The sequence below is a fragment of the Phacochoerus africanus genome, chromosome 5 (genome assembly GCF_016906955.1).
Source record: "Phacochoerus africanus isolate WHEZ1 chromosome 5, ROS_Pafr_v1, whole genome shotgun sequence".
Lineage (NCBI taxonomy): Eukaryota > Metazoa > Chordata > Mammalia > Artiodactyla > Suidae > Phacochoerus > Phacochoerus africanus.
The window spans coordinates 49,658,885-49,889,605 of record NC_062548.1 but is presented as its reverse complement, the minus strand read 5'-3'; the positions used below and the strand labels follow the sequence as shown (position 1 = coordinate 49,889,605).

Here is a 230,721-nt window from a genome sequence, read left to right as displayed (position 1 = left end):
TGGCTCAAACAACAGAAATTTAATTCTCACAGTGCTGGAGGCGGAGAAAGCCAAGATCAAGGTGGCAGTCAATTTAGTTTCTGCTAAGAGCCCTCTTCCTGGCTTGCAGATGGCCACCTTCTGACTGTGTCCTCATCACCTTTGCTCAGTGCATGGGTGGAGGGGGAGAGAATTCTCTTCCTCTCTTTAGAAGTCAACCAGTCTTATCAGAGTAAGAGCCCTCATTTGACCTAATTACCTTCTAAAAGCCTTACTTCTAAATGCAGTCATATTGGGGGCTCCTAAGGCTTCCATATATAAATTTGGGGGACACAGTTCAATCCATAGCAATTTACTCTTTGTTGTTCAGATTGGGTATTTTCTCTTGTTCCGTCTTCAAGTTCACTGATGCCCATTAATGTATTTGAGCCCATTTATGTATTTTTCACTTGTGTTTGACTCTCCATTCTGTTTCTCTGCTCAGAATTTATTTTTAAATTTGAATCAAGCATGTTTGTAATTGCTCACCAAGTCATTGTTATAATGACTGTTTTAAAATCCTTCCCAGTTAATCCTAACATCTGTGCCATGTCAATTTTGGCATCTGTGGATCATCTTCTCACTTAGGTTGAGTTTTTCCTGGTTCTTTGTGTGATGAGTGATTTTCAGTTGAAATCTGAACATTCTGTATATTATGTTCTGGGGCTCTGAGTTCTGTTTGGAGCTCTGTTTGGGCCAGATCCGAGGACTCTGCTCTGCTGGAGAAGGGGTTGGGGGGACACTGCCTTATTCCTGTAAGTTGGTGTTGGAAATCCAAACCCACCATTGGTCTTTATTGCTATGCGGAACAGGGGTTCCTGTTACTGCTGGGCTGGGGTGGAAGTTGGAGCTCCTCACATGGCCTCCACTGATACCACATCACCAGTAAGGATGGGGAGAGACGTCTGGTCCCTGGTTAGGGTTGGAAGCCTAGTCTCCCCACGTGGTCCCCAGTTGTGACACTGCCAAGGTGGGATGGGGAGGGATTAGATTTTAAAGTCCTGTCCCCCACTTGACATTCTGTGACACCACTCAAGGTGGAGCGGGGGCATTGAGGACCCTCATTACAGCCTGGGGAGAGTGGGCGTGTAGGCTCTCCACTCAGCCTTTGTTGGTGTGGATAGGACCACAGTGTCTTTCCATGACCTCTGGCTGGAGTAGGGTGGTTATTGTCTAAAAGTGTTCTATCTCCCTAGGCCACTCTTTTCCTATTCCCTTCACTAGAAAGACCACCCTCTTCTTGGTTTTTGTTTGTGTGGGTGTTTCTGGATTGCCCACTTTTTCAGAGCAGTGAGGCAGAAGGAAAACCCAAAGAGTGCTCTCTTCTTCCTCAGGCCCCAGGTCCCCAGCCAGTCTGTACTCTCTCCAGCTTTCAGAATCTTCTTATGTTGTTTTCTGTAGCATGTCCAGGGTTTTTAGCTGTACTTGGAGAAACAAGGAAAGTCACAACTCCCTCTTTCTCCTGACATCCTCCCATCTGACACTGAAATGGCAGGTCAAGTTGTGTCAGAGGTTTGTGGCATGAACAGGGCGTTTGTACCCAAGTAAGGACCAAGAGGAATGCTTACTTGTTCCCAAGTTGGAAGGTAGAAACTGTTAGGCCTCTAGCATTATCTGGCTTTGAAGGAGCTATAGTTTTTAAGTTGAGAAAACACCAGTATTAAATTGTAGACTACAGATTTGAGAAGGAAGGCTAGATATGACTAAGAAAATAAACGGGACTTTCCATAGTGGCTCAGTGGAAACAAATCTGACTAGTATCCATGAGGATTTGGGTTTGATCCCTGGCCTATCTCAGTGAGTTAAGGATCCAGCGTTGCCATGAGTTGTGGTATAGGTTGCAGACAAGGCTTGGATCCCGCATTGCTGTGGCTGTGGCATAGGCCAGTGGCTACAGCTCTGATTTGACTCCTAGCTAGGGAACCTCCATGTGCCACAGGTGCAGCCCTAAAAAAAAAAAAAAAAAAAAAAAAAGACAAAAAGAGAGAAAGAAATAAACTATGGAGTTAAACATTTGTTCCAAGAGCATGTGAGAACCACTGGAGAGTTAGGTTCAGAATTTCGGGGTTTTTCCTAGTTTGTATTATCTATATGTGGATTGCATAGGATATAACAGAAAAACAACAGAAGGACAATACCTGGGACTTGGGACAAATCACTTCATCCATTTAAATCTCTTTTCTCATTTATATATATTTTTCTTTTCTTCTCTTTTCTCTTCTTTTCTTTTCTTCTTTTTTGGCCACACCCTTGGCATATGGAAGTTCCTGGGCTAGGGATCAAATCTGAGCCAGAGCTGTGACTTGCACCACAGCTGCAGCAATGCCGGATCCTTAGCCCACTGGGCCATAACAAGAACTCTCATTTCTGTATGTTTTAAAAGGTAGTACCTACTTGAGAGTGGCTATTTTAGGTAGAGAATGGATGCAGAGTGATTTGTAAGCTATCAAATGCTGTATAACTAGGTATTGATATAGCTATTGTACGTGACGTCTCTATCATATATGCCATATGATGGTGTAGCCCAATGAAAATGAAAATGATAATGAATATAATGGAATGTATCTTTTATCTCATTTTAAAAAATAAAGTCTTAAAAAATGAAAAGTAGTAAAATATGCATCTTTTGAGATGATCATATGGTTTAATCTGTTAATATGCTACATTGATAAATCTTTTTTTTTGCATTATAGGGCCACATGCGTGGCATATGGAAGTTCCCAGGCTAGAGGTTGAGTCAGAGCTTCAGCTGCTGGCCTATGCCACGGCCACAGCAACACAGGATCTGAGCCACTTCTGCAACCTACACGCCGCAGCTCACGACAACACCAGGTCCTTAACCCACTGAGAGAGCCCAGGGATTGAACCTGCATCCTCGTGGTTACTGGTTGGGTTCCTTATCACTGAGCCACAACAGGAACCGCTAAATCTTCTAGTGTTAAAAGAATATTTTCATTCCTGGGATTTACCCAGTTTAATGATTTTTCCCACCCCTGAAAGAGTTTGTTCTCCTTGACTGTTTAGTTACATTCACTTGGTAAATGGGGATTATTGTTTTATAGTGTGTGATTTGATTGGTTTTAGGGGCCATTCAGATTTTCTATTTTTCTTAAATTTTTTAAAGTTAGGCTTTTATAAAATTTTTTTTTTGCCACCAAGTTCAAATATTTTCATTTTCTTTAAAATCCCTATTTTATCTGTAGTTATGTCCTCTTTCTCATTCCTGGAATTGCTTATTTTTACCTTCTCCTTTGCTCTTGTTTGTGTTTCCAGAAGTTTGTCAATAACTCCTTTTAAAAAATAGGCTTTTGGTGTTTTATAAAATCAACTTTATTGGATTTAAATTGAATGTTTTATAAATTCACCCATATCAAGTGTCCAATGAGTTTGGCAAATGTTTAACCACCACCATAATTGTGTGTCTTTATAGTATAGTTTTTTCCTGCCCCCTTTTTCCTTTCAATTTCATTGACCTTTTTATTTAATTATTTTTTTTGGTTGAACTGGCAGCATGGAGAAGTTCCCAGGCCAGGGATCAAACCCATGCCATAGCAGTGACAACACTGAATCCTCACCTACTAGGCCACCAGGGAACTCCTCCTTGACTTTTTGGGAAAAAAAATAACATAGTTTCATTGATTTTGTTTCCTATTGTTTATCTATTCTTTTTATCATTTATTTCTGCTCTAATCTTTATTATTTTCCATCTGCTTTGGTCTTAGCTTGTTTTTCTTATTCTATATCCTTGAAGTGTGAAGTTAGGATTTTGATTCAAGATCTTTTTTAGCATAGGCATCTACTACTCTAAATTTCCCTGCTAGTGCTGCTTTTGCTGCAAACCTTAAGTTTTAGTATGTTGTGTTTTCATTTTCATTTGTCTCAAGATATTTTATAAGTTCCTTGTGATTTCTTCTTTGACGCATTTGTTGTTCAAGAGTGTATTAATTTCCACATAAGTGTGAATTTTCCATTTTACTCTTTCGTTATTAATTTCTAATTTCATTCCACTGGGGTCAGAAGAGACAGTGTGATTTCAATCTTAAAATTTTTAAGACTTGTTTTCTGGCCTGAAATGTGACTTATTGCAGAGAATGTTCTTATTGAGAAGGGAATTTAAACCTCTGAGTTTATCCTTTTCTTTGACTATCTTGTCCAACAACATTGGGAACAACCAGCCAACCTTATTCTATTCATTTGTGTTCTGTGTCAGGCTCAGCTTGTAGTGATGCTATGGGCTAGGAATGCCTGAAGAACTCACCTGGGCACAAACTACTCGTGGTGAGCCTGGAGCCAGTGTTGTGGCTGGACCAGCCCTTGTGTTTCTTATTATAACTGCAAGATGCACCTCAGCAACACCCATCAAAGAACTCTTTTAAAAAGATTTGTTAGGAGTGCCTTGAGACCCTAGCAGTTAAGGCTTTGGCCATTGTTACTGCTATGGCTCAGGTTTGATCTGTGGCCTGGGAACTTCTGTATGCTGCTGGCACAGCCAAAAGAAAAAAAAAAAAAGATTTGAAGTTCCAGATGTGGCTCAATGGGTTAAGAACCTGACTGGTATCCATGAGGATGCAAATTTGATCCCTGGCCTCGCTCAGTGGGTTAAGGATCTGGCATTGCCACAAGCTAAGGCATAAGTCCATAGGTCTCAGATACATCTCAGATCTGATGTAGCTGTGGCTGTAGTTTAGACTGGCATCTGCAGCTATGATTCAATGCCTAGCCTAGGAACTTCCATGTCCTCAGGTGTGGTCCTAAAAAGACAAAAAAGAAAAAGAAAAAAAATTGCAAAAAAAAGGAAAAAAAATATTTATTACTCACTGGTTGTGGAGGCCCAAGGGCCACAAAGCAAAGTCAGAGGTGGAGAGACGAAGAGTGTGGACCTGAGTCTCTCCCTTTATTGGGATCTGAGAGTGGGTCCTAGGGTTTCACAGGATCACTCTTTATTAGCAAATGTAAAACATGGGAGCAGGGAGTTCCCTGGTGGGTCAGCAGTTAAGGATCCAGCATTGTCACTGCTGTGCCTCTGGTTATGGCTGTGGTGAGGTTCAGCTCCTGGCCTGGGGACATCCAAATGCCACGGGCTCAGCCAAAATAAATAAATCAAAATAAATACATAAGTAGATCATTTTTAACATGAGAGCAGGAATTAGTGCAGGGAAAGGGAAAAGCAGGGTCAGTTACGTAGGTGGCCCAGGGCCTTCTAAAAGGGGAGCATATGGGTGGGGAGGTCAGGTTTCTTTCCTAGGTGTTTTGCTAGTAGCTGTGTGGAATAGCAACACGTTTATTCAAGATGAGCATCTTTGAAATGGATGCCTTGGCAACCAAAAGCTTGATGTCAGACACTTACACAACAGTTAGTTTTCTAAAAATGTTCCAGCTCCTTGCTTTTTATAAATGGTTGATAAGAGTATCTGAGGCAGATATTTTGTCTATCTCTATTGTCAGATCCATTGTCATGGACGCTCACCAAATCAAATGCTAATCTCTTCTGGAAACATTTTCACACAGATGTTTCAAACCCGGGAACCATGTTTAACCAGCTATTTGGGCATCCCCTGGCTCTCTCTGTCAAATGGTTTAAAATTGGCCTTCACACTAATATATGTTTACCATTTAGTTTTATAGTTTCTTTTTTCTGCCTTTCTCCCCTTCTTTCTTGTTTTCTTTAGGATTTGATGAATAAATTTTATTAAATTTCTCTTTTACTTGATGAGTTTGAAACACATATACTCTGTTTCTATTCTTTTTAATGGTTATTGTTTAACAAGCTAAGTTAGCTTAAAGCATGTTTAGAGTAACCAAAACTCTAAAGTTAATCAATTTCATCATCATTCCTACAAAGATATTAAGGACTTGAATGCTTTTTTTAAAAAAAATTTATTTTTTATTTTTTGGCCATGCCCTTGACATGCAGAAATTCCCAGCCCAGGAACTGAACCCTAGTCACAGCAGTGACAATGCCAAATCCTTAACTGCTAGGCCACCAGGGAACTCTGGGGACCTTAGAATGCTTCACTTTTAACCACTCCTGTGTCAGTTATTGCTGCTTAGCAAACCATTCTAAAATTTAGTTTAAAAGAGTAACTGTGTTATTCTTCATGAATCTATAGGTCAGCTGGATGGTGCTGCAGAACTGATCTCAGCTGGGCTGTCATGTGTTTACAGCCAGGTGATGGGTCGGCTGTGGCTGGCTGACTGAGGATGGCCTTGACTGGAGTGCTGTTGCCCTCTGTCCTGCCCTTCCAGCATCCTAGCTCAGGCATGCCCCCTGGTGGCAGGTCCAAGAGTGGAGACAAGCAAGACCCTGTTTGAAGCCTCAGCTGGAAATTAGCATGCCATAATTGTCAGGGCCAAAGCAAGCCAGAAAGCCAGGCTGGAATCAAGAGGTAGGGAAATAGATTCCGCCTCTGTATTGAAGGAGCTATAAAGTCACATGACAAATGTGGACATGGAAAGGTGAAGAATTGGGTCAGCCTTTGCAATCAATGTACCACACTCCCCCTCCCATCTTAAATATTAGTTTTACAAGTACTGACATTGTCCATGTTCATTTAGATTTGCCCACAAGTTGATCTCTACTCATTCTTACATTTCAGAAGACTTTCCTTCTGGAATCATCTTTCTGCCTGAAGTACGTATTTTTAAAATTTATTTATTTGCTTTTTAGGACCACACCTGCAGCATAGGGAAGTTCCCAGGCTCGGGGGCAAATCTGAGCTACAGCTGCCAGCCTACACCACAGCCACAGCAACGCAGGATCTGAGCCTCATCTGTGACCTACGTCGCAGCTCACGGCAACACCAGATCCCCGACCCACTGAGCGAGGCCAGGGATCAAACCCACATCCTCATGGATACTAGTTGGATTCATCTCCGCTGTGCCACAATGGGAACTCCCAGGACATATTTTATTTTATTTATTTATTTATTTATTTATTTATTTATTTATTTTTTGCTTTTTAGGGCCACACCTGCAGCATAGGGAAGTTCCCAGGCTAGGGGTCCAATCCCAGCTACAGCTGTCAGCCTACGCCACAGCCACAGCAATGCCAGATCTGAGCCATGTCTGCGAACTACACCACAGCTCATGGCAACGCTGGATCTTTAACCCACTGAGCGAGGCCAGTGATCGAACCTGCAACCTCATGGTTCCTAGTCAGATTCGTTTCCACTGAGCCACGATGGACATATTTTAGAAATTACTTTGGTGAGGATCTGTTGACAGTAAATTGTCAGTTTCTGTTAGTTGATATCTTTATTTTTGCCCCTGTTCTTGATGTATAATTTCACTGGGTGTAGAGTCCTAGGCTGACTGTTATTTTTCTCTCAACACTCTAAAGATGTTGTTCTACTTTCAACCTGGCTTTGTTTCTCATGATTTCATAAGCATGAGTTGTGAGCTTCAATCATACTGATCTTAACAAGGGGGAATTTTCAAAGAGCTGTGTCGCGTGATGTTTCTCCAGAGAAGACGCGTATAAATTCGTGGTTTGGACTGAGATTTCATAGGCATCACAGGAAACATTACCTCAATGTCAAATCCTCCTGGGGACAAGGCTGTGATAATGATTTACTAGGGGAAAATCACCCCAGCCCCAACTTCCACCCCTAAGTATGGGGGTGCTTAGACAAATAGTATCCCTGTGGAGTTCCCGTTGTGGCGCAGTGGTTAACGAATCTGACTAGGAACCATGAGGTTGGGGGTTTGATCCCTGGCCTTGCTCAGTGGGTTAAGGATCTGGCGTTGCCATGAGCTGTGGTGTGGGTCACAGACACGGCTCGGATCCCGAGTTGCTGTGGCTCTGGCATAGGCCGGTGGCTACAGCTCCGATTCAACCCCTAGCCTGGGAACCTCCATATGCCGTGGGAGCAGCCCTTGAAAAGGCAAAAAAACAACAACAACAAAAAAAGTATCCCTGTGGATTCCAGTTTTGTGGGGTTGGATTTAATTTCCACCTCTTTTTCCTGAAGGGTCTCAATCATATGTAGTATCCAAGGTCTAAATCACCACCCTGCTCCTAGTGGCTCTTGAATCTCAAAGTTTCAGATTTGTTAGGACTGGAGTGCAAGGCAGGAAATTTCTGGTTTCTTTCATCCTTAGAAATGCGTGATTTTTATTAACCTAACTGATTTTTACAATGAAACAATTGCTGCCACAATAATTGATAAAAGCAGAAAGGAAGCTTCCGCTCCTCTTTCCCTCTTTCCTTCCTTCCCTGTTTTCTTCTTTCCTTTCTCGACATCTCAACTAGTTTTTACCTGTTTTTTGCTTCTTGCCTCCTTTCTTCCTTTTCCTTTTTATTTTTCTCCTACCACATTTGCTTAATTTGTGTCTATGTATGTTTTCCCTTTGCTGATCTATTTGAAACTCAATTGCCAGCATTGTGACCCTGATGTCATGTATTTTATGAGAATATGTGTCAGTGTGTATCTTTTAGGAGCAAGTTTAGTCTCCAGCATAACCACAGTACCATTATTCAACCCAGGAATGCTAACATTTATGTCATAAAATGTCTAAGGTATAATCAGTTTTAATTTACCCAGTCATCCCGATGTCATTTACAGCTCTGCCGTCTGTTGCCAGTCAAGGTCATGCCTCTGTAGTCTGCTTCAGTCTAGAATGGTCTTTCAACCTCTTTCTGCCTTTTGTGACATTAACATTTTGAGGAGTCCAGGCCAGTTGTTTTGTAGAATGCCCCAAAATCTGTATTTTCTGATTATTTTCTCATGATTAGATCCAGACTAGGTATTTTTGGCAAGAAATCCACAGAGCTGTTATGTAACCCACATTAAGAGACTCAGGATGACGATTTGTCCTATTATTCCTGAAGCTAAGTTTTATTACTTTGTTCACATGTCCAGATTTGCTCAGTCTAATTAACAATCTCTCCTTTTGGACGTACTAAGTCCATCTAGGAATATCTCCCAACAAACTTTCACACAGTGTTTTTAGACTCCATTGAAGAGCCTTGCTGGAGTCAAGTACTACATTATTTCTTCCAAAGTGGTGTTTTTCCAACTCTGTTACATCTACATTTAGTAGCTATTGAAAACAAACAAACAAAAACCCGTTCTTACATCCCACCCATTTTTTTTCAGTATCACTGTGAATTGCGGATTTAAAAAATTATCGTAATTGAGGTTTAGTGTTCCTAATGTGTATAAATCTTCAGTATACAGCTGGGTGAATTTTTACATCCGCATCCACCCCTATAACCTCCAACCAGCTTTAGGTCCAGATAGAGAAGACTTCCATTATTCCTGAAGGTGCCGCTTCCCCACTCCAGTCAATCAGTCAGTCCACCCCATCCTACTTCATCTTCCCAATCTCTCACCTCCTTGCCCCACCCCCATCCCCAGGTAATCACTGTTTGGATTTCTATCTTGACATCTCAACTAGTTTTACCTGTTTTTGGTTTGGTTTGGTTTGGTTTGCTTTTTAGGGCAGGACTCATGGCATATGGAAGTTCCCAGGTTAGGGGTTGAATCAGAGCTGTAGCCTCCAGGCTACACCACAGCCAGAGCAATGAGGGATCCCAGCCGCATCTGCCAACCTACACCACAGCTCACAACATCGAGGGATCCCCAACCCACTGAGTGAGGCCAGGGCTCAAACCCATATCCTCATGGATACTAGTCAGATTCATTTCCCGATATCTGAGCCACGACAGGAACTCCTAGTGTAACCTGTTTTAAATCATCATTGAAATAAAATCGGAGTACATAGTCTTTTATATCTGGCTTTCTCACTCAGCATTTTGTGTGATTCACCCATCTTGCACATATCAGTAATTTGTTCTTTTCCACTAATTATATAGTATTCCTCTGTATGGATACACTACAGTCTATTCTACTGTTGATGGTATTTGAATTGTTTCCCGTTTGGGACTATTATGAATATAACTGCTATGAACATTGCTGATAGGCTTATGCTTTTCTCTTGAGGATATACCTAGGAGTAGAATTCCTGGAGAAGACATATGTTTAGCTTTAAAAGATAATGTCAAATGGTTTTCAAGTGATTTTTTTACCACTTTACAATACCTCTATCAGCAAAGCATGAGCGTTCCAGTTTGTCAACACTCTATAATTTCAGTCTTCAAAATTTTAACCATCTGACTCATGTGTTGTGGTGTCTCATGGCGCTTTTAATTTCCACTTTTCTGATAGCTAATGGTACTGAACACTTTTTCAAATGCTAATTGGACATTTGGATATCTTTTTTTTTTTTTATAAGGTGACTATGAGTTCAAGCTCATAATGCTTGCCACACAACAAACCAGTAAATCAAGTGACAAGTTGTTGGGGCAAAAAATAGCAACTGTTTGGAAAGCCTGAGAAGATGCTAGACTGGTGTCCCAAAGAACCATCCTCCCCAAGTTAGAATTCATGCTTCTTTTATACTTAAAGGGAAGTCCTGGTTCCAGCCAGACTCAAGAGGGGATGTGTTCATTTCTTCCTTCCTGCAGCCATTCACAGGTGGGCCTCGTCAGGATGTTCCTGAGCTAAACAACAGTGTTTTTGGTTAATGCTTACTACTTGGGAGGCAGGTTTCTCAGAAATGCGCCATTATATATAATTTAAGCTTATAGGCGACACTCCTTTAGTGATTAATTTGTACTAGAATACAAAATTTCTTCCCTGTTATAACTATTCAGATATTTGGTCCGTTAAAAAAGATTCTGGAGTTCCCGTCGTGGTGCAGTGGTTAACGAATCCGACTAGGAACCATGAGGTTGCGGGTTCAGTCCCTGGCCTTGTTCAGTGGGTTAACGATCTGGCGTTGCCGTGAGCCTGTGGTGTAGGTTGCAGACGCGGCTCGGATCCCGCGTTGCTGTGGCTCTGGCGTAGGCTGGTGGCTACAGCTCCGATTGGACCCCTAGCCTGGGAACCTCCATATGCCGCAGGAGCGGCCCAAAGAAACAGCAAAAAGACAAAATAAATAAACAAATAAATAAATAAAAAGAAATGAAAAAATGAAAAAAAAAGATTCTGTCTTTCTTATTCATTTGTGGAAATTCTTTGTATATATTCTTGATACAAGTTGTTAGAGGTCTATATTGGGAATACTATCTCCCATCGATCTGTTATGTTAAAGTGTGGAAAGTGGGAACCCTTAGTGTTGGCCGCTCTGTCCTTACTGTCTGACATGGAAGGAAGTTCCAGGCTTACTTTTTTCCTTCCTTGTACCAAATTTGGAATCAGCCATTCTCTAAGGATCCTTGGTTCCTTTTAATGAGAAATAATTTTTTTTTAATATCCAAAGGTAGCTCTTACATTTTTGTGAGTAGACATATGATGTTTCAGTCCAGCGTTTTCATTTGTGTGAGAAGTTTTAGAAGGAACATCGCTGACATAATAGCTTATGTGAATGCTTATTTCCTTCTTACGCTGTTCATGTAGAATTGGACTTCTCCAAATTTTAGAAAGAAAACTCATATGCTACTGGCGGGGAGGTAAAAGTGCTACCATCACTTTAGAAAATAGTTTAGAAGTTTCTTATAAAGTTAAACATATACCTACCTACCCATTGGCCCAGAAATCTGATTCCTGAATATTTACCTAAGAGAAATGAAAACATTTGTTCACACAAACACTTAAGTGAGATTGTTCCTAGTAGTGCTATTCTTAGTAGCCCAAACTGGAAACAGCCCAAATGTCCACTAGCAGTATAATAGAAAAATAAATTTCAGCATCTTCACACAATGGACCACTGTTTAACAATAGAATGAGCTACTGGGTCTGGATGGATTTTGAAAACATGAGTGAAAGAAGTCAGAACATATAGTACATGCTATACCATTCCGTTTACATGAAACTCTAGAAAGGACAAAACTGGCCTATAGTGATGGAAAGTAGAAGGATCACTGCTTCTTGGGGGAACTCTGCCTGGGAAGGGGCACAGGGAACTTTCTAGGGTGATGCAAATATTCCTCCTTGTCATGATTGGGTATAGATTCCACAAGTGCATATCCATTTGCCCCAAGTGTGCAGTTAAGATTTATGTATGCAGCGTGTGCAGCATTTTTCTAAAGTATGTATGAATGTATGTGAGTGCGTGTGTATAATTCATGTCTCCAAGTTTTAAAAGAAAGAAAAAGGAAAGGAAATGTTAACTGACTGGCAAAGACTCAGAGTTAGCTAAGTAGATCTCATTGATTTAAGATTAGTTGAAAGGGGAAAAAGGAGATCTCTGCAGATCTCCCAGGTGCTGCTGTCCTGGCTGTGGTTTTTGGCCTTTTAAGGGGTTTATTGTCCTTTTAAGAACTTCCCTGTAGTTCCCTTTGGCTTTACCAGGTGGCAGTGTTGCACCAGTCAGCCAGGGGACAACAGTAGGGTCAGACCACAGAGATACCTGCGCTCTCTGGAGCCCCTAAGGACTAGTTTCATTTTGTCATCATGTCCACTTTGGGGTGATAATATTACTCATCTTGATTACCTATTTGATTCACTGACCTCAGCTGAAAACAACTCTTGTCTTTTTCCAGCCTGTGGAGGAGTTTAGGAAATGATTTACCTTCACAGAGCCATGCCCGGCGATTTTCATGAGCCCCAGGCTCATTATACTGATAATTGCTAACATTTGTTGAGCGTTTGCCACACGGCAGGAACTGGGTAAGTGCTGAATCTACATTACATCACTTCTGCTTTCAGAGGTAGGGACTATTCCTAAACCAAAGTTTCTGGTGAAGAAGCAGATGAAAAGGGGTTTTGTGATGTCCCAGGGCTGGTGAGCTCAGGAGAGCTGGGTAAGACCCTAGTGGTCAGGCTCCAGGGTCACCATCAAGCTCAAGGCGACTGGACCTGGGATTCTCCTGGTCTTGTCACTGAGACAGGGTTTGGCTGACGTTCCCGAGACAGGACTTTGCTTTTCATCCCTTCAAAATTCTGGGGTGGCCTCACCTGTTCAGTGCTTGTCATTCTTAGCACATCGGTGGACTAGCCCTCATTTAATCCAGGACTTCTAGCCTGTCTGCTTCGAAGAGGAATAAGGTGATGGGTTTCTTCAGAAGCCTTGCCTATGGAGAAACAACAACAGGGCAATGATTCTGTTTTCTTGTCATTACTGAGCACGTCTCTAACCTGATCCCTTCCATGTCTCCTACTAATTTAGGTACAAAGTTGCAGACATATTTCTCCAACCACCTGTGCCCCCAGGGTCCTCAGTGGGTCCTCAACAAAGGCTTGTGGACTGAAAGGCCTTATGAATTCTTGGCATAATGCACCTGAAATTACTTTTAGCTCTCTAATTCTACTTTGCCTCACTATGTGAGGTGTCTTGTCCTCTGTTGGACTCTTTGTTTTTGAAAGATGTACTTTCTTTCGGGATGACTTGAAGTTACATTCAGGTCTTATGGTTTTAAATTTTCTTTTCTTTCTTTCCTTTTTTTTTTTTTGAGGGGTGAAGGCATATCTGCAGCAGAAGTTCCTAGACTAGGGGTTGAATCAGAACTATGGCCTACACCACAACCATAGGAATGTGGGATCAGAGCCACATCTGCAACCTACACTACAGCTCATGGCAACACTGGATCCTTAACCCACTGAGCAAGGATCGAACCCACATCCTTGTGGATATTAGTCGGGTTCTTAACCCGCTGAGCCACAGTGGGAACTCCTGGTTTTAGATTTTAGAAGCACACCTTCCTCCAGGGTTTCTTTTAAGGACTTCAAATTCTAGCTCTTCGTTTTAGCTTTTTATATACACACGCACACATTTAAAATAATTTCTTCCTTTTCAATACACGTATCTGCTCAGTTGGGGCACCCAAGCCTGTTGTTGCTTTGTGCTCTTGCAGCCCCATGGGACCAACAGCGGGCACATGGCTCATTGCCTAGCCTCCCATGGAGTCAGGTCTGTAAAGTTGTTGCCATAGAAATGACCAGAGGCCTCATGGTGGAGGAGCAGAGCACAAGCTGCAGTGGGGAGATGGCTCTGATCCTGGCTTATCAGCTGGGAGGAGGGAGTGCCCTATGGCTTTGATTGAGGTACATTCTGGCTATGCCCACAGGGAGCCCTGAGACCCCTTGCCTGGAAACACACCCTTGGATGGTTCTGCCCCAAGCAAGGCCTTCACACGGAACCCCAGCCCAGCATCCTGGTGAGCCTGCTCTGAGTACTCCAGCGATGTAGACTCATTTCTCAGAAACTCAAGTGGAGAGAGGAACAGAAACAATGACACCCTCAGAGGGGAGGTGTGGCCCTGGAGAGAGGTACTCCGGCCTCAGCCCTGCTGGGTGGTGCCATTGGAGGATAAGCCTCTGAGAACTACAGGAGGGCACTTGGGTGGGGATGTAGCCAGTTCAATGGCAGAGAAACAGGCACAAAACCCTGGCCGGCTGGGGACAGAGAGACTTCGTTGTGGCTGTGTCTGGGGATGGAGGGGTGTGGCAGGTATCTCTGGAGATAATAGTTGACCAGCACATGAAGATGCCAGGATTGTGCCTGGTCTATGTGGGGGGGGGGGGGGGCGGGGGCTGTAGTTAGGATAGTCTAGGTTATGCTTCAGTAACAGATTAGCTCCAGAACTCAGCGCCTAATCCAAGAAGGATTTATTTTTCACTCTAGTGGCTGAGGCTGGAGTATGCGGACCGAGGCAGAGGTGGGGGGGAGGGTGTTGGGTCTGGCAGTTCTGCCAAGGCCCTGGGATCCAGGCAGATGGAGGTGTTACCATCCTGTAACATCCACATCTCCACGTGCAGCTTCAGGGCACCCCATGGAGGGAGAGGGTCTGGGACCTCATCCTTGCCATGCTGGGCTTAGCCGAAAAGCAACACCCTCTACTTCTGCTAACAGCCCGTTTTCCGGGATTGGCCAATCACAGAGCCTTAGCCCAGCTACAGGGAGGAGGCTGAAACAGGGCTTGTCAGCCTGGACACTGTCTTTGCCACAGCATCTGGCCAATTCTGTGGACAGAATGTTATTAGGGAGCCAAGAGCCCTGAAGTATTTCATGTGGGGGAGTCTAGTAATCAGATGGGGTTGCCCGTGGGCCACTCTCCGGCACAAGGTAGTCCGTCGCCTGGATAGGGGCTCCACAGTGTGGCAGGTGCTGCTGAGTCTCAAAGATTTTCATCTGTCAGAGAACCCAAAGGGATTCCTACTGTGCCCACTTCCCTGACCCGAAGCGAAGGCCATTTCCCTCTGAAAGGTTCCAGATGCTCCTGATGCCCAATATCCACCCAAGAGGAGCCACGTTTGGCCTGAGGCTTCTTGTGAGAACTTGGCTTTGGTGGGACCTGGGTCTGAGTTTTGACCCTGGAGGGCTCCCAAGGCCTCCTTTCTCCCTGCCCCTGGGCCGCTTTCCTGCCCCTAGCTGCCTGCTGCGACTTGCCTCCACCTGCCCAACACCTTGGACTCTGCATCCCTGGGCCCCACCTGCAGACCTAGTTGTGCTGCGCTGAGCCTGCTGCCACCCCTGATACCAAGCTTCTGTCCAGCGCCGCTTTGCCACTGCATCGCCACACACTGACTCTGACATGTGTGTCCACCTCCAGACGTTCTGCCCATCCTTGATCTCGCCCAGAGCCAGCCTGTTCCCTTAGGTCTTCCCCTCCTGGCTCCATTCTGTTGACACCTGACTCCCCTTTTGTCACGCCTCTTTTTAAAGGACCCAGTATGCTTTGGGGCACAGAGTCATCACCTCCAAAGTGTGCTCCTGGCCTGGCCGAACTCAAGTGGTTGTCTGTCCCCTGTGTCACCCCATGGGGGATCAGCATACACCCCAATGGCCCCTCCATCAAAGCCCTGACGTTCTCATCTCTTGGGTTTTTCCCCTCCCTCCCTCTGGGCCAGGAGGACCCTGGCTCTGTCTCCCTCAGCCCTGGAAGCAGACATCCCAGGCCTGCCTCATGCATGGGAATGATGCTGTTTGAACCAGAACTCCTCCTGCTGCAGTTGCTGGAAATCAGCTGTCGCTTTGTGGGAATGAGGGGGGCAACCTTAGCAGTCAGCAAGACCAAACCTTCCTTTTGCATTTGAGGAAATTCAGGTCCTTAGAGGTGAATGAGTCTGAAGTAAGAGGCCAGAGTCCAGAGCTGTCCTTTCTGAGTGTGACATGTCCTGTAAGTGTCACCTGCTGTGTACACTTAAGGTGTGCAAGTCCCATCTTGAACAGAATCCCTGGACAATATAGCACCGGTTACAATTTGGGGTTTTTGATACCAGGATCTGAGACAGGAGGGAGATTTAAGACGACATGGGGGGAAGGGCCTGAGGATGGGGAGAAAGTTCCCTGGCAAGAGTCGAGCAGGCTGCTAGGAACGTGATGACTGACATTTCAATTTGAAGTTTTTTTTTCCCTCTGCGGCAGTCGCCTTCCTTACCCCACAGCCATTACTCAGAGATCCTTATATAAGTATTTAGTGGTGAGTCAGGGATGAAGAAAAAGGGCCAGTTCTCCAGATGCCAGGTGGTGGCCAGCAGCAAGGTGAGCCGGGGGTGGGGGCAGGTCCCTGAGATAGCCCTCCCTTGCCCCAAGGTCTCCAACAGAGAAGTGACCTTGAAGGGAAGTGGAGGGGAATGATGTGGGGTAGGAGTTGAGCCATTTGCCTTGGACAGGAGAGGAGAGGAGGATCTGGGGACTCTCCAGGTGGAAGTCGCCACTCAGGGGTCCAGTCCTAGGGGTGCAGCTGGCAGGACAGGCCAGTGCAGGACCTGCTGCTCCCCTGGGCCTTGAGAGTTCTGCCTGTGTTGCTGGAAGAGGGACCTCTTCCAGGGCCTCAGTGTGGGCTCTTGTGTAACACTTGGAAATGAACTGTCTGGGGAGACACATGTGCTGACAAAGCAAAAGACTTTTTTGGGAAGGGGTGCCTGGGTGGAGAGCAGCAGGGTGAGGGAACCCAGGAGAACTGCTCAGCCATGAGGCTCATGGTCTCAGGCTTTATGGTAATGGGGTTAGCCTTCCAGGTTGTCTCTGGCCAATCATCTTGCTTGCTGCCCATATTTGGTCCAGCTCAGGGTCCTTCCCGATGCTGCCAGTATCTCTCAGCCAAGTTGCATTCCATTGCAAAGTTTTCTGGGAGGTTGGCAGAACATATTATGGGCTGGTATCTCCTCCCTCCCTTTGGCCCTTCCTGAATTCTCCCAGTTTTTGGTGGCAGCACTGTGTTCCTTTTGGGACCTCCTGTTGTGTGACAGATCACAAAGCGGTTATTATCATGTCTGGCCAAGGTGGGCGGTTTCTGTGAACGGTTCCCAAACACCCAGAGCTGTCATACTGGCCATGTGTGCTGTACCACATTTGAGTACCAGCAGAGTCAAACAAATGAAAGGGGAAAAGGAAAATGTGGCTTTGATTTGACAAGCACCAGAATCTGTTTTGATGCAATTTAGGAATGAGTGTTTACATTTTTTGTTTGTTTGTTTGTTTTTTAGCTATTTCTTGGGCCACTCCTGCGGCATATGGAGGTTCCCAGGCTAGGGGTCGAATTGGAGCTGTAGCCACCGGCCTACGCCAGAGCCACAGCAACGCGGGATCCAAGCCGCGTCTGCAACCTACACCACAGCTCACGGCAACGCCGGATCATTAACCCGCTGAGCAAGGGCAGGGACTGAACCCGAAACCTCATGGTTCCTAGTCGATTTCGTTAACCACTGCGCCCAGGAACTCCTACATTTTTTTCAGTACTATATAATTTGGTCTTAAAACACTTTCACTACATGGGGACTAGGAGAATAGAACATAATTGTATTAGGCAGGAAGTTCCCGTTGTGGCTCAGTGGTTATGAACCCAACTAGTATCCACGAGGATGCGGGTTCAATCCCTGGCCTCGCTCAGTGGGTTAAGCCATGAGCTGTGGTGTAGGTTGCAGGTGCAGCTCAGATATGATGTTGCTGTGGCTGTGGCATAGGCCAGACACTGTAGCTCCAATTCCACCCCTAGCCTGGGAACTTCCAAGTGCTGCAGGTGCAGCCCTACAAAAAAAGACACTAAATAAATAAATAGGGCAGCCAGACATGACACATTATTCTGCAGGTTAAAGGAAAACACACTCTCTGAACTGTGCTCTGAAAACAAAGGCATCTGTAGTCAGATATGCTTGGGGCACCCAGGGAAGTGATGGAGGCTGGATCTACCCATGTCCACAACTGTCTTCTTCCTGAGCCACAGAACTCTTGGCTTCATTCCACGTACCTAGCCCAAGGAGCATGTTCTCAGCCTCCCTTTAGCTTTGTGTGGCCTTCCGATAAAGCTCTGATCAACGAAATGTAAATTCAAGGTCTGGGAGGGGGTGACTTGGGGGAAGGCTGCTTTAAAGGGCGTTGCTTTATATTCCAGGAAGGATATCAGCCCCTCTCAGCCATCCCCCAGCCTGGAATGCAGTGTGATGACCGGACCTCCACAGTCATCTTGTTCCATGAAGCAGTCATAAGGTGAGAAACCACCTTAGTATGATGGACTAACCAAAAGAGAGGAGGAGCCTGGGTGTTATTGCCCTGGATGGCCAACCCCCAGTCTCATTTAATGTGAGAATACACTTCTGTCTTGGTCTCATTGTTATTTTGGATTTTCTGATGAAGTCAGTTGAATCTAATCCTAAAAGAAATAGCTGGTGTAGAAAACTCACTTCTGGGACCGTCATAGTTCATAGTAGTGAATTAAAGTCAGGGAGAACTTTTACCATAAAGAAACCTATCATGGGTGGAATTCTAAAGATGTCCCCTGAAGATTCCTGCCCCTTGGTCATTCAATTAAACACTAGTCTAGGCACTGCTGTGATGGAATTTTGCAGATGTAATTAAGGTTACTAATCATCTGGCTTTAAGATAAAAAGCCAGTCCGGGACATCCAGGAGTGGCTTCTGATCACAGGCTGGCATGCAGAAGAGTTGGTCAGAGAGATGAGGTGGAAGAGGCAAGAGAGATACCACAGATGACAAAGTCAAATGTGGAAAAGATTGGATGCACCATTGCTGGCTAAGGGGGTCTAGGAGTCTGTGAGCAGAGAGAAGCTGCTAGATTCTGCCCAAGGCTGACAGCGAGTCAGGAAAGGGGGTTCCACTGCTGCATCTCCCCTCTATTTGGAAACTGATGCTCCTCGGTCATCTGCATTGAAAAGGCTGGGTCCCACTGTCTTCTGAAGGGACTTCTCCTTTGTTGACGATTTCAGATGTCACTGCACCATCATCCTCTGCATCTGGAGGTGTCCTCCCCTCTCCTCCCTATGTGGAAGGTGCTGAGCTGCACTCTGTATGTCCAGGGCTGTGCTCCACTGTCTCTTGCATCACTGCCACTCTCCTTGCTTCCTCAAGGGTTCCTGCTCCACTGTCCAGTGCATTTTGAAGGCACAGCTGCAGTGTCCTCTGCATTTCGATGGCATTGCCCACTGCCCTCTGTATGCAAAGGCACAGCTCTGCCATCCACTTCCCTTCGTTGCTCTGCTGTCTTCTGCATCTGGAATCTCTGTTCCACATCCTTTGCTCTGGAAGGAATTACTCCCATGTTCTCTGCAGTCCCAGTGCACTGTGCTGCTCTCCTCACAACCTCCTCTGTTGTCCCGCTATCTCCTGGTCCACTGTCCACTGCTCTTGGACCTCACTGCCCCACTGTCGTCTTGATTTCAAAGCCCCCCTCCTGTCCTCTGCATTGGAAGAACCAGCTGGAGCGAGGTGGAGACACCACTGATCTGGTCCCTGATCTTGTTTATTTTCCTACCAGCACATCAGCCCATCCCTAAGGGCTCCATTGTGGCCTCATCAGCCCCCCAAGGAACCCCAGAGACTGCCTGAGCTTGGCAGGGAGGTCTCTGCATCTCAAAGCATCCTGGGAATAGTATTACTCCCCAGATCCCTCTAGTGTATCACTGCCACTCTCCTTGCTTCCTCAGGGGTTCCTCTATAACTGGAGGCACCCCTAAAGGTGCTTCTGGGGCTCTTCAGATGCCCAGGCTCCCCCTGCCGCCTGGCTACTTCCTGCTCCCCACACCCTGAGACCAGCACTCTCCCCTCTTCTCACAGCCACTGCCCAGACCTGTATGGATCTGGTCCCTGAAGCCTGGCACAGTAGCACCTGCCTCTGGTGGGTGGAGGAGCGGGGAAGAGATGGCTGTGGGCCGGAATGGAGTCATGACACCCCCTCCCCATTCCCCACAGGAAACATCCAGAGAGTGTGATGTGGGGGCGCCCTTGCCCTCCAGAATAAGGGCTGCTCTCCTGTGATGGGGGCTGGGACTGCCCATGACTGTGGCTCTCAGACCACCTGGCCCATCAGAATCCCTAGGGAGCTCACCAACTCACATACACCTGAGCTCCGACCCTGGATATTTGCAGCCCAGCACCTGCAGGTATTTCCAGTTTGGGCATCTGTTGAGACCTATGCTCCCACCAGCAGTGTGGATGGCCTTCATCTCTGCACGTCTTACTGGCCAAGTAGCCAGGCTCCTGCTCACGTAATAGCTCCCTCACAGCCCTGAAAAGACCAGTTCTCCAAATTGAAGCCTTGGGACATTGCCTCTTATCAGAAAGAGAAGGTCTCCAGGGGTAATGAACAGTTTTGTCATCGTTCCTATTCCTCAAAAGCTGCATTTTTTAAAAAACCTTAATTTTATGTACTATTTTTTTCTTTTTATGGCCATACCTGCAGCATATGGAAATTCCCCAGGCTAGGGATAGAATCAGAGCTGCAGCTGCAGGCCTGTTCCACAACCACAGCAATTTGGGATCCTTAACCCACTGAGTGAGGCCAGAGATTGACCCTGCATCCTCATGGACACTATGTCACTATGTCAGGTTCTGAACCCACTAAGCCACAACAGAAACTCCCAAACTTGGCATTTCTTTGGGTGAGAGTATGTGATTTCATAAGCCACTGGCAGTTTTTGTGGCTTCCTCATGTTTTAGGGGCCCAGACTTATGTGACCTCACACTCCTGGGGGAATATATCCATACTTCACATTTTGTGGTGCCTTGTCTCCACTGGCAGTAATTGTGCATTGCATAAACACATGATGAGCCCCTCACTTTGGATTTGACCTTCCCTAATGAAATGGGGGTGAGGGCAGAGCTCTCATTATAGGTCACCCAGAGAAGAAAGACCTGCCCTTTCAAAGAGGCCCAGAAAAGGAACTGCCCAGTTACCTTCTGGGGATGGTATCCTGCCTCCTGGGGACTGGGGGTTGGCCCACTTTGGACATCGGAAGGGCCTGCTGCGGGGATGACCTCTTGGGTGTCAGGGGGTTCCTCGGTCCTTGCCTATGGTCTACCTGTTCAGCCCCATCCTCAGCCTGGGGAATGCACCAGCTGCCCGGAAAGGGGAAAGGCTGCTGCTACTGTGGAGCCCCAAGAGGGCTGTGTGTGCCTGTCCTCATCCTCAGCAGCTGTGAAGGGGCTCAGTGGCCGGGTCTGCAGTGCAGCAGAAAAGGCAGGAGAGCAGTGGTGGGAGGAGATGGGCAGGGCGGGTCTCTGGGCTGCTTCCAGCGTGGAAGACTGGAAGCTAGTGGGGCCTTTCCCCGACTCTCCTGTCGTTCCTTCTGACCTTTGGGGTGGTCCTGTCCTGGACACAGGTGGCCTCTCATGGCTCGGTGCTCCAGCCCTTCCTCACCTGGTTGTGGCTGTCTCGAGAGGGAGTTAAAGTTCCAGGGCAGGGCTGAGCAGCACGGGACAATGGTGCTGGGCCTCCACAGGGGGGGCCCTTTGACCTCTTGGGCTGGCTAGCATTACTGAGGCATCTTAGCTATCTGGCCTCATTATTGACTTGTTCGGACTTGTGGTCAGCTGGTCCATTATGGTTTTTTTTTTGTTTGTTTGTTTCCATGAACAAGTGATGAACCTAGGAATCTGTTTGCAAAGTGGTCATTACAGTTCTCCTGGCTCCATTTCTTGCTGCAGATCTGAACCCCATATTCCAGTGGACTGAGATTCTTTCAACTCCTTATCCTGTTATCAGGACCACATACCTCTCCTGGTTTTGTGTAGTCAGCATTGAGCAGGAGATGGGTTCTGATTCAGAGCAGGTCACAGGCCAGCAGGAGCTTCCCCATAGACTTTAGCTATCATTTGTCAAGCACAGTGATGTCACCCTGGTAATAGTTGGGTGGGCTTATCTTTTGGGCCTGAATCCCCTCTTCCAGGCCTCCACTCACTAGGAGCCTCTGCTGCCAGAGCCTGTGTCTTCTCCAAACTATCTGGAGGGGACAGAGCGTGGAGCCACTTTTTCCTGGCAGTTTAAGACTTTTGGCATGGAACTCCTGGGCACCTGGGCAGAATGTGCCCATGAGAAGACTCGGGGGCAAGACAGCTCTGGAGGATGTGGATAGTGGTGCTGTCAGGAACATCCAGGACAAAGAAATGGATGCACGGCACCTCCAAAGAGGGACCACCTGTCAGCTTCCCTTGCACTTGCTGTGATGATGGGAGGAGCCTGCACTGGAAGTGATGCTATAATAGTGCCAGCGGCCCATCTCCGGCCTGTGTCTTGTTTCCTGAGTCTGGTTCTACGAAGGAAATGTCTTCTCTTTAGATGTTTTGAGGTCTGCTTTCTTCAAGTCAAGGGAGACATTTAAAAAGAATAATCTAGGAGTCCCCATCGTGGTGCAGCAGAAATGAATTCGACTAGGAATTGTGAGGTTGTAGGTTCCATCCCTGGCCTCTCTCAGTGGGTTCAGGATCCGGCATTGCTGTGGCTCTGGTGTAGGCTGGTGGCTGTAGCTCTGATTAGACCCCTAGCCTGGGAACCTTCATAAGGCCACAGGTGTAGCCCTAAAAAGACAAAAAAAGACTAAAAAATAAAAATTAAAAAAAAAATAAAGAGAGTAATCTGTGCTGGGGTCTGTACACGGGGCTGAGGAGGATGTGACAGTGAATAAAGTAACTTGTCTACGTGAGGGAGATAGACTCGTGAGCAGGTGCTAGGGAAGGAGCCTGGGGGAGGGGGCCAGGGAGCCTCTTAGTGAGGACCCCTGAGCCAAGTCTTAGGAGATGAGCAGAAGTGGGGTGAAAGTTGGGGACAAGAGTAAAGAGGAGGAAATCCTCTGGCAGGAAGAGGACAGAGGGGGTGTCGCAGGGAGGGAAGAGCATGGTGTAATCGCCAGGGTGCACTGAGGGGGGTCTGGTGGGTGGCCAAGGGCCTGGCGAGACCAGTTAAAGAATGCACTTCTTTTTTTTTTCCTTTTACAGCCATGCTTGTGGCATACGGAAGTTCCCAGGCTAAGGGTCAAACCAGAGCTGCAGCTGCAGGCCTGCACCACAACCACAGCCACACCAGATCCAAGTCTCATCTTGCAGCAACGCCAGACCCTTCACCCACTGAGCGAGGCCAGGGATTGAACCTGCATCCTCATGGATACTAGGTAGGGTTCTTAACCCACTGAGCCACAAGGGGAACTCCAAGATTTCACATCTGTCCTGAGGCTGGTGCAGGAACCACTGGAGGGTTTGAAACCAAGGAGTCACATGGGCTGATCCCCAGTATCAATGGTCCATTCTGGAGAAAAGCCCAGGAGGTGGCACTGGAAGGACACAGTGGAGCAGCAGATGCAGGGGTGAGGGACAAGAAGTCAGGGATAGTTTCATGGTTCAGGGTCACCATGGCAAAAATTCTCCTACTCAGTGGACTATCCCCACATACCTACCTCCCACCACACTGGACTGTGGTGGCCTGGGGGATGCTGACTCACTTTGGCACTCAGTTTCTTCCTGCTAGGATTCAAGATGTGGCCTGCAGTGCTATGGGCTCTGACACCAGCTGATCTGGGAGAACAGGTAGCCTCAGACTGGCAGGACAGCCCTCTGTGCCGTGGCCTCTGTGGGCTCCTGGCCAGCGGGTGGTGGCGGGGAGGCTTCCACCCAGAGACCATCCAAGACAGAGCAGTGGGCACTCAGTGGGTTTCCTATTCCAGCCCCCAGACCACCTGAGGTCCAGCTCCATGTCCCATGCCTGGGCTCCTCGAATTCTCCATATCCCTATGATAAATGCTCACTTTAAAAATCTTTCAGCAGCCTAAGTGGATTTCTGATTCTTGCTAACAAAAGAGTAGTGACTTGCCGTGAGCTGTGGTATAGATCACAGACATGATTTGGATCCTGTGTTGTTGTGGCTGTGGTATAGGCCAGCAGCTGCAGCTCTGATTTGACCCCTAGCCTGGGAACTTCCATATGCCACAGGCACAGCCCTAAAAACAAAACAAACAAAACAAAACAAAACAAAACAGTAAAGCTCAAGAGTGGTAACGAAGGTGATGCTGTGCCCTAGCCATGATGATCTGTCCCCATGGGCTGATTTACAACCCATTCCTGGGGCACAGTGTGGACTATTGAGGCCAGAAGGAAGAGGAAGAAGCCCTCTTATCTGCTGCTTCGGTGAGAACTACTGGGTATCTCCTCTCTGTTTCCAGGAGGGTGGCACCAGGTAGCCAGAATGCCACACCTGGTGTCCTTGGGCCCAACTTCTGAATCAGGGCGGAGTCCCTCTACCTTGCCCAGGTCTCCACCTCCACACTCCCCTCCCTGACCTCAGGGCTGTGGGGTTTGGGAACCATCAAACTTCTGAGGATGTATGAGTCAGGGGTAGGAAAGTGACTCCAGGAAGTATTCCCAAGGGAATGAGGGCCAGCTTATCCCAGCTCATCCAAAGAATTTTAAAGGCCTGGAGTTCTCCCATTGCTCAGCAGGTTAAGGATCCAGCATTGTCACTGCTGTGGCTCTGGTTTCTGCTGTGGCAAGGGTTTGATCCCTGGTCCAGGAACCCCCATATGCCATGGGTGTGGCCAAAAAAAAAAAAAAAAGAATTGTAATGGACCCCAGAGGGTGCAAGAGGAAGAGGGAGCATGCAGGTGTGCCCAGAAAGGTAAAAAGAAAAGGAGGGGGCAGAATGCCTCTGGACTCCCCTCTCTACTTCTAGAAGCCCTCCAGCCCTGCTGCCTGCCAGCCCCACACTTCTAGAGGCTACTGCAGGGGCATTCCTGCTGCCCAGAGGCCCAGCCTCTACAAGGTCCACGTGGTCTGCTCCTCCAAGGAATTCTATTTAGCAGCAGTTTCATCTCTTTCTCTTTCTAGCACCCAAGGCTGACCCCTGAGCCCCATGTGCTTTCCCAGGTGAGGCTGGGGGGAGGGGAGGAGACTGGGGCTGATTAGCCAGTCTGATGATAGACTGTTCCATCAGGATCCAGCTCCAGAAGAAGACTCCTTCCTGGCTTGGCCACTGGCTGGGGAAAGTTCCCTCTTCCATGCCTCACTTTGCCCATCTATCAAATAGGCAGATTCAGTATCTTCATCAACCCTCCTGCCCCTAGGCTAAAAAAGAGGCTTGGTATGGCTCACTTTTTTCTTGGCAGAACTCTTATCTTCAAAGTATATTAGAAACACATGAAAACAATAGGAGTAGCAACTGATTGGCTTGATTACAATAGCTGAGAAGAGGGTAGGGAGGAGGCAGGACCTGGGGGCCTGGGCTGCTTATTTCCCAAAGTTCCAAGTGTTTCTAATCCTCCCGGGGAAGCTGGGACCTCCACTCTCCTGCTACTGGGATGCCCAGGTCAAAAAACAATGAAGACTAAATGGCAGTTGCTAGTTGCACCACAGGTGGATTCTAGCAAGCTGGGAAAGGGCCCTTTCCAGCCTGCTGGCAGCAGGACTAAAGCTAGAGAGTCGAGTTTCTGTTGTGGCTCAGTGGGTTGAGAACCTGATACAGTGTCTGTGAGGATGTGGGTTTGATCCCTGGCCCCGCTCAGTGGCTCAGGATTGGGCGTTGCTGTGGCTGTGGCATAAGTCTGCAACTGCAGCTCTGATTTGACCCCTAGCCTGGGCACTTCTGTATGCTGTAGGTGCAGCCATAAAAAGAAAAGAAAAAAAGAAAGTGATGGTCAGGGCAGTAATTCCTTCCAACAGCTCACTTTGGAGGAGGAGAGAGAAGAGGAGCAGGGGGCTCTGGGGAGACCAGCCCTTCCTGATGGCAGCCTCCAGGAAGCCAGCATGCCCCCAGGGCAGGTCCTGAGCTCAGGTGAGTCAGAAGGGAAGGGTGAGCAGTGGGAACAGCCTGCCTTTAGCGATTGGGCACAGTAACAGGGCAGAGGGGTCAGGGGCTCCAGGGGAGGTGCTGGCCCTGGACCCCGGGAACCTGAGGAGCATCCCCAGCCCCTTCCCTGCTGCAGCCTGAGCCTCAGCTCTGAGTCACCCTTTGATGAGGTTACATTTCCTGTCCGCACCCCGTTATTAACTTATTAACTGGACTCTTCCTTCTACCACTGCTTATTCTTGTCTTCTCCCCCCAGCCCCCCGTTCCGGCTCTGAGAAAACTGCAGGGACAGCAGTGGGAAGGGTGGGGACTCAAACCTAAGTCACTTCTCTACCAAGGACCCCAGCGAGCAGCCTCAAACCCCTGTGCCCCTCACCCACCCTGACAACCAGGGCTGAGCTTGGGGGTCGCAGAGACAGACCCAGCTCTCCTTCCAGGGCTCCTGTGGGGACTGCTATGGAAACTCACAAGGAATTTCTGATACTTCTTTGAAAGCAGGGAACACATGTTTGTTGCACGCAAATTAGGAAGCACAGATGAGCAGAAGAGAATGAAAAATTGCCAAAGATGCCACTCAGAGGTTTTATGCCTTCATTCCAGGTATGACTTCGTAATCAGCTACTGGGACTTGTTAGTGCGCTGTGAGTAGCTTGCAGGTCAAAAGAGTCATTTCCACATCATTTTCTTTAATGACTGCCCACTGTGAGATGCTCATTTTCCCAATCCCTTCACGGTGGTGAAGGGATTCATCCGGCTGTGTCCTGTATCATGAATAACGCTGATGGGAACATCATCCATCCATTTAACAATATTTCCCCACGACCTGCTCAACTATAAGTTCCCTCTGGGTACTGGGCTCACAGCCATCGACAAAACAGAGGCCTGTGCAGGCACATCTCTGGGCATATTCTTGAGCGTTCTGTCATGACTGGATGATGGGACATTGCTGGGCGGAAGGACACACCTTTACTGGGATTCACCCTGCAAAGGCCAGTGCCCATCTGAGTGGCCCCTCAGAGAGTCGCTCTGGACACAGCCTGGTGGCCTCTCTGGCCCAGTTTGGCCTGGCAGAGGGCCCGGGCATGACTCGAGGGGACAGAGGAAGCTGGGAGATGAACCTGGTTGCTTGGGCCAGAGCTTCACCGATGGCTGTTTTCCCAGGCTCTAGGTTTGGCTGCTGAGTCTGGGCACAGAGTGTAAGAGTTGAAAGTGGGCCATCCTAGATAATCCAGAGGAGCCGAGGTGCTTCCCTCACCTACTTCAGAGGCCGCCCTCGCAGGAGCATCTGCGCAGGGGAGAGTGCCCAGGCTCCCACCCCGGGCCCCTGGGGGCGGGTCCGGACCAGGCCCTGCCCCCACCCCCACCCCCCAGCTCAGGCCTCCGCCCCTGCCCTGGACGCTCTCCGGGCGGGTGCCCAGGTAGCCCAAACCTGTCGGGCCGGTTTCGAGAGCGGCGGGACCGAGTCTAGTGAAGGATGCATGGCCTGCCCCGTGCGCTGCCCGCACTCACGGCCGCCTGAGCCCGGACCCGCCCTGCCCGCAGCCCACCGGCCGACCCCATGGTGCGCGCGCCGGGCCTCCTGGCGCCCCTGCTGGGCCTGGGCCTGGGGCTGGCCCTGAGCCTGCCGGGGGCGGGCGCGGCCGCCGCGGACTGCGGGGCCCTGGGCCGGGTGGAGCGCCTGGCGTTTACCCCGGCGGCCAGGGCCCGGTGGCTGGCCCCTCGTGTCCGCGCGCCGGGGCCCCTGGACTCCCTCTACAGCACCGTGCGCCGCTTCCTCTCTGTGGTGCAGCTCAACCCCTTCCCGGCCGGTGAGTGTGCCCCTTCCCCGGGCGGGCCTCCGTGGCTATTGGGTCCCCACTCTGCACCCTAATTCCTCCTCCACCGCAGGGCGCGCTCACCCTTCGCAGGCACTTGGAGGGCAGGGTCCCCAACGCCCCCCCCCCCCCAATCTTCCTCCCAGAAGCTCTGGGCACCCAGGACATCACCTCCCTGAGTCACCTTGGGCAACCCCCTTTCCTCTCAGAGCCTCACTTTCCCTGTCCTAAAGTAGAGGAAATTATGTGGGAAGTGCTGGAAGAGCTGGATGAGATTTTCTCTGGGTCTGGTGGTGCTAGGGATTGGGAGGACCAGGAGGGGCTGCAGGACCCCTCCCAGCCTGTCCCAAGCTTCTTAGGGAAAGAGCTGCTAGACAAGGTCCCTTCTCAGCCAGGCTGCTGGCTTCCCTGGAAGGTCCAGGAGGAGCGGTGGGCCAGCCACACCCTCCAAAGCCTTCCCAGGGTGTTGTGGTCCGGGGAGGACCGCTTCTGGAGAACCCACCCTCACCTGGCAGTGGGGGTGGACACAGGGCTAGGGCAACCGCTGTCCCCAGATCCAGCTTGACTCTTTCCCTAGAGTTGGTAAAGGTCCTGCTGAACAAGCCGTCCTCTGTGAACGTGGATGAGGTGAGCACTGGCGCTGCTCCCTGGGGAGGGAGCTCAGGGTGAGTGCATGGGGCAGAAGGGGAAAGGCCTCCTCAGCGAGGCTTACCTTGCTGGGTGACCCCCAGGGTGGGGTCTCAGGTACCTTCCCCTCTTCTGACTTCACACCACAGTTCAGTCCTTAACTGGCCGAGGAGTTTGCAGTGAGCCCCACCTCTCGGAGTTCAGTTCCCTCTTTGTAAGATAGTAAATAGCAATAGGCATTGTGCATCTCTCAAAGTTCAAGGAGATGTGTATGATGTGCCTCCTGCCCCTTACCCCCATCGGGCCTGTGCCTCCTTTCCCTTCTGGTTTCCCGCTGGCATCTCAGGAGCTGGGACAGGAGGGTTGCCTTGCTGTTCATCCCAGGTGGTGCGGTATGAGGCAGGCTACATGGTGTGTGCTGTGATCGCCAGCCTCTACCTCGTGGTGGTGCCCATCGTAGGGCTCTGCTTCTGTTGCTGCCGTTGCCGCCGGCGCTGTGGGGGCCGAGTGAAGATGGAGCACAAAGCAATGGCCTGTGAGCGAGGCACCCTCATGGCCTTCCTGCTGCTGACCACCCTCGTGCTGCTGTGAGGGGCGCCCAGGTCAGGTGGGAGGTGTGGGCTGAGGCCCAAGGGGCCCCCCGGGCATCCAGCCAGCCCCTTTCTCCTCCTCCATCCCCTCAGGATCGGTATGGTCATTGCCTTTGTGACCAACCAGCGCATGCATGAACACATGGGCCCCAGTGCCGAGGCTGTGTCTGAGACTCTGCTTAGCCTCCGGGGTCTGGTCTCCGATGTCCCCCTGGTGAGCACCAAGTGACCCCTTACCCCCACATCCTCCGGTGTAGGGGCTAAGCAAGACAGAATAGGGTGGGTCCTGCAAATTAGAAAGTGTGTCCCTTTCAGGAGTTCCCATTGTGGCTCAGTGGGTTAAGAACCTGACTAGTATCCGTGAGGATTGATCCTGGGCCTCACTCAATGGGCTAAGGATCCGGCATTGCCATGAGCTGTGGTGTAGGTTGCAGACGCAGCTTAGATCTGGCATTGCTGTGGCTGTGGCATAGGCCAGTGACTGGGGCTCTCTGTGCCTCCTATTTCACCTCTAGCCTGGGAGCTTTCATATGCCCCGGGTGCAGCCCTAAAAAGAAAAGGAAAAAAAACAACAAAAAAAAAGTGGAGTTCCCATTGTAGCTCAGCTGTAACGAAAAGTCTGGCATTGCCAGGAGCTGTAAGCTCTGGCGTAGATTGCAGATGCAATTCGGATCCTGTGTTGCTGTGGCTGTGGTATACGCCAGCAGCTATAGCTCTGATTTGACCCCTAGCCTAAAAAAAAAAAAAAAGGTATGCCTTCCAGCATGCACGTGACTGCCCCCTGCTGGAGGTTTGCTGTTATCCATAAATGTACCCACAGTATCTTCAGGACGGATGGATGCCTTGCTGTCCTGGGTCAGGAAGGGCTGGGGAAGGGACAGGAGAGGGGCTGTCTGGGGACAGAGAAAGAACATACTTGTGACCCTGTGTTTTCCTAGGAGCTGCAGGCCATGGCACAGCAGTTTTCCCTTCCTCAGGAGCAAGTCTTGGAGGAATTGGATGGTGAGGGTTCCAGCTGGCAGTCTTGGCAGCTGGCAGTCCCTGCCCAGGCCTGCCTTGGGGACGCCCTCTCATCCCCTCATCCCCTGGGAACACCCTCTCAGAGGCAGGGATCGGGCCCAGCTGAGCAGCGCAGCAGCCCCCTGCTGCAGGACAACCCTGGGGAGCCCAGGGGAGGCTGGATAGCCTGGCAGGGGGTGGGGTGGGTTAGGCTTCTGGGGCCCAGCCCTGTGGACTGCCCTGTGCTCTCCAGGTGTCGGCAGGAGCATTGGGAACACGATCCACACCCAGCTCAAGAGCACAGTGTATGAGATGCTGGCCTCAGTGCTCAGCCTGGGCCAGGGTGAGAGCCTCTGGGGAGACAAGCCCTTCCCTCACCCAGCCTGCATTTCTTATGCCCCTTCAGCAGGCCCCACCCCTGACTTTCCCACGGCTTTATCCTAGGGTCCCTTCTGGCATCCCTGCCCACTCCTGGCTTAGTGTGCCCTGGGGCAGTCTCCACCCTAACTGCAGAGATTAATGACCTCTGGTCCCTCAGGTGGGGGCGGGAAAGACATTCTGCCTCTCACAAGGCCTCCGAGGAGGCCACTGGTAGCAGTGCAGACTGCTCAGTCCAGAGGTGGGTCTCTCAGCCCTGCAGGTCTCCGTGGACCACCTCCGAGCCCTGAACGCCACCTCCGTGGAGCTGCGGGAGGGGCAGCGGACCCTGGGGCCAGCTGTCCGGGGCCACCGGGAACGTCTCCTGGCCCTGCTGCGGGAGCCCAGCTGCCAGGGCTGCGCAGAGGCCCTGAACAGAGCCCGTGCTCTGGAGCTGGGAGCCGACTTCAGCCAGGTGCTGGCCCAGAGCGGAAGCCCCTTGGAAGCTGGCTGCTCCGGGAATCCTGGGCAGCCTGGGTCCTGGGTGTTTCCTGAAATGGACTCCTGATCCCTCTCCATGCACCTAGGGTTAATGGCCGTCAACCTGGCAGCTGGGCGAGAGCTTTCCTGGGCCATGTGCTGTGCTGTGAGCCTCATGTGGATTAGCTTCTTGAGTTCTCACTGCCACCCAGGGTCTTTGGGGCTATAATAGTCCCCCTCTTGCACAAAAGGACACTGAGTGTTCAGAGGCCTCTGCCCCCCCTTATATCCCTCCCAAGCCTCTCTGTGGACTTTGTCATTATACCCCCCTACCCCCTAAACCATTTCAGGTGCCCTCAGTAGATGATGTCCTGCATCGGCTGAAAGGTGTTCCAGAGGCCAACTTCTCCAGCATGGTCCAAGAGGTGAGTGCCTGCACTGGTCTCTCTGACTTCTCCCCCATGTACTTGGGAACTCAGATGCCAGGGGCCTCAGTTACCCACTTGGGGGTGGGAACCCAGTTGAACATAAGACTTGAGTCAAGTCAGGGCCTTATCTGCCAAGTGGTGCCCTGGGCTGTGGGCTCACAACGCTGATCCTTGAGTGCACACGGTCTGATGGGGAAGGCAGGCCTGGAGCTCAGAAGGAAGAGTTAGGGCCCTCAAGGGGTTGGGGGGTTGGGGGCTGGGGATGGCAAGGCACAGGCTTGCAAGCTGAGCCCCTGAGGGCAGGCAGGCTCTCTTGGGTGGAGCCCGGCTGTGGGGGAGGGTGCAGCATGAGTCAGCACCTGTGACCCAGGGCCTGGAAAATGCCAGGGAAACAATGAGTCAGCTGTGCTAGGTGACTAGAGCAGAAGGTTCCAGGAGGAAGGAAGTGGGAGCTGAGGCTGGAAGAATAGGTTGGAGCTGGACTTTAAGGAAAGAGACCTGGCAGTTGTGTGCAGAGTGGCTGAGAGTCTACTGCAATAGTCTAGGCAAAAGGGGTAGGGACAGAAAGGAGCAGTGTTTGCGGGAGTTGGCTCCGGCCAAACCAAAGGGAGGGGAGAAGAAAGCATTGACCAAGAGCAAAGGGAAGCTGTTTCCTGATTTCCTGGGTGGGGAGCACCAGATGGGGTTGCGTTTTCTCTGGACCTGTCCCCAAGCTGGGACTCCTGGGCAGAGAGCAGGAGGCACAGCTACATTTGGTTCCTGCAGGAGAACAGCACCTTCAATGCCCTTCCGCTCCTGGCAGCCTTGCAGATGGCTGATGTGGTAACAGGTGAGGTCCCGCCTGAGGGGCTGGGCTGGCTGGCTGCCCAGGACGCCCCCACCCCACCCCCACCAAAGAGGCTTGTTGCAAGAGGAATGGGGCAGTGGTACGGAGAAGGTGAAGGCTGTCCTCTTGGCTGGGCCTGGACAGAGAGTGGACCACCGCTGTGTGTCCCGGATGTTCTTCCTGTCCATCCATCTCCTCCCTGGGCCCCTGGGTGTCTTCTCCATCCCATATGCCCCTGCTGCTTTGGGCAGAGCTGAAGAAAGTGGTGGCCCAGCAGCCTGCAGGGCTGAGGACCCTGGTGGAAGCGTTCCCAGGCTGGGAGGCGGCTTCTCGCTGGAGCCGGGCACTGGAGGAGGTGGAGCAGAGCAGCCGCCCCTACCTGAAGCGGGTGCAGAGATACGAGAAGTACAGGTGACTGGGATCCTGGGGGGAGGGGGGTGGGATGGGCAGCTCAGCTTCTCAGCCACCCAGTTTCTAGCCCTCATCACTCCCCTTGTACTAAGTCCCTGCTTCCATTTAAGCCAAGACCCTGACTCATTGGACCTTGGTGTCCCCACCTGGGCAGTGTGCCCTGAGGATCTGAGCCTGGGGACCCAGTAGGAATAGTGGGGCCTTAGGAAGCATCCACCCCACACTGCGTAAGCCCCAGCCTTGGGGATCATGGTCCTACCCAGCCACTAGGTCCTCCACTGGCCTCTCCTATGCCCATTACCTTCCTCTCGGTGACACCCCACCTTCTCCTTGGCAGGTGGATCGTGGGCTGCGTGCTGTGCTCCATGGTCCTGCTTGTGGTGGTCTGTAACCTGCTGGGCCTCAACCTGGGCATCTGGGGGCTCTCTGCCAGGGAGGACCCCAGCCACTCAGAAGCCAAGGGCGAGGCCGGAGCCCGTTTCCTCATGGTGTAAGGAGGGCTTGGGAGAGGGGTAGCGTTTCTCCCTGCTGGGCTGGCATGTTCCTCTCTTGCCTGTGGATGGAGCCTAGTGTAGCTGCAGGAGCCAGTCCTGGGACTCAAGAGGCTGAGCTCTAGTTCTGCTTCTGGGCCAACTTGCTGGGTGGCCCTGGGCAAATTAGAACCCATCTGGGCCTTGGCGTCCTCACTGGTATCAAAGGGTTGGCCTAGAGCTGGAAGGGCAGATAAGCAGTGCTTCCCCTTCCCAAACCGGTGGCAACTCTAATAATCGATGAGCCTGGAGACAATCTCAAAATGCTTCTTAACCCAGCATCTGCAGCACCACCCATAGGGCATGGCCACCAGAGATAGAATCTGTTGGCTATTCTCAGACTAGTCCCATTCTAAGGCCGGGGCTGCCTCATTCACTTATGCAGGTTGGTCATGCCAAAAGGGTGCCCAGCCAAAGGCTCATGTGAGTGAAATCCAGCCTACATTTCACCCTCCAAGCCTTAGACCCCGGGATGGGACCATGCCCGTGTCACAGAGAAGCCCTGGTCAGTGGCACAGATCCTACTTAGATGCTCCAGGTTGCTGCCACCCCTGCTGGAGGTCATGGCTGGCCATGTCAGGCGGCCCTGTTGAGACTGAGCTCTGGAGCTGGTCACCTCCATGTGCCCTAGGCCCAAAGGCCAACCCGCCTGGCTCCTTGTTTATTTATTTTTTTTGGCCATCCTGTGGCATATGGAGCTCCTGGGCCAGGGATCAGATCCAAGCCACAGGCGTGACCTGCAGCTGTAGCAACGCTGGATCCTTAACCCACTGTGCTGGGCCAGCGATTGAACCTGGGTCCCAGCACTCCCAAGACGCTGCCAATCCCATTGCACCACAGTGGGAACTCCCATCCTGGCTCTTTGAGCAAAGGAGTGGCCCTCTCCTCTAGGCTACCAGGGCCTGCCAGGGGACTGGCTATGTGGGGGGTGGGGGTGGGGGGGACAGTCAGCAGTTCTGAGTCCTCACTCCTGCCCTGGAGGCTGAGTCCTCTGAGCTCCTTTCCCTAAAGTGGCCAGGGGCTGACTCACTGACCATGCTGGCCCTGGGATGGAGATGGGGGCAGAGGGTATGGTCCAAGGCTACCTCTCACTTCCCTCCCATCTCAATCCTGTCCTTCCCCAGGGGTGTGGGCTTCAGCTTCCTCTTCTCCGTGCCCCTCATCCTTCTTGTCTTCGTCACCTTTCTGGTGGGCGGCAATGTGCAGACGCTGGTGTGCCGGAGCTGGGAGAGCGGGGAGCTCTACGAGGTGGGCCTGCCCTGCTCTGGGACCCAGAGCAGCATGGAGACAGATGTAGGCAGAGCAAGAGGTTTAGAAGGAAGTGGGAGCCTAAGGGGGCAAGCGGGAGAGAGACAAGAGGAATGATGGAGATGGGGAAGGGGCAGAAAACCAGCAATAAATAAAGGGTGAGAGAAAAGAGCCAGCAATTCTGGGAGGCTGTCCAGCCCCCAGGCAGGGACCCTGAGGGGTGGCACCCAGCCCTGAGCCCCTTGATCTAACGCTGAGTCTGGGAACTGGGGTTCCTGGTTCCCTATCACATCCAGCAGGGGAGCCGAGATGCTGGCCTGGATCCTCTGCCAGAGACCAGGCAGGCCTCCTCCTAGAGATTCATGGGGAATGTCCCTGCCAGGAGTTAGGGTCCAGGGGTGATTTGAGTTAGAGGCAGGTTTGGGCTAGAGTCACAGAGGTGTGTATGGTCTGGGCTGTGCCAGGGCACTGTGGGACTAGGCCTTGTGCTGGGGTGGCCTCACCCCCCAACTCCAGGCCCATCCCCTACTCTGTGCCCCATCCCCAGTTTGCAGACACCCCAGGGAACTTGCCCTCATCCATGAACTTGTCCCAGCTTCTCGGCCTGAAGAAGAACATCAGCATCCTCCTGGCCTATCAGTGAGTGGGAGGCCTGGGCTGGGGAACGGGGTGTGAGGAGAGGCTGAAGTGAGTGTCCCATTAGGGTGTCACCAGCCCCCACCTGCCCTCCTTCTGTCTCATCTCCTACACCCGTGATTCCTCCTCAGGCAGTGCAAACAAGGGGCTGCACTCTGGAAGGTCCTGCAGCTCAACGACTCCTATGACTTGGAGAAGCATCTGGATATCAGCCAGGTGAGAGAATCTTCTGAAACACCACGGGGGACCCCTCCTGCTGATTCCCCCCTTTTCTGGTCGTGCTTTTGTGGAGGGCCATCCCCTTGAACCCAAAAAGTCTGTAAGAGTGATTGAGGTACCTCACAGGCAGAGGACTCAAGTGCCAGCTTAGGGCCTGGCCTATGGCTTAGAGCCCAGGGAAGGTTCCAAGGGTGTGTGGGTGGGTGCGTGCATGCCTGGAGGCAATGACCAGCTCTGAGCGCTGTGCTCTGGGAAAAAGTCAACACAGCTGAGGTTGAGGCCTGGACAGTGAGTGAGAGGGCTGGGGTGACCAAGGCCAGGCATTGGTTGGGATGCTCTAGTTGGGAGTAGGGAGGTTGGGAAGGGGGTGTGGTAGTGGAAATGATGGTGATGAAATTGGGTACCACTGGAGGAGGGCTCACCACAGCCCCCGCCTGAGCTCACACAGCCAGTAGGTAGTGGCTGGATCTGAACACCCACATCGCCACCATGAGCCTGTTTCCTAATCACTGGACTTTGCCAGAACTCGGTTTGTAGAACTATAGAGACTTCTCCACGCTGGCAAGAGACAGTTCTATAACAAAGAGAAAGAAGAGCTACCTTATGAGAGGAGAAGTACTCCGAGCATGTGGTTCTCCTAGGGGTGCACAAAAGCTGTGAACCCTGCCTCCTTTCCTCCCTCTGTGCCTAGATGAGGGAAAGGGGAGCTGCTGTGGCTCTGGGGCCCCCAGGAGCCCTTCCCCAGCATATCCTGGGAAAACCCACATTTCTCCCACCTGTCTCTCTCCTTACTCCTCCTAAAATGCTGACTCCTTGTTCTGCATCCTCTCCAGAAACCTTCCAGCTCCTCTTGAACCCACCACCAGGTCCTGGCCCACAGGGTAGCATAGCCCAGTGGTCCAGATTTCTGTCCCAACCCCCTGCCTTGAACTGTGGAACCTGAAGCAGTTTCTCTAATGCCGTAGCAGCCTCCTCCTTCAGCATCTCTAATCTGATGAGAGCTCCACCAAGCAGGCGCAGTCCTCATGCGAGGCCACAGGGTGCAGGCTGGCCAGGACAGGCTGTGGCAGGGGGGCTGGGCGGTCCAGGGAAGGGAGGGGTTTAGGTCACAGAAGAGTCTGGGCAGATGGGGCTTCAGGTCCACAGGGACTGGGCAGTGCTTGGGGGTCATCTGGTAACATACCAAGTGTGACCTTAGAAGAACTTGTCCTCCAAGGAGATAATAATGAGCTGACGATGCAGAGGTAAGTAAGACAAGGTGTGCTTTCCAGGGCACCAGGAGGGCTCTGCCCACCTTCAGACGTTCCCTGTACCTGTTACTGATGCTGCTCTAAGGAACACCCCCCACCCCCCGCCCTGACAGGATGGGCCTTTTCTCCCTCTGGGCAAGGCGGTGTCAGGGATGGGGAGAGGGGCACTGAGCTGGGCTCCATCCTCTGATGCTCCTCTCTGGCTTCAGTGTCTCATCTATTCAACACCGAGGCTGAATTTCATGCCCTTTAAATCTCTCCCAACAATGTTTGGAAAAGGTCGAGTCCTGTTTTAAACTGTGCTCTGTCTTAGAGGTGTGATTGTGTCTATTCACTCACTCATCCATTCATTCTTACACATTCAATAAACTTGTACTGCACCCACCACATGAGAGGCTCTGCTCTAGAAACTGAGGATTTGGTACAGAGTGGGCAGACAAGGTGCCCCCCACCCACTATGGAGCTGATGGCCATAAACAAGTACCCAAATAAGAACATAGCAAACAGGAGTTCCCACTGTAGCTCAGTGGTTAATGAATCCAACTAGGAACCATGAGGTTGAGGGTTCGATCCCTGGCCTTGCTCAGTGGGTTAGGGATCCGGTGTTGCCGTGAGCTGTGGTATAGGTCACAGACACGACTCGGATCCCCTGTGGCTCTGACTCTGGCATAGGCCAGCAGCTACAGCTCCAATTAGACCCCTAGCCTGGGAATCTCCATATGCTGCGGGTACGGCCCTAAAAAGACAAAAAGACAAAAAAAGGAAAAAAAAAAGAGCATAGCAAACAGGTGCAATGAAGACCTCAACACATGGCGATGTGATCAGTGGGCCAGGGAAGCTGTTTTATATTGGATGGCCTGGGAAGGTCTGTGTTGCTATCCTGTAGCCAGATGAGTGCTGAAGAGAGAGGGGTCTTGGTAGGGGTGAGTTGGATTTGGGGGGGGGTGGGGTGGGAAGCAGAAGCCTGCTGGGAGCCTGTCTGGGGCCATGAGCGTTCAGAGTGGGGGCCCTGAGGGCCGGGTGACTTGTCACCTAGGATAGCAGCTCTGGGGTCCTGGCTCAGCCACTGGGCGTAAACCCACCCTGCCCCCTTTCCTCCTAGTACACGGCCAAGCTGCAGCAGGAATTGCAGAAACTCAAAGTGGAAGTGAAGACTCTGGAGCTGCTGAGCCCAGCTGCCCGCCAGGACCTGCAGGCCCTGCAGAGCAGCGGGCTCAAGAACATTCACTACTCCAGCTTCCTTGTCGAGGTCAGCAGTGGGTACCACAGGCCAGACTGTGGCAGAACACAGGGGCCTGCGAAGGGAAGGGAGGTGGGAGATGTCTCGACTCGCCTTGCCCTTCCACCTTCCCTCAGCTCCTCTGAGGGTCCGTGGGGCCTCTTCTGTTGGCCCCAGGCCAGGTGGTGTTACCACCTGGACTGGGCGGAAATGAACGTGCCCCAGCAGAGCAGCACACGTCGCTGTTCGTGGTCCTGAAGGCCGTTGCTGTGGCTAAGGCTGGTGGGACATCACCTCTCCATTGGTTTACACCAGAGGGCGCCTCACTTTTTTTTCCTTTCTTTCAAATGGAAAAGGTCTCATATATCTCACAGCTTCAGGTCAAACCCTCTGTGACTGATGTATCACAGTAGACTTAGCTGGTGTGGGTACTTTTGAAAAGACTGGGAATTCAGGGGCTGGGGGAGCTGAGGTTCACGCCCTCTTGGCTTCTCTTGTCTCCAGATCCAGAAGCCTGTGGTGAACACCAGCGTGGAGAAGCTGGCCCAGGAGCTGGAAGGACTGTCCCAGACCCAAGTGAGAAGGGAGCAGAGACCCCACTGGGCAAACAGGGGACTGAGGACCCCCATCCCTGAGGGCTGAGGCTGTGGGTGCCTGGCTAGGATGAAGGGCTTTGCAGTGTCAGTCCTGACTCAATTTCTACCCTCGATTGGCTGGGTGGCCCTGGGCAAATCATGCTACCTCTCTGGGCCTTCGTGTCTTCATATCTACAAGTGGGTTATTCCCCTACCTCAGATTGGGTAAGGCAACTGGTCTGACATTTGGGCAGGTGTTTCTAGGGGCTTACTGCTTGTGGAATCCACTGACACAGGTACTGTGAGGAGAGCACAATAGATCTGGACAAATGCCCTCTGCAAACTTAAACTCTACTTGAAAATAGCATTTTGTGTTTATAAATATTAAGAGTTAAAAAACGTTCTATTCAGGGAGTTCCCACTGTGGCTCAGTGGTTAATGAATCTGACTAGGAACCATGAGGTTGTGGGTTCAATCCCTGGCCTTGCTCAGTGGGCTAAGGATCTGGCGTTGCTGTGAGCTGTGGTGTAGGTCCCAGATGCGGCTTGGATCCCGCGTTGCTGTGGCTCTGGCGTAAGCTGGCAGCAACAGCTCTGATTAGACCCCTAACCTAGAAACCTCCATATGCTGCGGGAGCAGCCCCAGAAAAGTCAAAAAGACAAAAAACAAAAAAATTGTCTTCAAAACATCTCATAGGCACTCCCGCATCCCCCCTTAATGGGTGATGGGTGATGGGTGGAGCAAGGCAAATTTGTCTATTTCAGCAGGTACCACTCTTGGACAGTTTCTATGGCATCTAGCGAGCTACGGTGGGACCTAGAACTTGGGCTCAGGCCCCCAAAGCTAGATTTGGCCCAGGAGCTTAAGGAAGCCACAGTCTTCAGCCTTAAGCCCATTTCCCACCTCCCTGTCTAGTTGAACAGTTTGGTAAAGGATGTTCTGGCAGGGCTGTCTTGGCCCAGGCACAGTGCCATTCTGATCTGTCTCCCCTCAGGGCAGTTCTCTGCTGGGGCAGCAGCTGCAGAAGGAGGCCCAAGGGCTCAGAAACCTCCATCAGGAGAAGGTCCTCCCCCAGCAGAGCCTCTTGGTAAGTTTGGAGGCCCAGGGAGCTTGAGACTGGGGTTCCGGGGAGGAGAAGCAGGGAGGGGCCTGACAGAGGGAGGGGTGCTGGGCAGACTTGCTTCCCAGTGATCTTTTCCCCTAACCAGTTCTGATCTCCTTCACAGGCTAAGCTCAACCTCAGTGTCCAGGCCCTGGCGTCCTCTGCCCCACATCTCCAGGTGGCTGCTGGCAATGGATGGGGGGTAGGGGGTGGAGCAGGTGGGCAGCAGAGGGAGGAAGGAAGTATGGGCCTGGGTGTCTTGGGATCACTCCTGCTCCACCTGGTCCCCTTGGAGGTTGAGGGTGGGGTAGGAAGAAATGAGGGGTGTGGCAGATCCTTGAGGACTGCTATCTTTGGTCTCTGTATCCTTAGGGTCTAACCCCCCCACCCCACCCCCCTCCTAGGTGAGTGTGTTGTACGTGGTGTGTTGAGTTCACAAATGCATGAATGAATGAGTGGCAGCTCCCTGACTGAGCAGGACACCAAGCTGAGCCCCTCTCCCCTCCCCCAGCTGGAGACCTCAGGTGTCCTGGACAATGTCACTCACCTGGAAGGAGAGCTGCCAGCCTGGGCCATCCGTATCCTGAGGAATGTGAGCGGAGACGATGGGGCGGGGGCAGGGGAAGGGGGCTGCCTCAGAGCCAGAGGCGAGTTGAGGGGTTCTGGTACACAGGACTCTCACCCTCAGGCTCCCCCAGCTCTGCCCCATCACTGTGGCTCTCAGGAAAGCCAGCTCATCCTGTCCTGATGGTGCCAGGCCCCAGGGGGCAGGGGAGCTGACCCTGGGACTCCTACCAGCCCAGGGTCCCTCTCTTTCTTGCAGGAAAGTGAGTGTTTCCTGACCCGGGAGATGGGCTACTTCTCCCAGTACATGGCCTGGGTGAGAGAGGAGGTGAGTGGGGGTTCAGATCCTCTGACAAGCTCTTCACCCTCTGCTGCCCCCGGGGTGCCCTAGGCCTTCGGCATTGAACCCAAACTCCCAAACCCACCATCTGGCTGGCTGCCTTCTGTCCACTCAACCTCTGCTACAGCCCTTCTCTGAGGCCCATGGGCCTGGCTGGCCATGGCTTTCTAGAACCTGCTGTCCACACCTGGCTCCCTGCCCTTCCTCGTGTTGGTCCTCTTGCCCAGCCTGTCTGAGGCCACCCAGCCCTTGAAGTCCATCTCCTCCTTCAGGCTGTCTTCCCCCACCACCATGTGCTAGGCCGGCAAGGGTCTTCTTTAATTGTGATTGTGTCCGTGCATGCATGTGTGTGTGTGTGCACAGTGCACAAACACGCGTTGCCTCCCTGTGAGAGTGTGACGTAGAGAACAGCTCTGGGCACACAGTAGGAACTTAACACTGGCTGGTGACTGAGTTGGGGGGAGGATGAATGATGAGATGACGTCAACATGTCTTCACCTCTGTGTTCCCACCTCTGTGTGTCTGTGCACAGCTGTGCCCTGGCTCCCCATTGTGTCCCTGGGCCCATCTGTGTCCCTGCCAACCTCTCTGAACACCTGCGGGTCTGGGTGTCTTGCATGGACCTGCATCATGTTGCCACCACAGGTGACCCAGCGCATCGCCACCTGCCAGCCCCTCTCTGGAGCCCTGGACAACGGCCGTGTGATTCTGTGTGACATGGTGGCTGACCCCTGGGTGAGTGTCCCCCAGTTCATTGGGGCTGGTGCACATGAAGCCCCCATGGGAAGGGCAGCTGAGCAGGGCCCTGCTCCAGGCCTGCCCCCAGTCCTTCCCTCCAGCTCTGAGATTGCTAATCCATGCCCCTCGTGGAGTCGGGAGGAAGGGGGTGCCAGCGAGGTGGGAAGATGCCGCTGCCCAACCACCGTGAGCTGACCTCACATCCTGTTCCAGAACGCCTTCTGGTTCTGCCTGGCCTGGTGCACTTTCTTCCTGATACCCAGCATTGTCTTTGCTGTCAAGACCTCAAAGTATTTCCGGCCCATCCGGAAACGCCTCAGGTGAGGCTGCCAGGACTGGGGATAGGGGTGGGGGCAGCAGGGACCCAGGAAGTGGTCCTTTCAGCTACTGGGACCGGCCCCCTACCCCACTCCCTCTTGAGACCCCCGGGTAGGGGAGGTTTGTGCCTGACCCTAAAGAGTCACAAACTCTGAGGAGCTCCAGGGCCAGAAAGTTCTTCCATGTGTCTGCCCCAAATCCTTCTTGCTGCAACATATCCCCCAGACAGCTTTTGGGAACTCCTCCTCCCCCTGGAGAGCTCCTGAGGCGAGAAATTCCAGGCTCTGGTTTTGTTGCTGTGTGGGGCTGAGGGTCCGGCCCTGGGGCTCACCCACTCTTTCCCTGCGATGCTGCAGCTCCACCAGCTCTGAGGAGACACAGCTCTTCCACATCCCCCGGGTCACCTCCCTGAAGCTGTAGGACCCCCGTGAGTAAGTTTCCCCACCCCCTTCACTCCTTGGTGCCGGGGTGGGGGTGAGAAGGGAACGGGGGATTTGGGATCAGGGGTCTCTAGTAGCGGGAAGGTTCTGGGGCTTGGCTGGGACTGACAGGCCTGAGCTCGTTTCTCCCCTCCCTCCCCTTCAGTCTTAATCCAGAACTGGGAGACTTGTCAGTTGCAAGGTGATGCCCGGGGCTGCCTTGGCCTGGACCAGAGGACTTCTGTCGCTCTTGCTGCCCAAGCCCAGGCCAGCATCCAGGCCTGGATTGTCCCCCGATTCCCGTTACCTGACCCCATCTTGCTGTTCCCTTGGCACCTCTTTCTGCTTGAGACTCTTTCATTCATTCTCACAAACATACTTTACGTCAGTAGAGGCTCAGAGCCAACAGGTTCTTCCAGGTGTCTCTCCCTTATCCTCCTTATGCAGTATGTCAGTGCCAGGATGAGCCTTTTCTCTGCTGGTGGATCCCCCTCCTCAGCCCCTTGAGTGGGACAAGGCCCTGCCCACCCTTACTCTGTCCCTCTGTCGCTCCCCCACTTCCTCTCCAAGCTCCCTGCCCCCTTTCCTCCTCTGGCCCCTCTCTGGCCCGTCTTCTCTCTGTTGCCTTCCAAGCTTTTACATCCCCCCCAAAGCCCTTTTCCCCCTTTGTCACCTCTTTACCTTATCTTGCTACCTGCTGGCCCCCAGGCACCCCTCCTGCCCAACCACATTAATCAGGTAGAGCCAGCAAGCAGGCCAGGGGCCATGGTGACCTGGGCCTGGGCCGGCTGCAGACTCTCCTTCACGGCCCCTGAGCCCAGCATTGCTCAGGGACCGGGGCCCTCCATGGGGGCTGGCCTGAATTTCTGGCCCCAGTGTGGGCGGTGAGGGAGGCCTGTACCTTGGCCTGCAAATCACGTTGCTGTCTGTCCCTTGGCTCCTCTCTGAGCACAGGCTCCCTAGGAAGCAACCTGGAACGTGGGCTGGAGCCGGAGCTCCCCTCTGGCTCCCTAGAAGGAGGCCTTTTCGAAAGCCCCCACCCAGCTTTCCCGGGAGAGATCTGGTGGCCACAGCAGAATTTTGTACTGTGTCCCTTCTATCCTGTGCACATGGTCTACTGCTGTCCCCAGTCCATCCCTGTGCCCTCCCTGCGTGCTGGACCCTGAGTTCCAGAAATGGGAAAGAGGAGAAGAGAGAGGAGGAGATGGATAGGACCTGGGATCCATTAAAGTGTTCTCACTTGGCTAAGCCTTGGCTCTTTCCGCTCTCCCAGGCTAGGGCCTTGGATGCGGTTGGTGTTTAATGTGTGTTTTTGGAGCAGAGAATCTAAGACCTTTTGAGTGTGGGCATCCAAGGGTTACCCCAGCAACCAGCTCATCTGGGAGCAGGCAGACCTGGCTTCACATCCTGGTCTAATGTTTGGCAACTGGGGCACCTTGAACATGATCTGAGGGCCCCTAGACCTCAGTTTCTCCATCTATAAATGGGGAGAATAGTCATAGCTACCTCATAGGTTTGTGACCATGTATGGAAACCCCATGGCAGGGGCCTGGCGCAAAACAAATACTCAAAAGCTGCTGCCTTTTTTTTTTTTTTTTTCCACGACTGCCCTGTGCCAGAGCAGAGCTGGGTCTAGGCAGATACAAGCAAAGAGAGAGATGGGTCCCTGTTCAAAGGAGCAAAGCCCTTAAGATTGTAATCTGCCAAGTTTCAGGCAGTGTCTGTTTAGTTGCAGCAACCAATTTGATACTAGAGATTGGGATGGTGCCTATACAATATTGTCACTATTGCAGGCACACTCTCAGAAAAGCATTCTTGAGTGTAACACAGTTGCCTCTTTTTGGCTTTTCCAAGAGAACGTTTGGCTTACTTTTCATCTGTTGCCCTGTGTGGGGAGCTGTGGCACCCTGTATTTAAAGAATAAGATTGATGGGATAAAAATAGAAATAGAAAATGATTAAAAATCATTTCTAGTTCTGTATCAAAACTGTATTTTATATATTTGAGAAAACTAAGTATAGTTATTTTAAAGTCCAATAACTCCCTAATATGGAGGCTCTGGGAATCTGTTTCTAGTGTCTGTTATTTCTCTTGGTTTTTGTTAGTGTGATCTTGTCTCCTCACATGCTTGGCAAAAATTGAGCACTAGACATTTTTTCTGAAAACCTGTAGAAATAATTTGAAGCATGGAATGCATAGATCTTGCTCCTTGAGGATTATGTTTACATCAGGGAGTTGGCTTAGGATCCTGCAAACCAGGTTGTTTTTTGTTTGTCTGTTTGTTTTTTAGCTGCACCCATGGCATATAGAAATCCCCAGGCCAGGGACTGAACCCATGCCACAGCAGTGATAACACAAGATCCTTAACCCTCAGGGGTCCCAACCCAAAGCATGAAAGATTTTCCAGGTACCCCCCTGCTCTTGGTGGATCTAGTTTTTACCTACTTAGTCCCAGAGGCTGTTAAGAGCTCTGCCCAGCATCTTTGCAGTAGCTGCTGGAATCGGCAGACCCCCAAGGGGGAAAATAGCCCCAGGTGCCAGGCTTAAATCTCTGGGCTTCCTTCTTTTCCCAGATCTTGACACTCTAGTTTTTTTACTGCCTTCTTTGCTCCCTGATGCCCCTAGTCAAACTCTACGAAATATTTTTTTGAGCAGCTTTTAGTTGTCCTCAGCTGGGAATTTAGTCCAAATTATCTAGTCTAGCATGATCGGAAGTAATAGTCCTTAAGAAATTAACTGATCTTCCCCTTATGAATTCGGAAAGGCTGTCACTCATTAAATTCAGTATCCAGAAACCTTGGCCCAGCCAACTGAACCTGAACTTTTCAAAGGGTCTCAGTTTGGAGAGTGTCACTGTCAACTCTGGTAACCCGGGGGTGGGGCTGGTACTCTACGTGACAGACAGAAATAGCCACAGAACAAAATATATTGGAGTTCCTGTTGTAGCTCAGCGGGTTAAGAACTCACCATAGTGTCTGTGAGGATGTGGGTTTGATCCCTGGCCTCACTTGGTGGGTTAAAGATCTGACATTGCCATGAGTGTAGGTCACAGAGGTGGCTGGAATCTGGTGTTGCTGTGGCGTAGGCCTGCAACTGCAGCTCCAATTTTATCCCTGGACCAGGAACTTCCATATGCTGCAGGTGTATTGTAAAAAGAAAAAAAAAATTACAAACATGCCCAGCTTTAAAATACGGAGATCCTGGAGTTCCTGTCGTGGCGCAGTGGTTAACGAATCCTACTAGGAACCATGAGGTTGCGGGTTTGGTCCCTGCCCTTGCTCAGTGGGTTAACGGCTCGGATCCTGCATTGCTGTGGCTCTGGCATAGGCCGGTGGCTGCAGCTCCGATTCGACCGCTAGCCTGGGAACCTCCATATGCCGCAGGAGCGGCCCAAGAAATAGCAACAACAACAACAACAACAAAAAAGACAAAAAAAAAAATATATGGGGATCCTAAAATGCTCATACTACTTTATGTATGAAACATAGCTCCTTTGTGGTCACTGTCCTATCTGTTCTCAGGACATTCCCTGAGGGGGTGGGGATCCTTATCCTTGTTTCACGGTTGAGCTGAGGCAGCTCTGAGATGCTCTGTGGCTGATTCAGGGTCCCCTAAGTTGAAGCCCCACCAGACCTTGGATTCAGATGCGCTGATCCTGGTGGCCCTAGAGGTTTCCTCCTGGCACACCGCCAGCTACATCCCCTGTGGGTGTGTGGGAGGGAGGCACTATCTCCAAAGAGCTGTGATCCAGGTGTCCCTCCTATCCCTGTGGCAGGAGGGGTGACAGACTGGAGGCCCTGGGAGTTCTGCCAGCCTGGCCATCCCAGAGCGAAGACCCTGAGCCATGCGTGGCAGATTCTGCCAAAGAAATGACACGTGAGTCAGGGAGTCAGGTGCCAGGTGGCTGCCAGGGTAGTCCTGGCTGACTCCAGGTGTGTAAAAAAGGGCCGGCCGTGTGGCCAGGGACCCACTCAGGCTACCTGAGGGGACAAACAGTTTCACTTATTGATCTCTGAGTGTAAATCAGGAATTGGGTTAAGCACTTCACACGAATTCACTACAAGATAGGCGCTGTTACTCACCTATTTATTGTTGAGAAAACTAAGGCTCAGGACTGGATGTGGGCCAGGCAGAAAGGGTGCAACTTACCCCAAAGAATCAACTGACAATGGTGGCACTTTTTAATTCAGGTGATACCTGAATTCTCGGGTGTCAGCCTGCGGCCCGGCTCTGAGTGGTCAAGGACAGGTCCTTCTTTTCACCCTGGGACCCAGGGCCCCTCTGCTCTTAGCTCCTAGTGCCCCGTCTCTCCAGGCCTGGATGCAGGTACTGAACTAGGAGGCTGAAGCCTGGTCCACACCCCACGTGCTGCTGGAATGAAGCCCCTTCTGTGTGGCCCCCAGTCCTTCCTTGCATTTCCTGGATGTGCCACCCCCAGAGCAGCTAGCAGTCACCCATCCTACAAATTGAACACCCCAGCACCTGGTAAGGGGAAGGTGGTGGGGGGGGGTACATAGAGATGACCCCACCCAGCCCTGACCTTTGCCTGCCAGCGATGCAGCTTTTAGACAGCCTGAGCCCTATTTAGTCATACCTGCCATGCTGAGGGTACCCAGGAGTCAGCTATGAGGTTAGGGGAGATTTGAGGGAGGTAAGCTGAGCCCAAGGGGAGGGGTGGGGGACCTACCCTTCACATCAAGCCAAAAGGAAGAGTATTTATGTATGTATGTATGTATTTATTTTCTTTTTAGGGGCCGCACCTGTGGCATACGGACATTCCCAGGCCAGGGGTCAAATCAGCTGCAGCTGCCGGCCTATACCACAGCCACAGCAATGCTGGATCCAAGCTGTGTTTGGGACCTACACCACAGCTTGCAGCAACGTGGGATCCTTAACCCACTGAGCGAGGCCAGGGATCAAACCTACATCCTCATGGATATTAGTTGAGTTCTTAACCTGATAAGCCACAACTGAAACTCCCAGGAAGAGACTTTAAAGAGAGCCTTCAGGGAGTTCCCGTTGTGGCTCAGCAGGTTAAGAACCTGACTAGTATCCATGAGGATGCAGGTTCGATCCCTGGCCTTGCTCAGGGGATTAAGGATCCGACGTTGCCACAAGCTACAGTGTAGGTCGCAGATGCAGCTTGGATCCAGTGTGGCTGTGGCTGTGGCTGTGGCTGTGGTATAGGCTGGCAGCTGTAGCTCAAATTCGACCCCTAGCCTGGGACCTTCCATATGCTGCAGGTGCAGCCGTAAAAAAAATAATAAATTTTTAAAAATACTAAAGGGAGCCTTCAGAGAGCTCCCAGCATCCCCTGCAGTATGAGAATTGCAGCAACCTGATGTCCCAGCCTTTCTACAAGTTCTAAAGAGCAAGGACAGGCTGGCTGTTCTGCTGGCAGAGCCAGGGAGAGAGAGGGCTGCTGACCCAGATGAGTGTCTCCTGTGAGGGGGGTCAGCATGGAGGCTAAATGGAGGGTGGACGGCCCCAGCTGAGGGAAGGCGGAGCTGCCTGTGGTGTTGGGGCTCCGAGGCCCACTGATGTGCACAAGTAACATACCCCGGGCACAAGGAAGACAGGGAGGTGCCTGACAATGGCCAGGCTCTGAGGACCCATGGAGGTGCCCACAGGAGCAAGAGCAGTAGCTTCAAACCTCTGCCAGACCCAGAGTGCAGTTCAGGATGAGGCCCCACCTCACTGAGCTGGCAGAAGGCTGGTGCTACCCAGCAGGAGGGCTGGCCTTGACCTTGACCAAAGCCTCAACCTGAGCTGAGACTGTTGTGTGCTGTGAAGTGAACCACTGTATCTCTGTAGCGGGTACATCCGGGCCTGCCGGGTTTCCACCTAGCAGGTGGTCAGGCAGCGGAAGAAAGTTCCAGAGCCAGTGGAAGACACACAGTAAGGCTGCATCAGGTGGCTTTCCAGTTGCATAGCTGTGCTGGCTCATGGTGACATGTTCATGGCGTCCTGGGATGGGCTGTTTGGGGGCAACAGACATTTCTCGGGGCCTCCACAGGCCTGGTGAGACCCACCTCCACCTAGAAGAGATGTTCTTCATCAACAGAAGCACTTGGTGGGACCCCAAAATATACTGAGCACCTCTGCCTGACTCTCTGTGCCCTTCAGCCAGCGGCAGGCAGAACTGGGGCCAGAAAGGGTCTGAAAAAAGATGCAGGCTGAGGACTCCATGAAGCCAGGTTTGAGCTACCTGAGGAGGAGGGATTTGAACTTGGGCCTGGAGTGGAGCGGACTGTGAGCAACAATCAAAGAAAGTCCAGAAGACCCCAAGACTTGTGGGTAGGGATGGTGTGACCCCCAAGGCAGCTAAGGTGGCTCGCCACTGCCTTCTCAAAAGTGATGTATGCAAAAAAAAAAAAAAAAGTGATATATGCAGATATGCAGATGTTGTAACATAAGGAAACTCAACCTTCCTCCAGGCTTGAGATGATCCCTTCCTTCCCCCTTTTGTGCACGTGGGTCAGAAAAAGAATTTCTGGATTTGTATCAGGGTGAAAAGAAAGAAGTTTATTGAGCATGGCGAGGTGGAGAGAAAGTAGAGTTTATTGAATAAGAAACACTGCACGTGCAGCAGGATGACTTCCTGATGATCAGGGAGAGCCAATGCCAAGTACATGGTTGTGTCTGTTTTTATAGCCCAGGGAGAGGAGCGGTCTCTTGATAACCTGCTGACCTGCTGATTGGTTGGGGAAAGAGGGGTCTTACGATACACTTGCTGGTTGGTTGGGGGTACATAAACCCCCTATAGGACTGGGGTGAGGAGTGAGCCATGTACCTTTCCTAGAAGGGACAGAAAGGAGGAGGCCAGGTTACTCTAAGTAGGGGAGGGAGCATTACAATGAGATGGGTGGGGTGATAAGGGTCTGGTCATTCTTGTCTTGGTCAAAGACTTTGGGTTCTAGCTCCTTGAAGGAGTCTTGAAGCCCAATATCCCTTCCAGACATCCTCATCCTCGGGCTTCCCACCCCCCAGTATGAGGAAAACCATAGCTGAAGCCCATCATGCTGAGGTCCATGGCTGACAAGGCAAGGTCCTTGGGGCTGATGCATGGCCAAAGAATCTCTGGAAACTCCCATACAGTCTCAGGGAGGGTTTGCCACTGCCCACATACCCACACCACTGTTGGACCCACTGAGGCCCAGGTGGGGAGCCCTGCTCTCCTGTCCTTTTTCGTTCCTACCATCCCCAGGGGCCTGTGTGGGACCAGCTGGGAGGGCTCTAGAAAAGCCCCTGCCGAGAGTGGGGGGATGAGAGGCAAAGAGCATGGTGGGGCACCCTTCGAAGTGTGTTTTAGGAGGAGGACCCCCTTGGTGGCAGCTGCAGTGGGAGGTTCCCCAGGCCCAAGGGTGTGGGGGCCCAGGGGAGGGCAGCTGCCTCCTTTCATTGTAGCTGAAGCTCATAAACTTGTTAATTCAGAAGGAAAGCCTCTCTGGGTAATGGAAGCTCAGCCCTTAGGGCAAACCTGGGGTGGGGGAGGGCTTCTCTGTTTCCACCCCCGCAGACCAGGCCATAATTAAGGCCAGGCCTGGCCTGGGTGGCGTGATTGGCAAGTTTCCAAGACCATGTATGGAGCATGGGGCGGGTGGGCGGGGGTGGGGTGTGTGTGTGTGCAGTTTTAGGCCTGTGCTCACTTTGGGCTTTGTCACTTTCTAACCTAGGACCTTGGGCAAATCCATTAGCTTTTCTGGGTCTAACCTTCATCAGCTGCAGAGATAATGACATTTCCCTCCCAAGGCCACCGTAAGGACTCAGCAGGCTCAGGAAGTCCCTGCTTGCTCAGAGCCAAGGTCACCAGGTGAAAGGCCCCCAGGCTCTCAAGGAGTTCAGCCTCTACTCTGACCCTGACTGACAGCTGCAGGGGGCTTGCCCTCACCTCTTCCCAGTGCGCAGCCAGGAGGGGCATCCAGTCATCCAGTGTCCTCTGAGTCGCTGCCCAGTGTGAGGCCCAGGCGGGCCTGGAAGTCCAGCCGGGCCAGACACCCTGGGCCACCTCTGCTCAGGAAACAGTCCTCCTCCCTCCATGGGTCAACAGCTCCAGACTATTTTTTTCCGCCCAGGATCTGAAAGTTGAAGCTGATTGGCTGGCTCAAAAAAAACCCCCCAAAACAAAACAAAATGGAGAAGGGCACGCAAGAGCTCCTGTGCAAGCAGAGGAGGGGGTGTCTCAGGGCTCTGTTTCCATGGGAACCAGTGGCACAGGCTGGCTCTCTCCTCGGGGTGCAGAAAAGGGAAACTTGGCAGATGTTTCAGGCACCTGGCTCCTGGGAGGTTTCCCTGGGGACTGAGCAAATGCCCAGGAGTCTGCCCTCCTAAGGGGCAGGAAGGGACCCCTTCCCCAGGATGCTCAGGGGCTCTCACTCCTTCCCTCCACCACCAGGAGCTCTGGCCAGGTCCCTCAGCTGCCCTGATGTGGTCCCATTCCAGACCCACACACTGGGGACAGATGCCAGGCCACCTGGAGAGTGTTAAGGAGCTCAGGGCTGGGGTGGGCTCTCCCATGGCAGGCAGAGCCCCTGGACGGTGAAAGGAGATGGGTAAAGGTGGGCATAGATGAAGCAGGTGCAAGACCCCTGCCTGCGACCCACATAATGTGCCATGGTAGCCATCACCGGGGTGGGGGTGGGGGTGGTGGCGGTGGTGGTGAGAGGGCCCAGCACCCAGAATGTCCCTACCAGGAGATATTCCAGATGCCAGGGGTGCTCAGAGGTCATCTGTAGGGTAGCTGGAGGGACAGCAGGGAGCCCCCTCTCCGCAGCTCACCTTGACTGCAATGGCCTGAGCTCATCTGGGAGGTCATGCCACCTGGGGTCCATAAGAAGGGGCCAGTAGGATGAGGGAGGGGCTGGCCTGTTCTGGAAAATGCTCTGGGAGGCTCTCCATGCCCCACTGCTGCCCTGCCCCCTACTAGGACAGGAACTTGTGCCCGAGCTCCCCTCCCCCCAGCCCGGGCTCTCTGCACCCCCACCTCCCTGTTCCAAGGTCGGGGAGCAGAGAGAGTGTGGGTTAGAGAAAGACAGTTGGGGGGAGGTGGCACACAGAGACACCTGGTGACAGGGAAGAGGGGACACTGAGAGAACCGGACTTCGACAGGCCAAGAGGGCAATGTTAGGAACGATTTGTACGGAGAGTGGGCCAGAGAGCCTGGGAGAGACGGAAAAGATGAGAGCGAGAGACCGGAGAGGTTGAGTGTGGAGGGAGGCAAAGCAGAGGGGGTGGAGCGTAGTGTAGATGCGCGCACGGAGGGAGGGTGGGCAGGGGGCGGGCGTGGAGCCGCCAGTAACAATTACGTCTGGATCCAAGCAAACATGAGGCGGCTGCCAGCCCGGCGGCGGTGGCGGCAGTCCTGTTCGCCTCGACTGCGTTCAGGGAAGGCTGGCAACAGTTTCCTCCAGCGCCCAGGATGCAGCGGGCAAAGGTAGGAGCTGGGGTGCTCGGCGTTCGCCTAGGGCTGGGGAGCGGGGGCTTCTGGGGGTTGCCCTGGACCAGAGAGCCTTGTTGTGCCTCCTCCTTTGACCCCATCCCCGGATGTCCCCTGTAGGGTCGCTTTTAAGAAAGTAAGTGCTGGAGTGCCCTGGCTGGGAGGCTAGACTCCTGGGGTCCCCTTTGGACCTTAAGCGTCTGTGCGGAGGAGGAGCCTGGGGTCGGTCACGTGGTTAAGTTATGGGGCAGGTGCCAGGTGCTGACCCTGAGCCCACCGCTGTCGTGTAGGGGAAGGGTGAGTGCTGGGAGAGGATGTCTTATGTTTCAAGGCTGGTGGATAAGTGCAGGTAATTAATGAATGCCTATTTCCTAAAGGGCTCTGAGACCCCTGCCTGGGACACATACTGGTAGTTCCAACTCTGTGGGGCTGTTGGGAGGTTGGAGAGAGATAGTGTGAGGAGAACGCCTGGGATAGAGTTCAGGAGATGGTGGCAAGGTGTTGGGAAGGATGAAGAGTAATGAAATGCAGAAAAACAAAGGGAAGGAAAATAAGATGTCCCCCAGAATACAGTCAATACGTGGAAAATGTGTATTGATGCCTTGTCAGCTCCCCACATGTTTGAAACAGTCTTCCTTTGGAAGGAAGAAGAAACACCAGAATTAGATCTGGTTGCTTGTAACAGAACAGCCCAAATAACAGTGGTTTTGAACAAGGTTGCTTGTGTTTCTCCATCATGCTGAAGAAATTTGGAGGGAGGTAATAGAGGGCTGGCACGGAGGCCCCACAGTCAGCAGGGACTAGGCTCCATCTGTCTCAGCAGGGGCTCTCAGGCTCCATCTGTCTCACTGGCTTCCATTCTTGAGGTTACCTTAAGGTCCAAAATGGCTGCTGGAGCTCCAGCCAGCACATACGGGCAGCAGGAAATAGAAGTAAGGGCAGGAAAAACCCACCTCAAATCAAGGTTTTGTGAGTAAGGAAGAATGGATACAGGGCTGGCATCTGGCAGTCTCCCCCACCCCAGCCCTCTAGAGATATATGCCCGCCTCTGTCACCCACGAGGACAAGCAGCCCAGAGTGGGCTTGTGGCTGCTGGCTCCAGGCCACCGTACCCCAGACCACAGGCCACCCCTGGTCTTTCTGGTCCATCTCTCAAGAGTGCCAGGAGAATGGGTAGAGCTGATGACATGAAACCCATGAGCCTGGCAACAGGGCATGTGGAAGAGGTATTTTATCTCCTGTCCCCTTAAATCTCCCCAGCAACCTCCAGGCTGGTAGGACAGAAGGAGGGAAACTTAGCACCTTGTCGTAGGCTCACACACTGTGTGGTCACTGCACACACGTGCTGCGGCAAGCACAGGTCCCATGGATCCACAGGCATCAGCATAAGCATGCAGTATGCACAGCCACACCATGCGACCACCTACAGTGGCCTGTGCATTACGAGCTGCGTGCACTCGGGTAGGATTTCTAGAGTCAGGCTGCATGCAGATGTCCCCCGGGCAGGGGACAGTCCTCCTCCTATCTTTCCTGTGCTGGCCCTACCTGCCAGGAGGCTACTCCCTGTCCCTGCCAGGGGGGTGGAATGAATGGTTCAAGTCCTGCAGGTGCATCTGGCCCTTCCCGAAGCCCTTGTGACTCCACACTGCCCTCCACCATAACCAAGCCCCAGTGGCTGTCACTGTGCCTGCTGGTGGCCTTCCTGAAACTGACCTGGCCAGAGACTGGAACTGGTCCTACACCTTCTGGTCCTGGGTGAGGCAGGGACAGTGACACTACACGGTGCCTCTCCAAGGTTGGCAGGGAGATTGAAAAATCACCTTCCTCTGTAGCGGCAATAGGGACTATGGCTCAGAGGACAGAGCACAGAGCACAGGCTGGGAGTTGGCCCGCCTCACCCACCCTCTGCTGTCTGTCACTGTCATTTGTGGATCCTCACGACATCCCGGGGGGTAGGCACTGCCACTTCCCCTTGTGCAAATGTGAGGCCTAGGGGTGGCAAGGCTTGTGCAGACAGGACATGAACTCCGTGAGCTCTTATGAGAAAGGAGCAAACAGAACCCATGGCCGGCTGCAGCAGGTGTGGGCTACCAACCTGGTCCTCATGGCCTGGCATGTCCACCCTCTACCTGCCCAGGTTCCCACCTTCTTGCAGGGCATTCGTGGGAGGTGGGCCCTAATTTTCTCCTCTGTTTCTGAAGATAGAAATCAAGCCCCAAATCGAGATGAGTAGTGAAGTGGCTCTGACTGTTCTCCAGCTGGAGCCTGGGACAAAGTCCGGGCTGAAGGGTGGGAGCCTGAGGTGGCCGCTCCTGCTTCCACGGTCTTCCCAACAGGCCCCGCACCTGTGTGATCTGCCTGGACCCCCATGCTGCCCCCGAGGTAGCTCTTGGTATTGTACCCACTTTAGAGATGAGGAAACTGGAGCCTGCCAGCTGTACAAAGTGTTACAGCTGGGTTTGAACTCTGCTCTCTCTTACTCCAAAGCTCAGTTCCCTAGGGCTTGGGGGAATGGCTGGGGAGGTCCTGGGAGAAGGCTACAGGAAGAGAGGGGTGTGCCTGTAACCAGGCAGCTGAGGACATGCCCCATCCCATTTGGGGGCTGGCTCCATGGGTTTGTGGCCTGTTGCACCCTCTGACCCTTTGGTGAGTGCCCACAAGTCAGACCCCACCCCTGGCCATGTCCCCTGGATTAGCCACATGACCTTGAGCCAGCCACAGTCCTTTTCTGGTCTGTGGGTCCAGAGCTGCAAAGGAAAGGATATCAGGAGCCCTCTCGTTATCACAATCTTCTGCAAGAGTGGGAGCTGCTTTGCTGACTTGGGCTGGCTTGGGGCCCATCTGCTCTCCCACCTCACCCAGGAACATCTCTGGGGACACTCAGGAGCAGCTGCAGAGCCCTGAATGTGGCCTTTGTGAGGGAGAGGGGCAATCTTGGTTTCCAAGGCAAAGAAAAGAGATGGGCCAAGAACTTGGCAATTCTTCCTTAGCTGGTCCTCCGGCCCCAGGCAGGAAGGAGACAGAGAGGGAGGGAGGGAGGATGCTTGTGGAGTGAGTCACCACACTCCCCCCAACCCCCCCAGCTGACTGATGTTTCTCTGAAACAGGTGCATCTGTCAGCTGTGATCAGCCCACGTCCTAGAGCCACAGAGCAGCCATGTGACAGGGAGAGAACCAAGGGGACCTGCAGGTGCCAGAGTTGGAGAGGGGGCTGAGCTGAACTGAGCAGGACAGCCGAGAGTTGGCCCAGGCCTGGCCGCCTCCTGGCCACCCCTCCCTCCAGTTTATGCCCCTAGGGCAGGCAAGGGGAAAATCCAAGTCCCGCTGCTAATGCCACGCTCTGTGACCCCCTGGGCCCGGCCGGGATTTAAGATTCTGTCTCAAGATGGGCCCTCTAGGCAGTGACCCCAGAGAGTCAAATTCTAGCCCCAACTCTGCCCAGGTGACTCTGTGAGCTTGGGCATGGTCCACCCCTTCCTGGGCCTCTGTCTCCCCATCTGGGCTAGCCTCCAGCTGCCATTGCTGGAGGTGGGGCCCTGTGCTGAGCGGTGGAAGCTGGGGTAGAGGTGGGGCCACTGCCAAAAGTGCTGTTTTGCCATGATGCAGATCAGCTGGCCTCACATAAAAGCCCCCCCCCAACATATCACAGAGCCCATCCCCATCATTTGGAATTGGTGGGCTGACCGGGAACTAAGGTGGCCACAGAGATGACACGGCTGCACCTTGTCAGCTGTTAGCCTGGTAGCTGTGTGTCCTCAGACAAGTTTTTCAGCTTCTCTGTTTCATGGTCTCTTCATTTCCCTGGGGAAAATATTATCAATCTCCTAGCTAAATAAGATCCTCCACGATCTGCTTAGCACGGCCCCAGGAGCCTAGCGAGAGCTCCAAGCATGGTGGGAGTATGAATGTTACTATTTTTTGATGACTGAGTGGAGCTAGCACCCTGACAGGAGAATGTTGTCAATGAGCAGCTCGAGTCCACCCCTGAGTTGATGAGAAGCCCTTGTTGCCTGGGCAGCCAGGGGCAGGTGAGGAGCTTGTGTTCTGGCTGAGGTGGCAGCCATCAGGGGCAGGGCAGGGACAACTCAGTGCTCCCCTCCCCCGTGCCAGGGCTGTGGGAGGGGCGGGGGCCCAGGCACACGTGCATGCGCGCACACACGTGAGTTCTGCAGGAACTCATGACCATCTCAGCTCCCCGCTCAGGAGGGAAGCTGCGTGGCTGGCATCTGTCGGTGCCCGCCCAGGGGTGGGTGGAGAAGTGAGGCTCCCCAAAGCCTCCCCATCCCAAATCCTCGGGGCCTGCACGACACAACGCCCACTGCCACTTCCTGCCATCTGTCCCAAGTGATGGAAATAGAGCAAGCGAGGACGGGTGGGTGCTCAGCAAGCCAGCCTGTGGCAGTCCCGGGGGAAAGGGTCAGGGTGCCAGGCAGCTCCATGTCTGAGGCAGTAGTTCCCACTCCCCCAGGCTCTGGCCTCAGGCCTCCCCCACCCCGGGAGGGAGGGAGGTTTCGAACCCTAGACCACTGCCTCCCACATGCAAGGCTCAGGATTTCCTCTCTCGGGGGGGGGGGGGGGGGGGAAATAAGCATGCTAAACCTTAGCTGCACTTTCAGATCAGCTGAAGGGCTTTATCAAAATAGAGCAGCACAGGCACGGAGTCAAATCTGCAGATGTGGGGCGACAGAGGTGGGGAAGCTCCCAGGTGATTCAGTGTGGCCAGCTGTGCAGAGCAAGTTGGGTCTCCCTGCTGACATTGCGGGGTCGGGGGTTTGGCCCTGCCCCTGGCACTGGGCAGCTGGACCCTCACTTGGCACCAGAAGGGTGAAGAATAGTGCTCATCACTCCTGCTGGGAACATCGTATCTGTTGCCTCAGTTAACCTTCCTAAGTCCTGTGAAGGCATACCATTATTCCCATTTTACAGATGAGTAAACTGAGGCTCAGACTGGTCAAGTACTTTGTCCAAGTTTGCCCGGTCAGGAGGTGAGGGCCTGGGGTTCAAGTCCCTGTCTGGCTGACCACAGACCTCTTCCCGCTGTACGTGACTGACTGAAATAACATCAGCCTGCTTGAGATCCCCCCTGGTCTGCTAAGTATATTTTCTGCACCAGCATCCAGTGGGTCCTGGGAGCTCTCATGAAGCCCAACAGCCTAAATGCCTGTAAACGTCTGGGAGAAGCTAGCTGTGCTTTTTTTTTTTTTTTTTTTGTCTTTTTGTCTTTTTGACATTTCTTGGGCCGCTCCCACGGCATATGGAGGTTCCCAGGCTAGGGGTTGAATCAGAGCTGTAGCCACTGGCCTACAGCCATAGCCACAGCAACGCGGGATCCGAGCCGTGTCTGCAACCTACACCACAGCTCACGGCAATGCTGCATTCCTAACCCACTGAGCAAGGCCAGGGATTGAACCTGAAATCTCATGGTTCCCAGTCAGATTCATTAACCACTGAGGCACGACGGGAACTCCTAGCTGTGCTTTTTGCAACAGCATTAACTCAATGACATCGCCTCTTGGGGAGGGAGTCTGATAGTTTTCACCCCAAAGCCTGCCATGTGCCCATAGGTCACCTGTGCCAAACCTTGTCTGAGATGCTCTTTGGGGGTTCTCTGGAGCCCAGCTGACGTGGACCACAGAACTTGAACTAGCTGCTCAAAGGTCTGGCCTTGCTGTGCCCCGAATGGCCTGACCAGATGGGCCGCCACAGGGCAGAGCTGTGCCCACTGGGCATAGGGCATTGATCCTGGAAAGTGCCCTGCAGGCTATGGGATACTGGCCTTTCTGGGGGCCTGCAAGGGATGGAGAGCCTACGTGTGGGTCCCACTGGTTACAGTTACTGAGGAGTCACCTGGACCAGGCCATCACTACCCACATCTACAGCAGGTCCTAAATACCCATCACACTAATATTTCCGCCACCCATCTCACTGCTGTGCCTGGCTCAGCCCCATGCCATATTCCCCTTGACTTGGGCAGCCCCCTCCAAGTTGGCCTCTTGCCTCACTGTCCCCAGTTCTCCTCCACACTCCACCAGTCCTCCTTTCTGACACGACTCTGACCGATCCTAGCCTGGACTTGGGTGGAGAGAGGAGCTGGGGGTAGGGTGTGCCCTGGGAGCAAGGAGGCTGCCCCCAGCCAACCAACTGGCAGGTCTGAGAACCATCTAGGGCAGTGCTGGCCAATAGAAATGTATTATAAGACACAGATACACAGATGTCATTTTTTTTTTTTTGGCCACAGCCATTATCTTTAATAATATATTTTATTTAACCCAATGTGGGCATTCCCTTTGTGGCTTGGTGTGTTAACCTGAACTAGTATCCATGAGGTGTTGCCGTGAACAGCGACGTAGGTCGCAGAAGTGGCTTGGATCCAGCATTGCTGTGGCTGTGGTGTAGGCCACCAGCTGCAGCTCCGATTTGCCCCTTAGCCTGGGAACTTAATATGCCGCGGGTGCGGCCCTAAAAAGAAAAAACGAACAAGCAAAAAACCCAATGTAAATATTATTTCCATACGTAATCAATATAAAAATTATTAATGATTTTATTAGAAAGGATTTGAAGTCCAGGCTGCATTTGCACTGACGGCTCATGTCATTCTGGACCAGCCACATTTCACATGTTCAACAGCCACACATAGGGAGTGGCCACTGGATGGGGCAGTTCAGCCCAGGGGGCTCAGCCCAGCTGAGTGGAGCAGGCCCCTCGGTCTCCAGGCTTCCTAGCTGTTTGTACTCTGCCTTTATCAATTTTGCCTTATCTGCTACCACCTGTGCCATTGCTTATTTTATTTTATTTTTTTGCTTCTTATTTTTTCTTTAAATTAGCTCACATTTTGGGAGTTCCCTGGTGGCCTAGAGGTTAAGGACTTGGCATTGTCACTGCTGTGGCTCTCGTTTGATCCCAGACCTGGGAACTTCTGCATGCCGTGGGTGTGGCCAAATTAATTAATTGCTTGATTAACTCGCACTTTAAATTTCAATAAATTCATTTAAGAGGGAATCTTTTTTTTTTTTTGTCTTTTTGCCTTTTCTAGGCCGATCCTGCCGCATATGGAGATTCCCAGGCTAGGGGTCTAATCGGAGTCGTAGCCTCTGGCCTACACCAGAGTCACAGCAATGCGGGATCTGAGCTGAGTCTGCAACCTACACCACAGCTCATAGCAACGCCGGATCCTTAACCCACTGAGCAAGGGCAGGGACTGAACCCTTCACCTCATGGTTCCTAGTTGGATTCGTTAACCACTGCGCCATGACGGGAATTCCTAAGAGGGAATCTTTAGATCATTATTGTACTAGGAGAGTGGGTAGCTTCAGTTCAAGTAAGCATAACAACACCGTGAAAACAAAACAGCAGCATTAAATTCTTGCCCCGCCCCCAAATATGTGGCACGTGGGGGCTCTGAGCTGGAGCTCGAGGGATGCTCCAGGGTTCCAGGGTCTAAGTCATCTCCTGTCCAAGGCAGGCAGTTCTCCCAGGTGTTCCAGTTCCCAAAGCCAATGACCTCCAGCCACAGCCCAACAGGACACACCTGAAGGTGAATCAGTTGAGTTTACTTCTTGTTGACCTTGGGCCCTAACTCGCACCACGGGGAGTGAGGTGATCTTCGTGGGAGGGTGTGAGAAAGACCTATTACAGGAACTGGGCTTCAGCCGGGTGATTTGGAGGAGGGCCTGCAGATCCTCAAAATACTGGGGTGTGAGTGTTAAATAAGGCACCTCTCCAAGCACCTCACAGTGCATGGCCAGAGCAGTCCCCTTCCTGTCCCTCCCCTGTTCCCTGCAGACCTGGGGACTTGGAAAGAAGATGAGATCTGCCCGTGACCTTCCTGGCTGGGCAGAAGCTGCAAGTCGGGCTTCTGGGGTCAGTGGCTGGAAATGGCTCAGCCTACCTGCAGCCTCTGCCCTTGAGGGAACCTCATGAGCTTCCGAAGGGGCTGCAGGTTCCCAGCCTAGGACCTTTTCTGGGACCTGGCCCAGAATGTTCACAGGGCCAGAGGTGCCACTGGGAGCTCTGTGTGACCTCAGGAGCCAGATCTTTGGGGCTCACTGGTCTCTGCCACCCAACCCTGGCCATGCCCTGAGGCCCACAGAGGGTGGAGGGGGGCTCCAGTCCCTGTTAAACATGCATCAGGCAGGAGCAGGAGGGGGAAAGTCTCAGGTGAATTATGAAGGGAGCATTAGGGAGCCTTCACCCAGGCATCTGTGCATATTTGTGTGTGTATGTGTATTTTTAAAATACTTTTTTGTATGTATGAGAGTATTTAAAAAGTTTTTTTGGCAACACCCATGGCATGCAAAAGTTTCCAGGCCAGAGATCAAACCTGAGCCACAGCGGTGAAAATACCGAATCCTTAACCACAAGGCCACCAGGGAGCTCTCCAGTATGAGAGTATTTTTTTAATTGAAACTTTATCGAGATCATTGTAGACTCACGTGCAGTTTTCAGAAATAAAACAGAGCTGCCAAGCAGCTTTACCCAGTTTAACATGCACTTGTGTGCCTGTTTAGTGCTGCGCACTCTGATCACATTTGTGGGTTTGTGTTTCTACCACCACAGTCAAGACACAGAACAAGGCTGTCACCACAAGGACTCCTCGTGGCCACGCCCACCTCTCCCCACTCCCCTGCCACCTCGCTCCCCATCCTTAACCCCTGACCCATTCATCAGTTCCCCTTCTAAAATGTCATTTTGAAATGTTATATAAATAGAAGCATAGAGTGTATGACCTTTTGAGGTTTTAGCCTTTCACATAGGTACAAGTGACAGCTCGTTATGGTTTTATTTGCATTTCCCTGGAGACTAATGATGCGGAACATCTTTTCTTGGGTTTGTTTGTCACCTGTACGTCTTCCTTGATGAAAAGTCTGTGTCTGTCTTTTGCGCATTTCCTAACCAGGCGCTTTGTTCTTTTACTGTTGAGATTTGGAGGCGAGGGTCTCTTGGGTGTTGGATGCCTGGATGAGGAAGAGCTGTCCCCACAACAGGCAGGGTCAGCTCTCAGAGAAAGAGAAGGAAATGCCCCAGGAAACAAATAAATAGGATAAATTCAAAAGCAGTGTGTGCTGTGAGGCACAGCGGCTGCTGACAGGAGTGATGAATGGCAGCCTAGAGAGAGGAGTCTCCCAGTCCCTGATCTGAGCGAGGCCTGACGGGGAGAGGGCGTTGCCTTGAGTGTCCAGGAACAGTGTGTGGGTGGGGGGAGGGGGTGCAGGTGAGGGATGGGTGTGTGGGTGGGGGAGGGGTGTTCAGGTGAGGGAGGGGTGTGTGGCAGGGGAGCAGCAGGTGCAGAGTTGTGACATGGGACAAGCCAGGCATGCTCAGAGCAGCCAGGACATCAGATGAGATGGGTTGACAGGTCAGGTGGGATTGACGGAGGGCGCTTTGCAGGCCCAAACAAGGCCCTGGGTTTTATTGAAATGCAACAAAAGCCACTGGGGTCTCAAAGCAGGTGGCCGAGGATTTAATTTGTGTTGCTCTCCTCAACTCTGTCACCTCCCTGTATAGAAGCATCAGGGAATGAGGTGGTGCCCACCAGCATCTCTAGTCAGGTGGAGGGAGCCCAGAGTGGCCTTATGGTTCCCTGACCGCCCCAGCTGACCCTCCCCCAGACAGACAAGTGTCAGCTAGAGCTGTGGTCACTGCCCCGCTCCACACCCACTTCAAGCGAGAGGCTCAGCCTCTGGGGTCCCACCGGGATCCCAGCCCTCAGCCAGGTGGAGGACCCAACCCAGGGCACCTGCCACCACTGTCCAACCCCTTCTGCCAAGAGAGCTGTTCCTTTACCTGGGAGGGCATCGGGACACTTGTAAACTCTTACTCTGTCATGCTTAGGGGACGTGGGAGCCCACCCCCATTTTCCAGGGCTACTCTGGAGCCTGGCCCAGGAAAGCCAAGCAGCACAGCCCGTGGCCAAGACCCCCTGAACTTTGGAACAGGAGCCGGAGAGGACAGTGTGGCTTGGCCCTAAGCATCTCTGAGACTTAGTTTTCTCATCTTTAAAATGGTGGCAGTGTTGCACACCTCCTGGGGTTCTTAGCCCTGCCCCGTGGGGCTTCCCAGCTGTCCCAGAGGACAGAACCCCAGGCCACCCAATGGGTCTCTCCGACATCAGGCTGGACCCAGCTTCAGGATCCCCAGGACTGGAGTTCCTGTGGCTTAGCAGGTTAAGAACCCGATTAGTATCCACGAGGATGTGGGTTAGATCCCTGGCTTTGCTCAGTGGGTTAAGGATCCAGTGTTGCCATGAGCTGTGGTGGAGGTTGCAGATGTGGCTCAGATCCCACGTGGCTGTGGCTGTTATGCAGGCTGGCAGCTATAGGTCCAATTTGACCCCTAGCCTGGGAACTTCCATTTGCTGTGGGTGTGGCCCGAAAGAGCTAAGAAAAAAAAAAAAAAAAGATCCCCAGGACTAGTTGTGGGTTCCTCGAGGGCAGCCAGCACCGTTGTAGAATGGAGGTCCCACAGACGGCTGCTGCCCTGGGCTCTGAGCCCCACCTCAGCTTCTCCCTCCGAGGTTCTCCATCAACCACACGTGCAGAGCCCACAGCAAAGAGTTCAAGAAATAAAGAAGCACCAGCTGCCCGTCCCCCCCCCCCCGCCCCCGCCACCTGCACTGAAACAAAGACTTTATTCAGTGAGGCCATTTCTCTCCTGAATAAGATTGTTAATCATGGAGATGGTCTCTCTATGACACAGCCTGGGCAGGGTGTGTATGTGTGTGTGCGCGCACGCGCGCGCAGGGGGCCTCCCTCAGCATCCCTGGCACCATGGGACCCCTGGCCACTTCCTGCCCTCTTGGGATGGTGGATGCCCCCTTAGCTGCCATTCTGGGCACCACTGACCCCCCTCCTTGCTGGGCTGAGCCTTGAAGGAGGGGAGGAGCCTGGCGGGTGCTGCTGAGGGGGAGTGTTGGGAGGTGGCTTGGTGGTGGGGTCGGGGGTGGGGGGGGGGGGGGACTGGGAGTGACAACTGTAGGAGGGAGAACTGGCAGCTGGGACCTGGCTGGGAAAGTCAGAATAAAAGGTTTGGACGTCGCCCTGTCTAGGTGGCCACTTCACCAAAAGCTGACCAAGAGGCCTACTGCCCAGCCCCAGCTCAGCACTGGAGGGTCTCCCACCTCGCCGGAGCCTTCAGGGGGCTGCACACCATTTTCCTCTCTGCTGGGTATCTGCACAAACTCCACAAGTTAGGGGACATTTGTAGGGTTTTTCTTAGTCGCCGTGTTCAGGAAAGCCCCTGCCAAGGGCAAGAAGGAACCGAAAAGGCCAGAAGTTTGCTTTCCTAGCTCTCCTTGCAGCCAAGGATTGGGCATATATCCTGGGCTGGGATAGTCTGATGTCTGCACTCACCCTTCCTTCCTTCCTTCCTTCCTTCCTTCCTTCCTTCCTTCCTTCCTTCCTTCCTTCCTTCCTTCCTTCCTTCCTTCCTTCCTCTCTCTCTCTCTCCTTCCTTCTCTCTCTGTCTCCCTCTCTCTTTTTCTTATGGCTGCACCTGCAGCATATGGAGGTTCCTGGGCCAGGGGTTGAATCAGAGCTGCAGCTGCCAGCCTGCGCCACAGCCACAGCAACACCAGATCCGAGCCGCATCTGTGACCTATGCCGCAGCTTGTGGCAATGCTGATCCCACTGAGTGAGGCTAGGGATCAAACTCACATCCTCATGGACACTCTGTCAGGTTCTTAACCCACTGGGCCACAACAGGAACTCCCCAACTCCTCTACTCCTGGCTTTGAACCTGGAGCTAGTGACTCAACTGAGATGCCTCCAGCAGCAGCCTCCTGGGGCAGCAGGGCCTGATACGCCAGTGAGGGTCAGAGGTTCAATGAACTGGGGGCCACCTGTGGCAGGGACCCAGTGGGCCAGGCCACATTTAGGGCACAGCTGTCCGGAGCAGGAGGCATGGCACCAGGGCAGCATCTGGACTCAGCAGATGCCCAGGGGGCCACCCTGCTGCCAGCAGGGGCCCTGAGGACGGAGGGACACTGGCTGGCCAGGTGGGGGCACTCAAAATATTGATGTAGAAAAACCCGTCTTGCTGCTCTGGGCCTCCACTGTGACGCAGGCCATCCTTTCTTCTACCACATGGGATGGAGCTCACAGCCCAGCGTCTTAACAACCCAGCCACGGCTCCCTCCTCCACGGCCCTCCTGCCAGTTGTTTGAGTGGTTCCCTCAGATGGGTGCACAGCGTAGACTAGTGGGTTCCCTCAATGCACCCCCTCCTGGGGATGTCATCAGGCCTTTCAGGCAGCCTCAGTTTGCCTCAAGGTAAAAAAAGATAGGCCGGCAGCTGCAGCTCTGATTCAACCCCTAGCCTGGGAACTTCTATATGCCACAGGTGCAGCCCTAAAAAAAAGGAGGGGGGATGGAGGGCTGTGGGGTGAAGTGAGGAGGCCCAGCTTGGCTGTGTGGCCCTGGGTGGATCCACTCCCCTCTCTGGACTTTGGTTAGTGAGGGGTTTGGTCTGTGATCTCTCAGGAACTGTCCTGCTCTGACAACCAGGCCTGTTCCAAGGTCTGGGTGGGGGGCATGGAGCCTCATTTCCCTTCTTCCAGGGGCCCCATCATAGCCAGACCAGGGTGCAGAGTGGGGAAGCCCATAGGCCCTGCCCTCAAGCGGGAACTCCCTCAGCAGTTACCACCGCACAATCCAAGCCATTGTGGAACTGTGGACACAAGGACGGACCCAACTTCCTCAGCTTTACAAGCTGGGGGGCTTCACTAGCTGGAGGGAGGTGACTTGCTAGCTGGATCTTTTTTTCTTTTTAGGGCCGCACCTGTAGCATATAGAGGTTCCCAGGCTAGGCCTACACCACAGCCACAGCCATGGCAACACCAGATCTGAGCTGCCTCTGTGACCCACACTACAGCTCATGGCAACACCAGATCCTTAACCCACTGAGTGAGGCCAGGGATTGAACCCACATCCTCATAGATACTAGTTGGATTCATTACCACTGAGCCACAATGGGAACTCCCACTAGCTGGGTCTTAGAGCATGAGCAGGGCTCAGTGGGCTGAGCAAGGGAGGCACTCCATGGCCTGGGCAGAGAGTACAAGGGCGTGGAAGTAGCGTGTTCACAGAGCAGCCTGGTGCACCAGCAGGGAGTGTGTGGGAGGATGGGGTGCGCAGCTCCACAGTGGCCTTGACTGTCCTTCTCAACCCACTCCTCCAGCTTGGGTCACCAGGGCTGCCTTTTATAGTGGGCACTGTCTGCCCGCGAGACGGCCTCATCGTGCAGAGACTCAAGGCTCTTAGAGAGAGAGGGGCTGCTGAGAGACTAGGCAGATGACCAAGGCCAGGGGCAGCAGAGTCCTGGGGATTCTTGTGGGGCCGGGGCTCCTGGCAGGCCCCCCTGGAAGCCAAGACCCTGGGTGGAGGGAACGATGGCCTTGGAGGGGGCAGATCTGGAGGTCCCTTCTGTGAGCAGGGGCTCAGGGCCGCTCTGCCTGTTCCTGATGCAGGAGGTGATGAAAGCGTCGGACGGCAGTCTCCTGGGCGACCCCAGGCGCACACCGCTGAGCAAGAAGGAGGGTGTCAAGTGGCAGAGGCCGAGGCTGACCCGCCAGGCTCTGATGCGATGCTGCCTGGTCAAGTGGATCCTGTCCAGCGCGGCCCCGCAGGGCTCAGGTAGGGGCTGTGCCGCCTGGGAAGGGGGTGGGGTCTGTTCTGAGCTCAGTCCTGCTCAAGGGCTCAGAGACCACCCTGGGGCCCCAGCCTGGGCTACACCACCTCTGCCTCTGCTGGGGGACATCTCTGCTCATCCACACCTGTCCCCATTCATCGGTGCCTGCTCCCTGCTGGGCAGGGAGCTCAAGGCGGCATCCAGGGCAGTGGGGACAGAGCACTAGGACCACCCTGGGGTCTTTCCAGTTGGGAGCTGGGCTTCAGAGGCTCATTGGCTGGTAACCTGGGGTAACACACTCTTCCTTTCTAAGTCATCTGTGAAAAGGGGGGCTGGTACCCACCTGTTGGGTGCTACTGTGTGCAGGGGCTGGGTGAGGAGAAGGCCCTGGCTCCCGCCGCTCTTCGGTCCTGCCCAGTGCAGCCCGGGGGTCGGCTCTTTACTCAGCCTGAGTTCTGAGAGTTCCTGAGGAAACTGGGAGAAATGTCTGCCTGACACTTGCTGGTGGTGACATTTGGTGTCTCTGAGGCAGCAGGAGAGGCAGAGGGGACCTCGTGCAGCCCCTGTACTCACATACAATGCGCACACCACACACTCACACCTGTGCACACCCACCAAGCACATGTGGGTGCACACACCTCACACACAGGTGGGCATGCCCCACGCAGGCATACACACCGCACGACTCCTGTGACCACACCCACAAGGCATGCCTAAGAGCCTGCCTCTTTGACTTTTAGGAAAACGTGCAGACTTGGACCCTGACAGCTGTGCGTTTTTTGTGGTCTCAGATGCTCTGTGGTTTCCAGGGAGCCTCAGTCCCCTTGTCTGAAGAATGGGTATATTCCTGGCCCCAGCCTCCCAGGCTTGGTGGAGGTGGGGCCAGCCGTGTGTGCATGCCAGGTCTGTGTCCCTTACCTGTGCCCCCACGCCAGGGCACTCCTGGTGCCACTCCAGGTCCCTCTGTTCCCTTCTCTGAGCCCCTGCCCACCTGTGCTGCTCTGTCATCCCAGCTGACATCTGCTGTTCTCCTTTTCCTTCCCCACGTCGCTAGTGCCTATGAATACACATGCAGGGTCCATGCACACTCCCCAGCTTCTCAGGATGGGGCAGAAACATGAAGTCACTAAAAGTTCGGGCAAACAGCTTTACCAGGAAGCTCACATCTTTACCGGCTGTTTTTCTGCCTCGGGGTAAAAGCAATTCCATGTTCCATCTGGGTAAAAACGGGGAGCAGAGTGGGCGGGGGCGCCCTCGTGTGGCCGGCCGCGTGCACTGACAGGCTCGGGTTGGCTCTGCCGACACAGCCTGGCCTCGCTCAATTCTTCCCCGCCTGGGTCTCCAGGGTTTTCTTGGCAGCAGCACAGGCTCCTCCTTGTCCTCTGGTGGATCGTGCAGCCCCTTGGTGACCCCAGTGTCTGTCTCCCTCCCTGGTCCTCTCCATCCAGCACCCCTCACCCCCAGGCCTCTTTGCTGCTGAGCCCTGGCTCCAGCTTCCAACATCTAGGAGGAACATCGGGTAAACGGTGGTGGTGCTTCTGGATGTGGTGTGCCCCCCTCGCTGAGGCCTTTTGAACATCTGAGTGTGGGTGGACACAGAGAGGAGCAAGCCAACAGGCAGGCTTGGTGTGTCCCGTGTCACAAGGAGAGGGGGCCGAAGGGACCATGCCCGCCTTTAGCTCAGGTAGGTTCCTAGACAGCAGGGTCTTTCCCCTTCAGCTCCTTCTAGAGCCATCTGGGAGCGTTTGCTGAATGGCTGGTCACAGCCATGCAGCAGTGGGGGCAGTGAAAGTGTGCAGGGCCGAGGACACCAGCAGCAGCTTTGCCTAGCCCTGCCTCTTCTCCTGGCAACATGTTTCAGGCACCCTGTCAGTCCCCATGGGGACTTGTGGGGCCTGGAAAATGAGAGCCTTAGCTATGAGAGGCTGGCAGGGAGGGTCACCCTGTTTTACTAAAACTAAAGAGCAGACCGATGCTCAGGGAGGCCACATGAGTCAACAGGCCACATGGTCAGGGCAGTGGCTGAGCAAGGGCTGTGACCTGGAGCGTCTCCCTGTGCTGCGGGCAGGGTGCCCACCCTGATGTGTGTTCTCCTTGTCTTTTCTCTTGGGAGCTGCAAGCAGGGGAGCCTTGGGGTCTGCAGCAGCCACCCTCCTGGGCTGAGGAGCTGAGAGCCCAGTGCACCCTTGTCTCCACCCAGCATTGCTTGGGCCTCGGCCCCGCAGTTACTTGAGGATGCAGTGCTGGCCCGGTCATACTGAGGGTGCTGTGTGCTCGTGAAATGCTGGGCAGACGAAGTGCCTCCACTCCTTCAGGAGCCTCCCGGGCTCTGGGTGCAGAACACAATTGTGTCATTCAGTGTGACTGTCCCTGTGCTCGGTCTGGTCCGGCCAGGTGTCTGTGGAAGGCAGCCGGGGTGGCCAGGACACAGCGCTGTAGTTGGTGGTGGGGGCGGAGGGGGCGGTGACTGTTCCATTCAGCAAAAGGGTCTGAGACACAGATTTCTGGGACATCCTGGAGGGAGAGCCAGGCCCTGGGCCCAGTATAACACACGGGTGTCCCCTAGCCTCATCAACCTTGGCAAAGGGTGGGTGGGACTTAGGAGGGCAAGGGATGCATGAGGGCAAGGTTCTGGGCAGCTGTGTTCTGGGCTGTGCAAGTGCCAGCTTGGAGTCAGGAGCCCATCAGCAGCGGTGGCCTCTAAGATATACATATACATGTATATGTACATGTATATATATATAGATGGGGACCCAGGTCAGAGCAGCACAGAGCAGGGTGTGTGGCCCCACCCCACCCAGGAGGAGTGCCCATCCTCGGCCCAGAAGTGCATCCCCCGCCAACACTGAGCGGCCATCCCCTGTGACCCAGAGGCTGGGACTCTGAGCTACTCTGCTTGTCTCTCCAGCATCTAAAAGTCCGTCCCGTCAGCAGTTCCTGTTGTGGCTCAGTGCGTTAAGAACTCCAGTAGTATTCATGAGGATGTAGGTTCAATCCCTGGCCTTGCTCAGTGGGTAAGGATCCAGTGTGCCATGAGTGGTGTAGGTCACAGATGCAGCTCGGATCCCATGTTGCTGTGGCTGTGGTGTAGGCCGGCAGCTGCAGCTGTGATTCAACCCCTAGCCTGGGAACTTACATATGCTGCAGGTGTGGCCCTAAAAAAAAGTCCTTCCTGTCAAGATGCCAGGCTGCCTCTCCAAGGGCAGAGCTAAGCCATTAACTGGACAGACCTGCCTCTCAAGTCTGGATCCCATGAGGACTGTGGGATTGGGTGTCTTTACCTGTAAAACCAGATTATTAATATCACCCACAGAGAAAGCTGGGGTCTTGGTGGCAGACAACTGAATCCAGGCTATCTGGTTTAAGCAGAGAGGCCTTTACTCTAGGCTATTGGAAAGTTTCCAGAAACTCTAGAGAATGAGAGAAGAAAGCCTGGATGTGACAAGGCCTGGGACGCACCTGCTGCTTTGGAAAATGCCCCATGTCCCAGGCCATCCAGGAACACTGGAGCTGCAGCCACATGCTCCTGTGTGACACATGTGATTATTCCTGCCCCCTCCCCCAAAGTGGGGACCCAAATTCTCAGCTACCACCTCCATCTCTGGGACTTCCTGATTTCTCCTAAGGTTTCATCAACCCCATGTAAAATTATAAAGTCACCACCACCATCAGCACTCCTGATAAAAATGCGGTAGTAGAAAAGTATGGGGACAAGAAGGTAAATTAGCTTGTCTATAACATGCAAGGATATACCAATATATGCTAATAGAATTTTAGAAGGACCAAGATACCTTCAACATCATGTTTCAAAGTGAGACACCAGGAGTTGAATGGGTGGATTCTAGGGGGAAGAGGATTTCTCTGGAGAGTCCAACCCCATAACTTGAAGCAGAGACCCCTTGGTTACCTTTTGTTACCTAACGAAATACCCCTAAATCTAGTGGCTTTAAAACAACCATCATTTCCCCTCTCGGTTCCGCGGGTCAGGCATCTGGGCAGGCGTCCCTGGATGGTTCTTCGATCCCCCTCGGCATCAGCTGTGATGACTCACTTGCGTTTGTTTAGCTGGTGAGTAGGCTGAGCTGGAAGGTTCAGGAAAGTCCAGCTGCTTCTGGCATGGGGAATGGGGAGAGGCCAGCGGATCTTGTAAGCACTGGCCTTTGGCCACCGTTCTTTGGTCAGTAACGCTGATGTGTGGGACACGGTAATGGGTGGCGCTGCTGACAGAGAGGAAGGTCCATATCCAGCACCAGTGTCCATTCCAGAAAGAGGAAATAATGCTCCCCCCACCCCAGGATGGAGGAGATACAGTGTAGCTGACCTGCCACCTGGTGGCTGGATTGTCACCCTGCTGACAGGCTGGACCACAGCTCTAGCCAGATCAGCCCAGCGAGGAGAAGTTGTCTTCTTGAACCCTTGAGGAATCTTAGTTCACCGTGGTGTTTTGTTCATGGACAGGGCTGACTGATATGCATGGTTGGGCCATCTTGTCAACCAGACCCTGAGCCCACTGCCCCAGCTGGGTTTCCCTCTGGGGAACATCCACCAAGGACTGTGACATTCTCACACCTCCTAGTCACCATCTGTCCAATCTTCCCTCCACCTCCCTGACTCCTGAATACCCCTGAGTCCATCTAAATCTGTACTTTGGGACACCTCTTCTTCTGGTGACATGGGCAAGCAGTTGGACTCAGCGTTCTGCTCACCAGGGAGATTTCCCTTCTCTATTGCCCTCCCCGCCACCCCAGTTGCCATGTCAACTTAGAGTTGGGGCCATGTGCTTTTTACATACATGTGCTTTTTCCTCCTCTGATGGTCTTAGGGACTTCCTACAGGGCACAAGTGTGGGCTGATGGAACGGTGGCAGTGCAGCTGCTACCAGAGAGGTCTGAGTCCCTTGTGTGAGCCTGTGCCTACCTGAGCCTTCTGGACCCCCAGCCCTGAGCTCACACCTGTGTGCGATTGTGGGGTGCTGTGAACATGCGCCTTTACAGCTGGGGTGAGGCTGACACTCAGTTGCTGTGAGCAGCTCAGGTCTCAGGGCCACCTGCTGTCCCGTAGTCAGGTGTTCCCTCTCCCTGAGGGCCCAGTATTGAGCCACTGGCCACTAGAACTGGCCTGCCCTGGGCCCTGCAGAGCATCCTAACATGCCTTAGACACACTGTGGGCCATGGAATGCGCTGGCTCCTCAGGCCCAAGGCGAAAGCTGCTCGTCTGCAGCTTGGACCTGCTGCACCGCTTGTGGTCAGAAACAGTCTGGAGCAGTCCGCTGGCCTGTGCTACACATGAAGGCCTATCACACACTGCACTTCCGCTCACTGGCTGGGAGTGCAAGGTGCAACAGTTCGTCTTTCACTTTGGAGGAATATTTTGACTTGGCTGCCCATGCATGTAACCGAAACCCCAAATAATAGTGGTTTAGTTTAGGCAGAGGTATGTATCTCCTATCTGAGAAATTTGGCCTAGGCAGTGGGTGGCACTGGTTTAGCAGCTTGGGGATTCCAGAATCAAGGTCTTTGGGTTTTTTGGACTTTCCTCACAGTGGCAAAGTTGTTGCTCTGGCTCCAGTTGTCATGGCTTTGCGCCAGGCAGGAGAAAGGAGAAATCAGGGGAGCAGAGGAAGTGATGGCACCTATGTCAGGAAGGCCACATGCTCACAGAAATCTCTGGAAGATTTATGCCTACATTTCTAGCCAGAACTGAACCATCCTGACTGCAAGGAAGGCAGGGGGGTGGCATTTTTTTTAGGCTGGGCGTATTTCCACCCCCAATGAAATCTGAATTCTATAGGTGAGAAAACAGAGAATGAATGCTGAAGTGACATTCTCTGCCACATGTACCTCACAGAGTTGTTTTGGTGCTCAGAAGGGCCTTGGTGAGCTGCCTGTGCACACAGGGTGCTCAGCGAGTGTGGGGGCAATGCCTGCTCCCGTCACACCCTTGGTTCCCCCCGTATCCCCCCATCCCGAGGACCCCTGCCCATCTCCCCTTTCTCCACTCTGTGGAGGTACCAGCAGGGCTGGAAGATGGGGTCAGCAAGCAGAGGTCAGAGATGAAGAGCCACTGGAAAGCCAGGGCCCCACCCAGCCCCCAGCTCTACCCAGGGTCCCCAGCCCCTGAGCCTTATAGCCATCGGGCTACATGGGAGCAGGGCTGCTCCCTCTCCGGCTGCTGTGCAGGAGCCCTGGAACTGGGATGTGGCCCCTTTGCAGAGAGATCACATCCTCAGCTAAAAATCACACCAGTAGCACCTCCCCCCCTTGCTGCTGGGAGCTCAGGAGCAGCACCCACCCCCGCCCTCACACCCTCCCAGCCCAGGAAGCTGTAGGAGCCATTCCGCCTCCAGGGAGAGTGAGTACCAGGGTCCTGAGGAGTCACGCTAGGTGCAGGGTGAAAGGCCGGCCCTGGGGCAGGATCAGGGCTGAGCCCCCAGTGGGGTGAGCAGGAAACTGGCCAGCCCCTGGGGGCTCTGGGCTGGGCTGAGGGACAGGCGGTCCTGGGAAAGGTCCAGAGGCAGGAGGTGGGGCCAGAGCATGGAGGACAGAAGGCAGGTCAGCGAGACCAAGGCACAGATAGCCTGAGACTGAGAGACAGCCCAGAGGTGGGAGAAAGAGTTCTAGAAGAAAGGCTCTGAGTACCAGGTTGGGGAGAGGCAGGCAGAGGCGGTACAGAGCCAACAAGGGCGGCACTGTGGCTGGGGTTCCTGGGGTCAGGCCCGGGGATGGCAGGGCGTGGTGAGGCCCCTGGCCCGGCCCGCGGGGCTGCACTTAGGCTGCAGGAGTGCCAGCATGGCTGCAAGAAGCACCTGGGCAACATCATCAGCTTCTTCTTCCGCTTCATCTCCGGGAACCTGGCTCGAGGTGAGGACTGCTCTGGCAGGACTGGGCACAAGGGGCAGGCCCACTTCGAAGGGGGCAGGGGTGACGGGTCAATCGTCCCAAGAGCCTTAGGGTCCTGCCCTGCAACCTGGGGGCAGAGTGCCAAGCCGGAGGCTCCCCCCACCCCCCACCCCCGTGGGCCTGGGGAGGGTAAGGGGTTGGGGAGGGGACCTCCTCCAGGGTGCAGACTCAGGCACAGCCTGGGCTGGGAGGGAGCCAGGGACCCTCAGGCCTGCCCTCACGCCTTGCACACACCTACCTCCTTGTCCCTCCATCCCTGAGGACCCTTCTCCTCCCTCATCAAAGGTAGATGTGACATCTGCAGCGAGGATGAAAGAAAACAAGTGAGTGGGTGGAAAGGCTGGTGAATAGAAAGGGCTCAGTCGGTGAAGCCATCTTGCAAAATCAATGAGGTCCCCTAACCTGAAATTCTAGCACGGACAGAAAGGGGGCGCCCCTGCAGCCTCTGTTCTCAGACGTAGGCCTGGGGAGAGGCCCTGAGTGGAAGTGACTCCGAGCAGGTGGGGTCCCACCACCCGTTGGCCTCCCCCCTCTGCAGCCCTGTCTCCAGGTGCTCGAGGCCTGAGCAGCACCACGTCTGGGGCGGGGCCCTGTGGATTGGGAGGCAGACACAGGGAGAAGGGCTCCTGCGTCTGGGGACCTGGAGTCCCCTTGGCAGGATGCCCCCGGGGAGGGCTGGTGTCAGCAGCTTCAGACCATGAGAGGAGAGACCCTCAGCTGCTGGGGGCTGGTGGGCCCTTGTATTCTGCCCTGTTATTGGAAGGATGTGAAGATAAGTAGGCTAAAGAAATCACACAGTTCTCTAAAGAGAAATCAGGTTAAATCTCTAAGACAGAAAGATGAGTCGATGTTGACAGCTGACATGTTGGCTTTTTTAGCCAAAGCTGAAGGCCGCTCCTTCTGCTCAAAGGTGCTTGTGGATGCTGACGGACACAGTGTCAAGATCAAGCAGGGCTGGGCTGGGAAGCTTAACGTTGGTCCCCTCTCCAGGGGCATCTTGTCCTCTGCCCTGTCTCGAGTGCCTAGCACACAGCCTGGTGCCCCAAATACTTGTCAAATCAATCAAATTCCCTGTGTTGTACAGTAGGACCTTATTGTTTATTTTATATAGAGTAGTTCATATCTGCTAATGCCAGACTCCAGATTTATGCTACTCCCACCCTTGTCTTTGAAGGGAGACATCTGGGGGTTGGGCCCAGAGCCAGAGGGATGTGTCTGGAGTGGCCAAGCCTCTGGCCGTGACCCTGCTAGCTGTTTCCTCTTGCTCCTGCTGGCTGGTGACCTAAAGCATCTCTCCGAGAGGACCTCTGCTCCTCATCTGTCTGGCCAGGGCTGTGTGGAATGGCACCTGCTCCATGGGGCAGCCATGAGGGTCAGTGAGCGCCCCTGCTTAGCGGACTTTCAGTGCATGGGAGTCTTTATTGCCAGTAGCTTCATGCACCTTTTCTAAATCTCTTAACCTGCCTGCTATGCTTGTAGGCTCAAAGGTGTTTTCTCTCACTCTCTCTGTCTCAGTCTTTCTAGAAAGGGAAGGATTCTGCCAGTCTGTGTCCCCTAAGGATTTGGTCTGCTTCCAGACCTCAGGCCCCTCATCTGACAACACTCACAAAAGTCTGGGCTTGCTGGTCTACCTCTGAGCCCCTTTCAGCTCTGGGGGATGCTGGTTCCAGCATTCACAGGATGACTGGGATGGGAGGAGCTGCCTGGAGTTGGGGGGAAGGGAGGAGATGTGGGCGGATGCTAAAGACACCAATGCTCTACATCAGCGTAGGAAACAAGCTGTTGGAAGTGTGGCTCTTTGTCACTTCTGACCCTTAAAGGCCGCTCGGTGGAATTGCTCTTCCCAGCCCTTTGGATGAAATTTTGTGCAGCTCCTGTGGTCATCGTTCAGGTGTTAGCGGGCACCCAGGGAAGCCTCGAGCTCCAGACCTTCATTCACCCTGGCATCCTCCACTCCCACCCCCGACTGTCTCAGGCCTAAGGACGGAGCAGGAAGCCTGGGCATCTTTGCTGTCTCTCCACTGTTGCGGTTGTTTATAATGCCCTTTAGCCTCGCAACCCATGAGACTTCCGCTCTCCAGGTGGTCTTTCTTGGAGGACGATGGCTCCCCAGCTTCTCTCACAGAGTCTGAGGGAGCCCCATGCAAACGTCACTGGGTGGGTGTCCAGGTTCTTCCATCACCCTGGCTGCCTCTGGCCAGTGTGGTCACCACCATCCCCCTGCCCTCCTCCAGGTGTGGGTCAGACCCACCTGGCCTTGCCTTCCCCAGACTCCAAAGACACAGGCCCAGAAGCCTCAAACCTGGACAGAGTACCCCCCCTCCGGTGGTGGGAGGAGGGACCATTTTCCAGCATACCAACCAGCCTTTCCAAAGACATTCTTTCCCTTCATCTCACCAGCCTTTCTCTTCGCAGGGTGAGGGGGGGTCACAGGGGCGGGGGTCACAGAGTTGGTTCCCAGTGCCCTAGTGTTACCTGCAGAGCTGGTCTTGGCCTTCGGGACCTTGGCCCAAACCCAAAAGGAAAAATCACATTTAACACTTGGATATGAAACATGGCGTCCACACCAAGATGGGGAGAGCCCTGTCTTCTGGGCTGCTCACCACACCCTGCAGCAGGGGCCCAGGCCTGGGGCCCCCAGGGATCAGGCCAGTGCGGGGCAGGGCCAGGAGCCAGGAGAGGGGCTCAAGCTCCAGGCTGAGGTGGCAGAGACCCAAGGTTACAGATGAAGTTGGGCCCAACTGGCTTAAATTGTCAAAGCACATTCTCAAAGTCTTAAAAATATCCTCCTCCAGCATATAGACCGTGAGTGAGTGGGTGTCAGGTTCCACTGAAGTCCTTAATGAGGGTACCAGCAGAGTGACAAAGCTGACGCAACAGAGAAAGGCCCCCAGGGGTTTTTAGAGATGGTGGAAATAAAAGGAACACCGAGCTGTTACTGCTTAGGTGGAAAAGGAAGAAAGATTCGGGGCAGTGAAGGCACGACCTTGGGGGTTACCTTCTCTGCCAGAAGGAAGAGGAAATTGTCACATCTTACCAGCTTTAAGGGCTTGTAAAATGGCTGGGCCCTGATCAATTGCACCACTTTGTTCTGCTCCCCTGGACGGTCTGACACAGGTGCTGGACAATGCCCCAGTGAAGCCCGGAAGGGCGTACAAAGCCCTTGGGCTTTATTTCCACAATTTAAAAATAATTTTTAAATAACAAAGAGTTTTAATTCTGCCACTCATAAAAGGTAAAGGCTCATTAAACGTTTCAAGAGTTTGTGGAGTTCCTGTTGTGGCTCAGTGGTAACAAATCCAACTACTGTGCACGAGGACACAGGTTTGATCCCTGGACTTGCTCAGTGGGTTAAAGATCTGGCATTGCCATGAGCTGTGGTGTAGCTTGCAGACAAGATTTGGATCCTGCGTGGCTGTGGCTGTGGCTGTGGCTGTGGCTGTGGCCAGCAGCTGCAGCTCTGATTTGACCCAGCCTGGGAACCTCCATGTGCCACAGGTGTGACCCTAAAAAGCAAAAAAAAAAAAAAAAGTTTATTGGAGTTCCCTGGTGGCTCAGCAGGTTAAGGACCTGGCGTTGGCACTGCTGTGGCTCAGGTCGCTGTCGTAGGGCATGTTCAGTCCTTGGTGTTGGGAACTTCCGAATGCCATGGGTATGGCCAAAAAAAATTTCAAGAGTTTATTTGAATTGGGCAGTACCAAACCAAAGGTAGTTAGGAACATTCCATTGACAGGAGCTACGGGGTGGGGGAGGTTTTTATAGAGAAGATGCAGAAGCGAAGTAAGGACATTGATTGGTTATAGCTTAATTGGTTGTCTTATTTGGGAAAGCCTAGTGGCTGTCTGTGATTGGTTGTTCATCAGTTGCATTTTCTTGAATCGAGCACATTGACATGGTTTAGGTGGGGATTTTTGTTTTTGTTTTTGATTTTTTTTTCCAGCTGCACTTGCGGCGGCATATGGAAGTTCCCAGACTAGGTGTCAAATTGGAGCTGCAGCTGCTGGCCCACACCACAGCTACAGCAACACCAGATCCAAGCCGCATCTGTGACCTATGCCACAGCTTGTGGCAGCGATAGATCTTTAACCCAGGATGAGGGGGGCCAGCAATAGAACCCGCATCCTCAGAGATGCTATGTGGGGTTCTTCACCTGCTGAGCCATAGCAGGAACTCCTAGGTTTTGGTTTTGACCATAAGCTACCAAGGCATAGAGCCAACTCAGTCCCATAGCCTCTTGTTTAACTACTTTAATAATTTCCTGACCAACGATTTGGTAATACTGCCACTCTCCATCACCGCTCCAATTGTCTCATCATGAAACTCATAGGTTATGGCGTCGGGCTGCGGAAGAATTGGTTTTGCTCTTCGTCTCATGGTCCACCTAGTTTCTCTTTCTCCAAACCCAGTGAGACCCTCTGATGTACTGCTGGTGGCTACAAAGGTGAAGTGTATTTAAGACTCTTGAGAGAGCACACCAGGGAGAGCAGGAAGGTGACTACCAGGAGGATGGTACTGAGACTAAGGATGCTCCTTAGCTGGGGCCCCAGGAACCACACCAGTTGGTAACAGATAAATCAAAGAATGCACCTGAAGAGGCGTCAACCTTTTTTTTTTAGCCTAGGGGCTTGTTTGTTCATTTGTTTGAGTTTCTACTTTACCAGAGTTGTTGATCCAAGGAGGGCAGGAGGTCACTGCTATGGCATAGACTCCTCTTTGTTCAGCCAGCAAGTAATCTAAGGTCATTCTATTATCTGAAACCATTTGATCTGCTCAAAATAACCTCTTAGCCACACAGGCGTATTTTGCTACCTAGTGCTCTTTTTCTTCTTTTTTTTAACAGCCACACCTGGGGCATATGAAAGTTCCCTGGGCTGGGGGTCAAATCAGAGCTGCAGCTTGGAGCAATGCCAGATCCTTAACCCACTGAGCAAGGCCAGGGATTGACCCTGCATCCTCATGAGCACTATGTCAGGTTCTTAACCCACTGTGCCACAGTGGGAACTCCCTGCTACTCATTATTCTTCCCCTTTGAAATTTCTGCAAGACATCCCAGGTTGAGTTGGTCGATGGTTCCCTCTTACTTAACCAGTCTCTTCTTCGTCCTGAGAATAGGTCAGTTCAGTTAGACAGTTGAGTGTCATTTCAGGAAGACGTGTTGATGGCGGGTCCCCAAGGTTAGATCTACCTGCTGAAAGCACTCATGTATTTAATAAGAGGTCTCTCTATGGAAACAAAAGAAAAATAAAAGGTAACGGTAGGAACAGATTATAAATCAGTTTCTGAGACCAGAGCACAGCCAGTTGAGAAGGTTTCTGGATACTGGACTCCTAGACATTGGGCTCAAAGCATCTGTTGCAGTTTGAATGTCTCTGTGATGTCATCGGGTGTTTGAATGAACTTCCTGAGTGGCCCACGTGGCAGCAGGCACAAAGCTTATCCATATGTGACCTGTGGGGGTGGTTTCTCTGAAGTTCATGTCAAGTCATCCAGCTCCAGTTTGCAGGGCTTGGTGAAAAAGACAGTTTTTGTTCTCAATGATTCCAAGTCAGGAGGGTGGAAGAAAATTGGAAACATTTAGTTTGGAGAGTTGTAGCCAGATATGGGAGGAAACTAGAAGAATTCAGGATCTAGCCCAGTTTACAGGTACATAACAAAAATCTCAAGACAATGAACATGACTAGAATCTGATCTCCACCAGGGTGTGTTAGAGTTTTCTACAGAAACATAATTTTTCTCTGTATAATTACCCCAGTAATCACAGTGAGAGGAATTTATTTGCAAAAATAAGTCTAGTCTCATTTGAATTGGGCTGATTATTTATAGAAGAGCGGCAAGAGTAGCGATTGTATGTTTGTTCTTAAATAGGATGTTCTATTTAAGCTTCGTGATACCTAGGGGCTTTATTGGCTCCATAAAGTCAACCCTAGTTTATTAAATTTTTGAAAGTCTCTTTAGTCTCAGAAGCTAAGTCAAGGACTCATTCAGTCGTGTCCTGTTATAGTCTTTGCAAATACCTACATTGTAAAGATGAAAATATTCAATAAGTGTTTCTGAATTCTGGAGCGATCAGGTAGAGAGAAAAAGATAAATATATTCTGTTTTTGTTTACAAAGTATACTTTACCAAATTGCTGTAATATAGATAACGTAAAAGAAAGGAGAAAGAGGGCTCTTTTCTACGGCCACACCTGCAGCATATGGATGCTTCCAGACCGGGGAGTGTATCCGAGCCACAGCTGTGACCTATGACCTATGCTGTGGCTGTGGCAATGCCAAGTCAAGAGGGTTCTTTACATCTGGAAAACAACTGAAAATCAGCAATGTTTCAAAGTCATAGAATTTATAGTTATCCTCATCAGTTCATTTAGTCTCATGTAATTAATTCTTTTTTTCTTTTCCATTGCGGTTTATTACATGACTTTAAATATAGTTCCCTATGCTTTACAGTAGGACCTTGTTGTTTATCCATTCTATATGTAATATTTTGCATCTTCTAATCCCAAACTCCCAATCCATCCCTCCTCCATCCTCTCACCTCCTTGGCAACCACAAGTCCATTCTCTGTATCTGTGAGTCTGTTTTTGTTTCATAGATAAGTTCATTGTGTCACATTTTAGATTCCACATATAAGAGATATCATACAATATTTGTCTTCTTCTTTCTGACTTGCACTTAGCACTGAAACCGGCAGAATGTATTTTGAGACAGTAAAGTGTAGGTTCTACTGTCTTGGCACAGAAGGAATTCAGCAAGAGGCAGAGTGACAGGTAAGGGAAAATGTTCATTAGTATAGGATGCTTGTGAGAGATACAGGCAGGCAAGGGAAGGAGTGCCACCCTGAGAACTAAGTGGGGTACAGTTTTATACTTGAAGGAAAAGTGGGGAGGGGGAGAAGACCACCATCTTCCTCATTCTGGAGTAGATGTCAAGCTTCCATCCTCAGCGTCTCCTCTGTGTTGGGCAGGGGGGTTTTCTCATCCCTACGTGTGGTCAAACTGGGACCGTCATGGCGCAATGGAAATGAGCAAAAAGGCAGTAACTTATAGTAAAATATGATAATCATCTCAGGTTTCAGTATAATGTCACTTTTCCCTATATTTTTGTGTTTAGTGTGTGTGGAGAAACATATCCTAGGGAATCATTAACTTACTGATCTTACTGGGCAGGATGTGAGTTTTTTGGGGTTTTTTTTTTTGTTTTTTTTGTTTTTGGTCTTTTTAGGGCCACACCCTCAGCATATGGAGGTTCCCAGGCTAGGGGTGGAATTGGAGCTGTAGCTGCCAGCCTACATCATGGCCACAGCAGCGTGGGATCCAAGCCATGTCACAACGTACACCTCGCTCCTTAACTTACTGAGGCCAGGGATCAAACCCACATCCTCATGGATACTAATTGGGTTCATTAACCACTGAATGATGACAGGAACTCCCTCATTCCACCATTGTTTTATTGTTTGGAAGCGTTTCTCATGCTTCTGTTGCATGGTTTTGCTGCTAAGCAAGGCTTGCTTGGTTTTATTGTTAAGCTGGTCTGCTTTTTGAGTGATCATTAACTTACAGGGTATCCCATACTTTTTTTTTTCCTACTCATAAGCTCCTAGTGGGATTAACTATTTAATCAACTGCTTTGGCCCTTTTCTCTGTCTCTATCCCATATGATAATCTCTATTCATCTATGTTGCTGCAGATGGCATTATTTCATTCTTAAGCCTTAGAAACTTTAATATCACTAAGAAATGAACAATTGTGGGCTGTTGCACCAGCATTTGGTAGATGGCAAACTTATTGATACATCTCATAATTTCTAGAAGTATATTCTTTCTCATAGTGAATTTTTCCAAGGAGTTGTGGCTTAGTGGGTTATGAACTTGAGTAGCATCCATGAGGACGAGGGTTCAATCCCTGGCCTCTCTCAGTGGGTTAAGGCTCCAGTGGTTCCATGAGCTTTGGTGTAGGTGGCAAACAAGGCTTGGATCCTGCATTGCTGTGGCTGTTGTGTAGACCAGCAGCTGTAGCTCTGATTCGACCCTAACCTGGGAACTTCCATATGCTGGAGGTGTGGCTCTAAAAAGCCAAAAAAAAAAAAAAAAAAAGAAAGAAAGAAAAAGGAAAAAAATTCCAAATGTGGCACAAAACACACTTATTTATTTATTTATTTTTGTCTTTGAGGTACACCACAGCTCACAGCAACGCCGGAACCTTAACCCACTGAGTGAGGCCAGGGATTGAACCTGCGTCCTCATGGATGCTAGTCAGGTTCCTTAACCACTGAGCCAGGACAGGAACTCCACAAAACATATTTATTAACAAACCCAAATATCTTTAGTCCCTCTGTAATAAGAAGCCAAAAGTAGATAAACTTATATTCAGTAACTAATTCAGTATTTTATCTTATTTGAAAATTGTTGGGAAAGGCAGTCTTATAGGTGCAGACTTTGACCCCCCACTCAGCAGTATGAGAAAAGGTCTTGGGCCCAAAACACTGTTTTTCTAGAAGATAAGAGTCCTCACAGCCTGTGGGGCTTCTTTCTCACCTTATATGTGAGTGTCTTGCCTTATTTAATTTTCTGAGTATTCCTATTTCTGTGCTTAAAGTATTGAACCTGCAACCTCATGGTTCCTAGTCGGATTCGTTTCTGCTGCGCCACCAAGTAGAACTCCATATGGGCTTTGAATTGCTTCTGAAGCTGCTTTTCTATTCCTATAAAGACTCAATTTGGGAGACAAGAGCAGTTATTTTCAATTCCTCAAAGAACTGGGTTGCAGCTTGAATGATATCAAGGGGCTGGACCATTTGCTTGGACCATCCATCCCATGTGCTTCTTTATATCAGGGAGAAGATTTCCATCTACCATGGAAATCAAAAGATTTTTATAATCTAGATTTAGAGCTGTGTATCTTTGGAATGTTTTAATAGATTGTTCCACAAAGGCTTCAGAATGTCAGTCTCCCTCTGGATACACAGCTCCATTTTAGCTTAGGAAAGAAGGCTTCAAAAAGGTTCCTAATAGGCTCTGAATGTTGGCCTCCAGTTCACCCAACTTCTGACCAAAGAGGCCCTCTTAAAGAAAAAACCTTTTACAATATCTATTATCAGGTTTTAGCTGGGACCCAGAGTAAATATTCCTAGTAGAGATGAACCTTTAAAAGAGACCATTTTGATTCATTTTGTCAAAGAAGCTTCTACATATTAATAAAAAATGTATCCCATTGTTTTGGGGAAGTTTGGGACCCATTTTTCTCTAGGACATCTTGTAAATGGACAGGTTTATCTAGGTTAAAAATTCCTCACTTGCCTTTTCTTAAAACAAAATTTTACTTACCCAAGGCCTCAGTCCAATTTAAGTGTGATCCATTCCAGTTTAAGTCAGAGAAACCTGTATAATGTTTAAGTTGGACCCAGTCCAACTCTAGACCCAGTCTAGTCAAAGAAATGCTCAAAAAATCAGAGAGCTCATAATGCAAAAACTGTGGGACTCAGTTATACAAGAGAGACTTACCCATGACCTTTAGGTAGCAGTGTGAAAGCTGTGAGATCAAAGGGCTCAGCAGGTGCCTATACCTGGTTGCTTGTTGCTCCTGGGGACCACTAGAGGGGACTCTCCATCACATCCCACTTCTGACACCAAAGTGGTTAAAAGGTAAACATAGGCTAAAATTTTCAAACTAAACATAGGCTAAAATTTTCAAAAGTTTATTTGAGCATACCATGATTTGAATTGGGCAGTGCCAAACAAAAGATGGTTAGGACCACTCTGCCAATAGCAGCTAGAGGAGGAGTTTTCTAAAGAAGATGCAGAAGCAAGGCAAGGAAATTATTCGATTAGCTTAAGTGATTGTCTTATTTAGGAAAACCTAAATAAGCTGTTTGAGATTGGTTATTCTTAAGTTAGAGTTTGAGTACATTGACTCTGGCTTAGATTTTGGCTTGCTTGCAAAGGCTACCAAGGCATTACAGGCACTTCGGTCCAATGGCCTCCTTGTTTAAATATTTAACATAGTTCTGCATGAACCAAATTGCTTCTAACGTCTCTGAGCCTCAGTTTCCTCCCTCATCTGTAAAATGGTCACAAGAATAATGGGGTTGTTAAGAAGGTTGTTGTCAAATCTCTGCACCTGTGGTATGGCCTTTTACCTTCTCTACCCTGATACTATGGGGGTCTCCTGTATTGGCTAACTTTAAATTGGTATGTGACTTTGGGCAAGTTACTTGGTCTATCTGAGCCTTAATTTTCTCATCCATTGGATGGGTACCATGAGGGTGGTTTTGTGGATTCTACTAGGGTCTGTAAATGGCTAGGGTAATGCCACCCCTGGTGGTTTTAGGGGCATGGCTGGTGATGATGGGGATTTACTCTGTGATTCTGAACTGCACTTCCCCTCTTCTGGACCTCAGTTCCTGCAGTGAAGTTAGAGGTGGAGAGGACAATTTTCAAGTTCAAGGACAAGCTCTAAAGTCTGTGATTTCTCCCCATCATTTTTACCCAGGCATGGGGGCCTGAGCTTGGGGTGTGTTTATGGCTCCTGAGCCCCAGGATGGGGAAGCCTTTAGAGCCACTGCCCACTCCTACCTCTTCTTGGCTTCTCCTTAGATGCTCTTTTCTGGGTCCTTCCACCACTCAGAGCCCCTCCAAAATCTCTCCCCAGGGCCTTGCTAAGGAGGTTAAATTCATCAAAAGCTAGCTTTGAGCATCCTGGTGCTCTTCTTTAGCATCAGCAGGGAGACTCTTCTCCCAAGAGATGAAATGGGCTGTGTGGTCCTCACCTCTGCTCTGGCACCTGCCCACCTGGCCTTCCCTATTGCCTGCCTCCAAATGGCAATCTCAGAATAGGTAGGAGGGGTGAGTAAGCAGGAAGGGTTCGCTGGGCACTGACTAGAAAGGTGGGCTAGGGGACGTCCAGAAAGGTGTCTGGGAGTCACCTGTCCAGACACATGGGCCCCTTGGTCCTGTACCAGATTCCTATCCTAGCATGAGTATGGGGCTGTCCCTGCTGGTGAGGGGTCCAATTCCCTGCCCTCTGGGGTGGAGGAGGATTGAGGGTTATTTTGGGTGGTAGGGAGGGAAAGCAAAAATAGTTTCCAAATGCTCCAGGATGGGAAGAAATGTTTGTGCTGCATTTGGGATGGCTCAGGGAAAAGGCAGAACCCTGACTGGGAGGTTGTGGCTACTGGGCAGATGCTCACAGGCTGGCAACCCTGGTGCCCCTTGGCCTGGCCATCCACTGACTGCCTCCCTCCCTCCTTGCCAGCCAGTCTCTCTTGGTAGGCATTCTCCCATGTGGCCACCAGGGGGCAGCAGGGACCAACATGTCCAGCAAGCAGGACTATTTTGATCTTAAATCACCAGCTCTGCATTTTCTGACACCAACCCTCCCCACAGGGCGCCACATCTTCACATCTTTAGGGCTTATGGACACAGGAATCTGGGGTTCCCGGCTGTCACCTCTCTTCCAAGACACATATTATCTCCTGGTGCCCTGAGCTAATCCCAGGACAGGCTGGGACCTTCTCACCAACAGGCCTCCCCTCCCCTCTGCTAACCATGAAGCACCTGCCCCAGAGGTCACTAGGGGCTCTGTATGCCTGGGTGGCAGTGCTGCCTTCTTGGGTCACCCCAGAGGCCTCAGGAGGGCAGGGTGAATCATAGGTGCTACAAAAGAAGACTTTAGCTGTCCTCCTCGTGTGGATGAGGCACCAGGCTCAGGAAGGAGCCATGTCCACATCGTGGGCTTGTGCCAGACATGGGATGGGAGGAGGCCTGTAATGACCTGATAGGAATGCTTCCTAAGATGACCGCCCTGGCTCTTGATCGCCAGCCCATAAGCTAGTATGGGTCTCCAAGGTGAAATGCAGGAAGACGGCTTGAATGAGCAGTCAGTAGGCTAAAGGTTTTCCCTTCCACGGTCCACATCTTCATTCCCTGTTGAAATGATGCTGAAGATAGAGAGTAGTCAGGGTTTTAAAAATATGGCTGTGGCTGGAGCTCCCATTAAGGCTCAGCGGAAAAGAATCTGATTAGCATCCATGAAGTTCGATTCCTGGCCTCGCTCAGTAGGTTAAGGATCTGGCATTGCCATGAGCTGTGGTGCAGGTCACAGATGCAGCTTGGATGTGGCATTGCTGTGGCTGTGGCATAGCCTGGGAATCTCCATATGGTGCAAATATGGCCCTAAAAATAGCAAAAACAAAAAACAAAAAACAAAAAAAACCACACACGCATACACACACACACACACACACACACACACACACACACAAACACATATGGCTGTGGCATAGGCTGGCAGCTGCAGCTCCGATTCTGCACCTAGCCTGTGAACCACCATATGCTACAGGTGCGGCCCTAAAAGGAAAAAAAAAAAAAAAAAGTTTGTTTTTAATGCCCTTGTATTTCAAAATAGAAGATGATACTTTTATGGCCATCTTACATATTTGGAGGGAATTATGAGGGGTCTAGAAAAGCCTGGGGACCACAGTTGCAGACCCTGCCTGGCTGGGCTGGAAGGTTGGAAGGGGGCTCCAGTGATAGGAGTGACAGATGGGGAAGGACATTCTACCCTGCCTCCCTGGGTCCCCCACTCTGCTGGCCAAGAGCTGTCCTTCTCAGAGAGCTATAGATTGGGCCTAAGCAGTGACCCAAGTCCTGAGACTGGAGTAGGAAGTGACAGAGCCCACTCAGGCCTTGGAACAGAGCGCCACCAAGAGTAGGTGAATTGGAGTTCCTGTTGTGGCACAGTGGTTAATGAATCCGACTAGGAACCATGAGGTTGCGGGTTCGATCCCTGGCCTTGCTTAAGGGGTTGGGGATCTGGCATTGCTGTGAGCTGTGGTGTAGGTTGCAGACGTGGCTCAGATCCCATGTTGCTGTGGCTGTGACATAGGCTGGTGGCTACAGCTCTGATTGGACCCCTAGCCTGGGAACCTCCATATGCCTTGGGAAGCGGCCCTAGAAAAGACCAAAAAAAAAAAAAAAGAGAGTGGGTGAATGAAGTAGGCCAGGAGGGAGAGGAAGAAAGGAAAAACCAGGGAAGCGATAGCGTTGACCCAACACCACCCAGCAGGTTGGAAGCCTCCCCCCGCCTCTAAGTTTTCTAAAGAAGGGAGAAAGAGAACAGTGAGAAGGTCGTTAGAAACTCCTAAGCCATGGGCCTCCCAGGGTCTGGTTGAGGGTGGGTGACTGAATGCCGGGAGCCCCCAGCAGGTGAGAAGAGTCTAGGGGAGGGTGCAGGGCAGGGGTAGGTGGAGAGGCTGGGAGCCTTGGACTGGAGTGTGGGGATTCTGGGAGGGCAGGTCCTCCCACCTATTGTAAATGTGGTGGAAAGCCCCAGAGGGTAGCTGCTCTTTTAGGCTGTTTCCCTCTTTCTCTGCTTCCTTTTCTCCATCCTGCCTCTCCCAGTTCAATGGCTTTGAGGTGACCTCTCTCCCCCAGAGGTGGCCCCTGCAGGCATGCTCCGCCCAGCAAGCTGCCCGAGGCAGCTTTGCAAACGGAAATAAGTCACTCTCCGGCCAACCCCCTGGTGGTTTCCCTTGAACCATGAGTGAGTTCTAGCCCCACCGCCCCCGCTCTTCCCCAAGCCCTCTTGGTCTTTCTCCTCCTTCAAATGTCAGTTCCTCCAAGGACTTGCCCTGTCACATCGCTGCCACACCTGGCACATATCAGGTGCCTGATCCAATGGCATTTGCAAAGATCACTCTCTCTTTGGGGAATTCAAGCCAGACTCTGTTCACTAGATTTAGAATTTTCCCACATGTGCAGAGCTAATAAGACTTTAGAAGCCCCTTTATCTGAGTCAGTTCTAGGGACCCCGGGTTGACTAGCCGAGGCCAGAAGTCCTGCCAGTCAGACTACGCTGTTGCCTGTGCGGTTTGCTAACTACGCCACCTCGTCTTTGGCCATGAAGTGCACCACTTGACTCTGCCACCCAGGATCCCAACAGCCCCAGCGCATTCAGGGATCCCAGTTCAATGGCATTGAGGTGACAGGCAGGCCCCCTGCCAGCTCTTTCAGGAAACCTGCCCATGCACACCCCCCAGTCACACCCCCGCCTGCTGTGGCCTGAGCCAGGGGCCATCCCAGGTGAAGCCAGGACTGGAGTGGGTGGATGTGGTGCCTGCCTGGGAACCAGCTGTGGTTGCGCTGTCCGGGCCAGGCCTGAGTTGGGGATATTTGGGGACCTGCTTCCAGCCTGCATTGGGCAAATCTGGAGCTCCAGGATCCCTGCACTTGAGGGGTGGGGAGCAGAGGCAAGGATCTGGGTTGTAGTTTATCCTCGCCCCCTTCCCATGGAGATCTCAAAACCACCACTTCCCCATCTCCCCTGGACCTGGGAAGCTGCATCAAATATAATGACAGACTCCCCCCTCTCCAGCCACCCCGGCCAAGCCTCTGTCTCCTCTAACCCCCCGCCCAAGCCCCCATCTTCTTCCTCTTGGACCCTCTGAGTTCTCAGGGTACAAATGAGGAAAGGGGCCGGGAAGGAGGATAGGAGCTGCCCAAGGTCTAGGTCTGAGAATTCCAGGACCTTGCTCTTTCCTCTATCCTGCAGCTGGCTTAGCTTCATTGTCCCTGCTCGGGAAATACAAGGGGCCCAGACAGGGGGGCTGGGGCTCTGTCTTTGCACTTGAGGAAGGCAGTGGGTGCATTGAGGGTGGATGAGCTCTTCCCAAGCCCAGAACTCACAGGGAGGTGGTTGAGGTGAGTCTGTGGGGAGCCTGGAAACCGCTGTGTTCCATCTTAGCTGTATGTGTGCATGCATGTGTCTGTGTATGTAAGAGGGTGTGTGTACACGTTCACCATTTGTGCTTCCTCTGAGATCCACATGGGCTTCAAGAGACCACTTGTGTTTTGGGGAAGAGACCAGGCACTGTAGCAGCAACATGTTCAGGCCACGATGAGAGGGTCTTTATTTTTGTTTATATATTTATTTATTGTATTTTTGGGCCACACCTGCAGCATATGGAAGTTCCCAGGCTAGGGCTTGAATTGGAGCTACAGCTGCCAGCCTATGCCAAGGCCATAGCAATGCTAGATCTGAGCCATGTCTGCAACCTACACTACAGCTCATGGCAATGCTGGATCCTTAACCCACTAAGCGGGGCCAGGGATTGAACTGGCATCCTTATAGATGCTATTCAGGTTTGTTATCACTGAGCCACCACAGGAACTCCACGATGACAGGGTCTTTAGAGATCAGTTGAGCACCCACTGGGACAACCTGGTCCATGCAGGCCCCCACAGTATGGATCTCAAGGTGGAGGGGCTGCCAGGCAGAACAGTAAACAGAAGCCAGGCTCCCTTTCAGCTGGGGCCTTTAGCTATGCCCTCAGGCATGCGTGGCTGCTGCCTGGGGCCAGGGCACCTCTTAATGGAAGGATAAGGCGGTGCCATGGAGGAGGAAAGAGCAGAGAATGGGTAGGTCTCCGAGTAGCCCAGGGGTTCTTATAAAGGGTGGGAGGGGCCTAGGCTCTCATCCTGACTCTGCCACTTACCAGCTGTGTGACCTTGGGCAAGTCGCTGAACCTCTCTGAGCCTCAGTTTCCTCACCTGTAAAATGGAGAGTGAAGGTAGAAGAACTCTCCTTTCTGTGCTGCCATGAGGATTAAATAAGACATAGCACTTAGCCCAGGAGTGTCCGGCACACAGTGAGTACGTAGTAAACATTCCGGCTCCTGGCTCAAGGCCAAGCCTCAGGGCAGTGCCACACAAGCCATCTTACATTTCTGGGACTCCTACTGAAAGTACCCCACTTCTGAGACTTAGGCTGATCCTGTTTTTTTTTGGGGGGGGTGTTCCTTTTTAGGGCCACACGGCATATGGAGGTTCCCAGGCTAGGGGTCAAATCTGAGCTGCAACTGCTGGCCTACACCACAGCCACATCAATGCTGGAGCCAAGCCATGTCTGTGACCTGCACTACAGTCACAGCAACACCAGATCCTTAACCCACTGAGCGAGGCCAGGGATCGAACCTGTCCTTGTGGATACTAGTCAGGTTCATTACCGCTGAGCCACGATGGGAGCTACTGATCCTGTTTTTAACTAAGTAAGGGTCCAAAGTAAGACCAGAGCCCTAAGCATCTGCCTCCAGGTGGGCCTCCACCTGCCAACCCATTGGGCTGGGGATCAGTAAGGCTTGCATTTACCTGGGTGCTGCACTGGGGGTGCTCATGTGCACTGGATGGGCTTCATCAGCTCATTTTGCAGATGAGTCCAGAGGTCCCAGGAGGTTGAGCAGCCCTGTGGTGTGACGAAGCCAGGAGAGCCCTTCAGAGCCCCACCCCCTCCCCCACCCTGGGAGTCTCACACAGGGCAGGCCTGGCTTGGCATGGGTGGGGCTGGAGCTGAAGCCCTCTGGGCAGCCTGATGGGGTCTTTGAGTTAGGGCCCCCTGTGTTAAGTCCCTGGCCACAGGACACATTCACAAGTAAACAGAGTAAATATTTACAGCCATTATGGTGATTGATTGCCTTCATCCTGTGCCCTGCCGTGCTAGAGTCCTGCTTACTCATGCTTTCTTAAAACCGGCCTCTTCTCTCACACGTCTTTAATAATTCAGCTCCTAATTGTCTCCAAATGCAAACCTGAAAAATGCCAGCTCAGGGCCTTCCTCCCGCTCTGGTGCTACTCCCTGCCAGGGCGGGGGTGGGGAAGTGCTCACCCCACGTCTGCTGCAGACCCTGCCTCCCTGCCTGGCCTGTGATCATTTGTGGGAGGCGCCCAGGCCCCAGGTTCTGATGTTTCCTGCGGGGAGGAAAGCCTGGAGCAGCTGAGCCACAGGGCTGAGCTGGGAGGAGGCAGGAGCAGGAAGGTGCAGCCTGGCCCTGCAGCCCTAAAGAATGGGAGGGGAAGGGTGAGGACATGGGGCGTCTTGAAATGACAGGGGAGGTTATCCTGCATGGGTCCCTGGACAGGTCTCAGGCCAGGAACTGCTCCTGCCTGGGCTGTGGGGTGGGAGGTGGGGCCAGATGGCCACAGCATCTCCTGGGGGCCAGATCTTCAGCCTTAGGCTTCCTGGCTGGCGAGGCTCGCTAGCGCCCTCTGTGGACCATCTCCAGAATGGGGAGACTGGAGGACTGCACCATGTCCCAGCCCCGCCTGACCGGTTGACCAGAGGCTACTAATAGCACCACTCTGAGCTCCTCTTGCCTTCTTCCTCTAGGCCCAGCCAGGCTGACACAGGGGTGCCAGGGAAGAAGCCACTGAACTCTGAAGCATCTGCCCAGTGAAAGGCTCATGGCCACCTGGGCCAGGCACAGCTAGGGAGGACACGATGATGGGAGCAGCAAGGAGGGAGGCAGTGGTGGTGGCCTGTCCTGGGCAGGGGAACGACTGGGCCAGGGCTCCCCATCCCTTGAGGCCTTTGGGCTGGTGCTGGTCCCGTGTAAACATCTGAGACCCCCTGCCCTCCTGCCCCAGGCCAGGCTAAGAGCATCCAGTTCACCAGACAGTTCCTCAAGGTTGTCCACCAGGTGCTGTCCTGGGCCCCAGGTACACAACCAGGAACTAGACAGATCAAGTCCCCCTAGAGGTGATAGGATATAAAATAATATTGATAAAGAAATTATAGTTGGGAGTTCCCTGCTGGCTCAGCAGTTAAGGATCCAGTATTGTCACTGCTGTGGTTCAGTTTATTGCTGTGGCACAGGTTCGATCCCTGGCCTGGGAACTTCTGCATGCCATGGGTACAGCCAAAAAAAAAAAAAAAAGAAAGAAATTACAGTTAAAAAGGAGTAGGGGAGTTCCCGTCATGGTGCAGCGTAAACAAATCTGACTAGAAACCACGAGTCTGGGGGTTTGATCCCTGTCTTCTCTCAGTGGGTTAAGGATACAGTGTTGCTGTGAGCTATGGTGTAAGGTCACAGATGCAGCTCAGATCTGGTGTGGCTGTGGCTGTGGCGTAGGCCGGCAGCTGTAGCTCCGATTTGACTCCTAGCCTGGGAACTCTCTATACCACAGGTTCTGCCATAAAAAGACAAAAGCCAAAAAAACAAAACCAAAAAAAAAAAAAAGAAAGAAAGGAGTAGAGTTACAGAAATTACACAGGATAGAGGACGGATGGGAGCGCCCAGGGAAGGGCTTGGAGGGAACATGTCATTTGAATACAGACCTGAAGGATGAGAGACAATCCAAAGGAAAAGCTTTCTGGGCAGAGGGAGGGTGAGGGCCAAAGTTCAGGGCTGGGGGTGAGCTGGTGTGTCTGTGGACCAGGGAGGTGGCACATGTGAAGGTCTCAGAGAGCTGGGGACAGATGGAGAAGGGCCTTGCACCCCCATGGGGGCTCCAGTTGTGGGTAGGAGTGACCCAGGGATGTGAGCGGCCCAGTGCCGGGAGCTGCCTTCTGCTCTGAGCTGCCCTCCTGCTGCTGGTAGAGGATAAGCCTTGGGGTCCAGAGGGCGGCCAGGCTGTACTGTCACTAGGCACCACAGACTGGGGCAGGTGGAAGTGACAGAAGTGTGAGAAGCATTTAGGGGGCCCTCGTACAGCATCTTAGGAGTCAGATAGAGAGAGGAGGCATGGCCAGGGGGCCGGGGAGGCCCAGAGCACAAGGGGAAGACTGGGTCTCCTAAGCTCTGGACAGATTGCCTGGAGCCAAGCCTCTGAGGGGCGTGGGACACACGAGTGGTCATTGGGGCCAGGGCAGCATTCACTGGGAGAATGGACTCGTTACCCGATGCTACTCTGAATTCACTGTCTTAAAATATATATAAGGCCTCTCTCAGTTCATTTGGAATCCAGATGGAAGTCTGACTGTTTTCTTGTTTGTTAATTTTCTCCACTAAGAATCCCAGGGAAGGAGTTCCTACTGTGGCACAGTGGGTTAAGGAGCCAGCCTTGTCACAGCTGCTGTTTGGATTTGGTCCCTGGCCTGGGAACTTCCATATGCTGTGGGTGCAGCAAAGAAAAAAAGAAAAAAAAAATCTCAGGGAAACAATGAATATATGACTCAGGTTCATTGTGAAGCCAGTGGGGTCATTTTGGGGTTGAGGGCTCAGGGACTCCCCCTTCCCTTTGTGTTCTGGGCACAGGCCTTAACAAGGTCCCTCGTTCCATGCCTCCCCACCCATGGATAAACCAGACTGCGTGCAACTGGAGAGCAGAATGGAGGTGGGCATCTCTGCTCGGGGCCCAGCATGCACCAGGGCTCGGCAAGTGTCCCCTTCTCAGGTAGTTCTTGAAAACCCAACACAAGAGGGAGTTCCTGAGATCAAGCTCCTGTCAGTTCACCTGTTGGGTGGAAGAGACTAGTTGAAGACAGCGTACTGCATATCTGCTTCCAGCTCTCCTAGGAAGGCAGAAAAGATCTCCAGAAAGAATAAAGAAGGAAACTGTTGTGCAAAGGGGCTTAGAGAGGATTTCCAGTCGTGGTTCAGTGGAAACGAATCTGACCAGTATCCATGAGGATGAAGGTTCTATTTCCTGGCCTCACTCAGTGGGTTAAGGATCCGGCATTGCATTGCCATGAGCTGTGGTGTAGGTCCCAGATACTGCTCAGGTCAGGCATTGCTGTGACTGTGCAGTAGGCTGGCAGCTGCAGCTCTGATTCAACCCCTAGCCTGGGAACTTCCATATGCCACAGGTATAAAAGCAAAAATCAAAACAAAAACAAAGGGTTTTAGAGAGTGTCGCAGCACAGGCCTCAAAGCCACCCAAAAATGTGAGGCAAACCAGTCACATCAAAGAGAGGAGTTAAGCTCAATGAAATGAAGACTTAACACCCAAATCAAGAGTTACTAGGACAAACAAGAGGAAAAGAAAAAAAAGGAGAGGACAATGAGTATAATTAATATTCTCAGAGACCGCAGAAGACATTACCTGCAAACAAAAGAATCAACGATCTTGGAAGTGAAACCATGATTACTGAATTGTGGAAAATTTCATAAATAGGTTGAATAGCAGATTGATTACCCTAAAAAGCAAGGCACTGTAGCCTAGAATTTCTATCAAGTTCCATAGGCAAAGAGAGAGATGAAAATACAAAACAGAATTAAGGGTCATGGAGAAGAGGTCAGTAGTTCCAATTTTCATTTAAAAGGAGTTCCAGAAAGCAGGTACCAGGAGAACCGAGAGAAGGAAATGATCATAGTAAAATTCTTTTTAAAAATATCTTTGTTTTGGAGTTCCCATCTTGGTGCAGCAGAAACAAATCTGACTAGGAACCATGAGGTTGCGGGTTCAATCCCTGGCCTCGATCAGTGGGTTAAGGATCTTGCGTTGCCATGAGCTGGGGTGTAAGTCACAGTCGTGGCTCAGATCTGGCGTTGCTGTGGCTGTGGTGTAGGCCGGCAGCTGCAGCTCCGATTAGACCCCTAGCCTGCAGCCCTAAAAAGACAAAAGACAAAACAAAAACAAACAAACAAAAAACTTCATTTTATTTGTCAATTATATCTCAATAAAGCTAAAACTTTAAAAATTATAGGTAAAAATTTAAATAATCAAGTAATAGTAAAATTCTGAGTGTTGGTTCATTTCATCTTCCCAGCAGTGCAGTGAGGAACCCAGGGGAGATGGGAACGGACTTTTCCAGAGCCCCACAACTAGGACAGGGATCTCCTCCTGGGTCTGCCTGACTCCAGAGCTGGGCTCACGCTCAGACACACTGGCTACTCCCTAGAAGCTTACGTGGTAGAATAGTTCCTCCAGGTAGGGGCCACACGGTATTAACAGGTGTTCATGAAAAGCGGTTCTGTTGCAAACACATTTCAAGTGTCACTCAGAGGAGGTTTAACGAATTGAGGCACTTTTTATATTTTGAGGGCAGTGTGGTGGCTAAGAGCCCTGGCTTGCTTTGGAATCAGGCAGACTTGGGTTCTCAACACTTTTCTGCCCCGTGTGTGTGTGTGTGTGTGTGTGTGTGTGTGTGTGGCATTCAGGAAGACATTTTACCCTCCCACCCCACCAGGCCTCACTTTTCTCATCTGTTAAATGGACACGATAGTGCCCCCTGACATCGCTGGCTGTCTTCCAGGTTTTAGGAGTCAGAGGAATAGCCGTGAAACTGTTCCTAACGTAAGATTGTACAAATATGAAATATCTTGTCTCCCATGAGCTGCCAGCTAGCTTGCTTTTGTGTATTTATTAATTTGGGCCACATTCGTGGCATATGGAAGTTCCCAGGCCAGGGGATTGAATCTGAGCCACAGCTGCAACCTCCGCAGTGACCTGAGCTGCTGTAATCGGATTCTTAACCCATTGTGCCACAGTCGAAACTCCTATTTCTTTATTTTGGAACTATAGGTGATGTAATAGATTATATAAGTTACAGGTGTATAATATAGTGATTCGCATTTTTTGCGTGTGTCTTTTTAGGGCCGCACCTGCGGCATATGGAGGTTCCCAGGCTAGGGGTCTAATTGGAGCTGCAGCTGCCGGCCTATACCACAGCCACAGCAATGCCAGATCCGAGCCTCATCTGTGAGCTACACCATGGCTCATGGCAACGCCGGAACCTTAACCCACTGAGCGAGGCCAAGGATCGAACCTGCAACCTCATGGTTCCTGGTCAGATTTGTTTCTACTGCACCATGATGGGAACTCCGTGATTCACAATTTTTTTTTTGTCTTTTGTCTTTTGTTGTTGTTGTTGTTGCTATTTCTTGGGCCGCTCCTGCGGCATATGGAGGTTCCCAGGCTAGGGGTCAAATCAGAGCTGTAGCCACCAGCCTACGCCAGAGCCACAGCAACTCGGGATCCGAGCCGCATCTGCAACCTACACCACAGCTCACAGCAACGCCGGATCATTAACCCACTGAGCAAGGGCAGGGACCGAACCCGCAACCTCATGGTCCCTAGTCGGATTCGTTAACCACTGCGCCACGATGGGAACTCCGTGATTCACAATTTTTAAAGGTTGTGCTCCATTTAGAATAAAGTATTGATTGGCTATATTCCCTGTGTTGTCCAGTATATCCTGTAACTTATTTTATACCTAGTAGTGTGTACCTCTTAATCCCTCACCTGTATACTGCCCCTCCCCTTCCCCACAGGTAACCACTCATTTGTTCTCTATACCTACGAGTCTCCTTTTTTGTTGTTATATTCACTAGTATGTTGTAATTTATAGATTCTATGTAGTTAGAGTGGTCGCTATAATGGAAACAAACCAAAACAAGTCAAATACTCCATTGCCCTCTGGATGAAGCTCTGTCCCAACTCAAGCTTGACCTTGGGTCCCTGACTGGCCCTGCCTCCCTGCCTCTGCTCCCTATGACTGTGACACCTGCTCACCTTGAGTCACACACCTGCCCATCCCTGCTCCCACTTTGGCTCACTCACCTGCCCTGAAGCCTCCTAGCCCCTCCCATCTGCCCCCAGTCCTCCTCACACCGTGTTGGCTTTCAGACCTCAGCCTGGACACATCCATGCTCAGCCTGGGAAACCTGCTCTGGGCCTCAAGTCTGGGATGGGAGCTCCTCTGATGTATTTCTCCCATCAGTCTTTGGTATGCTTATTATAACGGGTTCATTGTCCATCTCTCCTTGAGAATGTAAACTGAGGCCAGTGGCTGTGTCTGCCCTGTCTCAGGCTGTATCCCAGGTATAAAGGAGATGCTCAGTAAATACACGATGAGTGGGTAAGTGCATGAATGAACCTAGGCCTCATCTAACTGAAATCAAGTCTCTCTAGATGGAAGGAAGAATCAAAAGCCATTTATCTTCCTCTGGGCCCTGACCTCTCCTCCATGATGGTCTCCCAGGTACCCACCTTGGCCAGTTCAGCCCTCTGAGAAGGGGGAATGCTTGGATATTTCCAAGGAACTTCTCAGAGCATGTGCTAAGGTTAGAATCCTGATACTTATAGAGAGTAGCATGTAAGGCAAGTCTTACAGCCTTTGTTATTTGCAGTTGTGAATGGTTTGTTTTTGTTTTTTTTTTGGCCACACCCATGTTATGCAGATGTTTGGGGGCCAAGAATCAAACCTGTGGCACAGCAGTGACAAAGTCAGGTCCTTAACCTGCTGAGACCAGGGAACTCCTGTGAATGGGAATATTAATAGGGGTGTTGTGAGGATTAAGTGCCATTATGTCTGTGAGTGTCTAGGAGAGTGCCTGGAATGTAGAAAGTACTCAGTTGAAGAAGCTGCTACTGTTATTACCCAATTCCCTCACTTCTCTGAGCTCAGAGAGAATGGCCAGGTTGAGCCATAGGCTGAAGGCAAAGGTGGGACTCAGATCCAGGACTTCCAGCTCCCAGTCTGGGGCTCTGGCTTCTCCCCTGCTATCTTCCCTCTCAGATCCCAAGGTTTTTGATCCCCAAGTCACTCGTCTGCATCCAGCTGGCACAGGGCATCTGTAATACACACACCTCCCTGTGCTGCCAGAGGCCACCGCAGAAGCCAAGAAACCGGCATCAAGCATCCCGGATGGAAATTCCCCAAGACACCCTTGGGCCCTCAGCTCAAGTTCAGACAAAGAAATGCTTATGTCCAGACATCTTCCCAGATCAGCAACAAGGATGTGACTTGAGAGCACTTAGCATCAGTGTCATAAAACATGAGGATTGATGACCCCCTGTGACTGGGGCGAATGCCAGCGGGAGCAAGCAGACTCTGATTTGGCCAGTGATGCTTCCCATGTACCTTTTGTGTACAGGGCCCCAGCCTTGATTCAGCCCGGGGTTAAAATAACATGGCACTATAATATGTCCATGGGACCCCTCATAAATGCATGTGCGCACCTGATTCTCATGACGACATCTGAGGGGGTGAGCCTGGGACTGAGAAGGTCTCCCCAGTTTTGGAGATGAAGAACTAAGACCCAAGGAGGTGAGAAGCAATGCCGCTTAGGTTACATAGCCCTCAATCTCCTGACTCATCATTACCCAGGGCTCTTGCTGACAGAGAGAGGTGGGAAAGCCAAGGTTGGTTGGTTGCCCTGGGCTAGAGCTGAGTAAGGGTAAGAAAAGACAAAAGGGAGTTCCTGAGGTGGCTCAGTGGGTTAAGAACCTGCCATATTGTCCATGAAGATGAGGTTCAATTCCTGGCCTTACTCAGTAGGTTAAGGATCCAGCATTGCCACAAGCTCCAGAATAGGTCACTGATGCAGCTCAGATCCAGTGTTGCTGTGGCTGTGGTGCAGGCCAGCAGCTGCAGCTCAGATTCATCCCCTAGCTCTGGGACTTCCATATGCCCTCCAGGTATGGCCCTAAAAAAAAAAAGAAAAAGAAAAAAGATAAGACGAAAGAAGAGATGAGAAATCCTCCAAGTGAAAGAAGGAATGGAAATTTTCCATCACTGTGAACCAGGAAGGAGGGTGAGGGGCTGTGAGGACATGGTACCCTCAAGCATCCCTCCTACCTGTTCAGTATTACTAGACTCTTACAACCCCCTGGGACAGGAGATGGGGATTTGGATATACCTTGTATGGGGTTGGAGGCACGAAGAGAGGTCCTTTCCTTCTGACCGAGGGGAAATCACACAGGTCACTGGGCAATCAAAAGAGATCTTTCCTATAAGTAGGCAGCGAGGAGTCCACCACCACAATGATACTTGACAATGTTTCCACATGGTCAGGTGGCTCAGTTCTCTTATGCCTTCCAAGTCTTTCCAGATCATGAGAACCACGGGACCTAGACATGCTTAATTAAGGAGTTCCCACTGTGGCTCAGCGATTTACAAACCCAACTAGTATCCATGAGGGCGCAGGTTTGATCCCTGGCCCCACTTAGTGGGTTAAGGATCCGGCATTGCTATAAGCTACAGTGTAGGTTGCAGACACTGCTCAGATCCAGTGTCGTGGATGTGGGTGTTGCTGGCAGCTGGCTCCCATTCAACCCCTAGCCTGGGAACCTCCATATGCCGTGGATATGGCCCTTAAAAAAACTAAAAATACAGAAAAGAAATGCTTATTAAAGAAGCATGAAATTCCTTTCCTTCCACAAACTACTGACCCTGATTCTGTCTAATGCTCTAAGATGCTGAGAAATCCCCTGACTCCTGTGAAGACTTATTTCTAGAAGTTGTTTCCAACATCATTGCTTTAGTATTTGTGGAATGTGTCTACTGATGACAAATTCTCTCAGTTTTAAACTCTGAATGTCTGAATTTGCCCTTTATTTTTATTTATTTTATTTATTTTTATTTTTTTTGTCTTTGTCTTTTTGTTGTTGTTGTTGTTGTTGTTGTTGCTATTTCTTGGGCCGCTCCCGTGGCATATGGAGTTTCCCAGGCTAGGGATTGAATCGGAGCTGTAGCCACCGGCCTACGCCAGAGCCACAGCAACTCGGGATCCGAGCTGCGTCTGCAACCTACACCACAGCTCACGGCAACGCCGGATCGTTAACCCACTGAGCAAGGGCAGGGACCGAACCCGCAACCTCATGGTTCCTAGTCGGATTCGTTAACCACTGAGCGACGACGGGAACTCCTGCCCTTTATTTTTAAAGGACATTTTGTTTGTTACAGAATTATTGGTTGAGCAGTTATTCTTTGAGCTCTTTGAAAAACTGTTATTCCATTGTAGTCTGGCTTCTGCGATTTTTGTCACAGACTTTTTGTTATCATCTCAAAAACGTCTCTGACACAGACATCATATGTACTGTTATTCCGCTGAATGTCTTTTTCTTCTGGATGCCTTTAGGGTTTTTTCTTTACCTTTGGTTTTCAGCAGTTTGACCATGAAGTGGCTGGCTGTAGTCTTCTTTGTATAAATAAATTCTGCCTCCTGGGTTTTGTTGAGTTTATTGAAACTATGGCTTGATAGCCTTCATCAGTTTGGGGAAATTTTTCTGCAATTATTTCTTCAATTTTTTTTTTTTTTTTTTTTTGCTTTTTAGGGCCGCACCTACGGCATATGGAGGTTCCCAGGCTAGGGGTCATATCTGAGCTGCAGCTGCTGGCCTATGCCACAGCCACAGCAAAACTGGATCTGAGCTGCATCTGTGACCTATGCCACTGCTTGCGGCAATCCAGATCTTAACCTGCTGAGCCACAATCTCCTGTTAGTCTTTTTAAACTTTGTCCTACCTCTTCCTTATATTCCTTTCTGTTTTTTTTTTTTTTTCCTCTTCCATTCATTTTTGGTCCATTCAAACTTATTGTAATTATTGATATGGTTGGGTTTATGTCTGTCATCTTACTATTTGTTTTCTAATTATTTCTTTTTTGTTCTCTGTTCCTCTTTACTGCCATCTGTTGTGTTAAACAATTTTTTTTTACTGTACCATTTAAATTCCCTTGTTGATTTTTTATTATTTTATTTTATTTTATTTTGTCTTTTTGCTATTTCTTTAGGCCTATGCCAGAGCCACAGCAACACGGGATCTGAGCCGCGGTTCTGCAACCTACACCACAGCTCATGGCAACGGCAACGCCTGATCCTTAACCCACTCAGCAAGGGCGGACCGAACCCGCAACCTCATGGTTCCTAGTCGGATTTGTTAACCACTGCGCCACGACGGGAACTCCCCTTGTTGATTTTTTAAAACTATTGAGTTACTTGATTAGTGGATCTTATAGGGATTACAGTACACATTTTAATTTATCATCACAATTTACTTCAAAATAATATTAAACTGGAGTTCCCATCGTGGCTCAGTAGTTAATGAATCCAACTGGGAACCGTGAGGTTGCAGGTTCGATCTCTGGCCTCACTCAGTGGGTTAAGGATCTGGCGTTGCTGTGAGCTGTGGTGTAGGCTGGTGGCTACAGCTCTGATTAGACCCCTAGCCTGGGAACATCCATATGCCACAGGAACGGCCCTAGAAATGGCAAAAAGACAGTGATAATAATAATAATAATATTAAATTAATTCCAGTAAAATATAAAACTTTCCTCCAATATACTTTCTTTTTCTCTCTCCTCCTTCATGCGGTTATTATCACATATATTATGTCTCCATATGTTATAAGCCAAAGCGTACAGTGTTATAATTACTGATTTATGCACACTGTTTTAAAGAACTTAAGAGTAGACATTAGAAAAAGTGTATTTATGTAGTCTTTTAAATTTACCTACATAATCACAATGTCTGGCTCCCTTCATTTTTTCTCCCGTAGATTCAAATTATTTTCTTTCAGCCTGAAGGACTTCTTTAGTATTTCTCATAAGGCAGGTCTGCTATTAATGAATTCTCTCAGTCTTTGTTTATGTGAGAATGTCTTTTCAATTTTCAAGGATAGTTTTTGCTGAACAAAGAATCTTGGATGATAGTTTATCTTTTCTTTCAGCCCTTTAATTATGTCATTCCACTGCTTTCCAGCCTCCATAATTTCTGATGAGAAGTCAACCTAAATTCACAGTGTCAGTATATAATGAGTCATTTTTCTCTTGTGGCTTTCAAGATTTTCTCTTTGTGTTTCAACTATTTGACTATGATGTATATAGGTGTGGATATCTTCATGATTATATATATATATTTTGTTGTTGTTGTTGTTGTTGTTGTTGCTATTTCTTGGGCTGCTCCTGCGGCATATGGAGGTTCCCAGGCTAGGGGTTGAATCGGAGCTGTAGCCACCGGCCTACGCCAGAGCCACAGCAACTTGGGATCCGAGCCGCGTCTGCAACCTACACCACAGCTCACGGCAACGCCGGATCCTTAACCCACTGAGCAAGGGCAGGGACCAAACCCGCAACCTCATGGTTCCTAGTCGGATTCGTTAACCACTGCGCCACGACGGGAACTCCCTTCATGATTATATTTTGGATTATTTGAACTTCTTGGATCTGTACATTTGTTTTTCATCAAACTGGGGAATTTCGGGCTATCATTTCTTCACATATTTTTTCTGCTCCTTTCTCTCTCCCATTTTTCTGGGACTCTCATCACATATATGTTGATGTGTTTAATATTTGCCCACAAGTAACTGAGACTCTTTTCATCTTCAGTGTTTTTCTCGCCGTCCTTTAGTTTTGATAATTCCTATTAGTCTGTCTTCAAGTTTACTGATTCTTCTGGTCTGCTATTGAGCCCCTCTAATGAATTTTTAAATTTCAGTTATTTCACTTTTCATTTCCATTTGGTCCTTTTATATTTTCTATCACTTTATTGAAATTCTCCATCCACTAAGTAATTGGCCATATTTTCCTTTCATTTTTAAAATATGGTTTCCTTCAGTCCTTTGACTATATTTTAATAGCTACTCTGAAGTCTTTGTCTGCTAAATCCAGCATCTCATGATACTCAGAGACAGTTTCTATTGACCGAAGTATTTGTGTTTTCCTGAGTGTGAGCTATACCTTCTCATTTCTTGGCATGACTTTTAATTTTCTGTTGTACAGTGGGTCAGGCACACATGCATCTCTGTGGGGCAAATGGTTTCAGCTTCTGATGGTCACCTGTGTTGTCAAGGTTGCAGGCAGTGAGAGAGAGATGTGGGTTCCAATTTGTTCTCACTTTCACTTCATGTCCATTTTTTTTCTCTATCTTCTGATGCTGCTGACCTACAGCAACTTCAGGGACATGTAGAGGGACCAGCCTTCCACAGACTTCTTCCCCAGCTGCCACAATTGTGTAAGGGACTCATTCTTATATATCATTCATCGTGGTTCTTCCTTTACCAAACCCTAATACAGAATCCCGACTCTCTGCTAAAATTTAAACTTCATCTTTTCATTCATTTTATTAATTCCTTTTTCCATTAAAAATATATTAATTACAGTTACTTTGAAATCCTTATCTGCTAACTCCAACATCTGAGTCATCTCTGGGTTCTATTTCTATTAACTTCATGATCAGCCACTTTTTCCTTCTTCTCATGTCTAGCAATTTTTTATTGCCTAGCAAGCTGAAGATTGTAAATGATATGTTATAAAATCTGGATAGTTCCCGCCCCATGCCCCCTCCCCATAAAGAGTGTTAAGCTTTGTTTTGGCAGGCAGTTAAACTCCTGGCAAATCGTACTAATTCTGTCAAGCCTTGCTTTTAGGATTTGTTAAGGCAAGTCTGTTTCAGATTTTTCCTTATTTATAGAGTGCAGCTCTTCTCTTGAGGCATGGTCTTAATCCCAGTGTGTAGTCTTTCTGGGATCTCAACAGAAAGTGCAGGGGTTCACCAGTGGCCTTTATTTGGGGTGGGCATGAACCTCAGTATTTCCTGGGAGCTATATGACCTCTGAAATCTCTGTTCAGCAATCAGCTCCCCCCCGCCACAGTTATTCTCTTCAAGCCCTCTTGAAGTCTCTCCCTGCTCATGCACTGCCTAAGAATTGACCAAGCATCCAGGGGATGCTTTCATGTAGATTTGGGGGCTGATCCTTCTCTGTGACTTCTTCCTTTCCAGACCCTTGCCCCCTCAAGTCACAGCCACTTTAGCAGTTCTGTACTCTGATCTCTTTTTCCTCCACCCAGCATGATCACCCATGCTAGAAAGTTTTACTGCCCAGCATTTTAGGAAATATGATCAGGGATAAAGATGAAATGAACATAGGAATTATTTACTATGATTCCTTCTCTCAAGGACCATTGCCCTACGTTAATTGCTGTCCAGTGTCCGCATGCAGTTGCTTTACTTATTTTGTCCAGTTGTTTTCAGTGGTAAGATAAGCCTGATGCCAGCTATTCCATCATGAGTGAAACGTCCTTTTCTGTACTCAAAGGGGCTGAGAGAGGCGATGACATTTGTGCAGTTAAAAACACAGATGTGTTCAAATTCACCCACGTTCCCTCTTGGTCTCTGAGTGTCCTTAGGATGTACAATAAATCCTTTCTCTGTAGTAACAATAGAAGCTATAGACCTTATTGAGAACCTAAAATAGACAAAGGACACAGTTCTAAGTATTCTACATGGAATAATTTATTTTACCCTCATACTCACTCTGTGATAGAGGTATTACAATTCCCATTTAGAGTTGCAGAAACTGAGTTATGTTAAGGTTAAGTTGCTTGCCTAAGATCACATGGCTAGGAGTTCCCGTCGTAGCTCAATGGTTAATGAATCCGACTAGGAACCATAAGGTTGCAGGTTTGATCCCTGGCCTTGCTCAGTGGGTTAGGGATCCAGTGTTGCCGTGAGCTGTAGTGTAGGTTGCTGTGGCTGTGGTGTAGGCCGGTGGCTACAGCTCCAATTGGACCCCTAGCCTGGGAACCTCCATTTGCTGCAGGAGCGGCCCAAGAAATGGTAAAAAGACAAAAAAAAAAAAAAATCACATGACTAATAAGTAAAAAACCAGGATTTGAACCCATGCAGCCTGACTACAAAGCCTGCTCTATTAACCACTACACTACTCTGCCATTTAAAGGTAATCTCAATTTTTTTTTACACTTTTGTTATAAGTTATAAGAAAAATCACTTTATCAGCAAGAGCTCTAAAAGTTACAGCTTTGGATTTCCTGTTGTGGCGCAGCGGAAATGAATCCGACTAGGAACTATGAGGTTGCAGGTTCAATCCCTGGCCTTGCTCAGTGTGTTAAGGATCCGGTGTTGCCGTGAGCTGTGGTGTAGGTCACAGATGCGACTCAGATCTAGTGTTGCTGTGGCTGTGGTGTAGGCCGGTAGCTGTAGTTCCGATTTGACCCCTGGCCTGGAAACCTCCATATGCCGAGAGTGCAGCCCTAAAAAGCAAAAAAAAAAAAAAAAAAAAAAAAAAACTACAGCTTTTCCTCGCCTGCTGCACTGGAGACACGTGGGAGCTGTTGGCCTCACTCACTCTCTTAATAAGTTTTCCTCCTGTCCAGGCCACCCTCACCTTTCACTCAAGCTTTCCTTGTTCCTCTTCATGGGCTTCTCTGCCTCCAGGTTTGTTCCTGGAGCAACAGGACCAGAGAGAAAAGGCAGGAAGCTGAGCTGGGGAGTGCTGGTGAGGACCAGGGCCACAAAAATCAGTCCAACCATTGGGCTAGAGGGACAAGCAACCCAAGGTGATGAGGAGCAGCAGAATGAACAGCTGGAGACCTCAGTTGGGGACCAAACCTTCAGAAGGAAGTTCCCGGCCTCAAGACTGGCAACTGGCAGGGAGGAGGCAGATAGGAGGCAAGGCAGAGACCTCAAGGCCAGCCAATGGATGGGAGGCAGGGGTGGTAGCACACACCAGCCACATGCCAGCCATCCCTGTATCACTGCCTTCAGAGTGAATTCAAACCCTGGCTCTGCCTCTTACCAGCTGTGAGCACTTGGGGGACATTTCTCTCTTTCTCTCTCTCCTTTTTTTTTTTTTTTAATTTTAGGGGCACAACCATGGTATGTGGAAATTCCCAGGCTAGGGGTTGAATCCAAGATACAGCTGCTGGCCTACACCACAGCCACAGCAACGCCAGATCCTTAACCCACTGAGTGAGGCCAGGGATCAAACTCGCATCCTCATAGATACTAGTAGGGTTCTTAACCTGCTGAGCCACGACTGGAACTCCGGGGGCATGTTTTTTAAGGCTTGGTTTCTCCTCAGCTTCATGAAACAAAAAACCTAAGTAATGATGACTTAAATGAGACAGAGGTTTCGTTTTCTCAAGTAATGAGAAATGCGGAGGTAGGCAGTGTTAGGTTTAGTTTGGCAGCTCAAGTCATCAGAATCCAGGAACCTCTATTCTTATCTCATGGCTCCAGGAACAGCCATCATAACCCCATTTCAGAAAGAGGGAGAAAAGCAAATCCCTCTCCCTTTAGGATAGTTTCCTAGGAGCCACCCTCAGTACCTTCTGCTTATATCTCATTGGCCAAACTATATCACATGACCATCTCCAGCCATGAAGGAAGCTGGGAAATGTAGTTTTTAGTAGAACACATTGTCATCCCCAACAAAATTAGGATTCTGTTAGAAAGAAAGAAGACCAGATACTAAGTCTGTGTAACCAGATTGCTGTTATTTCCTCCATTGTTAGGGTTGATGTGAGGATGAAACCAGGTAATTCTTGTCAAATACTTAGCAGGTACCTGGCTCAATAAATGGCAGTGAGTATTCTTGAACTTGAAGAACTTTTCTGATGCCCCATCTAAGAGGCTGGCTTCTCTGCGGAATGCTTGCCAGGACCACCCACAGGGTGAGGGCTCAATAAATACTTTCTGCCTTGACTCCTCTAAGCCCCACCCAAAGAGAGGCCTCTAAGGAGGGGCTGGTGAGACACAGTCTGGGGCCTTTTAAAAACACTGCATTGGAGGAAATTGACTCTTTGATTTAATATCTCTTTACCCAGGGGCTAGAGGGCTAGGGCCTTGGCCTAGATAAGGAGAGGGGTATTCATTGTTGCTTGTTTTCCTTCTCCCTCTTTAGAGAACTCTGGTTTCAGCCCCAGATTCAACCACAAGAGGAGCTGGGCCATCTTTCTTACCCCAGGGGCTGTTCCTGATTGATCTGAGCCATTGTGTTTGTATTAATTGGGGTAGACCTAAGGGCTGTAACTATGCGGCACCCTAAACCCAGCTGCTTAACAACAAAGAAGCTTTTTTCTCTCTGTGTGGCCATCTTGAGCTCAGTGTTCAAGTTAGTGAGAGACTCTGCTCTACGCAGACATTCAGGGCCCAGGTGCCTTCCACCTTGTAGCTTTGCCAACTCCTAGAGTTGTGTCACTGTTACATGGTTAAGCCTGGTCAATGCCACGTCTGGGCACCAGCTGTAGGGTTAGGAGGTTGGGGTGGGGGGGAGAAATGCCCAGGGTAGTAAGGGCTCCACCCAGAAGGGGCGCACTTCACCTCTGCTCACATTTTGCCAGAGGGAACTTAACCATGTTCCCAGACTGTAGGGGTTTCGGAAACACAGTCCCAAGCTACATGTGTTCAGGAAGAACTCTTTTTGTCACCACAGAAGCGGGGAATGGGTTTGGTGGGGGACTGGCAGACTCTGCCCCTGTTCACCCACAGACACCTGTGCCCATCCTTCTGTTTAGAATGGATAAGCAATGAGGTCCTGCTGTGTAGCACATGTTGCGATAGACCATGATGGAAGACAGTGTGAGAAAAAGAATGTATATATGTGTAGGATTGGGTCACTCTGCTGTACATCAGAAATTGATACAACGTTGTAAATCAACTATACTTTAATTAAACAAACAAAAACAAAAATAAAAACCCCACACTTCCTCCTGCCCCCAGGGAGATAAAGTAAGAATGGAAAACACACAGTAGACAGTGGTCCATTGCAATGATTAAATCCTGCCAGACAGAAATTACAAATACATGTATCATTGCCATCAGAATTCTCCTTATCCAAAGTCAGGAACTGAACAGAGTCAGATAATTTCTGGAGCTATCTTTCCTTCATGAATTCTCATGCTTGTTATCCAAAACTCAGGACTCTGATAGATTTGGATAATGTATTACACTACCCATGACCTGAACTCACTAAAAATAACCCTCATTCTCTGAATTCAGGAAACACAGGGATGTGGATAGTGAGGATTCCTGGGCTCCCTGCCTTGGCAGTGAAATGATAAAGCTCAGTTGGCCACCTCGGTTCTGCTCTCTGGGACCAACCCCCTTGTCCCCTCCTCCAAGGCCCCAGCCTTGCCCTCCAGAACCCTTCCTGTCCATATCCCTCTGACCACAATGGAAGTAGGTGTTGGGAGGTGTGCCCTCCTTTGGGGCTGTAAAACTGCCCAAGTTTTCTGCTGGTGCAAGCTGGGAGCCCTAAGAATTATTGTATATATATTTTCATTTTTGTCTTTTTAGGGTCACACCTGTGGCATATGGAGGTTCCCAGGCTAGGGCTCAAATCAGAGCTGCAATTGCTGGCCTACACCACAGCCACAGCAAGGCCAGATCCTTAATCTACTGAGTGGGGCCAGGGATCAAGCCTATGTCTTCATGGATACTGGTGGAGTTCATTACCACTGAGCCACCACGGGAACTCCCAAGAGTTACTGTAAGTCCTCATTAGTCATGGGCTTTTGGGGACTAGGCTTCTGACCAGAATATAATTCCCTCAAAGATCTGGTCAGTTTCTGGTGCATTTGCTTCCAATCAATTCCTTGGGCAGTAACCATTACCAAAGTTCTTTTCTCAATATAGCTCTTAGAGTTGCTTTGTTTCTTGGCTTCCTCATCCTACCCATCACTCTCTCACTCTCACCTTTGTTTGGCTGAATGTTCAGCTCATAAATCTTAAAGGACATTGGAAAGATTTTTTTTGCATTTTTCTATTCTGTTTGGTTCAAAAGCCATTTCCTTTTCCAACAGCCTTCAATACCTGGTATCCCCCTTTTCTCTTCTCCCTCTACTTTCAAAATAGCCAGCTCTTGCCTGATCCCATCTCTTTCCTTAAGGAATTTTTTAAAAGTTTATTTCTGTCTCTCTTCACAGCTCACAGTGAATGGTCCATATGGGTGGGAGGCTCTGTTCCATGTGGTCCTTCAGGGAACCAGGGTCCTTTCATCTTGGTCTTTATCTCCCCTCTCCCGCCTCCTCAGGTTTGACATGATCTGCATGGCAGAGGCTGGTCATCAACATGTCACGCTTCCAGCCAGTGAGAAAAGAGAAGAGACAATGAGTGGGAGACTCACTTGCTGTCTTAAGCCTCTGTGTCCAAAGGACCCCTTCACTTCTATTGGCAAGAACCTAGTCACACGGCCACACCTAATTGCCAAGGGGTCTGAGAAATGCTGTTGCCATCAGGTGCCATGTACCTGGTTAAGACATTTTTTTAACTTGTAGAAGAAAATGAATTTTGATGGGGGGCTAGCAGTCTCTGCTACAGTGGAGGTCTCACTCCTCTTGCCAGCAACTGTTTTAGGGATGGCATGGGAAAAACTTCCAGCCAATGCAAAATGAGGGATTGTTCATGAGAAGCTTAACAGAAAAGTCTTCCTTGCTATAAGAAAGAGACATAGGAAGGCATGGTCCCTTCTTCATTGCCAGGACATTGTCATGTCAGAGTGCAATGTCTGGAACCTGGCATCAATCTTGTGATAGTGAGGACAGCATACTGTGGATATGGTACACACTCTGTGGCCAGCAGTGCAGGTAGATACAGGAACCCCAGATCCTTAATGATGCTGCTGGATCTGAGCTAACTGCCCCTGGAGCCAGCTTCCTTCTGGATTTCCTGCGTGTGACATGATACAGTTCCTTTTCCTTATGGTTTAAGCTAATAAATGGAGGCTTTGTTATCTGTGGCCATAAATCTCTCACATTTCAGCTGAACTTGGGCTGGATCAGAGGTTGTGTGAATGGGTTCTGTGTGGTCCCACAGGTCTGTTTGATGGGAGGGCTTGGGTGATACCATAAGGCAAAAAGAAACAGACCCCCTTATCACTCCCTAGGTGGTCCTGGCTCTGAAGAAGTGGGCTCCTTCAAGAACAAAGGTCCCTCGTGGGTGTCTTGGGATGCTGTCACATACATCAGCTTGTTAGATGCTCATGGCTACGGTGTAACAAGCAGGTAAATGTCACCAAGTGACCCCATTTTGCAAGAAAGAAAGGAAGGCTCAGAGAGGTAGTGTGCCTTGGCCAAGTCTGATAACAGGTTAGGGTTGGAACCACAGACTTGGCCCTGGTTCTCCTAGACTCCTGGTCCAATGCTCTTGATGGTTACACAGGACACCCTCTGCTGTAATAATTGGAGAAAAAGAATCATCTGACATTTAATAAATACTTAATATGAGGCAGGTAAAACCCATATCTTTAGGAAGCCTACCATCTAGTGGGAGAGCAGAAACAAATGAACACACAAGTAAATACCCAAGTTCATATTGTAATAATTGCAAAAGGGAACAGAATGGGAGCCATGCAAAGACTAACGAGGGGGAGCAGATCAGGGAAGTCACGTCTGCAGATGTGACATTAAGCTGAGACCCAAAGGATGAGCAGAGTGGGTGACGACGAGGAGGAGAAGGGCACCATGGCTCAGGGAAGAGCTGCACAGAGACCTGGGGGCTCTTGGAGCTGGACTGCTTAGGTTCAAATCCTGACCCTGTGGTTTATCACCTGTGTACCCTTAAACAAAGCATTAACCACTCTGGATTCATTTTCTTCCTCTTGTCAACCCCCTACCTTGCCAGGATCTGTGAGGAATGAGTGAGATGAGTTGTGTCGAAGTGCCTGGTACATAGTAAGGGCTCAGTAGATGTCAGCGGCTCTTATGGGGCTCGTTATGGCTTTTGGTCTGTTCTATGAGTACTGGAAAATGCACCCATTAGGATCAGCTTGGTTGCAAGGGACAGCAACCCAACTCACAATGGCTTAAGCAACACTAGGGGGATTTATTGAGAGATATAGGTTTGGATGTGCTGAGAGATATAGGTTTGGATGGGCCATCAGGAATAGCTGTTCCCAGACACATAGCATTGTCAGCTGGATTCAGTCTCTTTCTCTCCACCTTTTGCTCTGCTTTCTCATAAGGTGGCTACATTCTCAGGCTCACTATCCTCACATAGTGGCAGGGTGACCACATATCTGCTGTAGTAAAAGAGAGTGCCTCTCTCCTGCTTGTCCCAGGGCCAGTCTCCTGCATGTCTCTTGTCGTCCTGGCTCCCATCTGGTGCCCATCCCTGAGTCAGTCACATGGCAGTGGAGGGGTGTCATGGAGTAGGGAAGAGAGGAATGCTGATGGACCAGTCATACCCCCACATGTCTGAAACCACTGGCCTGAGGCTGGCAGCGGCGGGGGAGTCTACAAAGGAAATTGGGGTGCTATTACCCAGTCAGGGAGAGGAATACTGAGCAGGCGGCCACAACAAGTGCTGAGTGAGATCCAGCCACTGGAGGTTTCAAGCAAGGGAAGGCCAGGATCTGATATTTATCTTGTGATGACCACTCTGGTTGCTGAGCAGAGACAAGAGGTCAGAGTGGAGGTGGGACGAGACAGTGGGGGGTGGTGTTGGGGGTCCAGGAGGAAGAGACGATGGCGTGGCCCAGCTGGTTTGCCATAAGGAGCAGAGATGGATGAGAAAGGCACAGTGCCGGGGCTTCATGACAGACTGTGTAGAGTGGGGACAGGCAGAGCCCAGTCTAAAAGCCAGGGTTTTGGCCTGAGCAGCCAAGATGGGGAGCTCGAGGAGGGGTTGATTTGAGGTAAGGTGGAGTGTCCAGCTTTGGCCATCCTGCATTGGAGGAGCCCCAGGACGTCACGGGGAAGTGTTCTGGAGGCATTTCTTTGGGGTGTGGGATTTCACTCCTGGGCATTCTTGTCTGGTTGTTATGAAATATGAGAAGGATGAATAATTGCATAATGCCTGGTCTTCCCAGTAGAATGCACTAGAACCAAGGGAGGCCTGCCCTCCAGAATGTTGGGGCAGGAACAACTTGCTGGGCTGTTTGCAAGGAATGGTTTCCTTAAACGGCCTGTGTTTATCCCCTTCCTTAAGACTCAAAACACCTCTTGAAATCCTTGTGCAGCTGGGGGGTCAGGAACCATAGGCCAGGGGCAGCCAGTCAATGTTGGTTCAACAACAGGGTCCCAGCCCACAGGAGTGAGAAAAGAGGAGCATGGATGACATGGAAGATGTCTGGGCTGCAGACACACAGCGCAGAAGTTGTGGCCCATGCAGCAGGGCGTTCAGAGGTGAGAGGGTTAATGCATAATCCAGGGTGGCTTCCCGGAGGCAGAACTAGAGTGTCATCAAAATTATTCCCATTGTGGCTCAGCACTTACCAACCCGACTGGTATCCACAAGGACTTGGGGTCGATCTCTGGCCCCACTCACTGCGTTAAGTAAGGATCTGGTGTTGCTGTGGCTCTGGTGGAGGCCAGCAGCTGCAGCTCTGATTCAGACCCTACCCCAGGAACTTCCATATGCCGTGGGTGTGGCCCTAAAAAGAAAAAAAGAAATTATTCCAGGCAAAAGGAAGACCATGACTGTAGGTGTGGGGTGCAAGCCTAGGTTTTGGAGTGCACTCCACCCCGCCCCAAAGCAGCTGGGTCTCTGGAACTTTCTAAGTGGGACCAGGACACCAGTGCCTCCAGGGCCTCCCATACCTCCTGAGGTCTCAAACTAGGGCTCAGGGCCACCCCCATTAGGCTTCCCCCCTTATCTGAAGAAAAGCCATTGGCCCCCTCCAAAATGGCCCTCATTCCCCTACCTCTGAGGCAGCCCTCAGTGGCCACACCCCCACCCCCACAGAGAGTTCTCAGTCTGTGCCCCTCCCCTGAGCCTGTCCCTCCCCCAAGGCAGGGGCCCAACACCCAGCTTGCTTTCTGCCCCATGAGGCCTTTGGGGGGTGGGGGAGGGGTGGATGCATGCCAGCCTATGTGCCCCTCTGGGAGGGGAGCTTGAGGCAGCTGGGAAGACCTGGCCTGGCACTTCATGGGTGCCTGGAGGTTGTATGGGGGGGGGCATTGGGGATTGCCTCCAGCTCCCCTCTCCAGATCCTGGGAAGAGGGTGGCCAGCCCAGCCTCAGTGGACCTGGGTTGGCCCCAGAGCTGGCAGGCCCCAGGCTAGTGAGCAAGCAGGGGAGTCAGCTTCCCATCCATTAGGCCCCTGGCCCAGGCTGCTAATGCCAAGCGGACATTCTGCTCTCAGCCCTGGTATCCACTTAGGCATCGTTAATATTTTACACTGCGTAGCCAGGGGATCAATGTCTCATTTCTAGCTCGGTGTTTATGGGCAGTCATTGACGCTTTCACTGGGGAGAAGCTCAGAGCACCAGGGGAAACTGAGGCAGGGAGCAGGGCGGGGGCAGCTCAGGAGGACCCCTGAGATGGTGTCCTTTGCTTGCTCTCTTCTCTGCACCACCCCCCCCCCGCCCCCATCCCCAATCTCTCTTAGGTCTGGCACCCTGTACACACCACAATCCTGGAATAGGGGCCATCAGAGCCTTGACACAGGCCAGCTCTTGTCTCACTCAATCCTTTACCAGCCGCTGGAAAGGCTGGATCACCACCTGCATTTTATGAATGAGCAGGCACAGGTAGGTCATATACCATGGGGCTCTTAACCAGGCTACTGATTGGTGGGAACTAGTTGGGACACAGGCTAGATTTTGCTCAGCACTTAAGTGTGTAAATTAGATGGGAGGCTTTTTAACCTTTCTAGACTTTTACTCACAAGCAACTTGTGGGCTCCAGCAGAGCCAGTGTTCTCCCACAATCATTAGCATCTCTACTTAGAACTCATGCCTTTGGTCAGTGGAGACTAACCACATGCCCACTTAAATGGAATTGAAAGCTGTGCATTTGCAGGTCTTTAAAAATATCCCCAATAATTTGGTCTTTTAACCAGGTGTGTTAAATAGTGAGGTTGAACTGCAGGGAGAAAGAGAAGCCTCCGCCTTTCTCCTCACTTTTCACCGGAAGCAGTGCGGGGTTGGGAGACAGCATCTCTGCAATTCAGTGGGCCTGGGCTGCGTTGGTATCCCCTGCCATACTCCACCCTCTAGGTTTCGGTTTTCTCACCTGTAAAATGGAGGAATGCCTCGTGGGGGAGCCCTTAAGGATTACAAGTAAACCTAAAGGCTTGGCTCACCTTCACCAGCTCCAGCAGGGTTTTCAGCCGCGCCCGCTAGGGTTTCCTACCCTTCCCGGCACGGGCCTCTGCACCTGGGGCGCAGAACACGCTGGGTATTTGATGAATAAGTGACAGAACGGGTAGCAGAGGCTCCATAAATGGAAGCTGCTGCTGTTAGGACCCTAGGTCCAAACAGGACTCACGCTTACGAGCGTGGTGCAGAGCTGGATTTACCCCTCCACTAAGAGAACAGAACTGCGCGGGCTTCCAGACCTTAGTCCTGGGGTGGTGAGGACATCGTGGTGCACAGCGCCCGCTGGGGGGCAGCAGAGAGTCACGACTCCGGCCCTCAAGCTCCCAGTGATCTGGGGTTTAGAGGATTGCGGGCTCCGCCCTACTACGCCCCCTTTTCTCCCCTTCCTTTCTCCTTCCTTTCCGCGGCTTTCCTTTCCTACCCGGTGTCCCCAGGCAGGAAGAAAGCGATCCACAAACGAATTAGCACTCCCTTGCCCTGCCCGAGCGTAGCACTTGGCATCCGCTCAGCTCTTTCCCACAGCCGGAAAAGCAGGCACCAGCCCCTCTTTATGGAGGAGGAGGAGGCTGCAAGTCTGTGACTCGACCAAGGTCACGCAGCAAAGTTAGGACTTGAACTCAGCTCGTGGACTCTAATGCCAAGGCCCAACTCCTTCCTAAAGCCTCGAGCGCATACTTTGGACACCAACTTTGGACACAAACTTTTGTTTTCAACGGGGGGCAGACCACGGCCAATCAATCTCCGGCCAAGGGCTCTGATTGTTGTGGGAAATACCCTGGGGCGAGGGTGCTTCCCGGATCTTCCAAAGGCCAGCTCTGCGCTGTCCTGCGGAGCGGAGAGCTGCGGTGGCCAGACTCGGAGCCCTCAGCCAGGAGAGTGGATCCTGATTCCCCAAGGGGAGTGGCACTGCGGCTCCCTTCCTCTCTGGCCCCAGCCCCCTCCTCAGCCACTCGGCCCCACCCTGCACGGGAGATTCGGTGAAACCGCGGACCGCGCGGCCTCCCCAGGGGCTGGCCGGGTAGCGGTGGCTTTGCGCCAGGTTCCGTCTGGGGGCAGGACCGTGAGGGGAGGGGCCGCCTCCCTCCGCCCCTTCTCGGGTTCGTGCGGGGGGGCCGCAGGGAACTCCTCCCGGGGTGGTCGCTGCGCCTAGGCCAATGAGCTCGCGGGGAGCGGCGATGGAGGCTGGGGCAGCCGGGAGCGCCCGGGACCCCCGCCGCCGTAGCGCCCCCGCTCCCCCAAGCCCGTGGGGCTGGAGAGGGGGTGGAAGAGGCGAGGCGTCCGCGCCAGGCATGGAGGCACCTCTGGCCCAGGCCGGCCACCTGAGCTGTGCTCCGCGCTGCCGCCGCGCGTCGAAGTTTGCGGGCTGACTCGGAAAGTTGCGCTCGGACTCCACCGCCGCGCCGCGTCCAACCTCCCAGCCGGCCCCAACTCGCCGCCGCCGCCCTCTGCGGGGCCCCGGCCCCGCCGACACCCGCAGCCCCGCCTGCCGGGGGCATGTGAGCCACGGTCTCCCCTAGAGGCCGGGCGGGCTGCACCGGCCCGGCGCCTCCCGAGGCAGCTCGCGGGCGAGGGGCACGCCCCGGCCCCAGGCAGCCCGGGCCGCCATGGGCATCCAGGGCATGGAGCTGTGCGCCATGGCCGTGGTGGTGCTGCTGTTCATCGCCGTCCTCAAGCAGTTCGGCATCCTGGAACCCATGTCCATGGAAGGTAACGCTTGGCCACCCGCCCCTCCACTGCCCTGCACCGGGGGCCAGCGGTCAGTGGGGTAGGGGAGCAGCACTTGGAGTCCGGGGCGCGGGCACCCGAGTCCGGTGAGGAGCGACCCTCGGGGACTCTGCGCTCTGCCGCCCTGCTCGCCTCGGCAGCCGCCCCCTCCCGGCTCTGGAGGGCCGGCCTGGAACTAAGGGAGCAGAAAGGGCTGGGGCTGTGAGAAGCCCCAGAGGGGATGGGGCCGCGGAGCTTGGGGTGGGCGTGAGAGAGATGCCGGGTTACACCTTGAGTGGGCACTCCTGACAGTCCTAGGCCCTTGGGTCTGAGCCTCCGCCACCGGTGAGCACAGCCCGCTTGGCCGCCGGCAGTGGGAGGTGGCACAGGGTGAAGGTAACAGGAAGGACCCTCAGCCCAGGGTGTCCGCTGCAGCAGCGGTGAGTAATATAAAACCTTTGCCGCGTGACGGGGCCATCCCTGTCGCCCCCTAGCCCACATCCAGTTCCCTTTCCCCAGCCAAGGCTCAGGCTTGGGGATCAGTAACCAAACCCTCGGCGCCGCATTTCCTTCTGTCCCAATAAAATACTGAGGGGACAGATCTCTTAAATCAGACGTTGCCTTCCTGCGTGTGACCCCTGACAGGGATCCTTAGGTCCCTCCCCATGACCTCTGGGCAGGTGACAGGTGAAGGGCTGTAACTTTCCTGCTGAAGCCCTGTGCCCCTGGACTATGGGGAAGGGGGTCGTCTGTCCCATTCCTGTCACCTGTGTGCCCATGCTGTCCTCTCAAAGGAGGATATGTGTCCTGCCTGCCTCAGCACTCTGCTGACCTTGCCAGGCTCCAGCTCCTGGGACTGAAACCCAGAGGCCCCAGAGAGGGGAGGAGGGAGAAGCAGCCCTTGCCTCTGAATTCCAGGCAGCCCCACCAGCCTGGGGATGTACTCTAATCCTCTACAAAGGGCTGCTGAGGGCAGGAGTGGGCAGAGGGCCAGAAAGCAAGGCCTGGCCCCCATTTGGCCTTCAGAGCCAAGGGCTGGCTCTTTATCTGAAGTCCATGGCCATGTGCGCCTCAGAGGCCATTGGGCTGCATCGCACCTTTTCTAGGTGAGTTCAGGAGGCCTAGAGAGAAAGGTCTTGCTCAAGATGGTTCTGAGAGGTATCACCTTGAACTGTACATTTTGGTTCAGGAAGAAAATTGCCCAAACTGGCCCTGCACTTGGCTGGATGGATGCGGCCTCTGGCAGGGGGAATCTTTGACAGGGGACTTAGTGGGAAATACAGGTGGGGCTGGGTGGGCATCCCACAAGCCATGCCTTGAGGACCCATCTCTCCTGTGGCCACTAGCCCACCCTCTACTCCCTACCCTATCCCTAACTGGAGCCTGCGGTGGGCATAGTGGCCCATGGTATCTGGGAAGCCATGTTCCCTGCATTGTCCCACGTGGGACCCAGGAGCACCAGCCAGGCTCACTCTACTTGGTACTACAAACCCTTCTTAATGGGAGCCCAGTCTGGTAGCCTGAAGTTTACCTTTGTGACTTCACTTCTAAGGAGAAGGGATTTCTTTTCAAAGTGGATCAGATGCACAGGACTATAGATACTTTATTCAACTTGCTAAAAAACCCACTTTGGGCACTAATGAATTTGTCTTTTCTGGTCTGTTTGCCCGCTTGTGCCCCTTGGAGTTCTGGGGTCTGGCTGCAGTGGGAGGAGCATGGAGCCTTGGAATCAGCCTGAGCTGGGATCCTGTCATCCCACACATACTGGCTGTAAAACTCCTTAACCTTTCTGAGCCTTGGTTTGACTATCTGTAAAGTGGGGCCAATAATAATCCTGCCCTGCAGAGCTGTGGCAGACTTCTAATTGGGTCAGTAGGGCTTTACTGGACCCTAGGATGGTTTTTGGTGTGTAATAAATGCACAGACTTTGTGAACCTTTGCTGTCAACAGTAATTAGCTGAGATCAGAACTGATTGATGGTTGAAAACATTGTCTCCCTCAGGCAGGTCTCCCCTGCCTGCATCAGAGGGAGGGAGTTATCTGTTTCCCAGATGTTCCATGTGGATGAGAAATGGTGCCCACTAAGTGCCTGGAAGGGCCCATTGGCCAGGCAGCATCAAAGGGACTGTTGTGGGCTATGAGGAGACCAGGACCCTCCGCCCCAGCCTGGGAGGGAACTGGCACTGGCGGTTGAGGGCTGGGCCCAGCTCCCCTCCAAGCGTGCGTGTGCAATCGGATGTGCCTCTTGTCCTCTCTGAGCCTCTGTAGTTCTCATAGGTAAGAGACCAGAGTTACAGTGCCCCTGGGGAGTGTTAGGAACTAATGGATTTGGGTTCTAGCAGACTTCTAGAAGTATATGCAGAAGTTGAAAGGCTTTCCTCTCTTGGCCCTGTTGGTCTCTGTCTCTGGGTGACTCTCTCAAGGGGAGTTCCAGCCTGGGTTGGCCCCTTGGTTACTGGGTGACTTTGGTGCATCAAACCTTCTGGAGCCTCAATTTCCTCATCTATAGAATGAGGATGGTAATAGAATATTTTCCTCTATACCCCTCACAGGGGGGTGGTGAACTGAAGCACTTTGAAAAAGTTACAAGCAAGACTCCAATCTAAGGGATCACACTAGTCAAATGGGAGCCTAGCCTGGGCTGGTAAGTTTGCTGCTTGTTTGCATGGCTGGCACAGCCCTGGCACCGGACATTTTTGTCCTGTGGCCCAAGGCTTGACTCTGGTGGCTGCCTCTCTGATCTTGGTTCTGATGTCCCAGGTTCTAGACTAGTGGCTCTCAGCTGAGGGCGCTTTTGCTCTTCAGTGGACATTTGGTCATGTCTGGAGGCACTGATTTGGCACAGTTGATGGGGAGTATACCACTGGCATCAGGGGGCAAGAGGCTGGGGATGCAGCTAAACATTCTGCAAGGCACAGCCAGCCCCTCACCACAGAGGATGGGCAGGCCCTAGTGTCTGGTTGAGAAGCCTGGTTCTAGAAGGAGCACTGGCTGGGGCTGGGAGAGCTGCCTTTCAGCTCTGATGTGGACACTGACATGCTCTCATTAATTGGGAAAGTCACTTTTCCTATCTGGGCTCTTCTTCCTTGTATGTAAAAGTGGGGGATGGGATTAGAGGCACCATCTTCCCCTGACCTTCTGGATTCCTGCCTGTCAGGGTACGCTAGAAGTGGAACTCTCTCTCTCTCTCTCTCTCTTTTTTTTTTTTTTTTTTTTTAGTGGCTGCGCCCTTGGTATATGGAAGTTCCTGAGCCAGGGATGGAATTCGAGCTGCAGCTGCGACCTACACCAAGGCGGCAACGCCAGATCTTTTAACCCACTGCACTGGGCCAAGGATGGAACCTGCACCTCTGCCGTGACCCGAGACTCTGCCATCTGATTCTTTGTTGTTGTTGTTGTTGTTGTTGTTGTTGCTATTTCTTGGGCCGCTCCCGCGGCATATGGAGGTTCCCAGGCTAGGGGTCGAATTGGAGCTATAGCCACTGGCCTACACCAGAGCCACAGCAACGCGGGATCCGAGCCGCGTCTGCAACCTACACCACAGCTCACGGCAACGCCGGATTCTTAACCCACTAAGCAAGGGCAGGGACCGAACCTGCAACCTCATGGTTCCTAGTCGGATTCGTTAACCATTGCGCCACGACGGGAACTCCTGCCATCTGATTCTTAATCCACTGTGCCACAGCAGGAACTCCTTGGGTTGTGTTAGATGATGCAATCCTGAAATTTTCTCTTCCTGTCCCCACCCAATGTGAGCTCTCCAAGGGTGGCAGGGACTTGTGTCCATATACTTGTGGCCCCAGAGTGTGCCCAGCGCTGCCCAGCAAACAACAGATGTTGAGTCTGTGTAAATCATATGCTGTTTTCAGCCACACTTATTGGGCACCTATTGTATACCAGGCAGTGTGAGGCCACCCACCAGGAACACAAGCAGTGTGGGATCCTGGCCCTCCCTTTAGGGCATCCCTGGGAGATGATTGCTTAGGGGAGGGTCCCTCTGGCTGGGGTGGGGGCAGGGAGGTTGGATTGTGAGGGCCTGAGTATAGGTGGGTGAAGAGAACAGGGTGGGTGAGGGGGAAGATGTGCACAGCCTGCCCACCCCTCGTTCCTCCCTCTGGGAGGCATCCCCAGCCCTCTGTAGCTGCCTCTGTGCCCAGCTGCCCACAGGGGCCTGACCTTGCAAAGGTGACCTGGGGGGCCGGTGGGCCCATGGTCACCTGCTGGCTTGGAGCAAGCCCACGGGTCTGCCCCCCCTCTTCTCCTGCTCCTTCTCCTGTCTTCCTCCTCCCAGCACCAGCTCCTGCCTTTTCCGGGGGTCTGGTGATGCCCTTAGCAGCCTGCATGCCCTTCTCCCTGGCAGGGTCCACCACTCTTGGTAAACTGCAAGTTCCTCAGGACTCCTGCAGCCCCTGAGCAGAGTCTCCAGATCCGAGATGCTGGTGACGATGACAGTAGCCAACATCTAGAGAGTGCTCTCTGCATTAGGTACTTCATAGGTATCATAAGTTTGTCCTCAAGAGCAGGCCCACTTTACAGATGAGGAAACTGAGGCTCAAGGAGTGGCAGAGCCAAGACCTTTCTGCACCCTGGCACACCCATCCTGAGTGTGTCTCTAACTATGCAGGGCCAAGGGGACTTTGGCTACAGCAGTGCATCCAGCCTCCTACAGTGCAAGCGTTGGGAGCCCAAAGTGCAGGCAGCTGGGTCAAATCCAAAGTGGGGAAGAATCTCCCTCGTAGAGCTGCACGAATGTGTGCAAAGCCCGTAAAGCAGGGCCGGGCACCATGTACATGCCGTTTGTTAGCTCTTGTCATTGCTTACCAAAAATGTCCTAGCCCAGATTCCTCCCAGGGTCACATGTCATTAACTGTGGACTTGAAAGTTAGTGGAAGAGGAGGATATGGGAATTCTTGTTGTGGCTTAGTGCATTAAGAACCCAACTAGAATCCATGAGGATGCAGGTTCAATCCCTGGTCTCACTCAGTGTGTCAAGGATCCAGCGTTGCCGTGAGCTGTGGTATAGGTCGCACATGCAGCTCAGATCCGGTGTGGCTGTGGCCATGGTGTAGGCTGGCAGCTGCAACTATGTTTCGACCCCTAGCCTGGGAACTTCCATATGCAGCAGGTGTGGCCCTAAAAAGACAAAAAGAAAAATAAAAGGAGGATGCACTTGATAGGCTCGTCACAATGGTGGACACCCTTCACTGTGTGTTGCTCTGTAATGTTGGGGCCCTTGGGCCCCAACTGGCCAGAGGCTGCTGCCCACAGGCACACTAGGCCGGGCCAGGGAAAAGGAAGGAGAGAGGTGGGCTCTGCGTGAGTGGCTTCTGCAGGACAGGCAGGTGGGCTGGAGCCCAGCCTAATGTTGCTTCAGTTTGGGGGCTGGCACAAGACCCCCCTCCCTCCCTCCTTAAGTCACTGTCTTGACCGTTGCACATCTAGACAGAGGTTTCAAAACAGCTTAGCCGGGGACCCCAAATGAAGCCTGGCATAGAAGCCCACACCCGGACAGTGCTCAGGGCACTGCTAGGATTGAGGGGGAGTCCCAGGGCTTCTCTTTAACCCATGGTGGTCCCTGTGGCTCTGCTCTGGGAACCCCAAGGCCAAGCGTCACTTGACCGTCAAAGAGTACATGAGGGATTCGACCCACCAGCTGGGTTCCAGAGGTGCTGGAGCCGGCAGGTGTGAACAAAGATGAGTGATGGATGGAGGCGAGGTCTGCTCAGGAGAGGGTCCCGCAACCTATGGGGGTGCCTTGCAAAGGTGTTGGGGGAAGCCTGGGGTGTCCACACCAGGATCATGCATTGGGGAAGACCAAAAAGCACCCCTCACCCACAACAGGGCAGGATGAGGAGCCCATTCATGGTGTGCTGGAGACCCAGCCTCCTCATCCCTGAGCCCTTGTGAACTGTCAGCCACAGGCACCTGTAGGTAATTCCAGCCTCCACTGTATCTCAGGAGCTGAGTTCTTGCAGCTCTTGGAGGCTGGTCCCTGGGGCAATATTAGGGCCAACTTTCCTCCCATTCCCCAGAGGCCAAATTTGGATTATGCAATATCACCCCAGCCTTCCTCCTCAAGAGGTACTCACTAAGGAGGGGTGTGACATTAGGGCAGTGGTGTGGGGACCACATGGAGGACTCCAAGGCCCCCCAAATACAGAATTGTAGAGCTTCCTATCAGTAAATCAAATTAAGCTTCATGCTGAAACCCAGCCTTGGGGTAAGGAAGTCCATGGGCTTTCCCCTTGGTGACAGCATAGATGCTTTTTAAACTGTCACTTTCAATCACTACCAAGCCTGGCACCAAGGGCATGCTGACCAACGGCTGGGTTCAAGAGGGGTTGAAGAGTTTCTGCTGTGGCTCTGATGGGTTAAGAACCAGACTAGTATCCGTGAGGATGAGGGTTCAATCTCGCTCAGTGGGTTAAGGAGTCAGAATTACTGTGAGCTTTGGTGTAGGTTGTAGATGTGGCTCAGATCTGGCATTGCTGTGGCTGTGGTTTAGACCAGCAGCTGCAGGTCCAATTCAACCCCTCGCTTGGGAACTTCTGTATGCCAAGAGTGCGGCCCTAAAAAGAAAATAAAAGAGGGGTTGGAGCCACAGAGTGTAGACAGCAGTTTGGAGTTTTGCTTCCAAAGGGAGCAAAGCTGAATGTTGGCTGGCAGCCCTAGGGGAGCCTTTGGTCGGGGCAGCCCGGGGTGGGGGTGGGGCTTCCCCGGGCTCTTGCACTGAGGCAGGCAAAACGCACCCCTCACTCAATACCTGGTGCCCCTTAGCTCAGTGAATTACAGATATGGAGCCGCCTTTCCCACGCCCCTGCAGGTGGGTCCTTTGCAGAGGGAGCTGCATGGAGGGGGGCACAGGGATGGGGACTGAGACTTTTACGCCATGGGCAGAAAGTCCAGTTTGTAAGCTGTCAGGTGATGGTACAACTTTGGGACTTTCAGCCTTAAAACAATTTTCTTAAAGCCTTGTGCTTTCACCCCTTGGACAAAGTGCTTGTGTGATAGAGAGGTTAAATCTGTATTGCCGACCCCCTGGCCATCAATGGATACTTGCTGGGGAGGGAAGGGGTGGGGAGGGCTGATACAGGGAGATGGCAGAGGGAGGATGACTTCACAGTTTTGTGAACAAGGCTTCTCAGCGGAAACCCATGCAGGTGGCTGTTTAGGTCCATTTGTCGCCAGCGCAACTGTGATTGCAGAGGTGTGTGTGATGTCTCGGGCAGCTCCTGAAAGATCCAGCTGTGTCTCCACTGAAACATACCAGAGGGGAGATCCTGTGGATTTCTCCTGTGGAAGAGCCAGGAGAGACTCCAGGGCCCCTGGGAGCAGGTGGGGGCCCCAGCATGGGGCCTGATGCTGTGGGCATCAGGAAAGGGCCAGGCAACCTGCTCTTTAGATAGCCCCACACGGTCCAGAGTGAGAACCGTGGGTGGGGATCAGGCTCCTTGAGGAAGGAGCAGCCAGCTACTCAGGGTGGGGAGGGGTCCACAGAGCCAGGGACTCGGGTGGATGTAGAGAACAGTTTCCTTTTTTTTTTTTTTTTTTGTCTTTTTGCCATTTCTAGGGCTGCTCCTGCGGCATATGGAGGTTCCCAGGCTAGGGGTCAATCGGAGCTGTAGCTGCCAGCCTACATCAGAGCCACAGCAATGCGGGATCCGAGCCACGTCTGTAACCTGCACCACAGCTCACGGCAATGCCAGATCCCTAACCCACTGAGCAAGGCCAGGGATCGAACCCGCAACCTCATCGTTCCTAGTCGGATTCATTAACCACTGAGCTATGACCAGAACTCCGAGAACAGTTTCCTAAGCCAGGAAAAAGGAGAGATTTCCTTGCCTCTTCTGTCCTGCCTGCCTAAACGCAAGTGTCAAAGTGAAAAACCTGACTCTCACTTGTTTAGGGAACAGGAGAGCAAAGCTGTTTCAGAAACTGATGCAACATAGGACTCAAAACTGGTGAATATTGGAGTTCCCTGGTGGCTCAGTGGGTTAAGCATCTGGCGTTGTCTCTGCTGTGGCTCAGGTTGCTGCTGTGACTCAGGTTCGATCCCTTGCCTGGGAATTTTCGCATGCTGCAGGGCAGCCAAAAAAACTGAAAAACCAAAACAACTGGTGGATGTCCAATGGGGCAGTTAATAGCCACTAACTTTATAGGATATATTTTTTTAAGGATGGAAATCACTCGAATCCCTAGTGGCCACAAATCATTTGCAACCTGTCAGTCTAGTTCACATCTGGCTTCACAGCACCTGGGTTCTGATGGATAGACAATAATAAGTCAAACAGAATTTCCTAAAGCCAATGTCTAGCGTGATGTTGGAAAGCCCTCAGCCATCCTCCTGCCTTATCTTCCAGTTCTGGGTAATTAACACCCAGTCTTGGTGGATGGCACCAGCAGTCACTTGGTTTTCTAGGTCAGAAGCACAGGGTCGTCCTGGGCTCTGCCCACCATACCCTGGTATGCTTGGTAGCTACGGACAGTGGCTCTCCCCCGCCCCCACCCTTTTTTATTAGGGCCGAACCCGAAGCATATGGAAGTTCCCAGGCTGTGGTTGAATCGGATCTGCAGCTGCCGGGCTACACCACAGCCACAGCAACGCTGGATCCGAGCCCCATCTGTGACCTGAATTGCAACTTATGGTTGAACCCATGTCTTCATGGATACTAGTCGGGTTCCTTACCTCGGGGACACAATGGGAACTCCATGGCTTCCTCTTCCTGCCAGTCTCTCCTCTCTGTGTCACTTCACTTGACACTCGAGGCCAAAGTGGCTGTTCTGGAATGGAGATCAGACAAGCCCTTCCCCTGCTTTGGCCCTTCAGTGGCTCCTGTGCCCACATATCCCTTGGCTTACCTTCAACCCTCTGCCCAGGGTGCCCTCTGACCCTGTTGTCATCTCCCCTGAGTCGTGGAACATCACCTCTCTCTCTGATTCCCCACTGTTCTGTGCCCATCAGGTATAAGCCGCAGGGAGTGTTGGGGCCCTGGGGCCAATCTGCAGGAGATTGCTCCGGCCTGTGACATTAAACTTAACTCCCGAGGCAATAATCCACGAACACCCCTGCGCTCTCCTCAAGGAAACAGCGCTGTGGAGCATCCACCCACCTGGCATGTGGAACAGGGCACCTCCCCCCCCCCCCTTGCGCAGGTGCTATTTCAGGGGTGGGTGCAGCAGGGAGCAGACAGAGGTCTGCTGAGGTCCCCAGAGCAGGGGGAGGGACTGACCATACACCAGTTGTTTTGTTCTACTCAGGCCCCCGTAAGCAAATAGCCCAGACTCAGGAACTTACACCACAGAAATTTTGTTTCCTCATAATTCCGGAGGCCAGAAGTTCTTGATGAAGGTGCCAGCAGGGCTGATTTCTGGTGAAGCCTCTCTTCTTGGGGTGCAGATGGCCACCTTCTGGCTGTGTCCTTATGTGGCCTTTCCTCGGTGCATGCCTGTTGGAGGGGAAGTCTCTCTTCCTCTACTTACATGGTCACTGATCCTATTGGATTAGGACTCCACCTTAATGACCTCATTTAACCTGAATTATCTCCTAAAGATGTTACTGCATTGGGGGTTAGGGCTTAAACATGCGACTCGGGGAAGAGGGGGACACAAGTCAGTCCATAGCACTGGTAAACAGAGAAATGTGCATCTTCCAGGATCACAGCCAGATGAAGAAGTGAAAACAGGGAATTCCTGTTGTGGCCTAGCAGGTTGCAAACCCAACTAGCATCCACGACAATGCGGGTTCGATCCCTGCGCTCACTCAGTGGGTTAAGGATCCGGTGTTGCCATGAACTGTGGTGAAGGTCACAGACACAGCTCAGATCCCGCGTTGCTGTGGCTGTGGTGTAGGCCGGCAGCTGCAGCTCCAATTTGACTCCTGGCCTAGGAACCTCCTTATGCTGCGGGTGTGGCCCCAAAATGCAAAAAGAAAAAACAGAGACATGGATAGATAGTAATGGTGGGGGCAGCGCCTTTGAATAGGTTACGATTGAGCAGAGACTTGAAGACGTGTGGGTTCTGAGGGAAGAGCATCGGGACCCAGAGAGAACAGTGAGGGAGGGTGCTGGTGGTTTTGAGGTGCCGGCATGGCCAAAGGGGGGCTGCACGCAGAGGGACCTGGGAGATGAGGTCAGAGCTGCAGGCTGGGGAGCACATTTATTGGCACTTCCTTTGTCGTTTACACCCAGAGCTTGGGGAGCTTGTTAGCAGAAGAGAACGTGAGGATATGTTTTCAGCAGCCTCCTCCAGCACTACTGAAGGCTAGACCAACCCATGGGATCCAGGGCAGAAGCAGAGAGACAAGCCAGGAGGGAGGATGGACTTGTGGCCCTGGGTAGGGGCAGTGGAGGTGGGAGGAGCGCTCAGAGGCAGATTCCGGTTGAAAGTAGGGTTTGCTTGGGGACTGTGTGTTGGCAGGAAGGTTCATGCCCAGGGTTTGGGCCTGAGCACCCCACGGGATGGGAGCTGCTGTAGCTGAGCTGAGGGAGGCTGGGGATGGAGCAGGGGGAGCTGGGGTGGGGGAGGGGGGATCAGAAGCATAATATGGTTTTGTGCCATTTGAGAACCTCCTGGATCTCCAGGTGCAGGTGGCAAGTAGGCAGGGGAGTCTGGGGCTCCGGGAGAAGTTAGCCGCATCCTGGGCTTGACTCTGGGAGGAACGTTCAGATTTTGAAGGTTCAATGGGGGTAAATTTTTTTTTCTTCATTGTCCTGACATGCATTTTTCAAACTCAGAATTTTGAACACCTGTATGTGTGCTTATTAGCTTTTTGTTTCTTTATCTATAAATTTCCAATATGTATCGTTTAACCTTTTCTCTTGCTGTCCTTTGCTTATTTTCCAAGTGTCTGATGTTTCATGCAGACCACAGGTGTTTGGATTACTATTAAACATTAATTGCATTTATTATTTTTTTAAAAACCAAAATTAAAGTTTTGCTTTATTATTTCAAAATTCTCAGCCATTAATTTGGGTGTTTATACTTAGTGTGTTTATTTCTTGAAATTACTATAAGAAATTACCTAGACCCCAACCCCTCTATAGGACATAACTATTGCTAGCATTTCGGTACATTTCCAATGTTTTTTCTTTTTTTTAATTTAATGAATTTTATTACATTTGTAGTTGTGCAATGATCATCACAACCCAAATTTATGACATTTCCTTCCCAAACCCCCAGCCCACCCCCCACCCCCAACCTGTCTCCTTTGGAAACCATGTTTTTCAAAGTCTGTGAATCAGTTTCTGTTCTGCAAAGAAGTTCATTGTGTTCTTTTTTAGATTCCACATGTAAGTGATAGCATATAATACTGGTGTCTCACTGTCTGACTAATTTCACTTAGCATGATAATTTCTAGGTCCATTCATGTTGCTGCAAATACCATTATTTATTTATTTATGTATTTATGTATTTATTTATTTATTTATTGGTCTTTTTGCCATTTCTTGGGCCGCTCCTGTGGCATATGGAGATTCCCAGGCTAGAAGTCTAATCAGAGCTGTTGCTGCCAGCCTATGCCACAGCCACAGCAACGCGGGATTCTAGCCGCGTCTGTAACCTACACCACAGCTCACGGCAATGCTGGGTCCTTAACCCACTGAGCAAGGCCAGGGATCGAACCCACAGCCTCATGGTTCCTAGTCGGATTCGTTAACCACTGAGCCACAACAGGAACTCCTATTTCATTCCTTTTAATGGCTAAGTAATATTCTATTGTGTATATGTACCACATCTTCTTTATCCACTCCTCTATTGCTGGGCATTTAGGTTGTTTCCTTGTCTTGGCTATTGTGTATAGTGTTACAGTGAACATTGGAGTACATGTGTCTTTTCAAGTCATGGTTTTCTCTGGATAGATGCCCAGGAATGGGATTGCTTGATCAAATGGTAATTCTATTTTTAGTTTTCTGAGAAATCTCCATACTGTTTTCCACAGTGGTTGCGCCAATTTACATTCCTACCAACAGTGTAATAGGGTTCCCTTTTCTCCACACCCTCTTCAGCATTTATTGTTCATAGACTTTTTGATGATGGCCATTCTGGCCTGTGTAAGGTGGTACCTCAGAGTGGTTTTGCTTTGCCTTTCTCTAATAATGAGTGATGTTGAACATCTTTTCATGTGTTTTTTGGCCATGTGTATGTCTTCTTTGAAGAATTGTCTGTTTAGATATTCTGCCCATTTTTTGATGGGGTTGTTTGTTTTTTTGGTATTGAGCTGCAGGAGGTGTTTATAAATTTTGAAGATTAATCCCTTGTCAGTCGTTTCATTGGCAAATATTTTTTCCCATTCTGTGGGTTGTCTTTTCATTTTGTTTAGGGTTTTCTTTGCTGTGCAGAAACTTTTAAGTTTAATTAGGTTCCATTTGTTTATTTTTGTTTTTATTGTCATTACTCTAGGTGGTAGAACTGAGAAGATATTGCTGTGGTTAACATTAATTAGGTTTAGGAGTTCCCGTCGTGGCGCAGTGGTTAAGGAATCCGACTAGAAACCATGAGGTTGCGGGTTCGGTCCCTGCCCTTGCTCAGTGGGTTAACGATCTGGCGTTGCTGTGAGCTGTGGTGTAGGTTGCAGACGCGGCTCGGATCCCGCGTTGCTGTGGCTCTGGCGTAGGCTGGTGGCTACAGCTCCGATTTGACCCCGAGCCTGGGAGCCTCCATATGCTGCGGCAGTGGCCCAAGAAATACCAAAAAAAAAAAATAATAATAATTAATTAGGTTTAAACATTTCAGTTAATTTCATATATATATTTGATATGTGAGTTATAAAGAATAATGTGATGATTACCAGTGATCCCATCCTCCCCCAGGGCTAGAGCATCACCAGCATCACCAGCCTGCCTCTCTGAGCTCTTTTCTCTCTCACCTGCAGAGACAGCAGATTTTTACCTGTCCTTCCGGGATTTTTATTCTTATTTGTAATACGATCTTTCATATCTCCCTGTAAATATATTATTTGGTTATTCTTGGTTTTGAATTTCATTTACAAAAAATGGAATCTTGGAAATGCTATAAAGTTTGGTTGTGATGATTGTACAACTATAAATGTAATAAAATTCATTGAGTAGTTAAAAAGATAATTGAATAATGAAAAAAATAAAAATGCTTTCCTGAAACCTAAAAAAATTTAAAAATTAAAAAAAAAAAAGGAATCCTAGTTTCCTAGAACTGTCTTTTCATCCAACACTGTTTCCAAGACTGACTCATACTGCTGTGAGTAATTATGGTTCATTCCTTTTTCACTGCTGCATGATATTTCTTCCAGTGGATGCCCCCAAATCTATTTTTCTACCTGTTGTCAGTGGAGATTTGGTTGTTTCAAGCTCTTGTTACCTTGGAGTGCTCTAGGGACCCCTGGCATTGAGTTTCTCTGGTATGTAAACCTGGGGAGGATTACAGAGCCCTGCGGTATGCAAATGTATACATCATTAGTATGAAAATGCAAATGATCTTCCATAGTGGTCATACCGGTTTGCACACTCAGTGGCATGTTTAAGAATGACCATTGAGGGAGCTCCTGTTGTGGTGCAGTGGAAACAAATCTGACTAGGAACCATGAGGTTTCGGGTTCGATCCCTGGCCTCATTCAGTGGATTACAGATCTGGCGCTGTAATGAGCTGTGGTGTAGGTCGCAGATGTGGCTTGGATCTGGCATTGCTGTGGCATAGGCCGGCGGCTACAGCTCCGATTAGACCCCTAGCCTGGGAACCTCCATATGCCTCAGGTGCGGCCCTAAAAAAAGACCATTGAAGAGTTCCCTTGGAATACAGTGGATTATGGATCTGGTGTTATCCTTGTAGCTACTTGAGTCACTGCTGTGGCACAGGTTCAATCCCTGGCCCAGGAACTTCCACATGCCGCAGGTGTGGACAAAAAAAATAAATTAAAAACAATAATAAAAACATAAAAAAAGACCATTGATCTATGTCCTCTCCAGCACTTGGTGTTTTCAGCCTTCTTATTTCATCGTCATTGTCTCCTGTCAATCCAGGAAGTGTTGCCTTCTCAACATAATTTGCATTTTCCTGTTATTAATGAGGTTGAACCATCTTTCATGTATTTATTCATGTTTCTGGTTTCCTTTTCTGATCATTATTAGTTCTGGACACTCTTCCTTCATCAGCTGTAAATACTGCCTGCTGTTTCCTCCCATCTGTTGAGTGTCCCAAAGTGCCCATGATGCCCAGTATCAAACAGAAATCCTTGATTTTGATGTAATGGAATTCATCCTTTTTTTTTTTTTCTTTCTGGTTTTTCATTTTAAGAAATCTTCCACCCTTAGGTTAGCAAGATACTCTTTTTTTTTTTTTTTTTGGTCTTTTCTAGGGCTGTACCCGTGGCATATGGAGGTACCCAGGCTAGGGGTCTAATTGGAGCTGTAGCCGAAGGCTTACGTCAGAGCCACAGCAAAGCAGGACCTGAGCTGTGTCTGTGACCTACACCACAGCTTACAAGCAACGCCGGATCCTTAACACACTGAGCAAGGCCAAGGATCGAACCCGCAACCTCAGGGTTCCTAGTCAGATTCATTAACCACTGAGCCACACGACGGGAACTCCCGCAAGATACCCCTTTTACATTTTACTTTAACGTTACAGCTCACCCTTCACATTTGAGTCTTTAGTTCATCCGGAGCCCATTTTTGCCTGTGGTATATGGAAGGGGTCTGGATTTCTTTTCTTTTTTTTTTTTTTTGGTCTTTTTCGCCTTTTCTAGGGCCGCATCCGTGGCATATGGAGGTTCATATTTTATTGTATTTTATTATATTTTCTAGGTGGTTATTACTGGTGCAGGAAATTGCTATTGATTCTCATAAATTAACCTTGCATCTGGCAACTTTACTGAACTCTCACGTATATTGATTCTTTTGGTCCCTGTAGGGACCATATCATCTACAAATAGTTAGTTTTATCTTATATCTCCCAACTCTTACACTGGTTTTTGTTGTTGTTTTCCCTTTTTTTAAATTTCCTTAGAGCATTGGCAAGACATCATTTAGTGGTAATTGTGGCCAACCTTGGCTTGTCCCAAACCTTAAAGAGTATGTGTCTGAGCCTTTGTCATTAAACCTAATATTTTCTGTAAATAAACATTTGATTTGCAAATCTAAGCTGCATTAATAAAGTTCCCCTTTGCTTCCTAGTTTGCTAAGAGTTTTTATTTAATTATAAATAGATGTGGATGTTACCAAATGCCTTTTCTATACAGGATTTTCATATGATTTTTCTCTCTTTACACCCTTACAGATAAAACCTTCTTGATCCCAATGTACTTTTTTTTTCTTTTTTTCCTTTTTTGGTACAGTTGGATTCAGTTACCTAACATTTGGTTTTAAGATTTTGCATCTATATTCAAAAATGAACTAGGCATATGATTTTCTTTTTATTTGTTTTTCCAGCTGTGTGGAGATGTTTTTGACACTAACATTGTGTAAGCTTATGAATCATCACCACAATGAGGTTAGTTGATATGTCCATCACCTCACACAATTACCATTTTTTGGTTCCTGTGGTGTTGGTGAGAACATTTACAATCTACCCCCTTAGTTCCCATCATGGCTCAGCAGAAATGAATCTGACTAGTATCCATGAGGATGCAGGTTCGATCCTTGGCCTTGCTCAGTGGGTTAAGGATCTGGCCTTGTGGTGAACTGTGGTGTAGGTCACAGATGCAGCTTTGATCTGACGTTGCTGTGGCTCTGGAATAGACCAGCAGCTACAGCTCCGGTGTGTGTGGCCTTAAAAAGGGAAAAAAAAGATGACAGTACTGACCACGGGATTAGCAGTATGGAGATCACCTGTAATCTTAGGAAAGCAGTTTGTGGAGTTCCTGTTGTGGCTCAGTAGGTCAAGAACCCAAAACAGTGCCTGTGGAGAATGCAGGTTCAATTCCTTGCCTCGCTCGGTGGATTAAGGATCCAGACCTCTCTTTATGTGCTTTTTTTTACATCTGTCTATCCTCTATGGTGTAGTGTTTGATCGGGGTTTTCACTCATTTGTTAATTTGAATTGCTTGTTTACTTTTTTTGCTTTTTAGGGCCACACTCATGGCATATAGAGGATAGGGGCCGAATTGGAGCTACAACTACACCACAGCCACAGCAATGCCGGATCCTTAATCCGCTGAGCGCGTGGGTAGGGGATGGGGCGGCCCGGACCAAACCTGCAACCTCATGGTTCCTAGTCAGATTCGTTTCCACTGTACCACAATGGGAACTCCATGAATTGCTTGTTTTCTTACTGCTGAAGTTTGAGAATTCAAGATATCCCTTGTTGGGTATGTAATTTGCACATCTGTAGTTTCCCTTTTTATTGAACAATATCTCTTACAGAGCAAAACTTTTAATTTTTTCTTAAAAAGTACAGTTTTTTAATGTTTTCTATCACAGCCACAGCAAAGCCAGATCTGAACCGTGTCTGAGACCTACACCAGAGCTCACAGCATTGCCGGATCCTTAACCCACTCATGCTATTAATATCTTGTCTAAAAACTCTGCCTAAATCTAGGCCATAAAGATTTTCTCCTATGTTTTTCTAGAAATTTTATAATTTTTATATCTTACATTTAAGTATATGCTCCATTGAATTAATTTTTGTATAAGATATAAGTTTTAGGTCTTAGTTCTCTCTCTCCCTCACTTTTTCCAATTATTCCAGCACCATTTGTTGAAAAAAAAAATCAACCTTTTCTTGAGTTCCCATCGTGGCTCAGCGGTAACAAACCTGGCTAGTATCCATGAGGATGTGGGCTCGATCCCTGGCCTCCCTCAGTGGGTTAAGGATCCAGCATTGCCTTGAGCTGCAGTGTAGTTGAAGATGTGGCTCAGATCTGGCATTGCTGTGGCTGTGGTGTAGGCTGGCAGCTACAGTTCCCTAGCCTGGGAACTTCCATATGTCACAAATGCGGCTCTAAAAAGACCAAAAAAAAAAAAAAAAGAAAGAAAGAAGGGAAGAAAAATCAATCTTTTCCTCATTGAATTGCTTTTGCACATTTGTCAAAAACCAGCCCATCATATTTATGTACATCTATTTCTAGATTCTCTGTTTTGTTCATTGATCTGTGTCTGTCTTTTCTCTACTACCACACATTCTTAATTATTATAGTTATAAACCTTGAAATCAGACTGATTTATCTCATTTTATTCTTTTACCTAATCTGTTTCCTTTGTCTTTCCATATAAATTTTAGTATTAGCGTGTCTATGTCTACTAAAACAAATGTCCTGGGATTTTTATTGGAATTATGTTAAATGTGTAAATAGTTTTCAGGATATTGACATCTTTATGGTGTTGAGTCTTCCAGTCCATGAACATAGTGTATCTCATCACTTATTTACATCTTCTGTGATTTTTCTCATCGGCATTTTGTAGTTTTCAGCATATAGATCATGTGCATGTTTTGTTAGGCTTTTTTACCTATTTATTTTTATGTTTTTATTTTATATTATCATTATTTATGTTTATATTTTTAACCTGTTTTCCTTATTTCATTTAAGTGGTGATTGTAATTAGTATGGTGTTTTTTTGTTTGTTTCGTTTCTGTTTAGGGCCACACCTGTGGCATATGGAGGTTCCCAGGCTAGGGGCTGAATCAGACTACAGCTGCCAGTCTATACCACAGCCACAGCAAAGCCAGATCTGAGCCACATCTGAGACCTACACCACAGCTCACAGTATCGCTGGATCCTCAACCCACTGAGCAAGGCCAGGGATTGAACCTGCGTCCTCATGGACGCTAGTCAGTTTTGTTTCCACTGAGCCACATCGGGAACTCCCTCTCTGACAAATTAATTCTGTCAAGCATCTTTTCCTGGGCTTTTTGACCATTTCTATGTCTTCTTTTGTGAGGTGGTCTAGTCTTTTGCCTTTTTAAAAAACTGAGTTATTATTTTTCTTTGTGTTGATTTGCAGGAGTGCTTTCTATATCCTGGAAATGAGTCTTTGTCAGATATGTATACTGCAGATATGTCTTCCAGTCTATGACTTGCCTATTGAGTGTCTTAGTGGCTCTGTTGCCTTTTCTCTGTTTTTCTGTTTTCTTTTTCATTGATTTCCACAATTATTTTTATTATGTCCTTTCTTATAACAATGTTGAGTTGAATTTGCTCTTATTTGTAGATTCTAGAGCTTATATCACCTATCCTCTTTTCTTTTTTTCCTTTTTTTTTTTTTTTTTTGTGTGTGTGTGTGTGTGTGTGTTTGCCTTTTCTAGGGCCGCTCCCAAGGCATATGGAGGTTCCCAGGCTAGGGGTCAAATTGGAGCTGTAGCCACCAGCCTACGCCAGAGCCACAGCAACTCGGGATCCGAGCCTCGTCTGCGACCTACACCACAGCTCATGGCAACTCTGGATCCTTAACCCACTGAGCAAGGCCAGGGATCGAACCCTCAACTTCATGGTTCCTAGTCGGATTCATTAACCACTGCGCCATGACGAGAACTCCACCTATCCTCTTTTCTAATAAAAGAATTTAAATCTAAAAATTTCCCTCCAAGCACAAATTTACATACATCCACAAAATTTTGATGTCACGTTTTCATTATCATTTAATTCAAAATATTTCAAAATTCTCCTTGTGATTTTTCTTTTCTGAGTTATTTAGAAATATGTTGTTGGAGTTCCCGTCGTGGTACAGCAGAAACGAATCCGACTAGGAACCATGAGGTTATGAGCTCAATCCCTGGTCTCGCTCAGTGGGTTAAGGATCCAGCGTTGCCTTGAGCTATGGCATAGGTTGCAGATGCGGCTCTGATCCTGTGTTGCTGTGGCATAGGCTGGCAGCTGTAGCTCCGATTAGATACCTAGCCATCCATATGCCATGGGTACAGCCCTAAAAAGAAAAAAGAAAAAAAAAAGAAATGCGTTGTTTAATTTCTAAATATTTGGGATTTTTAAGATCTCTTACTGTTTTAGAGATTTTTAAGATCTCTTATTGTTTTAGATTCTAATTTAATATCACTGTGGTCAAAGTCTTGTTTTAAGTTCCAACAGCTGGTATATTTTGGTAACCACAGGATGTGGTTCTACAGTTGCTGGGCATAGTGTTCTTTACCTGTCCTACCGTTTACTGGAAAGGATGTTAAAATTTTCAGCTATGATTGCGGTTTATCCCTTTCTCCCTTTAGTTGTAACTTTTTTTGTTTCAGATATTTTAAAACTCTGCTACTAGGTGCATATAAATATATATGTGTGTGTGTCGTTCTGACTTCTTGATGAATTAATTTTGTATCATTCCAAAATGTTCTTGTCTCTAGTAGAGTTCTTTGTTCTGAAGCCTACTTTTACTCTTGTAAATATAGTCACTCCAGGGTTCTTATCTTTTTCCCACTCTTTTTAAAAATTCTTTATTATAATTGATTTACAATGTTCTGTCCATTTCTGCTGTACAGCATAGTGACCCAGTTATATATATATATATATATATATATATATATATATATATATACACACACACATTATTTTGCTCATAATATCTTCCATCATTTTCCATCGCAAGTGAGTGGATATAGTTCCCTGTGCTGTATAGCTAGACCTCATTGCTTATCCACTCCAAATGCAGTAGTTTGCATCTACTATCCCCACACTCCCCGTCCATCCCACTCACTCCCCCTTGGCAAGCACAAATCTGTTCTTTATGTTCATCAGTTTGTTTCTATTCTCTAGATAGGTTCATTTGTGCCATATTTTAGATTCCACATCTAAGTGATGTCTTATGGTATTTGTGCCTTTGTCTGAAGGTGATCCTTTGTGTAAATAGCATATGGTTAGGTCTTGCTTTTTCATCCAGTCTGAAATATCTGCCTCTTGATTTAATACGCACCTTATTTTTCATATCCATCCATGCTGCACTATGTATCTGCAGTTCCCTGCAAAGGCCTCCCTGGTGTGCCTTCCCCTTACTGTGCCTTCCCATCCTGTGTAATGGACCCCTGGGATACCTCCAACTCCCTCATCAAAAATCCTGTTGCCAGGAGTATCTTTGTACAGGTCACCTTAGCTGGCTATGATTCTATTGGGGATGTTTATCCAGAGTGGAATTTCTGGCTTGCAAGGTTTGCTTATACTTAACTTGATAAAGGATTGCCGGATTTAGCCTTGTGTCTGTATGATGATAGAAAGGATCCTAAAGAATAGGAAGGAAGATACCAAAGAAAGGGCGGGGAGAATTGCTGGAGCCACATGCTTGAGTAGGTGAGAGGGGCTGGGTCCCACTGAGCAAGGAGAGGGGTTTGCCTTAGGCTGGAACAGGGACGGTTAACCCCAAAGGAGGAGGATGTCTGGGCCAGACGTGGGTGAGGAGGTGCGATGGTGGAAGCTTGGGGAAACGTCCTTCTGTGGCTTCTGTCTTCTCAGTGAAGTGAGAAGCAGCTGGAGGGTGAGGAGGTGCTGGAAAATTAAGAGATGGAAGGTAGGAAATGGTTGTCTTGCAGAATGAGTACATTCGTGGACCAAGGCAACGGAGCCTGATGGACGGGTAGTCTGCAGGGAGCTCTTGAGGTTAGTGAGGGTGGGCAGTGCTCCCACCAGAGACCCGGACATGGAGCAGGTGGGCTTGGTTTAGGTGTGCGAGGCTCTGCAGGCACAGGGCGGGCGGTGCAGGGAGACTGCCTGCAGGGCTCGCCCTGCAGTGGGGGCAGGCAAACAGCAGTGCAGCTAACCATGGACTCACAGTTGTCAGGGTGCAAAGGGAGGCTGGGTGGTGACAGCCTTGGGGGTGGTGCTGCCCATTTCAGTTCTGTAATATGTGAGCCTGCGGCCCGGCAAGAGGACTCAATGCCGTTTTGTCTGGAGCTTTGTTTTATATTATAATTTATCTGTGCTGTACCAAAGTAAAAAAGTAAAGACCACCTGAAATCTACCTCCCCCACATAAAGGGAGCCATGGTAAGTTAACATTTTGATGTGTTGGTATTAAAGATCTAATCCCTGGAGCGTTCCCATTGTGGCTCAGTGGGTTACGAATCCATCTAATATCCATGAGGTTGCAGTTTCAATCCCTGGCCTTGCTCAGTGGGTTAAGGATCCAGCATTGCTGTGAGCTGTGGTGTAGGCCGCAGATGCGGCTCGGATCTGATGTTCCTGTGGCTGTGGTGTAAGCCAGTAGCTATGATTTGACTCCTAGCCTGGGAACCTCCATATAGGTACCTCGGATGTGTCCCTAAAAAGCCAAGTATCTATATATATACATTCACACACACACACACACACACACACACACACACACACACTCCCTGCCCTACAGGCCCTTGAAGTCTGACCTGCCACTTAAATGGGAATAAAGCCCCCACACTAAATGCATCTAGGCAGCAACATGTTAGGCCAGGCCAAGGTGGGTGCCCTCCCCATTCCTGGGGGAAATCAGGGAGGGCCGCATGGAGGAGGTAGCCCAGGAATTGGATCTTGAAGACGGAGGGTCTCCTCTGCCCATCTTCTGTTTTTTTTCCCTTCCACCTCCCCTTGTTCAGTGTCTCTCCAGGACAAGACTAGCTTCCACCCCACACCCCCCATCCCACCGTGTGGCTGAGAGGGTGGGCCCCCTCCAGGTAAGGCGAGAAGGGGAGGTCTACTCTGTATGAGGAACAGGGCAGCAGGGAGACTCCTGAGTGTGTCGTTCTGCCCCAGCCCGTCCATTTGTGCAGTGTACAGCCTGGGTGACTGTACGTGGTAGTCACACAGGAGAGTCCTTCCAGCCCTCACTTCCACCCACGGCCTGGTGTCCACACTACAGCAAGATGGGGGAATAAGTCCATATGTTCCCTGCTCTGTGTCCCCTTCCAGACAGCAGCGACAGTGAGCTGGAGCTGTCTGCCGTGCGCCACCAGCCTGAGGGGCTGGACCAGCTACAGGCCCAGACCAAGTTCACCAAGAAGGAGCTGCAGTCCCTCTACAGGGGCTTCAAGAATGTGAGTGCTCCCCATTCCCCTGGGAGAGGCCTTTGTTCCCCAGGCCCTCTTGTCCTTGGACCCAGGAGGGAGGGACTCTGATGCAGGAGGACCTTCTGTAAATTTTCCATGGCATGGTAGATATCCCAGGGCCTTTATGGGGCTCACCTTTTGTGAGAGTTCATGTTCTAGGGGGTGGGCTGCCCCAGAATCAGTGTTCTAAAGGCTCCCTGCTGTGTGTCCCAGTACTGGTGTGGGGGAGGAACACGCAGTGGGATCCAGCTTCCCGCCAGGCCCACCTGGGGCTGGTAGAGCCCAGTGGTGCCTCAGCCAGCAGGCGTCCCCCACGGGGAGGAGAGAGGCCAGCCCTGTGGCTTGGGGTGTGGGGCGGGGTGGCTGGGGTCACTGAGAGGGAGACCTTCCTGCTGCAGGAGTGCCCCACAGGCCTGGTGGATGAAGACACGTTCAAACTCATTTACTCACAGTTCTTCCCTCAGGGAGGTGAGTCTGAGGCCGGGGCCCCGTTCCTCCCCAAGTCCCCACATCCCTGTGACAGCCCTGCGGAAGGTGGGCATCCCTTTCATGGGGAGAGGTCCCTCCCCCCCAACCCTCCCCGCAACCCCTTGCCTGGCGCTACCTCTGTCCTGCAAGAAGCAGAAACTCCAGCCCAGGAGGCAGCCAGAACCTCCAGTGGAGCTGGTTGGGGTGGTGGCTCAGGGGGCTGGGCCGCCCCAGCACCCCCATCCCTCCCCTTGTTCTCCCCAGATGCCACCACCTACGCACACTTCCTGTTCAATGCCTTCGACGCTGACGGGAATGGGGCCATCCGCTTTGAGGTAGGTCCCTGTCCACCCCTACCATGTCCCCTGGTCCCACCCTCTCAGGGCTTTCCAGAGACTCAGACATGACCCTAGTGTAAATGACCCAGTGTGTCACCCAGGGAAGAGTGGACTCTGCTTGGCCAGCCCTGGGTCTGGCTGTGGAGTCAGTGAAATCTGATTTTGCCGTCTGGCCTCCTATGCTCCACCTTTCCTTCCATTCCAGCCCCGCCAAGCCAAGGGAGCTATTAAGACACACTGAAGTGACAGGGATTTGACAGGAATTTGCATTTGAAAAGGGGACAAAGTCTAACTGTCTGTGCTAATGGGATCTGGGCACCCCCACATCAGAATGTACCCCCTTGCCAGAAAACAGGCAAAGCACCCCCGCCTGAGCAGGCTGGGGGTGGGGGTTGTCCCAGCAGGCACTGTGAGCGAGCCTGGTGCTCCCCGCTGTCAGGAAATAGAAGCCTGTTCCCTCACCCCCAGACACCTGCCCCCCAGGAGGACCTCGCCTGGGCTCCATGTGGGCTCCACAAAGGCCCAGCCACATGGGATCATTTGAGAGAGGCCCCAGCTGTGGAGCCCAAGCCCCTAAAAATAGCTGCCTGCGAAAAGCTGAAACCTCTTTCGGAGAGGAAAACCTTGCTGAGAGCTGGGCTTGATCGATAACCACCCGGCTCGACTTCCAAGGCCAAGGGCGTGACAGGAAAGCAGCAGAGAAAGCACCCGGTTCAGAAAGCCCCTGCACCAGCCAGCATAATAATAACTGTTCCTTTTTCTGCTCTTGGACACCAGGCTGGGGAGGGGCAGCCTCAGGCCACCGCTGGCTTTGTGACCACAGGGGCCCCACCCTCCCCAGGCCACACTCTTGGTGTGTCTGTGAACCTGCAGTGTTTTCAACTTTTTTTATTTTTAGTACTGCTGGCACATGGTAAAAATGCAGTCAATACCAAGGCGCAAACAAATGCATTGTTCTCCCCTGGTGCCACCCTTGTGGCCAGTTTCTTACACATCCTTTAAGAAGTACCTGAAACTTGGGGGAATGAAGTGTGAGAAGTAGTTGTGTGATGGACCCAAGCAGAGCTTTGGTGATGGTGTCTCTTGTTCAGAAATCAGATGATCGGGGAGTTCCCGTTGTGACTCAATGGGTTAAGAACCTGACTAGTATCCCTGAGGATTCGGGTTGAAACCCTGGTCTGGCTCAGTGGGTTAAGGATCTGGTGTTGCTGCGAGCTGTGGTGTAGGTCGCAGATGCAGCTCAGATCTGGCGTTGCTGTGGCTGTGGTGTAGGCTGGCAGCTACAGCTCCATTTCAACCCCTAGCCTGGGAACCTCCATATGCCGCAGGTGCAACTGTAAAAAGAAAAAACAAACAAACAAACAGAAATTAGATGATCAAATAGCTGAGCAGGGCACAGTGGCAGGTGGCAGAAAAGTTTCGAACACCCTCCCATGGTCACTGTTCCCTGTGGTCCCTTTAAGGGGGTCGATGTGGGTCTTTGTCACAGAGGTGCTGTCAGTGGCTGAGTTGGGGGTGCTGGCGCTGACACCCTCTGCCAGGCACCTTCTCAGAAGGTTGTGCGTCTCTGGTGGGCTTCTCTATCATGAAATTTGTTCCTCTGGTTTCAGACAAGGAGGTTTGTTTACCTTGAGGACCTTCTTGTTTGTTTACCTTCAGGATTTCTTGATATCAGTGCTCTGTTCTAGGAAGGCTTTTTCAGGAAAGGAGGAGGGCAGGTGTCCCCAAGAACCTTCTAAAGTGCAGGGCCCAGTCCTGGCTGCACTAAGGATGGGGATCCCTGTGATCAGAAAGGAGCCGGAGGTTTTGGCAGGGAGGGAGGGACACTCAGCCCTCCTCAATGCCACAGACCAAACCTCTCAATGTGCCCTTCAAACAGAAAGGCAGGTCGGGCGTTCCCGTCGTGGCGCAGTGGTTGACGAATCCGACTAGGAACCATGAGGTTGCGGGTTCGGTCCCTGCCCTTGCTCAGTGGGTTAACGATCCGGCGTTGCTGTGAGCTGTGGTGTAGGTCGCAGACGCGGCTCGGATCCCGCTTTGCTGTGGCTCTGGCGTAGGCTGGTGGCTACAGCTCCGATTCAACCCCTAGCCTGGGAACCTCCATGTGCCGCGGGAACGGCCCAAGAAATAGCAACAACAACAACAACAAAAAAAGACAAAAGACAAAAAAAAAAGAAAGGCAGGTTGGCTTTTCTATATTTACAATGGCCCCAATCCTTTTTGTATATTCCGGAGATGAGATGCATACTAGAGACTATGGATTTGTAAAACATTGTGACTTCGCTGCCCTCACCTAAAAAAGTAAGTAAACGGTAGAACAAGCCAACCTCAGCACGGGGCTGCCCTGTTACCTCCCACAGCAGTCACCCCCTCCCTGAGCCTCTGCCATTCGGGTGACTGCAGAACCCTCGGGAAGCTGGCAGCCCGCGATCTGATTACACACCCCATCCCATGCTGAGCTCCTGCTCTACTCTTACTAGGCGCCCCTGTGTGCTCTCCAGGGTGTCCCAGTCTGTGCACCAAGGTGCCCCTCACCCCTCCCTGGGCCCTGGCTGGGGGACAGCACAGACAGGGGCTGTAGATGTGCCAGGCTTCATACTCTTCAGTGTTGAGAGCATGTTATTCTGATGAGCCATGGCCCACATGAAGTTGTGTCTGTGTGGCTGGAACTTTAGAACTAGACTGGCTGGACGTGGGGTCCCCTGTGTGTTACAGAGGACGGGCCAGTGGTCTTGCAGGGAACATTCCACCCACTTCCCTTTTAGTGCTGTCACTGTTATACTGCACATACACACATAGTAAGGGACACCAGGTAGGGACAGGCCTGGATTGTGGCTGACCATGAGGGCTTCTACACAGCATCTGAAAGGAGCAGATAGGACAGTGGTGCCATCCCCACCCCCTGCATCCACCTGGGAAAGGAGGTCCTGTGCAGGCCCTGCTGGTCCCAAGTGTGAATCCTTGCCTTCTCTTCCCATGGGGAAAGCCCACCAGACCCTAGGGAAGAAGGTGTGACATGACCGCAGGGATGCTCTGACCCTTCACCACTTCTGTGAATCAATCATACACGAGCTCTGGTGCTGAGCGTTCCCCAAACTCAGACACCCGAGAACCAAACCATTGTTTCTCATTTTGTGGATCTTCATTGCCTTTGCTCATACACGCACAGGGCTTTAAGGCGCCGGCAGACTTACTGGAAAAACAAAGTAAACTTTGGAAAAACAGCAGGTACCACTCCCCCCTCCCCTGGCCCCCGCCGCCCCCGACACCCAAGGAGACAACCACCTCTCTGGTTTTAGCCCATTGTCACTGTTTGTCTCCATGGCACCTAATGGAATCCTCCTATTGCTCCTTTCCGACGCCCCCCCGCCTTGGCTCTCTGTGTGGGGGCCAAGGAGTTGGTGTCCTGTGTAACACAAGCCTTTCCCATCCCCTGGCTTCCCAGAACTATGGGATTTGGATTGGATCCGCATTCATGGTGTACTCTGGTCATGGGACTTCGATCCCCAGCTGAGCCTTTTGCAGTAGACTGTGATTGCGTTTCCCTTTCCTGCACACATTTTAATTTTGCCTCCAGTTAACAGTGGTGCTGATTTGTCATTAGCCTGGTGTCTGTGACCTCATCAGTAATTCAGCCTGGGCCCTTCTCCAGTTGTCTGAAGTGGCAGCTCCCAGAAGACCCCCCCACCCCACCCCCAGCCTCCAACAAGCTCCATCATCAGGTCTGGGTATCCTCTGAAGACCTCTTTCTGGGGTTGGGTCTCCTGGTCCTGGAATCCTCATCCTTCTCTTCCTTGCTTTTACTCTTTCTTTTCAAGAGCCTGTCTTCCAGGAGTTTCCAACAAGAGTACATGGGAGGTAATTGCTGAGCCTTTGATTTTTTTTTTTCCTTTCTTTTCTGTTGTTTTCTTTTTTCCTTTTTAGGGCAACAACACCTGCAGCATATGGAAGCTCCCGGACTAGGGACTGAATCGGAACCCCACCTGCCAGCCAGATCTGAGCCACATCTGGAACCTACGCCACAGCTCACAGCAATGCTAGATCCTTAACCCACTGAGTGAGGACAGGAATTGAACCCGCATCCTCACAGACACTGTGTCAGGTTCTTAACCCACTGAGCCATCAGGGGAGCTCCCAATTTCTGAGTCTTTGGATGCCTAGAACTACCTTTGTTCCATTCTCGCTCTTTCTTGATCTATTGTATGGGACCAGCTTCGATGGAAAACTGTTCTGATGATTCCTGATCCTGTGGATGGGACCTGATTTTATTGTTTTTTGGGTTTTTTTTTCCTGTTTGGTTTTGTTTTTCTCTCTGCAAGCTTGTAGGACCTTGTCTTTGCATTGTTTTCTGAAATGTCATCATGATATATGGCTGTAGGCGCCAACATGGGCTGTTTGTTAACAGGCCTGAGAAAGACCTGGGCACTGACAGCCTTCCTTCTGGGAATATCTTCATTCCTTCTTGGATTTGCTCCCCTCTATTTCCCCCGTCTCTTCCTGGAATCCTGCTGGTCAAGTGTCAGTCCCTCTGGATGGGACCCCCTATTATCCACTTTTCTCTTATTTTCCAGCTCTGCCTTTTCATGCTGCTTTATGGGAGAGCCTCCACCTGCTTTCCCAACCCTCCTTCTAAGTCTGTCATTTGCTTTCTGACTCTCTCTCTCTCTCTCTCTTTTTTTTTTTGGTTGTACCTGTGGCATGTGGAATTTCCTGGTACAGGGGTGGAACCTGAGCCACAGCAGTGGCAACACTGACTCCTTAACTGCTAGGCCACCAGGGAACTCCCTGCTTTCTCATTTTTAATTCCCAAGATCTCTTTCTTGTTCCCAATGATTCCTTTTTGTATAGCACCCTATTCTTGTAGGATCCCAGATTTCTAACCTTTGAATCTAATAGGTTTTTAAAGTTTTTTTTCTCCTGGAATAATTTTTGTTTATTCCAAACTGCTTTTCTCTGTTTCCCTTAGTCTTTCTCTCTGGTAATACAGATTTCCTCTGAGCCAGAAATTCTACAATTTGAGTGCAAAGCCCTGTCGCTCTGCTTTCTACCATCCTCTGTCCCCCTCCCAGACAGCCCTTCTCTGCTCCCCTTCTGTCAGAGCAGCCTGGGAGGACCCCACGGGGCAGGGGGAGCTTAACCTGCAAACCATCTGGAAGTGGCAGGAAAGACTGACTTTCCATCAACTGCTACAACAAAACAGTTGACATTTTCAACCAGGAAGGCATTTGAACTTTCGTGACTTGTCATGTTAGGAATTACCCGTCACACCTCAGAAGTGACTGCACATGGGTATGGCATGACCCCAGAACGGAGCACGGTTAATTTTTAAGCTGTGTGTTTTCAAGCACCTTGACCTGCAGAGGCTTGTTACACAGGCACAGAGCACAGCCCCTCCACTGGAGGAGCGCTCCCAGGCCTCCTCTGCCAGTGGCAGTGCATTAAAGGGGTCTAAGACACATTATGTTTGAATGGCTTTATTTGAGACGATCAGTACCGGTCACTGTGCCATCTCTGCACACACATGCACACACACACACACACACACACTCACACACGCGCTCACATTGTGTTGACTTTGCAGACACCATCTGCCTGCTCTGTGAGGAAGGCACCTCACCTATACACCGTATGGTGAATCCACACAGCAAACTTGAAATAGACTCTGGGCACTGGATGGTCACTCCTCACCACCCCCGCTTCCTCCACAGGACTTTGTGATCGGTCTCTCCATCCTCCTGCGAGGAACAGTCCATGAGAAACTCAAGTGGGCCTTTAACCTCTACGACATTAACAAGGACGGCTATATCACCAAAGAGGTATGGGGTGGGGTGGGGGCAGGGGCTAAGGGTGGCCTGTCAACCCCTCCCCCATCTTCCTGCTCCATACTCCCAACCCCTCTCCTCACACATGCCCCCCAGGGTCCAGAGACCTGGCTCTCAGCCAGGACCTGGAGGGGACTAGGGGATGGCCAGGGGGCTCCTCCTCTCCCAAGATCCTGGACACCTGCATGCAGGGAGTGTGGAGCTTGTGTGCCGTTCACCACACACCTCCATCCTGTTCAACAAGTGTCCTGGAGCATCCTTCCTTTTTCTCTCTCTTTTTTTTTTTTTTTTGAAAGTGCCGCTCCTGTGGCATATAGAAGTTCCTAGGCTAGGGGTTGACTCGGAGCTGCAGCTGCCAGCCTACCACACAGCTACAGCAATGCCAGATCCAAGCAGCATCTATGACCTACGCTGCAGCTTAGGATCCTTAACCTGTTGAGCAGGGCCAGGGATCAAACCTGCGTCCTCATGGATACTAGTTGGGTTTGTTACTGCTGAGCCACAATGGAAACTTCCATCCTTTCTTTTTCTTTTTTCTTCTTCTTCTTTCTTTTTTTTTTTTTTTTTTTTGGCACATCCATAGCGTGTGGTAAATCCTGGGTCAGGTTTCCAACCCACACCATAGCAGTGACAATGCTGGATCCTTAACCGCTGGACCACCAGGGAACTCCCCAGATCATCCTTTCTTACGGGGAGGTCCTGAGGGAGACATAAGTGGAGAAGCTGGAGGTGGGGCTTGGGGAGCTGGCCTTGACCCCCACCAATCGATGGGGGGGAATGTGGTCTCTTAAGGCAGGGTACAAACAGGGGGGCCCTCACCACACAGGCCCACAGTCATTTTTGTTGGTCCAAACATTTTTTGCTTTGTGAAATAGTTGCTACAGTTTCAAATTCTGGAGATTGCACATCAAAAACAATGTCCAGCTTCTCCTAGAGAGTCCAAAGCTTGCACTGGCTGGACTGCAGGGAGGTGAGCTCTCCTCTCCCCAGCTCCCACAGCCCCACCTGCTCACCCATCACCCCTGGAGGTGCCCTCCGCCCTGAGATACAGCCCCCTCCCCTCAAACCCTTGAACCCCCACCCCACCTCCTTGCAGCTAGGCTCATGCCAGCTCTTCCTGCCCCCTTCCCCACAGGAAATGCTGGCCATCATGAAGTCCATCTATGACATGATGGGCCGCCACACCTACCCCATCCTGCGGGAGGACGCGCCCCTGGAGCACGTGGAGAGGTTCTTCCAGGTGAGTGCTGTACCCCCAGGCCATGCAGGAGAAGGGCAGCCAGAGGAGGAAGGGGCTCCTGCTCTTAAGGCAACCCCCCACCATGCTGCTCCCTCTCTGAGCCTCCCTGCTCCCACCAGAAGGGTCACCTTGCCCCCCCCCCAATCTGGCTGGTTGTCAGGATCCTCAAGGAACAAATTAAAACCATCCCCACTCCCAGATCTGCTGGACTGCATCTCAGAGCAGGCAGGAGCTTGTAGATTCCAACGCAGCCCACACCTGGGCCAGGGTTCCTTCCAGGAGCTTGTCCACTCCTCCAGAGACCTCGCTGTGAGAGGAATGGGTAGGAGTGACTGCCCTGTGTCCATGGGGACTTATGGGGCTAAAGTCTCTGCCTCCCACTCACTGGGGGCCCTCTAGGGTTTCCATCCTGGCTTGGGCCGCTCCACCTGCCTCAGCTGCCTGTCAGAGAGGTCCGGGGTCCGATGCCCAGGGGAGGCGTTCTGGGCAGTGAGGGCCCAGGACAGTGGCCAGGAAGTGGGTGGGGTAGGGGGGCAGAGTGGGGAGATGCCAGAGAGGTTGGCTGTGCAGGGGAGGGGGCTGGGGAGGACCCTTTCCGTGACCTGGATCCCAGGGACGGGACAGGGGACAGGTCAGACTTGAGGGAGCCCATGCACCCCCAACCCCCCCGCCGTGTCCTCAGGCCTGGGTCAGGGCCAGCCCTGGTGGGACACAGACTCACTGAGGGCATGGCTTGAGTTGCAGAAAATGGACCGGAATCAGGATGGGGTGGTGACCATTGACGAGTTCCTGGAGACGTGTCAGAAGGTAGGCGGCGTCAGGGCTTGAGGACCCCCCCGTGTCCCACCCGGCCCAGTTCCCTCCTCACCTCCAACCACTGCTTTCATTCTTTCACTTGAGCCCAACCGCCCACCGCTCCTGCCTGCCCGCAGTCCAGCCGGGCACATGCCCTCAGGTCAAAGGGGACAGATGTGAGGCTTTCAGGATGGGGTCCTGATGTGGGAAGGAGTCTGGGGTCCCCATCACCCCCCCCAGCATTGCTGCTGACCCTCCTCTGCCGAGCACCCCTGGGGGGACGGGGGCAGGACACTGGGCCTCCACTGGCCTCGGCCACCTGCCTTGCTCCCCGAGCAGCCCCTTGGTTGCCACTCCCCCTCGCCTCCATCCGGTGCTCAGCCCCGGGGGCTTTCCATCAGTGAGTTAATAGCTCCAGAACTGCTGGAGCTCAGCTGTGCCTGACCAGCTGCCCCTTTGCCCAGTGAGACAGACAGGGTCACTGGAAAGTTCTGAGCCCCTGATGAGAATCTGCTTACGGTCAGGCTGGACTTGGGCGGTGACCACCCAGGGCTGAGCAGGCCCCTCGCCCTCTCTCTCCTCGCAGGACGAGAACATCATGAGCTCCATGCAGCTGTTCGAGAATGTCATCTAGGACGCGTGGGGTGGGGGCAGGCAGGCCCTGAGTGGCTGTGGCCTCCTCTGCCCCACAGAAACCTCAATCCTGCCAGGAGCAGCCTCCATGAGAAACTTTTTTCTAATATATTTGCAAAAAGTGAATATTTTGCTCCAGACAACCCCCACCCCACACAGACACAGACAGACACACACACACACAGACACACACACACACACACCTCCTTCCTCTGGGCTGGCAGATGGCAGGGCAGAGGTTAGGGAGGGGCCGAGTCTGGCTGGGAGCTGGGTCCGGGTGATGAGAGCCACACAGCCCCTGGCCACCCTGGGCCAGCCTCTGGGAGCTGCTCTGGACTTTTTTAGGGCTGCACATGCTGCATATGAAAGTTCCTGGGCTAGGGGTCAAATTGGAGCTGCAGCTGCTGGCCAGTGCCACAGCCACAGCCACACCAGATCCGAACTGCATCTGTGACCTGCACTACAGCTCACAGCAATGCTGGATCCTTAACCCACTGAGCAAGGCCAGGGATCGAACCTTCGTCCTCATGGATGCTAGTCAGGTTTGCTGGCCTCCTGGTCCCCCAGCCACTCCCTGCCCTCTGACTACACTTCCAGAATAGCCCTCAGCGCAGGACCCCAGATGGACAGCTGAGGGTCAAGGGAGTTTGGCCCAGGGAGGAGGTGACTGGACAGAGTCTGCTTTCCTGGAAATGCTTCCCTGGGTCCCAGGACATCTGCCAGGCCACACAGCTGTGTGTGCCGGTGGGGAGCAGCCAGCGGGCTCTGTTCTCCTTCATCCCAGGAAAGGGGCTTTCAAGATGGGGTTGGGTTTTTTGATGGAGAATCTGAAGGGAACTCTGCTGACTCCACTGGGGGTGGGAAGAAGCCTTCCTTTGCCCAGGCTGGCTCCGTGGGGATGCATGCTTACACCACCGGGGCACCCAGGTCACTGTTGGTCCTGAGAAGGGGTCACCCGGCTCAGGGCTGGCAGCCAGGGAGTGTGGGGGGAAGGGAGGCAGAGCAGCCTGGGAATGGGCTCCTCCATCTGTCTTTCCTGTTGGCCCCTGTCACCCTCGGCCCAGCAGCTTGAATGAGCCCCCTCCCCCCTTCCTGGTTGGGGTCCGGAAGCCGTGTGGCCGCCCCTCCACACAGGCTCACCTCAACCCCATACAAAAAGCACAAGGGCCCTAGCAGCTCAGGCTGCAGCCCACGAGCGGACACTCTGCTCTTCAAGGCAAGGCCATCCTGGTGGGCTGAGGCCTGCGTCCCACCAGCCCAGATCAGGTGGCCCCGGGGTTCCTTGGGGGGTCAGTTCTGTGCCTCAGAGCAGTGGGGGACCCGAAGCCCACCGTCCACCCAGCCCAGCCCAGCCACCTTCAAAAGCACAAACCCTGGGGATTCTGCTTGGCTGGATTCTGCTCTTGAGGGCGAAGGCCAGTGTCAGTCTGAAGCTAGCGCCAGTGGGGGTCGAGGGGCTGTGGTCAGGTGGCAGGTCAACAGAAACTTCCAAGAGAGAGAGGCTGCTCCCGCCTGGCCAGGTCGCCCCGGGAAGGAACCCAGTCTCAGGCCACAGGGGCCCTTCCCAGGAACATTCCCAAAGCAAACATTCCATCGGCCGCTGCCCCATCTCTGCTCAGTGAGCAGGGCCCTCAGAGGAGGAAGAGCAGGGCGGCGGAGGCCGTGGAGACTGGCCTGGCTCAGCCTTGGGGACCCCTTGGCACCCCCTACGGGTGGTCCTCCCCCTTGGAGTGGCACCAACACCCATCTCCAGTCTGACTGGGGGCTCCCTCTCCCCCCACTCCAGGAGGGCATCAGCTTTCCCAGGCTCAGGGAATCTTTTCCCACATCCCTGCCCCCCACCCCCAGCCCAGCCCTCCCAGCTGGTGTGGCTTTGATTCTAAGAGGCCAAGGCCAAATGAGAGAGTCACCACCATGCCCTGCCCACCCCCTGACCTTGGGCCAGACTGGCTGCAGGTCCAGCAGAAAAGGCTGGGATGCAGAGCAGCCTCATGTCTGTATGGCAGAAGTGTCTCCCTCGGGTGCGGCCTGTGGGGGTGGTTCCTGTTCTCAGCACCCACCAATATTCAGTCCTGTATATTTTAATAAAATAAACTTGACAAAGGAGAGGGACTCTTGTTGGCTTTATCCTGACTCTGAACTGTGGTCCAGCCCCTCCCATCCTCTGCCGCTATTAGCCATGACTCCTGCCCAGTGCTGTCCTGGTTAATGTTTAACATTCCCCAAATTGCAGCATTTGCCCATTTCAACACTCAATTTCAAGTTCCCAATGTGCTGTCCCTGAAGGCGGGGTCAGGAGGGGATGCCCACATTTGGGAAGCCTTTAGGAGAGGCTCCAGCCCTGCAACCTGTGTACAGAGCCTTGAGGTAGGGCAACTCCTTGAGGTGCCATTTGTATTTTGTTCCCAGACTTTTTTTCTTGGCCAGTTCCAGAAAGACATTTCTGCATGTCCCCTTGTCTGGAGGGTGCAGGTCACAGGACAGAAGCGGAATTTACCTGAAAACATCTTCCTTTCCTGGCTTTATTTCCAAAAGTCTAAACCCAGGGGAGGGGCAAGAAATGAGAACCTGCAGAGAGGAGAGGAATGGGTCCCCCAACTCAGGGATGGGGAGGCCGAGGCTCTGGGGGATCCAGCAGTGCTGCAAGAGCTAGACCCCAGGCCATGTGCCATCACCTCCAGGGGTCACCAGGTTCAGCTAATGGGCATCTCTTCAGTAACTAGGAGCCCTTTTCACTGCCAAACACACCAAAGGCTCCACCCTACCAGAGCCCCAGGGCCTCAGCACAGTCCAGGCAAGGAAGCCTTGACCTTTCTGCCTGGGGTGGGATGTCCTGCATTCACCTAAGCTGGCCACAGCCCTGTTGGGCACAGATGGGGAAGCTGGGCTAAAGGATGTTAGGACCCCTCAGCCATTATAGAGTAGGTCATGGTGGCTCCAAGTGGCTCCAGGCCAGGTGTAAACCCTGAACTGCCCACTTCATGATGGGCCACAGAACTCGGCATCTCTAAGACTCTGTGACATGTAGGGCCTGGGGCCCATACTGTGGTTCTGGAGCTTTCTGTTTCACCTTAAGTATATGTCAGTTTACCTGGCTGAGCCTCAGTTGTCTTATCTGTAAAATGAGCAGAGAATCCCTCGATAGGATTGTTCTGATGATGCAATATGATTTTTCACTAGCCTCTTTATAAAACAAGCATGCGTCCTTCTTCTTCTTCTTCTTCTTCTTTTTTTTTTTTTTTTGTCTTTTTGCCCTTTCTAGGGCTGCTTCCGCAGCATATGGAGATTCCCAGGCTAGGGGTCGAATCGGAGCCATAGCCACCGGCCTATGCCAGAGCCACAGCAACACGGGATCTGAGCCGCGTCTGCAGCCTACACCGCAGCTCACGGTAACACCGGATCCTTAACCCACGGGCTAAGGCCAGGGATCGAACCTGCAACCTCATGGTTCCTAGTCAGATTCGTTAACCACTGCGCCATAACGGGAACTCCGCATGCTTCCTTCTTATCCTCCTGAGGTTTTCATGCATTTTTTCCCTTTCTATATAAGGGTGACTTGTACCAATAAGCCACAGAGAAAGGGCAGGTGTTTCAGAAGGAGTTTCTAGGTGCTGGAATGAATCTGTCATGCTCTCCAGGTGCCCTGGTAACCCCATGACCCATTTGAGGACCGGCTGGTGAAGGAGAAGCAGTCAGACCACAGCGGCCCACACACTCCACCCTCAGCACCACACCATGGGAGGCCACGCTGACCTGCCCAGGGTCCCAAGCAACCCCGAGCATCTCACAGGCCTGGCTTGACTCCACTCTCACAACAGCCTATGGTGGAGACCCTTTCTTACCAACTTTATAGCACGGGATCGGGAAAGTGAGGGCCAGAGACTTTGGGTAAGGCAGCCGTACCCTTCCCCACCTTGCTCGGCAGCAGAGCTTTCCAGACCAATGGCCAGTCAACGATGTAGACCATCCATGGCTCCTGTTCCTCCTCCACCTGAGGCTTCACTCAAGACCAAACCTCTGCTTCAAAGTGTAATGCTGGAGTTCCCGTCGTGGCGCAGTGGTTAACGAATCCGACTAGGAACCATGAGGTTGCGGGTTCGGTCCCTGCCCTTGCTCAGTGGGTTAACAATCCGGCGTTGCCATGAGCTGTGGTGTAGGTTGCAGACGGGGCTCGGATCCTGCGTTGCTGTGGCTCTGGCATAGGCCGGTGGCTACAGGTCCGATTCGACCCCTATTCTGGGAACCTCCATATGCCGCGAGAGCAGCCCGAGAAATGGCCAAAAAAGAGAGCAAAAAAAAAAAAAAAAAAAAAAGAGGTGCAATGCTCTATGTTGACCACCAGGGGGAGACTGCACCCCACATCAGCCTCCTCACCCATCTCCTGCCCCGGGGCTCTCAGGAAGCTACTTGGAAGAGAAGCTACTTTTCATTTCTTTGACCCCAAAGACATTTTCATACTTCTACCACATTCACCACATGATTTTCCCTCAGAAAATTGTATCAAGTACCAATTCCACAGGCACAGTCAGAGTCCACCAAGCTGGGTGCCGGGAGAGAGGACATACCCTCAGCCCTGTTTACCAACTGGGACACACATAGCTCTCATTAGACGGCATAACGGGCATAGCCGTTACCACACGGAGCTGCCTTCATTCCATCCCAAAGCAAAGAAAGTGCCTGTTTGGTTTTGCCAGCCAGCTTACTTACCTGTTAGGCTTCTGAAAATCCTGAAAAGAAGCTTGAAAACCCCACTTATGCCCTTTTCAGCCCCCAGTGGGGTCTTTGGGCAGGGTCTTTCTGTGACAGATGAGACATCTGGGCCATCAGAGACCCCCTCAGGAAGGAGGGGCGTGTTACCTGTCTGCTTTGGCTGAGTGTTCTGCCTCCTTCCCGCGGGGCAGTGACGCCCAGGGATCCTCTTCCCTGCTCTTCCCAGTTGCTGGGTCCACATCAAGGGGGGCATCATTCTGCGTTTAGTGAACACCTTCCACACCCCGGGCGTGGGCTGCATCGTGAGGAGACCACGATGGATGAGCCACAGTCTCTGCCTTCGGGAAATTCAAGTCTGTGGGGACACTGAAGGCAAAAAGTCCGAGGCAGTGATTCAGGCCATGAGGGAATCTACAGGCTGGGGACCACACTCTTGGGGAAGGACTTGGACGTCACATAGAATTGTGAAAAAAGCAAGAGGAAACCAGCTCAGAGAGCTGAGTTGAGGAGCCCTCAGCGTGGTATTTGGATGTCCATTTAGAGTACGTGGGAGGAGTTCCCACTGTGGTGCAACCGGGATCTGCCTGCCTTGGGAGCACTGGATGCAGGTTCGATCTCCAGCCCAGAACAGTGGGTCAAGGATCTGACGTTGCCACAGCTGCAGCTTAGGTCGCAACAGCAGCTCAGATCTGATCCCCAGCCGCCCCCCTGCCGTTCCACGGGGCAGGCAAAAAAAAAAAAAAATTAAATGCAAAATGTAATGTAGCGTGTATGGGGGCCTTTCTTTCCTTGTTCCCTCCTGGACATGGTCCAGACAGGAGCTGTGCTTTGGAGTCACCTAGTACGGGGCCCTCCCCGAGCCAGGTTCTGACATCCTGAACATGGCCTCTTGTTCTTTTCACTGCCCTGCCATCAACCGTCTCCATCCCAGACAAGTCCCCAACCCAGACAAGCCCCCAAGGCCATGGACACTGTTGCAGCCTGAAGCAGGTCCCAGGCCCCCCTCCCAGCTCTCTGGACCTCAAAGGGGCCCTAGCCTTTCAGTAAAGGAGAACCCCAGAGGCCAGCCAGCTCTGGTTTCCCGTGATCAGCTCATGGACTTTGTCTGAATCCACTGGTTGTACAGAGAATGTGCAGACTCTAGCTGCCGACAAAGTGAACTCTGTAGGGTTCAGAGATTAGAGAAGAGAGCTGGGTACAGGCAGGGTTCAAGCTGCACCAGGAACAGTGCCCGTGGGCCAGACCCAGAGCCAGTGTCACCAAGATGAGGGGATCTGGAAGGTTCTGCTTAGCCCTTGACCAGAGCTGAGAGGTCCTGGAGAAGGGGTGGCGGCGAGGGAGTGGGCCCGGAAGGGATTCAGGACCTCCTAAGCATGCACCTGAGCGCAGCCTTCTCTTAGGTGGTGGTCCCAGCTAGGGGACTGTCTGACCCACAAACCTGCCCCCAACGTCTGCCCCCAGTGCCAAGGGCTGTCATAGAACTGGGCTCCCTGCCAACTGCTCCATACCTTTTTGATCTGTCTGTTCCTCCAGCAGAAAAGCCCAGCTTCCCTCTAACTCACCTGCCCCAGTCCTACCTGCCTTGGCTCTTGCACCTCAATCCAGGCACAGGGTTCCCTCTGTTTGGCTCTCTTGGCTGGCTTCGCACATTATTGAACCCTTGTGGACGCTGGCTCTATGGCTACTCACCCCCTGCCTGACACAGCCCCTCCATTCCCCTAGCAAGAAAAGGCCTTCAGCAACTTCTCTCCCACCCACGTGGGTGCCAGGGGCAGCGAGGAAGGTCAGCTGATTGGCCATGAGTCTTCTGCCTCTCAAGCATCCTCCCTCTTCTCCGGGCAGTGCCCCTCAGTCTTGCCTGGGGATCCCTCCTCCACTCTCTGTCTGCACAGTCCTGGGTCCCCTCTACCTCCACGGCCACATGCAAGTCAACTGGCACATCACCTTTGCCCCATCACAGAAGCTGGTTGAGGGGTGGTTGCCTGACCCAATGACAGACCCAGGGAGACCTGTGCTGGGAATTCTAGGGAAAGACGCTGCTCCCTCACTCTCTGAAGCTGAGATGTGAGTCCCTGAGCTGCTGCTGCCATTGTGCTACTGTGAGGAGCTGTGGGAATGAGATTAGTACAGAAGATGGCCTGACTGAGGGATGAAGAGAAAGAAACTAAGATTAGGGGGCATGAGGGGAAGAGAGTCAGCCCTTGAGCTCAAAATCAAACTGCACCTTAAGCAAACCCCCACCTCTAAACGCTTCCCTTATAAGAGTCACTAATGGGATCTAACCCCCTCCCCCAAAGCCAGTTAAAACTGGGTTGCATGGCACTTCCAGCTGAAAAATTCTCAGTTGCTGCAGCACCTAATATCAAGCTCAGCTGAGGGTGGTAAACGTACTTTCCAGACTCCAGTGGGCCCTGAAGGAAGGGGGCCAGAGGCCAGCATGCTCAGCGCTGTCCCCCCGCTAGCCTGCTAGCCTGTGAGCCAAGCATTCACCCTGGAGCCCCAGGACTGGCCCTGTGGTGGCACAGGGTGAGTGAGGGTGGGGGACCAGTCAGTAAGGCTGCTGCACCGAATGTTCTAGGGAAGGAGGCCCCTGCACACAGCCCACAGCAGGGCGGGTCCCAGGGCCCTGAGTGTGCCTGGTCAAGGTCCAGCTCTAAGCAGTGCCAGGGTCAAAGTCTCTTTGAAACACTTTTCCTGGCCACGGCCTGAGCAACGTTCCCCTAGCATCAGCAAGATAATTGCTTAAAAGGTAACGTTCCTTCTTGATCTGTGATGTTTAGTTCTTGATTGTGTAAACTGTCAGTAACACATAATTTAATGTACAGCAACCTGTCTCAAAAAACTTAGATAACTGTGCCCTGACTTCTAAGGTGTGTGGATCTGTTCTCAGAGTTTTCTTTCCTTTTTAGGGCCACACCTGCAGCATATGGACGTTCCTGGGCTACGGGTTGAATTGGAGCCACAGTTGCAGCCACAGCCACAGCCACACGGGATCTGAGCCGTGTCTGCAACCTACACTGCAGCTCACGGTAATGCCGGATCCTGAACCCACTGAGCAAGGCCAGGGATAGTCCTGGACACTGTCAAGTTCTTAACCCACTGAGCCACAAAGGGAAATCCTTCCCGAAGTTTTCTGAGATGCCGTTCCTGGGTTATAATCCTCCATTTGGCGCCATTAAAATTTTCCATTCCTTTCCTAAATTGATGACTTTTTCTTTGACATGATTAGCCAGCGGGATAGTGGAGATACCCACCAGGGGGCACCTGGGGCCTACCAGGAACCGGTACCAGCATGGGCCCATTGAGCCCCATGGGCTTCTCCTTACGCAAGTGTTCTGGTGAGGCCTTCTGAAATGCAGATCTTATTGTTTGAGTAACAATCTTGAATTTTTGAGCTGTTTCACTTAAGACGGAATCTTAAGGGGCACAGGTGCATTTCTTAGGCAAGACCTAGGGGGTTTGGGCAAGAGGCCCAGGGAAACAGGTGGCTGGGGTTTTGTTAAAATTGGCTGAAATTGAAGGAAAAAAAAGTTGATACAAGGGCTGAACAAATCTTTTGTTAATGAAATGAGAGACTGAATTCTTTAGCTGGGAGGAATAAGGGAGATGTGGTGAAACCATTATTTACATTTGGTAAATACTGCTCATTCAGAGGGCAGGTCAGAGGCAGATAACCTAGTGCTCTGAGCAGCAAGGATGGTTTCAGGCTGTCACAATGTTACTGAATTAAGTTATATGGACCCTGCTCAGTCTGGTTCTTGGTCTCTTGGTCTCCACGGGGGAGGGTTCTTTTTCCATTTGGGTTCAAGTAGGCGAATAACAAATAACAAAACCTAAGCTGAGGTCGACCTTGCACAGGGGGCCAAAGACTGGAAAAGCAGACACTAAGTTATAGATCAACTTCTCACCCATCTGGCCAGAGGGATTTAATTTTTAAAAGTAAAGGAATGAGTTCCCTGGTGGCTTAGCGGGTTAAGGATCCAGCATTGTCATTGCTCTGGTGTGGATTCTACCCCTGGCCCAGAACTTCCCCATGCCACGGGCAGGCACAGCCAAAAAGAAACAAAAGAACAAAACAAAAAGTAAAGACAAAGGGAGGAAGAGTGAGGCTAATGGTGGGGAGGCATATGCATCAGTGTGTATGGGGAACAGGCAGGGCTTCTTCTGAGGGAGAGGCTATTACCCCCTTCTTATCTTTTTCTGGTCCTTAATGTCCGGTCACTCAAGGCAAAGGAGGGTATGTTATTTAATATGTTAATATAGAAAATCAACATATAAAGAGACTCAGGGTCTGTTGGAGATCAGACTCATTGACATCTTGATCTCAGATGATTCTACCTGGGTTTTTTATTTGTAGCTTCCATATCTCTGGACTCTTTAAAGATTTATGTTTACTCTGCTAAAGAGTAGGGGTTGGCAGCTTTTGAGCAAGGATACTCCTGCTATAGGTGGAAGTTGTTGGATTTTTTTTTTTTTTAACATTCATACCTGCAGCATATGGAACTGCAGGGGTTGAATCAGAGCTGCATCTGAGGCTGATACCAGAAAGATGGTACCGGAATCTGGGTTCTTGTTCACGGCAGTCGAAGAATGAACTCCGTGAACACACAGGCAGCAAGCAAGCAAAGTCTTTATTAAAGGAAAACAAATAGCTCCCAGGGTTGCTGGGAGGGGGGAAAGAGTCCCCTTTCTCTATTGTCCTTTAGGAGTTTTTAATTCCTTAAAGATGGGGGGCACCAACATGGGGTCCAGAGAGATGTGGTTTTCCCCCATTGGCCTTGCCCAGTTCCCTACATCAGTCCTTGTCCAATAGGGGTTTTAGGGTTGGAAATGTCCTGAAAATTCTATGGTTTTTTTTTTTTTTTCCTTTTCTTTTACCATTCCTCTCATTCCTTTTTTGTCAGCTGAGGAGTGGGTTAGAGATTCGCATTTCCTATAGTAAACAAAGTCTGTGGGGAACGCGCATTTCCTGTAATAAAACAAGGCCTGTGGAGGTGTTACTCCCTGGAGCCCTTAAGGCACAAAAGTTAATCAATATCTGTACCAAAAGAATGTATCGGAGCCCTTGGTCCCACCCTAACTACCTGAGTTAGTATTCTGTCTCAAGGCCACCACCATGGCAACACGGGATCCAAGCTGCGCCACAGCCTGTGGCAATGCCAGAGACTTAACCCACTGAGCGAAGTCAAGTGTCTTTGTAGAGGCAATGTCCAGTCCTTAACCCACTGAGCCACAAGGGGAACTCTGCAGTTGTCAGATTTTGAGCACAGACCTGGAACAGCTCTGGCAACAAAAGAGGGAAACCAAGCCACGGAAGAGAGGTCGAACTGAGCCAAGGGTAAGCCCTGGGGAGCTAGGCTCAGAAGCAGCACAGGTGTGATCCCCCACCCCATTCTCAGCAAGTCATTCCTATCCTATCTCGTATCTGAATTAGCCTAAGAAGTTACTACTGGGAAATTGTGTCTCATAGGCCAAACAGTTCCCATGCAAACAGTCACCCATGGGAATGCCAGCCGGGTTTAGGTGTGCTTGTAAGTGCTTTATTGGGAATTAAAGGTAATCGGGCCCTAAAATAGCCAAGATGGAGTTCTTGTGTCACTCCAAAACAATTCTGAGTGCCTGCAGGGCCTACTGGAAACACCGGTGGTGGTTTTCTTTTTTCTAAAATTAGGTTAGCAGGGGAAACATTTTTTAGGGATAGCTTCTTGGACCCTTTGAGGTGGAGAAACATTTAAATTGCTAAAATTTTGAGAACCCTCAACTATTGTACCTGTTAAAATTAGTATGCGGAAACCTGCCAGGAGCTTCAAAATGCCAAAATAGCCTCATTGAAAGATTCATTGTAGAAGGCTAATGAAAGATTACTGATCTAAACGGTACTTAAAATTTTAACTATGCTCTAGCCTCTTTTATTTGCTTACTCACTCTAGTAATCGTCTGTCTGAATTGCAATCCCACTCAGAATGCACTATTAAATGGATAGCTCTAAAAACAGGACCACCTGAGTTCCTGTTGTGGCTCAATGGTAATGAACCAGACTAGTATCCATGAAGATGCGGGTTCAATCCCTGGCCTCGCTCAGTGGGTTAAGGATCTGGCGTTGCCATGAGCTGCGGTGTAGGTCACAGAGGCAGCTCAGATCTGGCATTGCTGTGGTTGTGGTGTAGGCCAGCAGCTGTAGCTCTGATTTGACCCCTAGCCTGGGAACTTCCATATGCTGCTGGTGCGGCCCTGAAAAAAAAAAAAAGAGAGAGAGAGAGACCACCTGAGACCAGAGGCAAGCCTCTTCAGATCAAAGCGCAAACTGTAGGCCACAGTTAAAGAAATTCTTGGAGCTCCCATTGTGGCGCAGTGGAAACAAATCCAAGTAGGAACCATGAGGTTGCAGGTTTGATCCCTGGCCTTGCTCAGTGGGTTAAGGATCCAGTGTTGCCATGAGCTGTGGTGTAGGTTGAAGGTGCGGCTTGGATCTGATGTTGCCGTGGCTGTGGCTAGGCCAGCAGCTGTAGTTTGACCCCTAGCCTGGGAACTTCCATATGCCGAGGGTGCAGCCCTAAAAAGCATAAAATAAAAAAGAAAAGAAAAGAAAAATTTTAAACCCAGAGAAGATCCTCAAAAATATTTGTAAATGGATTTTACCAAAGTGGGAGTCCACCAGTCTGACTAAACTGACCATAGCTGATATTCAGAGCCTGAGAAGAATTTGGGGGACAGGGGCTTCTCCCCTAAGTTAAATGAGGGTAAGTGGAACATTCCAACATAGGTAAATGGGTATGTCAGGCCTTTGTTATCACTGAGGCCACCCAATTCTTTCCAGAATTAAAAAGAACTGTCCTTATTGAATTAAAAGACAACTCTAGTCTTTTTTTTTTTTTTTTTCCTTTTTCAGGGCTGCACCTGCAGCATATGGAAGTTCCAGGCTAGGGGTTGATTCAGAGCTGCAGCTGACATCCTACACCACAGCCATGGCAATGCAGGATCCTTAACCCACTGAGCAAGGCCAGGGATCGAACCTGCATCCTCATGTATATTAGTGGGGTTTGTTACTGCTGAGCCACAAGGGGAATTCCACAATGCTAGTCTTTATAGGACTAGAGGTGTGGCTGCAGAAATAATCCAAAGCCTACCAATCATTTTACCACACTGAGGAAAGAAATTCTGTGAGAAGGTGTATGTTTCTAGAGGTTATAAAATAGACTCATAAATGCCAATTAGGCAATGCTGGTATGACAAACAGTTCACAGTTACTTACTTATTGGTTTTCACTGAAGATTAAGGTTTTTTTGGGGGGGTTGTCTTTTTTTGTCTTTTTAGGGCCACACCCTTGGCATACGGAGGTTCCCAGGCTAGGGGTCTAATCGGAGCTGTAGCTGCTGGCCTACACCACAGCCACAGCAACATGGGATCCGAGCCACATCTGCAACCTACACCACAGCTCACAGCAACACCGGATCCTTAACCCACTAAGGGAGGCCAGGGATTGAACCTGCAACCTCATGATTCCTAGTTGGATTCAGTTTTGCTGTGCCACAACGGGAACTCCGAGATTAAGGTTTTAAGCTTAAGAATTACATGTAACACAAGCTACTAAAATAAGAGAAATGTATCAGTGTGCAAGGAAAATTGGAGGCACATTTTCAGTGTAAAGAGGTATAAGGAATGGAAACACATTTTGTTCTGATTTGCTCTTCCCAGGGTATAACCCTCAGTTGGCTCAAATAAATTTTTCCATTTATTTCTTAGATCAACTGATTTAATTTCTTCACAGACAGATGAGTAGGAATGAGACAGGTAAAGGGCTATGGGGGTGGGAGGAAGACAGCCCTGCCCAGAATCCGGGGCTGGGTTGATGGGGCCAGAACCTGGAATCATGAATGCCAATGGTAATGAAATGGGGAGGATGGCAGGATGGAGCCACAGGTAGGGGGCGAGGTCCTCTGAAGGCTTGTCCTTGTCCTGAGAGCATCAGGAAGCCACTGAGGAGGGTACTGTCACATCAGTATCTTGAAAATCCCCCTCTGGGTGAAACTGGAGGTGGCAGAATGGATGGAGTGAGGAGGCTGTGGAGGTCAGCTATTGCTACAGAGAAAGGTTGATTATCATTTTGCCCAGTCCATAGGCTTGGTTCAAGGTCTCTCATGCACTTGCAATCAGTAATGTTCTCTAGGATCAGTTTACTGAGAGTGAAAATACAAGCACAATTTACAGATGGGTCTGCGTGAGATGTAAGTTGTAAGCTGCAGCATGACCATATCATTTAAGGATGACTTTGAAGGTCAGTGGCCAAAAAAAAAAAAAAAAAAAAAAAAAAACAAAAAAAAAAAAAAAAAGCAAAAAACCCTCCCTGTGGATAGAACTTTGGGCAATATATTTGATTTTCTGGAGTGAGAGATGACCAGAAGTATGAATCCACTTGTCGTTGATTCACAATTATTTGTTAATGGTTTGGCTTATGGTTCAGGATTTGGATGGAATAGGAATGAAAGGTTAGAAAATTAGGGAGTTCCCGTGGTGATACAGTGGAAATGTATCTGACTAATAGCCATGAGGATGCAGGTTTGATTCCTGGCTGTGCTCAGTGGATTAAGGATCTGGTGTTGCCGTGAGCTGTGGTATAGGTCACAGATGCAACTTGGATCCAGTGCTACTGTGGCTGTGGTGTAGGCTGGCAGCTACAGCTCTGATTTGCCCCCTAGCCTGGGAACCTCTATATGAGGGCGAGAGAGAGAATTAGGGTTCACCAGAGAATAGAACTAACATAGATAGATAGACAGACAGATAGACAGACAATTTTAAAAAGATTTATCAATACAGACTATGTTTGGCTGAAAGTAACAGGGGTACCAAGTAACAGTAGCTTTAAAAAAAAAAGTGAATTTTTTCCTCTCTTACATAAAAGACCAAAATCCCTACCCATAACCTCTAGCAACCATTAATCTGTCCTCCATTTCTTTAATTTTGGAAGGTCACATAAATGGCATCACACAGAATGTGGCCTTTTGAGGTTGGCCTTTGTCACTCAGCATAACCCTTGAGATCCATCCAAGGTACTGTGTTATCTGAGGTTGGTTCCTATTGATTAACAAGTAATATCCCGTGGTATGGATGTTAAACCATATTTTGTTTAACCATTAGCCTATTGTAAAACATTTTGGTTGTTTCCATATTTTTAGCTATTACAAATAACACTTCCATGAACCATCATATACAGGGTTAAATGCCCAGGAGTTCAATTGCTGGGCCATATTGTAAGCGCATGTTTAGTTTTTAAAGAAACAACCAAACAATTTTCTGGAATGGCCATAGTATTTTACGTTCCTGTTAACCATGTATAAGAGATTCAGTTATCCTCTGCAGAATTTGGGATTGTCATTCTTTTTTTTTTTTTGTCTTTTTGTCTTTTCTAGGGCTGCTCCAGCAGCATATGGAGGTTCCCAGGCTAGGGGTCTAATCGGAGCTGTAGCCGCCGGCCTACACCACAGCCACAGTAACGCCAGATCCAAGCCATGTCTGCAACCTACACCACAGCTCATGGCAATGCCGGATCCTTACCCCACTGAGCGAGGCCAGGGATCCAACCTGCAACCTCATTGTTCCTAGTTGGATTCGTTAACCACTGAGCCACAATGGGAACTCCTGTCATTCCTTTTTATTTTTGTTTTATTTTATTTTTTTGTCTTTTTGCCTTTTCTAGGGCTGCTCCTGCAGCATATGGAGGTTCTGAGGCTAGGGGTCTAATCGGAGCTGTAGTGGCCAGCCTACACCAGAGCCACAGCAACTCGGGATCCGAGCCATGTCTGCCACCTACACCGCAGCTCATGGCAACACCGGATCCTTAACCCACTGAGCAAGGCCAGGGATTGAACCTGCAACCTCATGGTTCCTAGTTGGATTCATTAACCACTGAGCCACGATGGGAACTCCTCCTGTCATTCTTTTTAATTTTAGCTGTTCTAATAATTGTGCAGTGATATCTTATCCTGGTCTTAATATCTACCTCTTAATTTCTGGTGATAGTGAACAGCTTTTCATGGGATCACTGGTCATCTGAAGAGTCCTTTTAGTGAAATATCTCTTCATGTTATTTACTCATTTTCTAATTAGATTGGTTCTTTTTCTCTGTTGATTTTTGAAGGTTCTTTAGATACCCTAGATGTAAGTTCTTTGTCAGGTATGTAGTTTGCAAATCTTTTCTCCCAATCTGTTGCTTGTTCCCTCACACTCCTAACATCCTTTTGCAGAGCACTTTTCATTTTCATTAAGGCCACTTCATTGATCTTTTATTATATTCTGGGTGTAACGTCTATGAGGCCTTCACTGAGAATATTGAACTAGCCTTGCCTTCTTGGAATAAACCCCATTTAATCATGGTAGAGAATGATCTTTAAGTATTGCTGAATTCTATTTGCTAATGCTTTGTTAAGGATTTGCATGTCCATATGAGGTATTGGTTTGGTTGTCTTTTTCTGTACTGTCTTTGTTTTTTTGGTATCAGAGGAACACTAGCTTCATAAAATGAAAACATTGTTCCTTCCTCTTCTATTTTCTGGAACAGATTATGTAAAATCAGTGTTTATTCCTCTTTAAACAATGGGTGAAACTCTCGAGAGAAATCATGTGGGACTAGCTTTTTCTTTGGGGGGGAGTTTTAAAATTATCTATTAATTTCCTTAATAGATACAGTGTTATTCAAATACTGTATTTCATATTGGGTGAATTGTGATAGTCTGTATTTTGAGGAATTGGTCAATTTCACTGGGATGGTCAAGTTTATGTGTGTATATTTGTTCATGGCATCCTCTTATCTTTCAACACCTTCACAGGCTGAGGTGATATCACCTGTTTCACTCCTGTTAGTGGTACTTTGTGTTTGCCTCTTTTTCTCTTTGTCATGCTTGATAGAAGATTGTCACTTCATCGATCTTTTCAAAGAATCATCTTGTTTCATGGATTTCCTCTACTATCTTTCTGGTGTCAATTTCATGGATTTTTTTTTTTTTCCCTCTTTGGTATTTCCTTCTTTTCACTTGCTTTGGGTTTATTTTGCTTCCTTTTTCTAGAAACTAGGGGGAGTGAGCTAAGCTTGTTGATTTGAGAATTGTCCTCTTTTCTAAAGAAAGAATTTAGAGCTATCCATTTCCTACCAAACACTGTCTTAGCTGTGTCCCACAAATTTTGATATGTTATTTTTCGTTTTCATCGTCAGCCTCCATGACACCCAGGGTGGGGAGGATCCTTGTCGCTGCTGCGCAGGGAGGGAGCTCCAGCTCCCCACGTGGCCTCCATGTGTGCAGGGTGATCTTGCTGTATGTAACCCAGCAGGGAGGAGAGCTCAGGCTCCCAACTTGTCCTTCTCTGACCCACCCGACTCACCACTCTGACCTGGGGGAAGGGCTGAGGCACCTCATGACAGCCTAGCAAGGATGAAAATCTAGGCTTCCTACTCTGCCTTTGCTGGTGGGGATGGGGCCATTGTTTTTTCTGGGTCATTTGGCTGGAGAACAGCAGTTATTGTTGACGTCTTGTTTTGCTAGGCTGTCCCTTTCCTGGTCCTTGGACTAAAGAAAGCAGGGTTTTCTTTGGGCTTTTTGTGTCTGCATCCATTGTTATTTCCAGGCTGCTGGCTTCTTAAAGACCAAGTCTGGGATTACCGAGAAAAAAAAAAGTCATAATATTCACTGCTGTGTCGACTCCAGGCCACTATGCCTTTTCCTCACCTTTCAGAGTCTTATGTTTCTTTTTCCTTCTTTTTTTTTTTTGTCTTTTTGCCTTTTCTAGGGCTGCTTTTGCGGCATATGGAGATTCCCTGGCTAGGGGTCTAATCAGAGCTGTAGCTGCCGGCCTACACCAGAGCCACAGCAGTGTGGGATCCGAGCCGCATCTGCAACCTACACCACAGCTCATGGCAACACTGGATCCTTAACCCACTTAGCAAGGCCAGGGATCGAACCCGCAATCTCATGGTTCCTAGTCCGATTCGTTAACCACTGAGCCATGACAGGAACTCCCATCAGAGTCTCATGTTTCTTTCATGAAGGTTTTTAGCTGCACTTAGCAGGAGGAATAGAGACAAGTGCTCCTCCATTTTTCTGGACACGGAAGTCCTCAGATTGCTTTTAAGATGTTCTCTTTATCTAGAGAGTTGTTCTAGTTTTGAACGACTTGATTAAGGTACGCCATGGTGTAGTTTTCTTCATGTGCTTGGGGGGGTGGGTAATGAGATTCTTAGATAGTGGGTTCATAGTTTTCATCAAGATTAAAAAAGTCTGGGCCATTATTTCTTCAAATATATATTTTTTTTATTCACCTTTTCCTCTCCTCTACTTTAGGGATCCAATTATATATGTATTAAGCTGTTTGGATTTTCCCCACAGCTCACCAACTTTTTTTTATCATGTTTAAGTCATTTTTTACTATGTATTTCATTTTGGAATTCATTTTCCTTTTTTTTAAAGTTTGCTTTAAAGATGTCGGAGGAGGAGGGGAGACCACACTTCTACTCAATTAAAAGAAACATTTTTACAGTCCAGAGGTCTTTATTATATATACATATATATATATTTATTTATATATATATAAATTTTATATGTCTTTAAAAAAAGTGTGTGTGTGTGTGTGTATGCCAAACTATATCATTACTACATTATAACCCAGAGATGTGCCTCAGCCCCAGAGTCATACAGACCCTCTGATCCCTGTTCCTACTGAGGGGTTATGCTGGAGTTCAGGCTGTGGGGAAGCCAGGGTCCCCTATTCCAAACCCTCTTCCCCCTCAACCTACCCCCACCCCACTGGGAGACATTCTCAAGCTTTTCGTATGGAAAAAGAAAAGTGTTATTTCTAGATACATTTTAAGAATAACTTCTATTATGAATATGGCTGGTCACCATTGTGCATGTTATTAAAGATACAAAACGTGGGGTGGGGGAATTCCATGAGTTTATATGGGATGGGTTCCCAGCCCAGGCTCACAAGTGGAGAACCAGCATCTCCATTTTTCTTTTTTTTTTTTTTTTTGGTCTTTTGTCTTTTGTTGTTGTTGTTGTTGTTGTTGTTGCTATTTCTTGGGCGGCTCCGGCGGCATATGGAGGTTCCCAGGCTAGGGGTTGAATCGGAGCTGTAGCCACCGGCCTACGCCAGAGCCACAGCAACGCGGGATCCGAGCCGCGTCTGCAACCTACACCACAGCTCACGGCAACGCCAGATCGTCAACCCACTGAGCAAGGGCAGGGACCGAACCCGCAACCTCATGGTTCCTAGTCGGATTCGTTAACCACTGCGCCACGACGGGAACTCCCAGCATCTCCATTTTTCTAGGTGGAGCAGCTGGGCTTCAGTTGGACCCAAGTACCTTTCACTCTGGCTTCCTTCTTTTTTCTGATCATTTTCCTTCGCAAGTTTCAGGAAGCTATCTCAGCTCTTAGAGTGCTGAACATGCTCAATATGTACATCAATTTTCTTGGCAAGAATCTTGTCCTTTAAAAAAAAAAAAAAAAAAGCAATGCCAGCAGCATCAGGGTCACACTGCAGACTCCTGCAGTTTTGCTGTGGGAACATTGGTGGGGCTTCCTTTTTGAATATTGCCCATTCCCTTGATGTCAAAATCACCCTTCTTGTAGACTTGAACATATGGGGCCAAAGGAACAACTCCTTGTCTTCTAAAAGGCCTAGAGAAGATAAATCAGTCAGGAGCCTCTCCTTTGTGTTGGTCATTTTGGCAAATTACTGAAAGATGGAGGCCCCACCCAAAAAGCTAGGGCTCTGTTTTCAAATTCGCTAATCTCTTCTGCAATGTTGAATCTGCCATTAATCCATCGAGTGCAATTTTCATCTCAGACATTGCAGTTTACATCAACAGAATTGTGATTTGGGTCTTTTTTTAAAAACAAACAAACAAACAAACTTCCCTATCTCTACTTAATTTTTGAATATCCAGGGTATATTTATAAAAAAAAAAAAACACACCCTGTTGTAATGATTTTGTCTGTTAATTCTAACACCTGTCAGTTGAATTGTATTAAATTGCTTTATTATTCTCCTTAAAAATCCTGTTTTCCTGCTTCTTTCCAAGCTGGGTAATCTTTGCTTAGATACCAGATCTTGTGAACTTTTACCTTGTTAGATGCCAGGTTTTTTTTTTTATTTCTATAAATATGGTTGAGCTTGGTCTGTGATGTAGTTATGTCACTTGGAGACAGTTTGATCCTTTTGTATCTTGATTTTATGATTTGCCAGGCAGGACTAGAACATTGCTCAGTTGAGGGTTCATTATTCCCGACTATGAAAGCAGGACCTTTTTGAGTACTCTGTTGTTCCATGAATTCTGTGTCTTTCCAATTGGACTAGTGGGAAGAGGCACTGTGCCAGGGCCTGTCAATTTCTTAACACTATTCCTTCTGATTCTTTCTTTTAATTTTATTTATTTATTTATTACATAATGAGTTTTATTTTTTTTTTCATTATAGCTGGTTTTACAGTGTTCTGTCAATTTTCTACTGTACAGCATGGTGACCCAGTTACACATACATGTATAGATTCTTGTTTCTCACATTATCATGCTCCATTATCAGTGACTAGACATAGTTCCCAGTGCTACATAGCTCCTTCTGATTCTTTCTGAGGAATCTTTCCCTGGCCTCAGATAGCTGCCTCATGGGCATGCACTGCTCAGCACTCTGCTGAATACTCCAGGGGCCACGTCTGCAGCTCTGGGTTCTCCTTCTGCCTGGGTCTACTCTCTAGTACTCTGCCCTGCAAACTCTACCTTCCTTGGTCTCACCAGATCCTCAGCTCCCCTGCTGCAATGTACAGGGCATGGTCAGTTCTCCCTCTCTGTGCTATGGGAAAAGAAACCCTCTGAAAGCATTCGGCTAGGGAAACCACCTTTCCTGTCTATCTGAGATCACTGTTCTTCACTGCCTGAGGTCCAATTTCTGAAAACCACTGTTTCGCATGTGCTGCCTGAGTTTTTGGTTGTTTCCTGAGGAGGGTAAATCCTATCTGTTATTCCATCTTGTCCAGGGTGGAAGTCCTCCTCTCCTTGGCATTTAGAAAGCACAGTCCCCAGGAATTCCCATCATGGTGCAGCAGAACCGAATCTGACTAGGAACCATGAGGCTGCAGGTTCGATCCTTGGCCTTGCTCAGTGGGTTAAGGATCCAGTGTTGCCATGAGCTGTGGTATAGGTTGCAGACGTGGCTTGGATCTGGCATGGCTGTGGCGTAGGCCGGCAGCTGTAGCTCTGATTAGACCCCTAGCTTGGGAACCTCCATATGCCAAGGGTGCGGCCCTAAAAAGACCAAAAAAAAAAAAAAAAACAAAACACAGTCCCCAGACTTCTGCCTGAGCTATGTGTTCCCCTGCTTTGTTGTTTCCCTTCAGTCTCTCCAGCTGATCCTCACATGAGGGGTCTCCTGACTAGGGGTTAGGCCAGGCTCTCTTTAGCATTTTCCCCTGATGACACTTACCCTCAGGTTCCATTTTTACCTCTATCTTCAAGCCAGACAAGAGCCAAAACTCCAAGTGGGCTCCAACAGTCCACCCTGCAAAGCTCCCTTGAATGTCCCACGAGCACATTAAATACAAGCCATCCAAAACAGAGCTCACCATCCTCTCCCCTGAACTTCTGCCTCTCCAGAAGTCCTGTTTCCATGAAAGGCACTGCCATTTACCACCCCAGAGACTGACTCAGCCTTGCACCTCCGTCCACCTTATTCCCACCTCCTGTCATCACTGAGGGCCATCAGTTCTTCTAAACATCTCTGGACTTGCACTATCTCCGCCACACCGTAAGCCACCACTGCTCTTACCCAGACACATTTCCTTGAAAGAGTGGCTGAGCGAAACTCAAATGCAAGCCTATCCATGGCATCCAACCCCTCCGAGGCCTTCTGATGGCCTCTTGTGTGCTTAGATAATGCTCAAACTTCTTCCTAAGACAAAACCCTTGATGATCTGCTCTTCGATTAAGTCTTGGGCCTCTTGCCCAGAGCCCTTCATGTATATATCTTCATATGCCAGAGGCCTGGAGAGTTGGATTGTAACTGCCTGTTTAAACCACCTTTTCACTAGACTGCTCATTTTCTGACACTGGAGGGTATGCCTCCCACTACCCTGCACACAATGCAACACAGTACATAGGAAGACAGGGAGGCTGAAAGTGGGTGCAAAAGGCTGTCACTGGGTGCAAGAATGCTGACACCACTCACTCTTACAGTGTCATCTTGAGCAAAACACTACTGGCCTTAGGTTCCCCATATGTAAAATGAGTGCAATCACCCCTCCTCTTCTCAAAGATCTGTCGAATCGGAAGACAAAAAGATTTGTCAATCAGCTAGCCACAAGTTTTCATTTTGCTCAACAACCACAGGCAGGGCGGGAGAACTCCGGGGCGTCAGGTCTGGGGACCCCCACCTGAAGGAACCAGCCCATGGTCATCGCTGGACCCGTCCCCTCTCACCCCACCCCCGCGACTCGGCTTCCGGCACCCTGCCATTGGTTGTTGTTAGCGTGAGGTCACCAGGGAGCGCCCGCCTCTGCTGACGTCTTATTTAGAAGAGCTGCGCGGCGCGTCTTAGCAGGTGACTCGGGCTGGTTGCCACTCCAGCGCTCAGGCGCCTGCTGACCTTGGCCTCCGGCCGGTGTGGCCTCCCCTGACAGCGCAAGGCGCCAGGTAGGTTAGGTTTGGGCCAGGGGCGGGGCGCACCGGACCTCAGCTTCCTGCTGAGGGCAGGACTGGGCGCTGGTCCTCGGCCGGTCAGGCCACGCAGACTGGGCAAGCGGGCTCTCCTGAGCGCCCACCGCGTGCAGAGGACCCAGCTGGGCATGCAGGGAAACGGACTGGCACAGGGTCCCAGGCGAACAGATAGGGGCGAGCTGTCCCAGGCGCAGACCCGTTTCTCACGGGCTTGGGCGCCTGCGTCGTTGCGTAAGGGCCTTTTTCCAGAGTTGACTTGAGCTCGCCTAGTGGTTCCCGCTGAAGCAGCAGAGCCACTTGCTGACTGGTTCCTTAGCAGCTGACTTTCAACTTCTTAAGCCTCAGCGCCCTTACCGTAAAATGAAGCGCTCTGCCCGAGGGGATTGCTGTAGGGCGGAATGAGAACCTACCGGTGCCTGTCATATGGAAAGCACAGTCATTGGGGCCCACGGTTATCTGGGAGAGTAGGTGATCATCTTTATCCCTTAAGGCAGTAGCCAGCGGAGACCAGGTTTCCCCGGACTTGGCTGAAGGCTTTTACGGTGTACGTTTCCCTCTAGAATATCTCCCCTTGGAGGATCTATCTCTTGCCACAACCTGTATTCCCAGTACCCCTAGGACATCTCAGCGCAAACCAAGAACTTCAGTGTCACCTGGACTCGGGTTCAAGATCCAGCTCTTTCCCCTTCTTGGGAATTGGGGTAAATCCCTTAACTTCTCTGAGCCTTACGTTTTTCATCTGTAAAGTGGGACTAACAGTCTCTACTTTCCACAGCTGTCAGATTTAAGTCAGATACTGTAGGTTAAGTACTTCAAGTAAGACTTGGTATTCAGTGGGAGCAGTTACACTAAGATAATAATCGTAGTATGTGGAGCATCTGAGCGCATACACTTTAGCTTGAATGACCCCAGCAGTGCTGAAGTTGGGGCTGTGTAAGACAGGAGGATAGGAGATTCCAAGCACCAGGTTTTCCAGTTAAACTCATCAACCAGCAGTGATAAGATCTAAGGAGTCTAACTGTACAAGGCAGATTGAATCATCAGAGAACCAGAAGTCTTGGATTTCCTCGGTGCCTGAACATGAGGGCTACTTTATTATTATTATTATTATTATTGCTCTTTAGGGCCGCACCAGCGGCATATGGAGGTTGCCAGGCTAGGGGTCAAAACGGAGCTACAGCTTCTGGCCTACACCAGAGCCACAGAAATGCTAGATCCCTGCCACGTCTGCGATCTACACCACAGCTCACAGCAACGCCGGATCCTTAACCCACTGAGCGAGGCCAGGGATTGAACCTGCAAACCTCATGGTTCCTAGTCGGATTTGTTTCTGCCAAAGCCACAACGGGAACTCCAAAGGGCTACTTTAAAAGCAAGGAACCGTGCAGGGAGGGACTGTTGGAATGAAGGCCAGACTAAGAAACGAGAGGGGAGCCTAGAACTCAAAATTGGACCAGAGCCCTGTTGATACTTTCTAAATAATTTGAGGAGGGAAGGCACAGCCATGCCTCCCGAGATTGGCTTTCCCTAGTGGTGAAAAGTCAAGCCTCTGCTTCCAGCATTTGTCCATTCAACAGAGTAGCTGAGAGCCTTCTGCGTGCCAGGCTTAGTGCTGGGCACTGTGGACTCAGCAGTGAGACAGTCCAGTGATAGCTGGTAGGCCTGGAGTCTGCGCTTTGTCTGCAGTCTCTTCTTGGGCAGCCCCTACTCCAGCACAGGAGCAACTAAATAATTACTGCCTAGAGAGGCAGTGGGAGCTGCTCCTAAATGGCTGGGGCAGCCTGGTAGGGGTTCTGGCTTGAGCATGTGAACAGTGGAAGTAGCAGGATCAAATTGCATTTGAAAAGTTACTTGTGGTAGCTATGAAGCATTTTACCTGTGCTCTCTTGCCTATGCTGGGCCACAGTCTTTTTTTTTTTTTTTTTTTTTTCATTTCTTAAAGTTTTATTGAAGTGTAGTTGATATACAATGTTGTGGTAATTTCTTCTATAAAACAAAGTGATTCAGTTATACACATATTTATTCATTTACAAATTCTTTTCCCATATAGATTATCACAGGCTTTTGGGTGGAGTTCCCTGTGGTATACAGCAGGTCCCCATTGGGCAGTCATTCCATAGACCACAGTGTGCATATGTCAGTCCCAAACCCCAGTCCATCCCTCCCCACCCCACCTGCCCCCTTTGGTAACCATAAGTTTGTTTTCAGAGTCTGTGAGTCTGTTTCTGTTCTGCAGATAAGTTCATTTGTATCCTTTTTAAAGACTCCACATATAAGTGATAGCTATGATGTTTGTCCTTCACTGTTTAACTCAGTATGGTTATCTCTAGGTCCATCCATGTTTCATTCTTTATGGCTGAATAATATTCCAGTGTGTATATGTACCATTCTTTATCCATTCCTCTGTTGATGGACATTTAGGTTGCTTCCATATCTTGGCTCTTGTAAACAGTGCTGCAGTGAACATTGGGGTGCATGTTATCTTTTCAAATTATGGTTTTCTCTGCATAGATGCCCAGGAATGGGATTGCTAGATCATATGATAGTTCTATTTGTAGTTTTTTCAGGAATCGGCATACTCTTGTCCATAGTGGTTGTGCCAATTCGTATTACTACCAACAATGTAAGAGGGTTCCCTTTTTTCTGCACCCTTTCAAGCATTTATTGTTTGTAGACTCTTTGATGATGGCCATTCTGGTTGCTATAAAGTGGCACCTCATCACCTTACATTTGATTTAATTTTCATTTCTCTGATAATGTTACTAATTCTCTAATTAATGATGTTGAGCATCTTTTCATGTGGGTTTTTTTTTTTTTTTTTGCTATTTCTATGTCTACTTTGGAGAAATGTGTTTTTAGATCTTCTGCCCATTTTTTCATTGTGTTGTTTGTTTTTTTTGATATTGAGCTTTGTAAATTGTTTGTATATTTTGGAGAGTGATTGCTGGTCAGTCACTTGGTCTGCAGATATTTTCTCCCATTCTTTGGATTGTCTTTTTGGTTTTTTTTCTTTTTACAGCTGCACCTATGGAATATGGAAGTTCCTGGGCTGGGGTTGAATCAGAGCTGCACAGCCAGGGCAGTGCTGGATCTGAGTGGCATGTGTGACCCATACCATAGCTCTGGTGACACTAGATCCTTAACCCACTGAGCAAGGCCAGGGATTGAACCAGCATCCTCACAGAGACTACATCAAGTCCTTAACCTACTGAGGCATGATGGGAACACCTGTCTTTTTGTTTTATGGTTTCCTTTGCTCTGCAAAAACTGTTTAAGTCCTATTTGTTTATTTTTGTTTTTATTGTCTTTACTCAAGGAGGTGGATCTGAAAAGATATTGCTGCAGTTTATATCAGAGTGTTCTGCCTGTGTTTTCCTCGTAAGAGTTTTATATTTATAGTATTTGGTTTTATATTTAGCTATGATGTTTGTCCTTCACTGTTTTAACTCAGTATGATTATCTCTAGGTCCATCCATGTGTCATTCTTTTTTTATGGCTGAATTTTATTCTTTAATTCATTTTGAGTTTGTTTTTAATTAATTTATTTTTTATTGATACAATGTGCCAATTTCTGCTGTACAGGAAAGCAACCCATTTTATATATATATATATATATATATATACACATACATGTACACACATGAATTCTTTTTCTCATATTATCTTCTATCATGATCTCTCCCAAGAGACTAGATATAGTCCCTTGTGCCATACAGTAGGACTTCATTGCTTATCCATTCTTCTTTTTTTTTTTTTTTGTCTTTTGTCTTTTGTTGTTGTTGTTGCTATTTCTTGGGCCGCTCCCGCGGCATATGGAGGTTCCCAGGCTAGGGGTTGAATCGGAGCTGTAGCCACCGGCCTACGCCAGAGCCACAGCAACGCGGGATCCGAGCCGCGTCTGCAACCTACACCACAGCTCACGGCAACGCCGGATCGTTAACCCACTGAGCAAGGGCAGGGACCAAACCCGCAACCTCATGGTTCCTAGTCGGATTCGTTAACCACTGCGCCACGACGGGAACTCCTGCTTATCCATTCTTAATGTAATAGTTTGCATCTGCTAACTCCAAACTCCCAGTCCATCCCACTCACTCCTGCCTCCCCCTTGGCAGCCACAAGTCTGTTCTTCAAGTCTGTGAGTCTGTTTCTGTTTTGTAGATAGGTTCATTTATGCCATATTTTAGATTCCACATATAAGTGGTATCATATGGTATTTGTCTTTCTGACTTACTTCATGTCGTATAATATCTCTAGTTGCATCCATGTTGTTGCAAATGGCATTATTTCATTCTTTTTTGTGGTCCATTGTGTATATGTACCATACCTTCTTTAATCCATTCCTCTGTCAGTGGACATTTAAGCTGCTTCTGTGTCTGGGCTCTTGTAAATAGTGCTGTATTGAACACTGGGATGCATGCATCTTTTCGAATTATGGTTTTCTTGTGATAGATGCCCAGGAGTGGGATTGCTGGACCATATGGTAGTTCTGTATTTAGTTTCCTGAGGAATTTCCGTACTCTTTTCCATAGTGATTGTGCCAATTTTCATTCTCACCAACAGTGGAAGAGAGTTCCCTTTTCTCCACACCCTCTCTAGCATGTTATTTATAGACTTACTAACGATGGCCATTCTGATCAGCGTGAGGTGGTACCTCATAGTTGTTTTTATTTGCATGTCTCTAGTAATTAGTGGTGATGAGCATTTTTTCATGTGTCTACTAGCCATCCAGTATATCTTCTTTGGAGAAATGTCTGTTTAGGTCTTCTGCCCAGTTTTTGATTGGGTTCTTTATTTTTTGTTGTTGCGTTGTATCCATTGTTTGTATATTTTGAAGATTAAGACCTCCATTCTGTAGGTTGTCTTTTTGTTTTGTTTATGGTTTACTTTGCTGTGCTTGAAAACCAAGTTTGATTGGGTCCCATTGGTTCATTTTTGTTTTTATTTCTATTGCCTTGGGAGACTCGTCTAAGAGAACATTTGTACAGTTGATGTCCGAGAATGTTTTGCCTGTGTTTTCTTCTAAGAGGTTGTGTTTTGTTTGTTTTTTGCTTTTTAGGGCTGCACTCTCATAGCATATGAAGGTTTCCAGGCTAGGGGTCTAATCTGAGCTACAGCTGCCAGCCACAGCCATGCCAGATCTGAGTGACATCTGCCACCTACACCACAGCTCACGGCAACACCGGATCTTTAACCCACCAAGTGAGGCCAGGGATCAAACCTACAACCTCATGGTTCCTAGTTGGATTTGTTTCTGCTGTGCCGTGGTGGGAACTCCTCTTCTAAGATTTTTATGGTGTCATGTTTTATGTTTAAATCTTTAAGCCATTTTGAGTTTATTTTTGTGCATGGCGTGAGGGTGTGTTCTAGTTGCATTGATTTACATGCAGCTTTCTAGTTTTGCCAGCACCACCTGCTAAAGAGACTTTTTCCCATTTTTATATTCTGGCCTCCTTTGTCGATGATTAATTGCCCATTGGCATCTGGATTTATTTCTGGGCCCTCTAGTCTGTTCCATTGATCTGTATGTCTTTCTCTTTCTCTCTTTTTAACCAATACCATACTATCTTGATTACTGTGGCTTTGTAATATTTGTCTGAAGTCTGGGAGACTTATGCCTCCTGCTTTGTTTCTTTTTCCTCAGGATTTTCTTGGCAATTCTGGGTCCTTTATAGTTCCAAATAATTTTTGGATTATTTGTTCTAGCTTTGTGAAAAATGTCATGGGTAATTTGATAGGGATCACATTAAATCTGTAGTTTGCTTTGGGTATATGACCCTTTTAACAATATAAATTCCTCCAATCCAGGAGCATGGGATATCTTTCCATTTCTTTGAATCCTCTTAAATTTCCTTGGTTAATGTTTTATAGTTCTCAGCATATAAGCCTTTCACCTCCTTCCTCAGGTTTATTCCTAGGTATTTAATTACTGGAGTGTGATTTCAAAAGGTATTGGTTTGTTATCTTTTCTAATATTTCATTATTAGTCTGCAGAAATGCAACTGATTCTGAATGTTAATCTTGTATCCTGCTACTTTGATGAATTTGTTGACCAGTTTGAGTAGTTATTGTGTGGCATTCTTAGGGTTTTCTATATATAGTATGTTGCCTGTATCTGGTGACAATTTTAACTCTTCCAATTTGAATACCTTATATATATACATATATATATATATTTTTTTTTCCTGATTGCTGTGGCTAGGACTTCCAATACTATGTTGAATAAAAGTGGTGAGAGTGGGAATCCTTTTCTTGTTTCAGATTTTAGTGGGAAGGCTTTCAGCTTTTCTCCATTGAGTATTGTATTGGCTGTGGGTTTACCATAAATGGCTTTTATTATGTACTCTGCTAATAGTTTTTATTGTGAATGGGATGGTGGATTTTGTCAATTTTTCTGCATCTATTGAGATGATCATATGGTTTTTGACATTTCTTTTGTTCATGTGGTTTATTACATTCATTGGTTTCCCTATGTTGAGCCATCCTTGTGAACTTGGGGTGAATCTCATTTGGTAGTGGTATATAATCTTTTTTTTAATGTGTTGTTGGATTCAATTAGCTCAAATTTTGTTGAGAATTTTTATGTCCATATTTATCAAAGATATTGACCTATAATTTTCTGTTTTGGTAATACCTTTGGTGTTGGTATTAGAGTGATGGTGGCTTCATAGAATGTCTCTGGGAGTGTTTTTGCTTCTTCAGTCTTTTGGAAAAGTTTAGGAAGGATCAATACAAGTTCTTTGTATGTTTGGTAGGATTATCCTGTGAAACCATCTGGTCTTGGCCTTTTGTTTGTAGGGAGTGTTTTTAATTACATATTCAGTTTCATCTCTAGTGATCAGTCTGTTCAAATTATCTATTTCTTCTTGATTCAGTTTTGGTGGGCTGTATGTCTCTAGAGAGTTGTCCATTTCTTCTAGGTTGTCAAATTTGTTGGCATTTAATTTTTCATACTATTCTCTTAAGGTTTTGTTGTTTTTGTTCTTTGTTTTTTTTTTCTTTTCTTTGTATTTCTGTCGTATCAGCCGAGGTTTCTCCTTCATTTCTTATTTTGTTTATTTGGGTTCTCTCTTCTTGATGAATCTGGCCAGAGGTTTGTCAATTATGTTTACCCTTTCAAAGAATCATCTGTTAGTTTTATTGATTTGTTTCTATTGTATTCATTTCCTCTCTGATTTCTTTCCTTCTGCTGACTACATTTTGTTTGTTCTAATTTTTCTAATTCTTTTAGGTGGTAGGTAAGGCTAGTTGAGGTATTTCTTATTTTTTGGGGAAGGCTTATATATCTATGAACTTCACTCTAAGAACTGCTTTTGTGGCATCCCATACCACAAATGTGGTTGTGTTTTCATTGTCATTTGCTGCAAGATGTTTTTTAATTTCCTCATTGACTATTGGTTCTTTAGTAGCATGTTGTTTAGTCTCCACATAGTCTCTCATTTCTTTTCCTATGGCTGATTTCTAGTTTCATGACATTATGGTCAGAGAAGATGCTTGAAATAATTTTAAGTTTGTTGTAGTTAGTTTTGTGTCCCAGTATGTGATTAGTCTAGAGAAGGTTCCATGTGCACATGAAAAGAATGTATATTCTGGTTTTTATGGATGTAATGTCTTGAAAATATCATTGAAAGGTCTAACTGTTCTATTGTGTAATTTAGGATCTCTGTTGTCTTATTAATTTTTTGTCTAGAAGATCTGTCCATTGACATGAGTGTGGCGTTAAATCTACTATTACTGTATTCCCATCAATTTCTCCTTTTATGTCTATTAATATTTGTTGTATGTATTCGGGTGGTCCTATAATAGGGGCACATATGTTGACAAGTGTAATATCCTCTTCTTGATTTGATCCTTTTATCATTAAATAGTGTCTTTATCTTTCTGTCTCTTTTTTTTTGTCTTGTTTTCTTTTTCTAGAGCCACCCCCACGGGATATGGAGGTTCCCAGGCTAGGGGTCTAATCGGAGCTGTATCTGCCAAGCCTATGCAGAGCCACAGCAACATGGGATCCGAGCCGCATCTTCGACCTACACCACACTCACAGAAACGCCGGATCCTTAACCAGCTGAGAGAGGCCAGGGATCGAACCAGCAACCTCATGGTTTCCAGTCGGATTCGTTAACCACTGAGCCATGATGGGAACTCCTTTATCTTTCTTTATGGCCTTTGTTTTAAAGTCTGTTTTGTTTGATATGAGTATTGTGACTCCCACTTTCTTGTTATTTCCATTTGCATAAAATAATTTTTTTCTGCCTCCTCACATTCAGGTTTATGTGTCTTTTGCCCTAAGGTGAGTCTCTTGCAGGCAGCATATTGTACGCTTTTGTTTTTTTTAATCCAGTCTGCCACTCTGTGTCTTTTGATTGGGGCATTCAGTCCATTGATATTTTGGATGATTTTTGATAAATATGTATTTATTGCCATTTAAAACCTGGTTTTCCAGTTGATTCTATGTTTCTCCTTTGTTCTTTCTTTTTCTCCTTTTGTTGTTGGATGATTTCCTTTTATGCTTGTGTCTTTTTTTGGTGAATCTATTGTTTGTTTTTGTTTGTGGTTACCCTGTTTTTCAAGTATGTTAACCCTTTCCTATATCTGCTTGCTTTAGCCTGATAGTCATATTGGCTCAAACACATTCTAAAATAAGTCTAGACTTTCTTATTCTCCTTCCACACATTTTATGATTTTGATGTCTTTTTTTACTTCTTCGTATTTATCCTTTTAAAAAATGCAGTGAATTTTATATTTATAGTTGTACAACCATCATCCCAACCTAATTTTAGAACATTTCCATCCCAAATCCCTAGTCCACCCCGCCCAACTTATCTCCTTTGGTAACCATAAGTTTTTCAAAGTCTGTGAGTCTGTTTCTGTTTTTTCTGCAGATAAATTAATTGTATCCTTTTTTTAAGATTCCATATATAAGTGATAGCATATGATGTCTGTGTCTCACTGTCTGACTACCTCCACTTAGCAGGATACTTTCTAGGTCCATCCATGTTGCTTCAAATGCCATTATTTCATTCCTTTTAATGGATGAGTAATATATCATTGTGTATATGTACTGTATCTTTATCCACTCTTCTGTTGATGGACATTTAAATTGCTTCCATGTCTTGGCTATTGAATATAATGCTGCAATGAACATTGGGGTACATGTGTCTTTTTGAGTCATGGTTTTCTCTGGATAGATGCCCAGGAGTGGGATTGCTGGATCAAATGGTAATTCTGTTTTCAGATTTTTGAAGAATCTCCATACTGTTTTCCAAAGTGGTTGTACCAATTTACATTCTCACCAATAATGTAATAGGGTTCCCTTTTCTTCACACCCTCTCCAGCATTTATTTTTCATAGACTTTTTGATGATGGCCTTCTGGCTGGTGTAAGGTGGTACCTCATAGTAGTTTTGGTTTCATTTCTCTAAGAATGAGTGATGTTGAACATCTTTTCATGTGTTTTTTGGCCAAATGTATGTCTTTGGAGAATTAGCTATTTAAATCTTCTGCCCATTTTTTGATGGGGTTGTTTGTTTTTTTGGTATTGAGCTGCAGGAGGTGTGCTTGTTATTTTGGAGAATAATCCCTTGTCAGTCGCTTCGTTGGCAAATATTTTTTCCCATTCTGTGGGTTGTCTTTTCATTTTATTTAGGGTTTTCCTTTGTGTGCAAAAAGTTTTGTTAGGTCCCATTTGTTTATTTAGGGTCAAACCCACAGCATGTGGAAGTTCCCAGGCTAGGGCTCGATTGAAACTGCAGCTGCCAACCTATACCACAGCCACAGCAACACCAGATCTGAGATGAGCCTGAAACCTACACTGTAGCTCGTAGCAACACTGCATCTTTAACCCAATGAGTGGGGCCAGGGGTTGAACCTGCATCCTTATGGATAATAGTTGTATTTATTACTGCTGAGCCACAACGGGAACTCCCTGTTTGTTTGTTTGTTTATTTTTAGGGCCACACCCGTGGGTATGGTGTAGTGGGAGGGGGAAGGGCCCTCCCAGAAAAAAGGGAAGGCAACTTGTAGCATCAGCACCTGTATGCACATTTGTGGTTCTGTAGCAATGTATCATAACCTGAACGCATGGGGGCAAGCGTATCTATAACTGCCCACTCAGAAATTACAGAATGTATGTTACCTTATAAGGGGGACAAAGGGACCAAAGTGTAAAAGAAAAACAATTAACAGAGGGTATATACGACAGTGCCACGCTGTGTTTGGGGCTCAGCCTTTGGATATGAATCCACTAAGCCAGTGCTGGCACGAATAAACGCTCCTTCCTGGCAAAAAGGCCCTGATGTCCTGTCTCCCTGTAGGTAAGTCCTGAATAATGGAGGTTCTCAGGCTAGGGGTTGAATCCGAGCTACAGCTGCTGGCCTACACAACAGCACAGCAACGCAGGATCCAAGCTACATCTGCAACCTCCACCACATCTCACGGCAACACTGGATCCTTAACCCACTGAGCGAGGCCAGGGATTGAACCTGCAGCCTCATGGTTCCTAGTCAGATTCATTTCCACTTAGCCTCGACAGGAACTCCTTATTTTTGTTTTTATTGTCATTACTCTAGGAGGTAGATCTGAGAAGATATTGCTATGGTTTATGTCAAAGAGTGTTTGGCCTATATTTTCCTCCAAGTGTTTTATAGTATCCAGTCTTATATTTAGGTCTTTAATCCATTTTGAGTTTATTTTTGTGTATGGTGTTAGGGAGTGTTCTAATTTCATTTTTTTACATGTAGCTCTCAATTCTCCCTGCACCTCTTATTGAAGAGACTGTCTTTTCTTCATTGTATATTCTTGCCTTCTTTGTAATAGATTAATTGACTGTAGGTGCCTGGGTTTAATTCTGGGCTTGCTACCCTGTTTCACTGATCTACATTTCTGTTTTTGTGCCAGTACTGTACTGATTTGATGACTGTAGCTTTGTAGTATAGTCTGAAGTCAGAGAGCCTGATTCTTCTAGTTCCATTTTCTTTCTCAGGATTTCTTTGGCAGTTCTGGGGATTTTGATGTGCTTCCAAACAACTTTAAAATATTTTGTTCTAGTTCTGCAGGAAAATGCCATTGGTAATTTGATAGGGATTACATTGAATCTGTAGATTGCCTTGTTATTCTTCCAATCCAAGAGCATGGTATATCTTTCCATCTGTTTTTGTCATCTTTGATTTCTTTCATCATTGTCTTAGAGTTTTCAGAGTATAGGTCTTTTGTCTCTTTAGGTAGGTTTATTCTTAGGTGTTTTGTTTGTTTGTTTGTTTTTGCTTTTTAGGGCTGCACCCACAGCATATCAAGGTTCCCAGGCTAGGGGTCTAATTGGAGCTATAGCTGCTGGCCTAGGCCACAGCCACAGCCACACCAGATCCGAGCTGCATCTGCAACCTATACCACAGCTCATGGCAACACCAAATCCTTAACCCACTGAGCAAGGCCAGGGATCAAACCCGCAACCTCATGCTTTCTAGTCAGATTTGTTTCTGCTGTGCCACAATGGAAATTCCTGCTTTATTATTATTATTTTTTTATGTGATCGTAAATGGAATTATTTCCCTAATTTCTCTTTCTGATCTTTCATTGTTAGTGTAGAGAAATGCAGTTGATTTCTGGGTATTAATTTTGTATTCTGCAAATTTACCAAATTCATTGATGAGCTCTAACAGTTTTCTAGTAGTGTCTTTAGGATTTTCTGGGTATAGTATCATGTCATCTGCATACAGTGATAGTTTTACTTCTTCCTTTCCAATTTAGGTTCCTCTTATTTCTTTTTCATCTCTGATTGCTGTGGCTAGGACTTCTAAAACTATATTGAATAGTAGCGGCGAGAGTGGACATCCTTGTCTTCTTCCTGATCTTAGCAGAAATTCTTTCAGCTTTTCACCATTGAGAATGATGTGAGCTGTGGGTTTGTCATATATGGCCTTCATTATATTGAGGTAGTTTCCCTCTATCCCACTTTCTGGAGGGTTTTTATCAGAGATGGGTGTTGGATTTTGTTCAGAGCTTTTTTTACCTCTGTTGAAAGGATCATATGGTTTTTATTCTTCAGTTTGTTAATGTGTATCACACTGATTGATTTGTGGGTATTAAAAAAAATCCTTGCATCCTTGGGATAAATCCCACTTGATCATGGTGTATGATCCTTTTAATGTATTGCTGGATTCAGTTTGCTAGTATTTTGCTGAGGATCTTTGCATTTATGTTCATCAGTGATATTGGTCTGTCATTTTCTTTCTTTGTGATGTCTTTGTATGGTTTTGGTATCAGAGTGATGGTGGCCTCATAAAATGAATTTGGAAGTGGTCCTTCCTCTGCAGTTTTTTGGAAGCATTTCAGAAGGATAGGTGTTAAGTCTTCTCTGAATGTTTGATAGAATTCACCTGTGAAGCTACCTGGCCCTGGACTTATGTTTGTTGGAAGCTTTTTAATCACAGTTTCAATTTCAGTACTTGTGATGGATCCATTCATCTTTTCTATTTCTCCTTGGTTTACTTTTGAAAGATTGTACTTTTCTAAGAATTTGTCCATTTCTTTTAGGTTGTCCATTTTATTGGCATATAGTTGCTTGTAGTAGTCTCTTATGATTCTTTCCATTTCTGTGATGTCTATTGTAACTTCTCCTTTTTCATTTCTAATTTTATTAATTTGAGTCCTCTTTCTTGATGAATCTGGCTAAGGGTTTATCAATTTTGTTGATCTTTTCAAAGAACCAGCTTTTAGTTTCATTGATCGTTTCGCTGTTTTTTTTTTCATTTCTATTTCATTTATTTCTGCTCTGATCTTTATGATTTATTCTGCTAACTTTAGGTTTTGTCTGTTCTTCTTTCTCTAGTTGCTTTGGATGTCAAGTTAGGTTGTTTATATGAGATTTTTTTCTTTTTTCCTGAGATAGGCTTGTATTGCTGTAAACTTTCCTTGTAGAATTGCTTTTGCCACACCCCATAGCTTTTGGATTGTTGTGTCTTTGTTGTCATTTGCTTCTAGGTATTTTTAAATTTCCTCTTTGATTTCAGTGATCCACTGGTTGTTCAGTTGTGGGTTGTTTCGTCCATATATTTTGTTTTTTTGCAGTTTTTTTCTTGTTGATTTCTAGTTTTATAGTGTTGTGGTCAGAAAAGATGTTTGATATGATTTCAGTTTTCATAAATTTTCTGAAGCTTGATTTGTGGCCCAGAATGTGATTTATCCTAGAGGATGTTCTGTGTGCTCTTGAGAAGAATGTGTGTTCTGCTGCTTTTGGATGGCATGTTCTATAAATATCTATTCAGTCCATCTGGCCTAATGAATTTTTTAAGGGCTGTGTTTCCTTGTCATTTTTCTGTCTGAATAGTCTGTCCATTGCTGTAACTGGGGTGTTGAAGTCCCCCACTATTAATTGTTGATTTCTCCTTTTAAGGTTGTTACAGTTGCCTTTATATTGAGGTGATCCTATGTTGGATGCATATATATTTCTAATTGTTATATCTTTTTCTTGGATTGATCCTTTGATCATTATGTGGTATCCTTCTTTGTCTCTTATAACAGTCTTTATTTTCAAGTCTATTTTGTCTGATATGAGTATTGCTACTCCAGTATTTCTTTTGATTTTGGTTTGCACGGAATATTTTCTTCCATCCTCTCAGTTTGTATGAGTCCCTAGAACTGAAGTGGGTCTCTTATAGACAGGATATGTATGGGTCTTATTTTTGTATCCATTCAGCCAGTCTGTGTCTTTTGGTTGTGGCCTTTAGTCCGTTTACATTTAAGATGGTAATTATTGATATGTATGTTCTTCTTCTTTTTTTTTGTCTTTTTTTGCTATTTCTTGGGCCGCTCCCGCGGCATATGGAGGCTCCCAGGCTAGGGGTCCAATCGGAGCTGTAGCCACCAGCCTATGCCAGAGCCACAGCAATGCTGGATCCGAGCCACGTCTGCAACCCACACCACAGCTCATGGCAACACCGGATCGTTAACCCACTGAGCAAGGGCAGGGACTGAACCCGCAACCTCATGGTTCCTAGTCGGACTCGTCAACCACTGCACCATGACAGGAACTCCTGATATGTATGTTCTTATTATCATTTTGTTAATTGTTTTGGATTTGGTTTTATTGGTTTTTTTCTTCCCTCCTTCTCTTGTTCTCTTACGATTTGATGACTGTCTTTAGTGTTGTGTTTGGATTGCTTTTTCTTATTTGGGTACGTATTTATTATAGATTTTTGGTTTGCAGTTACTGTGAAGTTTTGATATCAGAGTTTATATATATACAAGATTGTTTTAAGTTGCTGGTCTCTTAATTGCAAATGCATCTCCAGTATCCTGCATGTGTACCCTCTTCTCATGATTTCTGGTTTTGGTAGCATATTTGTGCATGGATGGTTTTGTACCTTTATGCCTTTACTGGTGAGCCTTGTCATTTGTAATATTTTTGCTTCTAGTTGTGGGCTTTTCTTTTCCACCTAGAGAAGTCCCTTTAGTATTTGTCATAAAGCTGGTTTAGTGGTGCTGAATTCTCTTAGCTTTGGCTAGTCTGTAAATCTTTTGATTTCTCCTTCAAATCTGAATGAGAGCCTTGCTGGGTAGAGTAGTCTTGGTTGGAGGTTTTTTCCTTTCATCACTTAAAGTATATTGTGCCACTCCCTTCTTGCCTGTGTAGTTTCTGCTGAAAAATCTGCCAGTAACCTTATCGGGGTTCCCTTATATGTTGTTTCTTTTCCCTTGCTGCTTTCAGTACTTCGTCTTTAATTTTAGTCCGTTTGATTAATATATGTCTCAGGGTATTCCTCCTTGGGGTTATTTTATATGATTTTCATTGTACTTCCTGGATCTGAGTGAGCGATTCCTTTTCCATGTTAGGGAAGTTTTCAGCTGTTATCTCTTGAAATATTTTCTCTGACCCTTTCTCTCTTCTTCTGGCACCCCTGTAATGTGGGTGTTCATTTAAAGTTGTCCCAGAGTTCTCTTAGACTGTCTTCATTTCTTTTAAATCTTCATCTCTTTCTGTTCTGCATCAGTGATTTCCACCAGTCTATTTTCCACTTTGCTTATTCATTCTTCTGCCTCCTGTATTCTGTTGTTGGTTCCTTCTAGTGTTTTGTTTTTGTTTTTGTTTTTTGTTTTTTGTTTTTGCTTGCCACACCTATGGCATATGGAGGTTTGCAGACTGTGGATCGAATTGGAGCTACAGCTGCCAGCCTATGCCATAGCACAGCAACAACAGAATCTGAGCCATGTGTGCGACCTACACCACAGTTCACAGCAATGCTGGATCCCTGACCCACTGAGTGAGGCCAGAGATTGAACCCACATCCTCATGGATACTAGTCAGGTTCATTTCTGCTGTGCCACAACATAAACTCCCTTTCTAATGAATTTTTTATTTCAGTTATTGTATTTTGCATTGCTGCTTGCTTAATCTTTATATCTTCTATTTGTTAAATGTTGTAATTTATCAGTCTTGCCTCCACTTTATTTTCAAGATCTTGAATCATATTTACTATTATTAGTCTAAGTCTTTTTCATGGAAGTTGGTAATCTCCAAATCACTTAGCTGTTTTTCTGGGTTTTGTTCTTGTTCCTTTATCTGAGTCATAATTCTCCATCTTTTCACTTTGGATAGATTTTTGTGTGGTCTCCTTTTTGCACGCAGTAGGGTTGTAGCCCTATTTGTAGCAATAGGGTTGTTGCTTCTGATGTCTTCCCTCCTTGTGACTGAAGTTGGTATGGGGGCTTGCTGCAGGCTTCTTGGTGGAGGTACTTGGTGGAGATACTTGCTGCAGGAATCAGGTGGAGCTGATTCTTACCCCTCTGGTGGGTGGGGCTTTGTCTCTGGGTGTGATTAGAGGCTGCTTTGTGCTTAGGAGGTCTTTTAGGCAGCCTGTTTGCTGATGGATGGGGCTGTGTTCACACTTGGGTTTGTTGTTTGGCCTGGGGCTTGTCAGCCCTAAATGGTGGGGCCAGATTTTTCTAATTTGGCCACCTCCAGGGAAGTTCACACTGATGATTATTCCTGAGACCTTTCCTTTCCAATGTCCTTCCCCCACACCAAGCCACCCACAGTCATCCCTGTTTGTCCAGGACATTCTCTATGAACCACAGGCAGGTCTGACACAGATTCCCTTGGAGTGTGCTTTGCTCTGGGACCAGTGCACACAAAAGCCTGTGTGTACCTTTCAAGAGTGGAGTCTCCATTTCCTTCAGTCCCGTGGAGCTCCTGCACACAAGCCCCACTGACCCTCTTGGAGATGCCAGATGCTCTTGGAGGTACCTCCTCCCAATGCCAGACCCCCAGTCATGGGAACCTGAGGTGGGGCTCAGAATTTTCACTCCTTTGAGTGAGGCTCTGGGATATAGTTACTTCCTAATTTGTGGGCCTCCTCTTTGTCTTTTGGTGTAGAATATCTTTTTTGGTAGTTTCCAGTCTATATATATATAGACTGGAAAAAAAAAAATATATATATTTTGTCTTCTTGTCTTTATGCCTTTTCTAGGGCCGCTCCCGAGGCATATGGAGGTTCCCAGGCTAGGGGTCTAATCGGAGCTGTAGCCGCCAGCCTACGCCACAGCCACAGCAATGCCAGATCCAAGCCACGTCTGCGACCAGCTCACAGCAACGCTGGATCCTCAACCCACTGAGCAAGGGCAGGGACCAAACCCGCAACCTCATGGTTCCTAGTTGGATTCGTTTCTGCTGCGCCACGACGGGAACTCCCTATACTGACTTATTTTAATGATTACTTTCCATTTGTGATTTCCTCCATCCTGTATCTTCTTACTTCTTTCCCTCTCCTTGTAGTTTCTAGTTCCTTTCTAAAGGAGAGATGTAGGCAAACTTTTAATATTTCTTTTAGGGTAAGTTTTGTATTACTGTGTTCTTTGTGTTTGAGAAATTCTTTATTTCTCTGTTTTAGATAACAATCTTGCTAGGTAGAATATTCTCAGTTGTGGTTTTTTCCCCTTTTAGAACTTTGAATATATCTTACCCCTCTCTTCTGGTCTGTAGTTTTTCTGTAGGGAAATCAGTTGATAGCCCGAGTTGTAATTAACTCTTTTTCTCTTGCTGCCTTTAGAAGCCTCTCCTTTATCTTTACCTTTTGCCATTTTTATTGATGTATGTGTGTTTGAGTTCAACTTGTTTGGGGACCTCTATGCTTCCTGTGTCTTGATATCTGTTTCCTTCTTTAGATTTGGAAAGTTTTCAGCCATAATTTCTTCAAATACATTTTCAATCCCCTTTTCTTTTTCTTCTGGAATCCCTATTATGTGTAGATTGGCATACTTTATATTATCCCATAAATTTCTTATATTGTTTTTCATCTTTTTCCTTTGGCTGTCTATTGTCCTGATTGGGTGATTTCCATTATTCCACCTTTCAAGTCACTTATTCATTCTGCTGCATTATTCATTCTCCTGTTCAATGGCTTTAGCTCAGCTTTCCTCTCTGCAAATTAATTTTCTGACTTGGCTCCTCCATATAGTTTCTAGTTCCTTTCTGAAGTAATCTGCATTACTGTTGATATGCACTCTTAATTCCTTCAGTATTTCCATTACTTCCTTTTTGAACTCAGTGTCTGTTAGACTTCAGAGGTCTATTTCATTGCTTCTTCAGGGGAATTCTGTACTTTTAACTGGGAATAGTTTCTGTGTGTCTTCATTTTGCATACACACACACACACACACACACACACACACACACACTTTTTTTGGTCTGTGAGTTTAGGGGAAATAATTATCCACTATAGTCTTGGAGAGCTATTTATACTCAGGAACATCCCTGGGTAGCTTGTGTGGGTTTACTATTTTTTTGGGGGGCATGAAGGCTGCTTTGAATGCTTGCTGTGTCTTTCCTCAGTGTATGTAGGCTGTTTTCCCCTTGATAGGGGCTATGCAGGTGCATGACTTGTGTATGCTACTACAAGAGGTGGGGGCAATGGGCAGTACATGGTCACTGGGCCCTTGGCAGTGGCAGCGACCATGGGGAGGTGGGGGGCAGCACTCATAGCCCTTGGCAGCTTTGACAGTGGCAGGGTGTGTTCATTTCCCAGGAGGTGGGGGCAGCCTCCACAGTGGTGACCCCTGAAGTGACTGGGGCTGCAGGCAGGGCCTGGTCATGGGACCTTTAGTGGTAGGGGGCCTCGGCCACCTCTGGAGTCAGAGATAACCATGGCAGTTTGCAGCCACCCCTGTAGCCTGCCCAAAAGGAGCTCTGCTGCCTGAGAACCTGCACATGTTTGGAGAAAGAAGTTCCTGTAGCAGTCCCATCTCCTCCTCTCACACTCCCCAGCAGTGGCACCTTGCTTTTCTGGTGGGCTCAGGCCTCCTCCTGTACTCCCTGGCTGTAGTGCACCTCTCCCTACCGGCCTCAGGCTGTTTCCACACAGCCAACACTAGTCCTGTCGCTGGAACTGACCTCTGATGCCCAAACCTCAGTGCCCAGCCCCTTTGGAGTGTCTCAGGCTGTGATGCACCGGGCAGTGGCTTTGAGGCTCCCTTTCCATCCCTGTTGATCTCCCTGCCACTTAGGTGGCCTCCCAGTCTGGAGATTCCTTTCCTCTTTCAGAGCTCCCTCTCAGGAGTGCTGGTTCTATCCTGATTCCTTTTTTTTTCTTTTTTGAAAAAAAATTTTTTTTTTTAAATGTTGTTCTGTCTTTTTAGGGCTGTACCTGCAGCATATGGAGGTTCCCAGGCTAGGGGTAGAATCAGAGCTGTAGCTGCCGGCCTAAGCCACAGCCACAGCAACATAAGATCTGAGCCACGTCTGCAACCTACACCACAGCTCATGGCAATGCCAGATCCCCAACCCACTGAGGCCAGGGATCAAACCATCCTCATGGACACTAGTCGGGTTCGTTAACTACTGAGCCACAACAGGAACTCCCACTTTTTTAGAATTTTATTGAAGTATAGCTGATTTACAATGTTGTGATTATTCTTGGTGCACAACAGTGATTCAGTCATACATATATACACATCCATTCTCTCTCAGATTCTTTTCCTATATAGATTATCACAGAATACTGCATAGAGTTCTCTGTGCTATACAGCAGGTCCCCATTGGCCAGTCATTCCATATACCTCAGTGTGCATATTGTCAGTCCCAAACCCCGAGTCCATCCCTCCCCCCACCACAACCTGTCCCCTTGGGGAACCATAAGTTTTTCAAAGACTGTGGGTCAGTTTCTATTCTGCAGATAAGTTCAATTGTATCCTTTTAAAAGACTACACATATAAGTGATATCATATGATGTTTATCTTTCACTAACTTCATTTAGTATGATAATCTCTGGGTCCATCCATGTTGCTGAAAATGGCATGATTTCATTCTTTTTTATGGCTGTTAGTCCATTGTGTATATGTACATCTTTTTTTTTTTTTTTTTTTGCTTTTTAGGGCCAGCCCTGCAGCATATGGAAGTTCTCAGGCCAGGGAGCTACAGGTGCCAGCCTACACCACAGCCACAGCAAAACAGGATATGAGTCATGTCTGTGACCTTCACCACAGCTCATAGCAACACCAGATCCTGACCCACTGAGGAGATGAGGGCTTGAACCTGCATCCTCATGGGTACTAGTCAGACTGGTTTCTGCTGTGCCACCATGGGAACTCCCAGGTACCACATCTTCTTTATGCATTCCTCTGTCAGTGGACAAATATCCATGCTTTGGCTATTGTAAATAGTGCTGCAATGAACATTGGGGTGCATATATCTTTTTGAATTATGGTTTTCTCCAAATAGATGCCCAGGAGTAGGATTGCTGGATCATATGATAGTTCTAATTTTAGTTTTTCTGAGGAAACTTCATACTGTTTTCCATAGTGGTTGTACCAGTTTGCATTCCCACTAACAGTATAAGAGGGTTCTCTTTTCTCCCCACCCTTTCCAGCATTTATTGTTTATAGACTTTTTGATGATGGCCATTCTGACTGCTGTAGGTGGAAAAGAATGAAGAATGCTCTCTAACACCATACACAAAAATAAACTCAAAATGGATTAAATACCTAAATATACAACCAGATACTAGAAAACTCTTAGAGCAAGACATAGGATGAACACTCTCTGATATAAACTGCCACAGTATATTCTCAGATCCACCTCCTAGAGTAATGAAAATAGAAACAAAATAGAGGAGTTCCCATTGTGGCTCAGCAGTATCAATTCTGACTAGTATCCATGAGAATGCGGTTTCAATCCCTGGCCTCTCTCAGTGGGTTAAGGATCTGGCATTGCTGTGAGCTGTGGTGTAGGTTGCAAATGAGGCTCAGATCCTGCATTGCAATGGCTGTGGCATAGGCTGGCAGCTGCAGCTCCACTTTGACCCCTCGCCTGGGAACTTCCATATGCTGCACGTGTGGCCCTAAAAAGCAAAAACAAATAAACAGAAATAAACAAATGAGACCTAAATAAACTTAAAAATCTTTGCACAGTGAAGGAAACCATAACCAAAACGAAAAGACAACCCAGAGAATGAGAGAAGATATTTGCAAATGAAGTGACTGACAAGGGATTAATCTCCAAAATTTATAAACACATCCTACAGCCCTCCCCTCAATAAAGCAATCCAGTTAAAAAATGGGCAGAAGGTCTAAACAGACATTTCTCCAAAGAAGACATACAGTTGGCCAAAATCACATGAAAAGATGCTCAGTGTCATTAATTTCTAGAAACAATCAAAACTACTATGAGTTACCACCTTACAACAGCCAGAACAGCCATAATCAGAAAGTTCCCACTTTCTCTCTCTTTTTCCTTTAGTTCTATGAAATTATGTGGAGGGTTTCTTGCCCTTTTTGGAGACTGAGATCCTCTGCCAGCTTTCAGTAGATGTTCTGAGAATTGTTCTTGTAGGTTGTTTTTTTTATTTTTTAAATGTGTTTTTGGAATAGGGGAGCTCCACCTCCTACTCCTCCACCATCTTGATCCTGCCTCTATGAATTTATTTTTGTGTATGATGTTAGAGGGTGTTCTAATTGATTCTCTTACATGTGGCTGTCCAGTTTTCCCAGCACCACTTATTGAAGAGACTGTCTTTTCTCCATTGTATATTCTTGCCTGCTTTGTCATAGATGAGTTGTCCATAGGTGCTTGAGTTTACTTCTGGGCTTTTTGTCCTGTTCTATTCATTGATCTGTATTTCTCATTTTGTGCCAGTACCATGCTGTTTTGATGACTATAGTTTGTAGTGCCGTCTGAGGTCAGGGAGCCTGATTCTTACAGCTCCATTTTCCTTTCTCAGGATTTTGCTTTTGCTCTTTGTGGTCTTTTGTGTTTCCATACAAATGTAAAAAATTTTCTTGTTTTAATTCTGTGGAAAATCCCATTGGTAATTTGTTAGGGATTGTGTTGAATCTGTAGATTGCCTTGGGTAATACAGTCATTTTTGATTCTTCTAATCCAAGAGTTTATTTTCCATCTCTTTGTGTTGTCTTGATTTCTTACATCAGCATCCTTTAGTTTTCAGAGTACAGGTGTTTCCTCTCTTTAGGTAGGTTTATGCCTAGGCATTTTATTTTCTTTGATGTGATGGTAAATGGGATTGTTTCCCTACACTATCTTTCTGATCTTTCATTGTTAGTATATAGAAATGCAATCGATTTCTGTGTATTAATTTTGTATCCTGCAACTTTACCAAATTCATCGATGAGCTCAGTTTTCTGGGAGCATCTTTAGGATTTTCTATGTATGGTATCATATCATCTGTAAACAGCAATAATATTACTTCTTCTTTCCAATTTGGATTCCTTTTATTTCTTCCCTGATTGCCATGGCTAGGACTTCCAAAACTATGTTGAATAAAAGTATCAAGAGTGAACAGCCTTATTGTGTTTCTGATCTTAGCAGAAATTCTTTGAGCTTTTCACTGTTGAGAATGATTTTAGCTGTGGGATTGTCATATATGGACTTTATTATGTTGAGATAGTTTCCCTTTATGCCCACTTGCTGGTGGTTTTTTTTTTTTTTTTTTTAATCACAAATGGGTGGTGGATTGTGTCAAAATCTTTTTCTGCATCTATTGAGATATGATTTTTATTATTAAATTTTCTAATGTGTATCACACTGATTTGTGGGTATTGAAAAATCCTTGCATCTTTGGGATAAATCCCACTTGATCATGGCATGGTGTATGATCCTTTTAATGTATTTCTGGGTTTGGTTTGCTCGTATTTTCTTGAGGATTTTCACATCTATGTTTATCAGTGATATTGGCCTGTAATTTTCTTTTTTTCGTGGTATCTGTCTGGTTTTGGTATCAGGTGGTGGTGGCCTATGTCTTGGCTGCAGCAACACCAGATCCCTGACCCATTCCACCGGGCTGGGGATTAAATAAATTGTCACCACCACTGAGACAAGCCAGATCATTAATCCACCACATCACAGCAGGGACTCCCATAACTTCTTTTTTATTTCTCATTATTTTGAGCCCTCTCCACTTTTTTCTTGATGAGTCTGGCTAAGGGTTTATCAATTTTGTTGTTCTTTTCAAAGAAGCACCATTTCGTTTCATTGATCTTTTCCATTGTTTTCTTTGATTCTAGTTCATTTATTTCTGCTCTGATCTTTATGATTCCTTTTCTTCTATTTAGTTTTGGATTTGTTTGTTCTTCTTTCTCTAGTTGTTTTAGGTGTAAAGTTAGGTTATTTGAGATTTTTCTTGTTTCCTGAGATAGGCTTGTATTGCTGTAAACTTCCCTTGTAGAACTGCTTTTGCTGTATCCCTTAGGTTTTGTTTTCATTTTTATTTGTCTCTAGTTTGATTTCCTAATTGATTTCTCCGTGATCCATTGGTTGTTTAGTAGCATGTTTAGTCTCCATGTGTTTGTGGTTTTTGCAGGTTTTTTCCTTTTAGTTGATTTCAAGGCTTAACCACATTTTGGTCAGAAAAGATACTTGATAGGATTTCAGCTTTCTTAAATTTACCAAAATTTGATTTGTGGCCCAGAATGTGATCTTTCCTAGAGAATGTTCTGTGTTCTCTTGAGAAGAATGCTTGTTCTGCTACTATAAAGTGCACCTGGTCTAATGCATCATTTAAGGCCTATGTTTCCTTGTTGATTTTCTGTCTGTATAGTCTGTCCATCACTGTAAACGAGGTGTTAAAGTCCCTCGCTATTACTGTGTTATTGTTGACTTCTCCATTTCAAGTTGTTAGCAGTTGCCTTACATATTGAGGTGCTCTTATGTTGGGTGCATATATATTGACAGTTGTTACGTCCTTTTCTTGGATTGATACTTTGATCACTATGTAATATCCTTCTTTGTTTCTTGTAACCATCTTTATTGTAAAGTATATTTTGGGAATTCTTGTTGTGGCTCAGCAGTAATGATCCCAACTAGTATTCATGAGGACATAGGTTTGATCCCTGGCCCCTCTTGGTGGATTAAGGATCCAGCGTTGCTGTGCACTATTATATAGGTTGCAGACACAGCTTGGATATGGCATGGCTGTGCTGTGGCGTAGGCTCCAATTCGACCCCTAGTCTGGGAACTTCCATATGCCACATGTGCAGACCTAAAAAGACAAAAAAAAATTCTGTTTTGGTGTTCCCGTCGTGGCGCAGTGGTTAACAAATCTGACTAGGAACCATGAGGTTGCGGGTTCAATCCCTGGCCTTGCTCAGTGGGTTAAGGATCTGGCATTGTTGTGAGCTGTGGTGTAGGTTGCAGATGGGGCTCGGATCCCGCATTGCTGTGGCTCTGGCGTAGTCTGGTGGCTACAGCTCCGATTCGACCCCTAGCCTGGGAACCTCCATGTGCTGTGGAAATGGCCCTAGAAAAGGCAAAAAGACCAAAAAAAAAAAAAAAAGTCTGTTTTGTCTGATATGAGTATTGCTACTCCAGTATTTATTTTGATTTCAGTTTGCATGGAGTATTTTCTTCCATCCTCTCACTTTCAGTTTTCCTTGAACTAAAGTGGGTCTCTTATAAACAGGATCTATATGGGTCTCATTTTTGTATCCATTCAGTCAGTCTGTGTCTTTTGGTTGGAGCATTTAGTCCATTTACCTTTAAGGTAATTATTGATATATATGTTCTTACTGCCATCTTGTTAATTTTTTTGGATTTGGTTTTTTGGTCTTTTTTTTCCCCTTCTTTTGTTGTCTTGAGGTGTAATGACTATCTTTTTTTTGTGTGTGTGTTTTTTTTGGCTTTATAGGCTGTATTTGCAGCATTTGGAGGTTCCCAGGCAAGTGGTCAAATTGGAGCTACAGCTGCTGGCCTATACTGTAGCCACAGCCATGCCAGATCTGAGCCATGTTTTTGACCTACACCACAGTTCATGGTGATGCCAGATCCTTAATCCACAGAGTGAGGCCAGGGATTGAACCTGCATCCTCATGGATACTAGTCGGGTTTGTTAACTGCTGAGCCACAAAAGGAACTCCTAATAACTATCTTTAGTGTTATGTTTGGATTGCTTTTTGCTATTTGTGTATTTATCTATTATAGATTTTTGGTTTGTGGTTACCATGAGGTTTTGATATAGTCTGTATATATATACATGATTGTTCTAAGTTGCTAGTCTCATAATTGCAAATGCATTACCAGTATCCTGCATTTGTACTCTCCTCACGATTCCTGGTTTTGATATCGTATTTGTATGTGGATGATTTCATACCTTTACTATATGTTGGCCTTTATCAGCAAGGCTTCTCATTTGTATTTTCTTGTTTCTAGCTGTGACCTTTTCTTTTCCACCTAGAGAAGTTCCTTTAATAATTGTTGTAAAGACAGTTTGGTAGTGCTAAATTCTCTAAGATTTTGCTTATCTGTAAAGCTTTTGATTTCTCCTTTTTTTTTTGTCTTTTGTCTTTTTTGTTGTTGTTGTTGCTATTTCTTGGGCCGCTCCTGCGGCATATGGAGGTTCCCAGGCTAGGGGTTGAATCGGAGCTGTAGCCACCGGCCTACGCCAGAGCCACAGCAACGCGGGATCCGAGCCGCGTCTGCAACCTACACCACAGCTCACGGCAACGCCGGATCGTTAACCCACTGAGCAAGGGCAGGGACCGAACCCGCAACCTCATGGTTCCTAGTCGGATTCGTTAACCACTGCGCCACGACGGGAACTCCTGATTTCTCCTTTAAATCTGAATGAGAAGTTCCACTGTGGTACAGTGAGTTACTGATCTGGCTTATCTCTGTACAGACACCAGTTCAGTCCCCAGCCCAGGTGCAGTGGGTTAAAGATCCAGTATTGCTGTAGCTGTGGCACAGGTTATACCTCTGGCTTGCATTTGATCCCTGGCCAATGAACTTCCATAGGCTGTGAGTGTGGCCAAAAAAGAAAAAGAAAACATAGAAATATGAATGAGGCCTTTGCTAGACAGAGTATTCTTGGTTGTAGGATTTTTTTTCTTTCATCACCTTACATTGTGCCACTCCCTCCTGGCCTTCAGAGTTTCTGCTGAAAACTCTGCTGATAGCCTTGTATATTATTTGTTGCTTTTCCCTAGCTGCATTCAATATTTTCTCTTTGTCTTTAATTTTGGTCTGTTTGATTAATGCATGTCTTGGGATGTTCCTCCTTGAGTTTAATCTATATGGTATTTGTTGTGCTTCCTGGATTTGAGTGAGTGATTCCTTCTCATGTTTTCAGCTATGAACTCTTCACATATTTTCTCCAGCCCTTTCTCTCTCTCTCTTCCTTCTGGCACCTCTGTAATGTGAATGTTGGTGAGTTTAAAATTCTCCCAGAGTTCTCTTAGATTGACCTCATTTCTTTTCATTCTTTTTATATATTCTATTCCACATCAGTAATTTCCACCAGTCTGTCTTCAGCCTCACCTTTCTTTCTTCTGCCTCCTGTATTCTGCTATTGGTTCCTTCTAGTGAATTTTTTATTTTGCTTATTGTGTTTTTCATCTCTGTTTATTCTTTAAATCTTTTATTTCTTTGTTAAATATTTCTTGTAATTTATTGATCTCTGAGTTTTTTTTTTTCCCCCCCAAGATCTTGGATCATCCTTACTGTCATTGTTCTGAAGTCTTTTTCATGTAGGTTGATTATTTCCACTTCACTTGGCTGTTCTTCTGGGGTTTTGTCTATTACTTCATCTGGCTAGTATTTCTTTGCTGTTTTATTTTGTCTAGCTTTCTGTGTTGTCTCCTTTTTGTGGGCTACAACCCTTGATTCTTGCTTCTTCTGTCTGCTCTCTTGTAAAGTTGATACAGGGGCTTGTGCTAGGCTTCCTGATGGAAGTGACTGGTGCCTGCCCACTGGTAGGTGGAACTGAGTCTTGTTCCTCTAGTGGGTGGGGCTTTGTCTCTGATTGTGATTAGGGGAGGCTGTGTGTCTGGGGGGGCTTTAGGCAGCCTGTTTGCTGATACGTGAAGCTGTGTCCCCACCCAGTTTGTTTGGCCTGGGGTTTCTCATCCCTGATGGGTGGGGCCAGATTTTTCCAAAATAGTGGCCTCCAGGGGAACTCATGCCAATGATTATTCCCTGGGACCTCTACCTCCAATGTCCTTCCCCCATGACAAGCCACAGCTTCCCCCTGCTTTCCCAGTAGACCCTCCAAGACTCGTAGGTAGGTCTGACCCAGATTTTTATGGAGGCCCTGATTTGCCCTGGGGCTGAGTGCACAGGAAACCCTGTGTGCGCCCTCCAAGAGCCTCTGTTTCCCCCAGTCCTTTGGAGTTCCTGTACTTAAACTCTGCTGGCCTTTGAGACCAAATGCTCCAGGGGCTCCTCCTCCCAATGCCTGACGTGGGCCTTGGAACTCTCACTCCTGTGGGAGAGCCTCTACGATATAGTTCTTTTCCAGTTTGTGGGTTGCTCACCTGGCACTTATGGGATTGCTTATATGGTGAAAGCACCCCTCTTATTATCTCAATGTGACTGCTTCTATGTCTTTGAGTGTAGGATATCTTTTTCGGTAGGTTCCAGTTTCTTTTGTCACTGGTTATTCAGCAGTTTGTTGTAATTCTGGTGTTTTTGTGAGGGGAGGTGAGCTTGAGTCCTTCTACTCTGCCCTCTTGTCTCTCCCCTCATTTTTGCTCTCTGACCCCATTCTTTCTATTTCTTTTATCTTTTTAGGGCTGCACTCTCACAGCATATGGAGGTTCCCAGGCTAGAGGTCTAATCGGAGCTGTAGCTGCCGGCCTGTGCCACAGCCACAGCAATGCCAGATATGAGCCATGTCTGCGACCTACACCATAGCTCATGGTAACGCCAGAGCCTTAACCCACTGAGCGAGGCCAGGGATCAAACCTGCAACCTCATGGTTCCTAGTCAGATTCTTTTTCGCTGCGCCATAACAGGAACTCCCATCTCTGACCCCACTCTTAACTAATATCTAGTCCTGCTTGTTTTAGCCCCCAGCTCAGCTCAGCATCTCTTCCTCCAGAAACCAGGCAAAGATGGGCCCTTGATCTTCACAGCGGGAGTCTCATTTGCTGAATCCTACTTAATGATGCCAGTTGTTAACATCAGCTCCCCGAAGGCAGGACAGCAGGGCTGAGTGTGTCTGACCTACCTGGTTTGCCCCGTGCCTCCACTGTGTGCCAGGTACAGGCTAAGCTTTCAGAGACACTAGTTGAAGGAAGGCTGGAATTCCTGGGACCTAGTTTAGTGGCTGGCATGAAGTAGTTGCTCTTGTAGAAATGTTTCATTACAGGCACTGAATTGAGCAAAAGATCACCTTATAAAGTATATAGGGTGAAATAAGTTAAAATCTGGACCACATCCCATGTGCTGTGTCAGGAATGGAAGGGACGTGGGCTGTGGCTTGAGGAATTTGGGGAAGCCCGATGATGCTTTTAGGCTCTCTCTGTCCCCTAGGACTCATTTTTGTTTCCATAGGTGCTGATGCTGGTTTGTGGAAGAAGATTGCTCACAGCTCTGCTGCAGGCTCGGAGGTGGCCCTTTCAACCCTCTAGAGACATGAGGCTGGTACAGTTCCAGGCACCCCACCTGACAGGACCTCATCTGGGCCTGGAGTCAGGGAATGGTGGGGGTGTCATCAACCTCAGTGCCTTCGACCCCACACTGCCCAAGACAATGTTGGAGTTCCTGGAGCAGGGAGAGGCCGCTCTCTCGGTGGCAAGAAGGTAAGTCGCAGGCAGCATTTCCCTGCTGTAGCTGCCGTATTCTGTCTCTCCCGCTGCCCACCCACATCCCTGCCCTGGGAAACAGCCAGTGGGTAGCTCTTTGCAAGGGAACAGGGTCACCCAGCCTTCCTTTCCCACCTGTTCTCTTAGTGAAGAGCCTTAGAAGTCTCCTATGACAGCATCCTCAGTTCACAGAGGGGGACACTGAGTCCTCAGGCCACACACTTGGTGGTGGAGCCAGAATTCTCCTGTCACACTGCCTTCCCTGGATGATTAAGTTCCAGCTTGGCTGAGGGGCTGGAACCTGGGGTCCTAAGAGGTATCTTGGAAAGCTGGGGGAGAGATTGGACTCAGCTCATTAGAGGAGAGAGGACTGCAAAGAGGTCTTCTTAAAGACCATTCCTGGCGGAGTTCCCATCGTGGCTTAGCAGTAACGAACCCGACTGGTATCCACGAGGATGTGGGTTTGATCCCTCGCCTCACTCAGTGGGGTAAGGATCTGGCATTGCCATGAGCTGTGGTGTAGGTTGCAGATGCAGCTTGATCCCACATTGCTGTGGCTGTGGTGTAGGCCAGCAGCTACAGCTCCAATTCGACCCTGGGAACTTCTGTATGCCTCAGGTGGGGCCCTGAAAAGAAAAAGAAAAAAAAAAAAAAAAAAAAAAGGCAGTTCCTGGGTTTGGGCTAGATTAGGTAGGAAGCCTGGAGCCTTATGGAATCTGGTCTAAAGATGTTGATGAACAGTACATTAAAAAACACTGAGATGTCATTTTCACCTATTAAACTGACAAAAATACACAGTGTTGTTTGACAACGTTTGCCAGTACAGAGTCCTTGTATTAGTATTTTTCCCTTACTTTCATGTTCTCACAAGATTAGAAACTATTTCCGTGTCCCTCATCAGAGACATATTACTACTGTGCAGTAATATGCAGCCACACAGAAAAGAGGGTGCTGTATACTGTTATGGCAAGATCTCTAAAATATATATATATTTTAAAGGTGTATATAGTGTGCTGTCATTTGCATTAAAAAAGATGGGAGAAGCCTGTACATAGAGTGGCTGTGAAGAGCCAGGCAGGACACAGTGGTCGTCTCCAGGGATGGAGCAGGGTGACTAGGAGACTGGGTTGAAGAGAGACCTTTCCATTATTCCCATTTGCACCTTTTGAATTCTCATATGTGGACATGTATTACCTGATGCGGGAGAGGAAATTGACCTTGGCCAAGTACAAACAGTGCTGTGATATCAGAGGACAATAGCCCAGCTTGATTTTCATGCTGACTCTGTTGATCTAGAAAATATATATATATATATTTTTTGTCTTTTTGTTGTTGTTGTTGCTGTTGTTGCTATTTCTTGGGCCGCTCCTGCGGCATATGGAGGTTCCCAGGCTAGGGGTTGAATCGGAGCTGTAGCCACCGGCCTACGCCAGAGCCACAGCAACCGGGATCCGAGCCGCGTCTGCAACCTACACCACAGCTCACGGCAACGCCAGATCGTCAACCCACTGAGCAAGGGCAGGGACCGAACCCGCAACCTCATGGTTCCTAGTCGGATTCGTTAACCACTGCGCCACAACGGGAACTCCTAGAAAATATATTTTAAAAAGCAGAACTTGTAGGTGCTACAGGATCTGTAGTGCCCCTCTCTCTGCTCTGGTCTCTGCAGAGCCCTGGCTGCCCAGTTGCCAGTCCTACCACGGTCAGAGGTGACAATCCTGGCCCCAGTCACACGGCCAGACAAGGTGGTGTGCGTGGGCATGAACTACATGGACCACTGCAAAGAGCAGAATGTGCCGGTGCCCAAGGAGCCCATCATCTTCAGCAAGTTTGGCAGCTCCATCGTGGGCCCCTACGATGAGATCGTGCTCCCACCTGAGAGCCAGGTTGGTCGCTGTCTGTCACTGAGCCCATCACATGGACGCTTAGCATCCAGCCTAAAGGGGCCACCTGTTGCTTAGTAGTGCATGAAACAAATTCCAGTAGTGAGACAGCTCTTGGGAGCTCCCTTGTGGCACAGTGGGTTAAGGATCCAGCATTGTCACTGTAGTGGCTCTGGTCACTGCTGTTTTGTGAGTTTGATCCCTGGCCTGGGAATTGTCGTACGCTGCAGGCACAGCCAGAAAAACCACAGCACATTAATTTATATCTTTTCCTGATTACAAAAGTAAAGATAAGGAATAAAATACAGGTAAACATAAAGAAATTAAAAGTCACCCATATTCCCACTGCCCAGGGCTTGCAACATGAATGGTTTGCTGTATATCTTCCTAGTGTTTTTCTATTCCTGTTTCTGTTTATACTGTGCATATATATGCCTGCCATTTACTTAGGTCTCCATCAAGAACATTTTTCATGTCATTAAATATTCTCCCCAACATTTTTCAGGTTACTGCTTAGTTTTCTGTTATATCAGGGTCTGTAATTTCTTCAGTAGCCCTTATTTGCTAGATAGGTTGTTTCCAGTTTCTAGCGTTTATAAATAATGTTGCAGTGAATATTCTTACAGAAGACTTTGCACATCCGTGAATGCATGTTTATTTTCTTTGAATAAAGTCTTATAATTTGAATGTCTTTGTTGAAATATAGGCAGGGTTTCAGAACTTTTGGGCTATGAACTAAAATGGCCTTCAGAAGAGGCGTAAAAGCAATTTACATATCTGCTAGCAGTGTTTGTACCTTTGCTAACTCTGGCTGGTTTTTCTTTCAAGTTTTCGGTTTAGAAATACTTTGGAAATTATAGTAAAGTTGAAAAATAGTACAGTGACTATCCACAGAGACTTCACCTGGATTCACTGTTAGCATTTTGCCAGTATTTGTTTCTTCTCCTCTTTCTCCCTCTTCCCCTTTCCCTCTTCCTCTTCCTCCCTCATTTACCATGCTATACACACACTTTGTTGGGGGTGGGGTGGGAGAAAGAACCTTTACAAATAAGTTAACAGATGGGGTTCCCATCCTGGTGTAGCAGAAACGAATCTGACTAGGAACCATGAGGTTGCCGGTTCCATCCCTGGTCTCTCCCAGTGGGTTAAGGATCCAGCGTGGCTGTGGCTGTGGTGTAGGCCAGCAGCTGCAGCTCCGAATGGACCCCTAGCCTGGGAACCTCAATATGCCACGGGTGCAGCCCTAAAAAGGCCTCCCCCCCCCAAAAAAAAGTTAACAGACATTAAGACAATTGAGGACTCCACTCATAGAAAGTTCAGCATGCATCTCCTAAGAATAAGGACCTGTCCTACATGACCATAATACCCTTATCACAAATAAGAAAATTAACATGTATAATGTCTAATATATAGTCCAGTTGGGAATATACTCAATATTTGGGGGGATATTCCCATTTTCCCCCAAAGATGACTTTTTAATTTAGGTACTGTTTTGCCTTTTGAGTCCAGGATCAGTGAGTCGCATATTTTGTATTAGGTTATGTCTCTTCAGTGCATTTTATATAGAACAGATCCAGACTTTTTCTCAAAGGGCCAGTTAGTATTAGGTTTTGAGTGCCAAATAGTATTTGTTGCAACAATCGACATTGTAGTGTGAAAGCAGGCATGGCTGATAACAAATGAATGAATATGGATATGTTTCAGGAAAACTTTATTTACAGAAACAGCAAGAAAGGATTTGGTCTGAGAGCCATACTCTGCTGACCCCTGCTTTTTTTTTTTTTTTTTTTTTTTTGCTGTGGAGGGCCACACCTGTGGCATATGGAAGTTCCCAGGCTAGAGGTTGAGCCTATGCCACAGCAACGTGGAGTCTGAGATGAGTCTTCGACCTACACCACAGCTCATGGCAATACCGATCCTTAACCCACTGAGCGAAGCCAGGGATCGAGCCCACGTCATCATGGATCCTAGTCGGGTTTGTTACTGCTGAGCCACAACAGGAATTCCCCCCTGCCCTTATCTTTCATGACAGACTTTTTGAAGATGTCAGGTAAGTTCTCTCGCAGCATGTTTCACACACTGGATTTATTTGGTGATTCCTCATGATTCGGGTTAAACATTTTTGTCAAGTTCTTCCCAGGTGTTTTAGTCTGTACCATGGAATGGGTGGCTTATAAACAAGACGTTTAATTCTCGGAATTCTGGAGGCTGGGAAGTCCAAGGTTAATGTGCCAACAGATTTGGTGCCTGGTGTGAGCCTGCTTCCTGGTCCATAGATGGCTCTCTGTTCACTGTGTCCTCACATGGTAGAAGGGAGCTCTCTCAGATCTCTTTTTAGAAGGGTACTAATCCTCTTCATGGGGGCTCTGCCCCATTATCACCTCTCAAATGCCTCACCTCCTAAACCATCATGTTGGGGGTTAGGTTTCAATAAGGAATGGGGCAGGGGTTGGGGGAGACTAACGGTCTAGAGCCACAAGTGTGTACCCATACTCTGTCCCATTGGGAGGCTTGTGTCAGATGGTCCTGATGTTTGATCACTTAGTTTACTTAATGTTCACTAGATCTCTCTCTCCCCCCATATATATACATAAATGTATTCACTGTGGTAATTAACAAGCAATTTATAGACTCATGACCATTTTATTGTTCCACAGTTTTTCATCCAGGGATCATCTGGTCATCTTTACCTGAGTCCATTATTGCTCTAAGGGTTATTAGCAAAGGTGATTTATTTTTCTGTCATGTTTTCTGCTTTTATTAGCCAGTATTCTGCCTCCCTCTTTTTTTTTTTTTTTTTTTTTTTAAGGGCTGCACCTGGGGTGTACAGTGGTGCCCAGCCTAGGAGTCAGATTGGAGCTACAGCTGCCAACCTACACTACAGCCACTGCAATGCAGGATCCGAGCTGCGTCTGTGACCTACACCGCAGCTCACGGCAATGCTGGTTCCTTAGCTCACTCAGCGAGGCCAGGGATTGAACCCACAACTTCATGGTTCCTAGTCAGATTTGCTTCTGCTGCACCACAATAGGAACTCTTCACTCTTTTTTTTTTTTTTTTAACCCCATCCTCTTAGGATTACTGTAAAACTCCTGGTTTTAATTTTATCAAGTGTTACAGTTCATTATTTACACTCTTTTTGATACTCAAGAGGGTCTCAATTTGGCCAGTGGGGGGCTTCAAGTTAGCTGCCATCTCCATCACTCTTTGAACAATTCCTTACTCTGGCCAAGCCATTCCAGGCTCATCTTGTACTCTCTGTCTCAGACCTGAAATTAGCCACTTCCACAAGGAAGCCAGTTCTTTTTAGTGTTACTGGTAGAAAGAGCAGTCAGTTTAAAAGGTTACAGTGTGTCTGTTTTATGCTTGCCCTCTGCTGTTACAGAAAAGGCTGCGTTTTCCTTTCGGTAGCCACATACATGTATTTCTTTTTGTGACAAGCCTTTGGCCCACATTTATTTTGGCATGTTGATCTTCTACTTGTTACTGTGTAAGTGAGGAAGTACATGAAAGCACATAGAGCAGTGCCCTGTGCACGGTGGGCTTAGCTGGTCTTTGTATTCATCCTCCTTTTTGGAAGTAGCTGGGGCACTCTTGAACACCCTCCTCAGACACATCCTACTCTTCTGCAGTCGCAGGGGGAGCTCTGCCTACCCCAGTGGTGCTGCTGCCACTGCCTGGAGTTTATGGGCATACACGTGGTACCACCTATGCTCTTCACTCCACCCTGGTTCTTGGTCTTACCGTGTGGGTCAGCAGCCAGCCCCGAATGTCCAGAGGCCCCGGCCCTGAGGCGTGGTGTGTAGTCCCTCAGCACAGAACTGGGCCCAGAGCTGGGCAGCTCATTGCTTTTTCCCACCTACAGGAGGTGGACTGGGAGGTGGAGCTGGCCGTGGTCATTGGAAAGAAGGGCAAGCACATCAAGGTGAGGTGGGAAGGGTGGTGCTGGCTGTCCCTGGCATTGGGTAGTGGTTGGCACCTACCAGCTCCTGACACTGCCTTGCTCCTCACCCACCACCTGGGCTAGCTCTGGCCACTAAAGTGGGATGGAGGCTTTAAGATTCTTTGTTAGAGGGGTTGGTGTCACCGTGATCAGACCTCCAATCTGGCCAAATCCTCTGCCCCCCCCTGCCCCCTAGGCTGCAGATGCCATGGCCCATGTGGCTGGCTTCACTGTGGCACATGACGTGAGTGCTCGTGACTGGCAAATGACACGCAATGGAAAGCAGTGGCTGCTGGGAAAAACCTTTGACACCTTCTGCCCCCTGGGCCCTGCCTTGGTGACCAAGGACAGTGTAGCAGGTAGGTCTCTGACAGCTCGCTTGGTGACGCCTCTTCTTGCTCTTGGATACATCAGTGAAGAAAAAGCAGCTTTCAAGAAAATGGGAGTGAGGGGTATGGCTCCATAATCTCCAGAGGGTCTTCTTCCCTGTCTCCTCACCCCAGAGAGGACCACCACTGCAGAGGTGCTGCTGGGCCTGAATTTATGAATGAATTACAAAGAACAGTGCTCTCTGGATGGGTGGGTCAGGTTTCCTCTGGGAGAGTCAGTTGGAAGGAAGCAAAGCTGGCCTTCGAGCATTTCAGAAGAATGGCTGTCACAGGTCCTCTGCATCTTCGGCAGCAAGGGAGATGTGCGATCACTCCCAGCCACCGTGTAACCAGGCAGTGGCAGCTCCAAGCAGCAAGGGCACGGTGAGAGCCAGGAAGAAAGCATTGTTAAGAGGACAGAGCAGAGCCCTCTGGGTGGGGCCATGTCCATGCATCAGTGAAGTGGTGTCCCCGGGGGTATGTTTGTGAATGTGTAAAACACACAAGTTACCAGTGTCTGTTACCCCAGGACACTGTTACAAGTAAGCTGTCAGGAGCAGGAGTCTTCACTGCCCCCCCTGCTCATGCAGTTATAGATGCCAAGCAAGCTTCTGCTGTGGATGTTTCTTACAGCAAAACTGAGCTGTTTCCCACCCCCCTGCCCCCAGGAGAGTCTGGAACATCCCCTCCTTAGCCCGCCCAAGTGATCACTGGCAGACGCTCTGCTCAGTGGTGGCCAGTGTCCACACACGAAGGGAGCCCAGCAGCCAGCCTCCTCACTAACAAGCCACAGGGCTCCTGTGCTTTCATTCTCTCTTTATCAGGAGGGGTTTGAGGGAGAGAAGGGAGAATCCCAGAGTGGTGTTTTTACATTTCAGACCCACACAACTTAAAGATCTGCTGCCGCGTGAATGGGAACGTGGTCCAGAGCAGCAATACTAACCAGATGGTGTTTAAGACAGAAGAGCTGATAGCCTGGGTCTCCCGGTAAGTGGAGTGGAGTCCCACCCCAAACACCTACCTGGAGGCTGAACAAGCCCTCCATGCCTGGCCTTGGCCACCTTAGCCCCTGATCTCACTCAACCCTTTTGCCCTAGATTTGTCACTGTCTATCCAGGAGACGTCATCCTGACTGGGACCCCCGCAGGAGTTGGTGTATTCAGGAAACCTCCTATCTTCCTCAAGGTAGGTTGGTTAAAGGAGGGAAGAGCGAAGGACCCAGAAGGCCTGGCCGTGCTGGCTGAGGCCTGTGTGTGCCAAAAGACTGACAGCCTCACGGCTCACTCTGTTGCAGAAGGGTGATGAAGTCCAGTGTGAGATTGAGGAACTGGGTGTCATCGTCAACAAGGTGGTATGATGGCCTCTGCTGCCAGCGTGGACTTATGATGAGGTGGGGGCATGTGTTCCCATGGAGCTGAGCACAGGGAGAGGCCTGGTGCCGCCCCCGAGGATGCTTCTTCCTCAATAAACTTTTATTTTCTGTCTGCCTTTAGGGTTTGTTTTGAGGCGTGAGACGGGGCAATTCTCACAGGGATGGGGCAGATCAAAGACACCTGCTGAGCTTGGGGAAAGAGGACTCTTGTTTATTGCACCAAAGGATGGAGAAAGCAAGCAACAGCAAGGGCCAGTCAGACCTTAGGGATCTTATAGTCCATCTGAGGGTTTGCAGCTCCTAGTCTTCAGGCTCCAGGGCATGGCCGTGTTCTGGGACTGAGAAGGCTCAGCAAGGGGCTCCTCCCTATAGTTCTAGCCACAGATGAACTGCTGGATGAACTGTTCCAGCTTTTCCTGGTTGTCCCAGCTGGCAAAGGTAGGGGACAGGTGGAGCATGGGGCCGGCAGGGCTGGGCATCTGTTGCAGCACCTGGGCCACAGAGAAGGGCTCTGAGTACCCACCCTGGGGCTGCGCCTCTCCCCAGGGAAACTGCGGTGAGACCTGTAGTCACTTAAGCCCCAGTGCCCACCCAGGCACAGGATGAGCCGGTGGTTTGGGAGACCAAGATGAGCAGGAAAACTATCCTCCAACTAGTGTCACCACACATATTCTTGGGAGACCCTGGGTAACACCCAAGGTAGGTACAGCTGGGCTCCCCTGAGCAGCTCTATCAGGATGGAAGGCCAGGGGAGATAGGAGGTTGATGAGACTGGCCCCTCTTACCCCCAAGTCTCTGAAGGTCCAGACAGCACTGATGGCGAGATTAGGGTCTGCACACTCTGGAGGAAAGAGAAAAGCGAAGGCTATAGAAGGGTGTGGGGGCCACGAGGCACAGCCTCTCTCTTGTTTAGAGAAAGAACAACCTAAGGACAGGGCTCAAACTGGACCCAAAGGCTTCCTTTCTCTACTCTGCAGCCATTGTCCTGAATTCAGCTCTCACTGCCCAGTAGGGGGCAGCAACCACCAGCAAGCCTGCCCCTGCCTCCCTAGGCCTGGGCTAGCCGCTTGGAACTCACCAAAGAACCCTTCCTCCTGGGCAGTGGCCTGTAAGAACTGGAACAGCTGCTCCACGTAGCCAGACTCTGTGGGAGAGAGAAGTCCAAGCCCTGGGATCCCACACAAGTCCAGCCCCTCCCCTGAATGGCCACCAGAGTGCGGGCCTTACCAGTGTCTGGCAGCTGTCCCTGGCGGAGGAAGGTGGCAGCCTGCGCAAAGGCCTTGAGCAGCGGGCTGAGCAGGCGGCAGAGGAAGAGGAAAAAGTCAGGGCAGCGTGACTGCTGGCTGAGCTGCAGGAGGACAGGCTGGGGTGAGGGCAGCCCAGTGCCTCCCTCCCACCTCCCTCCACTCGTGGCTTCTCACAACATACCCTGAAGTACCGGCCCTCAGCCTCCTCAAAGTTGTCACTGTCACTGTCAGTGAAGTCCCCACTTGGTTTCCACAGCAGTTTAGCACTCAAGCGCTGCCGCCTTGTGTCACAGGCTGGCCGGGAACCTGGGGTCTGAGGGAGCCATTAGACCCTGTTAGGCTGGCTGAGGTTCAACTCTGAGCCCCCTAGACCAGGTACATGGCCAGCCAGCATGGGGAGGTAAAACTGGCACAAGCAGGCTGAGGGAGCCCGGAGGATGCCCCAGACAGTGACGCCTGCTGAGCCAACTTGCAGGATGAGAGGATGTGAGCACCCACCCTCAAGGGCCACAAGGCTGTGGGACAGAAAATGTGGAGGGCAGGTGCTGTGGAGAAACCCTCAGAGGTGCATTGTCCAATCCTATCACAACAGCTACACATGGGTCCCAAGGTGGAGAGTGGCTTCTCTGAATACACCAGGGAACTGGCCCCCAGAGTGCAACAGGGAGGAGGAGCCCAGGCAGCTGTCACTCAAGAGTGGAGGCTGAAGGGGGCCAGGCCCCTGGCAGGGACTTCGTCTCCAGCTGCCCTTCCTACCTCTTCGGCGACCAGGAGCCCACACTGGATGAGCCGGTCCAGCACCTCCTGACAGTAGCAGTAGGAAGACTGGCAGGGCTGGGGAGGAAGGCATCTATGTGGCTCAGCAGAGCCAGAGGCTGGGCAGGCACAGGCCCCCACCTACACCTAAGAAGGGGAGGCCCAGGACTGCGCCGGGCTGGGGGTGGGAGGGTCTGACCTGCAGCAACAGCAGGTCCCGTGGCAGCAAATGCAGCAGCAGCAGGATCTGGCGATACAGGTCATTCTGGCTCAGCAGCTCGATGCCCTGCAGCTCCCAGGGCCCCTCAGGTGGCACCCTGCCTGCCAGCAGCCCCCGCACAGCACACGCTGGCGGGGGGGTGTGTGTGAGAAAGGAGGCCATTCCCCTCACCCCTACATGGCTTCCACCCACCCTGGAGACTCACCACCTACAGCCTCGCTCAGGAAGGCAGGCAGCAACTCAGCGCTCAGGCGTGCCAGGTGCACGAGGCCTGGGCCCGGCCGTGGAACCACCAACAGGTCCCCCTGGTGGACGCGCAGCAGGGCCACGTGCGCACGTAGCAAGCTCAGGGTGTGCTGCACCAGGCACCGCAGCTGCCCCGAGAAGCCCACGTCAAAGCCACGCAGCAGCGTCTCCTCCGTCAGCCAGGAGAACTCCCCCAGGAGCTGAGACAGGAACACACCCTGGGCGGGCAGTGAGGGGCTGAGCACAGGGCCATACCGCCTCCCCTAGCCCCCACCTCGCCGTGACCTACCTTCCGGTGCCTGAACAGCAGCAGTGTCGCCATGATGGCTGTGCTCATTACCGCCGAGCTGGCCACGCTGGCTGGCGGGTGGGAGGGGATGCTGGTCAGGGGCCGAGAGCCAGCCAAGAGCACACCTCCCTGGCAGCAGCCACACACACGCCCCTCTACACAACTACACCTCTGGAAAGGGGAGCGCAAGCTCTTGGTGCCCCCCTCCTCCAGTGGAGAAAATTGGCATTTATCAACTATATATTGAGAACCAGGCTGGGAGCTCGGGGGCATCCCTTGCCTCTTGTAGCTCTGCTACCCACCCACCCAGTTTCTGCCACAGAGGAGACACCTGAGAAGACGGTAATAAGGCTGTTATGAGCCCCTCTGTGCCAGGCACTGTGGTTATATCTCTTAGGTTATCCTGTTCAGCTAACATCACCTCAGAGTGAAGTGACATGCCTGAGGCTAGCCAGGTGGCCGCCTGTGTGCAACTCACTCAGCAGCTCCATCATGTCTTCCCTGGCTGCCCTGCTCCTCAGGGGCAGGGTCAGATCCCACTCCTTCACGTTCCAAGTGGGCCTTGCAGGAGGAGGGGCAGGGACAGAAACCTACCCGGAGCACAGGGCCCTGACGACCAGCCACCTCTGAGGAGAGTCTGCTCAGGAGCCTCTCCCAGAGACCAGACCAAATTCCCCTCACCATTCAGGATGTGACGGCTCAGCCTCCTGACCAGGAGCTGGTCCTCTTCCTTGAGGGCCAGAAGGGGCCCGGTTACTGGGGTCCACTCCTGCTCCTTCTCCGTGTCGGGGACGACAGTACTGCCATAGAGACAGATCAAAGGATGAAAGGACCAAACCTAAAAATGGTCACTGGGAAGCCCAGAGCCTTCCCCATCCCCACAAAAGACAAGAGGTGGATCATGGAACCCTGTCCTTCCCAGGCCCGTGTGCCATAACCCACCCAGATTACAGGTGGGGGCGTAGGGGTGTGTGTGTGTGCAGTGCCTGGCACGGGTCTAGATGATCTTAGGTTATCTGGTAAGGTCAATGCCAAAGGGCTTCCTGCCAGGCCCCGGGCCCTGGCCACTCCTCTGCTCTTACCACTGGCCCAGCACAATGGGCTGCAGCAGCTGCTCCAGGGTCTGCCTGCTGTCCCAGCAACTTCTGGCATTGATAGTGTATTCCTGCCAGGACAAGGCTCTTAGGTGGTCAGCCCTGGCCCACAGGACATCTGCACACAACCCACCTGAAGTGGGCAAGGCTATCCCTGCAGTGGCTTCAGGGACAGGCTGCCAGAAGCCCCAGGACAGACCCCAGGTAACTCCAGCCTTGCCTAACAGGTTCCATACCTGCAGGGAGAAGGGCTGAGCCAGATGTACACGGGCACAGACCCTGCGGCCACGGCCCCATCCTCGTAGGCTCCGCAGAGCAGCCAGAGCTCCCGTCCACAGCCCCAGTGGGGCCAAGGCCTGCACGGAGGGAGGGGCTGAGTGGGCCAACTTGCCTGGGGCCTGCTTTCTGCTCAGCTGCATTTTGGGTCCAAGCTGGTACATGACCATGGCCTCTACAAGCTCATTTCTCATCTCTGAAGCAGAAGAAATCCCTCCCTAGCAAGGGCTTTTGAGGATGAGACAAGAGGATGACTGTCATAGACCTGGTAGGTGCCACAGGATAATGACTGTAGGGGTGAAACTCCTGGGCACTCCCCCCTTAACTCCAGCCCCAAGGGGGACTCAGCCACAGGGCACGATATTGTGCCTCCTCTCGAGATGATGTCCACTTGGGGTTCCCAAAAGCAGAAGAGTCTCACTTGGTATGTGTCACGGGGTGCATCTGGAACCAGGTCGTAAGTGATGGCCACTGGCACTAGCATAGCATCAGGGACAGTGCCCACCTGGACAGCCTGAACCACCAGTCCCAGCCAGGTCTGGCCCAGGGCTGAGAGCCGAGGCCCCTGAGCCCCAGGGGGCTCTTCAAGGAAGATGAGCAGGGGCTGCCCGCTGACCAACAGCTGCTGCACAGCCTACAAGTGGGGAGGGGAGGCAGGTGTCAAGGCCAGAACAGCCAACAGGCTCCTGGACCCTGGCCTGACCCCATGTACAACCACTGGGCACACAGTACTCACCTCATGGAACACAGCCCTTGCAAGGAACCCCTCAGAGCTGTCTGGGGAGAGGTTGGCCTCTGGGGGTAGAAAAAGTCCCCCAAGTTTCTTCAGCAGAGCTCTGTGGGGCACAGGGCAGAGAAGGGAAGGGACTCAGGAGATGGGACCAGGCAGTAGGCTTGTGAGAACCCAAGCCCATTTGGGCCCAGCCTGGGTCCTGCCTGCACAGCCTGAGGCACCCTTGGCCCGTAGCTGACCCTCTGCCTGAGCCCCACGGGCTGGGCTGGCAGAAGATGGGAGCAAAGGGGCCAGGAAGAGGCTCCGAGAGCTGCTGCCAGCCAGACCACCTTACACTCGCCACACCCCTGACCCAGCCTGGGGTCCTCTCCCCATATGTCTAAGGGCACACAACTTTTACCTGAGGATGGGGGAGAAGATACGGGGGTCCCAAGCCACACGGAGCACACCCAGGCCCTGAGAAAGCAGCACAAAGGGCAGCAGGATCCCATCCAGGAGTGACTTGTGGGTAGAGAGGAGCACGAGCGGCGAGCCCTGATCCAGGGAGAGCCAGAGGGAGGTGCCAATCCGCTCCCGACCCTGAAGATGCAGGAGCCAAAACCCGGCGCCTCCAGACCCGGGGCAGCCCCAGAGGGAGAGAGAGCTCAGCTGAGCAGTTCTTCCTCTGAGCACATTTCCCAAAAGCAGAGGAGCTCTGTCAACAACTTTTAAGGTAATCTACTGACGTTATGATGGTTAAGACCATGATGAAAAGCCGTTAGAGGAAGCCCCACGGGAAAAGGACCGTGAGACACGAAGAGAAGGTCATCAAAGAGCAGTGGATTTTTCCCACCAGCTGATGGGGCTGGTCCCAACTTAGGGTTTGGCCTAGTCTCTACTCCTCTTTCCCTGCTGTCCCATCCCCATCTGAATGGGGGGCGGGCCTTACCGCCTGGGCGGCCTTGTGGACCATCTTCATCTGGCCCTTGTGCAGCTGCACATTCAGGAAGAGGCAGTTCAGGAACCGCAGCAGTGCCCAGCTAAACAGCCTGGAGAACGACACCTGGGCTGAGATCTGGTGGGATATGGCCTGAGAGGCTGCCCACCAGCGTATGGCTTCCCAGAGGGCAGCCGGCACCCCTCTATGGCAGGCACTATTGTCCCCATTTTACAGAAGAGGGAAGTGAGGTTCAGAGACGTTACAGACACTGCTGGACAAGAGAAAAGGCTAAAAAGTGGGAGTGCTGGGCCTGGGAGGTGAGCCTGACACTGAAGCCCATGCCTGCAAGGTGCTGAGAGTCTCCCAAGAAGAGCCTGTGGTGCGGCTGCCTCACATCAGCTTCAGAGCAGCTCCCTGCCTCCCTTTACTCTAAAGGAGATCAGAGAACCGGGACTCCCTCCAGGCATGACCCAGCTGTCTTTGAAAACTGCTGGCAAAGGTGGACTAAAAAGAGAGGAGTTAAATGACACAAGAAGGAAAGGGGATAACTGAAGGGGCACAATCTCCAGGGAGGGGGTGTCCAGAGGCCTGAGGTGGGGACTGACTATAAATGAGGACAGAAGCGTAGCTGCAGGCAGCATGGAAATGTGGGGGACATGCAGCATGTCCTCATCTGATGGCTTGTTTCTCCATGAAGCACGAGGTGGGGCATCTGTTAACAGTGGGTAAGTTGGAGAAGGAGCAGTCAGATGGGCTGTGGAGAGTGCTGTGTGCCCCTCTGAGAACCACATTACCAAAGGAACCAGGTCCACCCAGGGACATCTGGCTTCTCAGGTGTATAGAAGGCAGGTTGCTGGGTTCAAACACAACCAAGTGGTGCCCAGTGACTCCTTCACAGGGGCACTTTTGTCACGAGGGGCCCTGGAATCAAAGCTAGGCTGGTGTAAAAGTGGCCCGATCAAGGGACCAGAAGTCTTGACAAAGCCAAGAATCATCATGTGGAGGGCTGGTCATAGGTCACCAACAATCTCTACTTCCTGTCCTTGCTCAGTTGGCCTCTCAGCACTTTCAAGACAGCTAAGCCCCTCATGTGCAGCCCTGGGCCCTCCCCTCAATGACTCACTCATCCCCTGGCTTTAAGCATCATCTGCGTGCTAAAGCTGTAAGAATATATGCTCCTGGCCCAACCTCTCTTCTGAGTTCCAGACTCATATATAGGAGCAGCTGCCTCAGTGCCCAACCAGTAGGTCAGGTATCTGAAATTTTATGTCCAAAACATCTTTTGTGAGCCAAACTCACTATCACCAACCCCGGCAAGCCTCGCCCCTCCCCTCCACCCATGCCAGCAGGTGCTCGGCCAGAAACCTGGCTCTCCCGAAATTTCTCCCCTCTCCCCTCACTGCTCCCACCCCAACCCTCCAATCCATCAGTGCATTCTGTTAATTTCATAGTGGTCTCTCCATCCATTTTCCCAGGCACTACTGTCACCCCCATCATCATGTCTCACCTGGGCTAAGAAAACAGCCTCCCAGATGGTCTGTTCTCTGCTCCTGACCTCAATTAATCTTGTCATTCTCTGCTTAAAAACTTCCCATTGATTTTCACTGCACTTAGACATCAAATGCAAACTTCTTGTATGACCCTGCATTTCTGGTCCCTTCTAACTCTCAGTTTTGTCTCTAACAACCCTCTCTCCCTTACTTGCCAGCTTCCGACCACATCAGCTTCTTGAGCAAACCGGCCCTTCTCTGAAGCCACAGCTGTTTCCTCTGGTAGGACTGCTCCCCCACAACCTGGCCTCCCTACAGCTGGCTCCTTTCCCCTCCTGTCCCTGACTTACAAGTGTCTCCTCCCCTCCAGGTATTCTCAGTTCTAGCCCTCATTCTGTCCTACTTGCAGGCATGCAGATCTCTCTTCACTCTGACCTGTACATCCCCCCATTTCCCCAGAAGAGTGCCCTGCATCTAAGGGGAGCTCAGACCTGCGCAGGATAGAGGTGGGAGGGAGCAGGTGGTGACAGCAGAATGAACGTGTGAGGGCCTATGAGATGGGGAAACAGCCACCTCCTCTCTGGTTCCTCAGGAACCTAACCTGGGAGGAGGTGGAAGGGTGGAGGAGGAACTGGAGTCTGGGCCACACCAAGGGCCAGATGCATAGCACCAGGCCAGCATGGTGAGAACCTGGGTTGGAGTCTGTGGCCTGGTTCAGATCAAAGCCAGCTGGTCCCACTAATGGGCCAGTTGTCTTTGAAAAGTCTCATAATGTCCAGATCAGGGGCTCCCTTAGGCTGTCTGTAAACACATCACCCACTCCCAAGCCCAGCCAATGCTCTCTCCAGGAGGGCAGAGGTCCTAGCCCAGAGCCCCTCAGCACAGTTACCTGAGCAGGAAGGGGCGGGGTGGAGTCTGGATGTGGCCCAAGATGCGCTGTACCTCTTTCTTCACAAGGCTGGGCCCCTGGCCTTCCCCAGCCCCTCCGGGGGCCCTCCCTGAGATGATGTTCTGCACCCTGTGGTCAGTGGGGGAGTCGTGTCAGGCTGGAGCAGGCCTAAGGCACCACAGCATCCCCTGGGCACAGCTATCAGTCTTTACCCTCCATCTGTAAGGAAGGGCCCCAGACCAAACTAACACCCTAGAAATCAGCCCTTTCAACCAGCCCTGCTGCCTAGGGCCTTTGTCATCCCCTTCAAGGACCCCAGAAGTACCAGCCAGAGCCCAGTCCCTGCCTCCTCACCCAGTGCTTTCCATGATCTTCTGTGGTGCATCCTGGCAGAGGGGTATGTGCTGCTCCAGTGACCACAAGAAATAGCAAAGCCTCCGAACCAGCCAGCCCCGAAACCTGGGCACAGCCCCCAGAGCAGGGGGTAGATCTCTCAGAGGGACCACCCCCGACTAGGGCCCACAGAGGGTGTTCCATCAGGAAGGGATCACACCCCAGTCCCATGGACTGGGAACACCCCAGCATGGCTTATCATGGAGCAGGAAGAGGAAGCACCTGCCCATCTGTAGCCTATTCCTACCCCTCGCCCCAGTGACAAGAGTACAGATTCAAGGCCTGAAAGTTCACAGAATGAAATGCAGGAAAGCTCCAAGCCTGTCTGTCCCCACCTGTGGCTTTGGAGCAGAGGCAGGGGCCCTTCTTTTTTCATCAAAGGAAAAAAAATGATACCACAAAGCAGGGCCCCAGCAGCCCGGCACCCAAGGGCCCTGCCCACCCCCAGCTCTGACTACCTGGTGTTCTCTTCCTTCACCAGGATCACGTTGCAGAAGCCTAGATCCATTATGCTTCTGTGGAAGAGGGACTCCTGCCAGAGAGGGGCAGGGACAGCATGTCCTTGGGGGGCCTTGGCAAACTGGCAAAGAAAAGCCCATGCCCTGTCTTCTGTGGTCTTTGCCTGATGGACTATCAAGTCTACCAGGAGGCAGGACTATAGCACAGCAGTTCCCAAAAGATGTTTGACCCCAGATGCTGAAGCTCCCTCAGGAAAGAGGGGTCCATAGTCAAAATGGAAGGGCTGCATCCTCTACAGACTCACCTTCTTGGAGAGTAGCATATTAATGTCTCTGAGAAGTTCTCTCACCAACAGCAGAGAACTTGTAGCCTGAATCCCCACCAGAACCCAGGGTCCTGTCAGCAGCAGCACATGGCATGGACACACAGAGATCTTCAAGCATGTGCTGAGTGCAGGGTGACACTGTGGGCCGTGTCCCCCAAACTGAATAAGGACTCTTGCAGGCAGAGTCAGATCCCAGCCCTCCGGCCATGCTCTACTTCCTCTCTGCTCTCTGGAACTTCCGCACCCAACTCTCCTAGGCCTGGAAGCCAGGAGCCAGCCCCAGGCCAATGAACCACCAATATACTAGCACATCCATTTTGCCCAAAGACAGAAGAGGGGAGCTTCGGAGACATAAGGAAGCTGCTTTCCAGAGCCGTGGACTCCCAGAACCAAGCTAATCCAAGCTTCCCAAGGTGGGGCCTGGCCCTATCATCACTCACCCAGCTCTTAGGGGTGCAGGTCTGGCAGCAGCGACCCACAAAAGGGCGGTATTTCCCCAAGAATGGGGTGACAGCCTCCAGCTTCATTCCAAAGCCTGAGGACCACAGGCTGGTCTGGAAAAAGGCCACAGAAGAGATGAGAGGATTCAAAGTCCTTGGCAGAGGGAGGGAGGCTCCAGGAGTGAGGGCCACATGAGGGGAGGTGGAAGGGCAGAGGGCGTCCTGGGACTAGAAATGACTACCCTACCTCTCGACCATTCCGGCTGCTCCTCTGCTGGGTTTGGAGCCTGGCTTCTGACATGGTGTCCATGGAGAGCAATAGTATCTGGGAACCAGTCACCTCTGCTTATCTCTCGCCACAGGAACCTGAACAGGAAGAAGGATGGAGAAGGCACTGGAGTCTGGGCCACAACCAGGGGTTCCTGCAGTGACCCCCATACCCCTCCACCAGGACAGACAGGTAACACCCAAGCCGGCAATGGCGAGAACCAGGCTAGAATCTGGAGGCTGGCTCAGATCAAAGACCCCTACCCCTATCCCACACCTGACTGGTCCCACCAAGGAACCACCTGTCCTCAAAAGGTCCCACAGTGTCCAGATGAGGGCTCCTTCAGGCCAGCGTGAAGGGGATGGGTTGTCTCGCCATCAACGTCCACAGCACCGAGAGGGGCTGTTAGAGACTCCGACCCTGCCCATGCACAGGGACAGAACATGGCTGGGCAGGCAGGAAGTAGGCATGAGATTGCCAAAGAGGAGGAGGACCATGGTCACCAGGCCACCAGATCCTGCGCAGCTGCTCTTCCCCTCTGCACCAGATGACAGCCCTTTATCCACTCAATCCTTACAGGAATGTGGGTCTAGGGTATTGGGGAGGGGGACAGCTGGGGGGCCAGAACACAGAGAAACGCCACATGGAACTGTTCCCAAGACACAGTCACCTGGTTGGGGAGAAGACTTTTCCACCACTGGTCTCGTCTCACACGGCCCTCTCCATGGAAGACGGCACTTGGTACCACTTCAGCCTCCTTCCTACCACAGCACAGCATCTCTCTTCCATAAAACAGCACCAAAGCCCTCCCGGCCCAGAAACAGGGCCCTGAAAACCCTTCTACCCTGATTTCTCACCACATCTGGGTGGGTAAGCTGATCCAATTATTTACATTATCCCTACCCCACTTCGCAGGGCACATGCCTACCTGGGAGTGCCTTCCCCCTCCCCTCCCCTCCCTACCCCCCATTCTGCCCAGGACTCTAAGTCCATTAGGCCTCTGCATCACCCTTAAGCTGTTCCTCTCTTCCTTGGTGCCCCCAGCCCAAGCCTGCTGGGCAAGAAGCTTCCTCCAGGGCTCGGATCTCATTTCCCCACATCTTCTGAAAGTATCCTGAGGGGAAGGGCTGCAACTGACTCATCTCTATATGCCCAGAGGAGGGAATGGGAAGTGCTAGACTGACTGAAATTTCCTCTCCCAGAATCCCTCCAGGTCTCTCCCCCTCTCCCCAGTTAGCACAGTTTAGAACCACAAGGCCAAGCAGTACCAGGCTTGCCATGCCCTAAGTGCTCATCCCACTCTGAAAATGTCCTCACAGCCCCATTCAGAGACATTTGGCACTGGGAATCCCCAAGCCCAGACTGCAATTGGAGGAGGCCTGCCTGCTGTGCAAGGGCTGCTCCCCGCCCTCAGTCCACCCCACTCTCAATCCTCACCTGCTAGATCTGGGCTAACCCTGAAGGGGCAGAGTTCAAGGCAAGGAGTAATTCCCAGGTGCCAACCCAGTCAACTACTCAGCTCACACCATCTAGAGGTCAGATCTGGGATAGATCTTTCTAGCACCCAGAACACGCTCCCCCCATGGGGATCTGTCAGTCTGTAACCCCTGCCTAGACCCTCCTCCCTATGACACAGCAGAGGCTGCCGGAGGGCCAAAAGGCAATTTACAGGTGTCTTTTCTGTGGCGCTGCAATGTTCTAAAACTTGACCATTAACCTCAACGTTTAAAATTTGAGAGCTTGTTACGAAAAAACCGAGGTTTCCAGCAGCTGTTGTTAAAAAACAAAAACAAAACGAAAAACCAAGAGGCATCTCTGTCAAGGACCCCACAGGGCCTCGAGCAGGTGACCGAACGGTGTGTCCCCATGCCCCTTTGGCGAGCAGCACACGCTCTTCCGTTTGCGGCTGCATCAATCGCACTCGATGCGGGGCTCCTGTGCGCATGTGAGTTCGCGGCCCTTATCGAAGGATTACGTCCACACCCGCTCCCTGTCTGGGATGTTCCTTCCCTACAAAGAGCCACAGCTTGAACATGACCTCTTCACCCACCTCTGCCCGCACCTGGGGCGGGTCCTCAATTCCAGTACCTCACAGAGCCACGGAGAGCGTTCCCTGGGCTGTCCCAAGAAAGAAGAAAGGGCGCCTGCCGCACTGGCTCTGGGTCCGGGAGGCCGAGGACCAGGGAAAGCGGGGCTCTCTGAGGGAGCGCCCCTCAGGCCGTGACTCCACTGAGGGGCTCGCGGGCGCGGCAGGCCCCTCAGGGTTGGAACCCTCGCCACCCCCCAGAAAGGTCCTTCAACACGACGCCCCAAACGCGGAGCCTCCCCGAGATGTCCTGGGCCGGGTCCTACCTGGTCTAGGCCGGGAGAGACACCGTTCGACCTCACCTCACACCCGCCGCCAACTCCCGCCAAAGCGGCAGCTAATGAGGCCGGAAGGCAAGGGCCGTCGGCTTCTGCGTGCCTTCTGAGAGGCACCTCTGAGAGCCAATTGGGAAGCGCGCTGGGCCCAAAGCCCCGCCCCAGTCATCAGGCTCCGCCCCCTCCGCATGCTGCGTGGCCCATCAGCCCTCGCTGGGGGCTGGCCAGGCTGCCTGCGTGGGCGGGGTCCCGGCGTGTGGGGTGCCCGGCACGTCAGTGAGCCCCTGGCCAGGTGTTGCTCACCTTCTAAGGTGGGCCCCACAGGTGTGTGGGGACCCCCGGGGGGCATCCTCGAGACCCCGGGTAACCCAAGGATAAGGACGCCCTGGTTCTTTTTTTTTTTTTTTTTTGTCTTTTTGCCTTTTCTAGGGCCGCTACCCCAGCATATGGAGGTTCCCAGGCTAGGGGTCCAATTGGAGCTGTTGCTGCTGGGCTATGCCAGAGCCACAGCAACGTGGGACCCGATCCGCGTCTGTGACCTACACCACAGCTCACGGCAACGCGGGATCCCCAACATACTGAGCAAGGCCAGGGATGGAACCAGCAACCTCATGGTTCCTAGTCGGATTCGTTAACCACTACACCACGACGGGAACTCCGGACGCCCGGGTTCTAATGAAAGAGGTTCTCAGGGTACACACGCTGCCAAGTTGGGGACACTGGGAAAAGAGATCACCATAAGCCTGATATGGATCATGAGAAACAAGTCAGGCCTCCTGTCATTTCCTTTGTTGATTAGAACCCTACACCACAGCTAGGGACGTGCTACAGTCACCAGGTGCCCTGGGTTTTGGCTGGCCCTAGGACCAGTGTGCTTGTTGGTATGGTTATTTGATTAATACCCAGCTCCTCTCTCCACCCTAACTTCAGGTGAATGAGGATTGTATAGGTTCATTCATCTCTTGAATATTCCCAGCACACAGTAGGGTTAGCAAATAGTAGGCAAGCCCCATAGAATGAAGGAGGTGGTGACTGTGCTTTGTTCCTGCACTGCCCTCCATGTAATGACAGCCGGAGAATCCCACGGTTTCAGAACATTGTGGTACTGAGTGAGCAAAGCTCCACTGGAGCCTGTCCAGGTTCACACCCTGACCTCCTCTCTGACTCACCAGCTCTGCTGTGACTACCACCACTCTTCCCCTCTCAGGTGCAGCCACCTCTCTACCTTCTTCGTGCCATGTTGTGGATCTCTACCTGGGTCATATGTCTCTGTCCACTCACTTTAACCCAGGTTATGTCCTTTTACCATTTTCAGAATCCATTTTGTCACCCATCTTTTGTATCAGGGTACACTTCAGCTTTAGAATCTGAAAAAACAAACACACAAACAAAACCGAAAAAACTAAAACCACTTTTAATTGGAAGTTGTAAGTTGCCTCATAAGGGTACAGTCTGGCATTTACCTGACGCCCCTTTGTTCTGAGAACACCATCTGTACAGGCAGTTGAGTCTCACAGTTGTCAGTAGGCCCCCGCCATTCCTTCTTAGGGAGATTTGATGCTCAGAAGTCGCTCAAGACAGATGCTTCAGACTAGAAAGTTGCATGGATGGTGATGACAAAGACCCGGTCTGTCATCCAGCAGAGTTTCCATCCTCAGTCATGCTGCTTCTCTGGAAGAAATGTGCTATGTTTTTGTCGTTTGCTGCAATTTGGACATTTAAAAAGAAGAATACCTTCAGAGCTGGATCTTAGGATGTGGAGAATTCAGTGTGCTCTTCAAGCAGTGCACAGAAAACACAAGGCTGCCATGCGGCAGGACCTGCCAGAAGGCTGCCGTGCAGGCTGACGGTGCCTGACGGGACCTTAGGAGAAATAGAGAAACTCATTGAAGCTTAGCCCCACCCAATGTGAACTGGACTTCGGGAGCCCCACCCTGGGTGCAGGTCAGACTCTATCGCCCTGAATGTCCTGATGCAGGTAGCTGAGTCCCTGGGCCCAGAGGAACAAAGGCTCTCCCAGTGGTTGGGACCCAGTGGTCCCTGAATTAGATGGGTTTTTCTGCTGCATGTCATCTGGAGAAGAGGGCTGTGGCTGGCATTCATCTCTAGGGCTCACCAGCATGTGTCCTCCCTGTTGCCCCGACTTGGCTAGGAATGGAGGGAGTGATGCTGAGGAATATTCTAGGCCCCTCCTCCTTCCCCCTTGGAGATTTCCTCCTTATCATTGATTGTTAAACTATCCAGTGCCTGCAAATTGCCAAGTGGGTGCAAAGTGGGAGTGGAGATGCTCCCCAAACACTCCTATCATGCTCTTGGGAGGGTGGCCCAATATATGATGATGTCAGTTCTCCCTAAACTAATCTCTAAATTCCACTGTAATCTCAATAAAAATTCATGTTTTGTTTTTTGGGTTTTTTGTGTGTTTGTCTTTCTGGGGCCACACCTGCGGCATATGGAAGTTCCCAGGCTAGGGAATGAATCAGAGCTACAACTCTCAGCCTACATCGCAGCCACAACAACACAGGATCTGAGCTACATCTGAGACCTGCACCGCAGCTCATGGCAATGCTGGATCCCCGATGCCCTGAGCAAGGCCAGGGATAGAACCTGCATCCTTGTGGATACTAGTTGGATTCGTTTCCTCTGTGTCACAACGAGAACTCCAAAATCCCAGTTTATTTATAAACCTACTCTGAAATCTGTGAGGAGAAATAAAAGTCTACAGATGCCTAAGTAAAATGAGGATGGGTGGGAAACTTGCTCACATAGATATTCAGGAATATTAAGATGTTTGAAAAAGAAACAAGGAGCTTCTGCTGTGGTGCAATGGATTGGCAGTGTCTTGGGAGTGCTGGGATGAGGGTTCAATCCCTGGCCTGGCACAGCAGTGAAAGTTCTAGGGTTGCCACAGCTGTGGCTTAGTTTGCAGCTGTGGCGCAGATCTGATCACTGGCCCAAGAGCTCCATAGGCCACCAGGCAGCCAAAAACAAAAAACAAAAAACAACCCTAAACCAGTATGGTGTTAGTGAAAGACACCAGGATTTCCTGTTGTGGCTCAGCAGTAATGAACCTGACTGGTATCCATGATGATGTGGGTTCGATCCCAAGCTTCTTTGTTTAGTGGGTTAAGGATCCAGCCTTGCCACAAGCTGCAGTGTAGGTTGCAGATGCAGCTCAGATCTGACTTGGCTGTGGCTGTGACATAGCTCTGATTCAACCCCTAGTCTGAGAACTTTTGTGGCCTAAAAAGACAAAAAAAAAAAAAAGAAAAAAAGAAAAAGAATAGACAACCCATTGGGACAGATGGAAAGTTCAGAGTTGAATCCCTGGTTATAAGGAAGCTTAATGTGTGATACATGTTGATTCACAAGCCAGTGGGGAAAGAGTTGTTCTTATTGGGAAAACTGACTCACTTTGTAGAGAAAAATGATGTTGTCTAGAACAAGGTAGATACTCAGATGGTGGATAAAGAATCAATGTGAATGGACAAAAATACATGAAGGGGAATATTTTCAAGACCCTGAGGGAGGAAAAGATTTCTTAAACAGAATTTTGATCCGTAAAGGAAAAAGGGGGAGAGGGAGGATTTTATTATGTTGAAATTCAAGATATCTGCTCCAAATGACACATGAAAAAATTGAGAGGAGATATGCACAAAGTCTAAAATTTAAAAGGTTCATAGAGCCTCAATATTCAAGCAACACCTGCAAATTGACAAGAAAACTAAATGGACAAAGGATATAAACAGGCAATTTTTGGAAGAGGAAATACTAAAAAATCATATGAAGAGATGGCCAAAATAGTAGAGAAAAGCAGACTATAATAATAAGATATCTGAACAGATTTTTCTACAAATGTCCAGTAAGCATGCAAAAAGGTGCTCAACATTGCTACCATTAGGGAAATGCAAATCAAAACCACAATGAGATACCCCCTTGCACCCATCAGGGCAGCTACTACCAAGAAAACAGAGAAAGGAGTTTCCACTGTGGCTCAGCAAGTTAAGAGCCCAACATAGAGCCCATGAGGATGCAGGTTTGATCTTGACCTCGTTCAGTGAGTTAAGGATCCAACTTTGCTGCAAGCTGTGGTGGAGGTCAAATATGCGGCTCACATCTGGCATGGCTGTAGCTGTGGCAGTAGGCCTTCAGGGGCAGCTCTGATTTGACCCCTAGCCCAGGAACTTTCATATGCTGCAGGTGCAGCTGTAAAAAGAAAAAAAAAAAAAGAAGGAAAGAAAAGAAAAGAGAATGGATTTCCCGTCGTGGTGCAGTGGTTAACGAATCCGACTAGGAACCATGAGGTTTCGGGTTCGGTCCCTGCCCTTGCTCAGTGGGTTAAGGATCCGGCGTTGCCATGAGCTGTGGTGTAGGTTGCAGACGCGGCTCGGATCCCGTGTTGCTGTGGCTCTGGCGTAGGCTGGTGGCTACAGCTCCAATTGGACCCCTAGCCTGGGAACCTCCATATGCCGTGGGAGCGGCCCAAGAAATGGCAAAAAGACAAAAAAAAAAAAAAAAGAATTACCATATGATCCAGCAATTCTGATTCTGGGTACATACTGAAAAGACTTAAAAGCAGAATCTCAGAGATATTTGTGTACCCAGATTCATAATGGCATTATTCACAATAGCCAAAAATGGGAGCAACCCAGGTGTCCATTGACAGATGAATGGATAAACAAAATGTCATCTGTACATGCAATGGAATATTATTCAGCCTTAGAAAGGCTGCTGGTTCGGTCCCTGGCCTTGCTCTGTGGGTTAAGGATCCGGCGTTGCTGTGAGCTGTGGTGTAGGCTGCAGAAGTGGCTCGCATCCCATGTTGCTGTGGCTGTGGTATAGGCCGGCAGCTACAGCTCCGATTAGAAGATTTTTTAGGGCTGCACCTGCAGCATATGGAGGTTCCCAGGCTAGGGGTCAAATTAGAGCTGTAGCTGCCAGCCTATGCCACAGCCATAGCAATACCAGATCTGAGCTGTGTCTGTGACCTACACCACAGCTCATGGCAATACCATATCCTTAACCCACTGAAGGAGGCCAGGGATCAAACCCTCATGCTCATGAATACTAGTTGGATTTGTAACCTGCTGAACCACAACAGGAGCTCTCAGTAGTGAATAACTTTTAATGTGAATGCCTGAAAGTCAGGCTCAAATTGTATTTTAAGTTTGTGTGTGTCCGTGCGCGCAGGTGTCTATGTGTGTGTGTGTGTGTGTATTTTAACAAAGAGAATTTTTTTACTCAAAAGTCCAGAGGTAGCTTTCAGGCAAAAGTAGATTCAGGTGCTCCAATAATGTCACTAGGATGTCCTTTAGTGCCTTTTCAATTTGCTTCCCTCTGGGTAGGTTTCATTCTTAGGCTGAGCCCCTTGGGAGACAAAGGTGGTCCCCAGCAGCACCGGTTGTACACTGTCCAGCTAGCGAACCCAGAGGTGTGAGCGTCCCCTTCCCAGAGGTTCCCATAGAAGCCCCAGGGCTGATGCTTTCTGGCCCAGAATGAGTCACACACCCATGCCTGAACCAGCTCCTGTGACTCTGATGGCCAGGCTGGGGTGGCACAGCAGCCTGGCTCAGTGAAGGGGATTTTGGCACAGGGAAGAGCACAAGCAAAAAGCCCAGCCACATGAAGCTGGACCAGCACACACAAAGTTCCCTGCTGCTCAGCAATTCTAGGACTGAGGGCACCATCTGAAAGGTATGATCAGATCTGCAATTTGCTGGCTTTGCTGGGCAGCTGATGGTGGGTGGCTGGGGGAGAGTGGTGACACTCAGGCCCTCTAGCATGTTCTCCAAGAAAGAATGTGCCTCAAGAAGTACCTCCCCCCAGGCCCTTCTTCATGCCACAGAGTCCCTTTTCCAGAGAGCAGAAGCTGGTGTGCTCAGTGTTTCAACACAAATGCCTAGGGGAGGGCTCGCCTGCTTGTCCTGGGTCATTTGCAAAAATGAAAGCAAATCTATATAATCAGTTGCCAGAAGAGTACTTAACTGGCCTGTATTCATTCTGCACCAGGAGAGCTGAGAGCCGCAGGACAGAATGGTCTCACTCCTGTAACAAAAACCCATTCTGGGCCAGCCCCAGAGCCTGGGGATTCTCCAGAACTTAACCACCAGCCTTTCTGCCCTAGCCAGCCCACAAGCAGCTGGAGGGTGGTTGCTGGCATTGTCTCCTGGATCCCTGAGGGCTGTGCTAGGCCATGCTGGGAAGTGGTATGGGCATTCTGAGGGTCAGGAATGGCCTTCTCTTATGTGGCCCCCACATCACCTCTCCCCAAACCACTCCTCCCCACTGCCTGGGGTTTTGAATGCAGTTCCCACCTCTTTCTGGCTGTGGTAGGCAGCGTGGTTATGTAATGAGCAGCTAGCCTCACGAGGCCGAATCCCAGCTGTGCGGCTTTCCCCCAGAGTAGGGCTGCTTGGTGCTGGTCTGCACCTGCCTCTGGAGCAGGACATGGAGCAGAGGGAGATGTGGGGATTAGTTACAGTGCTTTCAGCTGCAAGGAACAGAAGGCCCACCTCAAAGGGGCTTAAACAAGAAGGGAGATGTGCCTCCTGTGCAAAGAAGCCCCAAGGTAGGACAGCCCAGGACTGCTTAGCTCAGTACTGCAGGGGTATCAACAGAGACCTGAGATTCTCTCCCCTTTCATGCTGCTCACTTCAGTGAGCCAGTTCTCAGGCCAGCTTCCCTCATGATCACAAGATGGCTGCCATGGTTCTAGCCATCACATCCAGCAGGGGATAGAATCCAGCAGAGGAGATCAAAACTCTTCCTGGATATATCTATTTAAGAGTGAGGGAACTTACCCCAGAGTCACCCTAGTTGCTTTTCTGTCATGGCTCACTGGACAGAATTATATCACACACCCATTCTTGGTCCATTTCTAGCAGAGGACACAGGAAAACCACAACTGGCTTACATGGACTCCCCAGTAGCACAGGATTTTAATACTCCAGCAGCACCTACTGCACCAGGACAAAGACATTCTTCCCACTCAGAGATAGTGAAGAGGGATTGGAATCCCAGTCTTGTTTTCTCCACCAGTTACTCTCTGACCCTAGATAAGTCAGGTCCCCTATCAGTCCCTTACCCGCCGGCATTCTCTCCTCACATCTTGCCAATACAACTCAGATTTGGCTTGGTGGCAATATGCCCAGCCAGGGAATGGATCATGATTGTGGAAACAGTTGTGGCAACACCTCTGCCCTTTGTTAACTACTTGCCTGGACAGCCTCCACTGCAACTAGGGGTAACCATGGGACCTACTCCCAGGCAAGGAGAAAGAAGGAGGACTTTTCTAGAATCCTTCTGGGAAAGATTTTTCTCCCCTTTTCTCCCCTCTTTTCTTTCAACTTTCACATGCCATTAAATGAGGATGTGATGTTTGGAGCTTTGGCAGCCATATTGCAACAATGAGGGAAATACCAAGAAAATCTCAGACCTGCCAACCTCATGCTTTGGCATTATGGGGCTCTGGGACAGTCTTAGGACCACAAAGATTTGTTATGGAAGTGAAATAGACTTCTGTTTAATTAAGCCCCCATTATTTCAGTTTTCTTTACTTGTAGCCAAGCATACCCTAACTGAAACAGAGCCCAGTTTCTTCATCAGTAACATGAAAAGAATGATTCTGATGAGGGTGGCCGTTATCCTCTGGGCTCTCATGCTCTGTGATGACGAATCCTCCTAGAATTCACCCACCAGTTCCTTGAGGAAAACCAGGTTCCTGCTAACTTTCCATGTGCCCTTGAAAACTTGAGAGGACAACATGGTGAGATTGGAAGAGTCCCTGAGCCTTTTCCTATCCTACCAGGAAACTCAATCCTTTGTGACCAAAATTCCCAAAGGACACAGGTGAGGATCAGTTAAAATTGCATATAACAAAAACACAGAAACTTGAGAACAGTGTCTTAAGCATATAGAGTTTGGGAGGTTTTTCCTGAAGTAATAAGAAGTCCAGAGTTCAAGAGGCCACAGTTGGTCAAGCTGCTAGGGCTGGAATGAGGTTACCAGGGACCAGGGTCCTTTCAGCTTCATCAGCCTCAGCAGGAGCCACGTCCTCAGGGTCACAAGGCAGCTGATGCCCCAGAGAGGAATAAGAGGAAGGTGAAGGGCAAAGCTGAAAAGGTCTTCGATCTGCCAGGAAAGCAGCAGCCATCCAGGAAAGTCCCACTCAAGGGCCATCGGTCATACTGGGTTCTATAGCCATCCTCGGCTTTGAGGGAGAGGAAGGGGAGAGTGGCTGTTGGGGAGACAATTAGCCACATGCACCACCAGGTTTGAGGTCAGAAGACTTGGGACTCAGCCCAGCACTGTTTTCTGCCACCCTCTGTGATCGGTGCTCAGTTAATGGTCTTGAGTCTCAGCGCATCCACCAGCACAAAGGAAGAGGCCCTATTTCAAGTATCAAAGCCACAGGCGGCCAGTGACTACTGCATTGGAAGGCACTGGCCTAGTGGCTATACCTCTGGTTGGTAGAGTGGCAGCTGCTGGCATTATCCAGAACAAGGATTCATTTGTAAGAGAAACAAGTGAAACTGCCAAGCCCTGCTGAGCTGTGGCTGTAAGACAGCTGAGAGTCAAGTTCTCTCCCAATCAGGGATCCTCCCTGGACAAAAGGCTATCTTGACTGTGTTTATGCATCTTAGAGTCCAGAGCTGGGGGCTCTGTTCTGGTGGGCAGGAAGGCTCTGGAGAAGAGGGGTTGTGGCCGCTTTAGGGGGGGATAGCGGCTTCTTGGGTTGAGGGGGGAAGCGTCCCAAAAGAACATGTGAAGACTACGAAGGAAATTTTAAAAGCCTGTGCCCAGAGAACATTCTGCCTCTAAAGAATCAGGTGAGCTCAGACCAGGGAGCCAACTATGGACAGAGCGGGGAGAAGGCTCCATATTTGGAAAATGAATAGAAATGGTTGCTCAGGCTTTGGACACAGAGCATCAGAAACTCCAGGAGGAATGAAATCAGCTAAAAAGAAAAAAAAATTTGGTTTGATCTTATAGACCAAACATAAGCAGTGGGGAACAAGCCAAAAACAGACTGCAGAACAGTCAGCTGCTTCCATGGCTGCTCCTCCTTTTTGGAGGGGGCGCACCCACAGCATATGGAAGTCCCCAGGCTAGGGGTCACACTGGGGCTACAGCCTACACCACAGCCATAGCAACACAGGATCCAAGTCACATCTGCCACCTACTTCGCAGCTCACGATGACACTGGATCCTTAACCCACTGAGTGGGGCCAGGGATCAAACCCACATCCTCATGGATACTGGTCTACTTCGTTGCCGCCGAGCCCAATGGGAACTCTAACTCTGTACCTCTTCTATGGGGCAAAGTGGGACCAGCTCAGGAACCACTGAAGGTGAGGACAGAGAGGTGGTAGGGTAAGGGGTGGCCAGGAGAGGAAGCAAGCCTGGGGTTGCTATAGGAGAGGGGGGGCAGAGGGAAAGCCTGTGTTGCTGATAGGTCACAAGGGACATGTATGGCTTGAGGCCTTCAAAGACTAAGGGAAGCCTGTGTGGTCCCAGCAGCTCAGGGAGAAGCACTTACAGGTCCAGCCTGCTCTCCCCAGGCGTGGTTGAGGGACAGCATCCCTCAGCCTCTCCCCCAACACTGCAGACCAAAGAGTGCTAGAGAAGGCAGAGAGGGAGGGAGCAGGCCTGGTGCCCCCCTCAACCCCCTCAGGAGGGTCAGCCCAGGCCTCCAGCATTCCATGGACCTTACCCATCCCCAGGTGGGCTCAGCCTTTAAACTCCTTGTTCAGCACTGTAAAAATTCCAACCATTAGTAATGGCCAAGCAAATGCCTCTGGCTTTGACCTTGGCACATGGCAACATTCCTCTCCTTTCAAGGAGGCATGGGATCCCCAGACAGCTTATCTATCATCTTACTTACCACCAATTATCATTAAAGGTGAGTATCATTCTTACTTTATGGATGAGGAAACAGAGGCTCAGGGAAGTAAGTGTCACTGTGTGTAATAGCCAGGATAGGCTTTGTGCTGCTACTGTAACAAACAGCTCTGAAATCTCTTACCTTAACACACAATACTCCTCCTTCCCGCTGCAGGTCTCCTGGAGTCTGGCAGGGGAATCTGTTCCATGCAGGCCAGGGATTCAGGCTGATTAAGTCTCCACTCCCTGGAGCAGTGTCCTTCTCAAACTCCCCAGCAAGGGAAGACACAGCCAGAAGGTCCACACACTGGCTCTTCTATGCTTTGGTTGACCTTGCCTGATTCAAAAGGAGCTGAGGAGCCTGGGAGAGCAGCTGAGATGCCTGATGAGCCACACCCAGTCAAGATGTGGGAGCAAGATGAACTCAGGAGTGTCACATGGCAGTCTTGACTCTCACCCCCGAAGGAGGCAGCTCCACATGAGCTGATGTGAGCTGTATGGTGATGTGCAAAGTCAAGGTGTGTCAACACAATGAGCCCCAGAGAGTCTCACCAACTCCCTCCTTAGCCCGTTCCCAGGCAGAGGCAGCTCTGCAAACCACAGCCCTTTCAGGCCAGGGAATAGTCACATGACACTACCCCTGCCCTTCTGGGCCTGCTCTCCCACCTTCCAGCCCGCACACTACATCCCTGCAGCATCCCATGGCCCTCTGCTTCCTGAGCCTAAAGATGGCTGTGGAATCTGGAACCCCAGCCCCCGCCCCCCACGCCCAGGCACCTGCCCCGCTCCTTTCTGGCAGCAGCCCTGCTAACAGCCTTGCTAATCCGTTAATTATCTACTGCTGGCAGAGATGCCTGTTAATTGAAAACTCAGCCCCCTCCTTTAATTGCTTGCCTGCCTTCTGGCTGTCTCGGTTTCTGTCTGCGTTTACTCAGGGGTTCTCTCCAGGCCCTCTGGGCCGTGGGTTCTCAGGCTTCGGGCTCCTGATTTCTTCCTGGTCCATACTGGCGTTTGTTACCAGTGTCTGCAGAGCTGGTGGCTGGGGCTGCTCAGGCCCCAGTGTGAGAGGCAGAAGTTACATGTGCAGGCAGCAGGAGCTGCCTCACTCTTGCCGGATCTACCGTGGGAGGCTGGGAGGCAGTTAAAGCAATTTGCCCCAGGAATTAATGGAGAGGCACCAGGCTAGTGGGAGGATTCCAGCGGGGGAGTGGGTTTCAACTTAAACAAAAGGCCAAACTCCTCCTGTGCAGAGCTGGTCAGAGGAGCTGCTGCCTGGAGGACTGTGGGGAGCCTGGAAAGGGGCTGAGCCAGGTGCCAGGAAAGTTCCGCCCTGACTCTCACCCCTTTTCCTCTCTCCACCCCCAGGGTTTTCTGATCTAATTCCTTTGAGTCTGGCCCCTGACCTCATTCACCACTTCTCTTCCTGGGATATCACCAGGTGGGCCAGGTACCAAGAGAACTTGGAAGTACCAAGAGGCTGATGAATGCTGGAGTTCCAGTTGTGGCTCAGTGGTTAACAAATCTGACCAGTGAACCATGAGGTTGTGGGTTCAATCCCTGGCCTTGCTCAGTAGGTTAAGGATCTGACATTGCTGTGAGCTGTGGTGTAGGTCACAGATGCAGCTTGGATCTGACATGGTTGTGGTGTAAGCTGGAGGCTACAGCTCGGATTAGACCCCTAGCCTGGGAACCTCCATGTGCTGCAGGTGCAGCCCTAGAAAATACAAAAAAAAAAAAAAGAGTCTGATAAATGAAAAAAGCAAATTTCGGAAAAAAAATAGGCATACTATCCCATTTTTCTAGTAAAATGTGGTACACATCTATGTTTGTAAATATACATATGTATTTTTAAGGTTTGGTAAAATGACCACCAAACTGATGAGCAGTTAATTTTTTTTTTTTAACATCTGCACCTGTGGCATTTGGAAGTTCCCAGGCCAAGGGTTGAATCAGAGCTGCAGCTGAGGCTACCACCATAGCAACACCAGATCTGAGCTGTGTCTGCCACCTATGACACAGCTTGAGGCAACACTGGATCCTTAACCCATTGATCAAGACCAGGGAAAGAACCAACATCCTCACAGACACTATGTCGGGTTCTTAACTCACTGAGCCACAGTGAGAACTCCTAATTTTGGAGAGTGGGATTAGGAGGGTGAGATAGGAAGACTAGCATTGTATCTTTATTGCTTGAATTATTTTCCCAAGAAAGGAAGCAAATGTGTCCTCAATGGCTCTATGACTTTGGCCAAGTCACTTCCCCCCTCGAACCCTCGGCGCCTCATCTGGAAAATGGAGGCTTGTCCCGAATCCCCTTTCACTCTGTGTTAGGACTCTTGATTGAGATCCAACTAAATCAACCCAGGCTTGTATAATATAGGGAGAAAAGGTTCATAAAAGGACCCAGGGGATTTTTATGCATCTGGATCTGAGGCAGGAAATGGAATGCTGGGGATGTAGCTATCCCCTCCTCACTGAGTGCCTGCTTTCTTTTCTCTCTTTAAAAAATTATGTTCTGGCTTACACATTCCTATGGTGGAAAACACAGCAGCAAGGTTTACATACGATGGGTCCAGCTCACTAGAAAGGCCCAGATCCTAACCAAAAAGTCCTGGGCAAGGTTCTTATTGGCCAGCTTGGTGACTGTATCAGCCCAAGAGGCTAGGTTAAGCTGTAGTAAAAAACAGTCCCCATATCTCAATGGCTCCAACAGTAGATCAATTTCTTGCATGCAACATGTCCATTGTAGGTGAGCAGGGAGGTGCTCTATGTCAGCCACTCAGTGACCCAATGTGACGGAGGCTTCATCTCAACAGGTGTGTCTGGGATCTCAGAGACAAGGTGGACCACTTAATGCTTCTGCCTGGAAGTCACACCCACATTGCTTTTTATTGGTCACAATTTTATTCATTGGTCAAAGCAAGTGAGATGGTCAGACCTGAATTGAAGTGGATGGGGAGTCATCTCCTACAATGCCCTGGAATAAAAGAGATTTGAACGTTTGTGAACAGTGCCAGTGACTACCACAAGGACCAAGACCCCCTACCCGATCTCCTCTTACCTGGCCTGTTACCACCAATATATATATTCCCATTATATAAAGCAAATGTTGCCAGGAAAGAAGCTAGAGATTCCTGGAGAGGGTTTCGTTTCTAGCCATCATTAGCTGGTTCCTTTTCCATGGTGGGAAAAAAAAAATCATCATGGCAGAGAACTAGGAGTCCAACAGATTCCTGAGTCCCCCTGAATCCAGAGAGTTGTCAAGCCTTCCCCTGGGACTTGGGGTCCAGTAGGACAACCTTCTTCCCAATCCAATCTTTCTCCTCCTCCAGCAGGAAAGACACACTTCTGAAGGTAGATGCTGGGAGCAGGGGTGGGGGGATCTTTGGCAAATTCTGCCTGAGGATTCAGAAGATAAACCGCAGCTGCACTTTGCTTCCATGGTCCCCTCCTGGCTTCATCTTCAGAACCATCATCTCCATGTGGTGTTTTAGGAGGAGATTCCAGGTAGATGGGAACTTTAGAATCCACCCAGCCCTGGCTTTTCCACTAACAGGCTCTGTGACCTGAGCAAGTCAGTTAACCACTCAGAGCCTCAGTTTCCTCATCTATCAACTGGGTTAATTACTATGTCTGTCCACCTAATGGTCCCTCCAGATTCTTGTGAGGACTGGCTGTGATGGTGGGTGCCATGGCTCTTTATAAGGGGTGACATCTGGGCAAACACAAAAGGTTATCTAGGAGAGTTCCCACTGTGGCACAGTGGGTTAAGAATTCGCCTACTGGAATTACTGTTGTGGTTCCGTGGTAACACGAGTGGTAACCCGAGTAGTATCCATGAGGACGTGGATTTGATTCCCTGGCTCCACTCAGTGGGTTAAGGATCCAGCATTGTAATGACCTGCGGTGTAGGTCGCAGATGTGGCTCAGATCCTGCGTTGCTGTGGCTATGGTGCAGGCTGGCAGCTGCAGCTCTGATTTGACCCCTAGCCTGGGAACTTCCACATGCTGTGGGGGAAAAAGAATTTGCCTGCAGAGGCTCAGGTTGCTGAGGAGATGTGGGTTTGATCCCTGGCCCAGAGCAGTGGTTAAAAGCTCCTGTGTCAGTCATAGCTATGGCTGAGACTCAATCCCTGGCCCAGGAATGTCCATGTGCTGCAGGTGTGGCCATTAGAAAAAAAAGAAAAGTTCTCTTGGTGGCTGTGGCCTCCAAGGGTCATTCCCACCTCGCTCCTGCCCCTGAAACCCATCCTATCTCATACCTCCCCAGCCAGACATACAGCAGTCATTCTGCCAGCTCTGGAGAGGAGCTCATCTCTGATTTTAGACAGAATGATTTCTCCTCTCTCTCTCACGTCTGCCTGTCCAGGAAAGTCACACAGCCCACACAGCCCCCCAGTTGCTCCCACATGCTCCAGCAGCCACTGTTCCCCTCATCAGCTGGCAAAAAGCTCCTCATCTCCTCGAAGCAGAGTGACGCTTGGGAAAAGGAGGGTGAAGATGAAGAAATGGGGCTGATGGCCCTAACCCCAGAAGGGACTCTTGTGCCAGGCCAAGGCCAAGGGCTGCCATTGGGAGGCAGGGATCAGCTTCCTTCCAGATTCCCACCCTGTCTGGGTGCCAGCCACATGGCTAGCTGTGTGGAGGTCAGCCACCTGCAAAGCTCACCCCACCGGGGCCTTGATAGAAGCTACCACAGGAGCCACAAGGCAGGAGTGAGAGTCAGCTGAGGACAGAGAGGGCAGGGGCCTGGATCATGCAGCCAGGTAGTGGCAGAGACGGGGCGAGAACTCTCAAGTCCTGTGCTCTTTCTGCACTGTCTCCCAGAACCTGCCACCAGAGGCCTGGAGGCCAGAAGGGCCAAGGGAAGAAGGTACAGAGACAGCTGGCTCCTGGCCTGGAGGGAAGGGCCCAGGGACTTGGCCCGACTCCTCCCTCCCAGCCTTGGCCATGCCCAAGCCACCACTGTCAACCACGATGTGCTGAGCGAGGGGCTGAGCTCTTAGGAAGAGCAGACCCCTCCTCCCACCACGCTACATGTTCTAATGCATGAGGCCATCAGTGGAGTGAAACCTCAGCGGTCCCCTTAAATGCCAAGCAAGCCAACTCCCCAAACTGTGAGTGAGTCTCCCCACGACAGGAAAGGCATGCCTGGGAGGGGGGCATCCTGGGCATCCTGAGGTTCTGGGGCAGGGCCCAGAGGGGCTGGTGTGGGGATCCCTTCCCTTCCACCATCTAGGCCCCCGGGTCTGGGCACTGATGATAGTTTACTGCGGGTGGTGGTGGCGGGAGCTCAGGGAGCTGAGGAAGTGAGGAAGTGAGGCAGGTGACTGGGAAGAAGGCAGACAGAGCACGTTCAGGGGGAGATGGAATCCCAAACCCATTTTTTACAATAATGCAGACTTTTTTTTTGTTTGTTTGTCTGTTTTTTGTTTTTGTTTTTTAGGGCTTCACCCATAGCATAAAGAGGTTCCCAGGCTAGGGGTCAAATCAGAGCTACAGCTGCCAGCCTACACCACAGCCACAGCCATGTAGGATCCAAGACGTGTCTATAAACTACGTCACAGTTTGCAGCAATGTCAGATCCTAAAGCCACTGAGAGAGGCCAGGGATTGAACTTGCATCCTCATGGGTCTAGTCAGGTTTGTAATCTGCTGAGCCGTGACAGGAACTCCCCAGAAGTTTGCCCAAAACCAGTTTACACACCTCCTGTTTCTCCCTGGCGTGGTCCTCTGCCTTGGGGAGGGAGGTCAGGAAGAGCAGATGCACCAGAGCCCCTTCCCTGCTCCCTGTGGGCCCCAGGGAGATGATGGTCCCCACTTAGACTCGGAGGTGGGGGCTCTGGGACAGGAGAGAGATGATCCAAGAGAAGGAAGGGGCCCGGGAGAGGACTTCCTGTGCCCCCAAACAGGGCTTCTGGCCCCAGAAACTGGGGGCCATGCCTCATCTCCACTGTCCCCACAGCCAACTCCTTCTAACCCCTCCAACAGCCCCTACCCCAGCTCCCCTGCACTGCACCTGGCCCCCAGTCCCCAGGAGCCAGAGGGAGCACCTCTATGCACTGGGGTAGCTTCAGGCACCAATGGAAAGGGACTTTCATGGGCATCACTCAGAGAAAAACCTTGGGGACAGTAGGGTCGGGCTGGGGTCTGAGAATGAGCCAGTCCCACCATATCCAGGGCCATAAATATGCTGTGCTATTTGACCCAGTAATCCCACTGTTTGGAATTCCTCCCAAAGACATAATTGCAAAGGGAAAAATAGCTATATGTGCACAGCTGTTTATAGCAACATTATTTATAACAGTACAAAACCCCAGTTCCTGTCATGGCTCAGTGGTAACTAAACCGACTAGTATCCATGAGGATGAAGATTCAATCTCTGGTCTTGCTCAGTGGGTTAAGGATCCGGCATTGCGGTGAGCTGTGGTGTAGACCACAGATGTGGCTCGGATCTGGTGTTGCTGTGGCTGTGGTAGGCCAGCAACTGCAGCCCTATTTGACCCCGAGCCTAGGAACTTCCATGTGCTGCAGGTGCGGCCCCAAAAAGCAAAAACAAACAAACAACCCCCCCCAAAAAAAAAACAGAATGAGCCAAATGTTTTGCAAGTTGTGGAGGAGAGGAGAATACGAGTCAATGAGGCAGAATATTTATCAAGCAGCCAAAAAAAAAGGCAAACTTGGAAAAGTCTTTGCAAAATAATGTTAAGGGGCGGGAGAACACAGATGTTACATATTTACTGTCAGTGAAAGGTGACTGAGCAGCCTGTCTGGAGAGACCACTGTGTATGGACCAGGCCCCTGACTTCCTAGAAGAACAGTCCAGCACTGAGCCGCATGGCAGACAGCGAATCACAGCCTCAGGAGGTGACTGCCTCCCGAAGACAGAAGATGGACAGGCTGAGAAGGCTCTTCACCCCGGCTGCCTTCTGCTGCCCATTGTAGGGTCCCTCCCATCTGGCTGGTGGGTCACCAAGGAGGGGCCCAGCAGTGAGCCATGGACGCCTAAGGGAGATGCCTCTCCTCAGACAAAGCTGAGCCCAGGAGCAAGAAAGCCAAGGCCACCGTTGAAGGCCCCAGGCCAAGGGCAGGGGGTACAGCCAGACCAAAGGGTCTTCTCCCCATGAGAGGGGGATCTAGCAGGCTGCTTTGGGGAGGCCCATGAACTCTTCAGTTCTGTGCACAGGCCAGGGGAGGAGCAGCCCCTGAGAGTGGGAGCTGGGTTTTCTACTAACCTGGTATGTGGGGGCTCAGGAGCGATTGAGCCTGAGGGGCTGGGGGTTCTTCCTACTCCCAGTAAGAGATGTGTTCCATGGTGGCCTGGGGGCAGTAATAGGGTTGGAGGTAGGATGGAATCTGAACATGGGCTGCCCACCTGACCACCCCCGCCCACTCTGTGCATTAGGACTCAGAACCTGCTCACACTCAGTCCCATGAGGGGACTAGAGATTCGGGGAGCACTGGGAGCTCAGAGGGCTGGGCATCCAGGTCTCCTTGAGCAGGAGGTGCCTGCCACTCTCCCAGAGGGGAAGAGCTGAGGCCCAGAATGGGGGGGGGTCCCCCCGCCCCAGGTCCATGGTCCTGGGTAGACCGGGGCTGAGAAGCAGGGAGGCCGTCTCTTCCACAGCTGTCCCACCGCAAACAGAAGCTAAA

The 230,721-nt window shown here is 49.9% G+C and overlaps 4 protein-coding genes and 1 pseudogene across 7 annotated transcripts; 3 read left to right on the top strand and 2 right to left on the bottom strand.

Annotated features, from left to right (window-relative positions):
- Positions 1 to 27,384: 27,384 nt before the first annotated feature.
- Positions 27,385 to 42,906, top strand: PROM2 (prominin 2). 2 transcript variants are annotated; one of them, XM_047781221.1, is made up of 24 exons: positions 27,385 to 27,776; positions 28,360 to 28,409; positions 28,794 to 28,996; positions 29,093 to 29,213; positions 29,938 to 30,001; positions 30,252 to 30,341; positions 30,631 to 30,830; positions 31,186 to 31,260; positions 32,029 to 32,092; positions 32,341 to 32,500; positions 32,838 to 32,990; positions 34,155 to 34,278; positions 34,826 to 34,917; positions 35,046 to 35,130; positions 37,486 to 37,632; positions 38,107 to 38,178; positions 39,172 to 39,264; positions 39,404 to 39,457; positions 39,791 to 39,871; positions 40,103 to 40,171; positions 40,829 to 40,918; positions 41,135 to 41,241; positions 41,596 to 41,666; positions 41,825 to 42,906. In XM_047781221.1, exons 1-23 carry the CDS (start codon positions 27,527 to 27,529, stop codon positions 41,657 to 41,659), a joined length of 2,508 nt encoding a protein of 835 aa, XP_047637177.1. In that variant the 5' UTR covers positions 27,385 to 27,526; the 3' UTR covers positions 41,660 to 41,666; positions 41,825 to 42,906. The 2 variants fall into 2 exon arrangements, with proteins under 2 accessions (XP_047637177.1, XP_047637176.1); XM_047781220.1 differs by having other exon boundaries at positions 27,386 to 27,776; positions 41,596 to 41,670.
- Positions 42,907 to 50,974: 8,068 nt separating this feature from the next.
- On the top strand, positions 50,975 to 143,920 carry KCNIP3 (potassium voltage-gated channel interacting protein 3). Of its 2 annotated transcripts, XM_047781218.1 has the most exons (9): positions 50,975 to 51,091; positions 64,556 to 64,721; positions 134,362 to 134,486; positions 134,897 to 134,966; positions 135,231 to 135,301; positions 141,013 to 141,120; positions 142,262 to 142,366; positions 143,111 to 143,173; positions 143,748 to 143,920. In XM_047781218.1, exons 1-9 carry the CDS (start codon positions 51,077 to 51,079, stop codon positions 143,793 to 143,795), a joined length of 771 nt encoding a protein of 256 aa, XP_047637174.1. In that variant the 5' UTR covers positions 50,975 to 51,076; the 3' UTR covers positions 143,796 to 143,920. The 2 variants fall into 2 exon arrangements, with proteins under 2 accessions (XP_047637174.1, XP_047637175.1); XM_047781219.1 differs by lacking the exons at positions 50,975 to 51,091; positions 64,556 to 64,721 and adding an exon at positions 112,055 to 112,593.
- Positions 143,921 to 165,036: 21,116 nt separating this feature from the next.
- On the top strand, positions 165,037 to 200,894 carry LOC125127735 (fumarylacetoacetate hydrolase domain-containing protein 2). 2 transcript variants are annotated; one of them, XM_047781217.1, is made up of 9 exons: positions 165,037 to 165,176; positions 165,761 to 165,901; positions 192,966 to 193,213; positions 194,886 to 195,102; positions 198,965 to 199,024; positions 199,239 to 199,401; positions 200,289 to 200,397; positions 200,508 to 200,595; positions 200,705 to 200,894. In XM_047781217.1, the coding sequence occupies exons 3-9, from the start codon at positions 192,972 to 192,974 to the stop codon at positions 200,765 to 200,767; spliced, it is 942 nt and encodes a 313-aa protein (XP_047637173.1). In that variant the 5' UTR covers positions 165,037 to 165,176; positions 165,761 to 165,901; positions 192,966 to 192,971; the 3' UTR covers positions 200,768 to 200,894. The 2 variants fall into 2 exon arrangements, with proteins under 2 accessions (XP_047637173.1, XP_047637172.1); XM_047781216.1 differs by lacking the exon at positions 165,761 to 165,901 and having other exon boundaries at positions 165,038 to 165,176.
- A 192-nt stretch (positions 200,895 to 201,086) lies between these two features.
- LOC125127734 (glycerol-3-phosphate acyltransferase 2, mitochondrial-like) lies at positions 201,087 to 206,465 on the bottom strand (annotated as a pseudogene).
- A 52-nt stretch (positions 206,466 to 206,517) lies between these two features.
- On the bottom strand, positions 206,518 to 210,868 carry LOC125128430 (glycerol-3-phosphate acyltransferase 2, mitochondrial-like). The gene is made up of 6 exons (XM_047782783.1): positions 210,806 to 210,868; positions 210,559 to 210,672; positions 209,793 to 209,866; positions 209,296 to 209,400; positions 208,942 to 209,070; positions 206,518 to 206,671 (listed from the first exon to the last, which is right to left on the bottom strand). Exons 1-6 carry the CDS (start codon positions 210,866 to 210,868, stop codon positions 206,518 to 206,520), a joined length of 639 nt encoding a protein of 212 aa, XP_047638739.1.
- Between the last annotated feature and the right edge of the window lie 19,853 nt (positions 210,869 to 230,721).

What these genes read in the sequence shown, in the direction of transcription:
- KCNIP3 (XM_047781218.1), top strand. An exon ending in CGCGGCCCCGCAGGGCTCAG is followed by an intron (nt 64,722 to 134,361) that starts GTAGGGGCTGTG and finishes GTCCCCTTCCAG; the next exon opens with ACAGCAGCGACAGTGAGCTG. An exon ending in ACGGCTATATCACCAAAGAG is followed by an intron (nt 141,121 to 142,261) that starts GTATGGGGTGGG and finishes CCTTCCCCACAG; the next exon opens with GAAATGCTGGCCATCATGAA.
- LOC125128430 (XM_047782783.1), bottom strand. Translation starts at nt 210,868, where the DNA reads ATGGACACCATGTCAGAAGCCAGGCTCCAAACCCAGCAGAGGAGCAGC. An exon ending in GCAGCCGGAATGGTCGAGAG is followed by an intron (nt 210,673 to 210,805) that starts GTAGGGTAGTCA and finishes GCCTTTTTCCAG; the next exon opens with ACCAGCCTGTGGTCCTCAGG. An exon ending in CCCCGCCCCTTCCTGCTCAG is followed by an intron (nt 206,672 to 208,941) that starts GTAACTGTGCTG and finishes GTCGTTCTCCAG; the next exon opens with GCTGTTTAGCTGGGCACTGC.
- PROM2 (XM_047781221.1), top strand. Translation starts at nt 27,527, where the DNA reads ATGGTGCGCGCGCCGGGCCTCCTGGCGCCCCTGCTGGGCCTGGGCCTG. An exon ending in AGTGCTCAGCCTGGGCCAGG is followed by an intron (nt 30,342 to 30,630) that starts GTGAGAGCCTCT and finishes TGGGTCTCTCAG; the next exon opens with CCCTGCAGGTCTCCGTGGAC. An exon ending in AAGGACTGTCCCAGACCCAA is followed by an intron (nt 38,179 to 39,171) that starts GTGAGAAGGGAG and finishes GTCTCCCCTCAG; the next exon opens with GGCAGTTCTCTGCTGGGGCA.
- LOC125127735 (XM_047781217.1), top strand. Translation starts at nt 192,972, where the DNA reads ATGCTGGTTTGTGGAAGAAGATTGCTCACAGCTCTGCTGCAGGCTCGG. An exon ending in GCTCTCTCGGTGGCAAGAAG is followed by an intron (nt 193,214 to 194,885) that starts GTAAGTCGCAGG and finishes TGGTCTCTGCAG; the next exon opens with AGCCCTGGCTGCCCAGTTGC. An exon ending in GACCAAGGACAGTGTAGCAG is followed by an intron (nt 199,402 to 200,288) that starts GTAGGTCTCTGA and finishes TTTACATTTCAG; the next exon opens with ACCCACACAACTTAAAGATC.